Source organism: Neolamprologus brichardi, chromosome 16 (assembly GCF_056152115.1).
Source record: "Neolamprologus brichardi isolate AB-2024 chromosome 16, ASM5615211v1, whole genome shotgun sequence".
In the NCBI taxonomy this organism is placed as follows: Eukaryota; Metazoa; Chordata; class Actinopteri; order Cichliformes; family Cichlidae; genus Neolamprologus; species Neolamprologus brichardi.
Genome location: NC_142119.1, coordinates 13,754,413 through 13,960,915, shown reverse-complemented (window position 1 = coordinate 13,960,915; position 206,503 = coordinate 13,754,413). Strand labels below are relative to the sequence as shown.

Here is a 206,503-nt window from a genome sequence, read left to right as displayed (position 1 = left end):
TGTTGCTGGAATATTTGAAAGTTGTCTTTAAATAAGTCACTTATCTGCTCAGGCTGATGATAGACAGTGACAGCACATTTATACACGAGAATAGAACCTGGTGTAAAACAATTGGAAGAATTTACAGTATGTAGATTAGACAATACAAGAAAAAAATGAAAAAAGCATAAACACCATAATCTAATGAATATATGAAAAATTAACACATTTAATGCAAAAATATTTTTAAATATGTTAAACGATTACTTGTGTTTATTTACTTCCTTATTATATAAGTACTTATATAACTTTACCACCATAGTGGATTATGAATTAAAAAAATCATCATGTAGCTGAAGTGCAAACTTTGACTTTCAAACTTTTGTTTGAAAAAATGAACTGCATTAACTCTTTAAGAATTACAGGAAGTTTTATTGGTTGTATCTCATGTTCAGAGGCTGTTTTTTGCTGCTTAATCGAGCCACAGGAGTCACGAGTTACCACAAGATGGCGGAATTGCACACAGAGTGTTGGACCGGTACCAGTGTTGGACCAGGGTAAGGCTGAGTTTAAAAAACCAAAAAGCCTTCACGAGGTGATTGATGTGTAGCATTAATGCTGCAGCAACAGCAGTTTAAAAAAGCAGACACCGCCCAAGCCGATCTTCTCGTACAAACTGAGAATGAATAAAAAGAAAAAAAGATGTTGGTCTTTAGCTTGAGGGACTTGAGGGTGTTATAAAATAAGAAGGAGAATTATTTTGTTGTGCTAGCTACAGAGAGAGAACGTGGATCTAAGACGTGTAGTGCTATTAAGCAGGTCAGTCACTCGTGCTTCTACTACATTCACAGAGTATGAATATGAATCTTTGCAGCCTTGTGTAACCTACTTTTCTATTAGTACCTCTTCTGCTCTCATCTGCGCACACACACCCTTGTGTTAAAGGTTTACCAGGGAGCCTGATGTGACGTCAAACAGCGGACAAGGAAAAAAGAAACAGTATTGCCATGGAAACCCATCTCCCCCAGTTTCTCTATGATCTCTGATCTATCCTGAATCTGAGAACATGAAGGCTGTATTATTGCACAGACACGCACCAAATAATGCATCTTTGTGCATGAAGGGGCAATCCTTTCAGGAAACCACATGGATGCAGAACAGATGACTGCACAGGAGAGATTTGAAAATATCTTTGGACTCTGCTTCAGATTTCATATTTCAATGACAGGCTGCTGCTAATGTAGTGTAACCACCCATTTAGTCCCATATACAGATTCAGACCTTATGAACTTCAAGCCATCATCAAAGGTTTTAAGGGTGGTTTGGGAGCCGCAATGATTCTTGTGTGTTTCCCCACACCAGCAAATACTTTTTGCTTTAAAACGGCCAAAACGAGGATTTGGACTTACAGATGTTAAAGAGACAGCAGTGTAGTCCTAATAAAATCACATAATGGGCTCTGTCATGGCTGTCCAATGTTGACACTTGTGTCGGTGATTTGCTGTAATCAATAAATTAAACTGGCTACTTAGGTGGCGCATGTCTAATGTGTTATTAAAGAGTTATTAGTCTCTCATTAGCTAGTTAGACTTGGGGAAATTGATGATGTGAGCCCTCTTCGTTGTGTAGAAGAATGCAATAACTTTTGTTGTTTGACTAGCAAACACCAAGTGAGGAGGCAGCATAATTCTTGTCCAGCATAAGTTTCAGCCTGAATTGGACATAAGATAAACTGAGCTGGAGACCAGTGTATTATGTTCCCTGTAAGGTCTGTGAAACTTTGCCCATGGTGGATTGTCTATGACAGGAGCTGCAGTAAGAGATAATCTTTCTCTTCAAGGACTGGGTTAAACAGATGACTACATTTGTTTGTGGAATTTCAAACGATGTTTCAAACGTGTGTAATATGTGATATACCTTGTGTTAAACTTTTCTCAAATACACACACACACACATACATATATATAGTATGGCTCTATAGACCGACTACTTGAGTTGGGCTCTAAGGCTGTTCATATCGCTGAAACAGCTTTCACTCGGAGCTTTGCTTTGACAAAGAAAGAAATGGCTAGAACCACCGACAAATTCTTCTTTGCATGATATGAAAAAGACGTCTGTGACTTTTTTAGAAACTTTTTATTTATTTATCTATTTTTAACATTTTACATGTTTCTAACTCAAAATTACTGACTGCCACTATGAGGAGATCACTCATCCTCATCCTGGTGTTACTACATTAATTTTAGAATTCAGTTGAATATTTTACTGATTGTTTTTCAGGCCCCATCTTATATTACCAGTCTAATTTGTTTACAGTGAGCTCACAGGTGTCACAGATACACAGGCAAAGGTTTATTACATATCCCAAGGTCATACGTCAAACACAGTGACAGAGCCTTTCCAGTCAGTGCTCCAAGTTTGGTTAATCAGTTACTATTTAACATAAAAAACTGCAGCCCTCCACCTCTGCTGTGACGTGTAGGCCTTAAAGAAATTTTCCAGCCTACTCTTTTCTCATTTGTTGCTGTGTGTCCACTGTGAGTACAGCATTTTGGTCAGTGATAATCATGTTTAAATTTACTTTTTAAATAAATTGTACTTAGTTTTACTAAATATCTGATATTTGTTATCATATGGTATCTACATATGAGTTACAGCACAAAGTCAGGTTTTGATTCAGGGCTTCTAAATCGTCGAACAGAAAAAAACTGAGTTCAGTTTTTTGATGGGGTATCTGAACACTTATTTTCTTTCATTGCACAGATGCATTAGGACTCTAAGTCAGCACTCAACACTTGCATTTATTTGGTTCTTGGGTCGAATGTGGTGAAGCTGCACTCTTTATTTTTGGATCAGGTTGTCACAGCCTCATCTGGCTCAGACCTACTGTTTAAATCTCCAGGGCTGTTCCTGTGTTGTTTCCAGCCTGTGGTGCACATGTTGTCCTCTTTAGCCATGCGGATTTGCTGTTGAATGAGCCTGTGAGATTGGCTGAACTGTTCATGTAATCTTCTCAATTCAATCTGCGGGAAACAGAAGTATATAGAGATGTATTTACTGCGTAACACCAATTGTTTTACAGAGTAAAGCATATTCATTGGTAAATTTGTGAAACGTGTGAAGTAAGCAGGAGGTTTGCATCTTATTTTTATGATGGTGCCTAATTGACTTGGAGATCCGCAGGAAGCTAACCTTAATGTGGCGTGTGTGCAGAATCTGACACTGTTTGCATATAGTGTGTAAAAAGTGGACAACCTGTAGTGTAATAACAGTTCCTGTGATAAGGCTGACTGCCTCTTTAAACAAAGACTAAATGCTGTCTGTTGCCATGAACAGATGCAGTGTGTGACTGTCCTGGAGAGAAACCACTGCTTTCATTTCTAGAAACCATAGTTAAAGTCAGTTAACTACTCATACTCAGATCGCTTCAAAAATCAATCATAAGATGTTACCTGAATCTTCAGAGTCTTGACATTTAAGAAAAGTGACCCAGATTCCAGTTAATGCAGTGGTCCTCATTATTTTTTTACATGCCAATTTTTAGTTTCAAAACAGGTTCATGCAATTTGATTTTTCAACTGCTTTCACTCCATATTATTCCTGGGATGAGGAATAAGATTTCTAGCAAGGTTCCAAAGCTGTGACTTGGTTTCTTATCCACATAGGTGGTGAGCTTTTGACTTCTTGTTTTCACTAATTTAGGGAACGATTAAACAATGTTACTGGTTAAAAAAACAGTGAATTAAATGGTTTTTAATCCTTAATTTCATTCCATAATAACAATAAGCATTTTATAATAACCTGGGTTGTTCATTCACTGCTATAATAGTTCAGAGAAACCAGCAGTTGACATGTGGACTACAAACTAAGGCCACAACTTTGCTTGGATAATGTCAGGTTTTGCCCAATTGGAATTTGCCCTTTCTTAATGGGAACGTGTTTCTAAGCTTTATCAAGGTGACTGTTTCTTCTGTAGAGCTGTAAGGCACTAACGCTCCCTCGGCTTGTTTAAGTAAAAATCCCACAGATGGTTCTAATTGTACAGCGGCTCAATGATGAATGCTTGCCAATCTAAACACTGGTTTATGACGGGGGAGGGGAGGGCGAGGACTGCAGTATGTCCAACACACACAGGATCCTTATCCATGTATACACGTACACACACATGCATGTACACACACATGCACGCACACACACATGCTGTCAGCCACTGCCTGTCGCTGGCTCTCTGAGTGTTTACAGTGCCATAAGAGGGGGATCCTGGGAGGCAGCTATTTTTAGCTCTGGTTTCATCATTCTTCTCTCTCTGCTGTGTGCAGCTGCAGACTGGTGCTGCATTCTAATGAAGAGATGAGCGGATGGCAGTATAACACAGTGTTTTTGCTTCACACACGCAGAGAAAGGGCTACGACAAACTAGCATCGATTTCGAATCCCTAATAAATCACTATAATCACTAATAAATTTACTGTGATAGTTTTTATTTATCACTCCTTTTACATTTATCCAGTATTATTTTGCTTGCATTATTTATTAGCAAAGCAGCCATGCTAAATGTGCCAAGCTGTAGCACACATTTGGAGCCTCAGTCTGCAGTGTAGTAACGCTAGTTGGGAATGTTAACCAGCTGTACTCTGAACTCATGAAGCCGGCCACTGTTTCCTCCCTGGGCTGCCACAACAGACTCACCCCTTCAATTTTTATATTGTACAAGCCTGACACCCCTCACATACTCCTGCTCTCACCATTTACAATGTGATATAAATGAAACAAACACATGAAATAACTGAAAATGCCACTGTAACAATGAGGTACCTCAGTGGGAACATTGTGTAACATAGAGAAGTAGTTCTGCAACTCTAAGATTCTAGATACTGTTAAAGACATCAACATTATGCATTTGTTTTTGATTATTTATGTATTTTAAACCACCAGTCTCCAACCTTTTTTGCGCCACGGACTGGTTTATGTCCGACAGTATTTTCACGAACTGGCCTTTGAGGTGTTGCGGATAAATACAACAAAATAAAAACAGTACCAATAAAAAAAAAAAAGAAAGAAAATTTATTCATAACACACGGGAAAATACCCAGGGAAACTGAGTTAATGATAAAAATGATTTAAAAAAAATAACGATAAAATCCTATAAAAACCCTGAAATAAATTTCACACCCGGGCCTCAACTCTGGCCTGGCGGTTGGGGACCGCTGTACTTGATCAGTAGATGTTGAATATAGTACATCTGGAAAGTATTCACAGGACTTCACATGTTACAGTCATATGCCAAAATAGATTAAATTGACGCATAATTAACACATAATGACAAAGTTAAAAAAAATTACCATTGAAGTTCCTAATGAACACTGTCCTCTATCATCATAAATGGAAGAAGTTTGGAACCACCAGGACTCTTCCCAGAGTAGTAGAAGGGCCTTAGTCAGGGAAATGACCAAGAATCCGACGGTCACTCTGACAGAGCTCTGTCCTTCCAGGAGCACAACTATTTCTTCAGAACTCGACCAATGAGGCCTGTATGGTAGAGTGGCCAGTTTGAGGTCTCTGGCCTGAATACCAAACGTCAAGTCTGGAGGAAACTCAGGCACTGCTCATCACCTGGCCAATACCATCCCTACAGTGAAGCATGGTGGTGGCAGCATCATGCTTTAGGGACTTTTCAGCAATAGAAACTTGGAGACTACTCAGCATCAAGAAAAATATGAATGCCAAAATGTACAGAGACATCCTTCATGATAACCTGCTCCAGAGTGCTCTGGACCTCTGACTGGGGTGAAGGTCTATCTTCCAACAGGAAAATGAACCCAAGCCAGGCAGCCATCACTATCAAAAGAACCATTTTAGCTCCTCGTACCAAACCAAAAAGAGGAGCAGGGGGTAATGGGGGACAGATGGGCAGATGATAGATGTAACTAGGGGAGCATAAATTAATACATATAGTATATGTATGTGGCTATTGAGCTGCAGGTTTTCAACCTCTGCCCTAAACACACAGGCAAGAGAACACAGGAGTGGCTTTGGGACCACTTTGTGAATGTTCCTGAATGGCCCAGCCAGAACCCATACTTGAACCTGACTGAACATCTCTGGAGAGATCTGAAAATAGCTGAGAATACTTAAGTACATAGTGTTACACACCATGTATTCACAACATAAGTGTTGTGAATACTTTCCAGATGCTCTGTACATAAAAAGACTTACTGAAGTAATGAAGAGCCCTGAAAGTACAACTACTGCTAATTTACAGAACCTCTAAGACCTCTATGACAGACCTCCAAACAATCAAACATGGTGGCAAAACGTGTAATAGACACACTGGTCCACTGTGTCCATATGAAGTGTACATGCATCCAAATGTAGCAGTACATCAGAGTGAACTGCAGTAACAAGAGGGGGATATTTTATTTCAAGCCAAAATAAAAAAAATTACATTTAAACAAACATTATAAACAAATTTTAATGTATTTAAATATTAGCCGCCTAGCTTTATCTTTTCCACCAATTACAGGCCCTGAAATGTGCTTCATACGTTTTTTGCTCACTACTGACTTTGTGGCTTTAAATATATATATATATATCTCCACCTGCTGATAATACAAGTAGGTGATCTAGGTGTGATTACACCTAACTCACTTTTACAGTCCAAAGGGCAACTTTGGAAGTCATTCCATTTTGTATTACCACATAGGCTTCATTTAACTGTTGCCTGGCTCAGTTCTAAAACCAAAGTCTTTGTAAAGTCTAAAGTAATTCAGAAATACAAATACAAATACTAGTTGCAATGCTGTGTTAAAAGCAGCCACAATAGGCAGGAAAACTTGGTAAAAGTTGAATGAAGATGGAAAACCACCAACTTTGATGTAATGCCTTCGCACTGCACCACATTCACAATAATATGGAGACATAAAAAAACATGTTTGATTTCACAGTAAAATGAATCAGTTATTAAAGTGAGCCTTGGGTCACTATTGAGCCACAGCTTCATTGTTCTGGTTTAAGGTCATAGCTTTATTTTAAGACACAGGTGGCAGCTGATTAATTTAGACAATAAATAACAGAACAATTGGTGGTAAACTTCATATAATAAGTAAAACTATATTCTTACTTTAGTATATGAAATCTAATAAGAGTAAAAATGCTTGGTGGTTGATATCAGTGGGGAGGTTCAGTGTTTCTGAAATCCTGGTGATGGTTCTTTACAAAAGGAAGATCCTGAGACTGAGATGAGGGACAGTCTTCAGGAAATGAGGCTTGCTGTGTATATTTTTTGGAAATTAGTGTTCTTCAGCTTTCTCTTTGAAGGCCAATTGTCATGGAGACAAAACAGCAAAACAAGCTTATAATGGAATCAGAGTTTCCCAAAGCGAGGTCTATTGATAGCTCACTCCGAGTGGAAAACTGACATATCTGGGATGAACACTAGTTTATCCCAAATCTAGCGCTATGTTTTCCTTTCCTCAACCTTTCATCTCAGACCCCTGCTTGCCTCATGTTTTTACATAACTGCAGTGCTCTGCACTTCTCTTAAACATCATCAGATTCAGATTGCATGGTAGTTACTGAATCTATTTGTGGCAATATAAACTGTATTTTGCTCCTAAGCAGCACACAATGGTTTGTTTATAGAGCACAGTTGTGTCACAGTAATTGAGATCCGAGTGAGAGCATTTTGAGCTGATGAAGCACTACAAGAGGCTGATAAATGACAGACCCAGTGCAGTCAAAAGTGAAAACTAGCACTGTGTCTTTGATAGAAACGTACGATTTTCCAGAGAAATTCAAGGTTCCTTTTTCATGCTCCGGTCTCTCTTGATAACTATGGGCTCAGCAAATGTGTCTTTTACTAATAGAACATTATGGTGTTTTTTATAGTTTCCTATTTGCCATTAAGGTGTCTCTGCTTTTAGATTTGTAGCTACACAGTCAGCCTGTTTAAATGAAATATAACTGACCTTCCTTGCTCTGGAAATCAAACTTAAAAACATGTCGCGTTAATGATCAGTGATTTCTTTTACTGGTATAATGTAGCTGAGGAAATTTACTCAAGCATTCCACATTTGTCAGTTTTATTTATATAGCCCAATATAGCAACTTACAAATTTGGTTCACAAGGTTTACAGCACATGACATCCTATGTCCTTAAACTCATGGGGACAGATTTATAACTGCACTTACAAAAAGTTGGGACCCTGTTGGGCTATGTCAAATCCATCCATCCATCCATCCATCCATCTTCTTCCGCTTATCCAGGGCCAGGTCATGGGGGGAGCAGCCTATGCAGAGAAGCCCAGACCTCCCTCTCCCCAGCCACCTCCTCCAGCTTGTCTGGGGGAACACCAAGGCGTTCCCAGGCCAGCCGAGAGATATAATCTCTTCAGCGTGTCCTGGGTCTGCCCTGGGGCATCCTCCTGGTGGGACATACCCAGAACACCTCACCCAGGAGGCGCCCAGGAGGCATCCTTGTCAGATGCCCGAACCACCTCAGCTGGCTCCTTTCAATGTGGAGGAGCAGCGGCTCTACTCTGAGCCCCTCCTGGATGGTTGTCTTTCTTGGGGAGAAAACTTACAAACATACAGTACAGCACTTCAGAGTCACACTGTAGCGATCGAAGATCAAGATAAATTTGACAAGCTCAACACATTTTCCACTGTACAGGAGACACGGCACGGAAGAGATTGATTGACAATGGTCTACAGCTGATCACGACGCAGAACACAATGTGCTGTAAAAAAACAAAACAAAACGTGCAAAATTGCATAAAATTGCAGAAACAACAAAACAAAAACAGTGCAACAATTCAATTCAATTCAATTCAATTTTATTTATATAGCGCCAAATCACAACAAATGTCGCCTCAAGGCGCTTCATAGATACAGAGAAAACACACCACACAACACCAGACAGAACAGAATGATACAGACACAAGATAGTGCAGACACAACAATGCAATAGAAAAGTGCAATAGTGACAGCTAGTTGTGCAAAAACACTGACCATTGTGCAAAAGGTAACTTGATGTATGAAGGTGTGTGTGTGTGTCAGTCCAGCCAGAGTCCTTTTCATCAACTTTAGCTCGGCTTTTAACACTATCATTCCACAGCAGTTGGTGGACAAGCTGATGCTATTCGGCGTGAACCCGGCAACCTGCAACTGGGTTTTAAGCTTCCTCACGAAGCGGCAACAGACAGTCAAGGTGGGCAGCCACACATCAAAGACCATCTTAGAGAGCACAGGCTCTCCTCAGGGGTGTGTCCTGACACAACTGTGGTTGGTCTCATCACTGACAACGACGACTCTGCCTATAGGATGGAAGTGGAGCAGCTTGAAGTGTGATGTAGATCCCACAATCTCTCCATCAATGTGGACAAAACAAAAGAGATGGTGATCGATTTCAGGAAGGCTGGCAGAGATCACCACACTGACCTCACCATAGATGGTACTGCTGTGGAGAGGGTCAGCAGTGTTAAGTTCCTGGGTGTACACTTTGCTGATGATCTGTCCTTCTCCATTAACACCACACCAGTTGTCAAAAAGCACAAAAGTGTCTCCACTCCCTAAGGAGACTCAGAAAAGCAGCACTCTCCACACTTCACTTCACAACTTTTTACAGAGGCACCATTGAAAATATCCTGACACAAAGTTTTACATCTTGGTTTGGCAGCTGCAAGTCCTATGAGAAGCGTCAACTCAATAGGATTGTTAAGAGGTTTGCCCCCCATCTCATCTCTCTACAAACAGCGCTGCATACGCAGAGCTATCTCCATCATCAGAGACCCCCACCACCACTCGCATGACCTGTTCTCCCTTCTGCCATCTGGCAAGAGGTACAGGAGCATCAGCTGCAGAACCACCAGGATGCTGGAAAGGTTCTTTGCACAAGCCGTGAGACTGATAAACAGACTGTGACCCATCCCCACCCACACAGCTATTCACACAGCTACACTGTGAGGTCCACAAACGGACTGTAATGCCCCCTACCTACACACACACATACACACATACAATACACTCCCCAGATGCATACACTACCTAATTTAACCATCCCCTTCTGTGAAAGGACTGCTGCTGTCTACCCGAATGAATGTGACTTGAGTTTGTTTTAGAACTTAGATTTTATGTTATTTATCCATAACTATTGTTGCAATTCATTACTGCCTTTTTACAGCTCTTTTTAAATTTATTCTTTTTAAACTATTGTTTATTGCACTGTAGAGGCTGGTGAGAAACAGTATTTTGTTTCAGGCTGGATAACACCATACGAAATGACAATAAACTTCTTCAGTCTTGAGTGTTCAGGAGTTTGACATCTTGGGATAAGAAACTGTTGTGCAGTCTTGCAGTGAGGTCCCGAATGCTTCGGTACCTCTTGTCAGAAGGCAGCATGGTAAAAAGTTTGTGTGAGAGGTGCATGGGATCCTCCACAATGCTGGTGGCTTTGCAGATGCAGCGGGTATGATAGGTGGGCACAATAGGCAGTTCTTACTATCCGTTGCAGGGTATCGCAATCCAATATGGTGCAGTTACCATACCAGACAGTGATGCAGCTGCACAGGACACTCTCGATAGTCCACCTGTAGAAGGTGGTGAGAATGGATGGTGGGAGATGGGCTTTCCTCAGCTTCTGCAGGAAGTAGAAGCGCTGTGGGGCCTTCTTGATTATGGAGCTGGTGTTGAGGGACCAGGAGAGGTTCTCTGCCAGGTGAACACCAAGGAATTTGGTGCTCTTGACAACCTCCACAGAGGCTCCATCAATGTTAAATGGACAGTGACCTCTCCATGCTCTCCTGAATTCGACAATCATCTCTTTTGTTTTGTCCACTTTCAGAGACACGTTGTTGATTCTACAGCAGTCTGTTAGCTGTTGCACCTCGTCTCTGTATGCTAACTCATCGCTTTTGATGTCATGTTATCGGCAAACTTGATGATATGGTTTGAACTGTGCATTACGGCACAGTCACGAGTCAACAGAGGCTGAGCACACAGCCCTGAGGAGCTCCAGTGCTCAGTGTGGTGGTGTTGGATATGCTGTTACCGATCTGGACTGAGTCAGTATTTATACCAGTGCTGACTACTCCTCCTCGCTAGATTGTCTGCTATCCAGCATCAGTTCTAGGCTCTCTCATATTTTGGAATCGTTTTTTGTATTGTTACCAGTGTTGGGGAGTAACGGAATACATGTACCGGCATTACGTATTTAAAATACAAAATATCAGTAACTGTATTCCATTACAGTTACCGTTTAAAAAGGTGGTATTCAGAATGCAATTACTTTGTTGAAATAAAGGGATTACACGCCGGTCTTTTCCTGTTTCATATGCTAGGCTGTCCCATCTTTTTTTGGTAATTCCACGCTGGTGGAAACCCAAACAAAACGCGCATTAAGAGGCTCTAATGCCTGTGTCTCAATCTCATGGTCCATGTCACCTCTACTTGCAATCCGCATAATGATGTGATGAAATATTTTTAAAAAATTGTTGTTCAAAAATGAATTAATATGAAGGCAATAGGCAGAGTGTTACAGGCATCGCCCTAAAGAATGTAGCCTCATGGGCAGTGTAGTCCAATTGTAAGTAAGCTATTAAGACTCGACTGTACTCTGTGTTCGTGTTTTTCTCCGAAACAATAAATTCGCCTCCTCAGTCTCGCCTTTCCCCTATTCACACACATTTATGTCTGTATGCAAATATATGTATGTATATATACATATATTAGTGCTGTCAGCGTTAATCTTGTTAAAATGACATTAACGTCATAAACGCATTAACGCGGCAAATCTCCGTTAGCGAGTTAACATGGATTGCCCCGTGCGAGGGCTGCACAGCTTCAACGCGTCAGCGCAGTTAGTTTGTTAACGCAGCCGCTCTCACAGGGGCTGCGTTAACGAGCTAATGCGGTTATGGTGTTAACATCATTTTAATGAGATTAAAATGATGTTATATAACAGCATTAGTGCTGTTATATATAAACAGCACTAATGTTTTATATATATATATATAATTTCCCTCACGCCCCTGGTGGTCTTCATCCTTCAAGCTTGGGTCCTCTACCAGGAGCCTGGGAGCTTGAGGGTCCTGCGCAGTATCTTAGCTGTTCCTAGGACTGCGCTCTTCTGGATAGAGATCTCCGATGTTATTCCTGTGATCTGCTGGAGCCACTTGCCTAGTTTGGGAGTCACTGCACCTAGTGCTCTGATTACCACTGGGACCACTGTTACCTTCACCCTCCACATTTTCTCGAGCTCTTCTCTGAGCCCTTGGTATTTCTCGAGCTTCTCGTGTTCCTTCTTCCTGATGTTGCTGTCATTGCAAACCGCTACATCGATCACTACGGCCGTCTTCTTCTGCTTGTCTACCACCACTATGTCCAGTTGGTTAGCCACCACCATTTTGTCTGTCTGTATCTGGAAGTCCCACAGGATCTTAGCTCGGTCATTCTCCACCACCCTAGCGGTCGTCTCCCATTTTGACAGATGTTCAGATGCACAGATGTTCCTGTACACTATGCCGGCCACTTGGTTATGGCGTTCCATGTATGCCCTGCCTGCTAGTATCTTGCACCCTGCTGTTATGTGCTGGATTGTCTCAGGGGCATCTTTACACAGCCTGCACCTGGGGTCTTGCCTGGTGTGATAGACCCCAGCCTCTATGGATCTTGTACTCAGAGCTTGTTCTTGTGCTGCCATGATTAGTGCCTCTGTGCTGTCTTTCAGTCCAGCTTTGTCCAGCCACTGGTAGGATTTCTGGATATCAGTCACCTCCTCTATCTGCCGGTGCAGTGGCCTGTCCTTCCATGATGGTTCCTCGTCTCCCTCCTCTTTCTTGGGTTTCTGCTGCCTGAGGTATCCACTGAGCACTCGGTCAGTTGGGGGCATCTTACTGATGCATTTGCGGATGTTTGTTGTCTAATCCTGGACTGTGGTGCTGACACTCACCAGTCCCCGGCCCCCTTCCTTCCGCTTAGTGTACAGCCTCAGGGTGCTGGACTTGGGGTGAAACCCTCCATGCATGATCAGGAGCTTCCTTGTGTTGATGTCAGTGGCATCTATCGCCAACTTATTATCCCAGCAGGGTACCTGATCACGGGCAGGGCGTACGTGTTGATGGCCCGGATCTTGTTCTTACCATTCACCTGACTCCTCAGGACTTGCCTGACCCTCTGCAGGTACTTGGTGGTTGCAGCTTTCCTAGCGGCCTCTTCAGGATTCCCATTCACCTGTGGGATCCCCAGGTACTTGTAACTGTCCTCTATGTCTGCAATGTTGGCTTCTGGTAGTTCGATCCCCTCCGTTCTGACTACCTTCCCTCTCTTTGTTACCATCCGAATGACATTCCGATGTCATTGCTGTATAGCCTGGTAGTGTGGATCAGTGAATCGATGTCTCGTTCACTCTTGGCATACAGCTTGAAGTCATCCATGTACAGGAGGTGGCTGACAACTGCTCCATTCCGTATCCGTAGCCAGTCTTGTTAATGATCTCACTGAGGGGGTTCAGGACTATGCAGAACAGCAGTGGGGACAGAGCATCTCCTTGGTAGATCCCGCACTTGATGGTTATTTGTGCTATGGGCTTGAAGTTGGCCTCTAGTGTTGTCCGCCACATCCCCATTGAGTTCACATGAGTTCTCTGTAATTTCATGAGGAGCTTCCTGAACAGTCTTTGCAGAGACTGAGCTAAATGCCTGGTACACAGAGTTCAAATGGTCAGACCGTGGAACACAAAACTTATTTGGTTACTGTCATAGATTTCTGGTGACAGAGCAGGTGAGCAGGTAAGACAGTCACTATGAGTAGCTGCATGGCTAATTGTCTCTATATTACCAGGTTTAGGCAGAACAGAAGAATCACTTGCTTGCTTATTAACACTGGATTTACTCAGAGGAACAACAGGTACAGAAACAGATGCTACTGAGTTAACTGCTTCAAAATCCTCAAACTTTAAATCTGCAGAGTCACAATCTACGGATTCAGGCTTAACAAAGTCCACAGAGGGAAGCTCAGTCAGGAGGAGAGAACATGGAGTGAGCACAGACATAACGGGCTGGGGAAAACATGGAATAAAACACAAGGAGGAGAAACGAGGCATGGGGACTCAGATACGTGGAAGAGGACACGGGGTAAAGACATGAGGGGAATTCTAATAAACTAAACTGAACAACCTAGGAACAAAATACAAAAACACAAGAAAACTAAGAACGCTGGGTCAAAATGACCCAGGACCATGACAACAAGAAGTCTTTCAGGTACTTGAATCTCAGACAGAGCTTGGAAGGCCTCTATGACTTCTTTACTCAGGATAGCTATCAATTTGGCAGCAACAGAAATCTACTTAAAAGATACACATTTTTGTGAATTTGATAAGTACTGAATATGACAAGTGTGTGTTTGGATTTATTTACAGTGTAGTTTGTGTATAACTCGAGCCATCTGCTAACATATATACATAGCTAGCAGCCACCTGGGTTTTATTTGTCATGAAGCAGAACGGCAGAAGTAGGACTCAGGGATGGACTCTCTTCAGTAATAATAGATCAATTTGCACAACTAAAGTCCAACACACAGTCCACAGTAGTGATGATCCCCCCCTCAGTAGTACTTGTGATTCTCCTCACTAAGTCTCTCCACAGAAACTCTCGGGCTCAGTTTGCTCACCACTCTCATGGAGGAATTTCTCCACAGGTATCTGCATACAGAATATAAGGGTTAGTATTCCAACCAGGTTACAAAGCAAGTCAACAAGCAAGGAAGTCAGGGTTATACTAAGTGTGAGTAGTTCAACAATCCAGTGAAGACTAAAGCTTAGCCATTCCCTCAAGTAGTGACTTTGATGAGGACTCGGGTACAAGTGTATGATGACCAGCAGGTGTCCAGAAACCAGAAGGTGGGACCTTGGTATGAGTCACACCAAGACACATAGAAACACAGACACACACGTTAATAAAAGTTATACAACACATGACCTGCACTTGTGATAAGGATTTTGAAAGGGACTCAGGCGCAGGCCAGGTTTTTCTGTTATGCGAAAGACGGTGCGTTTATTTACAGTGAGTACAATCACCAAGTGGCTATATACAATGTGCAGGGGAAAGGGGTCCGGGTCGCCAGGGTCCGTGGGGAAACAGGGTTAGGGGAAAAGGTGCTCCACACTCTCTGTACAAAGGCTCCAAGTCCTCCTCCTCTGCCACTCCTCTCAGGTTCCAGAAACGATGCTGAAAGCTCAACGATCCAGCAAAGACTAGCGTAGACCCGCCATCTTAAGTAGTGCAGCAATCAGCTGGGATCAGCGGCCGGTGCGGTGATGAGAGCAGGTGTGTGGGCCAGCAGCGGGAGCCCGCAATGAGTGTCGCCGCGGCGAGAGAGAGAGAGCGAGAGGGGGAGAGGGAGGAGGGAGAGAGCAAAAAAACCCCAACATATTGCCTAATAGAGGGTCGACCAGCGAGGCACAAGGACCATGACAACTTGTAAATATTTAATAAAATGTAATAAATGTATTTGGTCTACATATATTAAAGACCCTTTCCAGAAGTTAAGCAATCAGGTCATATTTTGGAGGAGTGTAATTATAAATCAAGAAAGAACTCAAGAGTCTCATCATGAAGAATTTCCCACCAACAGGTAACAGAAACGTTTTTATTATTTCTGATTTGTAAAGCATTAATCAATTGTTAATCAAGTTTTGATCCAACAGAAATAATTTCAAACTTCATGACTGCACCAATATTGCTCAACAATGTGATGAATCGAGCCACAGTGGAAGATTTACTATATGTCTAAAAATAACACAGTCGCTTCTCTGGAGTGAGCCAGATGGTTGTAACACAGAGCATTCACTTGAGCAAATGATAACACTTCCTGTCAGTCTGCATGTGAGCACAAGCCACACTGGGGTTATGACCGTTAGACACCAGAAGGTGTGTGTGCAGTGCGAGTGGATTCATGCTTTTGAATATAACAGGGAAATAAAATGTTGTTTTTTTTTATCCATGTCATACATTAGGCTTTTTAATTTAACTTCCACGTACTGTAATAACAAATTAGTGCCTTTGCTATATTTAGAAATCATGGTCTCAATCTTCTTATTTAGCATTTCATCAAGACAGCAAGAGTAAACAAGCCCCCAGATGTTTAAAAAGTGCCATATCAGTCCTAATAAAATGCTGCGAAGCAGCAGAGTAAAGCCAGCAGAAATGGATGCAGTAATTTATTTTCTTGTATTTTCTCTCCCAGCCACTGACAAGTCTTCCTGTTCCTATGGAGTGTAGGCAGTGGATTACTATGGTGCGTCTAATTCAGTTGAGAAAAAAAAAACAATCATGGGAACCCAATTATTACCTCTACAGGGAAACCAAAATTTCCACAAGCTTCCTTCCTGTCCGCTGCTCCTGTGAGTCTCTTTCAGTTTTTCTTTTCCTTATGTAACTGCAGGACTGACGACAATCATCTCCTGCTGGTGCTTCCCTCTGAGTTGGTAATGTGAATGATGACAACATATTCAGGTTATGAACAACAACAACACCAATGATTACCCTTGCAAAAGCTTTGTGCCCTAACCCTCCTCTCGTGTTAGGGTCGTCACTGACCCATTTTAAATTTCAAATGCATAAAACAAATCACAAACATTTGTTTATTGTATCAAGGCTTTTTGACTTTGTCAGGAACCTCTATTTCTACAAAATAAAACAAAAAAAAAAAATTTCACTAAATTATAAAATGCCCTAGTTGAAATTATGACATTTGTGTTGTTAGGGTCGGTTTTGACCCAGGTATAATATTATGAGTATAAAGCAATAATTAAAGCCAAAACTGAAATCATAAGTGCACTGTCAGCTAAAACATTGACAGCAAGCTCCTCTCCTAATCATATGAGATTTAGGGGATTCTTATTTTGCGTGTTTTTTGCAGTATACCTGCACAAAAACAAAACAAAATAAAGACGGGACATGTCAAGACATGTGAGGTGAATTCACTCATTTGAGTGGCCATTTGACTTCCAGAGTGCACATTTACAATTTGCAGCATACAAAAATGAGAAGAAGATTCACAGTGAGCCAAGTTCTGCATCATATTTTTGGTGAAAATGAAGGAGAGGACACAGAGCAGCATAGCCATTCAGATGGGCAGGTTTCTAGGAGGAAGACAATGTGGACTATCATCCAGAAGACACAGACACATCTGATCATTTTCTGGGCAACGATGTCACTTCACACATTTGATATCATTTTGATTCAGGAGTCCTCAGATTTGAGACCAGACCGAGGTCTGACAAGCTTGCTCCCATCAGGGATGTCTGGGAGAGATGGGTGCAGCTTCTTCCCCTGATGTTCATCCCAGGGCCAGAGGTAACAGTGGATGAACGTCTTGTCCACTTTTCGAGGAAAATGCCCCTACCGGCAATACATACCCAGTAAGCCAGGGAAATACGGCAGAAAAATCTGGGAAGCCTGTGATGCAAAAACCAACTATGGCTAGAATGTACAGATTTTCACAGTCAAAGCTGTGAGTGGCACCCCTGAGAAGAAACAATGAAAATGTGTGGTCCTCGATATGACCACTGGACTGCAGGATCACAATATCAGCTGTAATATTTTATTTTTTACCAGATATGACCTCGGACAAGAACTTCACAAAGGAAACTTCACAAAGATGTAGCTGTATCATTGGGAAGTGATAAAAAGCCCACAATTACCCACAATTATAACCAAAAGAAAGGAGGAGTGGACTTTTTCTTTTTTTTCAGTTTATATTAAAGGTCTACTGCTAAAAAACAACAATTTTTTTTGTCTTTTCTTGATGTAAATATCTATGGGTCGAAAGTGACCCGTAACACCATAGATGTCATTTTAGTAATTAATCTTAAAATGAAAAAAATCAATAAAACAGATTTATTTAAGAGATGTGTCCTATACCCCTCAGTAATAGTCAGGTAACACAAAAACCTTTTATTTATTAATATGATTCTCTTGAGGTTAATTTTACATTTTTTTTTAATCGAAATCGAGGGGTATAGTGACAAAAAAAGACCCACAGGCCCACACCAAAAGTATTAAAACCAACATTTTCATGGATAAGGAAGCCTAACAAGATAACCAAGAGATGAGAAACAAATTGGATGATCACTTATTGTTTTTAGTGTATTTTATAACTGATTTAATTCACGGGTCAAAACCGACCCGTTAACACAAGAGATGATAACAGAAAGCTAACACAAGAGGAGGGCTAAATAGTTAGTAATTGGTTGTGATTCAGTTTTTCCTTGCTGAAAGACGTTCACCCTGTTTAATGCCAGATTCAACATACACGATACTAGCATCAAGTAGTAGTAGTTACATGTTTGTGAGAGCATTTTATTAACAATTATTAATTAATTTGTTTATTAACACATAATTAACATGTTTGATGATGGTTTAAACAAGAATGGTCAAACAAATAAAAATGTTCTGAAACAATTTTTAAAAGCTTAATATGCTATAACTAATTAATTAAAATAATATTTTGTGCACCAGCCTATAAAGGCCACATAAATGATCCCTCCTCAGTAGGTAATATAGAAGTGGTAGTAGTGTAGATATCGATAATAGTGTGGAGTATTATTATTGCACTGTATTGTATTATTGTAGGATCTCTACCTTACAATATAAAGCGCCTTGAGGCAACTGTTGTGATTTGCTGCCATATAAATAAAACTGAAATGAGTATATTCTGTGTGTACACATGTGTAGATACATGCCCATGTAAATTTAGCACTTTGTTAATCGCAGAAGCACGTCTGTCAGGGTAACCTGATTTTACAAACTGCTTTTGCACCATTACACTACTGTCCTGCAAATATTTCTTTTTTTTCTACCATTACATGACTGACAATCCCACAGCAGCCTATTGCTCAAGAGCTGTCCGTCATATTGGACATGATAAGTGGGAGGGATCATGTCCGTTTCGCTCATACGTTGTTTATATAAAATTATTTATTATGCTGCACTGTTGGCTGCAGAAATCATCAAGGACATAAAGATAGTCTTTCTTGCTTTCCAGCTGATTTGTATAGAAGGTTTATCTGATACAATGGCATCAGATAAATAGCATCAGTTATAAGTTATTTGAATTTTTAAAATCACCAGTATCTTATTCAAACAATATTTGACCATTTAATATATTTATACTTTCATTTTCTCATTCTAGTTTTTCTTTCTCATTTTTGTCATCCTCTTCCTCCTCACCCGAAGCCTTTTGAGCTGAAGTTAGGATTTGTAAACCCCACCCCAGCTTTTGTTATCAGTAACAGAGTCAAATTTGTGCTCTATCATCTTGGCTTTTTACTGGACAGCTTTCCAGCTGTCACCACAGCACTCCCCCACAGCTGCCCTGCCCGCCTCCCTGTTGCTGCCCCTCGAGCCTGCTGCACCACCCCTCCCCAGCAGCGGAGCCAAAACCCACACCTCATAAAAAAAACCCACTACAGGAACATGTTTCTTTATTCTTGATTTTTTCGCAATTGTTTATCACGAGCAGACCAGACATGGACCCTCTGGGTAAACAACAACATCATTTTATAAGCTAATGCTATGGCAGCTAATGTTTGACTTTAGAGTCCTAAAACTCTACCACTAGTACTTTTTCTGTGATGAGCAGTTACAATTACACTTTCATATCACATGAGAGTTTATTTTTAAGTGCAAGTCTGACAAATTTAGAGCCACTTCAAGAAAATTTAATTGACAGCAGCTAACAGTCTGCTGTTAATTAAGTTTGCTGTAGCTCAGGTGGTAGAGCAGGTCTACTAACGGGAAGGTTCATGGTTTGATCCTCGTCTGCTCCAGTCTCCATGCCAAAGATCCTTACTAACCCCAAGTTGCTGTCCGACACGTCCATTGGAGTATCAGTGAGTGTGAATGTTAGATAGAAAGAGCTTATGTGAATGTGTGAATGAGGTAAGTTGTGTAAAGCGCTTTGAGTGGTCAGTTAGAGCAGAAAAGTGCAATATAAGAACCAGTCATTTACCAGTTAACAGGGGCAGAAACACCAGCCCTTAAAGATATCCTCAACAACTGAGCTCAGTATCACTGTCATCAATCAAAGTTGAGACAATTTAAGGCATAATACGCAGAGATGTGTCAATATCAATATGTAATGAAAATCAGGTATATGTCAGAGCAATGACCAGCAGTTACGGCCCACCTGTTCCAGGCAGACTGAGGTTTGTTACTCGTCTTGACACAAAATACTGATAAACCTTTGTAGGACTTCTGATTTTGTCCAGTACAGTTTTAGGGGTTGCTGATAACATAATGATGTGAACTGTGTGGCATGAAGCTTGGGAGAGTGTCAGGGTTGCACTTCACAGCAACAGTAACTAGATAAACATCCATCTTCAGCCGACCCTTGCATAATTTCTCTATATAATGAACAAGATGCATGCCAAGTATTTTACTTGCTACTACTACTATGTAGGTTTCAGGACATTTTAGGGAAATAAACAGTTTTTCTGTAAAGGAAAGTAAAAGAAAAAAAAGAGCACTATTTCAACATAAATGGCAGACTAAGCATGGTCTGTCCTCTCTCAGCACTTCTCAGCAAACACAACTGAGTAAAACATAGTATGAGACATGAAAGGGTGTCAAGGTTCTCTTTCCGCTTATTTCCGGGCTATGCTTGCTTTTGCTTTTTTGTTATCTAGACTTCCACAGCGCGGCTGGATGCTGAAGCATGGTAATCACATTATGAGGATGGCGTTGGGGCAATGGACAACAGCACAGTGCATCAGTGTTTACTCCCAGCAGATGGGATACATCCATGACCAGCAGCGGAAATGAAAGAAAATGACCCAGAATGATCACATAAGGCTTAAGGGCCAAACTAATCAGATGACCATTCAGGATTCTCTGCTGTAATTTGCTAATTGCTCATTCAGGCATCCTTTTCCTCTTCTCGCAGCACAGCCTGTGCGTGTCTGATATGAGAATAGGCTGTTTTATTAATGTTTGGGTTACCATCAGTTTCAGACTTATTCCAATGTTGTTGTCTTTTAAAAGCTACTTAGCTCGATTAGAACAAATGCTATGTTTGCATAGAAAAAGCACTTTATAAACCACTGGATAGGGTAAAATATGTATTTTAATGCAGACTAAATCTCCATATAATTTTAGTGGCACAGTTTCTACTTATGTCAGGCATTTCTTTAATTTTAGTTCATAATAGTATTATGCCTAGAAATATAACTTACAAGTCCAATTCCCAAAAAGGTGAGATTTTGTAAAATGTAAATAAAATCAGAATGTAGTGTCAGTCTCATAATCCCATATTCAGTGTGCAACAGTATGGATTCATGGACGAGCACTATACATGTTTTTTGGATAGTGTTAATGAAAACTACAGAGAAGGTCAGAAAGAACCGGACTGTGTCTTTGTAAATCCAGAAAAAAAACATGCCAAGCGAGACACTGTGGTACTGAGGAGGTCAGGGTGGTGCAGGACAGTGAGACAGTGATGAGGCATGAGGGCGGTATCAGATGGGTTTACTCCTACTCCGAGTCTGTTCTTGTTTGCAGTAGTGATGGACAGGTTGACTGATGAGGTGAGGCAGGAGTCTCTGTGGACTAACGTTCATAAATTTGATTGTGATCTGTAGGGAGAGTAGGGAGCAGGTGGAAGAGAGCCTGGAGAAGTGGAGGTGTGCTCTAGAGAGAAGAGGACTACGTGTGTAAATGAGAGACCCATCTGTCACTCCTACCCTATACCTTATTACCTAGACATCTCCATACAACACAGATATGTCCCATTAAATATCTAAATGTTCAGCTTTTCTGACACACATGCAAAGATTCACAAGTTTTCAGGCATGTTTAGCTCTTCAAAAAGAGATTTATTTTCACAAATTATACAAGTAATAAGAAGAAAATGAGTAGTGCATTCATGTTCAGTGCTTGAGCCCTGATACACAAACATTTAGCTTTTGAATCCTGCTCAGCAGCTGAATGGGTTTTAATTCTGCAGTATGTTTGAGTCAGTACACTGGGGATTGTTGTTTGGAAAAATGGCAATCACTCATTTGAATGTCAAATTGCTGTGGGCACAAAGGTCTTTATGACATTTCCATTTTGGAGCCGTGACTGCCATCAGACAGTCTGTCCAGATGTCCACTGCTATTGTCATGGATAAAGCTTAGACTGCTGCTGGCTACTGCTTGCATGTGCACATTTCACTTTGTTTTCACAAAGAAAGAGAGACTGCAAAAAACAACATTCTCATTTACATAGTTACTCTTACTGGAATTCGAATAAAGGTGTGGAAACTGTACTTCAGGTGACACTTCTCACTTTTGCAGTAGCATTACTAGCTTAGTGACCACAGAGTGTAATGCTAGCTCATGTCTACAGTGATTCTTATTAAAACTACAAACCAGACGGGAAGAAACGACAAACGGAGAAACAAGAGTAAGTTTTAAAGTTGCTAAAAATCACAAGAACGACTGCAGATAGTAAATGCAATTAGAAATAATAATAAATTTTTTTTAGAACTGATAATTTTTTACATTTGTCTTCTAGACTTTTTAATCCTCACTCCTTTCAATCCAATCCATGCATTGAATTAAAGATTAGATCATTGAAGTCAGTCTTAATATGATTCAGAGGCTGCTCAGAAAGCTGATCTCAGCAGGGTAAAGCCACAGATCTAAAATAATAACAGTTCTAGTGGAAATTTTAGATATGCTGTTTAAACACACATGGTGGACCTCCTACAAACACCTAGGATTCAATTTCCCATGTTTGTTGTGTATTTTAACAATGACGAATCACATACCTGTTGCTGGGGAGTAAATATATAAATAGAAAAAAATATAACAAAAAGAAATAGAGAGAGTCTAACTCAAATTTTTAGTGTCCTTCAGCCATGTTTTTGGTCTCATTTTTGACAAACGTGTGCAAAAACCACAATCACATTTCCCTGTGCTTGAAAATAACTCCTCAAAAAAAGACCATTGCATTCAGTTTAAACAGATAAGAAAAAGGAAAACTTTTAAGCAATGCATACACTCACTTTGCAACCACCTACTGCTGCTCGTATCCACAATCTCATTCTAATGGTCACTACAAAGAGTTTGTGACCATAAATCAGGGTAGAGACATAGTTCCACAAGTAAACTGTCAGCTTTGTGTTTACACTCAGCTCTCTATTCACCACTACAGACTGATATTGTAGATGTAACCTCAATCCTTGTGTCCCTTAGAGCTATAGGGTGAGGAGTTCAGTCATTCAGGGGGGATTCAGAGTAGAGCCACTCCACTTGCACATTAAAAGGAGCCAAAGGAGGTGGTTTGGGCTTCTAATTAGGATGCCTCCTGGGCGCTTCCTGGGTGAGGTGTTTTGGGCATGTCTTACCATGAGGAAGCCCAGAGGTAGAACACAGTGTTCCCTGGGATTAGCCGGAGGTGGTGGCTGGGAACTGGGAGGTCTCTGCTCAGGCTGCTGCCTCCACAACCTGGCGTAATATAAGTGGCAGAAACTGGATGGGTGGATGGATACTGAACAGCAACATGAGACAAGTTATCCACATGCTAATTTCAATGAGAGACCTTGGTTTCCTTGCAAAACATTAAGGCAAATATTGCCTGACAGAAACCATGAATGCTGAAATTAGATAGAATTTGCATAGACTATCTGCATTTTTGGGGACCTTTTAACCAAAGATAAATAAACTTGCACATTACCCCCATATCCTACACCCAGCTCGTTCAAAGTGACACCCCAACCTGGTGCTCTTTGTTGGCCATAGCACAAAGTCTCATCAGTCCTTTAATCAAGAGAAATTTCATGAAAACATAATCTTTAGCATGTTCATCGCAATCATAGTGCTCTTCCTCAAGTGTTTTATTCTCAAAAGAGTCAGAGTACAAAATTAAGTCCTGATGATGCTCTGACTCATTTTACTGTGAAATGAGACTAAAATGTTCAACGACTTTCTGAGCTATTTTCCTCTGAGCTCTTTGTCCTCTCAGATTGCTCCATTGCTTTCTGAAAGACAGCTCACAGATTCTGAAGCTGCAGGTTTCATCACTCTCCAACCAAACTTAACTGAACCAGCAGCAAAGGAAGATCCAAACTACGCGTCACATTTGAGAAATACTGTCATTAATTCCCTCTTGCTGTCTTGTTTCCACCACGATTGAAAAAAAAAAAAATATCACACTTCCTGCACAGCTCTCTCATAGTGTACTTCAAGAAAAGTTTCTTCATCTGAAATCTGTTTTCCACATTATTCCCTTGCTTATTATACATCAGTGTACGGTTGTGCTTAGCGCTGTTGTCAGTTGTTTTTTTGTGCCAAATTATGCCAAATTGCAAAAAACTCAACTTGTTCTCTAATAAAACCTCTAATAAAACCTCTGTAACTTTCCTCTGCTTTACTTCAGCACCATCAGGTAATGTTCATATATTGATTCATGGTTTTCTTCAGTTTTTGTTCAACTGCAGAATATTTCTAAGGCTATCTGATTCAAAAAGCCACTCCAGGAAAATCTCCTTCATGTTTTTTCTGTGTTTTATCCTCAGTTACTTTGGCATAAAGACATTTGCTGTGATGCTTACATCAGCCTTAAAAGCTGTTGTATTACAATAAAAGACCCTGACATCACTTCATAAAGTAACAATTCTAATTGTTACAAACTCAAAAAAAGATTCCTACTAGTATATTTCTGGCATGCATCAAATTCTGTAAAAATAAAGAAATAAATAAACCACACATAACCCTTGCTACTATTCACTCCACTGTCCAACAGCAAAATCAAACCAATATACAGATATTAATAACTAGGGATGGATACCGGTATCCGGTGCCATTATGGCACCGGTTCTGACATAAACGGTAGTAACCAGACCGAAAAGCAGTGCACATTTCGGTGCTTTATTTCGGTGCTTTTTTTCCTGAGATGTCATACACTTTGAATTCTAGCCAAACATTTTACCTTTGCGAGCGTAGTAGGCGGGTCCAGGTATGTACGTTCTTTTAGAGCAGAGCTACAGATTAAAAATGGCTAAAGCGAAGCGGTCAAAGTCTGGCTGTACTTCACAGCAAAATACGCAAACTCAGCAGCTGCAACAAGTGCTTTAAGGTGATACTGTGATACTGTCAAAGGAGGTAACTCCTCAAATCTGATGAAACACCTGGCAACGTATAGCATTTTGTTAAAATGGCCAAAAAGGCTAAAATGTGGAAATGTGGAAAAGTGGAAAACAGTTAAACATGAGAGGTTTTGTTTCATGAGAAGTTTGTTTTTCCCATTGTTTAAGCACTGCTTCCTGCCAAGAGTGATACCATAAATCCCCTATAGCTGCAGAAAAGACTAACATTGTTATCTTTTTACAAAAAAACAGCTGAACATGAGAGGTTTTTGGACCAATTTTGTGTTCTCCATTCTTTAAGCACCGGTTCGAGCACCGTTTAAGCACCGGCACCATTTCAAAAGTACCGGTTTGGTACTGCTATCGGATAAAACCTAAACGATACCCATCCCTATTAATAACATATTAATGTAATAGTGTGCAATTTATAAGTAGCCATAGTCAGCCAAGTCATAATCAAAACAACAAACATCTCAAGTTTTGAGATATTTGTAGGTCATTTTGAATATCTGGTCATGCCCTTCGGACTCACCAATGCACCTGCCGTGTTTCAAGCCCTAGTTAATGATATATTAAGAGACTTTCTGAACAGATTTGTGTTTGTCTATTTGAATGATATTCTGATCTTTTTCAGAAACCTAGAGGAGCAACGCCTCATGGAAAACCAGCTTTAAAGCCGAAAAATGTGAGTTGTACTCTACCTCTGTACCTTTTCTAAACACCAAGGCAGACGCCCTGTTTCGCTAGTACACCCTGACTCAGATTGCCCAGACCCCGCAACTGTGCTACATGCCTCCTGCTTCGTGGGCTTCATCTCTTGGGGGATTGATTGATTGATTGATTGAATCTTTATTTTGAACATTGAATTTTGAAAAAGTATAACAACATAGAACTATAACAAGACAAACAAACAAAGCAAAACAAAAGGAAAACGAGCAACAACAACTACAAATAACTTTCATGTTCAAAAAGGAGCAGGAAGAAGCATAAGCTTATTTAATCTCACCCCCTTTTCAACTATCTAGTAATCAACAGACTACAGAAATCCTCCTTACAATTACATTATATGTTACGTGTATTTTAAAAAAATAAAAAAATAATTAATTATATGTATATCTATCTTTCTATCTATCCATATATACATATATATACACACATACACACATATACTCATTTTCAATAACCCCTATTATCCTCAAAGGATACACACACCTCTTCCCTGTACCCTGCAAAAACCATATCCTTAAACCGCTTTTTAAACTGCGCCATGCTCGGACATCTCTTCATATCTTTACTTAGTCTGTTCCACAGCTTCACTCCACACACAGAGATGCAAAAACTTTTTAAAGTTGTATGGATACAAGGATGTTTTAAATTTAATTCCCCCCTCAAATTGTATCCCCGTTCCTTTTTAGAAATTTTTTTTAGAATATTGTCAGGAAGTAGGTTGTTTATTGCTTTATACATAATTTGTGCAGTTAGAAAATGAACCAGATTTGTGAATTTTAGAATTTTTGATTTTAAGAATAGTGGATTTGTATGATCTCTGTAACCAGTTTTCTGGATTATCCTTATGGCCCTTTTTTGTAATATAAAGACTGATGATAGCAAACATTTGTAAGTATTGCCCCAGACCTCTGCACAGTAATGCACATACGGTGCAATCAGAGAACAATAGAGAATGTGGAGTGATTTGTGGTCCAGAATGTGTTTTACTTTACTCAAAATTGAAACACTTCTTGCAATTTTGTTATGTATATGATTTATATGTGACTTCCAGTTTAATTTATCATCTATAATCACATCTCACATCGTACTTTATGTTCAAGTACTCTTTCAATTTCCACACCATCTATATGAATATGCACTTGTGCATTTCTAAGGGAATTCCTAAATAATTTTAGTTTTACTTGGATTTAGCAATAGTTTGTTCCTGTTAAACCATTTTTTAATTTTGTACATTTCTGAAGTAATTGTATCCAGCAACAACTTTAGATTCCCACAAGAACAAAAAATATTTGTGTCGTCTGCAAATAATACTAATTTTAATATATCAGATGCCTTGCAAATATAATTTATATAAATAATAAAAACAATTTGGACCCAGTACAGAGCCTTGTGGAACACCACAAGCAATGTCCAAGCATGATGAGGAATGGACACCCATCTTCACATATTGTTTCCTGTCACTTAAATAGTTTTTCACCCAGTGCAGTACAACCCCCCTGATCCCATATTGTTCTAGTTTATTAATTAATATGTCATGATTGATTGTGTCGAATGCTTTCTTGAGATCCAGAAATAGTCCAGCTGCATATTGTTTCTGATCTATAGCATTTGTAATCTCCTCAATTGATTTGATTAATGCCAGTGATGTCGATCTTTTTGATCTGAATCCATATTGACTGTCAGAGAGTAATTTATGTTTATCTAAGAATTCGTCTAGTCATTTATTAAACAGGTTTTCTAGGATTTTGGAGAATTGCGGTAGTAAAGAAACAGGCCTGTAATTTGTGAAGTGGTGTCTATCCCCAGTTTTATACAGCGGCACAACTTTAGCTATTTTCATTTTGTTTGGCACTTTTCCAGTCTGAAATGATGAGTTGCAAATATATTTTAGAGGTCCTACAATTCCTTCTATGATCTTTTTGATGATTTTCATGTCAATATCATTACAATCAGTTGATGTTTTATATTTACACATGTGTACAGTGTCAGTTATTTCTTTTTCCTCCACTGCTGTGAGGAACATTGAGTTAGGGTTCCTATCAATCAGGCTTTCACTACAGTCTACTGATGGCAGTGACTCAGGAATTTGTTCTGCCAGATTTGGTCCAATATTTACAAAATAATGATTAAAGATGTTGACCACATCAGCAGTGCTTTCCATAATATTGCCATTGTCAATAAAGTATTGAGGATAACTTTGTTGTCCAGAATTATTTTTAATGATACAGTTTAAAACATCCCATATTCCCTTCATATTATGTTTATTGTTGTTCAATATTTTACTATAATACTCCTTTCTACATACACGTATAATATTGGTCAACTTATTTTTGTATTTTTTATATTTATTTTCAGTATCTTTTGTTCGTTGTTTTAGGAATTCCCTATAGTGTGTATTTTTCCTTTTACATGCATTTTGTAAACCCTTGGTGATCCATGGTCTATCTGAATATTTGTGCTTTCTGTTGGATTTTATTGTTGGACAGTTTTTATTGTACAATTCCATGAATATTCTTAAAAGTATGCCATATGCAATATCAATATCAGTTTCTTTGTAAACATTGTTCCAGTCCTGATTTAATAGATCGTTCTTAAGTGCATTCATCGTTTCTTCTGTCCTTACATGTTGTAACAGCAGTCTGGCGAGGAAGGAGCGGCTAGCAGGTCCAGCGGGCATGTGGTGTGGAGGTTAGCCGGATAACTCGAAGCCAGTCAGTTAAATTAAACAACAGACCTTTATTTCTTATCAGCAACATAAGACCATACAAGCCAGGTCTCCATGGCTCTACTCTGTCCGTACATACATGTCCGGGGTTCGGTAGTCGCCGGTGCCAGGCCGTTACAACATTAAGGTATTTCCTCGGAGAATTGAACATGAGCAGCATGAAATGGCCGCTGCTAACAACAACACACCCACTAGGAGACTCCCACAACTACTACAATAATAGGGCAACCCCCCCTAGTGGTGCTATAACCCAAAAGGGTTGTTACATCACCCCCCCGGCAATTAGCAGGCTGTCCTCAGCTGGACCCAGGTGACCCCCCTCCCGCTACCCTTTTTCACTATACATAGTTACATTAGGTAGTAAGCAGGTTGTGGAGGAATTGTTAGACACCCTTACCTTACAGCATTGGTACAGTCAATAAACAAACTTAGTGCTTGAAGCAAACAATACAGAACATGCAGTATTACTGCCAATCCATCTTCCAGAGATGGTCATAGACAAGGGAAACAGTCAGACATACAAAACAACTGGTCACTCAAATCGGTACAACAGAAAACCAAACAAAGGCTCTCACGGGCCACGATGACGAGGGCTCAGTGGAACAGAACAAGTAATCACCCCTTATGAACAGAACAATTACAGCATGTACATGTATGAAACCAACCCTCAGCCAACATTGAGTCTGTCCGTATGATGACGGTTAGTCCACCTGGTAGCAGTCCAACCCTCAGTGATTCTGGGGCACCGGCGGGGTCTCAAACGATAGTGTTCCCCCTCAGCCGGTGGCGACTCAGAGGCGCCCTCAGCGGGGTGCCCGCCTGCTTCGATATCCCCTGAACTCGGGAATGAGGGCTGTTCCCACGTTTCAGTCTCATCCAGGCTCTCCTGAGCCGAAGTCCGGTGCCCTGAAGGAGATGTGGAGTCCCAGGAGTAAAATGGCTGAACGTTCACGACATGGAAGACTCCTGCGTCTTCACCAGTGTCAATCTTGGCTAATCTGTAGTTGACCTCCCCAAGCTTCTGAGTAACCTGGAGGGGGCCTGTAAACAAGGGTGCCAGCTTGGCTGCGAAGGAAGATTGAGCGTCCGATCGATGATGAGCTTTGACTTTCACCAAGTCTCCAACTGCATAGGTCATCGGTCGGCGTCTCAGGTAGTAGTAGTAGCGTTTCTGCCTAGCGTGGCTGCGAGCCAGTGTCTCCCTGGCACGATCGTGGGCCTCCTGAAGCGACGCTTTAAGGGTCTCCGGATAGGGCATGGATGACTCCTCGCTCTCTCCAGACGGCTTAGTAAGCAAGTCAAGGGGTGTCTCCGCTCCCTACCATACAACATCATAGCAGGGCTGAGTCCTGTACTCTCATGGGGGGCTGAGCGCAGCGCGAAACAGATTTGGGACATGAACTTATCCCATGACGCGTGCTTATCGCCCACGTAGGCGCGGATGGCTGTTTTGAGAGTTCTGTTCACTCTTTCGGTCGCATTAGTTTGCGGATGATACGCCGTCGTGAGGCGGTGGGTGGACCCAAGAGTGGAGAGAACAGAATCAAACAGCTCACTGACAAAAGGTGAGCCCCTGTCCGAAATAAGGTATCTAGGGGCCCCATGCCTAGCAAACACCTCGTTAATGAACTTACTGGCCGCCACTCGAGCCGTCGCATCCCGAACCGCACACACTTCGATCCACTTGGAGAAGTAGTCCACGAAGACCAGTATGTACGAGTTCCCCGAAGCGGTGCGAGGTAGTGGTCCAACAAAATCGACCCCTGCGTATTCCCAGGGTCGCTGGGGTGTAATGGGGACCATGAAGCCCGCTGGCTTTCTTTGACTGGGTTTTGTGAGTTGACACACTGGGCACGACAAGACGTAGCGTTTAACTTCAGATGCCATCTTGGGCCAATAAAACCTAGACTGCATTCTCGCTAGTGTCTTAGCAATCCCTAGGTGACCTGCTGTAGGGTGGTCATGATAATAACCGCACAGGGTACCCCGGAGAGCCGTAGGAGCATACAGCTTCAGCTCCTCCTGGGGCCGAAGATTGCGCTTATGTTTCGGGCCTCGGTAATAGAGTAGGCCGTCATTGACCACCAAGGACGGTGAAGGACTGGCGTCCGAACCCAGATCGGGGGAACACTCCAGGTCTCGGAGCTTTGGACCTGCACCTGGGTCATCCAACTGCAGCTGCCTTAGTTGTGTTCGGTCCTCTAACAAAAGGGGAGGCTGGGCACGAAGATCCATGCCCCAGATGACAGCATGCTCTGGCAAGATTTCAATAGGAGGACCCTCTGGTGCAGGTAGTGGGTTGCGAGACAGAGCGTCTGGCACCCTGTTGTGCACCCCAGCCTTATGTACGATGGTAAAGTCAAAGTCCTGCAAGCGCAGGGACCACCGCGCCAACCGGCCGGTGGGGTTTGGGCGTGACATCAGCCACTTAAGGCTGTTGTGGTCAGTCAAGACGCCACGTCACGTGAAGCCCTTCCACATAGGGACGAAAGTGTTCTAAAGCCCAAATCACAGCCAGACACTCCTTTTCTGGCGTAGAGTATGGTTTCTCTGCCTTGTGAAGAGCTCGACTCGCGTAAGCGACCGCTACTTCCCTACCCTCTGCATCCTTCTGCATTAAGGCCGCCCCCAAGCCCAGGTCACATGCATCCGTATGGATGAAGAAAGGCCGGGAAAAGTCGGGGAGTGACAGGACAGGCGCTGTTGCAATGCTCTGTTTCAGGAAGTCCATGGACTCCTGACACCTGTCATCCCACTGGAAGGTAACATCCTTCCTTGTCAGGGTGTGCAGAGGTTCTGCATGGCGAGCATATTCCTTTACGAATCTGCGGTAGTACCCCGTCAGACCGAGAAACTGCCGCACCTGTTTCATTGAGGACGGAGTTCTGAACTGCATCACAGCCTTGATTTTGTCACTGTCCGGTTTAATGCCATCCGGGGTAACCCGGTAGCCTAGGAAGGTGAGCTCCTTCAGGCAGAACTGGCATTTCTTGAGCTTCAACGAGAGGCCCGCAGACCTAAGTCTCTCAAGGACCTCCCGCAGGTCCGACAAATGCTGTTCGAAGGTAGGGGACACAATCACGATGTCGTCCAGGTATACAGCACATGTCTTGTAAACAAGGCCGCTGAGGACGTTGTGCATCAGCCTCTGAAAGGTGGCTGGTGCGTTGCAGAGTCCGAAAGGGAGGACGCGAAACTGAAACAGCCCACAATGGGAAACAAAGGCTGTTTTAGGGCGTGAGTCTCCTGAGACCGGCACCTGCCAGTAACCCCTCGCCAGGTCCAATGTTGAAATGAATCGACCTCTCGCTAGGAAGTCGAGAGACTCATCGACCCGCGGTAAGGGGTATGAGTCCTTCTGAGTCACCTGGTTCAGCCCCCTAAAGTCCACACAGAACCGTGGGTCAGCGCCCAACCTGTTAACGATCACGACAGGTGCGGCCCAGGGGCTCATGGACGGTTCAATTATGCCATCTTCCAGCATTTTCTGGATCTGCACTTCAATGAGTTGTTTCTTTGCAGGGGAGGTGTGGTATGGGGGGAGGTTAATAGGCCTCGCGTCTCCCGTGTCGATCACATGTTCAGTTAAAGACGTGCGACCCAAATGTCCATCAGACATACTGCTAAATTGTTCAAGGAGGACAACTAATAGTTCTCTCTGACTATCTGTTAGGTTTGCCTCCAGAGCTTTGGTCTCCAGCGAGGGCTCTACCATGTCAAGCGTCATAATGACATTATCATTGCTCAACATATCAACTGAGCAACCCTCCTCTTCATCCGCGCCTGGGCATGGAATGCCGTCCATAACTACGGTTCTTGAGGGGATGTGGATTGTCAAAGAGGCCCTGCTCATAAAGTCCATCCCTAAGACAAAGGGGGACGACAAGTTGCGGATGACAGCAAACCGGTGGTAAAACCTTTTGTTCAGGAACCCTATGGGCAGCCATGTAACACTCTCCGGGAGACAGCGAGCACCGTCTACTAGGCTCACCGGCGGACCCATCCACTGGTGGGTTCTGTTGGGAGACAAGTTGTTCTCCAAAATGAGTTCAGCCCGCACAGCAGACAGGGATGCCCCCGTATCTAGCGTAGCGTCTACTGCCACTGAGTTGAAGTTAATTTTGGCTTTCAGTGGAGTATTCCAGTGTGCTCCAGACTCTACATCTTCCATGTTTCCCACAATGCCTTGCACAATCTGGTGGGCATCATGCGGGCGAGGCATACTTTGCGAATGGGGGGAGGGCTGCCTCATTGAAATGTCCTCCCCCCCGGGGGTTTCCCGACTGCTGACTGGCCGCACGAGCTGTCGGCAGTGAATCCAGCCCCTCAGCATCGACCAGTTCCAGGCCCGGCGGTGGGCCTGGGAGAGGTCGGTGGGAGGCTGCCCTGGGTCTGGTAGCACCTCGTTCTTTTGGGGCAACCCAGGTGCAACTTGGGCACGTGCGTGTGGTAAACCCTGGGCGGGAGCATTTAAAACAATGTGGTTCTCTCGCGCTTGCAACACTAGGGGATGAAGTAGGGGTTGAGCGGCCAACTGGCCCTAAGGCTGTGTGGAGCTCGTGTGCGCAAAGCAGTAGGTCCATAACCGATGGGACCGGCGTACCGTACAACGCAACCCGATACTTCTCCAATGAATGTTTACATATGAGCTCGATCTGTTCATGCTCCGGCGGCGGGCATCTTAGCTTATTAAACTCACCGAGCATGTGAGCTACAAACGTTGGGATGATTGGACGCGATCAAGGATGCCCCGCCAAACGTGCTCTTGGTTATCAGCTGACACAAACACTGATTCAAAAAGTTGGTAAAAATGTGCCCATGTAGTAATGTGAGAGCTGAGGGCCCTAAACCATTTACTGGGTTCTCCCTTGAGGAAGTGAGGGAGCTCACTCAGAACCTGCGAGTCGGTTAGGCGCAGCGACGATCTGTAGCTGTCCACTGATTGGAGCCATTCCTCCGGTGACACTCCACCGTCACCAGCGAACACTGGGGGCTCCAGCTTGGCCTGGTGCAGCGCTGCGGCGATCATCCTCGATGTATTGCAGAGTTCTGCCGACTGACGCTGGAGAAGCGGAGGGGGCTCTGCATTAATCCCTTTCTGTGTGAATGGTGTGGAGAAAGCCACTGGGTTGGGGGTTCTCTGAGGAGATGTTTGCTCCCCTGGTTCCCCTCTCGCGCCACCATCCAAGTGCTTCAGAAGGCTCTTTTGTAGCTCCAGCGAATCGTGCAAGCAGACTCGCAGTTTCTCCACCTCTTCCTGCAAGCTTTCCACCTTAAGATTGAGGTCATGAGGGGTAGCGGGAGGGATGATGTACTTTGTCAGGCTGGGAGCTTCAGCATCCGAGTCGCAGCCGTCTCCCTCGCTCCCTGTGTCTGGGTGGGACGCCATTTCAAAAGTATGGCCGAAACCACTCTCTCCCACAAAAGTTATGGCAAAGTGAAAGAGCGTTCACACACAGTACCTAAGCGTTAATATCCGTCAGACAGAGAGCATCCGTGCACACTCTGATGCTTCGATGCTTCACACAAAACAACACGTCCCTCTGAATGAACACTGAGTCAAAGTCACTGTAGTGTTAGCCTTAGCTTTAGCACCGCCGATGTCGTAACGGTCCAATAGCACTGAGTTAGTGGTCCGACGGACCGTACAGTTACTCACGGAGTACTCTCCCTCGGCAGGCGAGCGTGTCAAGCGATGGGTCGGTGGTCTTCCACGCCTGCAAATATCGTTGAAATCGCGGGGAGTCAGCTCCTTCAGGGGGTCCTATCGGCCCGGCCAATACAGCCAAACGAAGAGAAAAAAAACCACGCCACCTAAGACGAAGTGTCGATTGTTGAAAAACATGGGAAATATATCCGAGCCCACCGTCTGTCGGTCCGGATGACGACAAAGATCCAGAGAACAATGTTCGTGCGCCACTTTGTAACAGCAGTCTGGCGAGGAAGGAGCGGCTAGCAGGTCCAGCGGGCATGTGGTGTGGAGGTTAGCCGGATAACTCGAAGCCAGTCAGTTAAATTAAACAACAGACCTTTATTTCTTATCAGCAACATAAGACCATACAAGCCAGGTCTCCACGGCTCTACTCTGTCCGTACATACATGTCCGGGGTTCGGTAGTCGCCGGTGCCAGGCCGTTACAACATTAAGGTATTTCCTCGGAGAATTGAACATGAGCAGCATGAAATGGCCGCTGCTAACAACAACACACCCACTAGGAGACTCCCACAACTACTACAATAATAGGGCAACCCCCCCTAGTGATGCTATAACCCAAAAGGGTTGTTACAACGTCTGTATCTCAGTTGTTCCTCATGCTGATTTTGCTTGTAATTAGTGTCATAAACTGCAAAAACTGGTAGGTGATCACTGATGTCATTAATTAATAATCCGCTCACAATGTTGTTTTCCATATTGTTAGTGAAAATATTGTAAGTAAGGAGCTGTAATTCTGGTTATTTTAGGATGTAAACTCAAACTGTACATAGTGTTTAGGAATTCGTCGGTCATTTTATGCTTTTTCGGATTCAACAGGTCAATATTAAAATCGCCACAGATAAACATAACTTTTTGATTTGTTTTAGAGAATATTTCTTCTATGAAGTCATTAAATACTTGAATACTAGAGCCAGGTGTTCTATATATACAGCTAATTATTACATTTTTCTCTTTTTCCTTATAAATTTCAATTGTTATACATTCTAATAAATTATCAATCGCAGTTGTCATACTTTCCACCACCTTGTAATTTAGGTTTTTATCCACATACACAGCTACTCCCCCTCCACTTTTGTTCCTTCTGTTTACACAATTCACATCATATCCCTCCAGTCCAAAGTCCAGTCCTTTCTCAGCATTGGTCCATGTTTCAGAAATGGCAATAATTCCAAATGGATTTGTCAACTCATTTAGATATTCCTTTATATTGTTGAAGTTGGCATACAGACTTCTGCTATTAAAATGGATTATTGATAATTTGTTTTCCGTGTTGATGGTGTGTTTAAACTGTTCAGTGAAGTAGCAGCAGTTATTGCTGATGTTGTGGAAGAAATTATTTTCAGGGTCTATATCCTTTTCTAAGTCTAGAACATTACAGTCTGTGTATTGAAATGTTCTCAGTTCCAGATTATCATAAACAGAATTCCAATGAGTTATATTGATATTGTTGCCGGATGCAGATGAAGTTCTTTTAGACCAGGGGTCGGCAACCTGCGGCCGTCTTTATTTTGCGGCTCCGGGTGGTTTGGGAAAATAAATTAGAAGTATTTAGCTGAAGTGTATTTTATTTGTGTTTAGTTCCTTTTTTAACTTGTAGTTCTAAATTGGAAGATTATTGTGATTTTGAAATATATATATATATATATATATATATATATATATATATACATATATATCTTATTATTTTTTCATCGCTCAAAATAAGCGTCACACTCACGGAAGCCGGTGTACCCGCCGAAACGCTGTGCATTTATCGAGACTTTCAACCCCAGGTAGGCCTGTTATGGATCTTCGGATTCACATTATGTCGGCAGCTGTTCTCCACCATGACCTATGTTAAAATCAAACACCGCTCACGCCTCACAGATGACAGCTTACAGTCCTGCGTGAAGATGAAAGCCCCGATTTGCAGACGCTGTGCGCAGAGGTTCGGGACCATAAATCTTATTGTAAACATATCACGGCAGACCCGACGAAGTTTTCATGAACATGCTTTTCAGCATCTCTTTATTGACCACTTTTCACACACGGTTGCTGTACGCATATAGCCGACTGTAGCTTTTCAGCTCACAGCCTGACAACACAACAGCAGAGAGAGCACAGACTTTAAGGTGGCGAGGCGTGGTTGCGGGTGCCGGTCAGGTGCGTCCGACTCCCCTGCAGCGGCGCTGCAGACCACGCCCCGCCACACACATTAACCAGGTAAAATACATATTTAGGCAGAATTTTGCAAATATCTATTTTTCATCTTTTAGCAGCATAGTGCTTTTTCCAATTACTTTTTAAAAGTGAGGTCAAGGCTCCAAAAGCCCAAAAGCGGTATAAGGGTGGCGGCTCACAACAGTTTTTGTTTGCTACATGGATCATTTTAGTTCAGCTGGGTGTCTTTCCTTTTGTTATATTTCTTTAAGAGTTCAAAATGTGTTAATTACGTAAATAAAATGTAATTTTCTCTGTAGCACTTTATGGATTTCATAAGCAACACACCTTATTTGCTCTGTGGATTCTTTTAAAAAGCAGTTACTTTTCTGTTCAAACAAGCCTTTAGTTGATCTACGTATTATATATTCTTTACATTATTTACATTTGATCTTTTACATTGTGTATAATGTCTATTGATTGTATTGTTTATTTTAATATTTGTGTACAGCGCTTTGTGACTGCCTGTCTGTGAAAAGCACTTAATAAATAAACTTTACTTACTTACTTTAGTTGTTCACACAAAGCATAAAGGTAAAAACAATATATACAGTGTCATCTTCATTTTAGATTTCAAAAAGTATTTCCGGCTCCCAGTGTTTTCTTTTGCATGGAAACTGGGTCCAAGTGGCTCTTTGGGTGTAAAAGGTTGCAGACCCCTGTTTTAGACTGTGCCATGTGTTGTGTTGTGTCTCACGTCACATGTGTATTCATACCTCCAATGTAAGTTGAACCTCAGTATTTGTCCAGCTCCTCCATGTTTCTGATGACCAGCACTTTGGCTTGTTCCATTGAGTTTAATGAATACTTTACAGTTGGTGGTCCATGTATTTTGAATTTTTCCCTGTTTCTTCAAGTAGCGTGCTTTCCTAGCGATGTCCGCATTTCATTTTGTCAGATGTTCATTCATGAAGACATCGGATCCTTTCAGCTTCTTTCCTTGTTTTAACAGTGCTGTTTTGTGTTTCCTGTTAGCAAATCTCACAATGATGGCTGGTTTGTCACTGTTTTGGGGGGTAGAGGATGACAAGCCTCAATGTTGTTGTAATCCACTTCCACACCTTTGGACCGTAGAAAGGTAACCACTTGATGCTCCGTGGAGTTGACATCTTCCTCTCCTGGCCCTCTCACATTGTCAGCGGCGACCGCTCGGGCGTATGACCGGGGTTTGATGTGAAGCCCTGTGGTGATGACATCGTTCATCCAGGTGTACTGCTCCAAATCCACCACTCTGTTCTCCAGGTACGCCAGCCGCCGATCCTTCTCGGCGTTCTGGATGCAGAGAGCCTTAACTTCTTTGACAGCAGAAATCTCCTCTGTCAATCGAGAAAACAATTCAGCAGGGTCTGAACCAGATTAAGGAACTGGGCCCCGGGCTGGCGGTATGTCCCCTCAGCAGCATGAGCTGCGGTACTAAGGTGGGCAAACACAAGTTTTCATGTCATCGTGGGGTAGGTCAGACTATCTCCCTGCTGTAGCGTCACTTCTGGTGGTAGATGCTAGAGAAGGATGTGCAGGAATGTTTCATGCCTGCTTTAGCCTCTAGCCATACCTTCTCTCTTATGGTCACACATCTCTTTAGATTCTGTCACCGGCTTACCTGTCTCGGCAGGAAAATCAGAAATCCTTTCTGTAATTGACAGATTCACTGAGGCAGCACACTTCATTGCCCAGGACAAAATCCCCACAGCCACAGGAACAGCATAGCTCATTGTAGACCACGTCTTCAAACTTCATGGAATCCCTTCAGAGGTCTACTGGGACAGAGGCCCCTCGTTCACCTCACATGTTTGAAAATCTTTCAGTTCTGCACTAGGGGGCTCAAGTCAATCTCAGCTTCGGTTACCACCCAAAGACCAATGTCCAGACAGAAAGGCTAAATTAGGAATTGGAATCCACTCTCCGCTGTGTCATCTCTCACAATCTGGGCCACCTGGACCTCACATCTCCCATGAGTAGAGTATGCGCACAATGCACACACCTCATCACTCACTGGTCTGTCTCCATTTGAAGCCTCCCTAGGCTATCAGCCACCAATGTATTCCAAGGAGGAAGCTGACCTCATGGCTCCTTCAATCAAGCACCACTTTTGGTGCTATCGCAACTTTTGGGCCAGAACTCTGGAAGCCTTACAGAAAGCTGTTAACTGCTAGCATCACTACGTGACCGGCTTCAGACACCAGCACCCTGGTACACCACTGGGCAGAAGGTGTGGCTATCTGCTAAGGACATTCCTCTCAAATCAGGCTCCTGTAAACTCGCACCATGGTTCATTGGGCCCTATGAGATCATCCGCTCACCCTCTGCTGTCAAACTCCCTACATCTCTAAGGATTCATTTCATTTTCAATGTATCCCAGGTTGAGCCGGTACTCTCCAGCCTGTTGCTCCAGTCCTCAGCTAGGCTCACCACTCAGACACCGGCTAATACTCACAGGATTTGCCACTCAGCGTCACGCACCGTCTCCCAGAAAGGGGTTTCAATATCTTTGAATATCTTATTCAATATCTATTTATGGCTGATTACAATAACCCTAGTTTTTTTCTGAATTTAGAAGCAGGAAGCTTGAGCTCATGGCTTTATGCCATTTATGCGGCTTATAGTACCTACTTTGTGTGTCACATCTCGCATCATGGATAAATAAAACTAGATATCATCTGCAATTGAAATTTATTCGGTAATTTCGAATGATAATAGAACAGAACCCTGTGGAACTCTAGGTTAACTATGTGGAATTAACCTACTATGTGAAGAAGATGCTCCATTTACATGAACAAGATGGATTCTATAGGTATGAATCAAACCATTGCAGCACAGAATCCTTAATATCTTGCATTCTCTAATCTCTGTAATAAAATATTATGGTCAACAGCACTGAATGCTCTACTGAGTTCTAGCGGGACAGAGTCCACTGTCAGAGGCTATAAGAAGATCAACTTTCACTAAAGCTGTTTCTGCAGTTTCTTTTTCCTCTGCAGATAATCAGTTACCTGGTTTACATCTACTCTTTCAAGAATTTTAGAGATAAAAGGAAAGTTGGAGATTATCTTATAATTAGCTAAGAGATAAAAGAAAGTTTTTTTTAAGCTTTTTAAGTGAATTTGAGGAAAGTGTGGTAAATTTGAAATTTCCATTTGGTAAATGGCCTGTATTTGTATAGTGCTTTTACTAGTACCTAAGGACCCCAAAGCGCTTTACATATCCAGTCATCCACCCATTCACACACACATTCACACACTGGTGATGGCAAGCTACATTGTAGCCACAGCTGCCCTGTGGCGCACTGACAGAGGCAAGGCTGCCAGACACTGGCGCCACCAGGCCCTCTGACCACCACCAGTAGGCAACGGGTGAAGTGTCTTGCCCAAGGACACAACGACCGAGACTGTCCAAGCCGGGGCTCGAACCAGCAACCTTCCGATTACAAGGCGAACTCCCAACTCTTGAGCCACGATCGCCCCACGATTGAAGTTTCAATTTGAAATGCGGATGTGTCGTGAAGTACCGGGGGCTTCTGTTTAGAACTATGCTTCTTTCTCACCATCAGTCAGTCAGCCTGGTTTCCTGGCTGCTCAAGAAAATTTGCTGGGGGAGAGCTAACAGTGGCTAAGCTGTCTTCACTTTCATCAATGACAGGGTTGGCTCACTAAAGGATTTTCAAGGGTGCCGAGCCAGATTTCCAATTCATTCTATTGGGAGTAGCTAAATGTCTGACACACTGAGCTATGAGCTAAGCTAAGCTAAGCTAGACCCTAGAGATAATATAAATGATTATTGTGAATATAATTACCAGGTGATTCAACAGATTGTTTTTTCGATAAAGCACATGAAGAGTAAACTATGATATAAGTCATTATCTAATGCCTTTAATTAAACAGTGTATAAAGATAAGCTACACAAAATATGTGCCACAAAGAATTAAGGCAGGTCCAAGGCAAAAGACAGTCCAACCCTACTTACTAGCAGGATGCACATAATAAAGTAGTGACTTGTAAACATTTATTTGACATTTGCATATAAATAACATAAAATAGAAAACTAAGTCACTCTACATTTATCTTATTGCCGTGTTTTGTTTATAATGTTTATTTCTAGATCTCCCTCTGTGTATTCAGTGTTTGCTTTGTACGGGACAACAGCTTAATTCACTGTGGTAGAGGCTCCTTGTTTGTTTTTTCAGTACATAGTATCTCTTTGGTTCCAATGCTCATGTAGAAAATTAACCAGCTAACACTATTAACTGGTTGTCAGCAGTTACTAGACAAGACTAGGAAACCAAATCACTGTGATTTGTTTTTCAGGGTCTTTTTTGCCGGTGTTTCTATTAGCCATAATTCCTTTGCACCAAGTACACTGCAAAAAAATTCTGAATGACATATAAGCTGTTATCTGCAAGATGACCTACATACGGAGTTGAGTATTATCTGCTTGCTCGAGTACACATACACAGTTATGGGAGCCAGGGATTTGCATGAAATGTGTATCTCCCCATAAGAAGAACAGGTCAAATTCTACATACGATGAAGATTGATTGTAAGTAAGTCACAATCTCTGCATTCGGCCATGAGTGTCAGGTCTTTGCATAAAGAAAATGGCTGTTCCTGCAGGAGTAATCTGAGGGGAGAGGATGTGTTAGTTAATTAATGGAATATAACTGTACCCTTTACTGCATTTTAAATGCGGATATCTACTTGCATCTGCTAATCCTGACTCCATTTCACGATGCCCTGGAGGCTGTGGTGTGTTTATGGTAGATATTGGTGCAATTTCGGTAAAAAATATAGAGCTATTTTTTCACTGGCTTTTCATTAATCTAGAAACTCAATTTCTTTCTCTGTATATCAAAAGCTAGCTAGTGTAATGTAGAAACTGTGAGAGCTCAGAGTGATTGCTCAGCATTAACACATCCTAATGCCTCTTCTCCCCAGAGGAAGTCCAGGCTATTCAATATTCCAAATATGAATCCCATTATTGGCTTCCTGTGATGTATCTGGATAGGCTGCATACATTAAACAGGATCATCCACCAGAGACTGAAAATGCAGAACAGAACTCGTCACAGAAAAGCAGATGCACAACACTCATGCTCTCAGAAATGTTTTTTTCCCCAGATATTTTTATTGAATTTTATGCATCAATTTTACAAAAGACAAATTGAACAATATGCCTTTTTTATTTTGAAGAATGTAAAATAATATGAGACATATATTCCTACCTCATAATTACAACAGTGCCAGTAGATGTAAGAAAGAAAGAAAGAAAGATCCAAGCTAATAATACAAATAATAAACCCTGGAATACAAATAACAGTTCCTAAGTGGACAAAAGAGATGTGCAAAGTTTCAAAACCCACACCCCTACACAAACAAAAAACAAAATAAAACAAACAAACAAACAAACAAAAAAGTGAGTGGTCAGCTTAGTTGTAATAAGACAAATCCGTAAAAAGAAAAAAAAGTAGATAAATAAATGCCATCATAAAGTGCAGGCACAATAGAGTTTGTATAATTAAACATAAAATAAAGTCTGAGCTGGCTAAATGGGAGTGTTGCAGAACCGCAAAGTCTGAACATGTCACGGCGAATGGGATGAGCCGTATGGAGAAAAGTAAAGGAGGATCCAAGTGCAGGCACTCGTGGAGGCGCGAAGGAGGTTTATTGTAAAAATAAAACACAAGTTGAAAACGGAAAACAGAACTAAAGCTCAACTATACTGGGAAAAAAAACTAAACTACAAAATAGCAAACCTGAAAATGAAGGAAAGTAGACGAAGGTAGATGATGGTTGACAGCAGGGAAAACACACAGTAGATACACAGTTGAAACACAGGCAGTTAACAGGAGATTAACAGACGGACCAGCGACTACAACATAAGAAGACACGACACAGAAGAACACAGGGAGATTACACACAGGTGGGGAACACAGCTGGAAGTAATTGACGAGACGAGACAAGGGAAGGAAACTGAATACACTCACATACGAAACGGACCTTCACAATAAAACAGGAAACAAGAAACCACTACACAAAGACGCAGATTAGACATAGAACTAAACCTACACTAAACATGAGACACAAAACCTAAGAACTAATCCCTAAACATAAATAAACTGAAACATAGATTTATAATAATAATCAACAAAGCACAAGAGAATCAGAAAATAATCTATAATGCAAAAATAAACCAAAACATAAGAAACTGAAAATGCTGGGTGAAAATGACCCAGAACCGTAACAGAACATGATCAAAAAAGGGTTGCCAGATCTTAAAAAATTTGGCCATAGACCCGCGCAGGGTGAATTTAATCTTTTCGAGTTAGCTAAAATGCAGAGCATCTCTGATCCAGATTTCCCACGATGGGGATGAAGGGGACTTCCAACATAACAATATTCTGCGTCTTGCCAATAAGGTGAGAAATGCAACCAAATCCGCCTGGGGCGTCGGCAAGACAACTGCTCAGGAAGAAACAACGCAGTTGAGGGCACAGGTTGGAGGGGCAGCTGGATGATCTTTGATAGAGTCAGAAAAATATTAATCCAATATTGTTTGAGGGATGGACATGACCAGAACATATGTATTAAGAAGGCAGGTGTTTGATGACAGCGGTCGCAATCAGGGCTAAGGTTGGGGTATATTTGAGCTAGTCTGGCTTTAGTCCAGTGTACACGGTGCAAAACATTGAATTAACCCGTGTTTGGCACATAATGAGGAGCCATGGGCCCGGTAAAGAATTTTATCCCAAAGGTCATCCTGAATCTCACATCCTAGATCCCGCTCTCATGCCATTTTAATAGCCAAAGTTGAGGAGTTACCAAAGGAACATATTCTCTCATACAGACAGGAGATCAGGCCCTGTGATGAAGGGGGAGGTGACAAAAGGTCAAAGTCATGACGCAGAGATCTACATGGGAACTGGGAGGATTTCTCCTTAACAAAACTCTGGATTTGTAAATAACGAAAGAAATGACTTTTTGGAAGGCCAAATTTAAATGAGAGCTGTTCAAAAGAGGCAAATTCTGAATATGCAGATCAGAGAATGACTTGATACCCAAGGAGGCCCACAAATAAAAAGCGCCATCAACTGAAGAAGGCTGAAAAGAGGGATTTTTCAAAATGGGTGACTAAAGGGAAAAAGGTTCAGCTTAAAATAACGATGAAATTGATACCATATTTTCAAGGTAACTTTCACAGCAGTGTTATTATAAAAACCTGCGCTTGGAAGTTGCCTTTGGGCATAAATCAGGGCTGGTAAAGAGGATGAGACACAGGAAGAGGTCTCCAAGCTTAGCCACGCAATGGCATTATTCATCTCTTCCCCCTGTAGCCAGTACCTGAGGATATTATATGCCCAATAATAGAACATAAAGTTTGGTAGGCCGCCCCCCCCCCCCCCCCCCCCCCCCCCCCCATCTTTTTCGGTCTTTGAAGATATGTCTTGCGTATTGTAGGTTTTTTTTGTTCCAAATAAACCCAGAGAGAATCTTGTCTGATTTAACAAAAGAAAGAAACTGGGACAAATGCAGGGACACACTGAAAAAGAAAAGAATAATTTGAAAGGATGTTCATTTTAATCGTATTTATACGCCCTGCCACAGACAGATGGAGTAGAGACCATCTGTCCAAATCCTGCCTAACTTTCTCCACAAGTGGGTCAAAATTAAGCTTTAAAAGATTATGAAATTGACTTGTAATTTTAACCCCTAAATATGTAAAGTTGTCCGATACAAATCGAAAAGCCAGTGCTGTACACTGATATTTCTGTGCAGCAACATTCAGGGGGAACAGTTCACTCTTGCCGAGATTCAGCTTATAGGCAGAAATAAGGCTAAACTGTTGAAGCATTGAGAGCACCGTAGGAATTCAAGATGCTGGTTTTGAGATATAAAGAAGCAAATCATCTGTGTATAAGGAGACCCTTTCTACCATTTCTAGTAACCCCGGTGATACCTGGGTTTGATCTCAGCGATATGGCCAAGGGCTCAATGGCAAATGCAAAAAGCAATGGCGACATGGGACAGCCCTGCCTAGTCCCTCTGTAAAGAGGAAAAAAGTCAGAATATGTGCCATTTGTTTTGACAGCAGCAAGCGGGGAAGTATAAAGAAGCTTCAACCAGGAGATGATTATTTTACCAAAGCCGAATTTATCCAAAACATAAAAAAGGTATCCCCACTCGACTCTGTGAAAAGCCTTCTCAGCATCTAAACTGATCACAAACTCAGGGCTGTTGGAGTCCGAAGGATTGTAAAGAACATTAAATAAACGTCTAAGGTTCGAGAAGGCATATCTCCCTTTAGTAAATCCTGTTTGATCTGGGCTAATTACAGATGGCAAGACTGCTTCCACACACATCCTTAAAATTTTAGCAAGGATTTTATAGTCCACATTTAGCAAAGAAATGGGACAGTATGAGCCACATTGTAATGACTCCTTATCCTTTTTTAAGATCAAGGATATAGATGCCTGCAGTAGAGATGGTGGATACTTATACATAGCGAGGGCAGTTGAGGCATAAATTTACGATAGAACTCAACGGGAAACCCGTCCTGTCTGCGACACTTAAAACACTGTATTTTGTTGACAGCTTGCAGGATCTCTTCTACAGTTATTGGCCCCTCCAGCTGAAGACTGCGTGTTTGATCAATTGAATGGTCTCAGAAATCTTGTTTTGTTTTTTTTATATCCTGCAAAAAAAACCAACGTTTTAAATAAGTTTTTTAAACGCAGTTATAGGGGCTTGCTTTTATTCTCAGCTATAGCTATTTTTATTCAGTAATTAAAGCAAATGTCGACCATGAAAGCAAAGCTGTCAGTATAATGGTCAATCTCGGTCTTATTTTCCTCTCATCTTTGGTCATGAGCTGTGGGTTGGATGATATCACAGAAACAAGTGGCAGAAATGAGCTTCTTCTGGTGGGTGTCTGGGCTTTCCCTTTAGTTGCTGGGTGAGTCATTTAAAGTTCAGGCTAGAGTTTCTGCTCCCTTGTATTAAAAAGAGACAGTTTGGTTAGTTCAAACATCCTACTAGAATGTCTTCTAGGTGAGGTGCTTTCCAACTACACGAAGCTCCAGTTGTCTTTTCCAGCCTGGGAATGTCTGAGTATCTCCACAGAAGAGCTGGAAGTTTTGGTTTGTGGTGACCCAGTGAAGAGACAGACCATGGAGTGATATTTACCTCTCTGTATAATAGTTTTACTGGTGAACTACAAGAATCTGAAATATTCAGTAAATTCCTAATTTAAAATCTCATTGCCATTCCTCATTTAGTGATTCTGAAAATTTTCCAAGTGTATTAAATGTTACCTTATTTATTAGATTAAATAGATAAATTATTAATAGATTACATTTATTTTAACCTCAAAACTCTACATGCCCTGTCGACTGTAGAGGCTTAAAATGTGTTTTTTATCTGTGGAAAAAATAATATGTACTGTTAAAGATTATTTTTTATGAACTTTTAAGAAACACATTTTCTATCAGCCTCAGGTCTTTCTTGGGTACACACTGACAAAGTGACATGCATGGCTCAATTACACACACAAAAATTTGCTGTCTGAGTTCTTATGCTTTATGGTGATAGTGAAACAGGTCAGACATTACCCCAAGATTTCATTTTTTTTAAAAGAGCAATGAACATTGAACAAAATATCAATGATATATCTAGTCCGGCTCAGCAGTTTTTCTTTCCAGCCGAACATGGGCTAAACCAAGCCCTACTTTCCCTTTCTGTTTCACGAGCTTTCTTACCAGAACTTCTTTGAGGCTACTACATCCAAGCTAAGGAATTGATTCTGCAACTGCTAAAGATGCACCCTCTAATACCGGGTTACTGCTCCAGGAGACTATAGGGCCAAGCAACCATGGAAAGATTTCTTTATACTGACAGCCTCCCTCAGCACTTATGTCCACCAATAGGGTCTCAGGTTGCTACCACAAAAGGTGCCAGTGACCTTACAACCACCGCTCTGTGGACAGGGTCTCTGTCGGATGTTCACTACTTGTTTGGCTTTTCCAGGCCTGTCCGGCATCCTTCCCTGCCATCTGATCCAACTCACAAACTCACCAGATGACAGCTGACAGCTCTGTTCCTTTTATAACCTGAGTGTCCAAGATGTATGGATTTGGAAGATATGGATACTTCAGATCACCTCACATTTTCTGTTATCCTCTCTTTGTATGTCTTTTCAGAAGGCAGCTGATGAAGGAATGACTGCTTGATGTCAAGGCCACAAAAAACGATAAAAAACACATCCCACTCTTTTCAGTAAGCGAGTCGTCAGCCACTTACCAGCCTTGAGTATGCTGTATTATAAAATGTGTGCAAATGTTACCAATGGCTCTGAAGAGCGTCCCTGACCAATTTCTTTCTGGGCCCTTTGATTCATACACTGTGGGGGAGGTGTTGATGCAGACGAATGGAGCTCAAATGAGTGGCCTGGACAGACAGGGAGATGAATGACTACTGCTGCTATTGTTTTCCATGAAAAATAGTCAGTCGTGTTACTGGATGAAAAATATCTCAATGTGGTAGAGAGCTGAAACAGCCTAATACAAAAGAAAGGTGTTGTTGCTTTATTATTGGCCCTTTTAAAGTCATCTGGCTCTGATCCATTTATTACTACCACCTACTTCCTGTTTTGCATCTGTTATATTGATTATCCATGGAACTATGCTTGTGTGGGTGGTGAGTTTGTGTGCAAATATACGTTTCCACATACGTTTCCACATTTCTAACTGTAAAAATACTGATGCTAAAGATGTCCTAGTATCTGTGATATTGACAAGAAAGCAGTTAGAGGAAGTGAAACAAGAGACTGTGGTGGAGCCCAGTGTGGAGCCCTTTCAGTTTTAACCACCAGGATGTCCTGGGGTGAAGCAAAGAACTGTAGCTTGTAGCAGCCAGCGCCTCATCTTTCTTCTGATTTGTAGCAGGTGTACACATGAAACTGTCTGACTTGTGACCTTCAAACCTTCAGTTTGAGTATGACATTGCTCCTCAAAAACCATGAACTGTATGAAACTTTTTATGTTGCCACTGCTGTCTCTCCCTGTGATGAAACTAGCCTGATATCCTCTCATCTCATCACCAGGACGGTTAGCAGCCACCTGTGTTCCAGCCCACACACTTCAGTTTTGATAAATGGAAAACAAACTGTTTGATGGGGAAACTGTAGAGGAGGTTTCTCGTTTTGATTTAGTTTCATTTCACTCATTTCACTAAACATTCATTAGGTTCTTCTATAAATAATGGCTCAGTGTACATAGGAGAAATTAGTTGAGGACTTTCATGATAAATATATATCTACATAGATAACTGTCTGCTAGATATTATGTATTTCTAATTTGCAGCAGAAACATATCCTGTAGAAATTTGTGATCAGTGACAAAATGTTGTTCGTAAAACACATTTCTTTTCTTTTCCCTGACTGTGTAGTTTTAAAATTTGTTCTAGTTATGTGTTGGCTACACAAATGATCAATGATCAAGTCGAGTGACAGCACCTTGCAGTTTCCCGTCGCTTTCAGATTGTATTTTCTGCATAGTCCACCTGTGTGCACTTTCCTCCACCCTTCCTCCACTACATTCTTTTTCCATCTGTCCTTCCGCATTCTTAACACCATACCCACACAACACCTTAACATAATCTCTGACTCCTTCAGTTGCATTGTTATTGAAGTCCAAACAGCATTCTCTCCTGGGAACGCTCTCTGCTACTTCCTCAGTACCAACAGAATTTCTTATTCTCTTTTAACCGACATCCAGCTTTTGATTGGATCTCACTCTATCGGAGCTTGGGACTGGCACTAGGAGTACGCTGGCAGTGAAAGCAGTCAGGGGTGGCTCGTCTGGTCTACTGTTAGTCTCCCATCAAAGACCAGAAGTTTATCCACAATACATTTGTGCATACAACCAGAAAAAGCTGCTGGCCTCTGCGCCTAACAGGGTCCAGTCTTTCTCACTGGGACATCAAAATGTCAGGGTTCTGGGTTTTTCTGACCCAGTGTTTTGAGTTCCTGTGTTCTTGTTGTTTTGTATTATGAATTATGTATTAAGTTCTCTTTGTTAGTCTCTAGTTTATTTCTATAGGGTCTAGTTTCTTGTGGTCCTGGTTTAGTTCCCTAATTGTTTAGTAAGTTCCCTCTGTATAGCTGACCCCTGTGTCTCCCTCTGTGTGTCTAAGTTTATGTGAGTTCTTGTGCCTTGTGTCCATTCCTTATGTTCCGTGTTTCCCTCATCCCGTCATGTCTGTGCTCTCTCTCGTGCCCCTCCGTGTTCTCTCTGCCTCTCCCTCCAGTCTGTCTCTGTGTCCTCCCCGTTTTGTGTGTAATTGCCCTCAGCCATGTCTCCCAGCTGTTCCCTGTTTTCCCTGTTCTCCTTGTGTATTTATTGTCTGTGCTCACCTCCATTCGTTGTTGCGTCATCCCCTCACACTGTGTGTTTTCCTCCATGCTTCCTAGTTCCTTGTGCCCAGTTTAGCTCCCTAGTGTCTTCGGTTGTTTGGTTTGAGTTTCATGTTTGTAGTTGCTTGTTTAGTTTTGGTATTAGTATGTTCCCAGCAATAAAGCTGCCGTTTTGAGTTGCATTCCTCCCCGTGTATGAGTCCTGCGTCTGGGTCCTATTTCCTGCCTGCCACACAGCGAAACATGACACAAAATGCCCACGTAAATGACGCAAACCATATGCCAGTGGCTCAAAGTCATGCTACTTTCCAAAGCCAACTGCAGCCGCAAGATGGCGGTACTTTCCCATGGAGCAGCGGTCCACAACCTTTTTTGCGCCATGGACCGGTTTAATGTCAGACAATAATTTCACAGACCAGCTTTTAAGGCGTCGCGGATAAATACAACAAAATAAATGATACGACCAAGACAAAAACTGTGGTATTTTGTAAATATAATGATAAACGCAAATTCACTGTGTGATTGTGTAGCTTTATTTGCAGCATCCTCCTGAAATGCGCCAACAACATTGAAAGTAACATCCTCCTCTCTGCCCCTTAATGTTTTCTGGTCACTATGGTAACATGTAAATATTTATTTTAAAATAAGACTCACAACTACAACACGAGAAAAGACCCAGGGAAACCGAGTTAACGATAAAAACCCTGAAAACCATAGATTTCACACCTGAGCCTCAACTCTTGCGGCCAGGTACCAAACGACTCACGGACGGGTACCAGTCCATGGCCTGGGGGTTAGGGACTGCTGTTATGGAGGACCAGAAGAGTCACGCACATCAAACTAAAGAATTATGCGCTTCAATAATGAATTTTCTAATAAAAAATGCTTTATAAATTAGTTACCATTTTTTACTATTTTTTTCATGTATTATTTAATAATTTTGTGTAAAATAAAAACACTAATTAAAAATCAACATTTCAAAATTAATTATTAATCCATTAAAAAAAGGAGCAGAGAACATTTGAATGTCAGTGTTTTGTTAAATAAAGTACTAATTTTGGCTAGCAAAAGAAAATTATCGAGCAAGCCTTCAACTAGCAATTCAGTGCACTGCAAGACTGCAGTTTTTCCACTTTGACTTCATATTCCAGCTCCAAAGATTGCTTCTCAATTGATTTTGTTTGACCACCTGGGGCAGCAGAAACAGTCACACTGTGATGTGTTCAGTTATATATTATCCAGTGGCAATCAAGGCAAACAGTGCTTGCTAAAATCTAAAGTTAGCCATCAAATAAAATATACCAAGTGTCTGTGAAGGTTGTCAGTCATCCAGGTCATTGTAGTCTAAGAAGCTTGGAAAGAAAAGCGTCTGGACGTCTTTAAGTTTCTTGAAGATGTTTCACCTCTCAAATGAGAAGCTTCTTCAGGTCTAAGAGAAAATGGTGGAGAATCCTAGATTTTTAAACCCTATTGGGAGTTTCCCTAAGAGGGTTGTAGTGTATGCTGTACAATGCACAGATGTGTACATTGGAGAGACCAAACAGCCACTTCACAAACGCATGGCACAACATAGAAGAGCTACCTCAACAGAACAAGACAACGACAAAAGGTCACCTATGTCCACTGTGAGCGACCATATTTGAGCAGAGGCGATAGCTTACGACACCAACTGTGTGCCATCTATAATCCAGTTTTGAGATCCCTTCCCAGCCGCTTTAATGGTTACTCTTGAGTGGCTCAAACTCACATGTCACATCCACGGCCCTCTTAGGGACACTCCAAATGGGGCTCAAAAATCTAGGACTCTCGTTTAGACTCGCTGTTCAGGTTCTGTCCAGATATGTGAAGAATATGAAGGGACACTGCAGGGAAATGAAGTGCTGAACCTCACAGTGTGGACCCAGCCTGACTACCTAAATTCATTTGTCACGTACACAATCATACAACATGCAGTGAAATGCTTGTATTTAAGCAGACAGGCTGCAGACGTGGCCACGCCATCTCAGGGCTTGGATTTTAGCATGGGGAGTCTAGCCAGGAACCTTACTGGATATCGCCCCCCAGTGTTGGGAAGGTTACTTCTAAAATGTATTCCACTACAGATTACAGAATACATGCCCCAAAATGTATTCTGTAACATATTCTGAATACTTTGGATTACTTAATATATTATCATGCTTTTTACAACTACATGAATGTACTATTGCTGTGATTTATTACTGTTACTGAAGGTCCGCGGCTCCGAACCATAGTAAAAGGACCTCTGGCTAATACGGTGGGTTCTGTGTCGGGCTCGTAGCCGAAAAATAGCTTTACTTTGTTGTCTGGGTCAACTTTGCTTGCAAGAGACGGCGTTGAAAGGCTGCTCCAACGGAATTTATTGTTTTCGGAGGAAAACACGAACACGGTGTACAGTCGAGTCTTAATAGCTTACTTACAACTGAGCTCGTCAGGCACTCTTCTTGGCTGCAGTGGTTATTATTATATTTACATGCTTACAGCTCCCGTTTTTGCTCGATGACAGCTCGTACTTTTCCACTCTCCTTTTTTTCCCTCCTCTTGCTCACAGACACATAATGTGTATGGCAGTCCATTCTCCCTGCAACACAGACTACACTGCCTATGATGCTACATTCTTTAGAGCTATGCTTGTAGCATTCTGCCTGGTAGCTTAGCACAACAACAACAACAAAAAGGCGCTCTGTAACCATGGCAACCATAACGCTGCCGCCTGGAACAACAGAACGTAGCTGTCAGACAAAACCCAAACAGTCCTGACCCGCCACAATATGAAACAGGAAAGTACCACAGTGTAATCCATTTATTTCAACAAAGTAACTGTATTCTAAATACCACCTTTTTAAACGGTAACTGTAACGGAATACAGTTACTCATATTTTGTATTTTAAATACGTAACGGCGGTACATGTATTCCGTTACTCCCCAACACTGTCGCCCCCAGGTGGGAATCAAACTTGTAACTCCCGCTCCAAAGGTGTGTGGTCACATTCCTTCTCAAATGGACATAAATGATCTTCAAGGACCAAGTTCACCAAATCCCAGCCTCTAACACACGATCTTGAATCTTAGCGCTGAATGTCCACCATATTGCAATGAGTATCATTTAACTATTCACTTCACCTGCAGGAGCTACACCTAGTCAAATGTCAGTGTTGGGGAGTAACGGAATACATGTACCGCCGTTACGTATTTAAAATACAAAATATGAGTAACTGTATTCCGTTACAGTTACCGTTTAAAAAGGTGGTATTTAGAATACAGTTACTTTGTTGAAATAAATGGATTACACGGCGGTACTTCCCTGTTTCATATTGTGGCGGGTCAGGACTGTTTGGGTTTTGTTTGACAGCTATGTTCTGTTGTTCCAGGTGGCAGTGTTACGGTTGCCATGGTTACAGGGCGACACGCTCTCTCTGCGTGTTTCCTGGGTGAGAGAGGCCTTTTTGTTGTTGTTGTGCTAAGCTAATAGGCAGAATGCTACAGGTATAGCTCTAAAGAATGTAGCATCATAGGCAGTGTAGTCCGTGCTGCAGGGAGAATGGACTGCCATACACGTTATGTGTCTGTGAGCGAGGGAGGGAGAAAAAGGAAAAGTACGAGCTGTCATCAAGCAAAAATGGGAGCTGGAAGCATGTAAATATAATAATAACCACTGCAGCCAAGAAGAGAGCCTGACGAGCCCAGTTGTAAGTAAGCTATTAAGACTCGACTGTACACCGTGTTCGTGTTTTCCTCCAAAAACAATAAGTTCCGTTGGAGCAGCCTTTCAACGCCTCTCTCTGTCTCTCGATAGCAAACTTGACCCAGACAACAAAGTAAAGCTAGTTTTCGGCTACAAGCCGACACAGAACCCACCGTATTAGCCAGAGGTCCCTTTACTACGGTTCGGAGCCGCGGACCTTCAGTAACAGTAATAAATCACAGCAATAGTACATTCATGTAGTTGTAAACAGCATGATAATATATTAAGTAATCCAAAGTATTCAGAATACGTTACTCTCATTGAGTAACGTAACGGAATACGTTACAGAATACATTTTGGGGCATGTATTCTGTAATCTGTAATGGAATACATTTTAAAAGTAACCTTCCCAACACTGTCAAATGTGTTGTAAAGATACATATAACCAAATTGAGCTATTACTCGAGTATATGTAATGAAAAATTAAGATGCGGTTCATTCAGTTTACTAATTTTCTCTGTATGCTCTGCAGTGTCTGTGCCTATAAAGATTCTGAATATTGAGATCTGTGCAGTAAGTTATGTAGTAATCATTTTTACAGAGGTCATAAAGTTATTAAATACCTGCTGATATTTTTGCTGATGTTTACATTTTCAATTTATTTTTACGGTGCCCCGCAAGGGACATTGGAGAAAAAAAAGATAAAGATGAACTTTCGCGAGATCTCGCAAAAAATATTTTCTCGAGTGTCCCCTGTGGGGCTCCGTAGATTTTTATGTGTCTAGGTTTGTTTGTTAATAACAACTTGGATTCCTCTGGGAGATGAGGACACGGCCACATCTTTTCCGTACCAAGTTCATGGAGGATGTTACGGCTTTGACAGCACTTTGACTCAGCTTTTTGGCATCAGGCACAGGCACAGGAAAACCTTCAACCTGAACTTCTTCTGGATTTCTTTCTCCTTTAAACCACAATTCCAATCTTTCTAAAAGAGTCATGCAAACTTATTAAAAAGGAAGTCCTTAACTTGCTAACATTTGTGCTTTTACTTTTTTCATGAGTTCTTTTCAATAGATCTTTTTGTCTGATGATTAGCAGATGGTTTACAGTCGTTCTCTTCTAAAAACTGCTGCTTGCTAAGGCTCAAAATAAGGTAGGTCTAATGCTAACTTCACAGTGTGAAAGCTGCCGTATTATAAAAAAGTTTGAAATACTTTATTGAGCAGTATGAAGGTGCAAAAAAAAAAGCCCAAATGTAATATGATGACACATGATTTCAGACAAAACATATGTGACCCAGCATTTTACAAAGAATGCAAACTTTCTTACTGTAAGCTGGTATTGTTTCAGAAAGTTGTACAGTTGGATTTATCAGCTCTGTGAAATCTGCCACAAGTCTCCATCACCTACCTGAAATTTAGGTATTTATCATTTTGTCCATTCCCTTTTATTTAGCTTAATTTAGCAAAAGGATGTAATATTTATGCATTTGTTTTGTTACAGCAGAAAGTGGACAGTGCAAAGTTACATAGCAAAAATTTGAAAAACACTGGAATAGGATAAGATGAATAATTAGATATTGTACACAATAGAATAGAATAAATAAAATACTATATACAATAGAATAAAAATTATAAATAAAAAAACATAAATATAAAAGGGAGCCAGTTGAAGTGGTTCAGGAATCTGATAAGGATGCCTCCTGGGCGCCTCCTGGGTGAGGTGTTCCGGGCATGTCCCACCAGGAGGAGACCCCAGGGCAGACCCAGGACACGCTGAAGAGATTATCCCAGGCCAAGCAGGAGGAGGTGGCTGGGGAGAGGAAGGTCTGGGCTTCTCTGCTTGCCGCGACACAGCCCTGGATAAGAGGAAGAAGATGGATGGATAGATGGATGAGACTTATATAATTTTTTTGTGAAATCCATTTGCAATCTAATGTTTATAATGGGATTATTAATTCATTTTGAAATACTCACAAAATAAAATAGTGTTTTACATTCAAACTACTTCAGTAGAGCTTAAATAAATTAAATAATTAAAAATTAATTTATAAAATAAATTTACTCATGCATATTTTATTGCACAATTTATTATCAAAGCACAAAATTCTTTATTTTGATGCGCATGACTCTTCTGCTCCTCCATACTTTACAGAATGGCTACAAATAGAAGAGATTGCTTTTACCTTGATTAATTTAATTTGATGTCTAATTTTAGATTTAAAAGCACAAGCACTGTTTGCCTTGCTTGACACTGGATAATGTGTAATTAAAATCACGCTATATATCTTAACATATCACTGTGTGAAAACAATTACAAAACCACTAACAACTATAGCTCTATGATTAATGAAGCTTTATGGTGAACGTGAACTTAATGTCTAGTTGTCTGGCCTCAAAATGCACTGCTTTTTACTTTGATGGGTTTCATAGTATTACTTGTAGAGAGAGCAGGCATACGTTTTACAGAGAAATGTCTTCACGACTGCCACTGTGCTCAGTAGCAAAGCAGGAGACATGCGCAGCAAGAGACTGAAAGGTGAACCTTGCTGAACGTTTTGCAGCTCAGTGTGGATGCTTTAACAGGCAACAGTTTGTAAAATGTTTGCTGCATCAGTTGTATGTGTCAGCTTAGTGTCCGAGGACTGTTTCTGCTGCCCCCAGGTTGTCAAACAAAATCAGTTGAGAAAACAACTGTTGGGTTTGAAAATGAAGCCAGTGCAGAAATACTGCATTCTTTCACTGAATGCGTAGTTGAGGTTTGTATCTCGCTAACCAAAATTAGCACTTTATTTAACAAGACACTGAATTACACATGCTCCTTGCTAACAATGACAGAGAGCACTAGCATTCATCGATACCTCCAAGATGATCAAGACCAAACTGCCTGAGATTTCAGAACAGCAGCCCACAAAGCAACTGCACTTATGCTTGGCACTTGGGTAAGGTTGCCGGTGAAAAATATCCATGCACATGAACATGAACATTCGCTGTATGCGGTAAACCTAATGTGCAGGAGACACTTAAAAATCATTCACAAGATCTTTTTAAGAGCTATTCCAGACCGCATTGTAATAGAGATCTCAATGAATAATTAGAAAGACAAACACAATCTCACTGTGTGCTATTTTTTATTTCCCTGCTCCTCAGTTTGAGCTGAAAGCCATTTGTTTTTGATGCTGGAGATTAAGACCCATCTTTGCTTATTGGTAGTGGCTGATATTCAGCTTGCAATTAGATGAATATGACTTTGCCCATGCCACGTGACCTTTGGCTGCACAGTTACATCATCATGGCTGACATTCAACGGGCCCTTCATCCCTCCCTAACATCCAACATCGAGCTCTTGAAAGTTATCAGTGGATGTCAGACATTCTTTGGGAAGTGGTAGAAACTCAGAGCAAGTTTTGTTTTTCTGCCCTAACACAATCACATTCCTCTGAGCTACTTAAAACACTAAGGCAGCTGGAGAGCAAGTTTCCCTTTTAAGATTATGTTGTGGCCTGTAGATTATTTTGCTGGCCTTTTCACAGAGTTCCCATCAACAGGATTGCCCCCATCTATGGTTTCTGCGTCTTTTTTCTACAGTCTCCCTACTGGCTTTTTAAAAGTCCAGCTCTTTTATCATATGAAGTTAAAAACAGCCAACAGTTATCAAATAACTTGGTGTAACTTCCAGGCAACAGGAAGACGGAAATATGAGAAGGACTGGAGGGAGAGGAGACACAAAGAGGAAAAAATAGTGAATGCTTCTCTTCTTTCTCTGGGGATCAGCCTCTTTTAGCTCACATCTACAACGGCAGGAAACCATGCAGAATTGTGTGAGATGAGGCAACACACCAAATTGTGTGTGTGTGTGTGTGTGTGTGAGTTATTTATGGTGAGAATGTGATCAGACACAACTATCAGGTGTACATTTGAGCTAAATGCTTCCACATAGTCGCGTACTTGCATTCTGGGATGAGTAGCATAGAAGTACAGAGTACTGAAGATGTGCAATGGATACAAACTGTTATCCATTACAAACTGTTGCAATGTTGAACGTTCTTATTGGGATGGCTTGACAAATTTGATTTGCTTGGAGTTTTCTCTGTTTCAAAAGAAACCAAACCACAGGAAAAGTTGGGACTATACAAACTTATCAACCAATTTGGACTAGAATAAACCAACTGTAGGTGCCAGATCTCCCAGAGTTAACCAAAGCCAATAGAGGTTCATAATTTAACCGTTTCCATTTTGGAAGCCTTACATCAGATTAAACACAAACAATTTAAATGGAACTATTTATTATTATAACAGAACCAATGAAGATGTATGACAATTTGAATAGATGTGACACTCTTGAGTCTATTTCCATTCTTTGAAACATAAATGTAATTGGGCATTCTGCCTTTTGTAGTAAATATTGTTTTAAATAAAAAAAAGATTTATTGTTTTTGAAAATTCAAAAAAATAAAACAGATATGACCATAGTGAGGACAGTTAAATCAAAGGGGAAGAGAAGAAGCAAGCGCAGCTGTTGATCAGTGACACAGAAAAGGAAGAGAAGAGAGCAAGAGAGGAAGCTGAACATGGGGAAGCAGAAACACACACACACACACACTCAGGAAGAGAGGGAGCGAGAGAGGGAGAGAGAAAAAACAGCAGCGAGAGAGAGAGAGAAAAAAAGGCTTAATTAATTCAGGCTGGATGGGAGGGATGTTGCTTCTATCCCTGCTCTGGCTCCAGTCAGTGCCTCTGCTGTCGTGCTGCATGTAGCCGAGTGTTTGTGTGAGCAGAGAGGACGACTCGGTGGCTGCTGCCTGCCTCTCTTTGCCTGCCTCACTGGGAACCAGACACCAGTCCAGTCTAGCCACGATTCCACATCTCTGAGCCTGCTGACTGACTGCCAGTCTGTTGGACTGGACTAGCTTGGTCTCTACTAAACGACTAAACAAGGATGTTACTTGGACTGTAGTGAGAGCAGCAATGGCCAGAGGTAGGACAGACTTTCTTGTGACTACTCCTCATGCTCCCGCTTCTCTCATGTCTGTCTGCTGCCATTGCTTCCATTTTTCTGTTTCTGTGAGCAGTCTCTTCTCTCTCGTTTCTATTTAACCTTTAACTACACTTAAATATTTATATCTCCCTCTTTGTTTCTTGAAAAATTTCTGTCTCTCTGGCTAATTTTATTTTCCAACTTTTCTGGGGGTTTTTGTTTTGTTTTGGGTTTTTATTGTGAACAAAACTCTCATTTAGGTTTTGTGATAAAAGACTATCATTTTGCAGTTCAGGAGGTTTGTGACGTGTGTTTGGGTAGAGATGGATTAAAAACCAAAACGCCTCATTGTTCCTTAAGAAACAGCTGGCTACAAAACAGTTCAGCAAAATATAGGATCAATAGTGTAGTCTGACCGCGCGGTATTAGGCAACAGAGTCAGACATCATGTTCCAGGTCAGGTTACTGTTCATTTTAAAAACGTCTTTACAGTAAAATATGCAGCAAGCCTAATACAATGACCTTTGTGAAGGAGTTGCAATTCAAGAGAAAAATCAAGTAAAGGCATTTTCCCAAACATCAGCTGTTTTGAACCAGGGTGTAAGTTTCAACTAAACATGTGTGGTCTGTCTTCAGTTCTAATTCTGAGGCTATTATATTTGTATTTTTCATTAAAAAAACACCCATTTATGGGTATATGTTGCACATCTTCAAGTCACTCCCTTGTAATCCCAGGATGCCTCCTTGAGAGCGATGCTTTAGAACGAAGCGACCGACTCCTCGTGATTAATCTCCAATCGGCACGCCTAATTACATCTCATCAAGCAATCACCGAATGTGATGGTTATTTATTCCTTGACAGCATCCACTTGGATGCTGATAAACATTAAGGACTCTCTGCCCCAGCCTCGTCTACATGAACACGACAAGCGAGCTGAAAGGGCAGAGCCGATCCAATTGGGAGGAGAGGATCAACAGAGAAAATGAGAGAGGAGCAGAAACACATGAGAAGAGGCTGAGTCCCTCGCAGGGAGTGTGAGGATAGAGGGTGAAGAGAAGAGGATCATTTAGCAGAGCCCTGAAATGCTGCTCAAGCACCAGGAAAGCATAGAAGCACAAGTGCATGTGTACACTACAGTACATGGCCATGTTGCGGTGTAAGTCATGTTGAAAGAGGATGGCTGCTGGGTCAGTCAAGGTCTGAGAAAACAGTAGTGAAACCTACTGATGAGGAGCTGTCTGTCATCAGAGAGTAATTCACTATTAAGAGGTGAATAAGTGCCTATTTCTTTCATTTACACAGTGACCTGAAGAGGTGATCCCACACATTTTGAAACATCTGTTTCTTGATCGAAATACATATTTGTTCAGTCACGTGAAAGCAACATTTAAGTAAAATTAGTGTAAATTCTTCAAATTATTTTACACAAGTCTTCATTACTTGAAGTTTTAGACCCAAACAGTGAGAGTGAAATGAGTCATCACTGGCGCTAAATGAATTAGTGGCTCAGCATCGCATTCTGTGTTGTTTGCTCAGTCATGATATACAGTTTTAAAAGCTTATAGACTCAAAGATGATGTTCTGTACATAGGTGACTGCTGAGGCCTTTAACTTATCATTTTAAGACAGAACTGAGTGAGCTGTGAGTCTGACTGAGCAAACAATGACACTGCAAGGTCATAGACTAGCAACTTTCAGTTGCAGAGAAGCCACATGGTAAAAAACAAAACCTTTTTTTCAATAATCTTCCCCATTGACTTCTTTTAAAAAAATATTCTTATATGTACAATATGTGCAATCAAGTCATAATGGCAGAACACATTATGTTCATAATGACTTACATTCTGATGTGACCTTTTAAGCTTGTTGCGAAAACTTGCAACAGTATCATTAATTTATAGCCAGTAAAATGTAACAACTGTCAGCACCTGTCATTCCCATACAATTAACCAATAATAAGGTTTCTTCAACAATTATTTTTAACGATGGTCATGTCACATTGCTGAACAGGAAAAATGGGTAGAATATTTCTACTCTTAAACAGCAATGAAAGGCAACAAAAGCCCACAGAATGAGCCTGTACAAATTGCATGCAATCCACCAGCCAACTTCAGCTCAAGACCTATTTTGGACTTTCATTTTAATCATCTGTTTTGTTTTTACTGGTTTCATTAAGGTTTAGAGAACAAAATGACTTCTTTTTTGTTGGAAAAAAGATTCCACTTTGGGTTGTAATAGACACTGTCAGGTAAACATCTGATTAGAAGTGTAAAATCCACCATCTTTTTGCTCTGATTTTGATCTCCACCACTTCATACGGGAAATATTTGTCCCTTCAGCTGCAAAATTCTCCACTACATATTTCCACTACTGATGAGTTTCACTCTGGGCCTGTAGTTGTTTGCTGCTACGCAAGTAGTAGTAGTATTGATTATAGCTACTTTAGCAAAAAATAACTAAATTACACATTTTTAAATGAGGCCATGTTGTAACATGACTAATGCAACGTTGAGTTTGTTTTTGATGTTCGTCACACCCTCTGCTGTCAAGCTGTTAAAAGCAGTTTTGTGATTATGGAAAGAGGACAGCTGTTTGTATTTTTATTTGTCTTTTAGTGAAGTAAAAATAATGTTATAACAGTACTAGTTCTATCAGACAAGTGTCAGCAAAACATGTAGCTAACATGATCAACCCGAAATGTTTTAGGGTGACAAATAATAACCCATAGTACAGCCTCTATTAAGACTAACAAGATATCCTAATAAAGGGCTTTCAGCAGTGTCCAGGCAGACCTAGATTCTCCACAGAGCTAAAGCAGAGGTAACAGGCCTCCAGAAGCATTTCATTCTACTGAAGTCGCATTTATGAAGTCAGGCTTTATTAAATGGAGACTATATAATAAATTTGCTACATATGTGTGAAATCTTGCACAGTATTAATTAGACCCTTTTTCATGCAGTAAGCTAGTGTATTGCTGACCAAAACTACAAGAGACTACAACCATTTCACTAAAATATCCTTGTATGGTTTTCTAGTGAAGAGGTTGGGTTGAGAAATGATGCAATACAAAGCATGAGGGGCCAAAACAAGGATTGGTCTAACGCTCCAGTGATCCAGAGGTAAATGTGTCCTGAGTATCCACAAGGCTGCATACCACTGTCTCTTTGCCAGTCATCTATATCACACATTTGTACAGTTAAAAGTAACTTAGGAGTGGATGCGCAAAACCTACAGTGTTTTGATACTGTAGTAAATCTACACCGACCATCCACCACATTACTGGAGAACTGCCTAGTAGAAGGATTAGAATTAGGACGTATTTAAGCCACAAATATGCTACGTTTCAGAACCTATAAGATGTTTTGATCAAGTCTTTATAGGTCTGTATTATGGCCTGTGAAATTATTACAGTTTGGGTATGCCATGTGTGGTCTGCAGACCTGCAGCTCCAGTGTTCCCTGTGGCTCTTTGTGCCTGTCTCCAGTAATTCCCTGCGGCTTTGACAAAAATATAGATGAATATGAACACATGAATATAAACGTGGAAATCATATGACATGTATATTATGACATATTCCAATTATACATGTATAGTAATGTATGATCTTAAGTTAAAAACAAAACAAAACAAAACTTTTAATGTTCAGAGTGCCCCATATAGTTTAAGAGCAACACCAGGACTGTACATTTTAATAGATTTGACTCCACACTTGTCCAAATTGTGTTAATTAAACAATTTTTATGACTTTTATTCTACAATTTCATAAATGTAACAACAACATATTATTATTGAAATAACAATGTAAAGATAAAGTACCAAAAAACTATAAATAGCCCCTTGCAGATGAGTCATAAGTGGTAAAAGATTTTCATTATTTAGACTTTTTAATAGTGTTGATAGTCAAATTTATATTTAAGTTTAGACAACAGACAGTCCCTCTACTCTGATTCTTTCTATGAAAGAAGGAAATTAACACGTTGAATCCTTTTGAATATCTCTATTTTAAGCAGAGCTGGAATTAGCTATATGCTGTAAACCCCCCTAATTTGCGGTGTATATCTTATCAGAAGGGAAGCAAAAGATGTATGACTAAATGCTTTACTTTAGTAGCCTAAATTTGCTAGTGAAATCGAATTATTTGCTGCTGTAAACAGATGTGCTCCTTGAACATAATCAGAACCATAAATCAGCAGGAAGTAAAAGAAATAAAATTATAAATTTCAGCATCACTTACAGAAGTAATATAAAGTTTTATTTATTTATTAGCTTCCACCATGTGATTGCTACTCTTCCTGGTGCCCACCAAGGGGGGAAAAAATGTGTGTCACAATTTGAAAAAGGTCACAGAAGTCTGACTTAAGACTTAAATCCCTTTTTCTTTTTCTTTATGAACAACTCCTATTAAGCCCATTAATATTCCAGTTGCCAAGAATTAAAATATCAAAAAGTGGTATCCCTGGTGATGACCCTAACCCTATCCCAAACTAAAATCCTACCTTATTTGGAGTCAAGTAAAAAAAATGATTTTTTTATGTAAATGTAAATTGCAAATTTTTCTTTGCAATTAAGGGACAAAGAAAAGTTATTTTCAGCGCCAGTGTAGCTCAGTTAAATAAGCAGGAGACCATATGTTGCATAGCTGAGAGCAGCCGACACAAGTTTGAATCTGACCTGCAGCCCTTTGCCACATGTCTCCTCCTCCTTCTTCCTCTTCTTTGTACCTGTCCAATAAAGCCCAAAACATATTAGAATTATTTTCTTTGTCCCTTAATTGCCAAAGTTTGGGGGAACATTTTTTTTTCATAAACAAAATGTATATATTGTGATTGCAAAGGATTCAGGTTTTCACTGATGATGATCTGGACCTCAGAGGGTTAAGCCAGTTTTCATCTGATTGGCTGTCCCTTGGAAACAAAAGGTTTAAACAGCTGTTAGGTGGTTTCTGTGCTCACAACCAAAGCTTTGTACCTGAGATGACCATATGAAGGACAACCACTCTTTATGACATCACAGAGATCCAATAGTAGAAAAAAAAAGTTTTATTGTATAGTCGTATATACATGATTAAAATGTGGTAAATTACAACAGGTCACATGTCAATACACTGTATTTTAAGTTAAAGGTGCCATTCAAAAAATCAGTGGTGTTTTTGCCTTTAAAGAGTGTTTACAATGTTTTTTGGTCAGTGCATTTAACTCTGGGAAAGGGGTATCATACATAATCATGTTTCATATACACAAAACTCAACCATGACAGGGTGGACAAGCAGCATGGAAACCTCTTATTTCAAACCGACTGCCATTCCTCTTTAAATACAGTGCAATCAGTACTTGTGTATAGCTTGGCCTTTCCATTTCCCTCTGCGTTTTACACACAATCCCCCAGTTGCCATGACACCAAGGCCTTCCATAAATACTCGTGGTATTTGTGAGGCTACATCCCCAGTAGGTTAGAGAACAGAAAGCCCTATGTGAGCCTTGCCTACAGCAGTGCTAATCGCAGATCAATCTGCTCCCAGATAGTTTGTCACCTACAGTGCCATTTCCAAGCTGAGATTTTGCTCCATGTGCTGTGGGTGTTCGCCACAGTAGATCACAGAACACACATACATATTGTCTTTTCATTATCCTTATAACCTTCACAATGTACACTTGCTGCAGGCAAATAACAGTGTGGTAGAAGTTTAGCAGATGACTAACAATGCTCATCATACAGACCTATGAAAGCATAGGTGAAAGCTGTTATGATTCATTCTCTTGAGATTGATAGAACTATCACAGAGAATATCAATCTTCTAGATTAGGATTTAGCGGGCGATGAGTTGGGCGAGAATTAAAGATAGTCTGGGACAAGAAGCAGGAATAGCATATGTGTGATTTTGTGAACATGATGTGTGTGCCCTGTCAAGTTTTGACATCAATCAGCAGCAGTCCTTTTAAGGGTAAAGATGAAACATGGTGTAGTCCATAAGGTTACCCATGGCTCCATTAAGTTTCTTTTTTGAAACATTAATAATCACTAAATTTGTCTCGAATTTTGTGTTTGGCTTGTTAGACCTTTGCCTCTGACCTTTGGTGCAAGACATTAACAATCTCACAGAAAAGGAGTCTCTGTCAGAGCAGAAAGATTTTCCACTGACTAAGGAGTGGTTTGTTTTAAGACCAGGATTTGTAATAAAAATGTTATAGTAGACAGTAAACCACATAACTATCAGAAAAGTAATAATAAATGGTAATGATGTAATCTTAAAACAAAAGGTACTTTAGCCTTCTAGTTCCATCTTGAAAGTAAAAGCCGATTCAAGTTCAAAATACTCCGTTATGGTTGAATTAAAACAATTCTGTAAAAATGAATGGGACATAATTCCTCCACATCACTTTCAACAGTTGTTTACATTTCTTGCTTCCAAGGGTGGCACATCCATTTATTAAGTTTAATTAAATTAAAGTAAATTTTATTTATACAGCACCAAATCACAACAACAGCCCCCTTAAAAAAAACACATCTTTTTAGAATTGCATTTTGTTAACTTTTGTCTGTTTTTGTTTTATACCTTGTGAAGCACTTTGTGATTTTTCTTTATCTAGAAATGTGCTATATAAATAAAATTTTACTTACTTACTTACTTAGGGAGCTTCATATTGTAAGGTAGACCCTACAATAATAGATACAGAGAAAAACCCAACAATCATATGACCCCCTATGAGCAAGCACTTTGGTGACAGTGGGAAGGAAAAACTCCCTTTTAACAGGAACAAACCTCCGGCAGAACCAGGCTCAGGGAGGGGCGGCCATCTGCTGCGACCGGTTGGGGTGAGAGAAGGAAGACAGGATAAAGACATGCTGTGGAAGAGAGACAGAGATTAATAATAAGAATGATTCAGGGCAGAGAGGGCTTACTCACATAGTGAGTAAGAAAGGTGACTGAAGAAGAAACACTCAATGCATCATGGGAAGCCTACACCTACTGCATCATACCTAAGGGAGGATTCACGGTCACCTGATCCAGCCCTAACTATATGCTTTAGCAAAAAGGAAAGTTTTAAGCCTAATCTAAAAATTAGAGATAATGTTTGTCTCCCAAATCCAAGCTGGAAGCTGGTTCCATAGAAGAGGGGCCTGAAAATTGAAGGCTCTCCCTCCCATTCTACTTTTAAATACTCTAGGAACAACAAGATTTGTGATTGCAGTGTGAGACTGAAGTGCTCTAATGGAGTGATATGGTACTATAAGGTCATTAAAATAAGATGGGGCCTGATTATTTAAGACCTCTTATGTGAGGAGCAGGATTTTGAATTCAATTTTAGGGACAAGTACTTTTTACACAGGACCTTGGATAGTTCTTTTCCCATAAAAAAATGAAATAATGATTTAAAACCAGCATTTAGTATTTATTTGGGTTGTCTTAGTCTAATATTAAAATTTATTTGACGGTCCTAAAAATTTAAGTGCGACAAATATGCGAACTGAGAAATTGAGACTATACGATATACTGCATTGTATATGGGGCTTGTAGCAAGATATAATAGCGCTTTTGCTTAAAAAAAAAAAAAGGGGGGGGGGGGGGATTCTAGCCATGTTATAGCTCACCTGGTTGAGTGGGTGACACAGGCAGCATTGTGCTTCCTGCATATCATTCTCTCTGTCTTTGCTACTATCTTTATCTATTAGTATCTCTACTATCCTTTCAACAATAAGGGTAAAAATATTTATAAAAACATTTTTGTAATAAAATAATAATAATAATAGTATAATAATAATAGTTCCACGGCTACACTGTAGCACTATGAGTACCTGGCCTAATACAGAAAATATTCTGATTACCATGTTTTTGTAAATATAAATATAATTGTTAAAAAAGTTTGCTATAAGTGACCGATGTTTGACACAAAGGTTGCTGTCTCTATCCATTTAATATATTTAAGAATTTAAATTTGGGGCAGTCTTGGATAACTTTCTTTTAAACTATGTAATAGTTTAAAAGAAGAGAAGAGATTGTGGCTCAAGAGTTGGCAGTTTGCCTTGTAATCGGAAGGTTGCCGGTTCGAGCCCCTCGGTCGTTGTGTCCTTGGGCAAGACACTTCACCCGTTGCCTGCTGGTGGTGGTCAGAGGGCCAAGTGGCACCAGTGTCCGGCAGCCTCGCCTCTGTCAGTGCGCCCCAGGGCAGCTGTGGCTACAATGTAGCTTGCCATCACCAGTGTGTGGATGGGTGGATGACTGGATGTGTAAAGCGCTTTGGGGTCCTTAGGGACTAGTAAAGTGCTATACAAATACAGGCCATTTTAATAGGGAGTTAACGGTATTCTTCCCGAGTGCTCTTCTATCTAAAAAATACTTTAATGTCATTTGCATTTTTTTTTTTGTGTCCCGTTTGGATCTTTAGCCATCAGAATTGTTGTCTTAAGGCCAAGAAAGATGCCAAGCGGATTTATTTTACCAAGTGGATCATCATGGCCTTGCCATATTGGTCCATTTGATTGACCTTTATTATAATTATGTATTTATTTTATTTTCAGTTGCTACAAATGGGACAGACATGACTGGGGGATAGGACAGGGAGAAAGAATGAAAGAAAGAGAGGGAGAGAAAGAAAACCAGAGGGGAGAAGAGACGGTGAGAAAGGGGGGAAGAAAGAAAGAAAAACAAACAAAACACCTGGATCACCTGTATGGAGAAAAAAAAAACAGAAGAGAAAGCAAACACAAAAAGAGCAACATAATAAAAACAGCACCATCACAATAAACTAGCTAGCAGTAGATAACAGTAGATACTAAATATTAAACGCTTTTGTGCAGCACGCAAGATAGACAGCGCACAATGTGCTTTGAAGCAGCAGCCAAGAAAGGTGTAGTCCACGTCTGTGAACACCCGTGTGTACACCTGTGTGCACACCTGTGTGGATCAGCATGCTGGTATTCCAAAGGTTTCTCCATGTAACGATCTGCTAGGGAGTGTGGGGAGCAATAGCCCCGTCCCCCAGGGTATGAAGCAAGTATGGAGGAGATCCAGGCCCCAGATATCCAGAGGCCCCAGAGTACAAGGACCCGAGGAGGACCACCAAAAGGGGGGGAACCGTGCCACCCTCCTGGGAATGTCATTTGCATTTATCAGTCAGTCCTCTTGAAGCCCCTTCTCTAGTGTTCAAGTACTTTAAGCATCTTCCCTAACATCTTAGACCACTTCAAGAAGCCTAATGAGCCATTAGAGACACTAATTTGTCTGATCAAAGCAGAGGAAACCTGCCATAGGATTCAGGTGACTGAAGTGATTCAAGTGCTTTGGTGACTAATGCTGAAGAACTGGCCCCACTTCATCTCAAGGGTGAAAGAATTAAACCTCAGCCCACGTGTACTTGCTGTTAGAGTTCCTTCTTTTAGTGAAAGCTCTGAATGTGCAGACAGCGCTGATGATGTGCATTTGAGACACACACAAACACACCCACACAGGAAAATGCAAATTGAACAGCAGATATGAACTGCTGCAGGTGTGCAATGCTCAACTGAAACCTGTGCCCAGTCCTGTAGCATGAATGTGACTGCTTGGTTCCTCACTGTCATGCTGCAGGACTTGGCACGGGTTTCCATCGAGCATTGTCGGGGGGCACACAAAGTGGGGTCCAAGGACTTAACTTTCTCTATTATGGTGAATTTTTAGTCACCAAGTTGTGTAATTGTCTTTTATTTAGAGGAAAACACAAAAATCCGGCACCAGATGTTCTTTTAAAATATACTTTATTAATATAATGTAGTCAGGCTTTCGGAGGTTGTGAGTTGCTTTCAATTAATTATTCTCAATTTATTGCATTTTATATTGTCCCTGCTGAGTCAGAGCACATGCAGGCTGGCTCTAGATGTGAGTTAAGATGTAACTAGTTTAATCATGATATCAGGCTAATTTTGTTTATGTGTTTTAGTAATTAAATGGTAAATGAAGTGATACTTATATAGTGTTTTTCTACTCTACTGCAAGCCTCATTCACACGCACATTTACATAATGTCAAATGTTGTCAAATGTTGCACACATACATTCCTTTGATGTCTTTGTGCGACACAGAAAAGGTGAATGGATGGTCTCTACATGCATGGTTCCCACCTTCAAGCACGGAAGAGGAGGTGTGATGGTCAAAATTGAAGGCACACTGAACCAGCATGGCTACCACAGCATACTACAGCGACATGCCATGCCATCCAATTTGCGTTTAGTTGGACCATAATTCATTTTCCAACAGTACAATGACCTCAAACACACCTCCAGGTTGTGTAAGGGCTATTTGACCAAGAAGGAGAGTGATGGAGTGCTGCGCCAAATGGCTTAGTCACCTGAACTGAACCCAGTGGAGATGGTTTGGGATGAGATGGACCACAGCGTAAAGGCAATATGGCCAACAAGTGCTCAGCATCTCTGGGAACTCCTTCAAGACTGTGGAAAACCATTTTAGGTGACTACCAGTAGTAGTCACCAGAGCAGTCACCAAGCAAAGGTTAGCTATTTTAAAGAATATACAACATGTTCTGAGTTATTTTACACTTTACAACATAATTCCATATGTGTTCATTCATAGTTTTAATGCATCCAGTGAGAATCTAAAATTTAAATAGTCATGAAAATAAAGAACAACCATTAAATGAGTGTAGTGTAGACTTCATGTAAAATGTAACACCTGTCAACTTACCGATTGTGACCTGTGTCTGGTTGCTTATGACAAGTTAAATGTCATGTTTTTCTCAGTTATGTTATTTAGTGACTGAAGACAATGTGTTTTCTTTAAAGATTTTAAAGGCTTATTTGACTGGCAGTAAAACTTCAAATCTAGAAATTGTATGTACTATATTGCCAAAATTTCAATTCAGTTCATTTCTATTTATATATCACCAGATCCCAACAATCGTTGCCTCCAAAAGACTTTATATTATAAGGTAAAGATTGTATAATAATACAGAGAAAACAGAGAAACCCCCAACAATCAGATGACCCCCTATTAGTAAGTGCTTTGACGACTGTGGGAAGGAAAAACTTCCTTCGTACATGCTTTGTCAAAGAGGATAGGATTAAGCCTATTCTTAAAAGTAGAGAGGGTGTCTGTCTGCTGAATCCAAACTGTAAGATGGCTCCACAGAAGAGGGACCTTAAAGCTGAAGGCTCTGCCTCCCAGTTTACCTTTACATACCCCAGAGACCACAATTAAACCAGCAGTCTGAAAGCAAAGTGCTCTCTCGGGGTGATACAGTACTATGAGGTCTGGGGCCTGATTATTCAAGACCTTGCATGTGATGAGAAGGATTTTAAATTTGATTTTGGATTTGACAGGGAGCCAGTAAAGAGAAGCTGGTATAGGTGAAATATGGTCTCTCTTTCTAGTCCCTGTCAGTACTGTTACTGCAGCATTTTGGATCAACTGAAGGCTTTTCAGAGGTTTTAGAACATCCTCATAATTAATGACAGTAGTCCAGCTAGAAGTTATAAATGCATGAATAGTTTTTCAGTATCACTCTGAGACAGGATGTTTCTAATTTTAAGGCTATTACAAATATTAAACATATTTGTTTAATACGCGCATTGAAGGACATATCTTGTTCAAAAATGACTCCAAGATTCCTTCCTGTCTAACCATCCAGAGTTACACACTCAGTGGGACTACCTGTACAAATAAAGGGTAAATAGAATATAAACACAAAAATAAGACACTATATTTTTAAGGCTGAGTTCTAAGTTCATTTTTATTTGAACTTAGAAGCAGGAAATTAGAGGTCATCCAGGTCTTTAAGTCTTTAAGACATAGTTTAACTTACTGATCTGGCTTCATGGTTAGAAAGTTGGGTATCATCTGCATCGTGGAGAAAATGTATGCTAAAGGCTTTATGTAATTTTTTATTTATTTATTTATTGGAAGGTGCATGTATAATTCAATCACAATCACAATAGATCGTAGCACAGAACTTGGGGAACCTGACTATGTAAAATGAAATCTCCATTTCCATGAACAAATTGGAGACTACTACATAGATATGATTCAAAGCACTGCAGTACTGTAACTTTAATACCTACAAGCACAGTCTAGTAAAAAAAAATTATAGTCATCAGTATCAAATTATTATTTAGGATTTTAATTACTGCCAGCTTGTGGTACGTAGCCCATTAATAGAGATAGATTGATCATATTTAAGTTTGAAACATTGATTAAAATAGGAGTACCATCCCAGTCTTTATCCATGGGGTTTAATATGTCAGTCCACTCTTTGTAGCTGTAACAGTTTCAACCCTTCTGGGAAGGCTTTGCATAAGATTTAGGAAAATGTTTATGGAAATTTTTGACCATTCTTCCGGAAGCACATTTGTGAGGTCAGACACTGATTTTGGATGAGAAGGCCTGGCTTGCAATTTCTGCTCTAATTCATTCCAAAGGTGTTCTGTTGTGTTGAGGTCAGGAGTCTGTGCAGGCCAGTCAAGTTCTTCCACACCAAACTCGCTCCTCCATGTCTTTATGGAACTTGTTTTGTGCACTGGTGCGCAGTCATGTTGAAACAGGAAGGGGCCATCCCCACAAAGTTGAGAGCATGAAGTTGTCCAAAATGGAACTAGGAGACTCCTCCTAAAAAACAGCCCCACACCATAACCCCCCTTCACTTAACTTTACACTGCACAATGCAGTCAGACAAGTCACGTTCTGCTCGCCACTGTCAAACCCAGACTCATCTATCATATTACCAGCAAGAGAGTCCAGTAGCAGCATGCTTTACACTGAATCTGACCGTTTCAATTGTGCCCGATGATGTAAAACTTAGATGCAGCTGCTCGGCCATCGGAGCCAAAACCATAAAGCTCTTTAGCTCTGTTCTTGAGCTAATGTGAAGACCACATGAGGTTTGGAGGTCTGTAGTGATTGCTTCTACAAAAAATATAAAGTGGTTTGAGTGCTCGGGTGGCGTAGAAAAGCGCTACATGAAAGATGCACTATGCACCTCAGCATCTGCTGAGCCTACCACTTTGTGGCTGATTTGCTGTCATTCCCAATCAGTTCCAGTTTGTTATAATACCAATAACAGTTGACTGTGGAATATTTAGTAACAAGGAAATTTCTTTAATGAATTTGTTAAACATTCGGCACCCTATCACAGTACTAAACTAGAATTCAGTGGCTCCTAAGAGCAATCCATTCTTCTGCAAAAAGTTTTTAGAAGCAGTCTGCATGCCGACACACCTGTGGCATGGAAGTGATTGGAGCATGATGATTTGGATAGGTGAATGAATATGTACAGGACACACATGATGCTTATGGGTAAAAAGTTCAGCTGACTGTATAAATAAAAACGTGCTTGCTAATGCAGACAGCCCTCCTGTTGCAGTAATTTGGTCTTTCTGTAACACCCACAGGGGTTGCGTTTGTAACCTTTGAGCACTTGGAGTGTGGGTTTCATCTGTGTGAGCCAGGCTTGGTAATTTCCATGTGGAAATTAGTTCAATAAGGAGAGATCACTTGGAAGAATTTAGCATTATTTATTGAGATTGAGAAATAAATGTGGCGATTAGACTCTGATCACACATCACGGCAGATCGGGAATCCCAGGACTGATACGATTTAGAACAGGACCCCCTGCAGTCTAGATGCTGGTGGTGGTGAAGATGAGGACTGAGGCTTGACTAGAGCTCTGGCTGAGGTGACTGAGGTGGAGCTGGGGATGAGGTGGGTTATATTGGAAGATGATTGGACTAGAGTAATGATGCCAGTATTGAGACTGACAGTGTGAGAAGTCAGCAGTCCTGTAAAGAACAGAAAAGCAGCTGAACACTTAGAAAAGCAGGCGGAAGAGTGATTACACATCTTCCTTATTGTGCGCTCAGCCGAACGCATCATTCAATCAGAGCTCCCTGACCTGCTGTCCATCTACACCAAGCGGTGCAAGTCCAAAGCTAAGAAGATTATAATGGACCTCTCCCATCCCAACAATGGACTCTTCTCACTGTTGAGGTCTGGGAAGCGCTTCCGCTCCCTTAAGGCCAAAATAGAGAGAATGAGGAGGAGCTTCTTCCCCCAGGCTATTCAGGCCCTGAACCAGGTGTAGGACTGTACTCTCCCACACACATCACTATAAGACTGGACTCTCACACACATCACATCACCACACGCACCACCACACATTTCCTATAATTTCCTATAATTTATAATCTTTATAATCTCTCTCTGCTGTTTGCACATTTTTATTTATTTTTATTTTTATTTTTACTGTAAATTCCTAAGTTAATTTGTAAATTTTGTAGTAAATTGTAAATACTGTAAAACTTTTTTTTTCTTTTTCTGTCATTTAATGGTCGGGCATTGCGCAGCTACAAGCATTTCACCCCCATGTCATACTGTGTATGGTTGTGTGTGTGTGACAAATAAAATTTGAATTTGAATTTGAATTTATTGAACTTACACATAAATTCATTTAAATTTTACGCGGCTCAGTCTTCGAGATCACCTTCTCTTTCTCACTTTTTCACTCACTGGGTGGGGTTGAAAGGCTGTCAAATGGTAGGGCTTTCTGTTGTGGGTGGAAATGATAAACGTTTCCCCATTATAAACATTCACAAACAAGTTGAATTCAAGTGTGTCTACTGATATATAAGATGAGCTCTTGTGTCAGAGTAGATCTAAGGAAAAATACAGTTTTAGAGTAAAAGAAATGAATTGCACCAAAAACACTCAATCCTCAGTTCAGTGAAACGTAGGCTTTGTCTGCCTTTGTTTCATTAAAACATAGGCAGACAATGCAGCATTGCAGTATGAGCTACTACATAATGCAGGTGTGAACTGGAGCTAGAATGTGAGGTTTCTAAAGTGTTTTGGTAATCTACCGACCCAGTTATGACAGGATGTCTATATTTAGAAGTGCTTGGATCATGAAGATTATCTCAGTGCTGTAAGTGACTGATGTTTGACACAGAAAAAAACTGCTGTCTCTATCCATTTAATCATATAGTCACACAGTCCTATGGCTTCCTGCAGTGGACAGGGAAAAATGCTTTGTCTCAGAACATAGCTTCAGCTATCAAAACACTCTTCCTGTAGAAGGGGCCTTCCTAGTCCACAGTATCCTGTTTAGCCCTCTACAGTGGGGACGTCAGAAGCATGCTGCATGGCATTTGGCTTCCAGTTTTACACTGAAGTGCATTGCCTCACAATTTCTTAGTTGGAATTCTGATGACTGGACTATGAATCAACCTTCTGCATTTATCCTGCAGACTCATCTCCATTTAGTCCTCTCTGCACATAATTATGTCCCTGTTTACGCTCCCTTCCTTCTTCTGTGTTATCACTGAACTCGTCATCACTATCCTAATTTGGCAGTGCTTCTCTCTCCACATGCTTAATATCTTGGAACATGTTCTGCTATGAATGTTGAGACATCAGACTGGAGTGGTACGTGGGTTCAGATTGAACGGTAATAAAATTGCACATATTCAACTTTCTGCTATCATAGTTTTAGTCGAGGGAATTTGGATGACTGTATTTCTTGTCTTTATTTTGTCATTCAAAGAAATAAATGAAACTATTATATGTTTAAACCATAGAGGTTCCCAACGCTAGCAAACATGATAAGTAACACACTAATAAAATACTAGAATTTCACTCACTCGAGTTGACTCACAAACTGCTTGGATGGGTTGCACCACGGAGTAAGTCACATTATTTGTTACACAATTCCTTCAAAAATGTTCCAAAAGGCACCAAAACAAACACAGTTGTAAGGGACAGTTGAAAGTCAGACAGCCAGTGAACACAGCTGTCTATCTAAGTGGACGGATCTCTAAGTTTGATAATTAACCATATTTTGACCTACAGAGGACATGTTATAGTCTTTGTTTTCATTATGTAAAATATTGCGATCAATAACTTTAAACCAGCTATTATTGACACAAAGTAGATTTGTCTCAACTCTTAAAACCTCTTTACGTCAGAACAGTTTGGAGATGTTGCTCTCTAGCTGGTCTGTTAACTGTTGTCAACCACAGACTGTCAGTTGAAAAATGCAGTGCAGCAGGCTGACAAATTTGTTTGATATAGGGAAAATTTCTTTACTAATACCAAAATAAGTCTATTATGGAAGATGTTGCTTGTAGTGCTGAATTTACAATGAATCATCTCTTATATCTGCTGCTTTTGGTTTCACTGAGCTTTATAGTGAGTTTCCGCTCACTGTTAAGCTGTCCAGCCCACAACTTCACTGTTTTGGTTCAGTCTCACCACCCACGCATTGTGGTTTGTGCAGCGTTTGCGATCCTCATGCGGCTTTAAAGGGTGGTTCCTTTCATTTTATGATAATGTAGCTTACACACATATGTCCAAACATTCTGAATGTGCTGCGCTATTCTTTAAAACACATCCATAAGTTTTGGTGGACCTTTGTAGCACCACAGTGACAGAAGAGCTGCTGTACGTGTAAATAAACAGAGGAGTGACATACAGTAATTATATGCAACTCTAAAAGCATTAAATGTTTACATGCATATTTGCCTCTTCCAAATTAAAGGGCCACCAACCTGGCAACAGTGTCAAAGGCTGCTATTCTACAGTAGCTAACATGTAGCATACGAACATTAAACAAGTCTCAAACCACATGGAAAACAACAAGGCGATACGGCAAATCAGGAAAACAAAGCCAGTGTAACAAAGCTTGATCCTTACCAGCCAAAAATTACTGGAGGAAATGAAAGAGACGTCTGTGGATGTGTGCATTTGTCAGACCCAAAACCCATGCAGGGTGTCCCTCCAGGGGCTCTACAGCTGCTCTGGTGACCTTAGATAACCTGCTGAACCTCCATGGTGGTGATGTCTCATTCGCATGTCTTCCCTGCCATCTTTCGATGGTACTTTATGGGCCTACTCTGGTGACCACATGTAAGATGACCTGTTTCACTACAATGCCTTTTTGTTGTCTGCCACCTAAATGAAACTTAAAAAACTATGTATCTGGTAAAGGTGCTATTGCTTTTTCCGGCATGCAGAATGAACATAATGTGCATGGAGGTGTAAATAACCCTTCTATTTTTCTTTGCAAAGCTCTATGAGTCACCGTCGCATTTTAAAACCACAGGCAACAGTTTTAATGCGGAGGCTCATACAGCTCAGCTCTGTTTTGACTGGCTTATTGAGAATGAATTAAAGACTGGAGGGACTCAGGAATACTTGCTTTATTTCATAAAATATATATATCACTCTCTGAGAGAGAGGCATATACAAAGACTGATGTTACTCTCACATCCTAGTATATTTCCTGATTTTACACTAGGTATGTTAGGTCACTTTGTGAATTAAAAACCCCTGAGTGAAAAGACCAATTGTTGCTATGAAGATCTAAATCCCATAACTCCACCGAGGTTTGACTGGCTTTTTTATTGATACTCAAACTGATACTCATGCAACATTAGCTTTTTGTGTCCTTGTCTTATGGGTTTGTTTTTTTTTTTTTAATGGAGCCTTAAAAGTCCAGCTGATGTTGAATCATCAAATTTCATTGAATTTTGTTAATTTATTAAAATTATTTTTTACAAACAAAAGTTGATAATTCATTAATTTCTTTTTTAATTTTTTTTTATTTGCACCCACAAACAGTATTGAAAGTCTTTGCTGAGATATAATGGTCATTTAACCAGCATTAACAACAAGCTTCATGTAAAGTTGCCTCTGCTCATTATTTGCATATGGTTTACCAGTTGTAAACACCTGGTGGCCCAAACTGCATTCACTCTGTCAACTTCTGTAAAACAGAAAACACATTCATTTTTTTTAAGTTTTCACTTTTAATTGGAATAAAATATGTTTTCCGGGTATACAGTGGTAACAGTAGTTATGAAAGCTAGTTTTTACTGCCAAAACAAGCCCCAACACTTCAGTCCATCGGAATTTTATCCATTCAAAATCCAACTGTGGAGCAATTAATTACCATTAGCAAGCTAACTTTAATAAACAAGCACTCTGATGTTCTTTATTCTGCATAATACACAGACTGGTATCCTTCAAGTAGTCCGCTGGACATGTCACTTTCCTTTTACTTTTCATTCGATTCTCCACCATCTAGTGCACCGCGTCTTCCCACTGGTGAGCTCACTTCATTGTTTCTTTTGTTGTTATTTGATTGCTTCACGTTAATGTTCAAAATCACTAAAAACATTCACAGTAACATAATAAAAAGCAGAATTACGCTGGTATTTCCAGGTAGAGTTAACTAATTTATGTAAGGCAGGAAAGCAGAAAACTAAAAGCACACTACTAAAAGTAGTTGGAACAAGAAAGGGAAAGGTTAATGGAATAAGTAAGAAACACAAAGAAGACTGGAGAAAATGTACAAGCCAAAGAAAGAAGGAGAGATGAAAATATTTTTGGACGGTTGGCACTTTTGTTTTTGAAGCAGCAGTGCAGAGGGAGCAACCTCAGTTTATGCCTAATTTAGGCATATACCCTTAAAATATAGGTCAATCTTACAATTGCTTACTATTATATTACAGACACAGTAGTAATTATTGTCTACTAGTATTTATCAGCACCCAGTAGTTAGACTAACTAGGCACTAGTTAAACCAATCCTTGAAGATATTTTGTGGTTCGGTAAACAATCTGCATGGTTTATATGTTCATGTGCAGTATCGATCCATGTAGTTACATCTGGTCATAGCAACCATAGTGATTTCTGTTTCCCTCTTTGCCTCTCTTTGTCATGTACTCCTGTTACGTCACAGTTGCCAGGCAACCTCATGAGCAAAACAGAATCCCGCTCTGCTCAGAGGGGGAGGCCCACTACCCTTGATCTGCACGTGCTCTGTCTTTCAGTCATGCATTCACAGCATGTACATATAGACCTCCCCTTTGTTCCCTTCCCATTAGTAACATCAGTAAACATGCACAGCCTGTTACAGCATGCTGCTGGCTGTTTTCGCATGTAGTCCGGGAGTGAGGCGAGCACCTGATAGAGGACGAAGGGAGAATATTAAGGAATAAAGCATGACACTGTTTCCCTGTGATAATGTTTGGACTGAAGAGTCCTTTCTGTAAAACCCAAGCGAAATTAAAAAGGCCTTGTGTTGCTTCTGCAAACAAAACCTCCTAAAAGCAGCAGAGGTGTTTAAAGTATGCACTATGTACTGTTGGGGGTGTAGGTTATGCCCACTGGATTTTTTCTGGGAAGTATTCCTTTAGGGCATTTTGGCAGAAGGTATTTCTGACTGAAACACAGAACTAAGATAAGGCAATATAAAGGGCAGCAAAGCAAATATTCATACAAATAAATGTTTGACTGTTTGATTTTCAGTACAAACTTTTAAGTATCCTGAATATTATAATATACATACATACAATGCATGTCACATTTTTATTTTGTGGTGTGTTTATAATAATTTCTGGTTATATCATTTCTGGTGTTTAGCTATTTATTTTGTAATTTTACCCTGTAATTTAATGTTTAAATGTTTGGATAAAGGAATGCATAAAATATATAAAGAAAATAGAGTACTGACTCACAGTATTGCTATAAGGTGATTATTGACAAAAACTATTATGTTACAGTGATATTTCACCTGGTCGCAACAGCAGGGAATACATGATGAACATTTGCATTTTTATGTTTGCGAACACAAGACCACATTGAATTTTTAAATCGATACCATAGGTGCATCTACTGAAAATCTTTGGTAAGTTCAAATCTCAGCGATCTTGACCTCAAGGTCAAGGTCCAAAGTCATGTTTTCTGAAAATCTTGTGAACACAATAACTTGAGAACGAGGTGAAATGTAATTTTCCAGGACTAATTCAAATCCTGGTGACCTCAATATCAAGATCAAGATTTGAGGTCAAGTTTTCTGAAATTCATTTGGCGTGCCATGTATGCAGTTTATTGATGCATGACTATTACATTATCTACAAAGAAGCTGGGTTTAAACTGTCTTTTAGCACTGACTCATTCACAAAAATGCAAATACAGACATGAAACAGCTTAATTCCAAAACCAGTAGCCTATGTGTTGCAATCCTACATTACATTTATGTTTTCATCTATGATTTGGTAAGTATGCTCGCTATAAATCTAGATAAGATAAAAACTACATTTAGCTAAGTGAACATGCATAAATCATATATATATGTTTAGCTTACGCATGTTTCCTCAGTCCTGGCTTTGATGGCAACTCAGACCTGACTTTTGCCTTTCAGGGTCACCAACCATTTTCATACTTGTCAGCCCACCTATACCATCTCACACCAGTATTTGACAGCATTTTTCATACAAACTAGTGGTGACCGAAGCAATCTGCTAGAAACCAAAGCAATAACAGAGAGGTTTTTAGTGACATTACACACACACAAGAATTGTGTGAGAGCATACAGCATACAAATCACATCAGTGACATATTTACAGTGTAACTATTGTTTTGATATAAACAAGTGAATAACATAAAAACACAGCTGTATTTTTATGTTATTTAACTGTACATTTTTACCTCTGTTGTTTGACTTGAGCATTACCCGTGTAGTAAATGTTTAGCACCCTAAAGTCCAAATATTATAGTAATTACTGAGAGACACCATGAACTACTGAGAGAGTGCATTCTCTCTCAGTAGTTCATGGTGTCTCCAACTGGCTCAGATGTGAAGCAATGGCTAGAATCCCAAGCGCTTTTATGCTAATCAGAGCTTTGAAGGGTTACAAATTACAACCGTTTTCTAGCCATATTTCATTCAGTTGAGAATCATTTCTAAAAATAAGCTCTTGTTATTCCCTCGGTAAATTAGATTGCTTTTATCTCTTCTCTTTTGGAACTACATGTACTCCAACATCAGTCAAATAAATCCTCTCATTTCTAATTTACACAAAAAGCACAAGTACAGATTCTTCCAGGAGCCAAGATGGATAATATCTCCTTTTGTTTTTTACACTTTTACACTGGAGACCTCCAAGTTTTACCTCGTGCTTTGAGCTTCTGGTAAAGTTTCAGATGGTTCCATCAGTGAAAAGACTTTTTCTCAGGACACTTTATGAAAGTATGATAGAAAGCAGAGGTGGCTGTACGCCATTCTAGTGAGCTCCGCTAAGTGGAATGCAGCCATCGTTCATGTTACAGAACACACCTGTGCTTTCTAATGTTACCATTAACATTAATAAAATACACATGAAATAAAAACAAGATGCTAAAAAAGGAGTAAATAAATAGAACTGTTTTTTGTTTTTTGTTATGCTATACTATGCGTGGCCACTAGAAGAAATAGAAAGCTTTTGGAGTGGCTGTAGCTCAGGTAGTAGAGTGGGTCACCTACTCAAAAAAAAAACCTTCGATAAAGTGCTTGTGTGAATGGGTGAATGCACGAGTTGTATAAAGTGCTTTGAGTGCTCAGTGAGAGTAGAAAAGCACTATATAAGAACCTGTCCATTTACCATTTACTTTAAGAAGGGCTCATATGCCAGCTCTTTTAATGTTAAAATTTTTTAAATCACTACCTTGGAGCACATGCAGTTTTACGCAAGAACCAATCATAACTTTTAGACTTATGGAACAATAAAATTGCTTTGAAAATAGCTTCAAAACCCAGGGTTAGATCTAAAGTGACCGAAACCCTGTTACAAACATGCTGCAGGTCATAGGGGATGAAAACCACGTTTATAGCAGGTCCAGTGCTGAAGTAGTGAACACTAAGAAGTGGAACTAGTTGATTATCAGCAAGTGAACCATGGTGTTGTTCAGTTGTACAAAAATTGCACTGTCACGTCACATGTATCCATTTTAGTAGTTTAATTGTCATCATGCTGAAAATCACAGAGCAAATGATTCTGTATTAAATGGCTATACTAGTATATAATAACAACTGTAATGCGACAAAACAACAAAGCTCAGGTTGGGCAGAGCTTTGCAAACATAATGTTAACAATATGATTCCAGCATTAAAAAATGAGCTGCTTGAATCTACTGGGACTTTTCTTGTCATGCACTTACAATGTATTTCCCACGGGAAATGTTCAGAAGACAAAAGGCTCCAAAAATGTATCTGCATCGTTTCAAATTTCCCAGGTCAGCTGCAGAAAAGTAATACATTTGTGCAGCATTTCCCTCAGCTGTCCGTCCCTCACTTTTATAAATCGTTTTTTGTTCATACTTGTTGGGGTGGCTGTAGCTCAGGTGGCAGAGCAGGTCAGCCACTAATCAGAAGGTCGGTGGTTCGATCCCACTCAATAGATCCCCCTCCTGGCTGCATGTCAAATATCCTTGGGCAAGATACTAACCTTGTTTGCCTACTGGTGGTGGTCAGAGGGCCACGTCTCTGTCAGTGCGCCCCAGGGCAGCTGTGGCTGCAATGTAGCTTGCCATTGCCAGTGTGTGAATGGGTGAATGACTGAATGTAGTGTAAAGCGCTTTGGGGTCCTTAGGGACTGAGTAAAGCGACAAATGCAGGCCATTTGTTGCTTCTTGCTTCTTGTTGCTCCTCCCATTCATTTCTCCGTTGTGCCTGCTAACAGGCTATCTACATATTTCATATCGAATCAGAGAAGCATGATGATCAACTCAATAAATTTGTTTCTCTTTTCTCTCTTTTTCCTCTCCCTCTCTCTTTCTCCAGGACAAAAAAGGGATTTTTGATGTGGACATGCTGAGAAAACTTGTGCCATCTTCCAGTGATCAGGATCAGTTAGCAGCCTTTGTGGACAGACTTCCCATTGGTCTTATTGTTTCAGGGGCTGAACTGGATTGAGTAAACTAAAATATATTTTATTTTGTGATTCAAAGGGACAAATTAAATATCCAGGGAGGGAAATATAAACATCGTCTTTCCTCCCCCACTGTCCATGTAGCCTCAGTTTTTTCAGCTTGCCCTCCTATGGTTCTCGTAGGAGCGATGACATCCCAAAACCTCTTCTTCTCAGTCGTACACAACGTGACCGAAGGATAGCCATCAGTTCCCACTGCAGCACTCGTGGACTGACACCAAGAGCCCAGCCCCTGGCTTCAGGCAGCATGGGAGACAGTAGCTGGGTGTGTCTGAGCCCGGCTGAGTTTAGCCAGCTGCAGCAGTACAGTGAATGTGAGTACCCGTGTGACTTGGTCCGGAGATTTGTTTGCATGGCAGAAATAGGTACATATAATGAGGTTTGTCTGTATGTGTCTCCATTTGTGTATAGCACATTTATGTATGCATTAGATGTTAAAATGCATGTGTTTAAATACTGCCTCCAGTGGTGAGAAAAGGGGTACTGGTTCTGTTTTAGCTACAATTGCAAAGCCACTTTGGGGCTATGTCAAGAAGAGCATCTGTTGTAAAAATCTGCCACATCAAACATGTAGACCAGCCTGCTGTGGTGACCCCTCGTGGCAAGGAAGCAGCTGACATTGGGATCAGTATTTTATAGACATATATATGTCATATTTATACATAAAGCAATCGGAGGGATCCAAACACTGGCCCTTCAACCTGCTTGATTTGTATCGCATGACTCTTTGCCACTTATTAGCCTGCTGAATAAGCCTTGTGGCTATCTCTTCCCTCACTGTCAGCTGCATTTGTTAGTCAAAGGAGCATCTGTCTTCTTGCTCCTGCTGGATTGTGCGTGTCATTGTGAGTGATGAATAGAGTGTGATACTCTCACGGAAGCTATTCCACCGAGGAATTACACAATCATGCATAAGTCATTGTCTTAAAGACCCACATGAACAGCATGCAACATGTAAGATTCACCGGCTGATTGCAGAGCCATTAACCCCAATCTTTTCATGGTGATAATAGTAGGTGTTCCCCTAAAGATGATAGAAAAGTCATGCATAGGACTATTTTACTGTGTATGCTCTGATTTAAAGCTGTCACTGATCTTGTCATTGGAGTGGTATTAGGACTGTTTGAAGTTCTATTGTCTCCAAATACTGCATTATTAATTTAATATACAGCTGTACCTAAAACAGTGATGCACAAAGTGGTGTTTTTCAGTTTCAACAGGTGCACTAGAGGGGCAACAAGGAGACAACCCCCAAAACATAAATGGTTTTACAGGTGGAGGCCACTGACATTTTTCACTCCCTATCATTTTTGGCTGTTTTTTCCCCACTAGTTTTGCATTTACTGTACCTAGGGTCAGTGTCACTACTGGTAGCATGAGGCGGTGCCTGGACACCACCCAGGTTGGTAGTCCAACCTCTCCTAGATGGCACATCAGTATCTTTCATTGGCAGAAAGTTGGCTGTGTCTCCCAGCACAGCCTCAAAAGCATGGAGGAGATTCTAGGAGAGGCGGTTACTCTAGGAGAGCTAGAGTAGCTGAGCTGTAGAAGGTCCTCATCTATCATGTTACTGATATCTGCTCTTTTGTGCAAAGAGGAATAGGATGAGCACTTCCAGAGCAACAAAATTACCTCCAGCAGGCCACTGGTGTGAATATCTCAGACCAAAAAATCAGAAACTGACTTAATGAGGGCCTAATGTCCTCTTGTGGGCCCTGTGCTCACTGCCTTGTGTCGCATTTGCCACAGAATACCAAATTGGCACGCCCACCACTGATGCCATGTGCTTTTCACTGATGATTCACTCTGAGCACGTATGACAGACATGAAAGTTTCTGGAGAAGCCGTGGAGGAGGTTATGCTGCTGGTAACATGATGGCCTGCGGAGGCATATCCACGGAGGAATGCAAAGATCTCTACAGCACAGGCAATGCCACCCTGGTATATGGCTGAAATCCTTGAACTCATTATTGCTGCTTTTTAACTAAATATATGTCATGATGGGAGGTAATGAGTTTTACTGGTTAACCTGCAAAATTCACCATTCTTTTGTTAGAAACCGTTTATGACATGTCTAGTGAATTACTCACACAGTGCAACTTATCCTACTGTAGTACACAGTTAGTGTTTGGCAGAGATATGGTGAATATGTATGAAGGAGTTGTTGGAGACGCGGTGGGGGGATTTGCATATATATCCATGCATACTCATTTAGAAAATAAACTCTTTAAGGCAGGAAGAGTTATTCCCATGGAAGAAACCTAATGACACATTACAGAGGAGGAACTTGCATGTTTTTAGAAACAATGCACTTTCTTAAACTTAACATGTAGAAGTAGCACAGTGGATTAATTAAGCCGCCTACACACACACACACACACACAGAAAAACCCACCCTCCAAGCCCTCATGCGTCTGTGCTCCAGCAGGGTTTTTGACTTTGGCTATCTTAGAGAAAAAATGTAGCGAGGAAATTTCTCGAGTGGACTTGTTGCACAGGTGGCATCCATCACGATACCACGCTGGAATTCACTGAGCTCTTGAGAAGGACCCATTCTTTCACAAATATTTGTAGAAGAGTCTGGATAACTAGGTACTTGATTTTATACACCTGTGGCCATGAAAGCTTGGAACAGCTGAATACAATGATTTGAATGGGTGAGTGAATATTTTTGACAATATAGTGTATCAAAAATATTTTTGGCTGCTCTCTTGTTATCAAAAGCTCCAGATATTTTAATTTGGCAAGAATTTACCCCCTGTGCCTTTTGTGATACAGCCGCAAAGTGATTTGTGTCTCCTCACTAGATCGGGTATTTTAACCCACGTCACCTGAGACTGTATCCTCATTCTCTGCATTTGTCTCCTTGTGTCACTCTAATCACGGCAGATATAGGAAACACTTCCATAACTCTTTTTTTTTTGCCTGTCCCGTTTGGCTCTTTTGCCATCAGAATTATTGTCTAAAGGCAAAGAAAGATGCCCAATGGATTTACTTCCATAACTCTGAGTACTCAAAGCACTGTATACAACATTCACCCAATCACTAACTTTAATCTGAGTGCTTTTCTAACAACATTCACACTCCGATGGATTCATTGGAGAGCAAGTTCACGCTAGTATCTTGCCCAAGGATACTTGACATGCAGACTGGAGGAGCCAGGGATCGAACCATCAACCTTCCGATCAGTAGGTGACCTGCTCTACCTCCTGAGCTACAGCCACCCTGTTGTGTATGTGTTGCGGTGATGGTGGTCCTGTGGTTTTCATGCACACATGTACATTTGCTCTTTCTAATTATTTGACAGATGGCCGTGGGATGAGGTCAGTATTCTGCACAAAGGCATTTAGTGTGCGCGTATAAAGGATTTGCATCAAAAAGTGAGAAATACGCGATGTCCCTTTCCCCTTTTAACATGCTGACTCACCAGCTTAACTGATCAAGAGCGCCTTCTTACAGATGAGAGTGTTTATCTGGGAATTTATTTATGAGTTGTATCATGTTTATTTATTTTTTGTATCCCCATTTTGGTTAAGATGTATGTGAGTCAAAGTAAAATACATTGCTCTGTGTAGAGTGTTAACTCAGTTTTTCTCTTGCCTCTTCAGACTCCACAAAGAAGCTGAAGGATGTGCTGGAGGAGTTTCATGGTGGAGGAGTCCTTTCCAAATACAATCCAGAGCAGGTATGTCTGCAGCACAATTCCCTGCTCCATTATTCTTCTTGCACTTTGATCTCTTTTTCTCCCTTTCTGCTTGATATTCTGACTCTTTCCTGCACACTAACAAAAACAGAATCAGCCTCATTATTCAGGTGCTTGTTAAGTTCCTCTAACTCAGGGTGCTATGAGTCTTCGAAATGCTTAGTCAGCCCCAAATTTAGGATGATTATCTGTGTTTAAACACAGCCGGAATTTCATCACTACCTCTGCCACCTGATGTCAGCAGATCAGCTCCCAGCTGTATTGTAGACTCCTGTGTCTGAGGCTTTTGGTGGAAAAATGTTTATATCATCGTCTCGGCTTTGAACAGCACTACTATATTTCTTAGGATTAAGTCACATTTCTTTTGTGTCCCGTTTGGATCTTTAGCCATCAGAATTGTTGTCTTAAGGCCAAGAAAGATGCCAAGCGGATTTATTTTACCAAGTGGATCATCATGGCCTTGCCATATTGGTCCATTTGATTGACCTTTATTATAATTATGAATTTGTTTTATTTTCGGTTGCTACAAATGGGACAGACATGACTGGGGGATAGGACAGGGAGAAAGAATGAAAGAAAGAGAGGGAGAGAAAGAAAACCAGAGGGGAGAAGAGACGGTGAGAAAGGGGGGAAGAAAGAAAGAAAAACAAACAAAACACCTGGATCACCTGTATGGAGAAAAAAAAACAGAAGAGAAAGCAAACAAAAAAAGAGCAACATAATAAAAACAGCACCATCACAATAAACTAGCTAGCAGTAGATAACAGTAGATTCTAAATATTAAATGATATTGTGCAGCACGCAAGATAGACTAAGGATTAAGTCACATTTCTTTGTTCACTGAGTTATTACCCAGCATCAGTGTTGGGGAGTAATGGAATACATGTACGGGTGTTCTGCGAATCCATACTCTGACGGGTAAAGTTAAGTGTTAAACATCAAAGTTGCAGAGCAGGAGCAGACGGCTTGTTTAGATGGGCATGTTCTTTTTAGTGAATTCTCTCTAAAAGGAACAGCATCTAAGCAAAGCACAAGACTTCTGGAACAGTTTATATGAGAACGCACAGCACCATGTTTGGCAAAAACCAAGCACAGTGTAAACACCTCACACCAGCTGTCAATCACGGTGATGGGGGGGTGATGATTTGGGTTTGTTTTGCAGCCACAGAACCTGGTCACTTTGCAGTTATTAAGTTAATGATGAATCCTCTGTGTACCAACGTATTCTAAAGTCTAATGTAAAGCCATCTGTCCCACAACTAAAGCTTGGCTGAAACTGGGTTATGCAAACACACCAGAAATCAACAGCAGAACGACTGAAAAGGAAAAGAATTGAAGCTTTAAAACAAACAGCCAAAGTCCGGACCTCAATCTGATTTAAGTGCTGTGGCAGAACGGGCCAGAATTCCCATTCTGGACTGATAAAGTCATGGCAAAGGTGTTCTACAGGCTACTGAATCATGACTTGTACTTTAATGATGCTGTACTGTAATCATAAACGATGGAAGCACATAGACTGATGGTTCAACCGATGAACAGCAGAAGGCAGCTCCATAAGAACATGTTTATAGGGACTAAAGAACCCAGAATACAAGTTTTATAACTCATTTACCTGATATGCACAGAAGACGATAACAGGTTACAGGTTGTTGTATTTCAGCTGCACATCACTGGGCCATGAGCTGTCTTGAATAATAAACTGTAACTATACAAAGGAATAACATTTAGGCTTTAATTTATCAATGCTATAATGTCATAATCAGCCGATCTGTATATATTTGGAGATAGTACTTCCACTTACATCAGAATGTGTACACATACAAAGTATCAAACCTTCCTTTGGCTGCTCCCTTTAGGAGCCACCACAGCAGATCATGTGCCTCCATCTCACCTTATCCCCAGCATCCTCTTCTGTCATACAAACCCGTGGCCTCTGTATGTCCTGTCACACCAACCCTCTGCATGTCACAACACGTCTCATACACAAAAAGTGTGTTAAGAATAAATGTACTTTTACATACGTGGTTATAACAGTTCAATTTTTTTTAGGCAAACTATTAAAACCTTACAGACTTCAGACTAATGTCAGAAAATTGGCATATTGTAGAAATAACATTTGAAGTGTGATTTAAAGTTTTAAAATGGCACATTAAAACCTTTAAATTGGTTTACACAACCAGCACGGTGGCACGGTGGTTAACACTGTTGCCGCACAGCAAGAAGGTCCTGAGTTCAATTCCACAAATCAGGCCGGGGTCTTTCTGTGTAGAGTTTGCATGTTCTCCCCGTGTTTGCGTGGGTTCCCTCCGGGTACTCCGGCTTCCTCCCACCGTCCAAAGACATGCATCTTGTGGGGACAGGTTAATTGGATAATCCAAATTGCCACTAGGTGTGAATATGTGAGTGCGAATGGTTGTCTGTCCCTGTGTGTTGGCCCTGCGACAGACTGGCGACCTGTCCAGGGTGTAGCCTGCCTCTCGCCCTATGACAGCTGGGATAGGCTCCAGCGCCCCCCGCGACCCTGAAAAGGATAAGCGGAAGCGAATGGATGGATGGATGGTTTACACAACATATGTTTTATGTGGTATGCTATTTGTTCCTTTATAAAAATTGCACATGAGACAACTTATGAGAACCAGTAGTTCATTTCTTAAGCCACTCTGAAAAGTCACAATGCCTTCTCATGTTCAAAGCAATTGAGACAGGAGGAGTTGAGTAGTTTTAAAGTCACATATTCAGAAACGGGAGGATGCCGGGGTGGATGGATGAGCTGACAAAACACTTTGTGTTTGCTTCAGACACATGACCAGTAAGCTCATGCTGGTCAGAATTCAAATTAATCATTTGTGCACAACGTCTTGATCCATGCTGAATCACCCAGTTAAGTAAATCCCAACAGGTTGATTCTGTTCTCCCGGATGTAGTATTTTCAGTGGGAGAAACGGAATGAGTGACGAAACGTCTCTCCCAACAGAATCAAACTTTTGGGATTTGTGCACAACGTTCATCTAAACGAGTCTTCGCCCAAATTGTACTCAATTTCACATTTGTCGTTTTTGCGTTGAGATAAACTGTAAACAGGATGAGTGTCACGGTTGATGATGGCCAACCGTGGGGAAGGTGAGGGAAGTAGGACCCAGTCGCGGAGCTCTGTGTATAAGCAATGCGTTTATTTACAGTGTATGGAACCAAACAAGAATAAATCCCCGTGCTTTCCCCAGACTCCCGTGTCGTGTCCTCCTTGTGCCCTCTGCTCCCGTGTGTCTGCACTCCCGGTGCTCGCTGCTCTTCAGGCTTCCCACGCTCCTCCTGCAGGAAACGATAGCGGCAGCTGTCAGGACACTTAACTATAGCAGGCATGCACTCAAAGACTAAACCTAAACTGGATGACTAACGTGGAGTTTCACGCAATGATCCCACGTCAGTGGGAGCTCCAAGACTCTCCTAAGTAGCTCCCCCGACGAGCCCTGATCAGCAGCAGGTGTGTAGCAGGAGCTTTGGGTGTGGCCAGTCCCCTAGCAGGGCCACACCCACCAGGCCTGAAGGCGCCTGTAAACCGGTGTTTGCAGAAACACCTGCATCCAAACACACACACACATATCGGCAAGCATGGAGAAGAGGGGCAGCAACACCAAAAATACATATAATATAACATACGTCCATAACTGCTTGGGGATCCTGGGTCGCTCAGACCCTGACAATGAGTCACTACGTCACTGACATTCTGTTTATTTATTTTTGTACGATGGTCTTTTTTGGTCTTTTGTTTTTACAAAAAGCCTCTAATTGTAAAAAAGCACAATTAGAGCTCCAGTGTATTTAGTTAAAGAATTATTTTTGTGCCTGTATTCTGAACTAAATCTTAACGAAAGCTATGTCATAATATTAAAGGGTTAGTTGTTATTGTTGTTCATGATCTCCTATTCTTATGCATCAGACAGCTATTTAGGTTAGAGTCATGGTTTAACATTTCATATGGCTTAGGGCTAATTTTATACGTCTGAGTGGAGGACTGGTGGTAATCAACTGACTTTGATGTTCATTAAATCTATGTTCTCATGTGATGTTCAGCCTCTCCCTGTCACCTTTATATTCTCATATGAGAGCATAGCTGGACTGGCCATCGGGCATACCGGGCATTTGCCCGGTGGGCCGCTGGCGATTTTTTGATTTTATGGGCCGATCGATTTTTTTTTTTTTTTTTTTTTGGAAGGGTATAAATAATGAAAGGTGTTGAAATTGGTCATGATCGACTCTGGGCTGGACCAATTACAGCCGAGGAGGTCGGATGCACCCGCCCCCTTGTTTAGCAATCTTATAGACCAGGGGTCGGCAACATGCGGCTCTGGGAGCCGCATGCGGCTCTTTTGTCCTTATACTGCGGCTCCCGGTGGTTTGGGAAAATAAATTAGAAGTATTTAGCTGAAGTGTATTTTATTTGTGTTTAGTTCTTTTTTTAACTTGTAGTTCTAAATTGGAAGATTATTGTGATTTTGAAATATAAAAATAAAATTATATTATATTATTTTTTCACCGCTCAAAATAAGTTATGGATCTTCGGATCCACATTATGTCAGCAACTCCACCATGAACTATGTTAAAACAAACACCGCTCACGCCTCACAGATGACAGCTTACAGTCCTGCGTCAAGATGAAAGCCCCGATTTGCAGATGCTGCGCACAGGTTCGGGACCATAAGTCTTATTGTAAACATATCACGGCAGACCCGACGATGTTTGCATGAACACGCTTTTCAGCATCTCTTTATTGACCACTTTTCACACACGGTTGCTGTACGCATACAGCCGGCTGTAGCTTTTCAGCTCACAGCCCGACAACACAACAGCAGAGAGAGCACAGACTTTAAGGTGGCGAGGTGTGATTGCGGGTGCCGCTCAGGTGCGTCCGCCTCCCAGCGGCGCTGCAGACCACGCCCCGCCACACACATTAACCAGGTAAAATACATATTTAGGCAGAATTTTGCAAATATCTATTTTTCATCTTTTAGCAGCATAGTGCTTTTTTTCCAATTACTTTTTAAAAGTCAGGTCAAGGCTCCAAAAGCCCAAAGGCGATATAAGGGTGGCGACTCACAACAGTTTTTGTTTGCTGGATCATTTTAGTTCAGCTAGGCGTCTTTCCTTTTGTTATATTTCTTCAGTTCAAAATGTGTTAATTACATAAATAAAATGTAATTTTCTCTGTAGCACTTCATGGATTTCATAAGCAACACACCTTAGTTGCTCTGTGGATTCTTTTAAAAAGCAGTTAAAAACTTTTCTGTTCAAACAAGCCTTTTGTTGATCTACGTATTTTATATTCTTTACATTATTTACATTTGATCTTTTACATTGTGTATAATGTCTATTGATTGTATTGTTTATTTTAATATTTGTGTACAGCGCTTTGTGACTGCCTGTCTGTGAAAAGCACTTAATAAATAAACTTTACTTACTTACTTTAGTTGTTCACACAAAGCATAAAAGTAAAAAAAACAATATATACAGTGTTATCTTCATTTTAGATTTCAAAAAGTATTTGCGGCTCCCAGTGTTTTCTTTTGCGTGGAAACCGGGTCCAAGTGGCTCTTTGGGTGTTAAAGGTTGCAGACCCCTGTTATAGACGAACTAAAGAAAATGGAGAACAAAAAAAGGAAAGGAGGTGCAGAAAAAATTAGGGCCAAAAAGAAACAAGCCCTTCAGGCAGACGCTGCCAAATGTGTAAAAAATAACTGAATTGTTTGGTGGTAGCTATGGCATAGCTTCCACAGATTTAGAAACATCAGCAAGTGGTGGAGGCCAGCAGGTGGATAAGGGAAAGGGGAGGCAAGAGGAGGAGAGACCCGAGGCGGCCGCCGGTGTTGTGCCAAAAAGTGATTGCCTGCCAAAAACTGATTTCCAATGTTTGCGTGTATTTTTTATGTGTAATATCTTTACGTATGTTGGTAAATAGACTTCGGTGAACAGCGTTTACAAAGGGGCTATATATGGAATTAAAAAATTAGCTGTTTTTTCAAGTATCTTTACAACTCTGTGTTATTGTACTTACATTATAACCAATCCGGTCCTTTATCCCCACTTTAAATATTTTTACAGAACTATTGTAATATTTGAGCCATTTCTGCTGTCCAACTACTTCTTACAAAAGACATTTTTAATGTTAATTCGATTTTTTTAACGGCATAAATAAAGGTTATATAAAAGTCACTGCCAAAGACTGATTGCGGCTTCTACCTTGTTACACTAATGTTGTTTGTAGCTCAATATGACTTTATGTCATCCATAAGCGATGCATTTGACATATGTTTCACATATTATAGCCCAACAAGTTACTTATATAGCAATTTAAATACGAGCAATCAGTTTTTGGCAAATACCAGAAATCAGTTTTTGGCACAACACCGGCTATTGCAGTTAATAATACAACAGCTTCTTGCCATTTTTTGTGTTTCTTTTTATCGCTGTTTAACTGAGTTCAGTTGAAAGCCTGCGTGCGCTAGTACCTCTTGCCACAATCCTTTGCGGTTTTACCCCTGAATGACGTCACATTTTTGGTGGGCCGGTCTCTAGTCAAAATGCCCGGGCCGATTTTTTGTCCCAGTTCAGCCCTGTATGAGAGCCTCATTTTTCTTTCTTACTCTGTTCATTATCACCTCCACTTGGCTGTACAATTGTCCTCAGTATTTGCGATGACACAACTAACAGCCTGGCTGGACATTTGGCGCCACAGAACCAGACTTAATGTTCACGTGGGCTTTCTGAGACCCCGTTGTCACCTGGCGCCACCGTGACGACTCCAGCCCTGCATCTGCCATCCATCAGTGTGTGTGCGCTTGTGCATGTGTGTCTGTGCGTGTGCGCATAACCCACAATGAGTCATCGCTGCATCAAGCTAGCTGTTGTGGAATCCACTCAGGAAGTAGACCTTTCTTTCTTCCCACTCACTCATTGTTTTTATTGAGCTTTTATTTTTAGCCAAAGTGTGGTCCTGAATTTTTACAATGATAATAAATAAATAGCAAACAAATAAATATCACCCTATCATTCTCAGTGACTGATGAGTGACTGAGAAACAAAGACTGAACATCACACCCACAGATTTTTTTTAACAACAGGCGAAGTCTCTATAAGCATCTGTCATGACAGTGTGGGAGTGATGTCTTTTGCCTGTGCTCTATGCACTTTGTTTGTTGGCCAAGGTTTCAATGAAACAGTGCAAATGTTTGGAGAGCTGTTTTTGAGACATGCAAATTATTTATGTGCTTAAAATGTTTAAGTTGGGTGTGCACTTCATGATTGTCAGGTTGATGTGATTTGGATGTGCTGGCTGATCAAACCCAGACAGACTGGGTCACTTCCAGCTGGGCTTAGTTGGTGTTGACAGCTTGTAGAAAGTGTTATCTTTATTTTTAGGAACCAGTCATTGTTGCCTGTTCTCACTATGTTTTTGAAAAATATATGTAATATTTGTGATTTACAGAGTGTTCACAGAATGTTTTCCCTGTGTCTCTGTGTGTGTTCATAGGTGACTCTAAATTGGCTGTAGGTGTGAATGTTCTTCTACAGCAGCGGTCCCCAACCCCTGGGCCACGGACCGGTACCGGTCCTTGAGTCGTTTGGTACCGGGCTGCGAGAGTTGAGGCTCGGGTGTGAAATTTATGGTTTTGAGGGTTTTTATCATTAACTCGGTTTCCCTGGGTCTTTTCCCGTGTTGTAGGAGTGTTTTATTCTGAAAGTAATATTTACACGTTACCATAGCGACCAGAGTGCATTAAGGGGCAGAGAGGAGGATGTTACTCTCAGTGTTGTTGGCGCATTTCTGGAGGACGCTGCTAATAAAGTTACACAATTACACAGTGAATTCATGTTTATTATTATATTAACAAAATACCACAGTTTTTGTCTCGGTCGTGTCATTTTATTTTGTTGTATTATCCACCACACCTTAAAGGCCGGTCCGTGAAAATGTTGTCTGACATTTAACCGGTCCATGGTGCCAAGGTTGGGGACCACTGTTCTGCAGCCAGTAAAATAAGTACTGAGTATTGAACATGTCACCAATTTTCTAAAGAAATATATTTCTAAAGCTCCTTGACATCTCACCAGATTTTGGTAACAACCCATCCAATCCACTCATGCAAAGAAATCAAACCATAGATGTCCATAACTTATGTGCAATAATCAGAAATGACACAGGGAAAAAGTATTGAATACACCATACACTATCAATTAGAAATAAATTAGAAATTAATTAGAAAAAATCTTGCAGTGCTAATTAATATCAGCTGGCTTAGTCCCAACTGATGGCCTATAAAAAGGTGTCTCATTACCAACGTATCACACAAGAAACATCTCACGATGGGTACAACCAATGAGCTCTCTCGAGACCTTTGCAACTTTAATGTTGCAAACATAATAATGAGATTGGTTACAGAAGAATTAAAAACTGGTGATGTGTTCAGTACTTATTTTGCCTGCTGTATCTCTCTCTCTGTCAGCTCTGCGTCAAACTGGCTACCTGTCCATGGTGGACTTTGGCTCCTGAGACCCTGAATCTGGTAAAGGAAATAGAAAGGAATGGATGGATTTGTGGCTGCTGTAAAGTTGCCAGTGTTGATTGGCTCAGTTTTTTTCTTCCACGAGGAAGCTAGCTGGGGCTTTTCTCCACTTCACAGAGGTGGTAAACTTTTATTGCAGGCAGTCTTTTATTTGTTATGAGTAGATATGAACAAATCCTGCTTTTGTGGTGCTCCTTTTTCCTCTGTTAAAGTGACTGCTTTATCCTTAAGCAGCAGTATCAGGGTCTAGCAACTGTATCCAATCAAAGAACCACTCACTATTCTTTTTTTAGATTCTATTTTTGGCATTTTAAGACTTTATTTGACAGCACAGTGAATAGAGTAGACAGGAAAGCTGTTCGAGAGAGTGTGATGGAATGACACGCAGGAAATGATCTGGGGCAGGCTCAAACCCAGCTCACTTTTTACTTTATGAAGATTTTTTAGCTGTTCTTGCAACTTCTAGTAGTTAACTTATAAAAGCACACCTTAGAATTTGCTTGTTAAGCACGCACTACTAGTTCTGGGGCAGGTTCTTCATTCATGCCTGGCCCAGCAGTTCTCTGCTCAGGTGCTTAGAGCTGTGGATGGAACAGTGATGCATAAGCAAAGTCAATCAAAGCATTTGACAGACAAGCTAAAAGAAGAAAAAAAAAGAAGATTAAATGGAGCATGTAAAGGTGTCATTTGGGAGATATTTACAGATCAGCAGCCTTGAGCTCGCTCACACAGAGAACAGCCTGTAGTTACTCTCGGGAAAAAGTGTTTCCCAGAGGAATGAGAATTTTTGCAAATGCATCTGGAGGTACTTAGATTCAAAGCACGGTATCAACCTATGAAAAGCAGCTTTTTGTATGTCCTGATTTCATATAAAGTACATTCTGTGGTATGTGTGCACATGAGCATATTTGACTGAATCTGCTGTGCTACACGATGGACACCGAATTAAAGCCTTGCAGTGTGTTTGGCCAAATAAGGAGAAGCGAGTGATATGAATAATGCCTGGCAGGATTTGGGAGCTCTCAGGGTTAGGTTAGCAGTGTCGAGCTGAGAGCGGATCCTTACCACTGTGTGCTCTTCTCCGATGGGCATCAGTTACAGCAGCTCCAAACCTGCAGAACAGAAGCATTTTAAAAGTGTGTCTGTCTTCAAAGTGAAAATAATCAACTGTACTTTCTACTATTTTAGAACATACTAAATTCTGTACAACCTTAATATATTTGCTAGTTTTACTTGTATTTACTGTTTTGTTTATTATTATCATTATTATTATTATTATTATTATTGAAACAGAACTCTTAAACAACCCACTAAGAACAAATATGACAGACAGTTTTGGTAGTGATGGGAGCCCTTATAAGAGGTTATCAAAACGTTTTGAGTCCAGCTGCTATTTTTAGATCCCCATGCAGAAGTCCTGTTATGGACCCTTTGTACTTGTGCCTCTGTGAAGAGTGCTGGATCTCCTCGTGTGTGTCAAAATGGCGATCCTTCATTTTGATTTCCAGTTTTGGGAATAAAGTTGCCTGAAGACAAATCTGGTGAACAGAGCAGGTGTGTTTTATGTACTATGTTTTCATTGCATTTTGTGCTGGCACACACCATTTCATGTGCAGTTTAGATTGTTTCCACTTAATATCTTCTGTAAGAGATTACAGGGCATTATACTTGAACTCTGCAATGGCAGTCTAACCCTGGAGACTAATTCACCATGCAGAACTCCTTGTACGTTTATAAAAACAAAAACAAACCAAAAAACACAGGCTTGCTTCCGGCCTCGTTCATTACCTGAAATTCTGCATCCAGGCTTGGAAACTATCGACTCATCTGAAAACTGTGGAAAACTGCCGAGGCTTCACTGGAGAACCAACTCATCATTAGTAATGATCCTTCACACAAAATTGGTGTCAGTTTGAAACAACATAATGTCGGCTCTCTGCACAAGTTTGGGGACCATTGCGAAATTGCAAAGCCCAACCCTGTCCCAACTAAACAATTGTCATAAAACCATTTTTCTCTCCATTCTGAGGTGCCGACTCCTTAATTTGCACACCTTAATTCTCCCATGCACCTTCATAGATAACTTGAATCTTTTCTTTGTCAACATACCACATTTCTGTGAGTGGATGGGCTCATAGGGGCTCTGAAATGTTAAAAGCTAATGTTCTCAATGCAGTCCCAATTGCTGTTTTCTGATAGCACCTATGCTGGATTAGAGCCAAGTGTCACGGTGGAGTGTGTATGGAGGACCCAGGTGTGGACACAGGCGAAGGAACAGAGTTAATACTAACAAATGGCGAGCCTTTATTTCGGCTGATATACATGAAACATAAATCAAAGCGAGAAAACAAACTAGACTGTGAAACTATGATTCAACTAAGACACTATGAACTGGACTAGGATTTCTATGACAAGGGTAAGATCCACATACAACACAATGCTGAGCACACAAAGACTGAGGACTTAGATACACACATGAGGTGATTAGGGGAAGTGGAGACACATGAGGACACAGCTGACTCGAATGAAACAGGGGGGAGTAAAACTAACCACATGAACACAGAACACAAGACCCTTTTCAAAATAAAACAGGAAACAACACAAGCTTAACAGACCTAAAACACTTTACAGTCTAGACAAGGAATGACACACAGAAACCAAGGAGACAGCTGATAAGTAATTCTAAACCTCCACTAAACCCGAAATAAGAATAACACACAAACTTATAATCACCAAACTAAAATGAGTACTTCAAAATTACAAAATAAGACCCAGAGACCCAGCCTGTGACACCAAGCTTGGTCGACAGAATGATCAACCTTTCAAGTATGGACACTCGTCATCACTGAACAACATTGACATTGACAGTTGGTGTCGTAAACCACCGCCTCTGTTTACAACACCAACTGTCTGCCATCTATAATCCAGTTTTGAGATCCCTTCCCAGACGCCTTAACGCCCACTCACATCCTGGGCCATCTGACCTCAGGAATTCGCATGATAAGGTGGGGCCAGGTTTCACAATGAACTCACCCGAAACTCTGGCTGATTGGGACCCACACCCAGTTTCACACCTTGGCTCAGGCGATTAGAGGATCATCAGGGGGTCCTTTTGTCCCTCTGTGGGGGGATACTCCCACTAGGTTTAAATCTGGGACTCCCCACCATTTGACCTTAGAACTGAAGAAGCTTCTCGGATGAGAGGTGAAACGTCTTCAAGTAACTTAAAGAAGTCCAGACGCTTTTCTTTGCAAGCTCCTTTGACTACGATGACTGAGAACCTTCACAGACACTGACCAACATTGTTTTAACTAATAGAAGCAGTTGACAACTCTCCAAGAAATACGCTAGTTTTTCCGTCTTATATAGGGTTTTTTAGCAGTACAGTATATATGAGTAAAATAACTATTATGAACAGATGATTTCCTCAGATGCTTTGCCCAAATTCTAGACCAAGTGGTTTTGCTTTAAAAAAAAAAACTTGTAAAGATCAATAGACAGCATCCTGAAAACTCTTGAAAACAATCAGGTATTTTATCTTTTCTGCCCAATTTTTAACAATATCCTTGATAAACCCCTTCTACTTCTTTTTTTTTTTTTTTTTGATAAAATAACGTTTCAACCCTTAGTTCTCAGTCATTTCATAAAGCTGCCAAAAACCGTCTGTCATGTTATTGTCCAAATTTTAGACAAATGTTACTGTATTAGACTATTGTAAGCCGAAATCTAGTTTATATATATTATATATATTATATCTTTGAAACACCTTTGTAACATCTTTGTAACATCTCCTTCATATCTTTGCAACGTTGTCCACTTGATTCACCTGCTTCAAAAAAAAATGTTTTGAAAATCAGTTTTACAACTAGAAGTCAGATAGATTTAAATCATCACTTCAGCTTGACTTGGAATTTGTTTTATAAGCACTGGTTGTGTACAAAAGCATCTCTAATTCTATATGTTGTCCACCAGATATACAAAACTGAAAACAAATTCTCTTTTAACTTGATAAATCATAGGGACGCCTACAGTAAACTTGGTGATCCATCCCTCCTTCACCTCAGTGCTGATCTGATAGACTTATAACTCTTATTTGTAATTTAACACTTTCTACAGCCATTTTTTTTAAAATATGGAAAGCTGCACAGGTCTTACTACTCGATAAAAGTAATGACCCTAGTCACTTAACTAATTACCACCCTATTTAAAACTGTTTAGTCCTAAAGCCCTAGATAATGGGCAATTAAAGTGTATAACATTTTACAGTGATAGCAGACAGGTTTTAGATCATGTCGCAGAACAATGCCTGCAGTGTGTGTGTACGTAACAATAGTATGGAAACTCTTGATCATCAGTATTGTGCTGCACTTTTGATAGATCCATCAAAACATTCAATTCAGTAGATTGTGGCATTTTATGAGAAAAAACACACAGGTAGATCTTTTTGGACTTCTTCTTTTCACCGTGTACGCAAACAATGTTATCAGTGTTACCCAAAACTGTAATGTGCATTTTTATGCAGACACTATTTTATATGCCACTGATTTGGCAAATCTATAGAAACGAGAAAATTACACCCAAAGATTGGATTTTTATATAAAAATAAATCACCATACAAGTTTGTCTGCATAAATAGGCAATTCTTTTCCTAGTCACCATCACACCTTACATGGAAAGGTGGGCTAGTACGTGCTACTGGAGTGATTTCCAAAGTGTAGGCTGGGGCCACGAAGGTACTGCAGGTGGGCCACAGTAATAACATACCTGAATTTAAAAGTACTCAGAAGTATGTACACATACATATTTATATAAATGTATTTATATAAACTTGATTTAAAAATAGCAACAGGAGGTGATAGTTTGCGATGTTAATCATTAGTCTGGCTTAACTGTACAGCCCTTGTATTGTTTGTGTCCCAGCTGCAGGTGGGTCATAAATATGCTTTAACACGTTGCATACGAGTGGGTAACATTTGCAACTGATAGCCAACAGTGTGGCCACTGATGGCTGTCACTTTATCTTATCTTAGCCACTATTGGCTAATGTTTGGTTTATGTGTTTTTTTTAAGGAAATACATCATTTTCTCCTGTATTTTGATAAGAATGAAGATTTAAGGCTCAGTGTGCCCCATGGGATTTTCTGGTATGGAAATTCCCATCCCTGGGAATGGCTGCCCTAGTGAATCAAGGAGCACTGCATGATGTTTATTTACAAGGCTCAACTGCTAAGATTGCCTGCATACCTCTGTTCCTTGACTGAATTTAAACATAGTACTTAAAATATCAGATCACAGGACCTCTTAACATTAGCTGTACCTCACATTCACACTGAACTTGGAAAATCTTGATTTGAATCCTTTGCTGTTACTTAGTTAGTTAAAAGTTGCAAAAACTATGAAACTTGACTATCTGATTTCACTGAAAAATTTTAAAGAGTTGAAAGACTTTTTCTTTATTTGTGATCACGTATGATTTGTTTTATTACATAGCTGGGTGTCTTTTTTCTGTATACGTGTCTCTCTTAAAAACAGATCTTGACCTCAATGAGACTACCTGTTAACAAGCTTGTTAATGCAAACTTAAAAATGTATTGTTTTCAAAAAGGGGATTCTCAATGCCATTGTCACTCGCACAAACTCTGCCCATGGTTGCCGTGACCTTTTCCAGTAGACCATACCTCCTTTTATCATTTTTTCAGCCTGACTTCCTGCTTGATGGTACACCAATGTTGCCACAGTTGTCCAAGTCAGAAAGCATCACTACCATCGCCACTGAAGATTCACACAAACAAGCTAATTCCTTTTCTTCTTTTACCCACTCCTCCCTCACTCTTCCTCCTTCCTCCCTACCTTTCTCCCCATTTCCTCTTTATTGTTCCAAATGTTAAACAGAAGCAAGACGTTCTCAACCAAGTAAGCCTCAATCCGGTGGGCTCTGCATGCTGTGTGGTGTCTGTGTCGGCAGACTGCATGCACATTCTGTCCACTAACATAACATAACCACGCCCTTACTGCTGCAGATGATCTGTTACACAGCCAGGGGAAAAGGCCATGGGGCTGTTGAGTTCAGTGCTAGTATGTACCCATCATATTGCTGTATCAGGGGAAGCTGTGTGTGTGTGTGTGTGTGTGTGTGTGTGTGTGTGTGTGTGTGTGTGTGTGTGTACATTAACATAACACAACATAACATTTCTGTATTCAGCAATGTGACTGTTACATGTTCTAGTGTGTATATTTTTTGTGTATATATATATCTTTCTTTACATTCTTTTTAAAGCCATTGGGCCTCCAAGCTCAAATGTTTTTTTTTTCTGGATGCAGCTTCTAGTACATCCATTCAGTCATTACTAAGCTTAAAGATGTGATGGTCAGTTGATACCACATTTACCTCGAACTGTTTAAGAAAATACTGGCATGGCACTACAAATCACGACTGTGGACTCTCATTTCAGGCCAGATCAACTAAAGCTGGAAACCCCATCACATTTTCTTTTCTGTCCATGGGTGGTGGTATTGGTGTATACATGTCCATCAGTAAGTCTGTTAACATCTTTGCCCTTTCCTTTCTCACGCAGCCTATTGACTATGAGGGCTTCCAGCTCTTCATGGTGACTTATTTGGAGAATGACATACCAGAAGAGCTTTGTCAACATCTCTTTACTTCCTTCAAGAGCAAGACGGGAGGCTGTTCTCCAGACCAGTCTCGGGCAGGAACGAGCTTATTGGGTAGGCTGCTTGTGTTGTTGTCTTAAATAATACTCATCCCAGTAATATTCACCCCACACATCTAGTGAGAATGGAAGTGGGAAGTTGGGTAATACTGTTACATTATTAGAGGTAACACAGGGTAACCAACTGTGCAGATATAGGAGGTCAAGGCTGGGGATAATTGTATAATTGTGACCACGATGCCATATATGTTATTATTTGAATCAAAACCTTGACCTGTTTCCAAACATAATAAAGCTGCCATATCCTTAAACCTAACCAAATAGAGCAAATAATATATACATATATGCACTGCTTCAGGCTGGAGGACACACCATTCTAATGATGTGTCGTTCATTAGCTAGCTTCCTTCATAGCTACAAATTAGTTACCTTTCTACTTCCTAAACTGGTTGTGCTTTTGGCTGTCTAGCTTTAACATTAGCATTAGCTTCTGCTTGTTTCTGAAGTTTGAGTTTGTAAAATCTCACCACTATTTGTCAGTAGATTGCAGATTGCTGTGAACAGAGTTATGTTTTCTTACCCTGTCTAATTCAAGTTTATAATTCTAGCTGCAGTGGACAATTGTTAAGTGCTGATGTATGAACCCTGCTTTTGGGTCCAAACTACTCTGTGTTTATTAAGGCTGTTGTGTTTTTAACATGTTGTAATGCTTTGCATCTTGTTAGAGTTAATTGGTGATCACTTTCTGATCACTTTCTCTCTTGGTTTTTATTTCCACTATTCATCCGCAAACACATTTTAAAGCTCAGTTTTTGAAACCATACGATGTAACTACAGCCCAGTCCCTGCAGCAGTAAATTAATGACTAGCCTCGTATTGTGGATGGATTATCTAAGTTGTTCTCCTGACTGAAGTTTGGTCCGTTTACAGCATCCTGCTGTGCAATTGCATTTGTCCCTAACCATCGGGAACCCTCACGTTAACTTTTATTGAGTGGAAAGAAGTTAGCGTTCATCCTCCAGCTTCACTGTGTTCATATTATGCTAAAATAGCTGTGCAGCTAGCCACCATGTAGCGCATCATTATATACCAGCTAGTCCAACTTAAGTAACTGTACAAAGGTCACTGCTGTTTACTTTTCTGTCTTCATTTATGTTGGAAGTGATAGCAGAGCTGTACGTTTTAATTTTTTCGGAAGTCACTTGATCAGAACATGGTACATCATGTTTAGATGGAAACTAGCAAGCTAACTCTCTGCTGACTTCGAACTCCATTAAACTTAATAAATTTTGTTTTCGTGGATGTTAAACTTAATTTTTACACCTGGTAGAGCAGGCACACTCATCATTTTATTAAAGATAAAAGAATTTAGACAGTTTGTAAATGTGATGCAACAGTATTAATTTGACTTATCAATTGTTTATTATTATTAAGTATTAATTGGACCTGAAGCGGAGTTTGGACCTAGAAATGACGAATGACGTCAGACTTATAGTCTGGACAAGGAACTCTGGCCACTGTTGTGAGTGTAGGCTTTAAATACAGTATTTACCTCAGTTATCAATATGCTGGGTCTCCATGTGTAGTTACTGTAGAGCAGCGGTCCCCAACCCCCGGGCCTCGGACCGGTCCGTGAGTCGTTTGGTACTGGGCCGCGAGACTTGAGGCTCAGGTCTGAAATGTATGTTTTTCAGGGTTTTTATTGGTTTTCAGCGTTATTTTGTTATTGTTTTTATCGTTAACTCAGTTTTTCTGGGTCTTTTCACGTGTGTTATGAATAAATCTTCTTTTTTTTGGTACTTTTTTTTTGGTAGTTTTATTTTGTTGTATTTATCCGCGACACCTTAAAGGCCGGTCCGTGAAAATATTGTCGGGCATAAACTGGTCCGTGGTTGGAGACACGCTGCTGTAAAGGACACTGTAAAAGTTGTGATGAGTCGGTGGAGCTCAGGATATCGGGTATGGAGGACCACAAGAGCCACACACATCGAAATAAAAAATTTTATGCTTGAATATTGAATTGTAGAACAAATTATGCATTTTTAAATTCATTTACGAAGTCATATTTAAATTAATAATGTTTGAATAAATAAAATAAAGTAATTTATTATTTAATGATTTCATTTCAAATAGTGCTGTCAGCATTAATCTCTTTAAAATGATATTAACGCCATAACTGCATTAACGCGGCAACAAACAGTTACAAACAGTAACACTAAACAGTTAGTGAGTTAGAGCGGATCGCCCCGTGCGTGGGGCTGCACAGTGCAAACGCATTAACGAGCTAACCGCGCTAACGCATTGACGGCGTGCAGCCCCACGCACGGGGCGATCCGCTCTAACTCACTAAATGTTTTTTGCCACGTTAATGCGGTTATGGTGTTAACGGCATTTTAACGAGATAAACGCTGACAAAACGCTTTAAAATAAAAACACTATTTCTAAATCTATATTTCAAAATGAATGATTAATCCATTTAAAAAAAAAACTTCAAATCAAAAAAGAATTTCACAAAAAAAGAATTAAACTCTAAATAAAAACCTCCTTTCAAAAACCATTTTCGAATTCCAATTAAAAACTGATTTTCAAAATTGTTTTTAAAACACAATTTAAAAAGAGACATAAGTAAGTGGATTAAAAATCAAACATTTATTTCTGACATTTAAAATGGCAATTCCACTCCTCACTCCCCATTTACCTTTCCTGTTAGCTCACGGATTAGCTATTATATTAGCTATTGGATTAGCTTTCTCATTTCTGAAATACTGAAGCAATGCAAATTAGCCATGCGGCTTGCTGTAAGGAGCTCCCTGATTGGTTGGACAGACACAGACTGGCTAACTGGATTTTTCTATGATGTGAGAATGTAAACAAACTGTTTATCAGAGGGAAATTGCGAATTTTAGGATACTCAAGCCTAACATTAGCCACCATAATGTTAGCTTATAACCAACTATTGCTCATTGTCAGCTGTTCCATTCAGGTTTGCATGTCTACTCTGCTGACAATAACTAACTCTGACAATAGCTATAATAAATCACTATATTTATCCACGTTTTCTTGTATCAGATCCCTGATTCAGGTCAGGGGAGGTGTCTTGAGATCAATATCTCAAGACACCTCTTTTAAATGAGATATTGATTGTGTTTTCTTTTTTCTCTTTATTGGTGAAGGGAACCATCTTCTCACATGTTAAAACATTGATGTGATCCTTCATATCTTGTTTTTGAAGGTACTTTCGCAGCACTCGCCTATGAGGTCACCATCACCATGGAATACATTGTTAAAACCCCTGCACGGGTTTATATTTACCTCAGTTAGGACAGTTATAGTTGGAAACTGATGACAATAAATGACAAGCTTAGGTAGAGAAACATTCTTTTATCATTCTTATATACAAATGAAAACAAAACTTTAACTATTTTTCATATGTATGTGTGTACTAAATATGTTTTAGTTTGGTTCATGTCCTGCTCACTAACAGAAAGGGCAGCGCATATGACCTCTGATACAAACTGAAACCAGGGTACAATCAAGATATTTTGGCCTTACTTTATGGGAGCTTTCCTATTGTACATCTTCATATTCAGTCTGTGGTTTGGGCACTTTGTGACTCTCTGTGTGCTCAAGACAACTACAACTGTGCATCAAGGCAACTTTATCAGTTACATCATGATTGACCATCCTGTGTAAAAACCCCAAAACCTTTAAGCTAGCCACTTTCAGTTTAAAGTAAAGAGAGATTCGCTACCTCCATACCTTTTAAAAAAAATGCCTTTCATGTTTTCATTTAATTCAGTGAACAAGTTTCACAGTATAAGAGAAAGCTGAGCCGCCATGTTGGTCCAATTTAAAATATGGGAACCGACAGCCCATGAGACTGTCCTTGTCCAGCCAGTAGCTAGATGCCTGCATGTTAATGGGAGGCTGTAGGACAGGGAGAACACATATCAGTCATCTCTTGTGATGGATTCTAGTGGCACACCCATTCTGTATCCATTACTAGAAAGTATCATGATCCCTTGCATCGAAAAGCACTCCTGTGGACACACTAAGCACAAACCTGACTTCTGTACTCGCCAGCCACTAAACTCCATAATCAAGCTCACACAGGTTAGTTAGGTTATTGTTATTGAATCAGCTGTGAGGGCAGTCAGCAGGAGTTCACTGTCTGACTGACTGTTCTGTCATGTTAAGCTGATTTTGCATAAGATTTTTTAAGCCTACGGCCTGTCCAGGCTCACAGTGCTTTTTAAAGAGATTTTTAAGTCCTACCTGTAACTTTTATCAAACATGTTTAACACCAATACTATGACAATATAGACTCCACAGAGAGATTGACAATGATATGAAAGTCAGACCAGGTTGTTTAGTTTCCTTTTTTAGGTTTACAGCCAAGATTACTGTATAGAGTTAACGTCAAGCAAGTGAAGAGAGCTTTCGAAGTAGCCATGTTTGCTGAAATTTGACATTTGTGGTCAGATGGTCATCAGCTGTAGTTGTTCAATTATGTCAGAGTTCAAAGCATTTGATCATTCAGTCATTTGAGAATCTCTTGTTGGGTAAATATCCAGTGAGAAAAGGAGAAGATAGGGATGTAGTACTCTTTATAACGGTATGCCATCTGACAAACATCACAACAGTTGCTCAGTTAACACTAAAGACGTCAGCGACAGAAAAATATTACAAGGTCAGACAGAGAGGCTCTTCCGTCACATTGTCGATCTGCAAATTAGGCTATATTTAAAAGTTCTCAATTAATAAAAATGCACAGATGAACACTGACGCAAAACTAACTTCACACTGATAAGGGGGAAAGCACACACGAGCACAGACATTTATGGGACACATCGGGTCACTTACTCTGTCCTCTGCGCAGTATGTAAACACTTTCTGCCTCGTTGCCGCCATGTAAGTGCTGCGTGGGCCTAGGCACCAAGATCTGCCCGTCTGACTGCAGAGCAGCTGAAGAGACAGATGGACTGCTGAATTAGGAGTCTATTTATGTGCCATAAAGCTTGTAAAAGTAAGAGGCAACAAGTGCAGAGAGGCAAAATGTGAGTGAGAGAATGTCACTTTGGGCAGTGGCATTGGAGCTGTGAGTCCCAGTGCTGTGACTCAGTCCACAGGCCGAGGTTGCCTGTCATCTGCCTGTCTTCGTGTCATCCTTTTAGTCTTTCGTAATGGTCTGAAAATGCAGAAATGGCAGTACAGCAAATGTTGCTATCAGTCTTATTTGTTTTCCACATGGACCCTAAAGCCTCTGCTATACTTGCTTCCAGGTAACAGTGGGAGTTTGGCTGTTTGGCTGTTTGCTGCCTGAACGATGAGTCTTACAACAAGCATGCCCATGAGATACAATCAGGACAGTTAGTTTTTAACTACCCATAAAATACTTTGGGAAATGTCCATCCTAATTTTCAGCTGTCAAAGGCAGCATATTTTCACATTTGATAGGAAAATTAAAAGATCATTACCATTTACTTTAGAATAAAATCTCATATTACGCGTGTGTCGTGTATCTTAGCTTCACAGAAAAGTGGTAGCGAAATCAGACTATGAACAACAATGAAAGTCCCAAAAGATGATTGATAAACCAAACATCGGGAGACAAGAAGATACCAAGTTGATAAATTTATAAAGGCACAAAGAGTTAATACTTTAATAAAAGGAGAGAAAAAAATCAGACACGAAATCAGAAATGAGGATGGGAAAACAACAAAGGCAGGAAACTCAAAAGCAATAGACTACATGAGAAATAACCTTAAAATAAAACGAACTAACTGAAAAATTCATGACATACACAGACATAAAAAGGTCAAATAAATAGGTAGCTATAACATTAGAAAAAACATGAAGGACATGCAGAACATGGTACACATTGTTGGTCATTTAGGATTCTCAAAGTAGGTATTCTTGTGTGGGTGGAGGAATTATTCTTTACCTTTGTATATTCATGTTTATCCTCTTTGGGGGATACAAAGTACAAAGGCCTGAACAAGGAGTGTGTGCATAAGCAAATGCATCATGAGCTCATCTTAGGAAGCCTGCATACAAGTGACAGTAACTGAGCATAATAACTTCACTTTATCTTCATCATATTTGCAAAAATGAATGAATAACATTAACCTAACTAACCTGTGTGAGGTTGATCACCGAGTTTAGTGGTTGGCGAGTACAGAGTCTGTGGCAGCTTCAGTGTTTAAAGTCCCACAGTTGTTAGAGCCTGCACTACCACCTGGTGGTAGACTGGTATAACCTTATAATAACTGGTTAGATTTGAGGTATGGCCTCATATTGTTATGCATGTTTTTTTTTTTCGGTACGTTTCATCTTCATCATTTGTGTCAGAAGAAAGGTCATATTTGCCCAAGTCTATGCTCCTTGGACAACTTTATAAAGACTGTTTCACTACATGTGATATGTTGCATTCTGATGCTGTGTTGCATTCTCATTTGAAACAATATCTACCTGAACATATAACAGAATTCTTAATTGCACCCACTGATTGTGGGTGCAATGGGGCAAAAATGGGGCTCTTATTTTGATAAGGTTTCTGGGAATCGTTTTTGTTCTTAAATACTGAACAGTATATGCATCAGGAGGACTCCATCAACACTGATGTTCACTCACTGTTGCTGCATCTACCACTGTCTTTTCCCCCTCAAATCAATGATGGACCATAGAAGCCCGTTCCATCGATGCAGGCATCTCTATTCAGACCGAAGTGGCCTGTGCTCCCATTACAGGTACCAGAACAAGCTTGTATCATCGCATTGATGTAATCATAATGGGTCAAGAGTCCTGCGGGCTGTAGCCTCCCTTGGTGGTTGCTTGTTTATGTTGTGTTGATGTGAGTTCAAGGTCTTTTGGCTGTAGCTTGGTGGATGACAGTGGTGCTTTGTGAGTGTATTTGGTTTTAATGCAGCATCTTACCAGCTTGCTTTACCTATAAGGCCCTTGAGATATTTGTATTTGTATTATTGTTGTGAAGTTATCAGCTGTGCTCATGTTACTCATTGCAATTAACAACCGTCCTCATCCAGCACTGTTGTTATTCTGCTAAATGCCCTTTTCAAATTTCTCTTTTCTGTTCCATCCCCCTTTGCCCTGTTGTGAATCTGTACAGGGATGAATGGGAAAAGCATCCTTTCTGCAATAAGCCGACACACACCAGAGCACTCCAGTGTGATGAGCACAGCGGGTTCAGGAGCGACCACCTCCCCTTGTTCATCTCGTTCCTCTTCACAGCGTTCAGGGACAGGGGCCCACACGCCTGGGGGGCCACACCTATCACCCTGCACCCGAGTCAAAACCTTAGAAGGCAGCAGCAATGCCCTGACCCCTAACCCTGGTCCTACCAAGTCACCAGTCTCCCCTAAGCTTTCACCAGGTAAGATCAGCCACAATACTGTTTTACTTCTTTTTGTTGGGCTTATAAAGTTGGCTCTCACCGGCGTGATTACAGCACAACAGATCATACTGGTATGAGTGGTAATCATGAGGCGTACAAGTGTGTCCTGGCAGGAAGCTAAAACTTATCAGAAAGTGAACACATCTGCTTCAGGGGTATGATACAAATATTTAAAAATCTGTGTCCCTTAGTCTTCCAGTTTTAAACTCCAAATAGCAGTTTAACACGAAACTTGCTTAGTTAAAAAACAAACAAACACACATTTTAGTTAAATCTTCAGGGTTGAGGTCAAATATGAATTTTTGTTTAGGGGGTGTTTCAGCCAAAAGACCCAGGAGTCTCTTAAATACCAGTGATAATAAGACATCATACTCTCTGAATGCCACAGGGAGGACTTTTTTCATTTCTTTGGTGGTTTATGAAAGGAAAAGTGATAATACTGTGCCACAGCTCCTCACAACCGTATCAAGAGTACAAAAAAAATAAATCATGTAGCCATCTGTTTTTAAAACATGCAAATAATATAGTTTGTATTGTAAAATTGTGATTTAAAAAATTATAAGAAAATCTCAAACTAAACAGTATTTTTTAAAAAAAAACAAAAAAAAAAAACACCTAAACAGCATACATTTTTACAGTATAATAAAAAAAATTACCTCTGACTAGTGCAGAGAGACATGCAGATGTAAATGTTTCAGTTTAAATAAGTTAAATAGTGTTAGGATATTTGAGTCAACTTTAGCATCCTTTTAAGCACTTGAATATGACAACCTGTGGTTAGATTTTAGTAAAGACTGTTTCTTTAAAGTCTGTTACTGATTACACTGGGCATGCTCAATAAAAGTGCAATGGCAAGCAGCTCACGCGGTTATACAGTAAATCCTGTATTTCATACACAGGGGTTAAAGTGGAATTTAGCAGATGGGGGAACACTGTGGTGGTGCAGCATGAGGAAAAGATTCACTTACAAATAAGTAATGTAAAAGCTTGTATTGTAAACTCCAGTAGTTTTTACTTTGTGTACAGGCTGTGGTCAGCTGACCTGTGCTGCTGATTCTCTGCACTTTGTGACTTTAGCCAGTTGAGTTCAACAAGATACAGGCAAATATTTCATACGCTGTCATGGCTTTAAAAGCCCTATGCAGCATAATGCTAGTATAAAAGGCTTGGTGAGTGAATCTAATCAGCATCGATACCTTGAATATACTTTGATCTTTGCTTGATGGCTCTTGGTGTAAACTAATACAAAATGATCATACATTTTGATTTACAAGAGGCTTAATAAAAAAGAAAGAAAGAAAAGCAATGTATCATGTGTACATCCAATACCCAAATTTAAAAAAAAAAATCCAAAACTATTTAAAAATGATTTCAGACATGAATTCCAGGTTATTGAACGTCACTTTCAGCTCAGTCCTTGGCTTTCACTTTCCTGTCCTTTCCTTCTTACATTAATGTCTATTGTCTCCCTGGAATAAGCTACCAAGATAAACTGACTGATACCAAGATAAAAAATTATAAACTGCACTGGAAATGGGTTTGTGTTTGTTGATATTTGTTGAGCTGTATGAAAAGACAAGGAAATCATATGCTGTGTGAGAAACATTCTCACTCTAACTAGATGATAAAGTACCACAAAACCAACTTTGACCACCATGAATGTATCAGAGGGGTGAGGAGAAAAAAGCAGTGCATTGAGGGTGTATCATTGTTATATCATTTCTCAGTTCCTCCATCAGCTGGAAGCAACACCACACAAAAATGAGATGCAGCAGAGAAAAAATGAACTCACTTGACAGGATCCTGTATTGACCTGTCAGATTTAATTACTCATGTACTGGAACGCTGTTCCTCCACTTTAACCCCTTCTGTACAGCACAGAGCTTTAACCTTTTATGGTGTGAAACCACATAGTTATAGATTAGTCTATGTGCACTGTAAAATAACAGCACTGACTGATGGTATTTTACTGTAATGTAGTGTGGAACGTGTAGCTTAGTGTAGTGCAGATACTGTTAGCAGCACGTTTCCTCATGAGCTGTCCTTTGCATCTTTTATAAGAAATAATTTTTTAATTTATTTGATAATCCATGGGTTAGCTCACAAACAGGTGAGGAGACAAATCAGGACAAAGCTTGTTGTCTGAAACCAGAACCAGAAAAATCCAGGATATAGATTCGAATCTGTTAATTCATGATGTACCGATATTTTATTTCAAAATTCCAGTTCTAAAACTAATGACTAAAAAATGAATTCAGCACATATATTTGGATATGTAAATCGTAACAGGGTTAAAGTATGAATCTCACATCATGGCCACAGTGTAAAACACAAAAAATAGTTCTCTTTAATAATAATAATAATAATAATAATAATAATAATGATAATAATAATAATGATGATGATGATGATGATGATGATGATGATGATGATGATGATGATAATGATAATAATAATAATAATAATAATAATAATAAGAGCTAATAAAGCTACCTAATATAAGCAAATAAAATTAACTAAAACTAAACTAACTAATCAGATTTAATTGACAACAATATGTCCTCTCAATAACATGATTTATCACAGTTTTTGTATTAAAGTGTGTCATACTCAGACTCAGAATGCAGGTCAGTGAGTTTATTTACAGTCTTTCAAAAAAGAAAAAACATCCACAGTCTCTATGCACAGTATCCAAGCCGACAGTCCAAGCCGTCTTTAGACTCGATAGCGACTTTTCTCTCCAACTTACACTCACACAAAGGGAGCCTTTTGATATCCAGATGAGGGGCAGGTCAGTCGATTACCACAGATGTGCTAAGCCAGAAGGTGGGGACCAAGAAGATCCCGCCTTTGAAAGGTGCGGTAACCACACACAAGCACACAAACAGATAGGCAGAGAGAGGAGACAGAGAACCAAGGTGGAGAGAGAGAAAAACTGGCAGGAGTACCAGGGGGAGTGAAACCCAAAGAAAAAAAAAATCTTTTCACACCCAGCAGGTAAACTGAGGGCCACCATCTGACATGATATCCCAAAGGAATCCGATGCAGCTGGAAGACATGATTGGTCATTAGCTAGGCTGTCTCCAGTGTGGATTGCAGTTGGGTAAGGTGATGAAGTGGGCTGCCTTAGAAAACCAGTCAACAACAGTAAGGATGACTGTGTTACATGCTGAGGTGGAAAGGCTGGTGATGAAGTCCAGGGGTATGTGGGACCAAGGCCATCTGAGCATAGGAACAGGTCAAAGGTATAGAGCTAGAAGCCTTGTTTTTGGGACAAACTTGGCAAGTAGACACATATTCCCAGCCATCTTTCTTGAGAGAGGGCCACCAGAAAAGACGGAGGAAGGTTATCATGTGGTCAGTGCATTGATAGCAAATGAATCTGGCTGTATGCCCCCAGTGGATGATGTGAGCCAGAGGATGGCAAAAACAAATGATAGGTTGTCCGTTACTCTGGTCTGGTTCCTCCTGTTGAGCATTATGGATCAGGGAGTCAATCTCCAACATCAGAGTTCCAACAATACAGGAGGGTGGAAGAATCGTAGTCTCCTCTGCCGAGGCATCCGAGGGTAAGAACTGATGGGACAGGGCTTCGGGTTTGTCATTCCAGGAGATGGGTCTATAAATAATGACAAAGTTGAAGTGTGCAAAGAAAAGGCCCCACCTGCCCCGCCAGTATCCCCACCTTTACTGCCGGGCTCCATCTTTTAACCAGTGAGAACAGATATCAATGAAAACGCCTTTTTTGCTAGTGTACAAGCACTCACCAGCCTGGATGCGCTTGAGATGTTTGACAGGAGATAGATGAACACAACCCAGCAACATGGGCTGTTCTCCACACTCTGTTTCCCCTTCCAAGTCTGCTTGTTGCTCTGAGGAAATTGTGCCGAGACTGGACGTTTTCTTGTGTGCAGGTCCCCGGGATTTGTAGTCCTTCCTCGGTTGAAGTTCCCGCATCCAATCGTCCACCCTGATAAACAAAGTCTATCAGTCTGTCATTTCATCGACAGAGGCAGCCTCTTCAGCCAATATCCAAAAGTCCACTGAAAAATCATCCATACTCTGCTTAGCTTGACACAGGGAGAAGCTTTGTGTCTCGCCAGCTGAGCTTCCTGCTGAATGAGCCAGTGACAAGAACAGAGTTGAGTCCGCTGAGTCTGTTTATGGCTTGAGCTTGAGCAGGCAGGACTCAACCGCACTTAGAATGTAGTTCGGTGAATGCTTTCAATGTTGAAGCAACAGAATAAGCCATGTGTTTAGTGTGTGCTGCAATGTGGAATTGATTTAACTTAAATTGTTTCATCTAGGCGCTGGTATGAGTCCGTATCAAATATGAGATGATACGGATGATACCAAGATGGCGCCAGTGCGTGTGGCTCGCCGTCCGGCTCTTCCTCTGTTGTGTTTGCTTATGTTGTTTTTTATTGCTAGAGTCAACTCTCTTTTAATGTACAATCGCCAAAAACTGTTGGACCTCCGACTAGTTGCCAGTGATCTTACCAATGCAACTTATAATGGACATAAGGCGTTACCTCCATTCCTGTCTGGGATACCAGCTAACCTTTGTCGGACCCTGGCCCCAGCCTCACGGCGAAAGCGTTTCAGATGCCGGGGCAAACGTAGCGGTCTACTCGTGAAACTTAAGGCGTACTTGGTGCGCTCCTCCCCGGCTTCTTGGAACGAACGTGGATCTGTACCTTGTCATGCCTTTTCTCCGTGCTCTCTGGAGCCCATCGATGCCTGGCTGGTGCCCGTTGTTGGCTCGGATCAGATGTCCCAGCCGAGAAAGATTTTCCCTCATCTTCGTCGGCGCGGTGCGAACCTACAGAATTGCGGCCGCTGCGTCGGGTCTCGCTGTCAGCCACGAACACGCTGACCTCCACCAGGTTTGGCCTGGTATGGTATGGTAATCTAATTACATCCCCTCACATGGCTTCTGTTGCAGCTGTACAGCAAGGTGTTTTGTCCGCCGGTTCTCCACTGTCTCAGGGACATGCACAGTGATTGGGGTTCTCCAAAGTGTCATACGAATGCTTAAATGTATAATTTACTAGTGCTTTTACTGTGTATGCTTAATGAGGAAACTCAGCGGAGTAGAAAGAGTGATGGGTGCTATGAGTAGCTTTGAAAGTTTATGTTGTACATCAACAGAGAAGACCCACTCTGAGAAGCATTTGTCACTGCGGAGGAGCCCATCACCTCAGAGAGCCTCCCCACTGCCGTCACCCCAGGTGGTCTTTCTCAAGGACATTGTCTGCTACCTTTCCCTGCTGGAGAGGGGGACGCCTGAAGACAAGTTGGAGTGTAAGTGACAGTGATGGAAGTGTGTTTGTGTGTGTGGGTGTGTGGGGAGTATGATAGAGGTGGGAGCAGCTGACATGTGCAGTGTGTGTGATCTGGCCTCTAAAGCTAGCCTGCTAGCTCAGGTTGAGAGAAAGTAAGTAATAAGGCTATTCCCTCCATCTGGCTGTGTCACAAGTGGCTTAGATACACCACTAACAGCTCCCTCAAAGGGCAGGTCAGTGACATGCTTAAGCCCCGCTGTGCCCAATTGACTTCTTTACTGTCTGTGGCTATATTGGCACTGACTAACAAGGCTAATCTTCTATTTAGTTCCTTTGCTGCGGTACAGAAGAAGCACTTCTTTAACCCAGTGGCCATCTGGATAGATTCCAAGAATGAATGTTACAGCTTCCGAGAGCTACTAATTATCTGAGTCATCATGGGATCTCTGTTCTCTCCTTTCCCTCTAGTCATGTTCCGGCTGTACGACACAGACGGCAATGGGGTCCTGGACAGCTCGGTAAGTGGACTCCATTTGCTTTTGTATCTCCCTCGTGCTTCCTCTCCGTCTCTCTCAGCCTCTCCCTGTCTTTCCGTCTCTGTGTTTTGTTCCTTCTCTTTTCACTTTGTACACAGCAGCTCCAAGAATAGTAACCTCGACATTCAGTGACAGCCTTGTGTTTACATAAGATCATCTGTAATGGATCTCTTAAGTTTAATATTAGCCACGTGTCACAGAGATCACATAAACAGACAGATACAGGTTATACAAAGAGGGAAATACATAAAACAATCAGACTTTGTTTGACTTTGCATTTCATGTTTTGAACAATTCCGATAACATTGGCTAAAAAACATGTTCAGGAAAAGACTGGTATTTGCTCCGTGCTTGAAATGAGAAGCTATTCTAAAAGCTAAAATGATCGTTTCTCTGTCCTGTAAGTTATGCTTTGTCTTTACATAGGAGCTGGATCGCATCATTAATCAGATGGTGCATGTGGCAGAGTATCTGGAGTGGGATTCAACAGAACTACGACCGGTGAGCAAACACACTCCCAGTTGCAATAAAGTCTGATGGTGAACAGAAAGAGAAACATCTATAGAGGCCTCTATGCGAATGTCTATGCATCCTTGATGTCTCCCAAAACCTAAGCTGACACCCATAAAGTGCCACCCAAAACCACTTTATCCCACTTTATTCTGAGGTTTTCTGACATTTAGAGGGAATTATTACACTAACTCTGCATTTCAGCTGCGTCATATTTGCCTGATTTAAAATCCACTGTGGTGTACAAAATTACAGACATATGTATCATAGTCAAATACTTATGGGCTGAAGTGTACCTGTGTATCTTTAGATACTGAAAGAGATGATGGAAGAGATCGACTACGACCGAGATGGGACGGTCACCTTAGAGGAGTGGATCAGAGGAGGCCTCACAACCATCCCTTTACTTGTCCTGCTGGGCATGGATACGGTATGTGCTTGGAAAAGTGTATGTTTACTTTGTTCTTACAGTGTTTGAAAGCATTTCTATACTATTCTGGTGTTTTTGTATTGAACTGTAGGGTTCTTACTCACCTACACAAACTGTTAAGGTTTTAGATTTTAGACCAGGGGTAGGCAACCTTTCTGATGATGAGTGCCATCTAAAATTTCGTCAGAAGTCAGTGTGCCATATGATTGCATTAGCAATAAATTTAATAACGCTCTATATTAACAGTTACACACTATATAGAACAACTTAATAGAATTATATTTGTTCGCAGATGTTGGCAGCTATCAGCGAATAGTTATCAGCTATTTTGAAACAAAACAAAGACACTTTTTATCCATAACAGCAAATGGACTGTACAACTGAAAATACAAATGCTATTTATGGTCTCCTCACAACAATGATAAGAATAAACTGGGCCAATATGGCATGTTTGTTAATACAGGGATACACATGTTAATGTGATCTCTGGTCTCCCACTCAGAGACACAGGTCTCCGAGTGTCCAGCATTCAGACAGCTACCTGAGGGCTCATGTGAGAGAAAATCTGCTCACACAGATATGTAGAGCCAAATCCTGTCAATAAGGCCTCTGCAATGTTCTGAAGACAGTTAAACTTGTCAGCTAGTGATGTCCAGCAGGTGAAAATGCACAGCTGTGGATTCCAGCTGCGTTTGTATTTCTGCAAACTTTGACCCCCACAGAGTCGAGGTTTTTATTTCAATCAGCTGCATTTCAATGTCGCATTAACTGGCATTAACTCAGCCAGTTAATGCGAGACAAATCCAGCTGCTCATTAAAGCTTTCTGGTTTAATCAGTCTCGAGTCTACGAATGCTGATGCTGCGCTGAAGCATTTGAAGTCTCGGAATGTGGAAATTTCAACATCGTTTGAAAAAACTGCCAGCTAGCGACGTCCCTCTCACCGGTAGGCAAAGTTATTTTTAGCCAATGACAAGTTGAATCTGGTAGTTGGGGTTGTTAGTTAAGATACCGTCATTAAGAAGCGGCACAACTAATCTGTCTACGCGAGCTAATTTGCGATGTGCACCCCTGGCCCGGCCATTTGTTTTTTAATGCACCTTCTCAGATTAATTCACTGCATGTCGTGCCCAGGGCTGGACTGGGACAAAAAATCGTCCCGGGCATTTTGACTAGAGACCGGCCCACCAGGTATTAAAGCCATAAAGCCTTTGAATGAAAACAAATGCTGTTGTGACAGTGATGTACAGTCTTGTTGGTATATGTATGATTTCTATACATTTTACATCAAATGAAAACTTCGGTTGTAAGAGTCAGATAATTATTTATTAAAGCAAGACATTTTAAATGAGAATAAGAAAGTATTTCTTTGTGCCCCCCTTTCCCTGTTAATGCCCCACCTGCCCCCTGGCAAAACTTTGCTAGACCTGCCCCTGCACAGTTACCAGCTGCCACCTACTTAGAAAAGAATTCTGGTGTTATTTGTCTCTCAGAAACAGTTCATAACTTCAACTCATTCATGTCACCTAAAAGGTAAACCTGTTTCTCCATCACCTGCTCAGCTCTGATGATTCAGTAAGGACATCTCCTGGTTTCATCTTCATGTTTCCCTCTCACCACATATCCAAACCGATATCATGACCAGCAGCTTTTACAGCTTTTCCAGCAAACATCAGCTGATACTAGAAATGAATATTAAATAAATTCTAACAACAGCTGATCAAGCTTAAACGTGCTGCTGTTGTTTAGCACAACCTCCGCTGGTTTCCTCTTTCTGGCGCAAAGTGGGCGATAAACAAATAAGAGAGAAAAGCCGATCAGCTGATCATTGATCAGTTTCATGATTAAAGTAGCAACAGGAGAGAGCGGGGGAGAGAATGAGAGAAGAAGAGGCAGCTGTGCAGCATGACGACAGAATAACTCCAGCTTCTTTTCTTTCATTCTAGCTAAAGTCCGGGATAAACTGTGTTTCTTTTCAGCTCAATACGAAATTCGTAATATTTTCTCTGAATGCGGGACGATTGCGTTTTTTACGGGACGGTTGGCAACTCTACTAACTAACCTCATGAATAAAATGAAGTTCACTATCAGTAACATCATAGCACCCACCTCAAGTTATTACAAGTACAAGTACAAGTTATTGTAACTGACTGTAAAAAGTCAGCACAACGAAAATAAACTCCACCTAAACTTAGTTTATATCTGACCCAGATAGACTGCAGGTCATAACTTCTTACCTGAAGTTCAGTTCACCTGTTGCCTCAGGTCTCTCCTCCTCCTGCCTCCACTTTCCCTCAGCCACCTGCTGGCCTCTGTGGAAGCTCCGCCATAGCCACTACCAAACAACCAAGCTATTTTTACACATCTGCCAGCATCTGGCCAATCCACCATCTTTCATTGTTTATACCGTAAAATAAAATCATGGGCCCATAAAAACAAAAAATCACCATAGTCCCACCGGGCAAATGCCCTCTGGCCAGTCATCAGTTAACCCTTCCCAGGGTTGCCAACCCCTGTTTTAGACTTTTCTCTTTATTGTGTGCACCTGAGTTGCATAGTTACCATAGCTACAGTTCCACACATAAACAAAAATACCGATCCTAATGAGGACACACAATCAAAGATGAATCAAAGCAAAGATAAAAGGAGTCCAAAGAGATCACCACAGTGATTCTCTACAGGTGGAAATGGAGACTTCAGTGCTACAAGCCTGACTGCTAATCGCTGCCTTTGTTAAGATCAGATAAATGTAACCACCATAAAAGTTATTCCAAAATGATGCATTTTCCATAAAGAACAACAACATTTTTCTTACAGGAGTATGTATAGATGCTAAATCAGTTATTCAGCAGAGAAAACATGCTGTATATCACTGAAATTAAGTGTTGCTCGAGTTTAGTTGGGATGGTCCCGTTAGGAGAATGAATCCTGTCCTATATTAATTTTCACTCTTGTTTTGTTGTCCTAGAATGTGCAGGAAGATGGGCAGCATGTTTGGCGTCTCAAGCACTTCAACAAACCAGCCTACTGTAACTACTGCCATACCATGCTGCTCGGAGTGCGCAAACAGGGCCTCTGCTGCTCCTGTGAGTCTCTGCACCTTCCAACGTCTCCTTGTTGGTCTTTCTGCTTTTGCGTCTCCTGGTGTCCATTATTCTCCTGCTCTGACTTCCTCCTCTCAGCGTCATTGTCACTATGTCTTTGTCTGCTCTGTCTTCTGTTCCCTACAGCAGACTGAAATTTAGGCCGTTTATCGTGCCTGAGTGTGTCTGAGTCAGTGTTGTTTTCATTTAAAAGTCCTCACAGCCAGCATTAAAAACACATTAATGATGTCATTATGTGTAATTTCATTATTGAATTCTCCCATGTAGGAACCGCTTCTGAAGGGCTGATGTTATTGTCACTGTTGATTGCAAGCACTTATAGATTGAAATGATCTTCAGTGTAGTTACCTTCTTATTAAATTCCCTGCCAGTCATGTTTTCAGTTAGAGTTACTGGACAAGACAAATAGGTTTAAGAAAGATTGTTTAACAATTCTGCAGCTTGTTTATGATATAAAGTAATTTTACCCTTGTTTTTTTTAGTATGCAAATACACAGTACATGAACGCTGTGTGTCCAAAGACATCGCTGCCTGCATCAGCACCTACGCCAAGTCACGCAGACACACCAACGTAAGTACAATCAAAGGGTTCATTCTGCACACAGTGTTGCTGCTGGGTAATGAGACGGGAATACCGAGCAGCCTGTTGAGCAGACTCCTGCTGGCTCGTGGTCTCTTTTAAAAGAGCAACGAGGATCATGGGATCGCCTTTGAGGTCATGCAAGGTTCTCTGTGTTTTAGCTCTGACACGCTGAAGCAGTTGAGAATGATTACACTGACTCGGGTCACATGTTGATTATGCTTTGTAGAGCACATTTCCTTCCTTTTGGACTTATTAGAGCTTCATTGTAGCCTCGAGCAAAGTCTCTCTCTAATTATTAACTTAATATATTGGATTACCGATTAGCTGTTTTGGTAATCTGTTTTTTATTTCCACTGTGAGCGCGTATTTTGTTTTCTCCATTTCAAAACCTTTGAACTGGAAAGGACTTTTCAGATCTGACATCTCTGAAATTGTTTGGAAACCTCTCTAAGATGTTCTTTTTCTACATGTTAGTGTTACTGACCTGTTGCCAGTTAACCTAATTCACTGCATACTGTTCCTCCAGTTGTTTCTTTTTAGTGCAACCTACTAATCCAGCTTTTTCTCATTTACGCAATTTCCTTAGAGATTATTAAAGTATTCTGATTCTAATTTTCTTCGACCCAATGAGAGTTCTCTTGAGAAACATTGTTGCCAACGTTGTTGTTCAAATTGTGTTTTTAATGGCATGAATTTTTATTTTTAATTAAATGAATTAACTTTTTCTTTAAATTGTACATTTTCTGGGTTTAAACATTTGATATGTTGTCAGTGCTCTGTGAATAGAAATAATGAAATGAAATAAATAAAATGAAATTTGCAAAAATTGATAATAGCTTTTACAAGATTAAAAAAAATATCTTACTCAAAATATCGTATTCACCTTATAGGACTTCAGTGACTGTATAATTTTATGCGACTCATTTCCTCACATCTCTACAGCAGAGATGACTAATAGGACAGCAATAAGCACATGAATGGGAAATATAATTGACTGAAGTGCTTTGAAAAAAAATCTACAGATAGATACTGAATAGCAAACGTGACTATTAGTGGCAACTGTAAGCAGTGCTGGGGAGTACCAGCATTTCATAGCTGCTTTACATTTAGTAGATTTTTACATTGAAACCAGTTCTGCAATATTTTTAAAAGGTGTTCAGCAATATTTGTGAAATAAAATATGAATGAATTTGAACTAACATGAGCATGTACCATTGAATACAAAATTGAAAAGCATTAAATACTTGAATAAAAAATGTCCCGTTCTCCTGTTGTTTCTCTAGGCTATGCAGCATGTATGGATGGAGGGTAACTCTCCTACCAAGTGCGACCGCTGTCACAGAAGCATCAAATGTTACCAGGGCCTCACTGGCCTGCACTGCGTCTGGTGTCAGATCACTGTGAGTCGCTGCCTTATATAAACTCAGATGAACTATTAACAGGAAACATTAATCTCTAGAAGTACACAGCAGTGTCAACACTGCCATACAGAGGAAGACAGCAGTAGATATAGACAAAGATGAAGATGAGGGAAAGGCTGCTTAGCTAAAGTGAAAGCAAAGTAAGCTCTAAAGCCTTAAGAACACGGATGACAGTTCCTTAAATAGAAAAAAAATCTGAAGAACATAATTCAATTAAAGAAACGTTTGCACAGCCTAAATAGATATTTTAAGCCAGGTTAGATAGTTTTAAGTGTTTGTGTTACTGTTGTTCTCTATTCCCTGTTCCTTTATAAAACAGTTTTTTAATCATTTTTTATGTGTTTGTGCAAATTTATTGTCTGACTTGCAAAAAGCTAGCAAGAGAAAGGTGGTATTTAAGGCTATTTTATTACCAGATGATAATTATTGATTGATTAGTCACTCTAATAGTGTAACTGGAGATGCATATGTATACAGGTATCTATATACTGATGGCAGTTTTATCCATAATAACATAAAGCTAAATATTAGTATAGTGTTATTAAAAGCAGTAATTATTTTAGCAGTGAAACTAATTAAAGTATCTGAAGTACAGCTTGTACTGAGTAACCCCATGTACATTACTTCTCTTAGTATATACCTAATCCTTCTGGCAACTACTATCAGACAAACCACAACATAACTGAAACTGTAATGTGTCCATAATGTGATACATGAATACACAGACCTTCATATATATTTTACTTGTCATTGCACTTCAGATCCTCTAGGTGTCAATGCTGACTTTGAATTTTCCTGACTATCAAAAACCCACAACCAAAGTTCTCACAAATCTCTTGTATCAGTATTAAAGACATCTTGCTCAGAAATACAAAGTGATAGCTTATTGATTGGTCCTATATGACCTGTCAAACAATCAATACAGCCCATTAGTGAGAATGCCCTCAGAAGAATAGCTTTTTGTACTGGTAGTGTTTAACAGACTCAGTCTCACAGATGGATGACGCCCACAGTTCTTATGTTTCTGGATTTCCTCTCTGTTGTAGCTCCATAATAAGTGTGCATCTAATGTGAAGCCAGAGTGTGATGGAGGAGCCTTGAGGGACCACACTCTGTTGCCCTCGTACATCTGCCCTGTTGTCTTGGTAAGAATGCATTCCTCTGTACGAGAGCGTGCATACAGCAAAAACTCAAATAGTTTTAATTCACCAGTTTAACATTTATTGGACTCTTCAAAAATCAATTTAACAAAAAATATGTGGTCAGAGTTTGGAGAAGTTGCTGCAGTTCTGTAGGTAAAAACAGACCTACTCCATAAGGGTGAGATCAAGCATTTGATCAAGCATTTGCAGGTGGCTGTTGGTCAGGAGGTAGAGCAGGTCACTTACTGATCGGAAGGTTTGTGGTTCGATCCTTGCCACCTCCAGTCTGTATGCCAAGTATCCTTGGGCAAGATACTAACCCCAAGTTTCTCTCCGATGCATCCATCGGAGTGTGAATGTCGTTAGAAAAGCTCAGTTTAGAGTCAGCACTTGTGAGAATGGGTGTGATTGGGTGTTGTATACAGCACTTTGAGTGCTCCGGGAGAGTAGAAAAGCGCTATATAAGAATCAGTCCATTTGACATGCAGCTACATAGTACATTTAAGGAAAACTCTGTTCTGTGATGCATTCATTTACTTCATTTGGTCAGGTATCAGTTTATCAATTCATAACTTTTAGGTATTTATTTTCCTGTTGATATTGTGTCTCTCGCTCTTAAAGTGAAACTACCTTAAAAATTAGAGATACCATCCACTGGTATCCTGACACCAGACAGGAGGCAAGTGTGACAGGAATAATGAGTTAATGCTTTAACTCATTATACATTTGCTATGTATGGATATGCAACTATTTTATGTTCTGTCTGAAATGACTGAATGTTTCCTAAAAACCTCCCTGTGGAGGTTCTGGAAGGTTAATCAAAGGAAGTCAGTGTTAAACGCCTCTGCCTCTACCTACCTCTGAGCAGTTTGATGGTTGACTGGATGAGCATCAGAAAATGGATGGCAAAACTCGTGAAGCAACTGTGTTTGTGACAAATCGTTATTTATAAAACTTCCTTTTGTCACTGCATGGCCGAATTACAACCTCCAAACACGTTCGTCTTTTTCACACTCAGCAAATATTATTAAAAGCAGTGATTGTTTTAGTGGTGAAAACAATTATTGGAGTATTTTTATGCTCCTCACTTTTTAATTTCTCACACAAATCCATAAGTGACAAACTGATATATATCACGCTTGAGTGCTAGAGCACTTTCTGGAATCTGCTGAAGCCACTCTTCCAGTTTCAGGGTTAAAGCTTCTAATGATCACCACATCTATCACATCTGTAAACATCTGCTCCTGTCAGCCACCACTTGTTTGTCCAGCAACTGCTTGTCTGTCTGGAGCTCAAAGTCCTACAGCACCTTAGCCCTGATGTTCCCAACTACCTCTGGTGGTGTCTCCTATCCGGAGTTGGGGACTTCTAGTCCCCATGTGGCACAGATATTCCCGCACACTATCTCAGCCACTTGGTCGCACCTTTCAGTGTACACTACCCCAGCTTGAATCTTAGGTCCTCGAGAGCATCTGCAGTTTGTGCCCTGACTGTATGATAGACTCCTGCGTCTGTGGATCTGGTGCTGAGGGCCAGTTCTTATAAAAGCAGGAAAGAACAGAGGCTCTGAATATATTCTGCCATGATCAGAGCCTCTGTTCTTTCCTTTACTTTGGTTATTTTCGTGCCACTGGTAGAATTTCTTGATGTCAGCTTTTTCCTCTGTCTGTTGATGGTACATCCCATGCAGAGGCTTGGTCTTTCCATCATAGTTCTTCCTTCCTTTTCCTTATCACTGTCTGTCTTTAGCTGTCTGAGGCACTCTTGGAGCAGCTCATCTTTGGAGGCTATTGTCCTGCTGTATTCATAGGTGCTTATTTTTTGCTGCTGAGTTGTGACTGACACTCAATAATCTTCGCCCTCCTACTGTCTGTTGCTCATAGAGCCTCATAGAGCCTCAGCTGGAGACCTCTGTACATTCTGAGGAGTTGTTGCATCTCGACATAAGGAGCATCTGTCTCCTGTGGACAGTTTATTATTCCAGAATGGTATCTGATGACTGTTCGGTGAATGGCATGCCGTGATTGAAATCAGAATCCTGTGCTATTATTCCAAAGACACTAATGTTGCCACTGCGCTATCCAGCTGCTTTTTCATGGACTTGGACATTTAATTTGTATTTTGTTTTTAGTTTTTTTTTAGAGACAGGTCATACAGACTAGGTTAGGTACATTTGTCATTTTACAACTAAAATTTAATTTAATTTAATGAATGTGACCTGTACACAGTCAATCACTTCACCTTCATTCTCAGGACCGTCATTCTGGGGTGAAGCGAGGGGAGGGGGAATCACCTCCCAGCACCAGCCCTGATGACACCAATCAGACTTTTAAATTCTCCCCTGGAGATGGACAAGCACTCCAGGTATGCTGGCTGCTCACTCTGCACCTGTCATTTCTGCATGGTGTAAATAAAGCTGGTTAGCAGCTACCTGAATCTGTCCTTCCTCTATCCAGATAACCCCGCTTCCAGGCACTCACCCACTCCTGGTTTTGGTCAATCCCAAGAGTGGAGGGAGACAGGGGGAGCGGTAAGTTACGCTCACCCACAGGCCGACTCTCGCTTACCTCTTCGATTTATTAGACAGAGGTTATAAATCTCATTTGACATTTGAGATAAATAGTTAATATTTCATTAATCAAACATAAATTCATTATCATTATTCTTTTTTTTTTTTTGGAGTAAAATCTGAGGTATGTAATAGTCAGTTATTCCATTTAAAAACTAAACACTAAACAGAAATGAATCTGTCCCCTGCTGTGGCAAAAAGGACCCAAATGCAAGACTCACAGACAAAGCAAAGTAAATTTCAAAAGATTTTAAGCACACAAAGTAACAAACGCAGACACTCTAGGACTGAAGGGAGACTGAAGCAGAAATCAAGAAATCAATCAAGATGATGAGACAGGTGGAAGTAAAACTGAAGGAAAAGCTCAAAAGACGACAGAGTGTCAAAATAAACAGGAAGTAACAAATAGGACAGAGATGAACAAAATACAAAAGGACACTAGGGAGGTGTGGCGCTGCAGAGAGGTGGCCACATCCACTGGTCCAACTACGGCTTTAGGACAGAGGTTGTAGCACAGTGCGGAGAACTGTTAAACTACTACTTGCCCTGACTCAGTGACCACACTCCAAAACTACACACACACCAGATGCCACCACAAACCTGACTACTCCCAGTGAACCCAGCAGCTGCTACCCAACACAATATCTAAAATGGATATTAAGAAAACAACAACAAAGAAAAGTGCAAACTCTTGACTCTTTACTGAAATTTACAAAAAACTAGCAGAATCACACATAGCATTAATATAACAGGCATATACATGAATTCAATTACATTAATGCAACAAACATGCTCAGTAATTGCCAAACACATAAATGCCAACACTCGAGGAAGCTGGAGGTTAAAATTCCCGAGGAAATGCTTTAACACTGATCCGTATAAATAAAATGAGACGAGTGAAAAGTTACTTCATTAACACCAGTTTTCTTTGTTTTTCTTTAAACTAAGTTTATGACATACCTCTAAAGAAAACATCTGGCCCACGAGTTATCAGCTATAGTGACTAACTTGGCTTTCCTATAACACACAAGCACCTACTACAGCAAGTGTAGAACTTACCCACAGTGCATTTACTGCTCATAGCTTAGAGGGCTCTGTTAAATCAACTCCATCATTGAACAAGACAAAAGTGTACCACACCTGGTGCATGGACCTTTGTTACCTAAGCACCTCCCACTAATAATCCTGCTATTCTCAGGTCTATTCTCACTGTTCTTCTAGCAACCTGGGAATTACATTATATTACAGGGGCTATACTGAACTGAGACACAAAGAAGTAAATACAAAACAATGCACAAAATGTAAATCATCAACGTGTAGTGGATAATTTCAAATAGGACAGTAATTTTAGGTTCTTATCCATACACTTCTGGTTGGGAGGTTTATTCTGCTATCATATGTTATATTATAGTGTTTCATGTTCACATTAAACATGTCCAGAGTTTCACATAATGAAAGAATAAGGGGACAGTTGTCTCAAAGAAGCTAAAACAGTTTGTTTCAGACAGTACATGAATCATGGGGTCTCCCCTAAAACTTTGATGTTTTATGATGTTTCTATTACAACATGATGACGTCCGGCTGTTAAGGCATAATTGTGATGTTGTAGGGTGTTAGACTGAGAAAATAAATAATGTAATTTACAACTCTGTCCTTATGATATATTATTTGATATAGTTTCTTGGAATCTTTCTTTCAAGGTGAACCAACCCAAATTCTCATGTCCCTAAAGGCCTAATGTATTGTTACGAAGTTTGAAGACGATCAACCTTGACTGACCTTGGCCCCATTTTCACCTACATATGATTAGCTTGAGGTGTTTTTGGTATCTACTGTCAGACAAAGTTTGAAAATGATGTTTTGAAAACTGTGGACAGCAGGCTGCTATCAAACAGACAGAGCCGATTACATACTCCCTCCCTTCAGGGGAGGAAGGAACTACTCTAGCATTATCTAGTCTGGAAAAGATGACAAGAAGAAGAAGGACAAGAAGGATCCCTTTATTTGCATACTAAATACAACATGGATCTGGTGGCCTCATATACATGGACAAATTAGTTACACTCAAAGACTCCCAAGTTGAAATCCATAGAATGATTCCTCAAGAGCAAAATGGTAAAAAAAAAAAAAAAAAACAAACCTAGAACTTCTAGGAGGAAAAAAGGCTTTTTAAAACTTTACTTTGGGGCAAAGTCAGTTAACCTCTTCAGCATTCCTCTTTTTTTTTCTTTCAATTGGAATTGGCCGAGATAGGCCCCAGCCTACAGTGACCCTGAATTAGATAAGCAGTTAAGACGAATGTGATTTGACTGGTGATTCTATACATCCTTTCTATGTCCCACAACCAATGAAATGAAAGCTAATTTACAGAAAAATAGGTGCCCAGAGGCATTAGCAGGATGCTGAGACTAAAATCATCTTTGATTCAAGCTTTTTTGGAGCCATTATGAGAAAATGACAGTATTTTTACTTATGCCAAAGAGGGCGCCAACATTTCTTCACCTCCCTGCCAACGCTCTGAATGCTGTCATTTAAAGAGGAAGAGAGCTGTACAAGCTTTAAATTCATGTCTCCGTTGTCTCATTGTACCCCACCTAACTCACAAAAGCCTGTGGCTCTCCCCCAGTTTGATACATTACCATAGCAACGCACTCTTTTGTTACAATTAGAAAGGAAATTATTATCTATTAATAGAACAAATAAACAGTTTAAGCAGGAAACCAGAGACTGAGGCTGCTATTTATGTCTGAGTTCAGTTTCATCTTTATTATGAGTGATGACTGCAAGCGCTGCACGAGTTGTAAAAGCTTCTCTTCTACCCCGAGACGTGTCAACAGATAGGATAGAGAGCTTAGGCACTTATTCACTAGCTTATATAAATATACTGCTACACTCAGTAGAAGGATATTAGAAGCCTGTAAAACTGCTTTTACTGCACACATGAACATGTTGGCAAAGGCTTTATTGAACACTTTACGTAACTTCCACGAGGTTGCATGAAGCTGCCTTGTCAATGAGCAGCTCACTGAAAACGCTTGTGAACGCAAAAAGATGACTGTCCAAATGAAGGGCATGCAAAAAAACTCCTGTACCTTTCCTGCAGAACATGGGACACTGATTCAGAGCAATCAGATGTGTGTGGAGGTTGCAGAAGTCATATAAAGTTAAGTTTAATATATATATATATATATATATATATATATATATATATATATATATATATATATATATATATATATTAGGGGTGCAACGATACAACAAAATTCACGGTTCGGTTCGGTTCGATACTTTGGTGTCACGGTTCGATATTTTTTCGATACAAAAAAAATGTTCATGCCTTTTTATTAATTTGTCATTTATTAAATTTTCACGGCACATTCTGCACCACATCTCTGTGCGTTCATCATTTGTTTGAAGCCAGCTCACCTCCTGCAACCACTTTTCCGAGAATACGCGCTTCTTTTGTGGTTCGGACTCCTTCTGACATTTCTTTGGAGGTGGAGGAACATCACAGTAATTGCTTAAAGGAGCTTCTTCGACATCTTTAAGAGTTCTAAACAAATGTCTGTCCTCTTCCTTAAAATCTTATGTACGCAAAACACGCGTTGCAACTTCTTATCTTGTGCGGGTTTTTATTTTGACAGCGAATGCGCACCTGCGGACCACTTATGTGCAGCCCTGGTTATTTAGCTCGTCATATTGCAGCCACAGAAATTCTTTTGTCCATGAAACCATAAAGCTGCACTTTCTTTTTGCCTTATAGTCTGATTTGTCATAACCTTTCCGTTTTGTCACTTCTTCACCCTGACCTGTCTTATTTGGCTCAGCAGAACTAAAATATATATCCTGCTGCTTTTACACACGCACTAACATAACGCTCAGCGATTCTCTGCGCGATCAACCTCTCACATGTTTAAGCTGCAGGAGATTTCACTTGTCATGTTTGCATAGTAAGCTAACGATTGATAAGACGATGTCAGAGGAATTGGTGCGCAAATTATCATCACTCACCAATCAGTACTGTCGCTTTCTATACACAGTTCACGCGATTGCAAAGTGAAAGCAAAAAACAAGCGCAAATTCAAACGCGATTTCAATATGTCACATATTAACAGTGGCCGATGCCAATGACATAATTACCCAGCTACATTTCCGAAAGAATGCAAAAGCATTGACATATATTTTTCCTTCCTACGATAGGCCGACGGGCAGGGCAGAGATAGATTTTGGTAGCCCGACTGGAAAAAAGCCCCAGGACGTCGGGCTAGCGATTTTGCGAGCCCTGTATCTGATTGAGGAATCACTCATCTTTGGAAAAGAGAGTTTATTATGGAGAAATGTCTCTTTCCAAAATAAAAGCTATACTATACGCTTCTTCTGGGCTATATTCTCAGCAGCATATTAAACATATCAGGTCCCCATAAGGAGAATCATGTGCTAACGGCTGTCTAAATGACTCGGGTAAAGTTTGTAGCATGCGTGCTTGCTTTTGTCTGCTTCCACTTGTCTTTGCACTAGGATGATGTCAGAGTAAATGTGCAGTCATATTGGTTGTGTTCCCACTAGTGCTGTCAGCGTTAATCTGAAATGACGTTAAGGTCACAACACGGCAAATCTCCGTTAACGAGCTACCGTGGATCGCCTCATGAGTGGGGCTGGAAGACGTCAACACATTAACGAGCTAACTGCGCTAACACACTAGTTCCCACCAATTGAGCATTGCTGGCACATCCAACATACTGTTTTACTTTTGTCCATGACGTGCTTACCTTCAGGGTCATATGTCACATGAAAACCAAAATAGTTCCAAACGCCAGATCTGAATGAGGGTGGGGGAGGTTCAATTTGCCATGTTGCAACGAGCTTAACTTCTGTCTCGCTAGCTTGCCCTGCGCTCAGTGAATCTGTGTTCGACTACTCCGCCTAGGCTGCACTGTCGAGCGCAGATCCACTGAGCGCTCAACACAGACAGCATCGTCAGAAGGAAAGTTGATAAAATAAATTAAAAATGTTGTATCGTTCGATACATATGCATACCGAACCGAAAGCACTGTATCGAACGGTTCGATATCGATACGAGTATCGTTGCACCCCTAATATATATATATATATATATATATATATATATATATATATGAATGCAACTGTCCCAGCAGAGTCATACTCAACTAAGCTACCCTAAGGCAAAATGTTTACACTCATTAGGGAAACGTGGTGATTTTGTGGCAACATCATGCAGTTCATTTACATTTTTATTTATTTAGAACAACCACAGTAGTCAGATGGTGGTTTATAGCAATAATCCTAAATATTAAAGCAATTATAAGGTCTGATGTGAGTGAGCACTTGGCAACAGTGGGAAGGAATAACATTCTTTTAAATAAAAAGACCACAGAAGACCACCTACAACAAACATGACAAAATACAAACTACAGGAAAGACGAGACAGACGTTAATGACATGTAGCAGTGCATATAAACACATGGGGAATGAGAAGAAGAAAGCCAGTACAAAAATCTTAAGACCAATGGCCCGATTGGTTTCACAGTCCAGACCATGTGCGCAATTTCTAAATGTGGTAACCGGGCTTATGGGCCTGATCATTGATGGTTTTCAATTAATTCGTAGGGCATGAGAATTTATGAAAGAACCAAGCTGATAAAATGTCTTTAGGTAGTCTTTGTGTTTGTTTTGCTGTTCAAAATCTGGTATCCCTGACAGATTGCATCCACGAATTTATAGACCAATCCAGCAGTACGTGGCACACCGCAGAGCTGCAAAATTCTTGTATTTCATAATCTGTGTAATTTGAGCACTCATATAAGCCTGGTGTGTAATTACCATATTAACACTATAAACTGTCCTCCTTCTTTCCTCTTCAGGGTACTTAGGAAGTTCAGGTACCTGCTAAACCCGAGGCAGGTGTACAGTCTGGATCAAGGAGGGCCGATGGTAGGGTAAGTCTGCTGTGTTCATCTCTCTTTCCTGTGCAGTGGTAGTGGCTAGGTGAAGTTGCAGTAAATTGTGAACCCTTAATGACTTCAAAAATGAGCTGACTCAAGTTCTAAGATAAAGACTACCCAATTAAATAAAGCAAAGATACTACATGGGATGTTAATTTATTGAGGAGAAGTATGCTGTATTACATGTGTGTGAGGGAAAAACCATGTGAACCTTTGGGTGACCCCTCATAGACAGACATTTTCCTCTGGTACAATTTGGGATTAATTGTTCAGCACATGACGACAAGCTGTCCTGGCACAGGTGGCAGCAAACACAAACCATGATGCTACCACCACCGTGTTTCACAGATGGAATAAGGTGCTGATACTGGATTACAGTTTTTTTTTTTTCTTGTCTCAAACAGAATATCATTAATTTTAACCAGAAAGTTTTTTTGTTTTTGTTTTATTCATGAATTTCCTAGTTTCCTGGGGCTATACTATTTGGAATTAACATGTTCCCCTTGTGCTTGTGTGGACTTTGTGCATGACAAGCAAGTCAGGTTAATTGGGGATTCTAAGCTATGTGAGAGTGTGAGGCTGTCTGTCTCACAGTGATAGCCCTAAAACCAGCACCAGCCCATTAGAGCATACCAACAAAAGAGAAACAATTAAACTCCTATTTTTTCAGCCGATAGGATAGTTTGAACTAAAGCTAGTAGAATCCTCTGTTTTTGGGCTGAGTCAGGAGTTTATATTTCAGGATAAAAAGAGCATCATGAATATGAAATAGAAACATAAATTGTTCAGTCAGAGCGCTGTGCTGGGAGACCACCTCCTCCTGTCATGTTAGACTAACCTGCTGGAGGTCGGTGAAGGGGAATGGGGACACTGCGTTACTGCCGCGCTGCGCATTTGACCTCTTGACACTCACATGCGTTCCTGCATACGTCAGAGCTGAGCATAACTTGTACTTTGAAATGAATTCTGTTGGGCCCCCTTGTTCATTGGAAGAAGAAAAAAAATGCCCTTATACAGCAGCACAAGGGCCATGAATGCTTTACCTTGAAGGTGAAGTGACTTCACCATCCTTTCACATCCATTTGTATGAGGCTCTCTGCTCCCTTTTCTGTTACGGTCTCTGCCTCTCTCTCAGTCACGACAAGCAAAGTTGCTGCCCTTGAGAGCCCATTGTAAGAAAAGAGACCCGATGACGCACACGGGTCTTTGGGGAGAATGCTGTAGATGGTACACGCTGCATCAAACACAGACACTGTGATACACTGATGTGATGCTGGACTCTAGAAAAGATATCAAAACACTGATCTGGTTCTTGTTTTGTAGTATCTGTACTGTCAGTATACACTGTAGTTTACAGTTTAGTACTGCAACGTTCTGAACTAATCAGAGATTTTATTGAATAAAAGTATCTTCAAATGGTTGATTCAAAGGCATTACATCAGTTTTCTTTGCCACTGCCTTTTCAAAATAAGATATGGACAAGACATATGATTGCTACACATGACACAAACAAACAAACAAAAAAAGCCCCAGTGTCTGTCTGCACAGCCATGGTAATGCTGGGGGGAAGGGTTCATGTTTTTTTGAAGGAAAAAAAGGAAGTGACCATATTTGGAAATAACTGGGCTGCTAGGTTATTAGCCAATGCTAGCAAAGCTAGTTGGTAAGGTGCATCCACAAACTCTGAAGGTACAGCACACACAGCAACGGCAAAAAAAATAAAATAAAAATTGCTCGTACTCATGCTGCCCAGACATCAGCCAGCACATATTGGGAATGTCACAGGCACCGATCGGCTTTCTATCGCCCATTTGCTGGGCGTGAGGGCGCCCTCCGTTTGTGAGGTGAGCCTGCTGCTTGTTGCACAGGGAGGAGAGGGCGGGGCGGCGGGGGATTCTCTGACTGGCTGGAGCTCGCAAAATAAAAGAAAATAAAAACAAAACAACAAACACGAAAACACCAGACATCATGATACAGACTTATAATCTGATGTTTTTTCGAAAATTCTGTACGCGAAAAGTGAGCGAGAGCCCTCGGTGCACCTGCTTGCTGCCAAAGTCAAAGTAAACTTTATTGTCATCTCCGCTACATACAGTCCAGTATATAGAGACGAGACGACGAGGCTCCAGTTACAGCAGTGCAAGAAAACAAACAATAAATATAAGAACAGTAAGAAATCCCAGAAATGCACCTTAGACAAAGTGAATCTGTGAACTAAGGTGTAGGTCTGTTAGGTTATGTTGTGGTGATCCTCGAGTTGGGGGACTTATGTTCATACTGGAGTGCAAAATTAAAACCAATGGAAGATGGACAAGAAAAGTTCGAAGTCATCAAGTGCTCAGTTTAGAAAAAATAGAAAAGAAGAGGAGGAGAAACGAGCAAAAGATACAGGTAAGCAGATGTGTCATTGGATAATGGCAGGTCATCCTGAAGAACCAGAATCAGAATACTTTAATATTAATCCCTAAGGAAATAATGTGGATTACACTTGCTCCAAGAAGAAATGGTAAAAGTAGTAACAGTAACAGACTAAACTCCAAACATTATGTTACAGATTTTAATATTAATTAGTCATTGTCAATTGTTGATTTGTCCTGTTCTCATTGTATGACGAATTACGATGGCTGTTTGGTAGCCGTTTGCATACTCTCTCTCTCTTCATATGTGTGTGTGTGTGTGTGTGTGTGTGTGTGTGTGTGTGTGTGTGTGTGGGGCCTCTGTAAAATCTGGTGTTTTAACATTGGAGTCTACATATACTGACTTTGGAGCCAGCCTCAAATGGCCATTAGAGGAACTGCAGGTTTTGCGGGTGGCTTAATTTTTCAGCCCCTGAGGGTTTTTTTTTTTTTTTTCAGGATAATCCTTTATTAACTTGGTCTGTTGTCTGGGTCACACAAGAGGACATCATATTTATAAGACTGTACCACAAAATTGCTCCCAAAAGCAACAACTAAACATGGTTAAGAGCACCAGTTCAGCGGCTCAAATTGATGGTGAAGAGACAAATATCTGCTGCTGCTGCCTGTGTCAGCAGAATTAATAATATGTAAAGAGGCGCCTTGTCAAATGTTCCAACATAGTTATGGAGAGTGAAATTAGCTATATGTATAAATTATCTGCATTTCTTTGTACCAGACTGTAAACATGCTTTTATGTTGTTAAATTTAGCCTTTTAACAACAGTGTATTTTATACTGTATATAAAAGATGGATTTGGCATCACATTATCCATTGTTTTAGACTCATTTTGAAGCCTAAGCATTAGTGTTTTGGCCACCAGCATGTTGGTTATAGGGAGCCTGAAGTGACCATATTCAGACTAAAGGGTGGATTGCTAAGTAATCAGTTAGCAAGCTGCATTCATAAACTGTATAAGTATTAAGCACAGACACACATGGCAATAGACATTTTGCCCTTTCAGGGCCCCTGTATTGAGTTTCTATCTGCAAACTGACTTGGGCTTGCTCAAAGAAAACCTGCTGGGCTCAGTCTAAACTGGAAATGGTCTGGGCCCTGTACGGTTCCTTCCATTGATATTATGATATATTATAATATTTGCAGTCTCTGGCTAAGAACATTGCCTTGTAAGTTCCACTTACAGTAATTATGTAACTTTCAATAACAAACTCCTCTGCCTGCTCAACTCAGCCTCAGTCCTTTTTCCTCAGTGCAGGGATCTGTCTTAAATGAGGTCATATGACTGTCCTGTGCAGCGGGAGATCATCTAAAAGGGTGAAAGAGGCCCTACATTGAAAATAAACACATGCATACAAATAAACACACAGGGTCTGTTGTCACATAGAGGGTTAACTCACTGCCAGCTGAACTCCACAACTGTTACCATGGGCTCCTTAGCAACACTCACAGCAGGCATTGAAATGAGGGGGTAGATTTCTCTGAGTGATGTGTTTAGGGAACGTGATTAGCTTGCTGTACTTACATTTCATGTCATTTCACATAATATGTCAACCTCCATGTGGTATTTATTGATGCACCAACTTCCTTTAAGACATCATGCATAAATCAAACGGAAGATTTTAAATAGGTTTTGGTTAGATGTGAATGCATATTGGTGTTGTTTCTCTATATAGCCCTTAGGGGGTGCTGTTTGCCTTGTGGCTTCTGTGCCTTATTATAAGGTCTAGAAATAAACCTACCACCTACTTTGATTCTGGGGAGGCAGTAACATAAGAGTAAGGCAGGCAGTTTGGTTGTTTCAGGTACCAGAGAGGCAGGAAATCTAATCCAGAAGGAACTGCTGGATTATAGATCCATTAGTAGGAAGAGTTGTCAGGTGCCAAAACACAACAGGGCACAACAGCTTATATATTCCAAGGTTCTCTCTATATTATTGGCTGTTGGTACCCCTGTTGTGTTGGCAGGCTCCTTCCATTCTTGAGAATGCAGGAGCTTTTTCATTTTCCACATAGACCAAAAGTCAAAACCAATTTCCCTAGCCTCTCATTAGGATTCAGCCCCAAACCTGTTTGTTTCTACTGAAATAATGAAATAAAAACACAAGCTCTATGGAAAAAATGCACAGAGCCACTGTGACATCACAGTTAATGGGGTCCTGTTGTGAAGGCTTGAGATTAGTTGATTATAAGTTGCAAAGTAAACATATTGACTACAAGGCCTGAAACTAGTGATCTGTCACTTAGATGGTGTGGATGGATGGTTGGAAATAGATGAAGGGAAAACAGGGCCATTTGTCTATATATTACTATACAACCAGGCTTCTTTTTTTTAGTAAATTGTTGTTTGTAGGTGTTTTTAAAAACAGCAGAGTGTAGTTATATTGTGGATTTGATATAATGACCCAGCTGTCATAGCTAATTATAGGCCAATCCTTTTATCTCACTTCCCTTTATACAACCATATAAAAGTAGTGGTAAAACAGCTAACTGATCATCTGCAGAGGAATGGCTTATTTCAGTCAGGTTTCAGAGCTCATCACAGCACAGAAACAGCATTAATGAAGGTTACAAATGATCTTCTTATGGCCTCTGACAGTGGACTCATCTCTGTGCTTGTCCTGCTAGACCTTAGTGCAGCGTTCAATACTGTTGACCATGATATCCTATTAGAGCGATTAGAACATGCTGTAGGTATTACAGGTACTGCACTGCAGTGGTTTGTATCATATCTATCTAATAGACTCCAATTTGTGCATGTAAATGGAGAGTCCTCTTCACACACTGAGGTTAATTATGGAGTTCCACAGGGTTCAGTGCTAGGACCAATTCTGTTTACATTATACATGCTTCCCTTTGGCAGCATCATTAGAAGACATAGCGTACATTTTCACTGCTATGCAGATGACACCCAGTACTATCTGTCCATGAAGCCAGATAACACACACCAATTAGTTAAACTGCAGGAATGTCTTAAAGACATAAAGACCTGCATGGCCGCTAACTTTCTGCTTCTAAATTCAGATCAAACTGAGGTTATTGGATGGCATTACCTTGGCCTCCAGTAACACTGTGAGGAACCTTGAAGTCATTTTGACCAGGACATGTCCTTCAATGCACATATTAAACAAATATGTAAGACTGCTTTCTTCCATTTGCACAATATCTCTAAAATTAGAAACATCCTGTCTCAGAGCGAGGCTGAAAAAAAGAGTTCATGCATTCATTACTTCTAGGCTGGGCTACTGTAATTCATTGTTATCAGGATGTCCTAAAATTCCCTGAAAAGCCTTCAGCTAATCCAAAATGCTGCAGCAAGAGTACTGACAGGGACTAGAAAGAGAGAGCAGATTTCTCCTGTTTTGGCTTCTCTTTATTGTTTTCCTGTTAAATCCAGAATTGAATTTAAAGTTCTTCTCATTAATTACAAGGTCTTAAATAATCAGTCCCCATCTTATCTTAATGACCTTATAGTATCATATCACCCTATTAGAGCACTTCGCTCTCGCTCTGCAGGCCTACTTGTTGTTCCTAGAGTATTTAAAAGTAGAATGGGAGGCAGAGCTTTTTAGCTTCCATGCCCCTCTTCTGTGGAACCAGCTCCCAGTTTGGATTCAGCAGACAGACACGATCTCTACTTTTAAGATTAGGCTTAAAACCAGTAGCAGAAAATGGGTTTCTTCCTTTTAAAAGGGAGTTTTTCCTTCCGACTGTCACCAAAGCACTTGCTCACAAGGGGTGATAAGATTGTTAGGGCTTTCTCAGTTTTCTTTGTCTGTATGGGTTTTACCTTACAATATAAAGCACCTTGAGACAACCGTTGTTGTGATTTGGCACAAAATAAATGAACAGAACTTTTCACGGGATTCTCTGGCAATAAAATAAAGAACGTGACAATACTGTGGGGTAAGCATTTCATTGTCAATACTGCCTGTAAATAATCAGGTGTTTCTTCTGTAACACTGCACAGCTGGAGAGTTTTCTATACTATCTGCAAAACATGTATCGTTGTATCTTTGACAAACTGGTCGGGGCATCTGGAGTTCACATATTAATGCATCTTATTATGAAGAATTTTGATCCTGATAAGGACCTGAATAAGGACAAATTGTGATATCACTCATATGTTATGGCTTTCCTAATATTTTGATCTCAGGTTAACTTGACATTTTGGATGGACAGCCCTTCCACTATAATCAGTGAAACACCAAAATAGTTAATATGTTTTGGAAAAATAGCATTCACTCCTCCAGCAGAGTTTGGGAGACTTGAAAAATCATGTGGTGGCCCAAGACCTTACTGAGACACTATATGTCGATTTTTCTTTTAATTTATCACCGGCTTGTACTGTGTTCAAGTGAAAATGTAGAACTGGTTTAAAGGGTCTATGGGCGATCACTGTGCAGGACCAGGTGGTCACCAGGCAGCTGTCTCATGATAGAGAGAGATGAAAGCTTTTGTCGACACCTTTGTTCCAACACACATTAAAGGTCCCTTTGAAGGGCATGCACTCTGTGACCACTGTGTGACTGTGGTTTCCAGGGAAAGGAGTGAAGTAAGCACAGCTGGAGAGGGCACACACTGATTACTCTTTCTCTCCCTACCTTCCTCTGTGTCCTCTCTGCCCAGGAGCGCCCCTGTTCATTAAACCATCACAAGCTTAGAAATCTAAGCTTAGAAATCAGCCCTGTCAGCTGCTGCAAAATGCAACTAATAAATTTGGCGTCACAGAATTCTTAGTACATACTGACATTAGGATTCAGGGACTCTGTGTATAAAAGTGTTCTACAAACAAAACACCTGTTTTCTGTATATGTGAAGATGTTTTCACACATGTACTGAACCCTTAAACGTTTCTGTAACGTCCCTGAGAGAGGTACAGGTCAGAACACAAAGTCTGTGGGATGTCTGATTGCTTTAAGATGTGAACAGTGCAGTCAGTGGTCCATGCCCGCAGGCTTGTGGTTGTCTTGTGTGCTGCCCTGTGAACTCTCTACCCAGGCAGCTCTCCCGTCTTAAACACATACCATTTCTAGTGCTGCAGACACTTCTGAAATTGATTATTTTCTGCTGTATGTGAGAATGGATAGCAGCACTAAAATGTCAGAAGATCATGTTTGATGATTCCTGGATCTATTGTCTTTCTAGGCTCAACTTTTTCCATGATGTCCCTGATTTCCGTGTTCTTGCTTGTGGAGGTGATGGCACAGTGGGCTGGATCCTCGACTGTATAGGTAATTAGATTCTAACTTCTGAAAAAGTTAGAATCTAACTAATACTTTGCTTTGATAGGAGTTTATCTGCATTCTTAACCAGATTTTATTTTTTTTAAAGGCAGCTGTAGGTCAGAACACATGTCGAAGCATCTTTGACCAATATACTGAACCCTGAGTTACCTAGAGTGTATGTGAATGTTAGAATGTGCTTTAGCATAAATAAAAGCACCGTGTGAATGTGATTTGGTGGATGAAGCATATTGATGAAATGTGGCTGAAAGAGCAGAAAAATAAAGGTGAACATTAAATATTTTAGCTGAAAAATGAATTGTAAACATCTGTTTAAAGACCAGCTCTGAAGTTCCACAGTTCCTGCAATCATCCATAGTTTTTTCCACTGTGAGGAATTATTACTCTCTACTTTATTCTAGCTGAGTACAAATGTAGGTTTAGCAGTAATTTATCAGTAATAAATTCAGTTAGAATTCTAGTTCATATATTGTCATAAAAATCTGTTTCAAGAACATTTCCACCTCCATAGCACGAGATCGATCTGCTTGTCTGTGCCCTTGCAGATAAGGCCAACTTTGCCAGGCACCCTCCGGTGGCCATTCTTCCTTTGGGCACAGGGAATGACCTGGCTCGCTGCTTACGCTGGGGAGGAGGTGAGGAGCTCATTCCAGCATCTTTCTGTATTTTCTTTACATAGCTGCATAGGCATCTATAAAGCCTGCAAGAACTGATGCCATAGCTGATCTTTTTGGAAACTTTGTGGCAAAGAGAAACAAGCTGAAAACGCTGATAAGATTTTGTGAGCCTGTTAGTTAATGGAGTTAATGTAGCACCATACTTATTCATAATCATTTGTGTTTGTGGTCACCTGATGAGTTTAAGTCCTCTTTAATTCAGGTTTTTTGGTGTTCACCAACTCTTCAGAGGAATATCTGTGTTTCTGCTTACTAAAGCTGCCTTCCACAGTCAAAAAGACTTCTGATATCACTGGGAAAAAGCATCAATATTGGAGCTGCACAGCTAAGCAGTAAGGAGAAATTGGCTATAAAGAGGGAGCCACAGAGGACAGCTTTCACTTTTTTTCTGCCTTTGTGAGTCTCTGTTCTGTCCCGATTAGTTTCACATTACCAAGTCCGCTGTCACTTTCTATAGCTACGCTTCAGCCTGATTGCCTGTTTGCTTTTCAGTGTTCTTTCCTAAAACTCTGCGTGTTTATACCTATCACTGTTGTCTCCCTCTGGTTGCTGAATTACTTTCTCCTGGACATTCCCGCCTGCTCTCTTTTGTTCTTCTCATATCAGCTTCATTTTTCACCTCTGTCTGCCTTACATGCCTCCTGTCTTCTGTATTTAGATACTCATTTTTGAATTGAACATAATAGAGCATGTTTAAACAGTTAATTTAAAGAATGACTCACTTCTCAAATACAAAAGGTAGCCATGTGTCTCTGCACATTTCTGGGAAATGAAAGATGGGAAGAGAAACAGGGGACTTTTATGTGTCAAATTAAAAACTTAATATGCAAATCACTTGCACACGCTGTAGGTCTTTTGCCAACCATTGATTTCTCGTAGTACTTGGGACCAGTAATTAGACTGGCTGGTTATAACTGCTCGATTGTTGCTGCGAGAACCAGCAGAGCACTTGAAAGATATTTTGTCAATAAGCTGCCAGGTCTGGGTGGCTTTGGGCTGTTGAACTGATCATCAGAGATAAACGCTGAAATATTAGCTGCAGCCAATTAGCTTGATGATCATTTACCTGAGAGGGAAAATAAATCTAGTCTGATTTGTATGTGAAGGTGAGCAGCCAGTTTTGATTCATGGCTCTGCAGTCTGTTTTAGTCAGATGTTCATCAACTAACAAAAAAATCTATCGAACAGCTTTTAGATGTATCACCACTCAATCTAATTCATGATCTCTAGAGCATGAATCCCAAAGATTTAGGCCTTGTTGAATTTTAGTTTAATTACTGGGTTTTTGTGGAATATCTTCACAATAATTTGAAAGATTGTCATAAAAGTTGGTAGAGAGATTTGCCGAGCAAAGCTTTTCTCTTAACCCATGAGACATGACTGACTTGATCATTTACCATTTGGCAAGTACTGGAATAGAAACACATTATACATTAATTCTTACACTGATTGTATTTGTGAAAGTTAGTGCTAATAATAATAATAATGATAATGTGAAAGGAACTTACGTGAATTGCAATGAAGATGGAACTGCGAAAGTGGAGGACATTGGGGAAAGATAAAGCAAATTTTACTTTAAAAATAACACATAATGCAGTGAACACATGAACACTCAATTTCCTCTATTGGTGTCAGTGGATTTTTGTAATCATTTACACAAATATCAGGATGTATTGTACGTGATTGTCTTTCATTATATCAGGTAACTCAGCACTGACATACCATTAGTGTCTCTGGATGGTTTCATGAGTTACTCTTTGCAACTCTTTCTTTCAACCTTCAGGATAGACTGTAATAACTTCCCTTATGCCATTATCAGGTGAAAAAAAATTGTTTTATCCAATACAGCCTGATTTTAATAAATACCAGCAAAACTATTGCATCAATCTTGGTTGTACTTTGTGCTTAAGGTTAATTTTCAAGTATATATGCTAACACTCAAGTACAGGCTTGCAGTCTTCTAAGGTTGTGCACAGATGGCGTAATGACAAAAACATGTATCAATTAGTGTGTTTGTGTGTGTACCTCTGCAAACATCACAAAATGAATAAATAAATACAGCTAAAAAGTAGCTAATTGTTCATGTAAAAAGACAACTGTTCCCCATGAATTTTCAATACAATTCAATTCAGTACAAATGTGAGAACATATGCATATGCAAAATACTCTCATATTTCACACACATGATTCTCCCAGTGTGGTGGCACTCATTAAAGCCTCATGCCCTTGTGACACCTTTGGAACAAACATCTGCTTCTTATTACTATGCCTGGCTGTTAAAGCAGGCTGTCAGCTATGGAGCAAATCCAGAGGGCTTCCCGGAGGGCTGTCAGGCCTGGGCTTCATTCTGGGTTTGAAGCAAGGAGGGTAGTTTCTTTGGAAAGGCAACTTAATCAGTTTCATTGTGTTCCGTATTTGAGCTCGTATAGTGTAATTTGCCTGTTACATGTGGAGATTATGATTAAAAATGATGAAATATAGAGAACGACTTTTCTCTGCCGGATTTTGCTCACGCTACGCTTGATTGATTCATTCATTTTTTCATGTGATTCCTGATTGATTCCAAGTTTCTAGCTTTATACTGTTTAGCGGGATAAAAGTGGCTGCAGCTCAGGAGGTAGAGTTGGTTATCTGCTAATCAGAAGGTTGATGATTTGAACCCTGGTTGCTCCAGTCTGCACGATAAATATTCCCAAGATGCTCTTTGATGCATCCATTGGAGTATAAATGCATCTGAATGTAAGATAGAAAGCACTTATTTAAGAAAAGCATAGAAAAAAGTGCTGGAGTAAAATGGTAAATATGGCATGTTGTATAAAGTGCTTTGAATGCCCCAGTAGAGTAGAAAAGCTCGATATAAGAACCAGCCATCTTCATGTTAAAAAGCATTTTTTCCTCCCCGCTGCAAAGTGCTTTCTCATAGGTGGTTGTGTCATTATTGGGGTTTCTTTCTAATATTGTAGGGTCTCTACCTTAACATATAATAAAGCGCCTCGAGGCAACTGTTGTTGTGATTTGATATAAATAACACTGAATTGAAGTAAATTGAATTCTCTGGTTGTTCTCGGCAGGTTATGAGGGTGGTAGCTTGGTGAAGGTCCTTCGGGACATTGAGCATAGCGCTGAGGTGGTGTTGGACCGCTGGAACATAGACATCATCCCTGACGACAAGGAGGAGAAGGGAGATCCTGTCCCCTACAGCATCGTCAACAACTACTTCTCTATTGGAGTGGTAAGTAAACCGAAAGAAAGATAACATTGCATATGTTTTAAAGAGCCACATTATCCTTTCTTCCTGTTTCTGTCATATGTCATTCTACTATGTCAGAGGGTTGCCAACGTTTTAAAAAATAAGATGAACTTAATCTGTGTGAGCCAAAAGCTCAGATTTCTGAGTTACATTTTGTTTTCTTTCTTTCATTTGCCTGAGGTAGAGCTGATGCATGCTGGGTTTTGGAGTGACCAGAAAAAACACATTTGCATATTTGGACAAGATAGTGAAGAGCTAATCATCTAACAGTAGATAGTTTGGTAAAGCAACAGGACTGAAAGACAGACTCCTGTAAACATGTTTTTCAATGTTGTGAAGTTGAGCATTTCTACATGGAAATCTTTTTGCTTTTGAAACTGCAGTTTTAGAAAATCCAGTTTGGATTCATTTTTTAGCCAGTCGTGTCTTGTTTCTAAAATGACATGAGCAAAACCAGGCTTATTTTACACAGAAATAAAAGAATAAAGAAACAGTTTAAGATAAATACATTTCAGATTTTAAAAATGTTACTTTATTGTATGCACAAAATACAGCTTTATTGCTGAGGACGGAAAAACCAAAACCAAAACTGGGAAAATTACACGAACTATACTGGAAGCACTAAATACACGGAGAAATGCACACAAGTATGAGGGAGACGCTGACATAAATACGCAGAAGGATAACGAGGGAAGTGAGGAAACACGGGGAATACAGCTGACACAAATTAACATGACGCCACAGGGGGAGCAAAACAAGATACGTGGAACACGGAAACACAAGACCTTCACAATAAAACAGGAAACTGGGGAACATGACACAGGATTGGAGGAGAGGCAGACCAGAGGGAGCGAGGGAATGCGAAGGAGCACAAGGGGGAGAGAGAGGAGATGACTGGGGAAACATGGATAAACATGAAATAAATCACAAGGAGGGGAAACAAGGCACAAGAACTCATACAAACACATAAACACAGACGCACAGAGGGCAAAGACACAAGGGGAAATGACTAAATGATCAAGGAACTAAACGGGGCCCATAAGAAACTCAAAACAGGATAACCTGGCACTATGGAAAAAAACTTAAGACTAGCAAGGAGAACTTATACATAGATCATGATACAGGAAAACTCACAACGCTGGGTCAAATGACCATGACAGTTCATATTCCGTGATCGAATTCCATATAAGACAATATTTCATTTGTTTGGAATTTTGAATTCCAGTTCTTTGTATTGTGAAATAAAGTCCTTCAATTTTTCGAGTAGTTATTACAGTAAAAACATGGTGAAAGAGATTATTTGATCTATGAGGACATGAGCAATTAGGAGATTCATCAGTGAATTTCTGCATCCTCTGGGCAAGAAACACGTTGCCAGGTACCAGTTGCTTAGCAACTTTTTTATCTTGTCCTCATGGAGATAATATGCGGGCCTCGGGGACATTTATACAGAGGTGACAAACAAGACCTTCATAAAGTAATCACAGGGCAGCACCACTCATTTAGCCTCAGTGTATTAAAATATTTGATGTGTCACCACCACAACTCTGGTTATCTCCATAGCCGTCGTGATGTTATAAAGAAAACCTAAAGCAACCATTTTCACTCTTACTAGTTACTATTAAAAAATTATAATATGAGGCTAGGGTGTAATCATTAACTCCATTCCTATCAGCTAATAGTCATGAGATTAGCAGTGCAGTGTATGTGACTATAAATAAACCCAAGTGAGATAAGTGTACAGAGGGCATGTGTAGACATTTGAGGAGGAGCACTGACAGGGAGCAGATACACCACAGTGATGTTATACAACTGAAATCCCACTGCTAGCTACATATTTATCAATATGGATGTGTGAGCGTAATACTGCACAGTGAAAGTGGTACACACATCTATACTTCTGTGGTTAGAGTTTGTAAAACTGCACTTTGACAATTCTACAAGCGACAACTCGTTCTATTCAAAAATGGGAGAAGAGGCAGTGACAGGATAGAGCCGTTTCCTTTGTGGCCTGAGTGACACCACGAGTGTCTCACACAGGGAGAGACAATAGTATTTGACAGGCCTGTCTTGGTGTGGTGACTGACGCTTTTTGGCAAATTTTGTCTCTCACATTTTCACATTCAGTAATTTGTGCATCTCTGTTTCACAGAGTTTTTACGTTCATTCATGAAGAATATTTCAACCTGCATGTTACATTAATTCATGCATGTGATGACTGTAGTTACATTTTATACACAAAGCGCTGCATCAAGCTGCACCTTATATTTCTTTTGACCTGATCTCCCATTGTTTAAGCCATCGTGTACAGTAGTTACTGCTGGCTGTGGCAGGTGCAATGCCGACACTTCTGACTGTCTCGTCATAGGTCAGAGCGTTCTCATTCCAGAGGTGGAAAAAAATGCTGATTTTTCAAAACTGCTCGTGTGTCTCAGTTACTTCCAAGGTGTCCTTTAGTGGCAATGTGTGTGAGAGAGCACAGCAACATTGTTACAGTACAGTTTTTCAGTCAGTCTCTTCACCTTTGCACTCATTAACAGTATAGACTGTATATAAAATATCCGGTATCCAACTAATCAAACTTTACAGTTTCAAAAGTCACCAAAACCAAAAGATAAGCTTCTTGGATGAACTATGTTTCACAACAATGGGCCATATATCTTGTCCGATCATTTAATTACGATGCTGTAAAAAATACTACATCTGCAAACGCAGGCAAGTCAAAGCAGTGAGTTCAGTTCGATAACTCGAACTGAGGTCTAGCAGACAGCTGCCTGTGTCAGCACATCTAGTAGTCAGAGTGGCCATGCGCCTAACTTTAAGTCTCATCAGTATCCAAATGGATGAGTTATAAAATTTATAGCTGTTATGAAAGGGAGTTTATTAAGAAATAATGGGCTATAAAGATTATTTTTATTAAGTTGGACATTTTAACATGAGAGTCTATGGGGTTGACCTGCTTTTAGGGACACCCTCAAGTGTCAACTTGAGGAACTGCAGTTTGTGACTTTTAATTATTGACTTACTTTTTGCCTCTGACACTTGTTTTTTGTTTTGTTTTTATTTTAATCTCTAATCTCTTAAAAACAATAAATAAAATCCACATTGAGCTATACATTTGTGACCAATGTCTAAAGCTGTAAATGGGACTGATTACACTAAGGGCCGGGGGCGAAATGGCGAGTGAAAAATAACAACTCTTAACCTCTCATGGGATTTGTTGACAGTAATAAAGCTACAGAATAACTCCATGGTTATGCTCTAAAGGAAAGGTTATCTGTGCCAGTCTCTGACAACGCTCCAGCATAGCACAGCCATTAAAATAAAGCAACAGATCGCTGTGCCTCCAGGAGCCATAGTGACAGATGGCTGAGTATCTGTGTGCACACGACACCTGAGCAAACCAAATCTGACTCACACCAATGATGCAGCCATTAGTAAGACCTTAAATCTGCTTTAACAACCATACAAGGTTTGCATTTCCTGCCATCTTATTGCAGACCTTTCTACTCAGGGTTGGGTTGCCATGGAGATGGGAGGCTGGCAAGGCCGAATCTGAAAGCTTTCACAGTCATCTGTCCTTTATCTCGCTGACTTAATTGTGGATGACATAGTGTGGAGCATGTGGCTGGCTCGGTCAAGGCACTTGGAGCTGTTGAGCAGAAGGTATAAAATGATTTTGTGATTTTAAATGACATAACACTTTACTTTGTACTGGTAGGAAATTTTTCAAGTTGCATAGTTCCACAGGAAATAGTTTTATAATTGAGAAAAAAAACACAAAGCTGTGAGGATGAAATCAATTCAAACACTGTAGCTTTGACAGCAGCACCGTGCTGTTGCCGCATTGAGCAATGAGCTCACTGTGGGGGCTGACAGTATTACATTAGGCAGAGAGGATCACAGTAAGAACATCAGTAAGAACAATAGCAGCTCCATATATCTCTGCACTGTTGCATTTTACAGCTCCATCACTTACAGCACCTCTGTTTCTGTGTACATTTTAAAATCTGGACTTAATCAGTGAACGGAGTTAATTGGCAGTTATTGAAATAATATATAATGCAACGGTTCATACATTTGTCCATGTCGCTGAAATTGAACTAAACTTGAAAGCATATTTACAACTTTGACAAAACAATGCTAAAACTTGGTCAAAGTGAGAAAGGAAAAATCTTCTTCCATCTCTCCTGAAAAGACATGCAGAGAAAGAAGTTGATTGAAAAAATACACTTCCTTTTCCAACCTTCTCAGATTTGGACCCACACCAGTCCTTGCGTACCACTGGACCATCACAGAATGACAGTGTCGTTCTGTGTAAAAGTTCTTGTGGTGACCCCTTAGCTGACTCTGTGGGACTGCACTCTGCCAGTAATTAAAAAGCAAAAAACAAAACAGGCACAATACAAAAAAGAACAAAGAAGGGAAATAAAAACAGAGAAAAGCAGATGAGAAAGTATGTTTAAAATAAAACAGGAAGTAACCTGACTGGGACACCAAGAACGAACTCACACAAATAAAACAAAACAAAATAGGGAAATAAAGATGGAGGGAACAAAAGACGCACAGAAAAGGGAAAGAAAAAAACAAAGGATGATAAATAAACAAGGTTTAATAACAGAAACTATAAATAATTACATTGTGATCACAAGTAAAATATCTAGAGTGGTTGTTGTGTGACTGTTTAATCGTAACAATTTCATAGCCAAATAAAATAAAATAGTTTAACAGATTTACGTTAGAATTCTTCCAAATGTAAACATTAATTGGTAGATGGTTAAAATTAGATTGAATTGAAGTTTTTCTAATAGCCTGAAAAAATGACATTTCACCTTTCAATTTTAAGCCAGGTTTACATCTTCATAACAATTCTCACTGGTCATAAAAAAAAAATCATGAATAAATACAGAGGACTTAACCATCTCTGTACAGAGCCTGCATTGTACAACTTGCTAAAGTTCCTTCACTTGACCTGCAGCCTGGAAAGAATCTTGTGAAAAGAATTTGAGAGAAGGAAATCACACCATGTCAGCAGCCATTAAAGATGCCGCCTCGTGTTTCAATGAGGAAGCTGATCCCTCTGCAGTGTGTGCCCCTGTGTGGAAGCTGCTTTAGATAGATGCACGGGTGTAGATGTGTATTTATGTGTCTGCGCTTGAATGCACATAGCTGAGTGGTGTGCAGTGCAAGCTGATTCCAATAACAGTGTTACTGGCCAGTTCCTACTGCGTACCACAGTCCCTGACTGTGGGGGTGTAGAATATCATGAGCCTCTTCAGATGGAAATATAAGTCGCTGGCTGCTTTTTAACCAGGACAGTGAGGAACTACATTAGGGCAAATAATATGTTGTTCACTATAGACACCACTGTTGATGTCTTGAATCCTTATGCATATCATCTTGCCATCTTGATCCAGAAAAAGCTTTTTCACTACAGAATTGCTCAGTCATATCACCAAATCTTGTTGCCTTTACTTTAGAGTTATTGATATTCATTGATATACATTTTCTGATAACTTATAAAACCTTTTGACAGAAAGTTCATGCTTGAGCTTGGAAACAGCTGACTCTTGGACAATCTTTTTGAGCTGAATAGTGAGTATGTTAAATAAAACAAAATAGACCAGATCAACTACTCAGATTTTCCAAATTATCATCTTGTCTGTTAAACCCCATTCCTGCAAGACTGCTCAAAGACGTCCTACCAATGATTACTGCTTTGATCTTAAATATGATCAGTGCATCTCTGTTAATGGGCTTTGAAGTACCTTTCGCCTTTCAGGTGACAGTAATTAAACCATTGCTTGAAAAGCCATTACTGACCAACCACAACACTAATAAAGGTAACAAATTCTCTTCTTATGGCCTCTGATAGTCGCCTCATTTCTATGCTTGTCCTGTTAGACGTCAGTGCAGTGTTCAATACCATTGACCACAATATTTTACTACAGAGATTAGAACACGCCGTAGGTATTAAAGGTGCTGCACTGCAGTAGTATGAATCATATCAATCATATCAGAAGAGTTCTGCAGGGTTCTATGTGAGGACCTTTTCTCTTTGCATAACATGTGTTTCCCAGTATTATTAAAAGGCACAGTATACATTATATATGCAGATGATACTCACCTTTACCTAGCCATCTCTCCATGACACTACCCAAAATACTGCAGGCTGGAATGTCTCAAAAACAGGATGACTAATATAAATCATTCTAATAAAAACAGCTAAAAAAAAAAAAACTAAAGGAAAAAAAAACAACCCTCAAAATCACACACACAGACACACACAACACACACACAAACAAAACAAAAACAAACAAAAAGGACAGGACCATAACCAAATAGAGGGCTTAAACAATAACTTTAACTAGAATTTAAAACATAAACCTATGGTTTAAAACTTAAGATGATGACAGCTGATACATAAACTGACCTCCTTTTTAAAAACTTTAATGATGTAATATGAACATCCATCGTTGGAACAGTGTATATATATATATATATATATATATATATATATATATATATATATATATATATATATATATATATATATATATATATATATGACAAAAAGGAAAAAGAACAGAATAATTGGTATAAATGGTATGCCATGTTTTCATGAACTCAGTTGAGAAAACTTACCTGGCCAGTGGTGCATATAATATATATGCATAATATATTTGTGTGTGTGTGTGTGTGTGTGTGTGTGTGTGTGTGTGTGTGAGAAAGACAGAGAGAGGGATAGATAGAGAAAGAGCAAGAGAGAGAGAGGGGGACATGGAGTTATTCTGGCACAGACTGAAGGTCAGGGGAAGTATCAGTCACAGGAAGTCAGCGTCTGCCAGGTTCAGGCCAGGTTACCACAGTAATGAATGACCGTGCTGAGTGACACCTGGCTGGTCTTAAAGACAGGAGGAATAGTGCTCAGGGATGGTCTAACATGTGGACTCAAAAAGACACATCTAGACAATCTTTAAAGTCTTAAATCTGTCTTCATAACACAATTATAGCAGGACTAATAAAACAGTAGATTTTCACTCGCCAAAGAACAGTCTTCCATGATGGTTTGTGCTGAATATCAAGTCATAATGTTATGGCGTTAGTGTGGCTCAGTGATGCACAAATTAGCTAACATTAGCGAGCTTGTGTTAGTTAAACCACTGTCTCCCATTCCACTTTTAAATACTGCAGGAACAACAAGTAAGTGTGCAGTCTGAGAGCAGAGTGCTCTATTGGGGTGATACGGTACCGTGAGGTTGGTGTTTCCCCATCCAGGGCGCCACATGACTAATTACTATAGTTATTACTACAGTCTATCAATTCATAAGTGATATAGAAATGTTTAGCTTTCTCTGAAAGCTAAACTGAGCATTCCAGTACAAGAGTATCATGGCATTTCTCTTTGATATTAAGTTAACAAATGTAGGGACTCAAAACATTATAGGGGCACACTGACAATGTATTCCTCTGCCGGGTACTGTGGGCCCCACTGATGTGACATTTTCCATCCACCAGTTTTGTTGTTGTTTGTCACTCTCTATTCCTTTCCTCCTGTTCACCTCACCCATCCCCTAGAAGCTCCTCTTTCCCCCCACACACACCATGAGCAAAACTTCAAACGGCAAGATCAAAACAACCTTGATCACATAGGCAACTACAGGCAATGGCAAATGTCACATATTGTTACTGCCAGATTTATCAGGAGGACAGAATGCGTAAAAGTTGTGCTGGTGAGTGATCGCCTGTAGCGGTGGATTCGGGCCAGATTCGGTGACATGGAACAGCCTGTCATGTTTTAAAAAGCTCTGCAGCTACTTTGTGTTGTTGTCTGACCCTGATCCGTATGCTGTCCTACACACTTTGCTCGTAATAAACCAAAATCAATACAAAAACAAAACTCCACCATTTGTACACATGTGACAAACAACTCCTTGGGCACAAATTTAAAGAAAAACAACCCCTTTGCCCTCATTGAATTCTCACATGTTTATGTGTTTTTGTTGCTATGAGTAACCTTGCCATTAGATCAGAATAGGAAGGTTTTTAAGTTATGGTTCCAGTATCAGATTCTCGTGCTCTAAAAGCAGCAGATGCAGCTCTATTTTAAGATGTGAGATTTGCTGATGCATGGAGATCTCAGAACATTGCCCTAGTGTCTGATTGAGGAAGTGCGGTAGTGTCCATTCATGATTTTCAGGGTGACAAGTGAGGAAGCTTGTAATCGCACCTGCCCGCTTGCTTCGTCACAGCCTTCCATTGTCCTTGTTGCACCAAACTGAAACACCTGGACAGGCAGGCAGGATGCCAGCCTATCATCACCTGTCAAAATTATGGGATGCACTTTGATCTAAATATATTCCTCCCCAACCCAGTGTGATGGCAAAACATGTAATAAACAGCCCAGTCCACTGTGTCCATTTACCACTTTGCCTCTCTAACCACGTGAAATGGGCATGCATGCAGAAGTTGCCTAACTCCATGCACAAATTGCATGACCACAGGGGGCGATGATATATTTAAACCCACAAAATCGCTAGTGAGCAAAAAATGTGTTAAGTATATTCCAGGGTCCTTAATCACCAGAATCTATTACGCTTGGATGATTATATGTATATAGATGTAAATATGTTAAAAATAGTCTGTTTAAAGGCTTTCATGTGATTATTTGCATGTTGGTTTGAAACAAAATACCTCGCTCTTCTGTTACTGCAGATTACCGCAACGTTTTGGGAAGACGGTGGACTGCCGTGTCTATTACGCACTCTGTTGTGATATTGGGTTGTCCTCCCTTATTACCAAGCATCTAAAATGAGTTGAGTTTATTAGACGAGAATTTACAAATATCCAATTTCCTGTTTTTCACTTTTCGTGTAAAGCTGTACCGTGGAAAGTACAGCTTGACCTTCCAAAACCTACATTTTTGCTAAATTATAAGAAGCATGTTCACAATTATTCTCACAGCTTATCTAAGTGATGTTAGTGGATAAGATAAAAATTAGTAAATGACACCCTTAGAAGATGAGGTTATGATTCTGTGCGGTTAGCAAACAATTGTATCAGCTTTCATATAAATAATAGGCTACCTTCAAATATTGCATGAAATGTCCAAAAACATGGGGCTTTATTATTATTATTATTAGTGAGTGATGAATAATTGGAGGGTTTGGGTTAGTTCTAGTTGTTAACAGTAGTGGTCGTGGCCTAATCAAAGGTAAAGACAAATCATTATTTTTGTTGAGCCTGTGGAAAAGCAGCAGTACGACTGTTTCTAACTTCTAATTAGGGGAGCAGTTTAGGTCTTCCACTGCACACCATCTTCACATAATCAAAGGCACAAACTCAGACCATGTAGAAATGAACTACAACTATACTCAGAGAAAGGCAGCAAGCAAAGGACCCCTGCAGGCACGCACACACTCCTTCATGCAAACCCATGTAGATGCATCGTTTTGGTATCTTTATTCACTGAGCGTCACCGGATCTGTTGTAAAAGAATTTGCGTTGTTTTTGTTCTTGATCTGTTCTCGCTCTCTCTCTGTCCTTTGGTAAAGGTAACATGTTTAATGTAGCAGTGCATCATTACTGCCACGTTTTGGTCGGTAAAACTGGTCATTACTTGTGTCAGGGACTTTTTTCCCCTCATTTGCATCTTCTCTAGCTGCAGGGCATTGAGAGTATTAACTTTTCATTTACATGTGTGTTGTGCTGAACTGTTATTTACAATATTTAAGTGGAAGGACTGCTTTAAATGAGAAGCCTGGCAGCATGAAAATAACATGCAAATAAGCTGTAAAGGGATTATATTTACATGTGAACTAGAGGATGAACATTGTGTCTGAGTAAATACTGCAGATTATTTTTATCTTGCTCTTACTGTAACGCCAACGGTATATATCAAACCAGTGTGTTGTTCTTTTTCTTCTTTTTAACATCAGTGTAGCATCCTCAAGGCTAAATGCTATGTCAATCGAAAGATAGTCAATTATTAAACATCGTATGTATTACTTTAACATCTGTAAAGGCGACACATCCTGCTATCCAAACAGTCCCATGTAAGGTTTTGTTAATAAAATAAGACGATCCTCAGACTGGAGCAGAAGAAGCTCTGGTCAAGCTCAAAGTTCAGATCAGGACTGCTCTGTGTCACAGATCTCATGCAATCAAATCTGTGCGTGTTCTGTGCGTGCTGCGGGTCTCCATGCATGTTTATGGTATTTTTGAGCGTCTGCAGTCTTAGTGCTAATTGAACTTGCCATTGTTGTTATTTATCTGGCTTGTAGAGTTAATATGAGTTGTTTTAAGAGGTAAAAAGAAACAAAACTGTGCACTTTAACATAAAGCACTATCAGGGGCTCTTGTGACTGTCAGGCTGTGAAAAATGAATCAAAATGAGCAGAGGACAATATCATTTCTTCTTAGTTTCACGTGGCAAACATCAATTATGTCTCTGCTGGCGGCTGCTGTTGTTTGTTTGCCTATTTAAAGGGGTCATACTGAGGCTGCTCTTGTGACTGATCAGGGGTACATTCACCTTTGGCCCAGAGGTGAGGGGTTAAATACACGGGGCAGGAAGGTGGGGTCCGGTCTAAGACCAGCTTCAGTAAACTTGTGACCCTCAGATCAGTGCTGTAATGTGTCATTAGCCTTAGCTTTATATTCCTCAGTGTCTTTGTGCTCTGTAGACTGAATTACAGCAGGAAATAGGAAGGGTTATTATGGTAGGTTGGATCAAATTATTGTTTGATCAAAACACTGTCTTCATGCACAGCAATTTCAAGTGGGGGGAAATTGGTATGTAAATGGATGTAAATAACTATTATTTCTATTACTTATTACTTTGCCACTTATTTTCCTCTTTCAGTCAATTAATTGCTTCCTATTTAAAATATAGAAAATGAAATGAAAAAAGTAAAGAGAAGAAGTTTAACTTGCTTGGAAACTTTTGATTAAACTAGCTAGTTTTCTCTTGAATACGGCTCTAACATTGGCCTACCAAAATGACTCCAAGAATGCATTGATGACTCATCCACAATGGCACAAAAGAACAAAGAGCAACATCTAGACTGCAGATCTCAGATGTCTCAGGTTAGACCGGTATTCATGATTCAGCAATAAGAAGGAGACTGGGCACAAATGGCACCTATGGGAGAGTTTAAAGGCAAAAATGGCTGCTGAGCACAACGAATACAAACATTCATCTCACCAAAAACATCTTGACAATCCCCAAGACTTTGGGGAAAATATTCTGTGGAGTGACAAAAGTTGACATTTTCGGAGCAGTCTGGAGTCTCGTCGCGTCTGGCGGAAACAAACGTGGTGATGGTATGGTGTTGATCTGGGGCTGCTTTCCTGCTTCAGGATCTGGATGACTTTCCATGACTGATGCAACCATGAAGTCTGCTCTCTACCAGAAAATGCTGAACGGGAATATCCGAGAATATCGGTTTGTGTTTTTCTGGCTTATTCAGCAGAACTGAAACTGAACTGAACTGAAACAAACCAGCAAATCTTACTCTGAATGGCTTAAAAACAACAAATTTAAACAGACCTGGTATGACCTCAAACAGACTGTTAATGCTAAAAAACAAAACAAAAACAATAACAAAAGAAAAAGAAAAAACAAAACTGAATTTTAAAAATTGTTCAAAGAGGGGTGGGATAAAATCTCTCTAGAGCTATATGAAGGACTCATTGCCAGCTGTCACAAAAGCTTGATGGCAGTTCTTTTTTTACACAAGGTCAGGTAGGTTTAGATCCTTTTCCCTTCATAAATGAAATCATTTAAAAGCTGTATTTTGTATCAGTGTTGTGGCTCGGTGATGTAGTGGTTAACACATTTGCTTGGTAAAGGTTGCTGGATTAATTCCAGCTGGAAATCCCCCTTTGGAGTTGCATCATGGAGGGTATCTGGTGTAAAAAGGCCAAATCAAACATGCAGTTTTTTTGTCAGGTGCAGGTAATCGACATGTATAGGTAAAGCAGAAAATATGCAACTATAATGAAGGTTAAGTTATGAAATCCTTTTATGACATGGTTGTATATTTGGTAGAACAGAGTGGAGTGGGTACAGTAATTGGCTGATGAGTGTAGCGGTACACTCTCCGTCTCTGTTTTTACTGACTGAACCAGTAGTATTTCTGTTCTCATGCTTATTCTAAAAACAAACAATGACTGATGTATGACACCTTATTTTATGCTGGCACAAAGCTAAGTTTGCATTTGACCTTTATCCAGCTGTAATAACACGTGAGGTTAAATTCACAATGTCTTTTCTGTTTTCTCCTCCAGGATGCCTCAATCGCCCATCGCTTTCATCTGATGCGTGAGAAGCACCCTGAGAAGTTTAATAGCAGGTTAGTGAAATATTTAGTGGGATTTAGCATAATATTTTGCTTCTGCAAAAATTTGTTTACCTGCACCCAACCTCATACCATGAATTGATACAAAACCCTCATAAATAACGAGTGACCTAGCACTTTAATCTAGAAACCCAGTTTCGCACTGCATAATTGTCACCGATCAATAACAGACCAAAACCTGCTGCAGAGAGGGGTCGATATATTGGCGGTGTTGGCCTTATTTGAGTTAAAAGGGACTGAGCTAGAAGAGTTGCATAAACTCTGCGTAGAGTACTCCAGGATCTATGCTTTTAATTTCTTCATTTTATTTTCTAATGTTTACTCGTTCGAGCACACAACTAATTATGAAATGATCTAGACATCCAGCAGGAGAAATGAGTGAGGGAGACTGTGATGACGTAAATGGGAGTTGCATCATTCTCATGGTAGAGAAGACACCTTTAAAATGGCAGGCCAGGACAACAAGAGCTCAGCTGCCTAATTAATAGTTACATCATCTGGGTGGCCACCTCAGCCTGATGAGAGAGAGGGAGACGTCAGAAGAGAGAGTCACGATGATCCAGAGATGATGAAATACCATCGCCTGGTTCAGATGGATGAATTCAATCTCACCACACCAGGAAGACATGTAAATGAGACAAAGTCAGGATTGGAGTCTCAAATGGAGTTTGAGAGCAGCTTGAGGACGTCATCAGAATTTTTATATCAAACTTTTCTGCATGTTGAGAAAAAAATTCTTAACCTTAGCCCCATGTGTATAATTATTGTGGGGCGCCCTTTTCTGTTTTCCATAACATTAAGGCACTGTGTAAATATCACAGGTCTCAGCCACACAGACTGTGTGACCATCTCAAAAAACTACTGTTTTCTTAACATAAGTGAAGCGATGCAAAAGGCCTTCTGACAGGCTCTGTTTGGAATTTTGTAGTATCAACACTACACCAGTGTCCACATACAATACAATGCAACTTTATTCGTATAGCACAATTAAAACCAGAGTGCCACTGGATTGTCTGACTTCTCTATCTTAGAACAATTTCTGTTGAGATAAAGGAAATGTTTGTGTTAGTGGCCTTTGTGACCCATTGTAAAGTTTCATCTGGTCAAACACAGAATAAAGAAAACAAACAGTAGACAATTAGCAAAAATGAAGTTATTCCCTTGTAAAATACCCTCTGCCTCAAACCACAGGCTACTCACACATTTGATCTATCTTTTTTTAAACATAGACTGTATATAAAAGATGGACATAGCCCCCATAACATCAACTCTGCATTTTGAAGTCTCAGTTGTGTCATTGCTGCTGCCATCCTTGTTTTTGGGGGCCACAGTGCTAATTTATCAGCTAACACTTGAAATCTTGATTCACAAGCTGTATTAATAAAACCTTTGGACACATTTACAGTCACTGGTAGGCATGGGTATCGAAAACCGGTTCTTGTTGAGAACCGGTTCCCACTGTTTCAATTCCTTGGAATTGTTTGCCATTTTTGCAAACGATTCCCTTATCGATTCCAGTCGCCCCGAATGACGTCACCACGTTGCGGAGCGTCATTTACCTGGCAGGAAACATTAACCTTGAGGAAGACAGCAGGAGAAAATCACACCTGAAAGCTGCTCCTGTAAACTAAGAATGAAAACTTGGACTGCGTGTGGTCACTAACACTGGACAGAAGATTGGTTGCCTGGTCTCCATTTCTAATGCAACATTCAGGATCCACGTAAACGACTTAAAAGCATGGATCTATCCTGCTTCGTATCAATGGTCCAGGCTGCAGTTGGTGGTGTAATAGTATGTGAGATATCTTCTTTGCACACTTTGGAAACTTTAGTAGCAAGTGAGCATTGTTTAAACTCCACACCCTGACTGACTTTATCTTACTGATGTTGTCGTCTACCCCTTTACGACCAATCTTCTGATGGTTGCTGTCAGCTAGATTACATGTCATTGCATCAGGTTATAAATGTTATAAATTTTTGATGCTATGAAGTTGATCTTTTTTAAAACTGTGGGGACTGACTTGCTTTTATAGCCAGGCCCATGTGGCCATTAGAGGAACTCTAGTTTTTGGTACCTCGCATTGGCTTCATTTTTTAGCCCTGGAGGTTGATTGGACTCATTGTGATATCATGGAATTAAACATGAACCGAATGCCACTTTAGGAACATTTTGCATTTAAGTTTTATATCTGTGGCAATTTAAATTACTCACACAAAAGAGTAAGTATTCATGGACTCACGAAAAGCAAAAAAATGTTTGAAAAGCTGCTTCCTTTTCAGTCCAGCACCCTTTACTACACTTGTGAAGCAATCGTTCAGAAGAACAGTCAAACAGCAGCAGACTGCATCAGCCTCTGTAGACATAAACTGCTGCCCTGAGGGGAATGACTGTTGATGAAATCCTGCTTTGCTTGTTGTCTTTACTGTAGCCTGATGTGTATGAATGTGAGAACGTTCTCAAGTTTCTCAAAGCAAATTATTAATTATTAAGTGTCCCCAGTGTGGCTGCATGCAGATCTGCACCTATCGTTTGCTTAAAAGCCGTTCTTTGTTTACTGTTGACCATGTGTGATTGTGCTAAAGTGCGCCGAAAAGCACAATCCCTGAACGCGCTGCTCTGAAGGATTGAAATCAAAAGTTAATTAGAGAGTAAAAGCGGCCGTCCTTCGTCGCAATGTGCAGTTGTACTTTGAATACTCAGTTCAGTGTAGGAGCTTGTTTTGAATGCCTCTCAGTCACTTGGGAACCAGGCTCTGTGTTTTGTGCTGTTTGCATGATGGCAACAACATGTATTCCACTGGTTCACTCCACAGCTAATTAGCTGACATACTGTGGAAAATGAAAAAAAAAATAGAGGAGTAGAGAGAGTATGAAGGGGTACTAGAGAGATGGCTTGTTTACTCTTTGAAATTCAATAATTAATGCTGAAGTTTCCATCCTTGGTCCCATATCTGTTTCCAGCATCATAAAAGAAAGATACCGCCGTTCTCAGCGGACCCTCTCTTTGATCCATTAGACAGACTTAGAAGATGTAAAGCATTTATGTGGACAGCGGGACATATTTAGCCCACATAAACCCAGAGGTTAAACACAGTAACCTTTAAAGCTCTTTGCTTTTCTACAAAATCTTCTTGGATGTTGCTTTTGCTCTGAGAGCCTCTTGTGACAAAGATCAAACTGTAGCTCCAAGCGAGAGTGCCGTGATGCTCCGACAGCCTACTGTACAATATTTACAGTAAGCCTGGTGCTGGAGGTTATTGTTCTTCTGTGAATTTCCTTTTTCAGTACTGCAGCAGAGCACAAGACAGTTGATGGACAGCTGCAACTGTTCTATTGTTGCGTGACTGAAGTTTTGGCAGGGTAAACACCCCTCCATGTTTACAGCAGTTAAAACTGAAAGGAATCAATGTTGAGACCCAGCTATTTCTTTCTCTGTGGGTAAGCGCATGATAAAATCACCTTTGACCTGGCGAGAGAGGCCCATAGCCACATGTAGCACTTAGCTCAGTGCTTTATTGTACTTCCTGTCAGTCACAATCCCACATTGTCTGCATGTGTTTCTCTCACACACTTGCACCACAAACCATCCCCCACTATCTCAGGCCTACTGGGACAAGGGGGATGTGTGATTCCTGACACCTCAGCTTGTGCAGCTCCATCAGCATCTGATGGTCACAGTAGCCAGACCTCCAGGAGCCTGAAGCCCAGGTGCTGATCATTTCTCATGCTGTGGACAATGCAGTCTTTGTGTGTGTGCAAAAATGTGTGTTATCCATTCTGGAACATTTTCAGGGAGGAGGGGAAATAATATGTTTAGAAAGAGATTTTTTTTAAATACTTAAGCAGTATCTATCCTAACTGCTGTTACTCAGGCCATGTCCACACTATTACATTTTCATTTGAAAACGCATCCTTTTCTCTCCGTTTTGGCCTTCCGTCCACACACAACGGAGCGTTGTGAAAACACTCTCCAAAGCGAATACATTTGAAAACAACATTTTCGTGTCGCAGTGTGGACTGCGAACTTGGGATGCAGTCATGTGACCAATTAAACTAAGAGAGTGGAGGGCATTATACAGCAGTTGTTTTGTTTGCTCTCAGTTCTGACAGCCCTATTAAAGATTAATATCAGTCTGTACATGCTCCAGATAGCTTTTCTTCAAATTCTTTAATTCTCACTCGCTTTTGCAACTTTTGTGTTACTCGCAGCAACAACTCCACCTCATTGTTAGTCCATTTAAAAAACTTGGGGCTTTTCCTCAACATTTTGTCGCGATGTTTCAAAGAGTCGGAAAGTGAATAAACGGCAGACAGAAATGAGGCAGGTCGAATCGTCTTGCGTTTCACGCATGCGCAGTACTGGAACGTAAGCGTTCAATGTAAATGAACGAGTCTGTGAAAACAAATGAAACGATAGTGTGGAGCGTTTTCAGACGTATACGCCGTTTTCAAATTTACTCGTGTGGACGTAGCCTCAGATCAGCCTCAGATCAGTTCTATGTGTGCTCCCCTTTTGTGACTAAGGCAGACTTGTTCAGAGCTGGTTTTGAACTGGTTCCATAAAAAGCAGTGGTAAATTTGCAGCAAATCTAGAGTTTTAGTCATTTTCTTTTGAATAAATTGTCATTTAGTTCTAGTCATAATTTACAATCCAAATGTTTAAAATTTTGCTTGACAAAATATTGTAGGATTATAACAGAGAAAAGCTAAAGCTGATTCAGTTGCCTGATCAGAAACGGTGTCAGTGGAAGGGTGGCTGCAGCATGCCAAATTATTATAGGCATTCATAGCAGAAATTTTACATTTTCGGTTTAAACTGTTGTCAGTGTGTACAGATGAGGCCGGCAGAGAGGTACAACAGTGAATGTCTGCAGCCTGTAAAGCATGGTGAAGGCTCTGTCATCATGTCATGGTTTAGGGCTGCAGTCAGTTGTGTTGGAGATCCTGTCAAACTGATGGAATTATGAATGCAGACAAGTACAGACATCTTGAAATATATCTGAATGGAAAAGACTTTCAGCATGATAAGAAACTCCCAGTCGCAGTCATACCTGAATAGAAAAACACAAATGGAACACTATCAGTGATGCATTACCCTGCCCAGAGCCCAGACGTCAACGTTTTTGAAATAGCGCGGATTCATCTTGACAGAGAAGGAAAATAAGAACTTTAGAATATCCTTCAAGCAGCCTGGAGAACTATTTCTGTGTCCTATTTAGTGAATTACAAGAAAGCTTGCCAACAAGAGTTCAAGCTAAGTCAAAGAATAAATGTGGTCCTACTAGATATTGACTCGCAAGCCCGATAGAACTGCAGAAACTGTTTTTGCCTGGCTTGGCATTCATTTATGCAGGTGCACAGCTGGCATCAGTAAATTTTGGGAATGTTTTGCTCCAGTGACACCTCTAAAAAGGGGGGGAAATCACTGATTTGATGTGACATAGTTAATGTCATAAAGTTCAAGTAACATTCCTTTAACAAAAAGTATTAACAGTTACGTCATGGTTCAGGCTTTATTATGTGAGGCATTAGCCCTGAGGGGCTGAGGGCTTTTTTAAATGAAAGTCTGCATGAGACGGAGAATCTCATACAGAAATCCCCTCTGATGATGAGAAGATCACAAAGGTTGTGCGCGTTACCAGTTTGAACATCTGGCCAGTGTAGATCCAGAAAGGAAATCTCAGGGATTAGTATAAATCATCTTTCTTTCAAAACCACTGTATAGTTGGTATTAGCTGACTGTCATTATGGCCTCTTTGAATAATACCAGCTCAGCAGTTAATGTTATGTTTTATTCTTATTGGGGAAAAAAGCCTCAGAATTACCTCACAGTTTGAGATAAAACAATAGTATCTAAATTATATACATTATTATAACCATGTTAAGCATTATGACCACCAATAAATTATGAATATATTTAATGTGCAAACGTGCACATTAATATACAGAAACTGGACTAGGAAAAGCTTGCATATGTTTCTGATGTATTTTAGAAAGAATGTCATTATTAGCTGCACTTTAGTCAAAAAAAGCAGCTACTTCACCAATTCTCCTCATTTTCAGCTTCATGTATTTATTTTTGGCCTGTACTGGAGTAGCTTTGCATGATTCACAGTTCAAAATATACGACGGGAAATAAGGGAAAGCAGAAAGGATCCCTTTCAGCTGCTGAGCAATACTTTGATTTACAGTGTTGGGGAGTAACGGAATACATGTACCGCCGTTACGTATTTAAAATACAAAATATGAGTAACTGTATTCCGTTACAGTTACCGTTTAAAAAGGTGGTATTTAGAATACAGTTACTTTGTTGAAATAAATGGATTACACGGAGCTACGTTCTGTTGTTCCAGGCGGCAGCATTACGGTTGCCATGGTTACAGGGCGACGCTCTCTCTCTGCTTGTTTCCTGGGTGAGAGAGCGCCTTTTTGTTGTTGTTGTGCTAAGCTAATAGGCAGAATGCTACATGCTCTAAAGAATGTAGCCTTATGGGCAGTGTAGTCTGTGCTGCAGGGAGAATGGACTGCCATACACGTTATGTGTCTGTGAGCGAGGGAGGGAGAAAAAGGAAAAGTACAAGTTGTCATCGAGCAGAAACGGGAGCTGGAAGCATGTAAATATAATAATAACCACTGTAGCCAAGAAGAGTGCCTGACGAGCCCAGTTGTAAGTAAGCTATTAAGACTCGACTGTACACCGTGTTCGTGTTTTCCTCCAAAAACAATAAGTTCCGTTGGAGCAGCCTTTCAACGCCTCTCTCTGTCTCTCGCTAGCAAAGTTGACCCAGACAACAAAGTAAAGCTATTTTTTGGCTACGAGCCCGACACAGAACCCACCGTATTAGTCAGAGGTCCCTTTACTACGGTTCGGAGCCGCAGACCTTCAGTAACAGTAATAAATCACAGCAATAGTACATTCATGTAGTTGTAAACAGCATGATAATATATTAAGTAATCCAAAGTATTCAGAATACGTTACTCTCATTGAGTAACGTAACGGAATACGTTACAGAATACATTTTGGGGCATGTATTCTGTATTCTGTAATGGAATACATTTAAAAAGTAACCTTCCCAACACTGTTGATTTATCCTTTCAATTCAGAATGATATTATCATCTCTAATAAGCTCCCATCTGTCCTGTTTCTTCCAAATTACCAACCTTTTATGCGCCACTTGTGAATTTTGAATTATTTTGAGTTATTATTACACTCTCCCCTCTTTTTTCCCTGGTTCAGAGGGAAAATCCACTCTTTTCCTGTTGTGCAGACAAGGATATACATGTACGCAAGCAAAGGTTCACAACACACTGGGGAAGTTTTTCTCTTTTTAAAAACCACATCGATATAATTGTTCACTGATATGATCTTTTTCCACCTTCTCTTTTCACTATATTAAATTAACTTCAGTGATAGTAAGAGTCCTTTTAGTAATGGTGTGTTGTATAATACAACACAAGACATTCTTCTACGTCTAAATAATACTGTTGCTATGTTATAGTGAGTAGTTTACATGCACTTGTTGTAATATCTGGATTTTAATGATTTTTTTGAGGTTGGAATGACTGTACAGAATACATTTTTATTGAGTGCACTAGTTTGAATTTATTTTTGACTTTCTCTAATCCACATAGGTTTAAAGTATGTAGACTCAAACAGATAGTTACACTCACTGAAATCATTTAATAAGTGGTGCTGAGGGTTCTCAGTGTCTTTTAATTTGATGAGGCCAAGACCTGTTAACCTCTTGTTAGTGATCGTGATTGGCTACAACTGATAGTTTCAGTTTCTGTTTGAGAGCACCACTTAGATTGAGCAACAGTCTGAACAACCGGAAAGTCCAAGTGAAAATCTAAGAAGGAGAACACAAGTTGGAGACATTTCTAAACAGTTGCAGATTCCAACAGTATAAGTTCATCGTTAATTGTATGTAAGTACAAGTTATTCAAATGTGTCATCACTTGACCACGGTGTGGAAGAAGAAATACGTTTCTAAGGTTATTAAAGATGTGTATTGTACAATCAATGCACTGTTGAAAAAGAACAGTTCAAAGAAATGATGAAAAACATGACAAGTTACTTTTTGCATAATACTCAGTATTTTGCACATTTCCATTGCACTGTCTTGTGTCTGTATCGTCCTGTTCTGTCTAGTGTTGCACTGTCTTGTCTTGTTTGTTTGTTTTTTTGCATTTTTTAGCACATTGCACTTTACGTAGTCCTGTGTTGGTCTGTTATATGTCATATGTAGCACCAGGGTCTCAGAGGAACGTTGTCTCGTTTCACACTGTACATGGTTGAAATGACAATAAAAGCCACTTGACTTGACATTCATGTCCATGATGAGTGTAAGTGTATATCTCACCAAAAATATACCTATTTTCTCACCTGACATGTTTGTATATGTAGCTATAATTAGCTCTCTTCATAAGCTGCTTTGTCGAGCTTAAAGAATGGGTCAATGAAGCTTTAGGTCACCGATCGCCTGATTGGATTATCAGAAATCAGATATCAGCACCTTCTTACCAGCTGTCTAAAAACACTGCAGCCAGCATTGTGTTAGCCTTCAGTTCTTTACTTTATCAAGCTCGAGTATTGTCTTTCCATTGTTTTGCATTTTCTATGTTCAGACAAGTGTCTGTGCCATTTGTTTTGTATATATCCCTCCTAATATATTTTTCCTGTTTGTTATTTATTCCTGCTGTCTATGGTTTATATCGTGGAGCACCTACAATTTCATTTTACATGTACAATGATAATAAAGGGCTATTCTATTCTATTTTTCACACTGTTTAAGACCAACGGGGTGTAATTTCTGCTTGCAGAAAACCAATTTAGTATATAGATACTCCATTTTATATAGAAATTGGAGTATCTATATGTCTGTATACCACTGACTGCACTGTACTTTGTCTGCACTGATTTTCAAAGTCAGGACACATTCTCTGCTAATTAGTTTTACTCCCTGACCTCGTATCCTTCTGATTTCACAACCGGTATGAGACAGGAGGAGGGATTGAAAAGACGTGGTGGGGTCATAAAGTCATTTTTCATATTAGTGATTTAAGGAGATGCTTATCTGACAGGAAGGGCAAGAAACTCCAAGGCACAGTATACTGGTGAGGGTTTTGGAGCCCCCGAGCAGTACTGAAGTAGTGAAGCACCTGAACTGTGTTTTCATAACAGCACAGTTTCACCTTGTACCTTACTACACCACCAATCTCTGTTCTCCACACTCTCTTTGAATCTTTTGGTTTCTCTGGAGGAGATGTGTCATCTTAAAAACCAGACAGTACTTGTTAAAGTTGAATAGAATTAATAAGTACTTCTCTTTTTTGGAAGTACGCTGTGAAAGCCAACTGAGGGCTCAGCACACGCTGAACTGGAGACTAATAATGAGAGATTAAAGTGTTAGACTTTTTAGACTATTTACGATCCCCTTTGTTGTAGTTTTGCATTAGGTTTAGTGCAGAAACATGGGAATAATGGTGGAAAGGTTTAAGGAAGTAGTCTGCCTCCCTGTTGCACTCGCTGTCCATAAGGGGGGAGGGGGACATGAGTTAATTGCATTTTTTTACAGGCTGTCTCCAGTGGAAGCAGCTTAATGAGGTTAGGCAGCTCGCCTCGTTGAGAATCACAACTGTTCCTAATTGTGATCTCAAATATGCTCATAATCCCCTGATTTGACAGCAGCAGAGGTTTCTGGGGAGGAATTAGGGTGAAAGAGAAAGAGCGAGACACAGAAAGACAATTAGCAGCAAGAAAAACATGTGAACAAGTGTATCAGCTGAAGACAATCGTGCTACCTTTTAAAGAACATGAAGAGTAATTACAGATTTTAATGCTGTGTCTGAAGTCTGTTCAGTATTGTTCTGTCTCTTATTTTGCTCTGTTAAATTTTGAGACTTTTCTAAAGAGCTTCTGCTCGAAATGTCCTATTTTGTTGGGCTAGGATTGCACCTAACCTTGGTGCTGTCATACCTCCATTATACAACGCTGTTGCGTCAATAACTATGTTATTAGTATAAGCAATATTTCCACATACCAGTGTACCTACTGTGATTTCATTAAACATGCACCACTTTTAGTGATTGCATAAATATGCAGGGTCATCCTTTATCTTCCATCTATGTTAAAGCTAGAAGCTCTAGCTTTAAACCCCCCGTTTAGTACTTCACACGTAGTGATCGTGACAAGTCATGACCAGTGATAGGCCCCAATCCTTAACAGTATCCCCACTTTTTTTTTTCTTTTTTTTTTTTGGGGGGGGGGGGGGGGGGGATTGTGTTTGTCAGAATTATTATTTTTTGTTGGTCACCTGAGTATGAAGAACAATTTAAAAAGAACAAAATGACGTATTCTAATGGCGTAGGTTTAGTGTCAACACAGATGACTGGTTGCTGATTTAGACTCCTGCCATGAATCTCAGCTGAGCTAAAATATAACTTGTGTGTGTGTGTGTGTTTGATGCTGTTGCCAGCATTTATGCTTGTGGTGGTATCCCGGTGTATATGTTTTATATACAGTACCAGCCATGATAGAAACAAATAAAATGCTGGGACTTTTCCCTTCTCGGGTGTCTACTCTTTGTTGCTGTCAATTTCTTTGTTTTTTTTTCAGAGGCAACCATCTCTTTGCAGAGTCCCTCAGGTCAACTCCAATAGTTTTGACAATCTCCCTGCAAGAATTTGCTGACATCTGTGAATCCTTATATTATATATTCTTCTGTCACTAATCCATTGGAAAACTGCAGAGACAAAGTATCTACAAATGTACAGGAGTAATCAACAGTACTAAACAGGCCAATCGTAATAGTTGTGGGCTGTGTCGGCACAATGTGTAGTTACATGTCTAGGGAAGTGCATGTTAGGTAACAGTATAGGGTTTCAGGGGGGTTTGGGTTTAGCACAGACCTATGTTGTAGATTTAACTCAGTAGTATAAATACACTGTTAGAACTCACAGGGTTGAAAGTTCTTCAGACTATTTAGTGCCGTAATACTGTGGATTGTCTACAGCATGTATGAAGAAGATCCACACTGCCCAGTGATCAAGAAGGCAACTAACTTCTTGCTACCTTTAATTTCACGGTATGTTATGCAAGGTGAATCAGACTCGCCTGTACAGCACACCTTGTAACCAGATCCTATTAAACCCCCAGAGGAAATAATGAATGAAATTAGGATATTTTTGACTGTGGACCAGTGAAGGGCACTTGAGGTCATCTTTCCAGACTGATCAAGCAGATATTTCACCTTGACTGAAAACCGTATCATTCAGCTACTATCCAGTCACAGAACAGCAATGAATGACACGAAGATATGAACAAAAATAAATCCATCAGGTCACCTCTGACAAATCCGTCTGCAGGGCAGAAATGAACCTTTGCTCAGTCAGGCCCAGTCAGGTTTGCTTTGAATGTTGTGAATCACAGTAATGGTTGCCCTGATACTATAGCCACCACCAGCAATGTTTCACCCCATGTCCCCTCCAGAGGCAACGCTCACGTTGCAGCTCACAGGATGGTTTCGATGAGAACAGCAGAATGCCTGTTTGACAGATGGCGGGGTCAACTTTCTGTGCATTAAATGCTGCCAATGTTACTGTCCCCATTCTAGCTTCAGGGTGCATTGATGGAGTTTTGAACTCTAAGGTCACATGACCACAAGCTGTCCTGAACTGTCAGAAAATGTGAGATGACTCAAGGCAGCAGACAGCTTCAATATGTGTCCACTGCACCCGAACAAATCGTGCTGTAGGCTCCAAACACAGTACTTATGAAGTGGGAGTATTATCTGATATGTTTGCCAAAAGAAAATGTCTGTCCTCTGTGTCCCCTCTGACTCCTCAGAATGAAGAACAAGCTGTGGTACTTTGAGTTTGGCACCACTGAGACCATTTCAGCTACCTGCAAGAAACTAAACGAATGCATAGAAGTGGAGGTGAGTCACAGTCTTATCAAAGCTGCTGTCTCTGATGCAGAATTGATGAGTAATGGCTGAAAATGACTGGCTGGTTAGATGACAAAAACTGGAATATTGTTTTTAAATACTGAAGATATGCTATATTTGATGCATCAAAAAAGATAAATATGAAACATCCTGTTACAATAGATACCAACAACTTTGGCTTTCTGTGGAACTCTTTATAGAGCTGATACTTAATGTTTTTCCAAAAAAGAAAAAAGTGTGTCAGAAGTTTACAACAAAGTAGTTTGCTCGTATTAATGAGGCAGGCTATTCATAGCACATCATCAGATTAATGCTCCATAAAGTCACTGATTGCCTCATTCTGTCATACAGCGCTGAATAATCTGTCACCTGGGTGCTTAAAGCACAGCAAGACTCCGAGAAAACACATGAGAAACATACCTCATCAGAAGGCACTGACGAGAAATGGAAACGAGCTCTGTAGCCCACAAGGTTCACATTCCACTGCCTCCCTCCACAACTCAAAAACACCTCATGTTTACATCATGTTATGAGATATTGAGATCAAAAGTCATTCCACTATCTACAGTATTGTGCTAAACGTTTGAGCCACCCCTCATTTCTTTATATTTTGCTTCCTAGACTTTCTTGTAATTTTTTAAGTGGTCTTGAGCAAATTTCAAATTACTCTGGGGTTTCTAGAGGTCTTTCAGAAGTGTTTCTTTTGACATTGACTGTTTTGTCACTCATTTTATTTTCTTGTACCTGATTTTTGTGTTTGTTTGATGATTTGTTAAGCCTTTTAACACTGACCTAAGAATCATTCAACAATAGAAAGACACATAACTCAAAGAATCTCAAAGGAACTTAGCACATTTGTTCCCAATTCTTTAGTTCAATCTTTGAAAAATATGAAAGGTAACAGTTTAATATGCATAAAATAGTTTTAATTTTTATGCACCAAGAAGGTGAGTCCCAAATAGCTATTAGCTGAAAACTCTGCTTATCTCAACATAGTGTGTACTGTGTCCTTAAACAATTTGAGGAAAGTGGAGGCCGAAAGAAATGTCACGCTTAAAAAGTTACAGCATAACTGAAATATGAAAGTTATGTCCTTAAGCAACACCAAAAGAAAGACCCGACAGCCGACCCGAGAAATGCATCTAGGCCTTCAGGTGATCCAACTACTGTTCACTGAAGTTTCATCAGAAAAGTGTCTCAGTGGAAAGTTGGCTGATCACCAAGCCATTCTTAAGGAAGTGAAACAGGAACAAAAGTCTGAGGAGTGAAGCTCGTCAGTATATAAGGAGGAAGTCAGGGGAGAGTTGTAACAGTAGTTTTGTCCCAATTCATAGGCCGAATCCTCCGGAGGACCTGGCCTTCGCAGTCTTCATGGGTCGGGTCCTTTGAAGACCGAGAAGGCCGGAAGTGCAAAGCTGTGAAATGGGACAGTCTAGCCTTAAGATTTGCGTCACCACTGTCTCGGTGGAGTTTAATAAACTCAGCCGTCTGCTCCTTGCTATCTAAAATATAACAGGACACTGGCGTAAATTCTCAACCATCTCACACTTCTGTTTAATCAGTTTTCAGTTTGACGTTTATTCAGCTGTGTGAAAACTATAACTTTAATCTCAGTCAAACCAATTTACTTAGGAATAAATAAAACATTGAAAAAAGCCAAACAGTAACATTTTTAAGTTATCTAAGTGACGTATATATCATGTTTAACCTGAGTAGTAAAAGACCGCTGTGAAACGATGTGCCGAGAGTTCACTATTCTCGCTGGCTCTAATGAGCCTTGACCACCCGGTTAGCTATCGCGCTAACAGACATCAAAGCACTTTTGCAAATATGTGATGTCTTAATAAAACGAGTAGATATTTGAAGTTTACACAGCACCATTCTCGCCTGAAAATATGTGAAAAGTTTATTTTGTGACCCAAAAAGAGTAATAAGAGTAATACTGAAACTAACTAGTTGCCGCCATTGTTGGAAATTGGAATTGGCTGCGCCGCGCTATAAATTCTGGGATAGGTTGGTCCACAAAGGATATACCCGACCAATCCTTCAAATTCTGGGAAATGAAGGACACATTTGTCGGCTGCATTTGGAGCAGCCTTCGAATTGGGACATCCTTTATCGCCTGGCTGTGACGTGATTGGCCTTCAAATGCAGCCTCCAAAGGATGCGGCCTATGAATTGGGACATAGCTAGCGAGTGTCTACAGCTATCTGTAAAACACTGTCACAGTCCTGGGTCAGTAACCAAATGTTTTGATTTGTTTAATTATTATTATTAATCTGTGATTTCATCATGGTTTCAGTTTTGTATTTCTAACGCTCTAGTCCTTCTTTGCTCTCTTAATTCCGGTTCTTAGGTTTCGTTCTGGTGCCCCCATGTTTAGTGTAGGTTTAGTTATGTCTTCGTGTTTGCCTTCTTGTTCCCCAGTCAGTCGTGTCTCATGTCGCTCATGTCCCTGTACTCAGCGTTCCCTCTGTTCAGTGTCTAGTCTGGGTCTCTGGTCTGTTGTGTACTTCCTGTTTTATTTTGACAGTCCTGCTCTGTGTTCAGCCTCAGTTTCCCGTCTCGTCTGTGTAATTAGTACCAGCTGTGTTTCCCTTCTGTCTCCTGTTTCCTGATTACCCCGTCATGTATTTTAGTCCTCTGTCATCCCCTGCTCGTCGTTGCGTCTTTGTCTTGTGTTTCTCCCGTCATGTTTTCAGCTTGTGTTTCCTAGTGTCCAGTTTAGTTTAGGCTTAGGAACAAAATGTCATTGATGCCATTGTAGCATCCACTGCTATGAGCTGCCTTTTGGTGTTTCAGCTGATTGTGCACCTCTCAGCTTTTCAGCGGCTGGGTTAAAGATAGTTGTCCAGGTTTTTCCACTGTTTCAGTGATATAATGCTGCAGAACCTGAGAAATTGAAAGCTTATAAAAAGGAGATGCTGCAAAAACTTGAAAAGATTTAGTAGTGGTATAAATGGTGACGGGGCTGTGGCGATATCACAGTTGGATCGCAACACAACCAATGTGATGACAATGAATTTGCCTTTGACATTTAAATTGGTAGATGTGGTGGGCAAATTCAGGAACATTTAGCAATAATTAAAGGAATTCATTCCAGTAGAACAACAAATGAGAGTAGTTGAGACTGCTGGTACCCTGATGAGATTATTACACAATAACAAATGATACAGGTCACCCTGACCTCAAGGCAATACATTTCTAGTGAAAACGTAATCAGTTAAATGAATCTCAAATCTTGTAACTTGTAACAGTAGCTGCAGTAGTACATGTTCTTTTAAAAGTCAAATATATCTCCTCTCTGAGTGGTTGTTAGAATTTCCTATCCGGTCGTTAAGTCTGACGTCACTAGCCGTGTCTGGGCCTAAACTCCACTGCAGGTCCTTATATCAAACGATCACTATGGCATTACTGAGAGTTGAAAAACTATCTAAAGTCTTTCATCTTTAATAAAATGATCAGCGTTCTGCTCGACCAGGTGTAACAATTGAGTTTAACATCCAGGCATCCATGAAAACGGAATTTATGACATTTAACGGAGTTAGAAGTTAGCAAGAAGTTAGCTCGCTAGCTTCCATCTAAATACAATATAGTCCTGACTGCGGGGTTTTGGAAACAAATTAAAACGTACAGCTCTGTTATCACTTTCAACATAAATGAAGACAGAAAACTAAACAGCAGTGACGTTTGTAGGGTTACTGAAGTTTGGCTAGCTGGTATATAATGATGTGCTACGTGACTGCTAGCGACACAGCTATGTTAGCATAATATAAACAAGCTAACTTTTTTTCCACTCGATAAAAGTTAACGTGGGGGTTCTCGGTGGTCAGGAACAAATGTAATCGCATGGCAGGATGCTGTAAAAGGACCAAACTTCAGCCAGGAGAACAACTGAGATAATCCATCCACAATACGAGGTTAGTCATTCATATACTGCTGCATGGGCTGGGCTGTAGTTACATCCTAAGGTTTTAAAAACTGAGCTTACATAAATGATTAGCGGTAATAAAAGCCGAGGGAAGTCAACAGTGATCACTGACTGTTTTAGGAGCTTTTTTGAGATTAAATAGAAGAAAATACAAAACATTAAACATGTTAACAACACAAAAGCCATATTAAACGCAGACTACTTTAGGCCCGGAAGTAGGATTCGTCACGTCATCACTTAACAACCGGATAGCTGTGGTCCTAGCTGGATATCAAGCTGTTATTTAATCAAACATTCAAGCCAACTGAGAAACAAATAAACCTGAGCTGTTAGATGTCGTGGCTTTTGTCATGAAAGCTTAATATGACTTTTTAGATACCCCCTGCTCCTGTTTTATAGCAGAATTATTCAACACAGTTGCACATCGAGGACTTCAAAACATAATCATCAAGTCTGTGGGTAGTTTGATGTAAAAAACCCAAACAATAGATTTGTTTAACACATTCAAAGCTTGTTCTTGTACCATAGCCTCTCAGAAATGATCACATAATATATTCTTCTCCTTAGCCTTCAGCAGCCATCGCTCAAAGTGCTTCCTGAGATTGTCTGTGCAAGTTACAAAGCAGGCCTTTCATGTAAACACACAGTAGAAGCTTCTCACATGTGAGCATTCCCTCAGGGTAGAGTAAACAGCAGACACATGTACAGGCAGGGAGAGTCAAAGGCAAGAATGGACAGATAAAGCCACATTTCACAGGTGTGCATGTGGAACCAGGACACCCTAGGCCACAAGTCGATGATCAGTTTAGTGATCATGTATTCACCTCTGCAGCTATATCTTCTAGACACACATGTGAATAGAGGTGCTGAGCTTTCAACTGACGACCAACTGGTGGTAAGTTGGATGAGGTGGCAGGGGAGGATGCTAGATTAACCTGGGGCACGTAAATGTATAGTGAAAGCACTCTGGGGACAACTGGCAGAGCCACCCGTCCAGCAAGTGAAAAATGGCTCAGACAGTGGCTGAAGCAAAAACACGGGTGTGGGAGGAATTCGGGGAGGCCATGGAAAAAGACTTTTGGACTCCCTTGAGGAGATTCTGGAAAACTGTTAGAACTCAGGAGGGGAAAGCGATGCTCTACCTGAACTGTGTATAGTGTGGGTGGAGTGCTGCTCACTTTTACTGAAGATGTCAGGCAATGGAAGGAAAACTTTGAGGACTTTCTTAATCCCAGTAATACATCTTCCATAGAGGATGCAGAGTCTGGGGATGAGGGGGACAACTCGCCGATCACCATGGGCGAGGTCACTGAAGTAGTTAAAAAACTTGGTGGTAGGGCCCCTGGGGTAGATGAAGTTCACCCTGAGTTCCTGAAGGCTCTGGATGTTGCAGGGTTTCTTGGTTGACAAGGCTCTATAATTTTGATTGGCGATCACGGATGGTACCTCTGGATTGGCAGACTGAGGTGGTGGTTCCCATCTTTTAGAAGGGGTACCGGAGGATGTGCTCAAACTATAGGGGCATCACGCTCCTCAGCCTCCCCGGGAATGTCTATGTCAGGATGCTGTTCGTTAATCAAACCTCAGATACAGGAGGAACAATGCGGTTATCGTCCCAGTCGTAGAACCCTGGACCAGCTCTTCATCCTCTCAAAGATACTAAAGGGTGCATGGGAGTTTACCCAACCAGCGTTATGTGGACTTGAAGAATGCATTCGACCGTGTCCCGCGGGCTGCTCTGTAGGAGGTGCTATGGCCCGTTGCTACAATCTATTCGATCCTTATACAACCATTGCAAAAGCTTGGTCTGTATAGGCAGCAATAAGTCAGGCTTATTCCTGGTGGGTGTTGGACTCTACCAACGCTGCCCTTTATCACTGATTCTGATTCAGAATGCCTAGAATTACTGTCGCTGATTCAGAATTTTCAGCGACAGTAATTCTAGGCATTGCCTAATGATGTAAGGCTTCCACTTGAGCGGTCTCAGAATCTTGGCTCATGTAGATGATGTGGTTCTGATGGCTTCATTAGGTGGTGCCCTTCAGCTCACACTGGAACAGTTCAGCTGAGTGTGAAGCAGCAGGAACGAGAATCAGCATGTCCAACTCTGTGGCCATGATCCTCAATCGGAAAAGGGTTAAGCCAGAAGTTTCATCATGTTAAAAGGGAGTTTTTCCCTCCTGCTGTCACCAAAACGCTTGCTCACAGTTGGTTTTCTCTGTTTTCCCTGTATTATTGTAGCATCTTTACCTTACGATATAAAGCACTTTGAGGCAACTGTTGCTGTAATTTGGCACTATAAAATTACATTGAATTGAACTGAATTGCAGATCTACAGCTGTCTATGATGACATATTTTGGAAACAGCCAAAGACTGGGATAAAACTTGCTGGGTTGTTTGGTCAATGTCATTGTCACTGATTCAAAAGTGTAAAAGACAAGAAGTAGAATATTATGTATCCTACAACAGAAATACATAAATGATTACTAAATGGAGTACTTCAATCAATATAGTTAATTGAACTGTGAATCATGCATAGCTACTTTAGTAGAGTCCAGGAATAAAAATATAGAGCTGGAGATGAACAGAGTAGGTCACCTTTAAAGAGATGCACTCATACTCACTGGTAAATCCATTTAGTATGATTATAACTTTTTAAGATGTGAATGTTATTCATAATGAGAGGAGTGAAGAGTTTTGCAGTCAGCTATGTTGTTTCTGCACTCATCAGTGTGTATGTACACTTGTATCAGGTTCCACATGTGCTCCACAGTTTTACACTCACACGCTAGGTGATAGCACATCTGTGTTGTCTTTGCATGCCTCAGGCACACAGTGAAGTCCGACATGTGTGGCTGCTTTGACTCAGCACTGCTCAGCCGTGCTTGCTGAGTCACAGCAATGTGTTGTTGACATAGGGTGAATTATTTGCTGAATCTAGATGATGTTAGATACATAAATCAGAGTGAGGCTCAGGAGTGCCAAATGGAATGGCTTTCTATCAGTTAATTCCTCTCAATATGTATAGACAGTAGGCCAACTTATTGTGTTTTATTGTTACATCACACAACAGTACACTTGGCTGCTGTCCATGTGATGAATCAGGACAGAATAAATCTCGTAGTCATAACAACCCACTCTATATATCACTCTCTTATTCTTTTACACGCTGAGGCCGGCAATTTAAAGCATCTGCGACCTTTTAACTCAGTGTAGATCAGCTTAACATGTTAACAAGTTTCAAATAAAACACGTTATTGATTTATTCAGTACATATATATATCACTATACATATGTATAGTAGCAATTCACAATAACAGTCATCTCAAATATCACAGTACAGAAACCCCAAAATTCAGACAAGTCCCTATGACCAAGCAGTTGATGACAGTGGGAAGAAAAACCTCCCTTTTAAAAGGAAGAAACTGTGGAACACTGTGAAAGAGAGCCAGAGCTGAATAAGCTGAAGGCATATTGCCTGAAGGAAACAGCAGTTGCCTGATCCAACTCTTACTATAAGCTTTTTAAAAAGGTCTGTCTCCTGAATCCAAACTTGGAGCTAGATCCACAGGAGAGGGAACTCAGCAGAAGCTGAAGGCTCTGCCTCTCATTCTACTTTGAGGCAGTCTAGGAACCTTGAATTAGTCTGCAGTCTGGGAGCCAAGTGCTCTGTTGGGGTAATAAGGTACTATAAGGTCTTTAGGATATGGAGGGGCCTGACTATGTCCTGATAATTACTGTGCACATTGTAAAGGTATGGAGAAGGCCTTTTGACAGTAAAACACACTGAAAACATTTCAAATGCATATTTCCAGTTGTAGCATCATTACTATATCTCTGCACAGATGGACTCCATGCATTATGGATGTCTGTTGGGATAAGGCTGCACTGCATATTAATAAATACCCTGGTGTTAGTCATTCTACAGCTTAAATGAAATACAGAAGAACAAAGCTGAATAGTTAGACTTTTGTGTCCTTACATGTCTGTCATAAGCATGACATGAAATCTTTTCATCTTTTTTTAAATCGATTACGTCCTTTGTTGCCTCCTCAGTGTGATGGGATCATTTTAGACCTCAGCAACACGTCCTTAGAAGGCATCGCTGTGCTCAACATTCCCAGTATGCATGGCGGCTCCAACCTGTGGGGCGAGACCAAGAAGAGGAGGAACTATAACCGCATGAGCAAGAAGGTTCCTGACAGGATGCCGGCCAGCACCGTCACAGATGCCAAAGAGCTCAAGTTTTGCATGCAAGGTGAGTCAAAGGTGAAGGAGGATGGAAGAAGCCAGAAGCTGTTGAAAGCAAGTGGTGATATGCTTTCTACGCTCAAGATAAATAATTTAAAAGATTCAGATTTCAGAAACTTCAACATAGAAGCAGGCAGCATCAAAGAAAAAGGACAAAAACGCTATGGCAAAATGTTTAGCCAGCTTCCTCGTGCTGGCCCTGAGATTGAAATGTGTGCGACTGTGTATGATTCACCTGCAAAACATCTTCAGATTCCCTCACTAACATCACCACAACCATTTGCTCCAAGGCTGACACTACTATGAATGAAGTGGATGGAGTAGTTGTTGTGCTTCCATTCTGGTGTATACATTTTGTTTGCATTAAGTGTTTTTCAAACAGATTCAATGATGCCACCAACTCACAGTTAAAGCTGTTGTTTATGGGTTTGTTTGTTTTTTTACTGTTATTACATGAATAGTAAAAAAGAGTCAGTGGGTTTTTAACTAACAAATTAGGACACGATTTGCTGTACTTCAGAGGATCTCTTTAGTATCTTAAAGTTGTTACTTTTGGGCTCACAGTTGTGGAGGTGCTGTGGACTTAATTTTGGATTTATTTTCTGTGTGCAAATTTAAAGATAAATGGGGGCTTAAATGGGAAAAGCACTCCAAAACACATGTGTGACTTAATTATATATAATTTATATAAATTATATATAATATAATTTATATATATATATATATATTATATATATATATTTATTTGACAGTGACATTGATATATTTGAAACTGGAGAGAGGAAATCAGCAGGCAGATCAGAGCAGGCATCAAAGACAACAGGTGTGGCACTGATTAAGTCACAAACAGCAAGAAATGAGGAGCTGGGGTGGAGCTGGGTTGCAAAGCGGCTTGCAGATTTGAAGGACTTGTAGGTTAAAGCAGCTTGAGCAGCACAACCTATAATGAGTTTCCTTTTTGACACGAAGAATATCAGCCAAGGCAATAGTTGATGTAGGCTGCCATACAGATTAGCTGATCTGAACTATTTTCCTTTCTACTAAACTACACAGCAACCAAAATGAGAGCACAGCTTTTTAAGGTTCTTTTCACCATCATTGGACAGCACCAAATAGGAGACAGAGCACAGAGGAAGAAAAACACTGTAAAGGGCCTTGGGCCAGACTCAAACCCATGCTGCTATAGTTCAGCCATGTGGCATATGGTCATCTGCTCAACCCCAGAGTACAGTGTCTTCTTGGGTTACTGAATCAGAGTTTGAGTTAGCATAGGCTTCATTCAGTGGACTGAGCCTTTTAGGAAAAATGTCTTAAAACTTTACATAGTAGAATTATAACTTGTAGGAAATACTTTTTAAAACTGTTTTGGGAAAACTTATGAAACTTTAAAGCATTTTGCTCTTTTCATCAGATACAGTTTTTATGTGCTGCTGGCACATTGGTATTAAATGTGTTACCTCAAAATATTTGCCCAGATTAGTTCCAAGATGGCTGCCAAATTTTGAGATTTGCCTTTTGAAGGTCTTTCTTAAATGCTTGTGTGGTTCTTACACCTCTGTATCACCCAACAACACGCTGTCTGTTCAGAGCTCCAGTACTTTAGATCCAAAACCCTTTTTCAAAGAGGAAATATAACAGGTTCTCAATAGAAAATTTAGGAATGTTCTGCTTTTAATAAGAAGGATTGAGTGTAACCTTTCATTGTTCTTGAAGCACAGCTTCATAGCCATCTGTCGTTATTACAGGCATAAGCTTTTTATTTTATAGGCACATCATCTATGTAGCACCTTTATTAATGCATTCGCTTGTAGAGAGAAAGGACTGAATAGTTTCTATAATGAATCAGCTAGTTTAACTGAAAATCTCCAAATAGCATCAGCACAATCGCTCACCGTCATCCCCTTATGTTTTCTGTCTTTATTAAGACAGAAAATACTTGTGCTGTGTATAGGTTCTGTATAGATACTGACGCATAATCTCTCAATGTGCTTTGCAAATTATGCTACTGTAACAATACTGTCACTAGGGTAGTCAGACAGATGGAGGCACTGTGTAGTTGCCAGGAAATAAAGATGCTGTAAAGTATTTCTCAGGACGGTAAATGTAAAATAGATTCATTCTATTTATTTAGTGGCTCCTGGAGTCAGGAAATGCTGGCATTTAAGGACAGTGACAACCATCAAACATCTGTTATAGATGAGTGCTTCAGAATGACCCCAACACTACGTCAGAGAGGAGACAGGAGAAAGCTGAGTAAATAAATAAAGAGAATTATATAAGAGAGACGATACATGCAGACACATTTTTTCAGACTGTGTCCTCAGATCCATGTTACCTTTCAGCCTCTGGGTGCTTTGGATGGTGTCTGTTGGATCTGAGACAGTGATGCAATTAACAGAAGTTTTCCGACATTGATACGTCCAGGTGGTGAGTGGTCACAATCTGAATGATTCATTTTAGGAACAAAGTTCTTCTTAATTAATGAAGCTGAATAAAAACAAGTACAGTGTTCTCTGTAGATTAGTCATCAAAATAACAACACATCAAACCACTGGCTCACAATTTACTTGGTTTTTAGATTTATTGAGAAAATGATGTCCTCTCCTTCTGGCTTGTCCAAAATGATAAAGAAACTGACAAAAGATGTGCATAGAGTTTATAAAACTATCTGCTGGTTTTATAGTAGACTATTGAAAAACTAGAATGTGATTGTTTAAAATAGAAGCTGTCACGGTCCTGAGTCTGATGACTCAGTGTTTTGTGTTTGTTAATATTATCTTATGTTCTTGTTTATTCTGGTCTTTTTGTTAAGATTTGCCATTTGTTAGTTTTCGGTTCGTTACTCCCTCTATTCCTGTTCTATCAGTTTTGAGTCTGTTTTTCTGCATGTGTGTTGAGTCTCTGCTTTACTTTGAAGGTCTGTGTCTTATGTCAGTGTTTTCAGTTTTGTGTGGTCCTCTGTCTCATCTGTGTAATCAGCAGAGATGGGCGCGTTACTGTAATCCGATTACTTTTTTCAAGTAACGAGTAAAGTAAGGGATTACTATTGCAAAAACGGTAATTAGATTACCGTTACTTTCCCGTAGGAACGCTGCGTTACTGCGTTACTAAAACCGTGATTTTCTTGCGATAATGTCTCATGACAGTGACGTAAGCGAGTGTGATGTTCGTGACAACAGCTGTGTGCAGATCAACAATGGATAATATATCGAGTGCGGGAGAGAGTATGAGCGTGCAGCGTTTAAAACGTGGAAGTACTGACCTTACTTTGAGTTTGATTCCGTAAAAAGTGACAAAAACATTAGTGTCCGCTGTGCGTGGGAAGAAAACTTCTTTTTACAGCGAAAAAAACCCCTAAACTTCCAAGCAAGCACCGAGTAGCTACGACGTAATGAGAAACTCACAGAGAAACTGCGGTATCCTTCCACTGACCGCTGCGGCACACCTGCACTAGGATAAACCTCCGCCTACTCTACTCCTGCTTTACAGGTGAAAATAGAGCAAAAGGACTGCTAGTCTTTGACTTTATTTATTTTCTGCTGTGTTTTACTTGCATCTGAAAGAGTGAGTGTAAACACAAAAAAAAAAATAAATGTAAAAAAAAAATATATATATATATATATATATGTATATATATATATATATATATATATTTTATGTGCTGGAATGTGCAGAAAATAGGTTTAAATGTTAAACTAATTTCTTCAAGTCAGAGAATGGTGCATATAATTAAAATTTTGCTTCATGCATAAAGTTAAAAGATTAAAACTAACAAAACAAGTTTTAAAAAGAGACTTTTCCATTTGATTACATTTTGTATGATGGATTATGTAGAAAAAGTAGAATTGGGCTGAAAGATCTATCGCTTTATCACCTATTCAGGTTGTAAATCATGTTTTTAAAAAGTAACTAAGTAACTAAGTAATTAATTACTTTTGAAAATAAGTAATCAGTAAAGTAACGGGATTACTTTTTGGGGGAAGTAATCAGTAATTAATTACTGATTACTTTTTTTAAGTAACTTGACCAACACTGGTAATCAGTGTCAGCCGTGTCTCCCAGCTGTTTCCCCTTAGTCCTGTTCACCTCTTCCCCTGCTCGTCATCGCGTCGTCCCTCACTTTACACTGTGTGTTCCGTTTGCTAGCTCGCCTGCCTGTTCAGTTTGTTTTGCGTTCTCAGTTTAGTTAGTTTTCTGTTCCGTTGCAATACAGCAATAAAGCTGAGTGTTTTGAGTTTACGTCTGCCTCCGTGAGTCCTGCTCTTGGGTCCACCATCCCTGTCTGCCTTCACACAGCCATGACAGAAGCACTTCTTTGACAGTCTCAACAGCAAACCAAAAGATTTGAAGCATTTTATAAGGAATTATCTGACAAAAGACACAAATGGGGAGATGTAGCTCAGAGACCTCAAAGTTATCTGCTTTTCACTTAACCTGTTAAAACTGTGAGGTCTAAGCCACCATCATAGATGCATAACACTAACCATATGCTATAAGAAAATATTCTTTTTGTTCTCCAGCATCGTAGCAATCAGGAAAGTCATTCTAATTGACACATAGACGCATAGACTATTTATATTTTTTTAAATTGGAAGTTGGAATCTATCCACAGAGGTTAAAAAACACGAGGCATACCGTGCTGTAAATCTGCTTTTTGATGCTGTAAAGCTGGACATGATAACATGGAGTCAGTATGGGGAGCTAACCTCAAATGGCCATTAAACAAAATGCAATTTTTGTCTCTTCCACATTGCCTTCATTTTGCCTTCCTGTGCGTGTGTGTGTGCGTGTGGTTGGGGTAATTGTGTTCACTAGAAGCTTTTGTAACCTCACTGTGAGTGTGACCGACTGAGCTCCTTAATGAATGTGAGTGGGCGTAACAGCGTGTGTGATTACCCCCCTTTAGTGGCTTAAAAAAACTGTGTGTTGGCATTTCAAGTGATTTAAAGTGTAATCTTCTCAAAACACCAAACAGTAATATTAATCTGACTAAGTTGCAACTTTTGGATATAATTAAGAGTTCTTACTATTTTTGTTTAGTTTTGTTGTTTTGTTTTTTTTTGTTAAATCAGCATGTTACAGTTATATGTAAGAGCAAAACAAGGATGTATGAAAGTACCTGAGCTGGAATTTTGTATAGTGTTTGTTTTTTTTTTCTTTCTTTTTTCTTTTATTTGACACTGCTGTCCATGTAACTACACATCATCTTCTTCCTAAGAAAGAACAGTTTATTCAGTAATGCTTTCACAGTTGAAGCTGTGGCTATTAGACAATCTGGATAATGACACGTCAGCTTGCATTGAGTGTTTCCTGAGAAGAGTTTTTTTTTTCTGCTGCACCACATCGAAGCCTTTAAAGATTTAAAAACACAATAATAACTTATTTGGGTCTGGAGAACCTTTACCTGTTCTATAATTTATTGAAATATCTTTCTATTTAAATTGTTATGAAATAAGTGTGTGAGATTTACAAGCAGTAACCTCTGCAGCTAACAGAGTGAAGCCAACTGAACACGCCCTATAGACGTCAATTTTAACACCCAGCTTTTTTTGGCCTGGAACAAAAAAAGAAAGTTTTGAAATCTACAGAAGGTTGATCCCTTTGTAAGAACTATATACAGTATCATCTTTGCAAGTGCCCAGTTTGGGCAGGTTAAAAAGATGGTAAGTTTTTGTTACAATGGATTTAACTGTTGTAATTACATGTTTTAGGGCTGTTGCTATGTTACACACATTAGATGTGACAGTTATCTTGACTGTAACGACATGGCAGCTTTTGAAATGTGACGGTGTGATCCTTACTGGGAACTAAAAGTTCTTGCACCTGCTGCTGAAAGAAAACACAAGTGTTGTAATGAAACCTTGTGCCACAATAAAAGACTAATTCACATCTGAATGAGTTTTATTTTTCACTAAAATACAGCAACAGCATTACAATCTTAATATTAGTGGAGTATTTTTTAAAATACTCTTGGGGCACTTAGTATCTAAAGTGGCCTTAAATATCTTGGATTATTATTTGGAGTTAGAATAATCAAATTTAATTGTAAATATCCTTCCTAAATACATCTTAACCCAAGCAGATAATGATTAGTTATAGAGAACTGACTGGGAAATACTGTTCCAGTGATTTTGGCATTATTGTTAGTTTGAAAATGTAACTATTAAATCCATGAAACATCCTAAGTTGTTCATAAGTATTTCTGGTTAACTCTGATCCTTCATTACTGAAGCATTCATAATTAGTTGCACTTTTTTATGCATCATCATGTACCAACTCCTCACACAGAGAAGTTACTCAATAACCCCTCGTGACTTTATGATTACCTAACCGTAACTCACCATTTATGTTCCCTCATAATGTTCAGACCACATTAATATTCACATCATGTCATTAAGGATGTGTACACCCACTCACAGCTGTGGAGCTGTTACTGACTGAATTTGATCATAATGTTCGGATATGGGAAAAAGTGCCTCAAGCTTAATGGCCAGTACATAAAGTTACGCTTTAAATGTGACAATCTGTGTGAGATTGGTTTCTTTTTACTGTTCTGTTCTTTCAGTATAACTTTGCATGTGGTCAGTCTGCAGGAAGACTGCAGTCAGAGCCTCCCCTCAGTGGCCACAAACAATAGAAAATAGCCCACTCTGTGCTTTCACCAAGGTTTTCTGCATCCATCCCACTTTCGTTTCTTTCACATAAGTCTGCACATCTCTACTGACTGAACTAAACCTTGTTTCCATGGAGATCTCAGTGCTACACTGAAGCAGAGAGTTCAAAAATACAGGAGAAAAGCTAGAAACTGAAGGAGGAAGAAATGATGAATAGTGACTTTTATGCATTCAGAGTTTGTTATTGCAGTCTTCACTCTCGTCTGCATTTTAAGTCCAGTACGGTGTAAGATGGTAAGATTGTTTGCTGAGTTTGCAGTCTTTAGCCCAAACATTGGGGCTGCAGGGCACTGCTCAGTCCACATGTCCAAATATTAGACTTTTACTCTCTATAACTATTTAGACCGCTGTAAATGCAAGAGCACTCAGCTTATGTTGTTAATCTTCACCCAGGTTTGAACTCCTGACCCAAATCCACAACACCGGCCTCTTACCAAAGAGGTGGCTGTCCTCACTTGAAGTGATTTTCCTTATCTCATTACACAGACTGACCAGAAACAAAGCCTGCTCCTTTTAGTTGTTGCTGGAGTGAGAAGGGATGTGTGATCTGAAATCAGGATTACTATTTATAAAGGATTAATAATAGAAGAATCAGTGATTGCTAACTTTAATCCTTTCCAACATGGGATTTTTGGTGCCGTTCTCTGTTGTTGTAGACTGGATGATCCAGTTTAACCAAAATAAAAAAGCTAAAAATGTAATAAGAGCTGAGTCAGCACTTCTCTGACAGAGAAGAGTTAACAATATGTAGATCTGTCATGTTCATCAAGATCATAAATAACATAACCTTTTAGGGTTCTTTTTGACTGCATTGCAATGTGCAAACATGGACATGGATTGTGCTTTTATTTAGGTTAGATAAACATGCACATACGTCCATGTGTTTCTATTCCAGGTGTTCAGTGGGAAAAAAGTGTGTACCTTTAACTAGCTTCACCCGCCATTGTAGTTTATAGCAGAATATGTTTATTTCTTTGTGTCTTCATTCACATTGTGCATGCTGGCACCTTTCTGATGGAATCTCAGTCTCTGGGGATTTAACCTTTATTGAATTACACTCTCCTGCTAATGCGGTTTAGAAACAGGAGTGCTTGAGCTCCAGAGAGAAACTGTGTGCTGGCTCTGCATTTTCTCTTTCTCTGTGCGTGTGTGTGTGTGTGTGACCTCTGTCGCTGTCTATGCTGCTTGTTTATCATACTATTAACTGTTTATGGCAGTTGCCTTCTGTGGCACAATAAACTAAAGCTTTTAAATCAATTTGCTGTAGATAATGCAATCAGCCAGGGTCACCCAGAGAGAGGGTGGGTGCTTCTAACCCCAGTGATGAAACTTCAGTCCTGTGATTCACCACCTTTGCTACTCTGGTCTATGTTCTATAATTTCATACTAAATAATACAACAATAATAAATAATAGTCACTTGAGTTCTTTAATTGAAAGGGGACCCATACTTTTCTTCATTCTCTGTCATATATATTATGTTACAACGGTGGATGTTCTTGTTCATATTATACACGGTCAGTGTTTTAATATTCTCTGCGAGCCAAAAGATCAGGTTACAAGTTGCTTTAAACACCCTGTTCAAGACAGTTTTTCTGCTCTCAGATCTCTGTGAATATTCACCACACATGTGGCAGACTAGCCTCCTGCTAACTCCATAGTGTTGTATTTAAACCTGTAAATTTGGCCACAAAAATACTGCTTTCAAGAATAACAAGATATTATAACAAAAAACAAAATAACAAAGAAACATATTTAGTGTGTGTATAAGTCATTTCTGCTAATCCATCTACTGTTTAAATGTTGTAAGTGTAAATGGAGGGAAAAGGCATTCACACGGTGGATGAACTGAATACCTGCACGGAGGCCCAGTATAAGAGATGACAACCTGAACCATGAATCATTCAAAGCTCTTGCAGAGTGCAAGAGGAAAAATGCAGGGCTGGAAAGAGCATTATCTAAAGGGGACCTACTCTGTTAATACTGAAAAGTTCTGCTATTAATGATTAAAATTAAACCATTATTCTGTTTGCAAAAATGTAATTCTTGGAGTGCGTGATCGATATTTCTCCAGTTCTTGTACCACTTGTTTGAAACAGACATAAGTTGTAACTAGCTTATGTCTGTGATAGCCTTCTCCTTTTAGCTCATGAACTAGAATGATGAAGCCCTAAGAAGCAAACATTTTGCTTGAGATAGATTAGAATATGGCTTTTTGTTTCTGACTGCCCAGCACAGATTTCACACTTCTGTAGTGACTTTTCCTGCAGCTCTGAGAACTGTTAAAAATGTGTTTATGGTTAAGGCATCGACTGTGAGGCATGCGGCCCCTACCTCACATCCAGCTGAGACCTTTATTGCATGCCAGTGTCAGCCTCTTTCTCCCTTTGCTTCTGACAACCTCTCTGCTCTTACTGTCTAATAAAGCACTTCACACTCAGATACACCTCAAAAATTCAGCCCCAGGTGAGGTACCCATTGACAAAATCAGGTTGAGTTCGTTTACACTTTTGGAAGCACTGTAGCACCACCCCGGTGCAACACGACTAACCCAAATAAAATAAGGACCAAGTGTAATTAGGGGATTACAGCAGTAATCTTGTAACGTGCCTCCTTCTGTCCTTACCTGATCTTCTAGTCTGGCTGCTGTTCTGACATCAATGTGTAAATTTCACTGATTTAAAGAGGACATAAAGCATTAAAGTTGTGTGTGTGGTGGAGAGATAAATTCAGCTGAGTGAGAGAAGACAGTGAGGGCTGGAGCTGCTGACAGAAACAGGATTCATGTAGGAAGGACATTACCACGCTCCTCCTTGACTTTTATCGCCGCACCATCTTCCCCCTCCCCTGTTTATTTCCTTTATGCTCCTGGATCAAGTTTCCTCAGCTTCCTGCTGCCAATTGCACTGGAAAGGATGCATAAACATAATGTGCATGTGGCACGCAAGCTTCTCGTAAAAGGAACTGAAACTATGAACACTGAATGTGCTGGGTAATGGGCAACATTAATCAGTAGCAGCACATTAATGCAATTATTTTACCATTACTAGTAAATCCAGTTAGATAAAACAGTCCTTGGAGAATATCGGCTTGTTTGCTTGCTGGAAGGTAGACGGATGTTTGATGAAGAAAACAAACAAACAACTAAAATACTTTATTTTACTGATTAATTTGCTCTGTTTAGAGAATAGTGTAACAGCCAAATACATACTGTGTGATCAACTAATAGTGTAACTGTGACACTCGTGACATCCAGTAAAAAGATAAAAAAATCATTTTATTATAGTAGAGCGGAATAATACAGGCAGATGGGAAATAAGGAACAGAAAGATGTGACGTGCAGGGAAGTCTGAAAGTACGGGAGCAAACCTTAATGACTGTTTGGTGGCACGAAGCCCGTGTGAAATGCACACATGATATTGGATTGCCCGACGTTTTTAAAACTTTTTCTTGCATCACATGACAATTTCTGTCCTGTGTAGGCCAACTGGAGTGCAGATGTAAACACTGTGCTGTGACCCTCAAATGGTTCTAGTCTTTTGTGTTTTTTAAGCCAGTCAGTTGAATAGACTGACTGTTTTTATTTTGTTTCTGTCAGTTCCAGTAGCTGTTGGTATTCTCTATTTACCTTAAAACTATAGACTGTTTGCTCAAGATTAAACCCCACGTCACAGAAAATGTGGCTTGTGGCTGTAGCAGTGTTGGAAACTACTCCGTCGTATGAGTCATGTAATATAAATCCTTATTCAGTGACAACTTGTTTGCAATTTTCACACAATTAGCTTGACAATGACAGGACCAGTCACTGCTGCTGGTGTTTTAGAAACCTGCTAGTTCAGGTATATGCTGGCCTCCATTCATGACTCATTTGTTTTCTTTTTCCATTTGTCCGACACCGTGCCTCTCCTCATCCACCCTTCACATCGGAGTTCTCTCCCTCCCCTTACCTCTTCGTTCTTCTTTCCCTGCTTCCCAAGACCCACAATTCCACATCTCCCGCCCACTCTGCGCAACAGGAGTCCAGCTGTGACACACCACAAAGGACTCTATTTTTAGGAGAATTGCATCCACACTGCATATTGTTGTGTTCTCACATAACAGAAACAGCAGAGTATAATTACTCTGATCACCCCCACCAGTCTGTGTGGCTGGAAATAGTTCCTGTATGAAGTTGGAGAGCTGCTCAGTGTATGGTGGGAGAGCGGATGACCTTTCAGTGATACATTTACTCAAAGTTAATGAATGACAACTTGTACAAGAGGCGATCACTGTCGTTTTCCTGGGAATGGAAAACATGACACATTTCTTTAAGCTTATTAAAATTGAAGAGGAATATAAAGTGTTCTTTCCCACGCTTGTTTTTCTCCCGTCTGGAAAAATTCTCATGGCTGTTTGTATCTGGACAATGCTGGGACCGAAATATGAAATTTTACCATCTGGGTCCTGACACGTCCAGGCAAGGATTCAGTAGCAGGCTGCGTGTATGTATTTTTGTACTGGATCATAGTAACATAGTGTTCTTTGTCAAACGGCCAAGTGCTCTCCCCTGTACCTTTACCTCTGCTGGGTCTGGCGAGGTGAGCCGCAGTTCCTCTTGACCATCTGCCATAACTCCGACCACCCTGAGACAATAGCAGGCCGGCAGTTGAGGGAAGGAGAGAAGGAGAGAAAGTGGGTGGAGGAAGGATACACAAATATGTCTGCTTATAATTATAGTCCCACACCTCTAGCTGATGCAAAACGAAAGCTGCAGCTATTTCAGAAAGGAAACTGTAAATAATCTCTTGGTATAAATAGCTCATTGCTCAGATAAGAACAAAAATGACGAGCTTCTTAAAGTCAGCAAAACCATTCAGAAATGATTGTGTGTGAGATTTTACCACCAGTAAGGCTTGGCATTGATGTTTTGGATGTATTTTGAATAGTTTCAAGCTAAAATAAACAGATTGGGAAACACCATCTTGACATTTTTAAGAACATATCACAAACTAGTTGAGATATCAGGTTCGACTTGTGCGTGGAGGGAATTTGACTTCTTGATGGAGTTATGCAATCTCACACTTCTCTGTTTTCCTCTCTGCTTTGAAGTACTTTACCAAGATAACAATAACAAGGGAGGATTGTCTCAGTTTTCTTTTGGTCCCCCAAAGTGATTGCTGAAAAGATGCTGGTAGGTGCTGTGGACTCATGGTATCAAAAGAGATGAGAAGCTCGTGGAGTTTTTGTGGGTTTTTTTTTTAACATTTTAAGGCCTGATTGACTCTGAAAGACACTGCCAATATAACTCTAGCTTCCAGCAGTACTCTCCTCATTCAAATATCCAATGTTGTGATTATGTAAAAGTCTGGTTCAGTGTAATAGCAGCCCTTTTTAAACGGTAATCTCCTGGAAAAACTAAAGCATAAAGATACTTGGGCAATTTGTTTTTGGGCTTTTAAATGGCCCAACCTCTTGGCTATTTTTTCAAACCCCTACCTGGAAAACATCCCAGATTCTTTCGGTAACAGCTCTACAACTGAACAGTTTCAGGCTACATGGTTAAAAACACTTTCTGAAGAACAATAAGTCCACTTGTCCATATCACCAGGCCAATTGCAGGGACTAAAAAAATCCCTCAAAAATTCTCCCCAATCAAGCAAATCACAATAAAGCTGCATCCAAATTCACACAAGCGTATGAAGTTTTCTTTGCTCATGCATCATCAGCCACTCTTTACAATGCCAGGATCCCCACACTCGCTAGTGAGAATGTAACGAAATTTGGTTGTTTGCTACTACATGTGAGAAAAGACAACTGTAGAACATATCCTGACCTGATCCTTGCAGAAATGCTAAAAGTGACATTTATTTGTAAAATGTGGACTACAGCTAGATTTATGCTTTAGTTTTCACGTCAGTCTTTCTACTTAAAATGTAATTTAGGCTTCAATCACAGGATATTTTATATTCATTTCCATATATTTATACAGAGTTACAATAGTGGATGCTGATAAACATGTGCAAATTTATACTGGGCACCTGTACCTGTGAGCCAAAAGTGCCGAATGCTAAATCCTCCACATCAGACAGATCTTTCCTCTGGACTTGTATGTCTGTGCGATAGCTTGCCCTTTCTAAGGCCCCAACCTCTTGCTGTTTAGACCTTTCTGCTATTGAGAGCAGCAAATCAGAAGAAAGCTATCGTAAAGTTAGGAGGAAGGGAACTAAACCAGCTATTTTCAAAGAGAGAGTAAACTGTAGGACTGCATCAAGTCCCAATATAAGATATATTTTGCAAAGCTCCTCTAATAGATTCCAAGAATACAAATATGAAGCGGGTAATATGTGTGATAGTTGTCCTTTTTTTCTCCTTTTTTCTCATCTTTTCAGTTTACATGTTTTCATGTCATTAGAGAAAAAATAAGGTTTTCTCAAAAATTCCCCAGAATCAGCATTTCACATGCGTCGTTGTTTAAAATGACTTTTCTGTGGCTTCGTACTGACTGCACAGCAGAGAAAATAGTGCAGCACAGCAGCAACAATTCTCACTGCCCGCTTCTTGGCAAAGCTATGCCATCCCATCCCAGAATGCACTGTAGCTGTGTTATGTAAGAGGCTGTTCTAGTCTATTCTTAGCTCTACCTCACTGAGAAAGTAACAGTGCTGGTTGCCTGAGAGTCAAAAGCGCATAGAGATCTGATGAGGCGGGAATCATCAGTGAGGTGAGAACCAGCACAGTGGGCTATTTTGCCATCAGGCTCTCACACTGGGACACTGGCAGAACGGCATGCCCATTTTTGGTATTTGGAGGAAGTAGAGGTGTAGAGGTGGGCATACGAGCGAGCGGAATTTATTTTTAATACTAGAACAGGAAAGAGATGTATAAATAGTGCTGTTTTAAAAATAGGACACGTCACATTGACAATTTCTTGCTCTTCAAATCTAGCAGGAGACATCTAGGCTGCAACTTTCCTCACAAACCAAATATACACTACAATATGTCCATGTTTACATCCAGACTTCTAGTTAATTCCCATCTGCTGTGCGGCCACCGTTTCCCCAGCCCCTGCTTCTTGATCCCCTAGTCTCCAACTGTGCCATTTTTTCTCGATGGATGTCGAATCCTATTATAATTATTTCCAGGAAAGCTTTGCAGAAGCAGAGCGATGTATGCAGCGAGCTTGTGTCTGGGCCTGTGTAGCAGCATGTAGTCACAGGATGATGTAGGATCACGAACATGTGGTCGGGGCCACAGCTGTCATTTAGAGCACTGGGATTTTGTCCTGAGAATGTTTTCTGGGAACTAAGCGTTCTGTAGTGAGACAGATAAATTTGTACTTGATTTGAACTGTAAATGTTTTTGGGTTTTTTTGTGTAGTGGTAGAATAAAGAAGAATGTATTATATGTCCAATGTGTTATACCAAAACCTTTATATGCTTGCAAAAGGTGAGCTTAGTAAAGAATGACAGGCTGAAGACCAAACCACTGTGAGACATGAGGGGAGTCCATTTTTCCAACTGTTTCTATATTTAACATTGTGTAACATCATATAATTGCATTTGCAATGATGCAGTGAGAAGGACAACTCAATTTCACACAGTGCAGATTGTAGTAGAAGTTAATATTGCCATTAACTGCAGACATTTTATAGACATATTTAAGAAATATCTAGAATTTAACAATGTATTTATTAGGAAGTAAGTACATTCAGAGATGTTAAGAGGGTTGGTTGCAATGATAATCTCTCACTTTTTTACAGCTTGGAACATTCAGTAGCCAAGTACCGCTTAGCTTCCATAAAGGTTTGTAAAGGGCAAACACACAAAACGTATCAGGTGAACAGATTTTCCTTCAAATACAGTTTTTCTGCTTTAGGCAGCTAAAGAAATAAACCCCTGCCTGCTCTGCTACAACTTTGAGATGATAATTTGAGACTTTGTCATGTATGTATTGATATTGTTTAAAGAGAGATGTGTGGTGGTGACAGCTGACGTGGCTTATATGTGTCTACTACTCATTCTTTTTCTGCATCTAAATCTGTATTTGTCACCATAGATGTTCCAGCTGTATTAGTGTACTAGCTAACTCTGCAGAACTTCTATTCTATGCACTCTAGCATCAATAAAAACAGTTACCCATCACCACACTTTCAATCACTGCATGTACTTGGTATTACACCCATGTATGTGTCAAAGCCAACACCAAAGCTGTGTAATATCCCCCAAAGCCACAGCTACACTCAGACTCATGAAGTCAATGAGACGGCTGGCCCTTTCAGTATGCTTTTTTTTTTTTTGTAAACTGATCTGTTTACTTCTTGTTAGATTGCTTTTTGAATAAACATAGCAAAACAGGCAACTGTATCTGCGATACCTCATTAACAGTGCAGTCACTGAACTGAATCCCTTGACCAATTCAGTAACTTTTGGAGCATTTTAATGTAATTATCTGACAAATAACATGGACTGCATCTACTGCCTCCAGTTGTTTTGGTGTTATTTTCCACTAATTAGCCAATATGTGTGTCTGTGCACTGTACCCATACAGTTTAAGGATGCAGCTATGAGTGGAGGTTTCTAATAGTTCAGTCACATCAGAGTAAAAGTGGGATAGTAACTTCTATGCAAAGAGGTAAAAAAAAATAAAAATAAAAAAAAAAAAAAAAAAGCAAAACAAGACAAAATAAGTATTTTTTCATATTCAGCAAGTAGTTGTGGCAATCATCTGCTCACACGGAAGTTTAGCATTCAACACTCTCTGCCTCTGGACTTTATGGAGGAATTTACAAATTTCTGTTTCAAACCCATCACCGTATTATCTCAGATGGCATGTAATTGCCAACTGGACTCCATTCAATCGCAGACTGATACTGACTGACAGTAAACTGACTGATGTTCTGTCTCTGTCTTGTCACACGCCAGTGTGTGTGAGCAGACTTGTATTCGTAAGGTTTCTCCATGTAAGTGTCTAATAGTGGGTGTGGGGAGCCATAGCCCTGCCCTCCAGGACATGAAGCAGGCATGGAGGAGATCCGGGACCCCAGACATCTAGAGGCCCACTAGGGGCCTGGTGGTGGTGGTGGTGGGGGAGGGGGGGTTGGTTCACCCAGCAGCCACAGTGCAGAAGCCACAGTGGGCCGCAGCCACAAGCCCCCAGGATCCTCCGGCTTCCGACTACAACAGAGCGGACCGAGCCCCCGGCCCTGAGACCCGAGATCCAAGGGCCCTCCACACCCTGGAAGGGGCCCGACTGAGCCAGGGGAACCAGGCCCTGCCAAGCAGCACCCAGTTCCTGACACAGAGAACCACTAATGCACCGGCGAGCTAGTTTCGTTCTTAAATATGTTGATGTACCAAGCAGACACATTTGTTTGCTAATTAGTGCCAGGTAAAAGACTAATAAAACCCTCAAAGTAAGCACAAAATTCTGCTCCCCCCCTCTACACACACACACACACACACACACACACACACACACACACACACACACACACACACACTTTGCAGCCGGAATTTCCTAATTTTAACATAAATATCTTTTAAATATTTATATTACCACACATATTTGCACGTAATGAACATAATGAAAGACTCACTTCTTCTCCTCACATGAACTTCACAAATGCATTTACAGGCAGGCTTTTAATTCTTACCGGGACTCACAAAACTGAAATACAGTCTTTGAGTGATTTCTAAATGTGCGCTCTTTACTCTGCTCTGACATTTTCTTTTGAATTGTCCTCTTACATATTAAAGAGTACCAGTGAGTCAGCACAGACGTTTTTCCCGATAAACTCTTATAATCATCATCGTCGTCATCGTCTTTGGAGCACTTTGCAAATACCACACATGCACCAACACATGGGAGTGCTTGTATTACTCAGCAGGTATTCTAATTTCACCAAAGAACTGGTAACTATTCTTTTTTTTTAAGTAGATGCAAAAAGCAAGATGAGAAATGTTGCAAAACCAGTTCCAGTCCACAGTGGAGCTTTTTACCCTCAAACTGTAAATCTATATTAGCAATTAATAAGATCCATAAGATTTGTTACTAGAATATTTTTAATGACTTATCAGGTCTTTTCCTTCATCTGTGACATATTCATGATCTAATGTCATTACTGACAGGTTAATGAAAATCAAAAATGATACAAAGAAAATTTCATTAGACAATTTTTATGTTATTTCTACAAAATGATTTATTTTCAATACTGCTAGAAACCTCAGTTTTCGATGATGAACTAGTGACTCCAAAATCCTTCAGTCAACATGACAATTCAAATGAAGTCATCAGTAGACTGACAATGCATGGCTGGGGGCATGAATGACTTAAATAAAAGGAAAAGCCAGTTAAACCGCCTTATGCCACACAGGTTACATACTGCACCACCTTCTTTCTTAAAATCTTGCACACATGAAATTTTATGAGACTTGTTTTGAGTCCTGTGGCCTTTTGCCAAGCCCATTTCCTCTTCAGAGCAAAGAAGAAACACGAGCACTTCCTGTTTGTATTTTGAAACAAAACCAGCAGGGTCTGACGAAATTAGGAAATTATTAAACATTGTTCAGACCGTATCAGACAGACCAGTTTCAGCTTTGTAGGCTGGCTGCAGGAGTGAGATGCTCGGAGAACGGTTCAACACGCTCTGTGAGTGCTGTTGGCAGACATTTGTTCTTTACTCGTGCACAGAAGCAAACTTTGCTGGAGCCTTCACATCAAACATTATTTATCTACTCTCTCTGTACTTTGATTTTTTTTTTGTACCTTTTCCCCACCATTAACATTTGGAATATTCACCCTTTGCAGATATTTAGCGGAGGCTTCGACTGACATTTTAAGCTGTTGAGTCAGTGCAACAGCATAAAGGCACTCAGGAGAAACCCAGTGCCTTTTGTATGCATGAGCAATGACTGCAGCGTGTTCAGGTGTTCAGCTGGCACCTGCCTGCCTGCCTGAATAAAGTTAATCAACTCTCAGCGCGCCACACTAGCCTGCATGATTAGCCACGGAGGTTACAGAAGCTGGGATATGACTCAAGGCAGAGTCTATTTTTTGTGCCCAAACCACACTATCCACTTTCCATTATCAATATTATTATTATTATTATTGTTGTTATTAAGTATAAACACAAAATAACAAGAACCAAGTCTTCAGCTTGGTTCTTGTTCCTCTGTGATCTGTAAGCCGCCTCAGTTTATTAGTCTAGACAAAATTGCCACCAGCACAAATTCTGCTGTAGCGCCTCACAAATTATCACATTGACTGTGAACACAAATCATTCATTTCACAACAATTTGTAAAACATGCAAAATTGCTGCCGGGCCACTCCGATGCATAATTCCCCCAATCCCGGTGGATCCTTTAAAAGCTATGTGAAGTGAAAGTGAAGTGTCAAATGACATCATCAGTGACCTTTAAGATCATGTCTGTAAATATTAACTGTAAGGCCTCGCACCTGTCGAGCACAGTGAGAACAGAAAAGGGAAAAGCCCGGCAGAAGGTTTGATGAAGAGCCACGGCCTGCTAAAGCGCTCACAGTCTCAGAAGTGACAGGGCGCACTTTGTGTAGCGCATTATTTAACCAGGTCTGCTTGTTTTTGCTGTCGCATGTCTAATGTTTGGGAGAGACACAGTGAAAGAAATAGAATAGAATAATCCTTTAATTGTCCCACAAGGGGAAATTTGGTTGTAACAGCAGCCAGAAAGACACATATACAAACAAACAGGACACAGAACAGAAACATACACAATGTTTTTCTTACATATTTACATTAAGGACAATGGTTACTATAAACAGAGTACTGTAAGCAAGGATAAGAGTGTGTGGACTGTTAATTGCGTGTGCCAGCTCTGACCCTACTGTAGTGACGATGAACTGATCAGAGATGATGACTGAGGTTCCTCGAGCTACCCGTGGAGACCAAATCTGAGTCAATCCCTGGATTCTCATGTTTATGTTTATTTTATATACATTAACACTTACACTCACAATGCATGTCTGTTTTAGCCATACAGGTTCATTTTAATCCACAGTAGGTAGGAACAACACATTTGTTTTCTAAAACTGACATCACTGTAGCTCAGAAGGTAGAGCAGGTCATCTACTGATCGGAAGGTTGGTGGTTCGATCCCTGGATCCTCCAGTCTTCATATCAAGTATCCTTGGGCAAGATGCTAACCCCAAGTTGCTCTCCAATGCATCCATCGGAGTGTGAATGTACTTAAAAAGCACTATTTATAGAGAAAGTGCTTGGGTGAATGTGGCATGTTGTAAAGAGCACTTTGAGTACTATGGCAGAGTCGAAAAGTGCTATATAAGAATCAGTCCATTTACTGTAGACATCAAAACAATAAATACACAAGAAAAATACAGACTACAAAGAAGTGCTGGTGCACAGCATTTCCATCATGTGACTCAACTCTTACAGGATGTATTTTAACACTGAGAGTCTCCCACGTCATCAGGAGCAATGTAATTCCAGTGATGGACACCAGTTCCCGGTGCCTCTAATGCCTTTAATGTGTATTAATTTTTTTCTGGTATCATAAAAAGCTTATAGACATAAATGATTACAAGGGTTATCGCACTAGCTAGGCTGCAACTTCACTGGATGTTATGAATAATTTACTGTTATGAATAATAACAAACGGGCAGCATCCTGTGCAGCATTACAGGAAAGTTACTGTGGAAACTTCCCTTTCAGTGGATCCACACGCTGCTAACTACTCTTGGCTATTTTTCTGGGGGCTTTTTTGTTCCCACCAGCCCAAAAAAACATACCAACCACACCAACTGTGCAGCAACAGCATTAATGTTCTAATTTAATCAGCTGCTTGCCCATTTTTGAAGTTTTTTGAAGTTTAAATAGCCTGCATAAACAGCCTTAGTGCGGCTATGACTACTGTCTTGAAAAGACATGCCAATGTTACCAAATATAGCTTGAAAAGATTTGAATGAATTCTGATAAAACTTTGTAGGGGAGTAGAGTGGGCTCGTGTTAACAACCCTTTAAAATTTGGCTTACATCAACAAAGGTCTTCAAGGTCAACTTAATGACATATTTGCTTATAACCTAGAAACTATGATCCTTTCAACTGTGCTATGTACATTGTTAACATATATAAAGTGCCATCTAAGGATTTAAAATATCATTTGACCTCTGAACTCCCCTTTAAGGTCTGTAGATCGATCTGGTCAAAGTGATAATAAAGCCACACAAAGGTATTTAAAACTATGTTTCTTAATACCAGACAGCATGTAGGCATACAGGAAACGATATATGAGGATTCTAAATATCACATTATAGTTTGCATTTGGTCTCTAATAACACTGTTCCATTTCATTTCCTTTGTCTTTATTTCTCCATCTAATTAAAAAATAACTCTTCTCAAAATGATGTCCAGTATATTCAAATCGATTTCAACAGGGCAAATAACAAAAGCCTGCCCTTTGGTTCTTACTGCACTACAAATGTCTTAAATTGTGCTTAAAAAGATCAAATAAAACAAGATGACTCTATAGGAAATACAATACTTCTGCCATAAAAGTCAATACTGCCCAGAGAGTGAGCTGAGGTTTGGGCTCCAAGTGCTTCTTTTTTAAGGTTTGAGTAAGGCAAGAATTTTTGTTATTCATCCAACCCAAAGTTGTGGGGACCGTTTTTATTTTTTTCTAGTTTGAAGTCATTTCATGATAAATTAAATGGCAAAATCCCTGCTGCCATAGAAACTGTACATGTAACTTTACTAGTGCTGTCTGTTTTATTAGAACAAATAACTTCAGTTATATCTGGCCAGGGTGAGCTGGAAGCATGCTAGGTGGTAGCATAGCTGTGTATGAAAGTTGCTATCCGGTCTTTAAGTGATGACGTGATGAACCCTGCTTCCAGGTCCAAACTATATTGTGTTTATTAAGGCTGTTTTGTTTTTAATGTGTTTTAATGCTTTGAATCTTGCAGTGATCACCGTCGGCCTCTCTTGGTTTTATTACCACTGTTCATTGTAAAGCTCAGTTTTTAAAACCTTACGATGTAACTACAACCCAGGCAATGCATGTAAATTAATGACATATTGTGGATGGATTATTTCAGTTGTTCTTCTGACTGAAGTTTGGTCCGTTTACAGCATCCTGCTCTGCGATTGCATTTGTCCCTGACCATCGGGAACCCTCACATTAACTGTTATCAAGTGGAAAAAAGTTAGCGTTCATCATCCAGCTTCACTGTGTTAATGTGTTTATATTATAGTTTTTAGATATTTTCAAATTCCCTTGAAAACAAGCAGTTTTGAGGTGATACTCACTGTTATGTCAAAAAACACAGTAAAGCAAAGTTTAGTCATTTGACACCTTCAACTATAATATCATACATGCTGCCTGGAGTCCTAGTTGTAGCATTAAGATTGGCTGGAAGCGAAGGTCTTCATTCAGTCACAGTAGGTGGAAAAAGTCGTTCTTAAAGTCCCGAAGAAGTAAATATATTGAAAATTAGATTAAAAAATAAAATTTCACATTTAATCAAAAAAATCATGCTAAAAGTCTTTAAAAGATACAAATATATCTGACACTACCATTTGTGTTTGATGGGGCCAAGTTGGAAGCATCATTTCCAGAGATTAAATCCAGGTCTTTGCAGTGAAGAACAATTGCTTTTTCTCACTACTGTGGCACCCCAAGCAGTTACCTTGAGTCACTTGAGAATTTTGACCTTGGCCTCAAATGAAACACATTTGTATTCCAAAACAGCAAAAAATGTGTATTTTTTTTGTAAAATCCAAAATCATGCCACAGTTTCCATGTCTCTAATACTCTCTCTGTGACCATTCAGACTTTAGTGACCAACTGCTGGAGGTGGTTGGCTTGGAGGGGGCTATAGAGATGGGGCAGATCTACACTGGGCTGAAGAGCGCAGGACGCAGGCTGGCTCAGTGCGCCAATGTCACCATCAGGTCAGCACCTCCATCTCCCTGCTATTCCTCACATCTTCTTGCCGACTTTGAATGATCCTCTTCCCTTCTGTCACCTTCTGCACTCCGTTCTCCATCCTGCCTTTGTCTCGTGTCACTACCCCTGCCTGTCTTTATCTTCCTTCTGATCAGCCAACTGGAAGCTGTACTTGGTGCACAAAATGCATCCATCTCCTATACATGCAGGATAAAAAATGTATTCCTTGCGAGTGTTTTTGTGCATTTTAAAATCCCTGCAGTGTCCAAACAATAACATGCCTGTAGCTAATAAATAATATATTCCAAATGCATGTCGTGCTAAGAGTGTTGTAGGAGCTCTGGGCTGACTCGCAGGCTGACAAATGGGCTGTAGTTTGGAGTTCTCATAGCTAGATTTGGGTTTCATTGCAGGTTTTCCAATTACGCAGAAAAATGAAGATGCTACACTAGTGAACCCTTATTCTTCTTTGTGTATTTATAGAGAACCTTGAGGCTGTTCAGCTGATGTCTCATGGTGGGGAAGATATTATCTCAGGCTGATGAATGTTAATTGTGGTTCTGAATTATGTAAATGCCATCTGCCCATATCCATGTGAGTCTGTGCAGACTCATGTCATGTGTGGCCTATAATTAATGATCGAGCTGATTTTTCCCACAAACAAAAACATTATTTGTTTGTGAAAACAATCTTTGACGCACTGTTGCTGCACAAAAAATGCAGTTTGTCATTCTTATTAACCCTCTGATATCAAAGTCATCATCAGGGAAGGCCTTAACCTATCATTACATATCAAAATATGTCATTTAAAAAAAATCTTCTAAAAAAAGATGTAAATGCACCTAACTTATTGTTCAATAACTGTTAGAAGTCAGTGCAGTAAAGAATTAACTGGATATGATTCGGTGCAAATTCAAATACACTTAGTAGTCTACGCAGCACTCAGTGCTGTGAGTGTTCAGTGAGGGGGTAAAAGTGCCATAAATGTGAGTCCATTTACTGAAATTGTATTGTGGATTGCTTTTTGGTTTTGCACTTTATTTTATCCAAAGAATGATCTTGTCGCTTGGCCCATTTAACATGCCTAGTGTGCCAGTTACTGCAGCAAAGAAGTGACATTACAAGTTGTTCTCTCACTTGTTCAATAAACCACCACTAATATTTTCCTAGACCAGAATTAAAGGGGCATTCATCCCAGTCATTCTCCCACACTGTGTTTCTCCAGTCACAGAGGCATGCCTGAAAGTCCTAAACCAACTCTGTGTGAGTGAGTGTGTGTGTGTGTGTGTGTGTGTGTGTGTGTGTGTGTGTGTGTGTGTGTCTGTCTGTGTGTGTGTGTGTGTGTGTGTGTGTGTGTGTGTGTGTGTGTGTGTGCGCGCGTGCGTGTGTGTACAGTAGTTGTGCGAGTTTAAAGAGTGGGAGTTTGTCTGGGAAAGGGTCTCATGGGAACAGAGGGTGCAGTGTCTCACCCTGTCCTAGGACAGTGTTAACAGGCCTCAGAGGTGTGTGTGACCCTCATAACCCCCAACCCCACCCTGCCCTCTCCTCTTCCACTCTCACTGTCTCTGCCCTCTGCCCACTCTTTCTTGTTCTTCATCCCTCTGATGTCTCTTCACAGGACGTCCCGACGGCTGCCAATGCAGATTGATGGTGAGCCCTGGATGCAGCCTCCCTGCACGGTGAGACTGAACACCACTACACCACAGTGTGCCAGCACTACAGTTTAAATCAATCACTAAAATTAAGATTTAAACTGCACTTGCTCAGGCCCACATTCCATATGACGTAAAGTACTATAGGCATGAATGATGCCTTGATGGAAGACTGTTGCTTTATTCTTCTTCATATTTCATTTTTTAGAAAAGTCATTGCTCAGATTTGTTCAGACAACTGTCTGGTTTAAATGACTGCTCTTATACACTTAATTACTAATTTGTAATATTCTATATTTGTAAATGAATCTAGCAAAGACAATATTATTTTTGCTCTATTTTGCTGTTGTGTAGACTTGTGCATGTGTCAAACTAAATCAAACAACAACAGCAATAGAGTACATACCACCTTCAATATGTGGGTCCATGGTTGACAACTGGTACAGTGTTCCAAGGTTTGAAAGCCTCATCTTTAGTTCTCCAAATATACATATGGCTAAATCTTTGTCTTATCTGATGTAAAACACAGTTCACTTTGGACAGTGATGCTAGTGTCCCAGCAGTTTCCAGTTCATGGCAGGCCCGCGCCTTGGTGCTTTCTGGAGGGAGAAACACAGCCCAGCCCCCAATGACTAAGTTTGTACCTGGCAGGCGCAGCAGGCATAGCACAGTTATTTTGTGGATCTGTGACTGTTCTGGTCGGGCCTCGTGCCAGTCAGGTGACGCGCAAAGACATGAAGCATGATAGTAACCTAACTGCTGTGGTGGGAATGAAGTTAGAGCAAGTGTGGTTGGTGAACCAGCCCACGTTCTAGTGAGGTGATAAAACCAGTTTAAATGTGTGTTTGAAATCATTGTTCAGTCGAAACACCCAGTTGTGTCCAAGTTTCAGCTGCCAAGCTGCTGAACTGAGGTGGATTTGAAGAATTTGGAGGTAGTCGTCCTTCTTCATTGCTTTGTGCAATGTACTAGTACCACTGGCAGCAAAACCGTTCCAAACCACCTTCACCATTACTTATTCAAATTTACCTCATCAATGTGGCCAAATGGCTAAATCTTTGTCTCATCTGACGTAAAACTTGCTTCACTGTGGACGGTGATGCAAGTGTTCCAGCAGCTTTCATTTCATGGCAGGTTTGAGCCTCGGTGTTTCCTGGCTTGTTCCTCTAGATAAGGGGTATCAAACTGAAATACACAGTGGGCCAAAATTCAAAACTGGATCAAAGTCGTGGGCTAACATTAATATTCATTGAAAAAAATCTTCCTCCAAATATAATAAGAAATCTTTTCTTATGGACTCAAACAAGTATGGAACAAGCAAAGCTTAATACTAAACAATGTATATAACTTATATAAACGTATATATAACTTAATATTGCACACATGCAAAATCAAAATTCCAATTAAATAACACATCAGTGGAATTCATTTCTTAAATAAAAATTGTATTTACAGCCTTCTGAATTTAATTTTATCATTTTATCATTTATCAAATTTTCATCATATTCTCTCACCTGTCCAGAAAGCTCCTGTTTTCTGCCTTTCTTTTGGCCATTTTGGGATGAGTAGCATGGCAGTATTTGCATGGTTGCTAAGACTATGGTCAACAGAGGAGAGGGTGCTAATGGGTCCTGTCGTGACTGACGCGCCAAAACACCAACAGAGCATTCTGGGAATTGTAGTATTAGCAGTACATGAACTGTATAATACCAGCAGGCCAGCTCTAACAGTAATTTTGTATGGCTTCGCGGGCCAAATCTAATTAGGCTACGGGCCAAATTTGGCCCGCGGGCCAGAGTTTGACACCTATGCTCTAGATCATCTGAGGGTAACGGTTCAGGACTTCTTGTCAAAGTGGTGAAAATTCTAAATAACTTGTACTTAAATACAATTTGATCTGATGTTAATCAAATCTGGAGTTGGTAATAAATGGCTCCAAGAGAGCTTTCTAACTTGTGGAATTCTACAATAGTTCTTACATCTTCACTGAGTTCCTTGGAGTTTCCCATTGTCCCATTGATTGGTCAAATCCAAATCTTTCTTATGCTGTGGCCAAACAGAATCAAGTTAAAACATACTGCAGAACCACTAATTAAACTATCTGAGTGTATAATTCTGTCTTTCTGAACTTCTGACTGAAATTCCAAAATTCCAGGTGAGAATGTGTTGGTTGAACTGATTTTATCATGTTCACACTAAACACTACACCAGATTTGACTTTCACTGTGTTTCTCTGGACATAGTTTAGGTCTTAATATTTTAAAGATTCTCTGGTATCTCAGTGAACAGGCATTTATCCCTAAAACTGATAAAGTAAACTTGCCGTGTAACAGTTCTGTCCACTTCCTCCTCTGTTTACACCCAATCTCCAACACTGTCGTGCCATCAAACATCACAGCAAGAGGAAGTAAATTACTGTCAATTCATTGATTCAATTCAATGTCAATTCATTCTCTCAGCATTTCAAACATTTTCATTTTATTTCTTAGCAGACCTTCAGGGAAGGGAAAAATACAGAGCTTTGTTGTGTTATATGAGTTATTTGCAAGGTCACAGTAATTTGCTGTGTGAAAAGCCAGGAAATGACTGTACCAGATAAATCCTGGTAAACAAATCAAAGACATTCACCTCCGTATAGATTATAATTTCTTTCTCTGTGATTTTTGCAGGTCAGGATCACGCACAAGAACCAGGTGCCCATTTTACTGGGCCCACCTCAGAAGACGCCTTTCTTCTTCTTCAAGAAACGCAACCGGAGCCGTGATTAGAACATAAGCATTTACACAAATGAAAAAAACAGACACACACGCACATATACAGTACATATATACACACACGCCCACTGTACAGGCAGCAACATGGACCAACTGGTACACTGCACACAGTTTGAACACAGGAATAAAATACGGACAAGTGGAAAATTCCTCATGTTGGGATGCCTACAGACAATTGATTCCCAGAGTAACCTGTACTGATGGCTAACAAAACAAGAGGACTCTCAGTATATAGTACCGACCTACTCCTGTGTAACAATCATCCTCCAAGTCTTGTCTCAAACTTTTAAATATGGGTTTAGTCTCAGCCACTTTTAAAATTTCTAAGACTCTCAGTCTAAACCACCCCCTGCTCAACAAACTCAGCCATATACCAGTACTGCACTGCCTCCTAAACACAACTTTGGCTGCTGGGATTTCTGCACAGCTCAGAAAAGAAATAAAGGAAGTAATTGTGTGGGGATGGAGGATGGAGGGTGTAAAGGAACCAGCTGGTATGATGAGAAAAACTACAGTGAAAAACAGGGTTAAAGTAAGAATGGTATGGCAGTAGCTGTGGCTGTTTACAAGGTCAGTGAGTAAATAGAGTAAGATCCACCTCTTTGTTATGAATAATGAAACAGCAGTTGCTTGTAAGAGCTCGCACTCCAGGATGTCCCCACAGACTAGCAACACAGTACAGCCAAGGAAAGGAGAGGAGTGGAAAGCCTCATTCATTATTGACTTATTTTGTTTGTGGATTGTTTGCATTGAGGCGTAACAGTGGTCGGGAATAGGTGGAAACATGCAGGGAGTTCAGCCTCTTAGCATGACTGGCCTACAAACAAAAACCCTACAGTATTCGCAGATGTGCAGACGATCTAGAAGTAGACTTCAGGCTGTCTCCATATAAACCAACTAGAGACTAGACTAAAAGTAGAGCTTAGAGACACTCTAGTTCATCTTTGCTTTCTCGAGGAGCTCATTTGTCATCTGTGGCTGCACACCATCACTACAATAAAGATCAAATCAACAGCAGCCGCTGTGCATGCTTCTAGAGGACTGGGATAAATCCCCTCAAGGGCATAAGAGCAGGGCCCCTGGGGTTTTTATTTACCAGAGCATTGACAAGAGGACTAAATTTATCCTTCTATTTCAGGGAGTGTCTATCTCTCCTTCACTGAAACCTTACCCTAAATAACATGTCAAACATCAATTCACAATGTCAAGTGAGCTGTCAGAGTGCATATCCCAGTGCCAGTAGGGCACTACTGCAAGGTGCCATGTGGTGCGATTCATCATTTGTCAAAACAGAAGGCCGTGTGCCTGAGACGATGGAGTTCATTGTTTAAAGAATGTAACCATATTACTGTTCCAACAAATACGGCAAAGTATATTATAATTTATGTGCAGACAAACTATATGTATATTTCTGGAAAGTAGGTGTAGGTCATGTATACTATACACACAAATGTGTTTTTAATATATCATTGTTAATAATGTGGAATTTTTAGCTTAGAGGGGCTCAGATCAGTGTTCTTCACCATGCAGAGCTGCTGCAGTTGTTCTCTGAAGACAGTTTTCTACACTGATGCAGATCGTCACATTTGAATCTACTGCATGTCACCTTCACTTTCTAGGTGGTCTTGTACACAGTGAGTAAGGAACAGGGAAAAATTTTGATTTTGCACCATTCATGGCAAAACGATCTCATGGTTCAAATACTTAGTTTGCAGAGCTTTTACAATAATCTTATATCAAAGGCCATGCAATGAAAGCTGATTGCATATCAGAGTAAGATAAGATAACCTTTATTAGTCCCACGCATGGGAAATTTGTTTTGTTACAGCAGTGGACAGTGCAAAGTTACATAGAAAAAATAGAGAAAAACACTGGAATAAGATATCAATAAGATACTATAGATCAATAAATCTAAATGAATAATGTGAGTTTATGGCCGATATATTGACAGAATCGTTTCAGCAAATAAATCAAAAGAAACGGTAGTATATAGAAGATGAATGTAGCCTCTGGGTCTGACAAGTGAAGTCAATGCCAAAGTGCCTTAAACCTGAATTTGGTATGGTGTCCAGCAGGGGGCGACTTCTCTGGCTTAAAAAGACTTCTGGCTGTATTGAAGTCTATGAGAAAACTGCCCTCAGTCCCCGTGATTTGTGACAAGAGATAACCTTTTCCTGATGAAGTTATGGTCACAGTTGACAGACAAAAGTATTTTTAAATACACCATGATGTTCATTTTGTAATTTGTTTCTCATTAGAGTAAAAAAGAACATGTGAATAACAAATTGGATTGCAGCTCGGCTGCTCGTTCAGATCCACCCTTTGCCTTCACTTCCTGATTCAAAACCACAAGATTAAACATCTCAGCTGCAGAAGCTCAGAGCAATAAGCAAGTGGTGCAAATGCTTACCTGAACAGCCAACTAATGGTACTTTCAGCCAGTCTGTTTCCATTGTGGTCAAGGATCGACACAACTTAAAAGTGAGTGAATCATTTTGCACCAGCTTTGGCTTGACTTGTCAGTGTGCCAAAACAGCAATGTAGGGATAGCTACTCTGTCTGGGTTTGTCAGCCAGGGTCTGTGAGCAATTCTGCTGAGCAACCATATTGAGCCCCAGCCAACAGTTTTTACGGTTGTCAGAAATAAATACAACAGAGTAGATACTTCTTTTCAGCCTAGAAAGGGCCCCTAGATGGGAAACCAAAACTTCTATGGGAATCCAGTCAATAAGCAATTCCCAAATCAGAATCATCCAGCAAGTTACTCATTAACAAGACACTGAAAAGAAGTCTTTGCTAGAAGTCTAAACAATGTTGAGATTTGGTTGAAAGGTGAAAACAGCATATAAAAAGCCTCCTTGCTAATAAATATGGTCAAAAAATAAAAACGAATTATCTTCAAACCCACAACTTTCACACTGTCAGACTAGCTGGTAGAAATAAGCTCACCATGCAACACAAAATTCAATAACATAATTCTCATGTAGACATCTATAAACGGCAAAAACATTTTACATTTAAAAAGTTGCGACTCATGAATAATAACAGTCTGTGTACCTGTGTGATTAAAATCATTTCACAATTAAATCAAATCTCAAATGAATATTGTATTGGAGAAAGAAATCACACAATGCAGACCTTTGACTCTTAGCCTGCTTGGTGACTTCCCATCTCCTTCTCTCCATCTTTTCCTTCTCTGTGGCATGTCATTAGCTTTCTGTGTACCCTCTGAGGTTTGTGTTTTATCCTGTTTGCTTTTAGTGCTCTCTCTATACTCATTGTCCCTCTTCCCTTTGCTCTCTCCACCCAAACAGGTGAGGCAGATACCAGCCTCTCCCTGAGTCTGTGTCTACTGGTCACCAGGTGCTTGCTCTTATTCGATAAGCTGATTGTTGTGGTTCTCTCTCTGATATTCTAGGGACTTCACTTACTCAGATGGCTGTTAATGGGAAATGGTGCTATATAAACAAAACTGAAGTGAACTAAAATTGAATTGAATTTCCTTTTTTTTAGTAAGAAATAAATAAGGTTTATTTATATAGTGCTTCACAAAGTGCTTTACAATACAGAAACAGGTATACATCAAATTAAAATAAACAATCTGGAAAGCACAGTAACCTTTGGTCTTTAACCTGGACCTAGTTGCAGCCAACAAGGATTTTTATGTAGTCTTCAAAAGTCTTTTCACTTTTCAACCAAATTTAAAGATACATTGTTTCAAAGTCTGTGACTGTCGGACCAAATTTAGCCTAGAACATACTGATAACATAGCAAATAGACAGAAAAGCGGGCAACCGTCAACTGAAATTGTAAGGGCAGTGGATCAAATACTTGTGGAGACATTTGAGTGTTGACTAATACCAAATTTATGAATGTGTAAATTATTCCAATCACTTCGTGCTTTTCTTTTCTTTTTTTGAAAAATAGGGATCGACCACAAAAATCCAGCATATAAAGGTGACATGTGGACCTTGAATGAGATCATTCTGTTTAAAACACTGATCTAAATCTCAAGAAAATGACTAAAAATGTAATCCCAAACAAGTAATGTACACCTCTCAGAGAGTCTAAATGTGTATGTGTTACAACTAAACAAGATGTGAGTTTGTGGAAAACTGTCCCACTGATATGACTGCAGAGACGCTCTGATGGTGCAAACTGAGCTCCGCCGTAGGGTCAGGCATTCATGCCTTTGTACTCTGGTTCCCTTTAAAAGCATGCCGAGTCTTCCCTCTCGCACCCAGGCCCCATAAAAACACACAAGATGTCCAGCCAAACCCCACCCAAACGTGATCAGCATCATTCAGGACGCTGGGCGGAGTTCAGGTTCATCATTTCATTCAAATATAAAGCCATTTAGCCTAACTGGTAAATAGTACAATACTGTGGAGATGTCACAACAGCATATCGTTATCCTTTAATCGGAGCGAGTGGAGCCTGGGTGCAGAGAGAGCTCAGTGATGAAAGAGTGCATGTTTACAGTAACTTTACATTTATTGAAAGAATGGTTTTAGACAGCTATATTACCATGTGTACATATTTGTTTACAATATTTTATCTGAAGTTAACTTACATCACCGCATGCCTGCTGAAACAAACTGAGAGTGAACAAAAAGGAGAGTGTGGATCAGACTAATCAGACTTATTTCTCTGCATTAAAAAAGCATAGCACAGATTTGTTTGTCGTGCTTCTTCATTTTTCTTCAGGCAGTCTAGTTATGTTAGAAATAAAGAAAGAAACCGAATTCCCTAGTGAAGCTTAAATACCCATTTGGGATTTATCACCAAAGCAAAGGGCAGACAACATGAATGCCCTCATAGAGAGCCTGAGTGATTTCTCAGTGTGTGTCACCGCTCATATCTATTCTTGTTCTTTGGAGAAATCAATTGCCTTAAATAAATGGACTCGCTCTTTTCTCACAGCTTTGCACCAGCCTCACAGGAGTCGGAGAAAATCACCGCATCAATGAATATTTCTTTCAGCAGGATATTGTTCTGAAATCGACAATTTGCTTTAGCAACAATCAGCAACAGCTAATTCAGTTTTTACAATCCAGCAAATTCATTTTGAGCATGGTTAACATTGTAGTCTAACGTAATTTCACTCGGCTGACCTTTACTGGCAAACAGGGGATGTGATACAGTACTTTCTAATGTTAGCTGCTGATTGATTTTTCTGAAGCAAGTAATATCTAGAGATATGCCTGCAAAACGACTGAAAAAGATCTAAACTGCTGTTGCTATCGTGGTTATCGTAGTCAGCACAGGTTTGTTCTCACTGAATATTGACGTTTACATTTTTAAAAAATTGAGTCATGTCATTAAATATCTGGGCACATGGGTTTAGTTAGTAATCTCTTGAAAGTTTTGTTTTTGCATGTGATTTTTATGAGTGAATAATATTTTTGTGCTGTCTATCTCTCAGCTCGCACACGCTCACATTTACATGCATGTATACAGGGGAGATGTAAAGATCTTCTTGTGGAATTTGTTTATAGTAAAACAAATCTAATATCACTGTTTTCCCACTTTTTAGACTTGGACTTTTTGCAAAATACAAAACCTTGAGAAAAGTCAAATATATTTTATACATATTTATAAATATTTCTATCCTTGGATCCTACCTGCTTAGCTTTGCACAACAGACAGATCATAATAATTCTCATTTATCTTTTACTGGACTTTTATGCAGCAGCACGCAGTACTACAGAATTCACAGATTCTGTCCATCGTGACTTGCTCCTCATGGAATTTAGCTGCTTGTGCTAGTAATTCTACTTATTATCGCCTCTCAAATATGTGGAATTGTAGCTGGTTCTCGATGAAACAGGTTCTGCACCAGCATCATGTTGGTTGTAGGGGCTGGAACATTGCCCAGCTGATGCTGGGCAAATAGTATCAGTTCATGTTTACCCTTATTGTAGAGTAGAGTATAGAGGTAAGGCTCCAAAGACTGGAGGCAAAATTATTTCAACTATTTCAACTTATTTCAACTTTTTTTGAGCTATATATAAATATATTCACTCTCTGAACACTTTAAAAAAAAAAATTTCAAGAAACAGAGGGGAGCAGCACACAGGTGAACATGAATAAAATAGGTGAGAACATTCACAAAAAGAAAATTAGCCTTCAATTTTGCAGAAAGCAACAAAAAGGCCAATGCAGAGAGACAAGAAGACTCATCCTAGACATCAGTAACAGAGAATAAGCAGAAAGATGAAACAGAGGGAGATGAAGCCACGCAAACACTGAGGGAATTAGACGCACCAGAAAGAAGGAGCTGAAAATAGAAACTGAAATTTAATAAAAACCAAGAAATCAAAATGACCACTAGAACAGTACCGTGCTCTACAAGGTATCCAAAACTTCACAGAAACTAAACAGACATCAGAACTCAGATATACATACAGCATGAAGTAATACTCAGTACAGAGTATAGCTGGGTGAAGCACCTTGATGATCACTCACTGTTTACTGTAAAGTTTTCTGTGCTGTGCTGGCATGTGAGGTTGTGTGTGTTTGCATGTGACAGGCTACAACAGACATGCATCAACACAGTGGACTCCATATTTACCTAACCCTGAATAAGATAAGAGCTTAGAGAGTTACAGCTAAGACATACTGTAAGAAAATGATGACAGTATCACAGACTAGGGAACTTCTGGCATCATTGGTTGTACATTATACAAAGGACAAGATTATCATGTAATAACAACAGTTATTACATACATAACAACAGTAATTTGAGTCTGTCAAATTACAGAATAAACTGTCTGTGATATAAACCCTCTCTCCTGCCTCGGGGTCATGACTGAGGATTTTAGACGATAATACATCACCATGTTATCTAGATCTCGACTGAGTTAAAAGAGGCTGAAGAATCCGTATGACCAGTCTCTGCAGTGAGTGCGGTCTATCTTTACACTATGTCACCCTCACTGTGTGCTAGCTGTTAACGTAGCTTCTACTTGCATTCTCTCATATGTTTCCAACAAAGTTCCAACCAAGAAAACGGCATAATTTGTTTAAACCATGAAGTCAGTTTTAGTTTGGCTTGGTTGATTTTACATTAAATCACATGGTTGTATGTGACTTAAACATAATACAGTAACTTGGTCGTGAGTATGATTCTGATTTATACTGGATAGATCTTTGTTGACAATGGTGGTAACAACCACTCCCCTGGTCCACTACTGCGGCATCATTAAGCTATACTGGAAGTAAATGTTAGTACATTTTACATTACAATTTTTAAAGAACAAATAAAACACAGCGACAGTGACAATGATGTCATTTAACCTGTTATATCTTTGAAGCATCCAAGTTTGATGCAACAGAAATAGAGCTCAGCAATTCTACAAGCTAGTTATTATAATACAGGGTGTTCCAGGACAAGAGGTTCATCTTCAAAAAACATCTGCAGGAGGCCAAATCATATATAGAAATGAGTAGCTAATCTTTTGTTACATGTAAATGACTGTTTTATTTATGTACTGTATGCATTATGGCTTATTGCCACAAAAAATAGGGGTTAAAGGGTGAAACGATGACACAGACAACAGTGGTAGGTAGATTTTCCTAGGAGCTGATTTCTGGAGATCCAGGAGACAGATGCAGGTTTTCAGGTGAGTGGAGTTCCAAGGACAAGTTTGGCTGATGTACAGGAGGGATACAGAGCACAAGGACACCCAAAGGTAAGCTCAAAAACAGTGAGCCCAACATGCTGCTGCTTGTACTACTGTAAAAATCCAACAAAGGAAAATTAAATGAACCTCTCTTTAAGTACTCCAGGTGAGTGATTACTGAGGTGGAGCAGGTGTGTCAGCCAGATCCAGCTGGAACTGGTAGTGCATACCTCTCGTATGTCCTCACAACTTCAGAGAAACCTTCTTATTCACACACACACAGTTACACACACAGTTACACACACAGTTGGTTTAAGAAGGGGGGAGAAAGTGGAGGCTGGTTCTGAAGGCAAGTGGAGACAATGACGTGTTTTATTCAACTAATCTAACTCACAGTGTTTTGTTAATTTTGCTGCATTGACTCTGTCTTTATTTGTATGTGACTAAGTGACACCAGCAATCACTTTACACAGTTTTCGTCTTGATGCATTCTCAATCATCCAGGAAAATAAATCTCCAAAAGTTGATTCTGTTCATCTGGATGTAGCGTTTTCTGGGAGAAACGTTTCATCACTCATCCAAGTGACTTCTTCAGTCTCAGCTGACTGCAGGTT

The 206,503-nt window shown here is 40.2% G+C and overlaps 1 protein-coding gene and 3 pseudogenes across 3 annotated transcripts; 1 reads left to right on the top strand and 3 right to left on the bottom strand.

The window, feature by feature from the left end:
• Window positions 1-9,233: 9,233 nt before the first annotated feature.
• LOC148098198 (uncharacterized) lies at window positions 9,234-24,821 on the bottom strand (annotated as a pseudogene).
• A 7,941-nt stretch (window positions 24,822-32,762) lies between these two features.
• LOC148098197 (uncharacterized) lies at window positions 32,763-33,978 on the bottom strand (annotated as a pseudogene).
• Window positions 33,979-37,206: 3,228 nt separating this feature from the next.
• On the bottom strand, window positions 37,207-38,183 carry LOC148098196 (uncharacterized; annotated as a pseudogene).
• An 18,974-nt stretch (window positions 38,184-57,157) lies between these two features.
• dgkg (diacylglycerol kinase, gamma) lies at window positions 57,158-202,939 on the top strand. 3 transcript variants are annotated; one of them, XM_006805784.2, is made up of 27 exons: window positions 57,159-57,549; window positions 80,130-80,591; window positions 83,886-83,962; window positions 98,431-98,451; window positions 99,114-99,264; window positions 105,896-105,958; window positions 106,339-106,602; window positions 111,775-111,927; window positions 112,377-112,426; window positions 112,871-112,945; window positions 113,265-113,384; window positions 116,352-116,469; window positions 116,970-117,058; window positions 118,354-118,470; window positions 119,538-119,636; window positions 121,887-121,997; window positions 122,090-122,163; window positions 128,085-128,159; window positions 135,727-135,812; window positions 136,370-136,459; window positions 139,573-139,733; window positions 152,043-152,107; window positions 163,963-164,053; window positions 172,051-172,252; window positions 193,723-193,843; window positions 195,457-195,517; window positions 198,160-202,939. In XM_006805784.2, the coding sequence occupies exons 2-27, from the start codon at window positions 80,525-80,527 to the stop codon at window positions 198,256-198,258; spliced, it is 2,700 nt and encodes an 899-aa protein (XP_006805847.1). In that variant the 5' UTR covers window positions 57,159-57,549; window positions 80,130-80,524; the 3' UTR covers window positions 198,259-202,939. The 3 variants fall into 3 exon arrangements, with proteins under 3 accessions (XP_087685716.1, XP_006805847.1, XP_006805848.1); XM_006805785.2 differs by lacking the exon at window positions 105,896-105,958; XM_087829590.1 differs by lacking the exons at window positions 193,723-193,843; window positions 195,457-195,517; window positions 198,160-202,939 and having other exon boundaries at window positions 57,158-57,549; window positions 172,051-172,551.
• Window positions 202,940-206,503: the final 3,564 nt, after the last annotated feature.

Coding starts and splice junctions, on each gene's coding strand:
- dgkg (XM_087829590.1), top strand. CDS start 80,525: ATGGGAGACAGTAGCTGGGTGTGTCTGAGCCCGGCTGAGTTTAGCCAG. Junction 99,265..105,895: donor GGCAGGAACGAGCTTATTGG/GTAGGCTGCTTG, acceptor GATGGACCATAG/AAGCCCGTTCCATCGATGCA. Junction 116,470..116,969: donor ACAGGGCCTCTGCTGCTCCT/GTGAGTCTCTGC, acceptor TGTTTTTTTTAG/TATGCAAATACACAGTACAT.